Here is a 223,713-nt window from a genome sequence, read left to right on the forward strand (position 1 = left end):
GAAACTGCAATGGAATTGTTTTCCTCTCTTTGTTTTTGGTTCAGCTATCAATCCCACCTCCTCCCTCCAAATTCCTTGCTCGGCTCCATTTAGGACATTTCATTTTTTTAAAGAAAGGGGAAATAAGATGAGAAATAGAAAATTCATGGCAAATAAGGCTGCCTATTTGATTAATTCAAACTTTTGCATTCAAGATCCTGGAATTGAACAGCACATCAATTTGCTCGTGACACCAAGGTTAGCATCTGAAACAATGGTACCTCCCCCACTTGCTCGCGATTCAAACCCAGCGTGTGTCATACCTCTGAGCATGTTGTTCTCCTGCTCGGGCTGAAAAGGATGAGCAACAGTAGTCTTATGAGTCAGTGCCTTCCCTGGAGAGTCTTCAACCCTGGTGTTATAAAGGTAGTAGTTGGGTTCATTCAATCTCGTGAGTATTTGCCTTCAGCCACTAGCGAGGGTAGAGCGAGTCATTCCCTTCACATTTTAGGAAAAGCATCTTTCTCATCATTAAGGGCATCAGTTTTGGGGGAGAGTTTGAACCATCTGCTAATCACCAGGATCACACCCCTCCTGGTTTGGTAACCTAACCAACATGGCTGGTTTGGCTTGCTCTGCTTGTGCAGCTGAGAGTAATTCAGCTGCCTGCTCTTGCGAACCTGAGATCTTGGTAGGTTTGTGTTTATAACCTGGTAAATTACTAGTACCTGGGCAGAGAGCATGCTGCTTCTGCTGCTGAGAGTAGTTCCATGGTGCAATGCAGTTTGGGTGGCTGAGATACAACACTGGGGCACCCAGAAGCTTGATGCCCAGGCTGAGCTACTCCTCTGGCAGCACCTACTGGGTGGACTCTGTGGCTCATGCCATGCAAGTCTCTAAGGTCCCTACAAACACCTATGAACCAGCTCGTCTGGCAGAAACAGATAAAAGAAAAAACTGCTGGTATAAAACCAAGTGGTTTGGTTATATTCACCAATATTAAAGGAGTTCATATTAGTTTGTACTAATTGCAAAACTGGCCTTTTAGGCATAAATGATGACACATTGCAGCTGCTTTGGAGGAACAACAAATATGTCCCCCACTTCTTTAGGAAGTAGCTCTGTTCTTCAAAATGCTCAACAGACAGAGATGCTTCCAAAGAAGTCAACACACCTCATGTTTTAAGATTTCAGATATTCAGGAGGTAGGTGATGATTTTATTTTAGCTTCAGTGATCAGCACTAGCCTAATTCTAATGCTAACTCATGCTGCTTCATTTGCACTCCTTGTGGATATCATCAGTCTGTACTACTTGTGCTCCCAAGTAATTCTCAAGGTATATGTTGTACTTAGAAGGCTTTCTATACATCTGAGGGTTAGGAATGCTTTCCTCTTTAAAAAAACACAAAACAGTTTGACTTATTCCCATGTCTCATGCAGCTGAAAGAGAAGAACCACCAGCAAATAGCTACACCCAGCTCAACTTACTGTATAATACCAAAAGTTCATTAGTTATTTGCTCCCTGCAAACTTATTCCAAAAAGCAAGGCAGCAAATAACTATAGAAAATAAATATTTGCATTCCTAGCAAAGCACATAGAACCTGGAATTGGCTCTGTCTGCCATAATTGTAATATTCAAGAGCTACAAGAGCTGATTTTAAGAGAAACCTGGCACTCCAGTACAAGAAAATAATGCTAGGAACACTTTTTGGAGTCACCATCCTCAAATGTTTTGTCTCCACAACCCATTTAAGGTGACAAAACAGACAGCAAATCCTTTCATTTCAAAACTTCTGGCTTCAGCACTGCTATCTCAGCAGGATGTAAAGACAAGATAAAAAGGCTAGCAGTGACTTTGCCTGTAGATGGGTCAAAGAAATTTTTCATCAAAACAACTTTCATTTTATCCATAAGATGAAGTTCAATGACTGCAGCACAGTCAGGTCCCAAGTTATTACACATGTAAGTAAGCAGCTCACAGGTTAAAATACAGCTGAGAAAATCTGTGGAGTCTTTTTTCTTTTTTTTTTCCCCCCTTTTTTTTTTCATCAGAAAAAGGGTTCAGGAGTGGAACTCTATAGGCACACGGCACATGCTGGACTCCTGCTCCAAATGCCTTTACTGTGTGTTCTCCCTCTGCTTTAATCCTCAGGAGGGGAAGCCAAAGAAGAAGCAAGATGTAGATCTGGTAAGACCTGCCAGTACCTTTTCTTTACCCATCCAGAAAATATAGGGTATGGCAACCAGCACTGCCCTAAAATAAGGCAGAGCAACACAGGACTCACTCAGCCTTTCCCAAAGCAGTCCAAAATAGTTCAAACAAGAGCCTAACATAAAAGCCATGTTTCAACAGAAATAAGTTTCAGAAAACAAGCTTGAGATTAGATAAGCAAATGACCACCTCTCAATAGAGGAAGGTGAGAAACTTAGAGACTCAGGGGTTGAGGACTTCCTGAAATTACAGTGATGCTGTGCACATTTGAGACTGAAACCAGCAGAAGAGATAGCTGGTATTGGATGGATTGGCTGCCTGAGAGTGGGCCCTGTTGAACAGCCCTAGGAAACCATATATTTCATGGGTGGAATAATGGTGATGCAGAAGGGTGAGCAAGATCTGCCCCCTGCCACCAGCCAACAGGCAACTCGTGTGGAGATCCCTTGGGCCCCAGGATCCATGCACCATCTGCAAGGCAGTCACTGGGGGTCCTGAAGAGCATCTGCAGGATTTCATATGCAAGGCAAAGAAAGGACAGACCGCCCACCATTTTCTGTCTTTTTTCACCTCTGAGGACAGCTGACTGCATCAGAAGAGAATAGAGATCAAAGCAATAACATGTATTTGGAAAGGCATTTCATATAGATGGTGAAGTGGAGACAACCTTGCCAGCTGCGCTGTCACACATGTGGGAGCTATCTCTGAAGAGCCCATTCTGTAAAGCTGGAAGCCTGCACCAGCCTCCTCAGTCCTCATTTCACAATAAAACAACAGGATGGTAGACAATATGTGTGTGCATTGAGTGTGCACATGCAGTTTTACTTCAGTCAAGTGAGGATATTTGATTTATACCAAACTACTTTCTAGCAATAATTTGTTCAGGATCAACGTATCTTCATCACAAGCTATCTGGGGACATGGAGGTAAAGCTGAAGCTCTCTTTTTAAAGGCACAGTGTCCATAGAACTACAAAAGTATCTTTCTGGATCACCAAAGTGGAGGTCTTAGGTTGGAGGATTTTTCATCTGTGGAGACTTTTCTGCATGATGGAAGAGGAGCATTTTAACACATGTAATCCAAACACCAACAATAGGGTTGAAGAATCCTGGCCTGAATGCCCAGATACATTGCCAGTGTTTTCCTCATGTTACTAAATAGCCAAGAAAACTGATCTCTACTGATATCTACATTTGGAGAGGAAATATGTTTCTGTCAGTGAACTCATGACCAAAAAAATTATTCCTTGTTTCAAACAGTATAGGTTATTACAATGCTCTACTGCTGGTACCTCTGCTAAAATCCTTTGTCATGTTTGTCTGAGCTTTGTTTGAGCCACCTGAGGGAGGTGATTGTCCCACTTTACTCTGCAATGGTGTGGCCCCATCTGGAGTTCTCTGTGCAGTTTTGGGAGCCACAGTACAAAAAGGAGATAGAGCTACAAGAGAGTGTCCAGAGGAGGGCTGTGAGGTTGGTGAAGGGCTTAGGGGAAAAGCCCTATGAGGAACAGCTAAAAGCCCTTGGTCTGTTCAGCCTGGAGAAGAAGAGACTGAGAGAAGAGCTGATGGCAGCTCCCTGCTTCCTCACTAGGGAAGGAGGAGGAGTAGGCACAGAGTTCTGCTCTCTGTGACCGACGATAGGACCTGAGGGAATGGTAGGAAGATGTGCTGGGGGAGGTTTAGGTAAGATACAAGGAAAAAGTTTTTCACCCAGAGGGTGGCTGAGCAGTGGAACAGGCTCCCCAGGGAAACAGTATGGCACCAAGCCAGCCTGGGTTCAAGAAGCGTTTGGATGACACTCTTAGGCACATGGTGTGATTCTGAGGGGGGACCCTACAAAGAGGCAGGAGTTGGACTTGATAACCATGATGGGTCCCTTTCAACTTGGCACAGTCCATGATTTATGGCTAGTCCTCCATTTGAGACTTTTAGTAATTCGTACAGTTACTAATTAATCAATGTACACAAATTATTGCATCTTGACTCCCTCAAGAGGAACAGAAGAAAGGAGGTAAGCAGCTATTTTTGCATCACAGTGGCTCAGGAGTGGTTCTCTCCATACGGAGCACTTTCCATTTATCAGAGAGTGTTCATACCTTTTCCTTTCAAAAGCAGATCCCAGAAAAGTGCTCTTTCAGTTAAGCACACACTTCACCATTTTTCAGTGTAAGCTTTGGAGAGGATCTTTAAGTCACACACCTAAGATACATGGCCGTGAATACTTGGAGGGATTTCTATGCATGTCAAAACAAAAACTATTCAGCCAGGAATTGTTGGCATCAAAAGAAGAGCTTAGGTTTTCCTAATCTAGCACTTCAACACGGAAAAAGAAACGCTAAGAGAATCTTGAAGACAACCAATAATGTGGACAACAAAACAAGCAGGACTGTGTAGACACCCTTCAATAGTACAAGAGAAGGAGACACAAACTTTTTCAAAGAAAAGGCTCAATATGGCAGAAAGAGAAAGAACTGTGCAATCTCAGAAAGATGTTAGGTGTCTGTACAGCAGTTTGTGTATGTCACAGCCAGTGACACATACGACCCATGTAAAGCTGAGATTGACAAAACCCGTACCTAATACATGCAACGAGGCCCCAAAAGAAACTCCTGCAAAAATATATATATATCTTATTGTCCACAAAGAAAACCTTATTCTCTTGTATCCATAAATCTTCATAACTCAAGAGACACTAACACCTGCATAAGAATGGGATTACAAAACATTACTTATGGGGTTGTGACAGTCCGTAGCTTTCTAATGAGCTCCTTGGTATTTGCAATACAGACAAAGTCCTAGGCCACTGGCTTGAGAGTTAGAAAAATACAAGAAATATTTCTCAATCCTGTTTTGAAATCTTTAAGCATTTTGTGCAACAGGAAAACCAGGCCCCAAGAAAAAAGGAGTCCCAGCAGCCTGTCCCTCGGCATAGGAGATGGCTCCCACTCAAGAAACACTTGAGTTTTTTTAACCCCCTGGCCAGGGTTACTGTGTGCACTTCAGAGGGAATTGAAGAAAGGTGGAAACCCAGGAAACATGTTGTCAGGTTAGATACATGCAAATTGAACTTTTTCCATATAGTGCTAGGTACTGAATTTAGAAGATAGATCCACCAAGAAGATTCAGATACACCAATTCAGAAGAGACATCAATGCATCTTAATAGACAATTTAGTGACAATTTCTGAACAATTCCTCAGCAGCCAAAACCAAAAAAAAATTTAAAAGAAACAAAATATCATAGAAAAGCATTCTACTAATATCTACCTCATCATACAGATAACATTCACTTTCTTGTGAGACATATAGCTCAGGCAGAATTTGAGGGTATTGCTGGAAGACATGAGTCCTACAAGATTTTGTGATGATTTAAACCATCTTTTTAAAAGGTCCACTCTCGTAGCTATTACAGGGGGGTTTAAGTGTTTACCACCTTAAACAATGGCATTGTTTGGAAAGGGTGGCTGTCACAACACAAGATTTTTATATATATCAAATTACATGCATAGCTGCTGCATACTTTACACCCCCACCCAGCAAAGTACATCTCTGCAATCTTCTGTGTCTTCAGAGGAATGTAAAGGACCAACGCTGCCTCAAAAATTCCTGCTGCTAAGCCCTGCCAGCCTCAGGAGGGTTCAGAGAGCCCATGATGCTGAGAGATACTTACAGACAGGAATTTACTCTGATCCACAAAGGTAATGGCCAGAGAGAAGTTTTAGCCATCTGGCTTGTAAGTTCATAGTTTTTAGGTCAAGGGAGATGCAATAAAGGCTTACAGGGAGAAATCCTCTTTTTACAGTGGGTCCCATTTAATATCTTCATGACTGACCTGGAAAAGATGATTAATAAGCTTATGATATTCACAGATGCTGGTTAATTAAAAAAGGAGGGAAGAACCTTACACACAGGTGAAAGACAGAAAATTAAGGAATGGTTGAGTGAGGCATATACATACAGCTAAATATGTATGTGCACATCTGTTTCCAAGCATAGTGAAGGAAATTACTGTCTAAGTGACTTTTATTGACATTGGATTGACTTTGTTAAATGGCTGAATCAAAACACTTTTCTATCAAAAGCAACTGTCTAACATCTCTTACTGCTGTGGGCAATGTGGTTGATCTAGTTGTTTATGTCCTTAATGGCAATTTCAGACCAGATTCCTGGTAAACTTGTTTCCTCCTATCTCCTATTTTAGCCTTTCTATATCTGCGTTATGAAAGCAGCATGTGAAAGCATTTCAGGGACATTTAAAATAGGAAAGGGTAAAACTACAAATTAGCATATTAAAAACTATAAATGTGTACCTGAGAAAACAAACCTTCAGTTTGAGGCACATGCTAGAGATGACCTTGTGGCCAGAGGTGAGAGGGAAAGGGTGTGATTACTTCAAGTGAACAGCATGTGCTACAACATCCAGGGAGCTGCCACTCTTTGGCAGACAAACACACTCAGGGATTTCAAGTCCTTTCCCTCTGACACGCTTCCAGATGAGGCTGCCCAGCTGGATGTGATAGCAGGGGAATTACAGCCAAGGCATGAACACCTTCCTACCTGCTTGAGGCCAGCAGGAAAGCTCTTTTCTTTCCAATTACTCTGAGCTGTGAAAAAAATTTTTTACATCTTTCACTACTGAACAACAGGAGTTGGAACAACTCGCTGTCAGCACAGGGTCATACCACTGAATTATTGCTCACTTTCCAACATTTCCTTCCTTTGGAAAAACACCTCTGTTCCTTTTCACGTGCTGCTTGAAAAAACCTTTCTCTGACTCCTGAGCCAGCATCCAGGGCTCAGCCTATCCCTGCAGCAATGCCAGGCTTGGTCATGGCAGAGGTGGCTGCCATGGTGTGCTGGGCTCTGCTGAGCTGAGAATGGATGGGACATCCCTGCCCGGGACCAGGTGTCCCCCAGGCAGGCAAGGGAGAGGACTGGCAGCACCAGACTGTGACAGTGACATTTATGAAGGTGTCACATGGTCTTCTAATGCAACTAAGATGCAGCTGCAATGGTGGAGTTTCAGCACCTCAGTAGGAGACCAAGAGATGAAAACCAACAGATGAACCATGTGTTGAGCACAGGAGATGTGAGAGACCTGATAAGCTCCTCAGACCACTGCCTGCAAGTCTTGCCCTCACCGCCATTTACTGGGATGCCTTCCCCCAGCCTCCACACAGCCCCTCTGCCCTCAGATTGTGTGAGGAAGTGTCAGGCATGTCAGTCTCCACAAGCACAAAGACAAGGTGGAGCAATGGGGTCACCTTCAGGTAGCAGGGAGAGCATCAGGAACATCAATCAATGCCATGCACTCACCAGCCCTGAATTTTATACTCTGATGCAATGTGCCAGGAAAGTCTTGCTAAGAAGGAAGCATCTCCCAGATTTGACTTGAGGCACATTTTTGGCTCCTGAATATTAAAGCTAACTATGTTGAGAGTTGGAGTATTTTTCCTTTTCTGAATACATCAATCTACAGAGAAAAGGCTCTCAAGGGGAAGCCAGCAGCCCTCACGCACACTCACATAAAGTCAGAATAGGTTGGACAAGTTGCTTCAAAGGATTTACTTTCTTTAAATCTGTTTGCTTATGAACACACCAGTGTATTCTAGGTGTCAGCATTCCCCTGTGACAAGCCATCCCCCAGTTTACATGGGGCAAGTGAATCACCCAGACTTGCTAGGAAAGAGCCAGAAACTCCTGGTAGCAGTATGTGGGCTGCTGACCTGCTGTTTCTCCCTGTTCCTCATCTGTGGGCTGGTCCCATGGCATCCTCTCTGCAATACATCTCCTGTGTGTAACAGGATATGTAGGAGGAGAATACATAACTCTTCAATTAGCTGGGTGATGAAGCCAGCTAATGTGGTACCCAGGGCAGACAGACTGTGAAGAAAATGATTTTGGGTTTGCCGCACTCTGATGTGCCCTGCCTGCAAGCCCAGCATCCTGTAACACTCTGTGTGGCCTATAGCACATCCTATCCTGCATCGCAACTCTAATGTGTTATAAATGCAAAGGAGAGCCAGCAATTCCCCTAGCATCATTGCTGCAGAAAAACATCTTGGCCTAATGAAGGTCATTCAGACATTTATTAGATGGCATGTGCAGCTTGGCGAGAAAGGTTGCCAATTTGAGTATATGAAGCAGAATTAGTGTGACTTCATTAGCTAATTTTCAGGGAATCACAGCTCCAGGGAACAAAAAGACAGGTCACTGTGGGAGTCTCATAGCTCCTTGGCTGTCAAATAACTTCAAGCTGCTTTCAGAAGACAGCAGAAAAGCAAACCACTTTCCTCTCCAAAAGAGACCTCTGACAGCATCTGTGTTGCTCTCATAGTCCCAGGATGTGGCAGAGAAAAGCCCAAACCTTTGGCTGATCATGTAAATGCAGGAAAGCCTTTGAGCACACTTATATCGAAGGTTTGGTCTTCCAGGTGCCAGTAAGAGAACAAATGTGAAGATGATCAGAGGGTTGGAGCACCTCTTCTATAAAGACAGACTGAGAGAGTTTGGGTTGTGTGTTCTGGAGAAGAGAGACTGGGGAGACTTTATAGTGGCCTTGCAGAACCTGAAGAAGACCTGCAAGAAAGCTGGGGAGGGACTTTTTATAAGGCCATGTAGTGAATGGAATAGGGGTAAGATTTTTAATCCTAAACAGGGCAGATTTAGATAAGATATTAGGAAGAAATTCTTTAGTGTGAGGGTGATCAGACGCTGTCACAGGTTGTCCAGGGAAGATGTAGAAGTGCTCAAGGCTGGGTTTGTCTAGTAGGAGGTGTCTGTCTTGAGGAGTGGAATTTCCTACTAATATCAAAAAAAGCAGCAGTGATGTCTGAGAGTGAAATCCCTTCTGGAGAAAGGTTTCACAGTTAAGTTGTAACAATGTCAATGGTCTTATCTGCTTTGCCAATTATAGCTGTTAACCACTGTTCCAACCACTGTTTACGGTCCTTTGAGATGGACAGTACTCCAGAAGTGTGGCAATTCCCTACCTCTCACAGCTGTGGCATGACACATTTCTATCCTTTCTTCAGCAGGGATGCTTACCATGCATGCACCATCACCACATCTGCATTATGGCCCATAAGGCTATCAGGAAGCAAGCCAATCAAATATCAAGTTCAGTGCTTGCAAGTATGCCTAATTAAAACAACTAGAGCTGAATTAATTGAGAAAAAAGTAATAAACTTAAGCTGTTCTGATATAAAACATGTAATGCTGATCTGGGATAGCATGTTTGGGTTATTATACTGGTACTTAGAATATTTGGAATATTATATTTTGGGGGCCCCAGTGAAAACCCTTAATAGGAGAAATTGCGACAAACGATTTTTAGCTGTGCAGTACCTGAGCTCAGAAGGTCCCTTGGCACCTCACTTTGAATGAGTTTGGATCACTCTGAAATCCCAGAGCCCAGATTCAGCAGTTCACACAAAGAAGACAGAAAACAAAACCATCTATCATGTTTAGGACAGTGCATTCCAGACAACAGCTGGCCAGATGCATAATTTTTCAGGAGAGTATGAGAAAAGATTATTCTTTGGGATGACTTTACAAGGTTTGTGCATATTGCTCATGACACAGAATCTTGCCTGAACCTCTAGAGCAGGCCACAGAATCAGAATCCAGGTCATTTCCCATGACACTACCATTGGACTGGTCTGGGGCAAATCAGTCATCAGCCCTCCCTGCAACTTCATTGCCCTACAAAAAGGGTAGTGACCAAGCATGTTCCACAGCATTAGGAAACTGAAGGGATGTTACCAGGTTTTTGTAGGACCAAGACTCAAATTTTAAAGACTTACTATCAGAAATTTTGTTCTAAGTAACGAAAAATAACTGATCAAGCATCATATTCCTCCACAAATATTAGCATAACCAGGTAAAGTCAGAGCACAGAGGGTAACTGATGATTTTTTAAGATTCTGCCCTCTTATGGAGCAAGAGATGCTGATGGTTGTTAAATTTCAATTTTGCTGCACTTAAAAGATTGTTCAATTAATGCCCAGGATATACGTACTTTTCTATTTGCAAATCTATGCAAGTTATATGCAAATGTGAAAAATACAGATTGATGCTGTTGTCTGAGCTGAGATTCACAGCAAATGTTAATGTAGCAGCCAGCACAAGGAGAGTTGAATGAATTTGCATCGAGTCCTTCCTATATTAAAGATGTGATATACTGTCAGCAGCAAAATCACAAGCTTGAGCATTTCAGGGCTTTTACCTGTTGCCCGTGAAAACCCCTAAGGACCTTCAAAGAGGCAATGTCCTCTGGCACGTCCCCACCAAATTTCAATGTGAATTGCAAGTCCTTTTGTTGTTCATGCCAAATGAAGGCAGCTTGCACAGGAGGGGCTTGCTTAATCAGATGATCCCTGAAAACAAATTTGCTCCTTGGAAAATGCATAGGCAGCACCATGGTCCCAGGAAACAATGGGCTGGCAAAATGGATTGCCTTGGCTGGCCTGGCCCAGCTCTTTCCTAGTAGAAAATATATAATAAAACTCTGTTAGACCCATTTTCCAGCTTCTGCAAAGGTTAAAGCCTCATAGTCTATCTCCACCTAACACACTGTATGGGCCTGTAACTGTACCCCCACAAAAGTTTGTAGGGTAAGCAGGAAATATGATTTTTACCCACATGTATTCCTGCAAAAGGTGACCAAGGTGTCAGGCTAAACAGCCCATAGGTTGATTCTGCAAGAAACTGGTGAACCTGAACAATATTTTAACTCTGTTGTCTCGAGGTTTTTGCCTGCTTCCTCGAGCACAAATGCTATCATGCTTGCAGTTTTATGAGTGAGGAAATGAGGTGCACCTGGCTGTAGGGAAATGGATAGGAGAAATAAAAGACTCTCCTTCAAGCTTAGCTAAATGCCAGGCTTTTTATGCAAAGGTGCAAACTGCAGTATGTTAACTACACATCCCTTAAAGGCATGTAGAAATTAGGCAGTAAAAAGCAATGGAGAAGATATATGGCTTGCCAGATAGACTTTGGAAAAAAAAAAAAGCAAAAAGAAAAAGAGAAAGAAAAAAAAAAGCTGGGTTTGGTCATGATTTTACCTTGGAACAACAAGGTAACTCTTCTTTGCAGAGAAGGCCATTATCTTGGGGTTTGGAAGCAGTGGGATCTGATTTTGTCACATCCATGATTGGCTTCTTCTTCCTAGGAGCAGCACTAATCCAACTAGACAAGGTGCCCAGTTATATCAGGTGCTTTAGAAAAACCTATGGGTTCAGTTTCAGATGGAGACCCCAGAGTGCCTGGGAATCAGCCTTTCTCCATTCTTCTTCTGCTGAATGCAGCAGACTGGTCACTAGGATGGGATCTTCCTCATCCCTGGTGGCCAACATCCCTAGGTGGTCCTGTTAGATGGTTTACTTCTTCTGACCAAGTTTTTAATCTTAAAAAATATTGTAGCATCCTGAATTGATTTTTTTTTTCAGTAAAGAAGTCATCTGTTGTGAGAATTTGTAGGGTGAAGCTGGAATCTTGTTCTGAGGTTTATCCCTTGTATTTAGAGAGAAAACCTGTGAAACCACTACCCTGGACTAGTAAAGATGAATTTTCTTTGAGAAGGGGTTTCTTTGTACACTGTTTGAGATGTCCTTTTCTCTAAAGCTAATGAATGCTAATAAATGAAATAAGATGAGCTTTGAGCTGTTGATACTATAGTTTACGTTAGTAGAAAGATGAACCATAAATTTGCTATGATTTAGCATAGTGACAGGAGGAAAAGTTTTTTTTCAAGTGGAAAGATGGGAATATTTACATGGACCCCTTACATTTACCTGGGCCTGCAGAAGGACTACATACCAGCGTTTCAATTCTGTCATGTGTTACTCATCCTCTTCCTCTAAGAGGCTTTGGGCTTCTGCAAAGAAAGGCCACCACAACATTCAGCTTTTCACTGCTATCCTTTCCAGTTCAAAAACTCAAGACTATTTATATAGTGAGGCTTGTAGTCCCTTGCACAGCTGCATCATGAAGGCAGCCTTTGAGTGAAAGAGTTTGTAACTAGAAAAACCCACACACACTCCTTGGTACTGAGGAGCTGGACCAATGCTCTGTGTTTCAATCTGTGTGCAGCTGCTTGACTCTTCAATACTGTGAATTCAGAGGCAAGCACAGAGCAGCAGCACATTGCGCTGAACTGCTTTTGGGTCTGCTGGGAGAAGGCAGGCCTAAAATAATCAGAAAAAGGGGAAATAATTTGTGCCTGGGAGAAAAAGCGGGAAAAGAGGAGATGCTGAGTGGAAGAGGATGATGTAGGAACTCAGTTATTCATGTGTTACTTTCTGCAAGTCACCACTTCTGCTACCAAAGAGTGGTTGGTACTGCATCAGTTCAGGAAACCCAAAGACTGATTAAGTTCTTCTGCAGTGAGTTGGCCTTCTCAAGGTCTAAACACTTGTTAACTGCTGTAATTAAAGAATGTGTGTGTTCCAAAAGACCAACTGCCCCAACAGCAGCTAAGAAGATGAGAAAAACAAGAGTGAAGAAGCAACTCTAGCCCACACATTTCCACGTTATTCACAGAAATCATAAAGAAAGGAAGTCTTGGTCCCCAGCAATGTGCCAAGGAAGGGAGTGCATTGTAAAAGAGAGTATATTTGTCCAGCTGGCACAACACAGACAGAAAAATTATGCAGCCAAAAAAATTTATGCAGTTCACTGTCTCGGAATAGAGAACAAACCCCAAAGAGCAGATGTTTGCCAGGGCACCAGATCTTTCACTTGAGATGACCAAGTGAGGGATGTGTTTCCTCCTTTTACATCTGAGCCAGTCAATCTCCCAGTGACATCACCTAATGCTAATGAAGGGGAATCCATCCTGGGGACTGAGGAAATGCTGACGTTTTCTTTTCACATAAATTAGTAGCACCAGTCTCTCTGAGAGAAAGCAGCTCAGCTTCTCAAATCCGATAACTTAAATCCTGAACATCTTAACTAAAAAAAAATATAAAGGGGCTGCCCAAGACCCACAATAAAAACCTCCACTTTTTTCAAGCCATTTGACTTCCACAGTGCTGGTATTTCCCTGGGCACTTGCCAAGAGGTTGTTACAGAGGCTCAGGCAAGTACAGGAAATCCTAGAGGGCAGTCTCCGAAGATCCACAAACAAGGACTACAAACAAAAATGTGAATTGCCACATCTTAGATCCAGGATCCCTTTGTTTCCTGAAGGTGCAGCTTCCAGCCAAGAAGCTCACCAGCTTTCTGATGGTGGGAGTTTGCAGGGCTTTCCAGGGGTTATTTTCCTGTCCTAGCATTCCACTTGACTAAGTTACCCTATTGCAATGATAGAGTCTGCAGCAGAGCTGTAAAATTTGCTGTCTAAGAATACCCTTTGCTTACTCATTGCTCTGGAAGGTCCTGCAATTTCAAGTGACAAGGCAATTTGGCACTTAGCACTTCTCATGATTACAAGGATCAAGTAGTATGTCCAGCTCCTATCCTGGTGACAAAGTTCCTTCCCAAGCACTATAGAAGCAACAGCAGTCACTAAAGTCAACAGATAATCCTACAATCATAGAATAGTTTGGGTTGGAAGGGATGTTTAAAGGTGATCTAGTCCAACTCCCTTGCTGTCAGCAGGGACATCTTCCACTAGATCAGGTTGCTCAGAGCCCTGTCCAACCTGACCTTGGATGTTTCCAGGGATGGGGCTTCCACCACCTCCCTGGGCAACCTTTGCCAGTGTTTCAGCAACCTCACTGTAAAAAATGTCTTTATATCTATCCTGTATCTAAATGTATTGATGGCTATTTTTCTACTCCAACAGGCCCTGCTAAAAACTTTGTCCCTAACTTTCTTACAAGGCCCCCTTTAGTACTGAAAGGCTGCAATAAGGTCTCCCTGGAGCCTTCTCTTCCAAGTGGCTGTCACCTTTCAGCCACTCTTCTTAAAGCTGAGTGTTTATGTCCCCTGTTAAGTACCAAAATTGTACTCACAGCAGAAATAAAGCTTAAAGAATACTTAATACAAGAAAATCTCACAGAGAAGATGTTTTCTCTGCCTGCATCCCTTTCTCCAGCAGCAGTACCTCTCATCCCAGGAATAAATTATCCACATATTTTTAAGTTCTGAAACAAAACACAAGAGCTTTTTACATCTCTCCCTGCTCTCTCTGCCTTCTCCATACAACAGTTGTTTCCAATTACAGCCAGCTTCCATCAGCATCTCTCACCCTCTTTGCTTGCAGGAACAGATTTGGATTCTGACTTTGTGATTTCACCTTCGTTGTTCCCTGGGCTGTGGGGGAGGAAAGGGAAAGGAAAAAAAGTGAATGTCAAGAACCTGCCTTAGATAAAATATTCAAATCTTAGAGTGACTAATACATGGGAACGGAAAACATTTACCCACCTACATCCAAGCCCAGTGCACTGGAGAAGAGGACTGTACCAGCCTAGCTGGCAGCACCTTACAGAGGACAGAAACAGGCAAGAAATTTTGCATCATTTGTTATTAACTAAATTCCCTTTCAACAACTCTGCAGCAGACATGAACACAGGCTATGCACGCAAAACAAGCCAAAAACCAAAAAAATAAATTCTTTACTCTTTTGCTCCACCAGCACAGGTGCCATGCTCACATGCAGAAAAATGACAGGTGAACTCCTTTAGAGGTTTCAGGACAGCCTCAGCTGGAGGTTAGGCTGCTGATCAACAGGGAACTACTCCCAGAGTGACTACTCCAGGTTTTTCTTGCAGCAGCCCTGTCACCCACTCTGTGCTCCGTATCTCCCCCCTCCTTCTCCAGCCTTTCCTGGTGGCCATAGCAACATCCCCAATATCTCCCGGAGCACCAGCTCTTCCCTCCTTGCAAGCTCCAGGAAACAATCCTCTTGAACAGTGAACTTGAGCACCTCCCCCTTAGAGCCATTTTAATCTCTGACCAACTCACAGCAGGCTGGTTTCTGATATTTAGCACAGGTGCAATTGGCCCAGAGCATCCCCTCCTGCCTTCCCCTACTTGTTGCCAGATCTGATTGCTGCTGATTAGCTTCACAGGAGGGCAACACTGCCACACACCAGCCTCAAAGCATGGGGGGGGGGGGCTGTGTCCTGCTGGCAGCATCACTGAGGCACCCTCTCAGTAGCCTCTTCTGCCACTCATTGAGGTGATGTCCCTGCCCTTGCTGCAGGGCTCGGCTCTGCTTGTGGCACCCTGGAGGGTCAGGTCTCTCCCCTCTTCATTCTTCTCTACCCAGAGGGCTGGCTGACCTAAACCACAGCTCTTAATAAGAGCTGCTGAATCAACCTGGGTACCATCTGTAGACTTGGGAAATGTGCATCCCACTCCACCAGATGGGAAATCACTCGTCTAAGCACATTTTGTAACCTGGGCAGTGAAAGCATCCTTTGGAGTGGGTGCCACGCTGCGGTGGGAGCTGCTCCTCTCCCTGCTCCTACAAGTTACAGATGTTTCCTTTAGCATTATTCTAGTTTTAGGCACAAATTGCACAGGGACTGAAAAACCAGGAGCCTTGAGGGATTTTGTGATTCCCTCCATTTGCTGTCCTCAGACTACACATACAGCTCTGCTGGGTCAAGACACAGTGAACAGCCAGAGACCACTCCTCAGAAAGCATGGAGAGGGGCAACCAGGAGGGGAAAGGAAAGAGTGTCCAGGAGGTAACATAGAGGCCATCCCTTCGCCCTCACAGGCTCTAGGGAACCTCTCAGCATTTGTACCAACCTGGAAACACGGGCCCCTGCCTGTGCACTGCTTGGCTGTTAATTCAGATAATGGTTGTACCAGGCTGAAGCTGCTGCACTGGGCTGGCTCTGTTCATTGCATTGCTCTTTCAAATTGCTGTTTGCAGAAGTGTTCCAACAAGCTTTTTCTTCCAATGCACTTATTACTGTTTTTTGTTTTTTTTTTAAACAGCAGACTATCTTTAAGGTACCCAGAAAGAAGCATATATACAGCTGGAAGGAAAGATTTTGTTCAGTTTTTAAGCCCTTTGGTGTTTTCAGATCTAATTCATTTATGCAAGGAGATAAAAAGGTTACTTATTGCAGGCCAGTGTATTTCCAGACAGGTTTAATCATCATTAGCCTTTCTGACTACTAAGTAAACAACTTGCTTAAGTATTGATCATAAAGCTATGATATCGTTTGGATTTATTTTAGCTTTGCACATTAACATCAGCTGCTCCAAGATGCAAATACGATAGATTTGCTTTTATACTTCTTGTCAGAATATTATACATGTGCTACTTCAGTATCCCAGGCTCAGATATTGCATTCCTCCCCTGGGGTCTAACAAACAAGAATTTCAAGAGGGCAGAAAATGAATTTCTAGCCCAAGGGAAAACATTTGATGAAAAAAGTCACATTGTTAATAGTTTTCATGGAAACTGAGATGAAAGAAAGGATGAGAAAACTAATGCTGAGTGATTTTAACTGTAAGTGCCACTGAGGGCCTGATAAGAGCTGTAATTTGTAATTTTTGAGCCCAAGCTCTCCTGCACACTGGGGCTCCTGGGCAGGCTCATGCAAGGCTCATCCTTACCCAGGGAAGGGTAGGATGAAGACTGCTGCTCCCTGTGGGCAGTACCAGGTAAAAGAGGCTACCTGGTAAAACCAAAACCATAATTAAAGAAGCATCTGGATTGACTAAAAATAATTATATTTATTGGATATATTCTTTTTCATAAGGAGAAGCTCTTTACTCCTGTGGGTAGCAGGCAATACCCTCAAGAACCGTGAAAGCCGAATTTGTCCAACAGAAATGTCAATAGAAATCCTTTAGGTCAGTTGTCATAATACCACCTTGTACAATGAAATCACTGAACAAGGTTATCTTCCTGTTTTACCCAGAAAGAATCAATGGCAAACAGCCCAGGTGGATCCCAGGGTTGGATAGCGAGGCAGTTTTAGTGCACAGAAGATGCTCTGCTCATTGCTTCATCACCAGGAGCAGGAAAAGCCTTATCAGTACATTAAGGAGTCACTGCATGCACTAGGGAATTCTCTCCTGTAGAAATAAATACGCCTTTATTGTTCCTAGATTCATTAGGAGTAGCAAACTGATGTGCAAAAAAAAAAAAAAAAAAAACAACAAAAAAATCACATCTAAAAGCCAAACAGGGCCAAAGTGCCAAGAGATCTTCCTGGTGTTCCTGGGGAGGCATCATGCAGCTGAGGTAACTGGCTTCTCCAGCCTGCTAATTACCTTAATCCATTTTCAAGGAAGGAGATAAATTGTCAGGATGACATATTTTCCTTTAGCTAATCAATGCTGTGTGATGCAAAGAAAGGGAAAATAACTCCCTGAATTCACAATAACCTTCCTTCAGAAAGCTTTTGGGTTTTTCATAGTCGGTTACTGCAAAAAAGAACAGGTTAAATAATGAAAATGCAGGAGAAACGTCTGCTGTGCTTTTCATCTCTCCTGGGCAGCCCTCAGAACAGGCACAGCTAGGAGATAAATGTTCTGCTATGATCAAGACCAGAGGCAGGAGCTCCCTCCAGCTTCTCCACAGCTGCATTGCCAGGGCTCTGATCAGGAAACTGCTGGGATTTTCCTCTGTCCTCACTGAGCAGCAGTAGAGATGCTCCAAGAGCCTCGTTGGAGTCACCCTCTGAGCTGGTGCCACAGCAGGGTTGGGACTCAGGATGTCTGGGAGGCTCAGGTGGTGAGGACACATCAAGCCATCTGCTGTCTGCTTCTTCAGAGAGCTGGATGAATGAACCCACGTCCAAGCCCTCTTTTGCAATCTTTTTTTTTTTCTTGTTTAATATGGGCAGAGCCTGGGGGTACTCAGGGAGGATGTCCTGGGTCTCCTCTTCTCTGAAAGTGTTGACTGACACAAACATGCTTTCCCTGCCTCTCTGGCACACACAGAGGCTTCTGCCAGCCCACTGTATCAGCCTCCCCTTGTGCTCCAGATGGTGTATGCACTGAGAGTGGAAGCAAAAGTGAAAAGTTTCCCGGAATAAATTTGATCATATAAATGAACCTCCACGAAATAAGAACGTTTTTAGCAATTTTCTTTTAAATTTAAAATTTATTTTAAAATCAAAAACATTATGTGGAGAACTTTCCTTTTAAAAAAAAAAAAAAAAGTCCAGTTTAAAAGGAACTGAAATCACTGATTAGGAATTAATTAGAATATCAAAAGACACATGTGACTGGACTGTTATGAAATGAGTTTATAGCTGTTTAACAACGGCCAAAATGAAAAAAACAATTAGCTTGGTGTATCAACAAATTATAATCTGTCTTAGTTCTGGAAGAAGACATGGCTAAAAATTCAAAAAGCAGCATGGGACCCATGCAAGATCTGCTACAGGTCACCTAATGAAAAACATTAGGTAGACAATTTCAATTTTTTAAAAATTTTTTAAATGTATTAGTGTGCCACTTTGGTAGCCTTTTCCTTTCCCAGCAAAAAGCTATGAAACAGGCAAGAGGCTCAGGAGCTTGTCTGGGCAAAGATTTTCTGCAAATTTAAAGGGAAGAGGGAGTTTCAGCAGATGGGTAGCTCTGAATAAACAGTATTCAAAGCACACATACATGGTTGAGAGAGCTGATTCTCCTTCTCTACCTATGCTGCTCTTGTGAGACCCCACCTGGAATTCTGTGTCTAGTGGTGGAGTCTCCAGAATAAGTACATACAGGCTCTGAAATGAGCCACTAAAATGATCAGAGGGATGAAGCACATCCCCTTTGAAGACAGGCTAAAGAATCTGGGGTTGTTCAGCCTGGAAAAGAGGAGGCTCCAAGGTGACCTTACAGCAACCTTACAATACCTGAAGGGGGCCTAGAGGGAAGCTGGGGTAGGGCTTTTTAGATGGGTGTGTAGTGAGAGGACAAGGGGCAATGGTTTAAAACTTGAGGAGGGGAGATTTAGATTGGACATTGGGAAAATTTTGTTTCCTGTGAGGGTGGTGAGATGCTGAAACAGGTTACTCAAGAAGTTGTGGCTGTCCCTTCCCTGGAAGGGTCCAAGGCCAGGTTGGATGGGGCCTTGAGCAACCTGACCTAGTGAGAGGTGTTCCTGCCCATGCAGGGAGGTTGGAACTGGATGATTTTAAGGTCCCTTCCAACCCAAACCATTCTGTGATTGTATGCTGGGGCAGAGGAAGCACAACAAGAAAGCAACCTGGCTCTAGGAACCAGCCTGAAACTTGAGAAAAATCAGAAAAATAGGATATAGGGTAAATTAATAAAGAGAAGAATGAAGTTATGAATGTAAAATCAAAGGCAAAAGACCCAGAACAGACCCAGAACACAAAAGCATTAAGAGGGAATATGTAAATTAATGTATTAACAAGACAATGATGTTTGCTTCTCAAGGGGAAGGGAGCAGCTGGCACTTGGGATCAGAGAAATTAATGTTTTGCTCTAATATTCATTGAGAAGGATCCAACTAGGATGTGGATGGGGGCAACAACAATGCCCAAGGAAGGGGTGGAAGGACTAAGATGATACCAGAAAAGGAGCAAGCCAATGAACAATTTGAAAAGGTAGAAAACATCTCAGCTTATTTAACTGGCTAGACCTGAGGAAATGCACCCAAGGTGCTCGTCAGCCTGCGAGGGAATGCGTCAGATCTGTTAGAAGTTTTTGCTGAGAGCTTGGAGAAAGAATAGTGCTGGGTAATGAAGAAGGAGACAGGCAAGATGTTCATCTTAAAAAAATGACTGAAATGTCCAAGAATAATAGAGCAAATGGCTTCAATTTCAGTTCCTAGAAAAGCAATGGAACAAATTATCTAATTATATGTGAACATGCAGTGAGCAACCAAACAACAAGCACCACAAATTCATTAAAAATGATCATGCTAAATCCATCTAGTTTTTAACCTGCTGCCTTACCAAGATGTAAAATCTCAGAGGGCCTTGGGTTTTGGTTTGTTTGTGTGGGGTTTTTTGTCCTTTTTTTCATTGTTTTTTCCTTATTGTTTTGAGGGTTTTTTTCCCCCCCTACATTCAGCTAGGTTTGGAAAGTCACCCTGTGAAATGGACCAATATCAAGGGTCTTTAGGAATATGGAAGTTTAATAATGTGCTATGAAATAAAGATCTCTCTAATGTTTATATATTTTACGCTCACTGTTTTATATCTCTGGGTATCCAGACAGCACGAGCTGGTTCCCCACTGCTAGACTGATCCTAGAAAGTATTTCTTTAAACCTCATGGTAAGAGTAAGATTTACATGGCACCCTGGGGTTCACAAATGCCAGATGAATGTAAATACACATTTCTGTGTGCACATGAAAGTGCACTGCAGCGGCACCCAGAGCTGTTTTAAAAATAATTATCTGCATTAGTCATGGGGTTGAGCAAGAAACACTTTTCTAAAGGCAGAGGTGTCAGCCTCCTTCCACATGCAGTGGAGCGTGGGGAGGTGCAGGCTGAGATCTCATCTATTAAACCAGTTGATAAATACCTTACACCACTTGGCATGAAAAATTAAATTGTGAACTATACAACATATGTGAATTATCTTCTGATTTTATTGGACAGGACCCTGCAGTGCAATACTACTGAGAAGGCACTAAAGCTTGGTTTGCAGCTCTTAAGAAGTCAGACTCTCTCCTGCACAATAGAACAAGGGAAGGCAGTGCCTGCTATCAGTACCACAGGTCTTCCAGGAACATCTGCTATTTGTTTAATTAAAAAAAAAAAAATTAAAGAAAAAAAAGTGCATATGTTGTTGGACATGAATGCTCTGCCTTCTTCTCCTAGTTCTGCCAGATCTCTCCGCATGTGGATTAAAATCTCTTTCAGTAAAAAGATATATCCATCACAAATAAAACATTGCAAAATATTGCAAAAAGTACTTACAAGATACTCATTATGGCTACAGAAGAAATCCACACTCAACCAACAAACCTTTAATGCCCTGGAAATGGAAAACCATTAGCACAGATAAATTGACTAGGACCTCGTGGGATGCATCCAAACCACCCCAAAACCCAATATAGGTTCACAAATCCAGGGGGCAGGAGTCACCGATGCTGTTGTGGTGCCTTGCCAGCTATTGCTCTCAGTGGCTCCTTTTCACCTTCTTTAAATTCTCCCCTCATGAAGAGAGATGGGGGTGTCTCCAAGTCGCATTTGGGCCTGGAGAAGTTCAGATGAAGAGAGGCAGGAGGCTGAGAGACTCTGAGGATGCACAGGGGGAAAGACTCTTGGGCACCTGCAGGGTGTTCACTGGGAGGGAAAGGGACCAGCGTGCAGGCTGTGGCAGAGGCTGGGCAGCCAAAATGTGAGCAGCAGGTGACCTGTGTGGCTCCTGCTTGCAATACGTGGTGGGGACTGTCATAGTTGGAGTATGAGGAACTAAAGGAGAAGGCTTTACAGTCTCTGAGAGAGGCGGAACCCAGCGGGGTCCATTCCCTCCCCTTCCCCGCCCATCCTCTCTCAAGCTCGGGCAGGCCGCAGCCCCCTCTCTATCGCCCGCTCCTCGCTTCGTTCCCCTGCGCTCCTTCACCCCCAGCTCTGCCCCTGCTCTTCAGAATCCGCATCCATCGGGTGCTGGGAAGAGCCGTGGAGCCCTCTCCTGAGGCGGCCCTGCTCCAAGGGGCCCTCAGCCACCTATCCCTGACAGCATCGAGATGGGCTTGCATATATTTGTATACATGTGTATTTTTGTAACTTTATCCCTAATGTTATTGCCTATCTCCTTTGCTAGTAAATCTGTTTACTGTCTCTCTCTCTCTCTTTTTTTTTTTTTTTTTTTTTTTTTTTTTTTTTTTAAACTTCTGACTTCAAGTCTCTGGTCTTTATTTCCCTTTTACCCTTCCTTTGGGAGGGTGATGGTGGTGGGGTAAGAGAGAATAATTCTGTCCTTTGGTTTCTGGTCCACCCAAAGTGCTAAGCCGTGATAGGGATCTAACAGAAAAAGATCTGGAAGAAATCGGGACTTCCAGGTTATCAAGAGGCAGAAAATCATTGGTTAGATTTCTTTTAAGCATTCCTGTTATGTTACCTTGGCTCGATGCACCAAGATCCCCTCACACAAACCAACCAAAAGACTGACAAGTACTGGCCACTGAAAAAAACCAAACTGACCTCAGCTTTCTAATTGTTTCACCCCCAATAAATAAGAGAAAACTAAGAAACCTTTTCAATAAAAAAACTTTGTATTGTCCCATTTCCTTTTAGCAACCACCTCCAACACATGCAGATAAGCAGTGGCTGCATTGCAGACACCATCTGCTCCAGCACAGCAGCGACTCAGGCACTGCTGCCCACTCGGCATGCCCAGAATTCAGTGCTGGATGCTGTGTGTGCAGGGGAGGCACACGGGTGAGGAGTGATGGAGGAGAGCAAACTGGGATAAGGAAGGTGCTGTCACTGCTACAGGGGGAGCAGGGTGCAGCTAAGATGAACTCTAGTCTTCAGAAGGAAGCCAAGTTGGCTACTATCAAGAAAGGAGGAAAAATAAACATCCCAGATGAACCAAAGCTTCAGTGTCTTGTAAACTGCTGAGTCCCGAGGCAGACACCCAACACTATTGCACCATCAGCTATATATACAATTGTTTAAGTGCAAAACTTACCCAGTGCAGAACTCCGTAGAATATTTTCCCACAAGTAAGGCATCCTATGGAAATAATTCTGCGAGCTGGCACCAGTCCTGGTATGGGCAGAGAACCACAACTTGGGTCAAGGCAATCCCATGCTGGAAGGAGAAAGGATTGAGGATAGCCCTGAAGAGAAGCACTTGGGGGTGATTGATGGTGGACCAGAAACTTAAGATGAGTTGTCAATGTGTGCTTGCAGCCCAGAAAGCCAACCTTGTCTTGGGCTGCATCAAAACAAGAACAGACATCTGGTCAAGAAAGCTGATTCTCCCTCTCTATCTATGCTGCTCTTGTGAGACCCCACTTGGAGTTCTGTGTCCAGTTGTGGAGTCTCCAGAGTAAGAAGTACATACAGCTTCTGAAATGTGTCCAGAGGAGAGCCACTAAAATGATTGGAGGGCTGGAGCACCTCCCCTGTGAAGACAGGCTAAAGAATTTGGGGTTGTTCAGCCTGGAGAAAAGGAGGCTCCAAGGTGACCTTACAGCAACCTTCCAGTATCTGAAGGGGGCCTACAGGAAAGCTGGGTTAGGACTTTTTACATAGGTATGTAGTGAGAGGACAAGGGGCAATGGTTTAAAACTTGAAGAGGGGAGTTTTAGGTTAGACATTAGGAAAAAAATTTTCACTGTGAGGGTGGTGAGGTGCTGAAACAAGTTGCCCAGGGAAGCTGTGGGCGACCCCTCTCTGCAAATGCTCCAGGCCAGGCTGGATGGGGCCTTGAGCAACTTAATCTAGTGGGAGGCATCCCTGCCCATGCAGTGGGGTTGAAACTGGATGATCTGTAACCCTGGGTGTTCTGTGATTCTATGGTAAGCCAGCCTGCAAGTTCAGTTCCCTGATCCGACAGTTTTGCTCTGTTGGCTGTGAGCACCACAGTCTCTGCACCTAACCTTACCTATTTGGAGAAGAGATATAAATAACTGCATCTCATGCTATTGTAAATTAAACTTTGCTTGGCAACAAGATGTTCACAGTACCTTGCCCATGGGATGCTATATAAAAATGTATTCTCTATTGCAAAATTTCAGCTATTGCTACTTACCCACCCTCCCTCAAACCAGAGAATGCAAGAAAGCTAGCAAGATCCTTGCATTACAAAAGTAAATCTCTTTTTGTATGAACTTTTTAAACAATTGGCACAGTTCCATCCAGGTCTGGTTTCCATGAAGCAATAGGATCACAGCGAGGCAGAGTTTTTCTGCCCAAGGTTTCACTTCCTCTCAAGGAAGGCTGCCAGTGTTTTACTTTAATTTTCTAGGACTTTCTTGCTGTACATGGGTAATCTGCTCCTAAAACATTTGCTGAAATTCTTTGTGGCATCATTTCTGCATTGAGCTGTTAGGACAGAAAGGTACAATTACCTGTTTCTGTCTGTAGCCTGACTAGAAGAAGGATGTCATATACCTGGTTCCTTATATACCATCGTTTGGTTGAGTGTGCACATATAAACTGCTTTGCCTCTACTCTGAACTCTTGAAAGCCCTTTGCAAGTGGGTTTTATACTTATTTGCACAGCATCTAGCCCCCTAATTGTATCAGATGATAAACTTGAATAATTGGTTTGATTAAGGAAAGCAGACATGACAGATAACTCTATCTGTTTAAATATATGCTGAATGCAATCATGGCCACATAAAGTATTTTACTTTTCCCATTTTCTACCACTTAAACTCTCTCAAATACTAGGAAATGACTTTTCCAAGTCATTAGCCTTAAAAAAGTCCTGAATCTACATAACCTTGTAATGACAGAAAAGCAAACATTTTACACAGATGGCAATAAAACAAGCAATATTCAGTGTTAATTGAGGAAGTATATCTATGCATATATTACAGAAATCCACAAAAGCAAACACTAGGCATATAAATTTAAAAAGAAAAACCACAACAAACTGAAAAAACCCCGAGTTATATACAGATTTTTTCAATAGTTTGCATCAGGTTTTAACTTTAGTACAAAGATTCCTGTGGCATGATAGAAAAAAGCACTCCTTATTTATACATTATTGATGTTACCTGTTTCACCACCTACATTTTAGACTTTCCCCTTTTCATTTGTAGTTGAGATGTCAAACTGGATTTATTCTTTCTCTGCCCTTTTTGCAGCTACTTTTGTTATTCACTTATATGTTCCATTTTATATATATATATATGTGCACATATGCACACATATATATATATATCTATATACACCCCCTTCCTATCTACTTGATAGAGGCAGTATTTGAAACCAGTGCCATTTAAGCACATCTTTAAGACTTATCTTGCAACAGCAGTTGCTAAGATGGGGTTTCTTAGTTACACAGCTCAGGAGCTTTTAACTGTTTTCTTCTTTTTTAACCAGGACAATTCTGAGTAGTCACTGCTGTATCTGTCAAGTCTGTGCAACAAAGAGGAAAATAAGATCAGTTGCATCAGGCTATGAAAAAACAGATGGCTTTATAGAAGAGGAAACCTTTCCACTCCAAAGGGGGCTCAGGCTGGCTGTAGCACCCCCCTGCTACAGGGACTGCAGCTGAACTGCCTGTTTCTCTTAATAAAAAACTAAGGGGAATGGGAAGAGAGAAGGAAGAAGGTCCTTGATAATTGTCAGCCTCCTACAGAAGGTCTGATCACACTTTGGTCCTTTAGGTCGTCTGCAAAGTGTCTAGGCACTGTTCAGCCCTAATTTTATGTGAGCTGGAAGTTCTGCTCCTTCTTCAGTTCCTGCTTTAATATTCCAAAATAGGCACATTACTTAACCATGTAAGAAAGTGTTCCTACAGAAAGGTGGCATATTCCCTGCTGTGTGCCCAAGCCAACAAGAGACTTTTGCCCATGCTGGCATCTTGCTTGATGCAGCAGGCAGAGCTACCAAAGTAGTGGAGCTGCAATATCACAGTAAATTTACTGAGAGGAGTTCTCACAGGGGACAAAAATTACATTCTCTATTCAAAACACAAGTGTTCTCAGCAGTAAGATTTCTGAGGGACACTTAAGAAAAGAGAGCATATTTTCTTGTAATAGTGTTTCTTAAACTGAAAAGTAAGGTCAGCAACATAGGGCAAAATCACTCAGCCATGATTCTTCTGAATGCAAAATGACACTTGCAGAAGATCTGAATACAGACACAAGCATATTAAAAGGCCAAAAGCATTTCAGGTTTTGGCATGTAACCAGAAGATTGGAGTCACTACATCCTTTTAGTATTATACATAAGCAAGTTCGCCCCTTTGAAACCAGCAAGCTTTTGCTAACTTGGACTCTGTGTAAATGCATGGGAAACTGAAAAGCTACACTACATTTACATGACATTTGGATGAACGTGCAAGAGCAGAGCTGGTACGTTCAGAGTTGAGGACTGCCATTCTCAAAAAGGACACCCAGTCACTCTGGAGTCTGCAAGGGTTAACATTCAGTATTTACACAAGAATTTATCAGGTCTAAAAGCTCAGGGCATTTGGGCTGACACATCAAGCTCTGAAGGCCACAGTTAAGTAGCACCAAACCCATTAGCAATCAATACTCCGTTGGTACTCTGAGGGCTACATTGATGCATACAGTGCGGTTTTTAGCACAACCCTTTATCTTGCTATTAACACCAGCATTAGTGACTCCCTAGCCCATGCTATCACGTGTGCCAGTGCAGCCTGAGTGTGCCCAAGACAATTGCCAGTTATGCTTGAGAGAGAGAGAGAGAGAGCTAGTGCTGAGGAAAAGTTTTCCTGCCAGTGCCAAATAATTGATTTTTAAAATTTTAATCGCTACATTAAAAAAGTGAAGACTCTGGTAATGGACAGTGTTGCATCATCTGTGGGTGAATGCTAAACTCAATGATATACAGCAAAAAGAAATCACAATACCTTTGCTTTAAAACAACAGAACTCCCAGAACTCCCCAACTCTCCAGAACTCCCCAACAGCAACATCAGACTAACACAAAAGACACAGAGTCTGGCCCTTAAATGTTCCAGTGAAATGCTGATGTCCTTCATCCTTGGAGGTGGACGTAGGAAACTGAACTTGTTCTGAACCCAGAGATCAGCAGCAGCCATCTCAGTCTCCCCAAGGGCCTTGCAGTTATTCTCACACAGTGATGCTTTCTAACAAATTGAAGACTTCAAATTTTGCCTTTTGAAAGGAGAAACAAGCTATCTTTATCAGATTAGCTTTTGCACATGCTACCATTGCATATTTCTTTTGCAGGACATGAAAATCAATTTTTTTACATTACCCTAGGACTGATGATAAAAGAGAATTTGATTCCAAATCAAGATAAAATTGGATACTTTATAAATTTTTATATCAGAACATTTTACTACTGTAAGGAAGGTAAGCTATGCTGTCACTGCTTGAAAAATTTTATCACTGAGATTTGATACCAGAAAGCTATACATGGAAATAATACATATATTGAAAAATGCAGGTTTGACATATATATACACCTGATGGTGATGAATTCAAGCAAGACAATCAGAATTCAGGTTCTCTCACCAGTGACTGATGACATCTTAGGGGCCTTTGACATGAGTTGCATAGACACCCCTTCCTCACTCTTGGCTTCCTGGCAGAGCACCCTGTTCTTCTGCAGGGCTGCTGGGACCTTAAGGATTTTAAAGGATTGCCTTACCCATAGGAACAGAGTACCTTGTGAAGATATGGCAACACCTTTCGGTAAGTTGTTTCATATGGCTTTCCAGCAAAACCTTCATCTTAGTAGGTTTCCATGCAGCTATAGAGGACTCCAACCTGCATACATCTCCAGGTCTGAGCTGCCTTGATGGTTGCTTTTGGCCTTCTGCTTTCACCATGATTTCATTGAGTTCAGAGCTTCATCATAAAGGATTATTAGCCTCAACTTAAAAAGACTAATCAGTAAGAAGAGCCATGGCTTGTGAACAGCAAAAAGGGCAACCTGACAGCCATCCCAGTCCTTAACCAAATCCCTAACATATTGTAAGATCAGCGCTCCCTCTGTCTGAAAGCCCTGGATTCAGTCCTTGGTGTGCTTTCTATTTTGAAACATATAAATTTGCATTTAACATCCACATGTAAACAGAAACCATTCAAGAGCAGCACACCAGAGGGCTCTAGATTGTTGTGAAAACATGACAACCACCCTGAAGCAACAGAAGGTGCAGAAGATGGGACTACTCAGACAGCTTGGGAAAACATCTGAGGACACGGGAAATCACCAAAGGAAATCTCCTCTGCATGTTGGATACATAGGAGCAAAAAAGCAAACCTGCACATAAACAGTTGTTTATGTGGCCTTGTGTGACATCAGTGCAAAGGTTTATTGGTCTAAGGAATCAAGGCAACCAACCCCCTTTTACTAAAATTGTTACAAGTGAATTATTGCTAAAAATTTGTGGCTTATTTGATTGCTTTACTTACTTCTCCAGTAAGCTATTTCTGGAAGAATTACACACTATCTATAAGAAGCAGACACTTTCTATACACATCTGCTTGCTTAGATAAAATTCAATCTGTAGATAGATGATTTTTTCTACAGGATTGAAAAGATCAGTAACTTCTCCTATGAAACTTGCTTTCTTCTTGAATAAAGTCACAATAAAGCCATGTAGCTAAAAATGCTTTATTTTACCATTAGCCATAAAATCAATAAGCATAAAATGGAGGCTGTGATATTTTTGTTCAAAACAGTTCCAAAGCCCAAGAAAACTATACTAAAACCATTAACCAATACTTTATTCCTATAAAAATAAAAAAGAGGAAAATTATACATTCATGTCAAGATGTTTCTACATTTTTAAACAATAAATTAAGCTTTTTAATATCAACATAAATTTACATTTGAAATTATTAAAAAGAAAATTACAGCTTAGGATACAAAATGAATTCCTTCCCTACCTTTCAAATACATTCGACATCAAATACATTCCTCTGATCCTTTAATGAACTGACACCTAAGATGTCAGAAGAAATTATAGAGTGATATAGAAACAACCATATAAAAGAAAAAACCCAGAGTCACTCCATGGATATTATCTCCAGACCTTTTTCTACATATCTTTCCAAAAAATGCTAAAAGAACATATTTGAAAATACAAACATAGTAACTAGAATAGCAGAATCTTTTGCAAAGCTTGCAAGCCAAACCAAACCAAAAAACACTCCACAAAACTTTTGCTTTCCCATCTGTTATGTAATTTAATGCAGTACTTTTAAGCACAATTCTGTATCAGTTGTAATAAAGGCCAGTTTTAATCCATACATCATTTGTAATTAAGGATACCTGGCAGATTTTAAAGGCTTGAGTGGACTGTCCTCATTATTTATCGTGTACCACTCTGTTAATATAAGAACTGATGCTTGTAATTTATTTTGCAAAATCTGGGTTTGAAACATACTTACATTCGAGCACACACACCAATTCTCCACCTAATTTCTACAGGCAGTAATTTCCATTAAAACCTAGGAAAGCAATGGAAATATCGGGTTTTTCTTCATGTACGTGAAGATCTGAACTAGAAGGGCGCTGAACAAGACTAACTCAGCTGCTGTCATGGCTGACCTGCTCCTTTTTTGAAGCAAATGAACCCCATGAAAATGACAATTGCTGGTTTTCGCTTTTTTAATTTTTATTTTTGCTTTTTTCTTCTTTCTTTTTTTCTTTTCTTTTTCCATGGCTTCATGGTTCTTGCAAACATAGAAATACTCTTGATCTTACTTTAAGCTAGACTCCTATGGTTAGGTAAGACAAGCCCAACACCACTACAGTCAACACCGGCTGCTGATTTACTGAGCAGGCTTTCAGCCTCTGCCCTAAGGAAGGAAGCCCTTTCTCATTCCATCCCACAGCAAGGATTTCTGACCTAGAATTGCAACCAACCCTTCAAAAGAAGAAAAATTCATAAGCACAATTAGTTTGATGCTGAGTTTTCTGTGCCTTATTGGCCATACTGCTTACTACTTGAGCAGTAGCTTGGTTTATAGCTACCCGAGATGCAGCCACAGTCAATACTTCCAGCAGCTTCCTCTTTTGTACAATCAAAGTATTTTTTCCCTGTAAAAGGTATAAGCATGATTAGTATAATTTTTGGTAAACTTGCTCGTCCCTACCTGAAGATTCAGATTTTCAGTGTTATTTTTTTTAAGCAGTAATTCTAGCTCAGTACAAGACTTCCTGATGCTTGGGTGAACAAGCTCTGCAGACTTCTCTAATCCCAAAACTGTTATTCTGCAAAAGGCTGAGAGAAATACAATGCTAGATTGGTTTCGGTTGGTGACTGATGTTAGGTAACAGATTTAATACATCTAGCAAAGCATCTGCTTCCTCTTATCATACATGGCAGCCTCACTAGTTACTTAGCCACATTCAAATTCCATTTTTGTCTCAGAAAAAGACACCAAATGAAGACAGCCAAAATAATTTTTGGGAGGAGAAAATGTCACTTTTGTTTAATTTACTTAAAATTACAGACCAGTAAATTCAGAAAAAGTTAAACTTATTTTCTAAGTCAGTTTATAAAAATTAAATCCCATCAACAGTAGGACTCTTTACTGAAGAAATTGCTTCAAGAAAATGGTGCACTTTAAACATAGAAAAGTATTCTGCAAAGGGGAAAAAAAAATTCATTTCCAGCCCCTAACCTCATCTGTTAAAAACATTTTCATCTTCACAAAACAACTTAAAATTTATATAAAATAAAAACCAGGTCTGACCAGCTTTGAACACAAGATTTCCTTTATGCTTTTTCAAGATACAACTATGATTTTTACCACTGTTAGCAGCACTGTCTAAATTCCTCAGAGAGGTTCTCAGTGGGCTGAAGACCCCACTGCATTTTCAGATCAGGTGGTAAGCAACATCATATCATAAGCAACAGCAACATCACTTGCTTGCCTATGACAAAGTCAGTTTTACAGCTTTGGGAAAGCTCCAAGTGTTTTTATAAGGTAAAACAATGACAGTGCTAGAAATGACATCATGGATCACAGAACTGAATTGAATTGGCTGGGTTGGAAGGGACCTCAGAGATCATCAAGTCCAACCCTTGAAAGCCAAGAGAGCAGAAGTTGAGCAACTCACAGTAAACCGAAGTGTTTCATTTATGTCTATTTAGAAACGGCTTGAATATTTGAAATATGTATTTCATTAAAAATTAAAAACCTGCAGCTAAGCTCAAAACAACAACCTAAGACTCTTATCCAAGTACTCTGCAACAGAATATGGAGAGTCAAAGGCATATTCTAGTCCGCATTTCCAAAGCCACCTCTTGAAATGAATTTGTCTTTACAATAACAAACAAAAATCCCTGAGACAATAGTTGTTTGTCTCCTAACTACAGCCAAAACTAAACAAATAGCGTCAACAGCCCACACAATTTGCTTTTGGTCCTTAACAATTGCTCCTTATATCAGTGATCAAATCAGACCACTACTGTCACTGGGTTATAGTGAGTTAAAAAATAGTTAAAACTATAAATATCATATACTACTACTATGTTTTCTATTCAGAGAAACTTACTTTTTTGAGGTTTTGGTTTTTGTTTTTTTAAAGAAGACAAGTTTTGGTGATTGTGGATATTACTGTTTGAAGCTTGTACAGCTACGGAACAACTAAAAGATTACATAAATTAAATCATATTGCATTAGATTGCTATCTTTAAACTGTTACTATAATATTATTGTTAAAACAGTCATCTGAGATGGCTTAACACTATCAGTGTCAGAACTTAAATACAAGAAAATCCTTTTAATCAAAATATTATGTTTTATATAATGAATTAATCATTCACTTGGCTTTCAGCTGCCTTTGAACGAAGTATTTAATAACACAACTTTATCTTCTATATAGTTTCAATTAATAAATGCTTTTAACCAGATACACTAATTGCAGGTTACCAATTGAAATCCAAACATTTCCCACAGCACGTTTTTTTTCTGGAAAGGAGTTCTTTATGTAAAGGAGGAAAATAAACTTGCACTTACACGCTGCACCTCAGGATATAACAGTAAAGCCATTAACAGTGAAATAACTCTGTTTAAATTTTAACTGACTGAATATGAACCACGTGTGTTTATTTTAATAATTTTCAATTGGTGGACAATTTATGCATTAGGTTTGACACGTAAGAAAACTACTGACAGGGAAGTACTTTTGTTGTAAAACAGTATCATGTTATGCTTGTAATAAAGCAAATGCATAGTTCATTAGATATTTCAGAACTACAGTTCTTTTGAAACATATATATATATTCTTAACCATGTATCACATAGTAGAAAAAAGGAGGGGAAAAAAGAGCACCAGCTGTTAAAAAAAAATAAGCATAGATGAAGAGCTATTGCTGAATTCTTAGGTATGTTTTAATTGCATAATATTTAGTACCAACACCTGAAAGACGGGGCTATTGACAGCAAAACCCTGGATTACAATTATTATTTTTTTTTTTTTAAACACCACCAGTATTCAGGGTTTGGTTATATTTTAATGATCCATATTTCATACATCCCGTTATATAAAAGGCATTCATGGTTTACTGCACCATTTTTCTTATTACCAATACGTGATAATATCTGTCCCTCCCACCTCCTCCGCAAAAGTGTTCCCCTGCAGTATTTCTGAAGACACCCTGAACAGGCATTCAGTTACTTCTGTATCAAATATAAAGCCACTTTGTTAAAACTTAATCCCAAGACTAAATGCTAGTAGTGTATTTCACAGTGATGAAAACCTCAAAGGCTCATTACTCCCTCTTCATCCACTGCCATGCTTGAAATTCCGAATACTTACTGTCATGCTCACACAAGCACAGGCAAAACAAGGTTAAACTGTTGTTTATGAAGGTTGTACAGAATCTTGACTTCAGAATTTTCTGCTATTTGTCAATTGCTTGACAGTTAAAAAATTGTGTTTCGAGTTTTAACTCTTATCAAAAAAACCCCAAAACCAACATACTCAACTCCGTGCCCTTTTAGGTTCTTGTGGAAACCAGAGCCAGCAGATGTTTTCAGAATTATCTTTCTATTGCAAGATCAGATCTAAAGCACACATCATGCAGTGCAAAGTCATCACACAACTACAGAGAGAAGACAAAACTCCCTTCATTCTTCCCTGTGGACCCTACAGGTACATGTGCAAAACCCAGCAAGACTGAAATAAAGGTGGACACAATGTACAAGATACTTGAGTAGTTAATATTTGCTCTATCATTTAAAAAAAAAAAAAATAATCAAATATTAGAGATTATTATTATTATAATATATTTGAGTAGTCTCTTAGTGGTCAGCAATTTCAAAGAAGTTATTAAAATCCAAATAAGAATTCAGGAATTGTATTACAGAATCCATCTAAGTTTACCAAAACAGGAGCAGCATTTGTTGTCATAATACGACCATCATCATTTAAACACACACACACTAACATAAGTCAGGCCTAAACCATATATTTTGAGACTAGAGTTATATACAGAATAAATTTACAGTGTTTTGGTAAACGCATATTTAACATGAAGAAACAAACAGCAATAACCTTGAACACAAATAAATCATAAGTTTAATCAAGTACTTGATGAAAGAAATGGATGCCACAAAGAGATGCTCTAAATATTTTCTATTTATTTTTGTTGCTTTTTTCCTTCTTGACAAACTATTAATTGCAAGTCATGCCAACTGTAAGGAATGGCTTTGAGACCTGGGCACAATAAAACTTAAAAAAAAAAAAGAAAAAAAAAAAAGAGCTGTTCAACAGAAAGGCACACGCACATACAACAAATGGAGGCTTTTCCTAACCACCCTGCCAGTAGGCAGATTCTTCAGGTCCCACTGCTCCTCATGCTGGAAAAAGCCACTAGGTTTTCTCATTGCTCAATATTCTAAGAAGAGCAGCAGCCTGCACTTGCACAACACTTTTTCCACATGCATTTTTCAGAAAGGCTTCCCAAGCAACATATTCACGTTCAGCATCATTTTACATCTGGGTCACAGACTGAGCGACCTGTTGCAGTTTAGCAAGTTACAAGTGAAGCAGAGTTAGTGTTGCTTGCCTTCCAACGTGTGCCAAATCAAGCTAGAGGATAATGGTCCAAAATATTACAACAAAGTCAGTGAAAGTGAAATCTGGAATGCAGTGTAAATGCATTTGAATGTAAAAAAACAACCAACCCACCTATTCACCCTTCAACTATACAAAGCCAAAAGCTTTCCATGTTGCCAATTACCCTGCATGTTCCAATTAAGATTCTTCTGATGAATAGATAGTAACCAGATATCTTCTTTACCTATAACTAATATTGTGATCCTGAAGAAAAGACCAAGCCCACAGAAGACAAGAGCCAGCAATTTAGCACATCCTACATTCACTTTCCAGCTGTCTTCTGGGGAAAAAACACAACCTTCTGGTAACATGAGAGATGCATATTGTACAGCTGTGGTAGTTTCTATAATGAAACTTCATATATAAATGATAATATCCATAATACAAACCATATTCTAAAATATATCTGAATGTGTGTGTGTATATATATATTTAAAAAGAAAAGGATCTAATTTTCTCTTTTATACACATATAAACATCTGGCTAATATGCCCCATAAAAGTTTTTCCTTATTTATGACTTATCTTTTAAATAAAGAATTTTTATAGGTCCCTTAAGAGTATTTTTAAAAACACTATTCAAAAATGAAGAACTATCCCAGGGTAACCAAAAAGCACGAACAATATAAATTATCATCATACAAATGTGGTTAAATTGTTCAGAAAGTCCAATTCTCCCATTTGAAATGAAATGGTGACCAGTGTACCTTAGGGTGAATTATTTAGTTGCCAAATTCACTCTCTCTTTCAACGTAAACCTTCATGTGAATTTGGCTGCACTTCCATAAAGCAAGAAAAACAGCAAATCTGCAGGATTCTTGCAAAAGGGAGTTGTGTTTCACTGGATAAGAGCAGTTTTTGCTGAAGGGCAGCAAGTCAACATTTTATCAACATCTGAACACTAGCAACACCTGTGCCCTTGTAAGCTTCACACCTTGAATTAGCAGCAACATATTTGATGGGTTCAGTAGTAATTTTTCTTCCAGTATTGGATTAGACTACTTTGCATACACAGTAAGTCAAAAGCTTGGTACTTGTGTGCAATGTTAATCCACATTTTTCATCTGAGAACTCATAAATACACATGGAAACAAAGGTGAAACAAAACAAAACCTCATTATAAGCTAAAATATTTTCAGTCCACATATAGAAAAAGGCAGTGAAAAACAAGTGTAAAGGAGATGGACAGCAGAAACAGACAAGAAGGAGTAAAATAATTAAAATTGTAAGTAGGTCACGGTAAAAAGGGCAAGTTTCATCATTTAAATTTCATCAACAGAAGATACAGACTGTAATATCTGCATAAATGCTTAAATGCAGCATTATTTTCCAAATCACATACGGTAGATGTGATTCCTAAGAAGCATATTATCCCAGCTGGCATACTTACTAATAGTTTCATGGTAACTGAATACTAAATTTCTCCAGCTCTTACTGTACAGCAGTTATGCATTAGGCCTTTGAAGCTCTTCATCTGCTTTTCAGAAGTCATGGTTACATTTCTATGAATATTTAGTGCTCCAATGAGGAAGTTACAAATATTCACCTTCAGTGAACTTTCATACAATACAAAGATATTAAATGTTTTCTAAGATGAACCATTTCAATACTATCAGTTTCTTTTTGCATTTTCAAAATACACACACAAGGACCTTTGTAACTTCTAAAGTCAAGGGTGTTTTAAGGCAGTAAAAGAGATGTATTAAGGTTTCCATGATTGTTTATGGTTTCTATGTGAATAAAGCACATTACACACATTTGCTCTCGTATATTTATCTACATGACTTTGTTATACTGTACATGACTTAGCAATCTTCTTGAGAAATTTAAAGTGCCACAGTTCAAATGTGCTCATTTGTCTTTTCATGGGCTTCTAGTCCATTCTGGTTGCTTTCAGAAACAAGCCCTTGCTTTACTTAAAGAGTAGTCTTTTTAAGGGAAAAAAAGTATTCATCCTTCACTGCTGTGCTAACTGGAATCCAGTGGCCGAACCAATCCTTCTTTGTAAACACGAAGAATAGCTTCACAAACAAATTTGTATTGACTCTGTGTAAGAAAGAAAAAAAAAAAAACCATTTACAGATGTCCAACTCCTGATTATACAGTGGTATTTAATAGGACTAACATTACAGATGCTTCCTTTCCTAATGAAACAGCAACTGGAGAGGAGGTACAAAGACAGAAGGAGAAAATCTGACTCTCCTGACTGTGCTGACTGTAAATAAAGGCAACATTGACTCTTCTTTGATGGACAAAGAATTAGAAGATACAATCCTGAAATTTTAAAGAACACATGCTTAAGTCTAAGGGAAGAGGATTTATTCATAACAGCTATCCAAATTTATATGTTTCTTCTGACTTTAGGTTCAACTAGTTAAGTTCTTTATACATCTCATCTATCTTTTTGGTACTGTTATCTGATAATTACAAATATTCTAACCTTGTCAATCTTACATATTACTGGACACTTAAACTATGTGACAATGAATGCATTTAAAAGTACCATCTAGGATATATAGATCCAACTGCTTTGATATAAGCTTTATTTTTTCCTAAGACATCTACACTATTGCAGAAGACTGAGTTGCTTTATTTTCTATTTGTGATGAGACCATACACTGCCTTTTGTATCAGCATGGGATCAAACCAATGGGATGAATATTTTTGAAGAGTAGCAGCCACTTTAATTCTTCTGTCACACAATGTTTAAAGCTCATTTGGTCCTTTACAAATGAGGTTAGCATTTATTTTCTGAATTATACAATTACAAAGACTATTTTCTTCCATGATCTTGTGATATGCCTATATGTTAAAAGTAATTAGTCTGTGAGCCTTTTCAGAAAATTGATAAAAGGAGACATTAGCAATAGGACTGAATAAATTTTTATGACTAACACAATCCCAAGAAGACACAACGATTAAAATTTAAAAGAATTTTAAAAAATAAAAGTGTATGTTTCTTCTCTGAAAGTACAAAACCCCAACAAGAACATCTTTCTCCAAAGCTCCATGTCATACTCAGAGAATCACAGCTTCACATAAATACCTTTTTACATCTTTAAAATGTTCTCCTAGTTGCCCTTGTATGTCAGCTCTCATCAACTCTACAGGAGAATCTGGAAACGTTACCCCAACATCTCCCAAAGGACAGGATGAAAATCTAATGTATGGACTGTGAAGGACCTTAGGTTGCACTTAAATACCAGTACTGAGGAACTTTATTCTTGTCCATAACCAGCAGTACATTTTCTATTACATAGAGAAAATTTGAGGAAAACTGGGGGATGGAAGTTAATTTTCTGCATCTTGATTTTCCTGCCTTTTCTTTCAACCCTTCAGTCAATTACTCCCACCTTCAAGATCACTGTGTTCTTTTGTCTTTATTTCTTAATTACCTTGACTTTTCTCTTCATTGTTATTGTCATTTGCATATTTCTACTGCCTGAGCAAGCCAAGTGTGATATTTAGCTCTCTGTTCAATACTTCTGTTAACTCCTTTATGTGATCAAGTTACTGAACAAATAAGAATGAACACTTCAGCATTGCTTCCTCTGACTCAGGCTCTGACTATTTGTTTTCTTTGCTTTTAATCTGCTACAAGTATTATTACTGCTCACTCAGCTGATAACTGCTTCTATTATATATGTCCTAGAGCACTTTAATATCCCTAAATTATCTCTAACTGAACACAACAGTTAGTTTTTCCTCTTTTCATTCTCTTTTTCAAATGAAAGGTCATACAGTTCCATAAATTTTGCTGTAGTTCTATTATTTTGGTCAAAGCTTTTGTTTTTCTGTTTCTGATGACCCAATTACAGACCTTGGAGAAACTACAGCTTTCACATGACAAACAGCAGAAACTAAACTGTTCCTGATGAGTCCATGCTTACTTACTGAGTATCCCGTCTGATGGTAACTCATAACATGCATCTGGCTATGTGCACCATCTTACAACTGGAGCACACACACCATCTCCACAGGGCAGCTGAACACCCTTCAGGCAAGGCTGATAGAAATGAACAAACCCTCCCTTACAGCTGAACAATCCCTAATGGCTTCTCCCAAAATCATAAAGCTGAGTACCAAATACGTGCAGTGGGAATAGCTGGAATGCAAGCATGGGGATGCAACAGAGCACTCAGGATAGATGAAAATGTTAATATGCATCTCTTTGATAATCTGCTTTCTCACACTTGAGCGCTTGCTTCTGTGTCTCATTTAGAGCACAGTATGCCAATTCTGCTCATTGGCTTTTCACAACAGTAGCTGCATCCTTCAGAAATACCAAGTGAATTTAGTTTCACAGTGCTGCTGCTACAGGTCATCCCTCTCTTGACTGTGCTAAAAGGGAACTGTGGAACATGACCAGCAAGGTACAGAATCTCATTTTAGATACTCAGTTTTCCACACTCGGGGCCTGATTGTCAGTGCATTCATCATCATTCCCCTTATTGTTCAGCTATCTCAAACTGTAGAGGGTAAGGACAATTCCTGCTGATTTCTTTTGTAACAGGGGGAAGTCAGCCATTTGGCAAGCTGAAACTTACTTGAGGGTCTTATGTCTGATTCTCAAAAAGATGACCAGCCCTAGAAAGTTTAAGCCTGAACTTGCTCAGTACATTTTAGAAACTGAGGGGCACAGACAGGTACAACTCCAAAAGACAGCATTTGGCTTCCTTAACCCTGAGGCTGCTGTTTCTCCTCATGACATCCTTGTGTCATAACCTGAGCTTTCATTTCTGCAAGGAATAGGCAGGGGACTCTTCAGACAACTCCCTCTTAACCCAGTCAGTCCCAATGCACTTCCAGGGAGTTCACTCAGACAGCAATGAACAACAAGAGTCTCAGCAGTGTGCAGGAACAATCTCTGCTCACTGAACACTTCACTGATTCCTGATACTTTCACAACCTTTGCATTTTCTAATGCAAAAGAAAAGATTTTTTTTTCCCATCTAATGAATCATAATGCTAGCTCTTGCAGCAATTAACCTGTTAATGAATAGAATTTGTCTTCTGAAGTTCTTCCTCAAAGTTCTTCTGAAGGCTTCTTCCTTCTCTTCATCTAGTAGAAATCAAGGTATTTTCTTTTGAAGATGAGAGACAGAAATACCCAATTTAACTGGTGACTTTGCAGGTGGAAAGGCCTTTGCTTCCATTTATTGTAGGTCATTTAGGTGTCCAAAATAACCCATGCTTAATAATGCTGTCACTTAACCTCTACTGCAGAAAGTAGAGCCTCCCAGACTTTGTCCTTGGTCTCTAACATCAATATGTTGATTTCCAAAGCTGAAACAAAATTGTTCTTGTGATCTCGAATCGTCTTTGGACCACTGCTATTGTAAAATCACCTTCCACTTTCATAAATCAGATATTGCTACAACCCAACTTTTCCTGAATTTCACACTTGCCCTTTGTTTTTGCAAATTGAAGTAGTTTTACAATTAAAATGAATACATATATTATTTCTGGCTAACTTCTACTAGTAAGGTGGCCTCTTGAAAAGCCACTTCTTCCTCTTCAAATCATACCACAAATCCTTTAATTGTACCTTCAGTATGATAACTTCCTATAAGGTTCCGTACTAAGAATAAAAAGAAAAACATTTTTCTAGTTTCTTGAAAAAATAAGAGAAAGGCCTGTAAAGAGATGATTCGGACTGTGCATTCTAACTACTTGTATATCTCTAGGAATCAATTGTCTTTTAAAGACAAGGTAATAAAGTTTTACAGAAAGGCTAGATATACACCTCAAAAGCAAAGCAGGCTTAGTCACCACATTATGTTATGCTAAATGTAGTGAGCATGAAGTATAATGGTAACTGAAGACTCATACAACTAGATTGTTTAAAACCTTTCTTTGATCTGTTTTAAACCTGAACAAGTGCAGTGAACATATACAGAAAATGAGGCTTCCTCTCCATCACTTACTGATGTTTGCACCATCATAGCTCGCTGGTCTCGCATTTTTCGTACAATATCCAGTGGATAAACAGGTTGATTTCTTTCAATTAAGCACATGGCTGTTTCCATAGTGACCAATACCCCCGTGCGACCAATTCCAGCACTGTGAAATGCAAACAAAAAAAAAAAAAAAAAAAATCTATAAAATTGAGTTTTTGCAATGCATCAAATTCATATCCCAATCTTAATGCTAGGATGCTAAATAGCCTTAGAAATTACAAGAAGACCTTAATACAATTCTGAGTTGAAAGCTTTACTAGAGTAATGTTTCCTAGCAATTATTACAAAGAAAATAATTTTTATATGAACAATACTAAAAACTCAGTTAAAGGAAATGGATTTTTAACAATTGTAACTTCTTACAAATCTGAATGCATTTGTTTGGTATTTTTGGCAGGCACTTAAAAGCAGACAAAACTTTGCAGTATCATTCAAAATGATGTTACAGTGGTAGCACAGGATAAAAATGGAGAATAATTTACAGATTATCATATCTGTGGTAGTTACATGATTAAGCCATTTCATCAAAAGGTTGCAGAATGAGAGAGAAAAGAAACTTGCCCTTTGTCTCCACCAAAGAACGCTGGTATTGAACAGTTTAATGTTTTCCTCTGATTCAAGGACTTCCATGTATTGCAGATAAACATTTCAGAGTAATGCTTACTCTAAGGTCGAACCAAATCAATATTCAGAATTTTAAAACACAGGTACCTGCAGTGAACAAGGACGGGCTCATTCTCTACTCTCTTTGGCCTCATACAGGTCACAAACTCCAAGAAGTCCATGGAGTCATCAGGAACACCATGATCAGGCCAAGCAACATACTGGAGATGGGTGATGGTGTGTTGCTGTTCTGTCTAAAATACAGTGAGATTAAAAAAAAAAAAAAAAGTCAGTGTTATGAGTACTGTATTGACATCTACTAGATACAAGTTATACTTTCCACAGTAAGTGTATTCTGTAGGTGCTGTAAGATGCATGATAGAAAATTTCTGTAATTTTAAAATTCAGAATAAAGTATGAACATGTTATTCTTAGAAAACACAAAAAGTCATAACATTCTCTAAATAAACATACCAAGCTTCATTTTGGTGTTCTGTTGACCTATTATATCTTGATATCAATGACAGACCTGAGGTAAAATACAAGACACTCATGAAATCTAATTTCACTGATGTCCATTGCTAAACTTTACATTTGACACACTACTGAAAAAGTCAACTTCATCAGTGTATTAGTCTATGAAAACTGGCCTTTCCCTATTAGTCCATGGAAGAATGTTTTCCTCAAATAACAAAATGGTTTGGGTTGGAGTTAACCTTAAAGATTACCCAGTTCCATCTCCCCTTTCCATTGGCCAAGTTGTTGCAGCCTGGACTTGAACATTTCTAGGGAGGAGGCAAGTGCTAGCGATGCTACTAACTGTAGGAGGATTTCTCCTTTCTCTTAAGTGCACAACTACTGAAATGTGTGACCTGTTTAAATGCTTTCCCTTGCTAGCTTTCCTCTTCCATTCGAGAAAGTGGCTTTACTGCCAGGGTACAGTCTAGAAAGACACAGAAGGCAGAATAACTACTGCCTAGGTACCAAGTAGAGTCCTAGGAAATATGTTTGAGTTGAAGTAATTGCAGAAATTTACAATTGCCTCCAGGGACATGAGTACACAACTCATTCTTCCCTTCTTAAAAGTAATCACAGTAATCAAAGTATGAGTAATCAGTACTAAAAGGTCTAGCATAAAGCCCAAGTGGACAATGCAGTCTAACATTAATGACCAAGCTCGATGTAATACAAACTGCATTGGGATCTATCATTCAGGACATCAAAAGACCACACAATGACAAGAATCTTGGCAAGAAAAAGTATGGTCTTTTTCTGCTCAGTTTTGCTGCCATTATGTAGTTGAAATTGACCAAATGATTACCTTTAAAATTTTCTGAAATGCCACAGATTGAGTAACACAAAAACACAAATGTGACAAGAAAATGTCATTAAAAAGTCCACTTTTGCCAATCTGTGTTTGCTCACTCAGAATCTTTTAAAAGGGGAAATGATACAATGCAGCACCTACATGTAACAGCTTGAGCTGGTTCTCTGCAATGAGAGACATTTGAATTACAGCATTCAGGTGAGACAAAGATTTAACTAATTCTAAAATTATCTATGATTGAGCATGCAGTCAGCTTCCACGTGCATCAAGAAATTCAAGCCAAGCACACTGAGACACTCAAGAACCACGGACAATGATCTGGAGCATCAAAAGCCCTTTTACAAGCTAGGAAAAGATGAGGGAGCGGATTATGAATTTTACTTAGCATTAATCCAGGCTTCAATATATTGAACTGCCTTTTTTTTTAAATAAGAAAAAACTGCTCTGAAGTTAAGTAAAAGCAGGTTACATAAGACTTCTTCAGAATAAGAATACATTGTAAGAACACACTGTTATATGCCCTATTCATCCCTAGAGACCAACGTAGCTGTTTGTTAAATATTCCAGGCTTCAGTATAGTTTTATTATGTATGTTTTGATACACTCAATTTTGATTCTTTTGACTGAGCTCTTCTGATTAAAATAATTAAAACTTGATCATGACATCACCTGTTTTCAAAATGCAGACATATTTTCAAGTAATTTCATTAGTAATGTAAATGTATGTTGAACAACGGTTGTATTCGTGTATGTTACAGAACTAGTTCTTCTAATTTTATGTCATGTAGAAGATACAAAAACAGTTCTATGATGAAGTCCACATTTTTTTTTACACTATTTTTAGTTTGTGTGGTGTGCTTTGTTTTTTTTTTTTAAATAATATAAAATCTTCAAGGCTTTACACTCCTAATGAAAGTCAGCTTTTAAATTCAGAAAATGTCAGCCAATTACCACCACATCTGTGGTATAATGGTTATTGAAATCCAACACTCACACATTAAAAAAACTCTCTAGAATTATAGTTACTGGCCATAGTTAGCCACACTGTACGTATCCCATTAAAATAACCTATTTTTAAACACAGTATTGCTGCCAGACCCAGCTTCTTGGTACACGCCTGGTGATGGAAAATAAAGCTAGCTTCTCATTATACTTAAGTTGCTCTCCAAACCTTTATTCTCTGCAAGTCATCTAAAATCCTTCTCACATTTCATTTTCACTGAGATTTCCAATGACAGTCATTATTGTAGCTTCTAATGACTGACAGACATAGAACTTATCTTTATACAACCTGAATTTACTAGTATTGTTTTATAAGTCTAAACTTTCTGAAAGTGAAAAAGCAATAGTTACTTGTGGCCCAGTTGCCAAGTTTGCCTAACTTGACATTATATACCTTATTGTTAACAAAAATATTTCATGTCTTTAGCACTCACATAGACTGATTTCAATTGAATTTATGTATTTTCTGTTTTAACAAATCAGCTCAAAAATGGTAGGTAAAAAAAAAAATTAGTCCAAACAACTTACAGACTCCAGTGATATTTCTGAATTATGTAATTTATCCCAACATATCATCAGCCATTTATCCAACTTCTAGATGTATCATGGCTCTGACCAACATTTACTTGGCAAGTACCTACAGAGGTCCCAAAATATTGTGTTGCTGTCCTTCAGGTAATGGTTATTGTTGCTACAAAGATGTCAGCCAAAAAAAAGGAAAAAGATGCACTTGTACCCACCCCTCCTATGCAAATGCAAGATAACTTCTGCAAATGCAACTTCATCTGTTTCTGCTCAGAAACACAGGGTAAAGGCACATGATCTTTCCTAGTAAGTCTGCTGCTGGGATTGCAACTTGACAAAGTACAGGGCTGTCAGATGTAATGCCTCAAATGCCTTCTGTAACACTTGCAGAACAATCTCCTCATCAAGACCTTTGGCCACAAAACCACCCTTTCTTCATCTTTCTGCAGGTTGCAGCCTTGCTTTTTAGAATGATACAGAAAAGCAGGCTTCCTCTAAAATGACTTGCCCAGATTAATACAGATATGAGGTGTTGTAGAGAAACAAGATAAACCAGGTGCCTCGAGTTGCCAAAGAGTGGGTGTGAGTCCACCTGTGCCTGGTTAGGGCAGGCCCCCTATTACCAGGGGGCCAAAAAAGGTGGGACACACACCCACAGAGAGGAAGCTCACTCTTGTGCGAGGCAATGGAGAGGCCAGCAGCTCGTCGAGCCTCTGGAGCAAGAAAGGCTCTTCCCGCTACATTTAGTGGAGAATGCGGGCAACTTGAAAGAAGAACAACTTCTGAAAGGCAGCAGTGTGAGGAGCTGGTAACAGGAACATTCTCCCTGATTTGAAAAAGTGCCTGGGCTAACACTCTCCCTGAAAGGTATGACCAGCAAGCTCTTTGGATTGGAAACCCCTGAGCAGAGGGAAGCCAAGATAAAGATTCTCTCTTTGGAAACCCCTGAGCAGAGGGAAGCCAGGAGGATGGAATCCCATGAGGAAGGGTTAAAACCCGTGTATGGAATCCCATGAGGAACCAGAAACCCATGAGGAACCAGCAAGCTCTTTGGAAACCCCTGAGCAGAGGAAGCCAAGATACGGATTCTCTCTTTGGAAACCCCTGAGCAGAGGGAAGCCAAGAGAAGAGCAGATACAGGAGGGAGAAGAACAACTCAAGGCGGAAAGGCAGAGACTTTGTGAAAAGTATTTGTAAGCTAGGGTTAAATCCCATAAGCTATAAGTGTATGTTTGTGTGAAAAAAAATGTTTGTAATCAGTGTTGTGATAAGCTAGGGTTAAATCCTGTAAGCTATAAGTGTATGTTTGTATGTTTATGTTTGTAAGCTAGGGTTAAATTCCGTAAGCTATAAGTGTAAAATGTTTGTAAAAATCCTGTAACCAGTGTTGTAAAAAAAAAAAAAAAAAAAAAAAAAAAAAAAAAAAAAAGGGGGGGGGGGGGGAAATGTAGAGAAACAAGATAAACCAGGTGCCTCGAGTTGCCAAAGAGTGGGTGTGAGTCCACCTGTGCCTGGTTAGGGCAGGCCCCCTATTACCAGGGGGCCAATAAAGGTGGGACACACACCCACAGAGAGGAAGCTCACTCTTGTGTGAGGCAATGGAGAGACCAGCAGCTCATGGAGCCTCAGGAGCAAGAAAGGCTCCTCCTGCTACAAGGTGTTCTTCAGAAATACAGCTCACACAGCTCAGCATAATGCTCATCTAGAAGGAAGGAAATACAGGTCTGAAAGGTCCACCTTAATTTTGACTTTTCTTAAAAAATCCAGCAATTGATTTTACATTTCACTGTTTCAGTTTATGTCCTTTTTGGTCTAATATAATCTTCAATATGGAAAAAAAAAAAAGACATGTCACCATATTAGAACTACATTAACCTTTAAAATGGTCCTATTATCTCCTAAGCAGGAAAAGGTATGCTCTTTGCTTGTAAGCTTCACAAGTATGCCTTGAAAGCTGAGACTCAGTGATAAGGGTCAAAGCCCAGTTTCTGCAGAGCAGATACTTTGGTGGTGGCATTTGGCATTTCTTAGGTCCCCTGTTCCCACTGTGCTATGCTTCTCTACACCCTTGCCATAATACTTCTAATCGAGTTTTGTTCTTTGGCTCTTTGTGATTCAAAACAAACTTTTCTTCTACCATGAAAGAACATGTTCAGTGCAGTGCACTTTTATATAGATTTATATATTTTAAAAAATTAAAATACAAAGTATTGTTTCATGCGTGGAAGCAAAAGTTTCAGCAAAACAGTCTAAGAACCCTTAACATGAGCAAACTGCTGTATGACACATATCTGGCAAGGAAGACAAATGGCATGGTAAGTCTCAGCTCAGACAGTTAAGATGTGTAAAAATTCCAGAGATTCTGCTTTCAGCTGCTTATAGCAGAAAGTGCTGGCAGTATAAGTCATTTTACACTGCTGCCTTTATTTCATCTACTATCAATTTAACACAGTCACTAAAGGCCTACCTGCCAGTTGTTCATAAACAGAAAGATACCAGTCATTTTTCATCTTGCAATTTAACCTCCCTTCAGCAAACAGCAATATCCTTCCTTAGCAAAATAGATTTATATTTAATTTTCAATTTGTTTGAGTTGCTGCATCGATTTATTTTCTTTTTTCTTCAAACCGTCCCCTCTATCATTGTGATATCCATGAAAAGTGACACCTTTTAAATCAAAAAGAAGTTTCTCTCCCCAAAGCTCTTTATTTGCATTGTCATTGTTGCACAATCATTCTAAACAGTCAATATTATGACATAAAGCCCTGTCTTAAATCTTGGCCAGGGTTGATTATGAGGGGTAAAGTCATGGTAACTCCTCCCTCATTATAGCAATGATATAACCTGTCTTTAAAGGATTAAATTCAATCAATTTTTTAACCATCTTGATATTTTTTCTCTTTGTTTGAATGATTTAGATAATGGAAGAAATAAGCTGGGAGAATAATGGGGCATTTTGAGAACAACTAAGGAGGTGTGGCAACAACTGACATAAGATGTGATAGAATAAAAAAACAAGCAAACCAAAATTTGCAGAATTACTTGTCTTTAAAATGATATGAATAATGTGTTTCAGTGAGTATAATCTCCACAACCTTAATAATTCCATGGCTGGATCATGAAAAAAAGCTTGTTTAAAGGCTGTGGAAAATGGGAAAGCAGCATAAAAATAGATGTTGCAAGGAAATTATCTTAATAGAAATTTGAATTGAAGTTTGCTTTGGGTTTCACATGCTATTTTTCAGTGAGTAAATTAAGTATTTATCTTTTTTTATGAAACAGTGCTCTGTGTGATCAACTGTACCCTCACACTACACCATTTCTATCCTTTAGTCTGTTTGTTCTGGACCCCAAAGTGTTTTGAACCTTTTTTTAAAAAATAAAAAACAAAATAAAAACAACCTAAACCCCCCAAAAACCCCAAACCTAGTGCTTTATTTCCTTTTCTTTCATTTTGCTACAGGGGTAGCTTTCAATCTTGATCTGGGAAAGAAAAGGCAGGAAATTAATCCAGTTTTTCATTTTGCAAGGCTTAGATTACAAATATTTCAGATTTGCAGTCATTTGCTGGTCTTCAATTACATCTAAGAAGGACTGAGTTAAACTGCATCAGAAAAATCCCGAGAAGTTCTTGGTTTCTCATGTCTTCTGAGCATTTATAAGCAAAAGGCCAAGGGTATCATTTCCTAAGCCTTTCTTTTGAGCTATTTCCCCCTAATGGCGAATTTGAAATCTGTGCAACCTAATTCACAGGAATTTTTTTCACAAATATGCCTTTCTAAGAAGAATCAAGCCTCTTTTGAGTGTTGAAGCTTATCTGTCTTACTATTACGAGCTACTTGTCTTCATAAGGACCAGTCCAATGATGCTCACATTAGTTCAGGGAATAATAAAGTTTTGGTTTGAATTCAGATAAATTCTTTATGTGTTCTTCCAAGAATATAACAATATGTGTGAGAGGAAGCATTTATAAAGCTTTGCAGAGTCTACTCAAACAGAAAATGCCTCTAGAAGGATACATTTAGTCAGCTTTAACAGTTCAAATGATATGTAAGACAAGGAGAAACCTAAGCCTTTCACAGAGTTCTTTCACTATGTTGTTTTAACAAGCTACAAAGGTTTTTCTTTCCATCTGAAATGTCAAATGTACACTGAGCTATCAATTATTACAATCAAATTGTTATCATATGGGATAGCTCCATGTTGAGTGCTCTTTTAAGTGTTCTCACTTCAAGCATACAAATTAACTTGCCTTCAGTGAAAAAAAAAACCCATCCTCACAACCAAAACACAACAAATCATAATTAAAAAAATGCTCAAAACAACCTTTCCCTCACTACAAAACCCCACATATCCACCCAGGACTAGCTTTAGCATGCTTTTGTCCCAGATGAAATCAAGGTAAGTATATGCCTTTCCATTAGAAAAAATATTCTTAACTGAGAGCTATCGTGAGACAACTTATATGGCTGCACATTCCTGTGAAGTTCACATCTGTTGACATATCTATAACAGCACACTATTTTTGTAAAACCTTTATCCCAAATAGCATTAATTTGTATTTTAAAAATAACAAAAAACCCCATAACAACAAAAAAATCCCAAACAAACCAAAAACCAAAAAAACCCAAAAAAACCCCAAAGAAACTGAAATCCTGACTTCTCCATTCTTCATAGGATTTTGCTTTACCACATGCTAGCAAATAGACAACTGAAGTGAAAACACATACTGATGAATTTACTCAAAATTATGTACCAGTTTGATAAACACTAATCAAGGAGAAGAACAAGCATTTGAAAAGAGTAAACAAAAATTTACAAGAAGCATTAGCTAACCAAAGTTAATTGACAATCAACTAATTTGAGTAACATGGACTAAAAATTTGTCTACATCTACTCTACAGTACTGCTATAATACTGTAGCTTTCTTCTCTGCTCAAGTTTCTTGCTTATAAATAAATTGGCTGGAAAACAGAACCAAAAACCATGCTGGTCTCTTAACTGGGTAGTTTCCAATAGCTAGAGACCGAAACAGTGTAAACCATCTTAACTGGAATGAAGACCTGTAAGTCCTGGAATTGCACATGTTTATGACTGCAAAGGAAATCTTAACCACATTAAAAAAAAATATATTTATGTCAAGTAATGCTACGTCAAGTGATAGATTCAAATACAAATTTATGAGACAAAATAATTGGTCATCTTGCTGTAAGGGAATCAATGAAATGCAACATTTTAAAACAGCTCTTTACTTTTCTTACTAGTAGAAATTCTAGTGACAGTAAAATCTACTAAACTATAAAGAAGTTTAAAAGATTGATTAAAAGTGAGACTGTAAATTCATTATTTGGTCAATACATAGTGATTTCTTTTACATGTATCTTATGATAGTACAAACACTTCATCATTTTAGAAAATACTTGTGACAGTAGAATTTTAGAAAAGAGATGAAGAGGGAAACAAAAGAAATGGAAGACAACTCATAAACAAATGCCAAACATCACCCCCTCTATTCAGGTTGTGGGAAGTCTAGATGTGATCTGAACATAGATTTCATGACACAATCTGATATACACATTTAATGTTTAAATTGCTCTTTGTTTTTTAACTCTGGCATTAGCAGAAATTATTTACATCTAACAAATACAAATACCTTACATACAGCACATTTCAACTGAGGTATGTAAGGATTTCTTTTCTCTTTTAAAATCTGACTAAAGATTATGAAAAGAACCTGGTGAGATTCTCTATCTTCTCTCAAAACAACAGCTCTATGATTCACTCTGCAAGAGCCATTAACTAAGTGACCCACATTTCATCCTTTACAGAGCACAGTTCCTTACAAAAAATTTCACTAAAAATCAAAAGACTTGTGAAGAGTCAATGACTTCAAAACTGTTTACAAAAAATTACTAAACTTCTGTATGAAGTTTATTACAGTACTTATTTAGCATAAAGTATTAAGGTATTATAGAACTTCAGAAAGTATGTTTTTCTAGAAGCTCTAAAGAAATAACCATACCATGTTGATTCATATATTATATGCATATTCTTTTTACATAAATGTGTGTATATATATATATATATATATACACACATACACAGAGATGTATATGCTCTGACATCGAGTCTGTATCTACCTTTCTATATAAGTATTCATTCATTTGCTTGGAGATTATTCAAGATAATAGGCATTTACCTCAATATTTGTAATCACCATTTCTCTGACAACATAAGCAATTGTACAGTCTTCAGAGTGGCATCTGACACGAAAGCTGCCATATTCCATTACATCTGGTGGATCAGGCCAATACTGATGACATTTGGTCTGTAAAGGAAATGAAGTACACTTCAAGACTGCATACAAGCACTTCTGCCTCCAGCCTCCCTTCCTGTGCTGTAGTTCAGGGAATTCAGGTATTCTGCTTTGTTGGTGAGGTGTTTATACCCAAACTGGAAAACTACTTGACAAGGTAGGCTAAATTCTGTATAGTTTAATTAAAATTTTAATCATTATGCCTGAAACTTTTATTGGAGTAATTTATCTGAAATACTTTCCCCTTTAAATTTAAGCCAAAATATTGCACCATTTTCTTTTTTAAAAATAACATTATTAGGGAAAAAAAATCTTTTTATCCTATAATGCAAATGTTAACACTATCAAAAAGAGATATTCTATAATGAAGCACCTCCAGGTGAAAACATTTCCTTTTGTCAATGGGAATATCTGGCAAAAACTGACATCTTTTTCTGTCCCTGAAAAGTCACCCACAAACTGGGATAATGTAAAATATCTCTGAAAATAAACCAATATTATCCAGTGTTTTTGCCATCAATAGAAGCTATTTTGTAATCAAAAGATGAAGGGACAATTTTTCTACAAGATGATGTTAAATAATGTCTGTCTTCGTGAACAGCTATGTAACCTGACCATGGTTAAAAACCTGTTGCTTTTCAGCTTTCACTCTTCTTATACACATTTCAATGAGCAATTACACATTGCTGCTTTACCTTCCCTACTTAGTCTCAGTCATTATGCTGTTTGGACAGCATAATGCATAGACCTGAAATACTTCATCTCTTACTTCCCCAAATAGTGGGTTTTTGACTAGGATGCCAGAGAAATTTGACTGTTTAAGGACAGAACACATAGGAAATACAGAGAGAGGCTATGGTGAAGGCACAAGGGAGTCATCATGTCTACCCCTTCAAAACTGCTGTTTTCATTTTCTAGAACTTCTCAAAAATCCCTTTATTATACTAATAAACTAAAAGCTTCATCTTTAAAAGTACAAAGGGTACATTAAGTCAAAGTACAACAGAATTTACCAGGTATTGCTTTAATTTTCAGCATATTATTATGAAATTATGGATATGGATATATGGATAATATATTTAGACAGAGTGAAAACTATAATCAGAGCAATTCTAGGAAAGAACCTACAACATAAATAAAAGCAAGCAGGTTAAATTCTAACCAGCACCATGTACTGCAATGGGAGACGTGTTTGATGATGGACTGCAAGTTTTGCTCAACCTGCTCAACATTTTCAGGTGTCTGATGCATCATTAGAACAACTGGAATATGGAGCCCAGCTCTCAGGAGGAGAAAAGGACAGCACATAATACCTGGCTGATCAGCAAAATGGAGTCATTGCAGATTTCTGTTTGTCAGACATCTGGTTTCTTTTAAAGAAGCATTAAAAAAAAAAGACAGCTGCAGAGTATCTGTTTCTCTGAGTAATGCAGAAAGCCCAGCCTTCTGAGAAAGTAGAATATGAAAACAGAAAGTAGAGTATTCCTTCAGCACATGAGGAACCTGAACACTTACCCTCCCTCGTTCAGTAAGAGTTGTTAACATTATGATCAGTGACAACTTGTGATCCCAGACTACTTGCCAGAAGTGTGCACATGTGTGTGGAAGAGGCCCCTGAGTAGCAATGTACCTGTTCACAATGCCCACAGAAGGAATTTCCATCTATAAAGAGAAAGAAAGTTTCTAGGTACATTTTGATCTCACTACTCAAATACTGGTTTTCTTTAATTCAGCATTGCATTCAAAAGGAGTTGAGGGACAATTAAGGTAGCAACTGAGTGATAACACAAGCAGGATCACAATTTCTTATGTGAAAAACCTTTAAATATTTAATTTAAACCAGATGTGTGCTACAGATACTATAGTATCTCATGGTGAACTAAGAAGAGAAGATTAATAATGAAAATATATTTGAAAAGCTTTCCAAATTTTCCTTAATATTTAGAAAGGAATAATGGTAAAGCATACTAAAGGTATACTAGCAAAAACTGTTTGTTGCCATTGATTCTGGAATTTAGGTGTTTAACCTAAGTACCTAAAAACCAGATATTTATATTCCCTTTTCCCAGTCCCTCAGCCTACACATGATTAGGGGTAATCAGGACCACTTCATAGCATATTTGGCAGGTCAAAAGTGGTTTAAGAGGGGAAAAAGGCTTAGTTTTAAATTGTAAGAGACAACCTCAGTATTTTTAGTATAAGAAAGGTAAAACAATTTTTACTGGTTAAAGATCCTGCACATGTTTGCACAGTGCTTCCATCAGGATGGCCATAAGAGACACTTCATCTTTAAAATGATGAATCTTTATATCTTTTACATTTACAAATCCCCAAAATGTGAAATGAAACCACCTTAAAAAGGCTAAATGTAGTCTGTATTATAATAAAGGCAGTGACAAACACAAGTCTCTATACAACTTACATTCACATAATTTGCATTAATGTAATCTTCATCTCCTTGCAATACTATCCTTGTGGCATCATCTGAACAAAAAAAAAAAAAAAAAGAAAGAAAAGAAAAGATAATCAGATTAGCAATGAAAGGGCATGCTTCCCTTTTATTAAGTTAAAACACTGAAAAATTGCAGAGACACATACAACAGAATACAGAAGAACTTTTTAGAAAATAAAATGAACAATTATAAGACTTCAATAATATAACTAAAACTGCAATCAAGAAGTTCAAACAGCAGTTTTATAAGCTATTATTTAGACGATAAAGCAAAATAGGAAGAAAGTCTGTACTTTATACTCACAAGGAAGAACATCTTTATATCTATTCTTGTCCATATTCTGAGGTACCTTTGCACATGTAACAGCCAATCCTGGTTTCTTCCTATAAAGTTGCTGCAAGGCAAAATGAATGATGATCTGATTTTTGAAGAATGTGATTATGCTACATACACAGTAAACAGATGCATATGAAAATACAGACTAAAAAAATGTTATTTTCACTACTCTTTTTCCTAACCATCTGCAAAATTCACCTGAGATTTTCATATTTTTAACATGACAAGGACTTCTGTTATTGCTAGTCCATTATAATTTCTAGAAGAATTTCAAGAGAAAAAAAAAAAAGGGAGCAAGTATAAATGTCCTTGATTTAAAACAGTTTCCAGTGAAGTTGCCTTTGTCTTACAAATCTGTGTGCCAGAAGGAAAACAGGTTGAGGGTAGAAGAAGTGAACAATAAAAGACATCAGAAGAGAAAAAAATATTTTCTGTAAACAACTGTAATTAAAAAAACAAAAAAACAAACAAACAAACAAACAAAACCAACACAAACTAAAAAATCCCCAAACAAAAAAACCCAAAACAACCCAAATAGCCAAACAAAAAACCATAAAAACCCACTCAAAACCATACCAAACCAAAACCAATTTCTGTTCTCTGGTCTCAAGCCATCACATTCAATACTGCAAATAGCTGGAGAAAAACCCCAAAACTTTGATACATCACAATCTCTTAACATGTTACTCCTCTTCTTTTTGGCCAAGCCTTGCAGACGTGATCTGCAGCAAATGTAGGCATACAAGTATATAACAAAAAAAAAACCCCAAAACTTTAAGTTCAAACTGCATTAGGTGCATCGTACAAGAAAAAAAAAGGTAGAGGGGGGAAAACCCACAACAGATACCAAGAAATGTAATTATAGTACAGTTCTCCTGTTTTAAATATGCATGAAAGAAACTTAAAATTGAGTTAGCTGTTCCAAAATTCATACCATATACTTCACTGAAGTGTTACCGAAGAATTCATTTTAGAACATGATTCCTTACATAAAAGGTAATGAAACAAATAGCAGGCAAATATCCCCTACTTTGGTTAAGAGAAAAGGAACAATGCACAAAGTTTATTCTGTTGTGAGATTTACTGAATCCTAAGACTCAGTATCACAGCTCACCACATTTTCAACTTGAACAGCATAAACAAGCCATGTGAGGAGACAACTTGATAAAATACATGTAAAAACCAAATGGCTTTATTTGTTATAACTCAAGCTCCATTTTACCAGAGCCCAGCTGCAATTCCTGCTTTTCTTCAGAGATTATGAAGAAGAATTAAACATTAAGTAATTCTGAAGCTTGATTATATTGCAGGCAAAGAGTCATTGGCCATTGACAGACTTTTTATATTCTGCATAAGTGGAGGAAGATGTTCTACAAAAACTTGATCATTCATAGTCAACTGGCTAATTATTTACTATTTTGCTAATACAAACGGAAAGTTTAAGAGCCACCAAAGCTGATAAAATGACACTATAATTGTTTCTGAAGATCACCAAACAATTCACTCAAAGAAAGGAAGTCATTAAGCTATCCTCTGGGTTTATTAGATTTCAGAAAGATTTTGTGGTCTTTATTTGGTTTGGTTTTGTTTTTTTGTAACATCAGTAATATCCCTTTGTAAATGCTGTCAGGAAAAAAAAACCTCATAAAGGATCAACTACCCAACCAAGATTATTACTGGAAGTTTGTGTACAAATTCAGTAACCAACTTTGAGAATTAAAAAAGTATTAAAAAGGTAGTTCATATCTTTTGAGTTACAATTTCAATAGCAAACAGACTCATAGATGTTGCTGCATTACTACCAGTGCTCTGGATTCGGGAAATCACCTGTGAACCCTAGTTTATGATCCCTTAAAAAAAGGGGAATCTTAACTCCAAGAAATCTTGGAAACAAACCTCATAAAAGGAGTGGTTATGCAATAACCAATGCCAAAAGTCTTCAGCTACCACCATGAAATGTTACAGCATTTGAAACAACAGGGAAGGGAAAAACTGTCTTGTTCCATTGAGTTGCCAGCATCAGAAAGGGTTACCCCAGAACTGTTCAATATAAAATTTCTAAATTGTAATACCCAAGGTTTCTCCAAAGTTACTGAAAATGTTTGGATCCACAATAGCAAAACAAGTACGAAAATATATATGCTGTTCTCTCTTACCATTAAATTAACATCTGAATTATCTTTTGGATTTTCTTTTACTAACACTGAATTTAATAATCTATAGAACATTTTATTAGTCAGTTTTCTATGACATCACTTGCTAGCATGTTGAACATGAAAAACATTAATACATTAATCTATATAGCAATTTTTCCAAGGCTCATCCTATATACAGGGGAATATTGTCTATCAAGTAATCTGCCCAAGAAGTAACCATCAGTGTTTTAGATCACCAGGAAGAAACACCACAGAATTGGACTTTACAAGTCTCCTGCAAATAGAAACTAACAATGCAACATTTCCATATCACCCTCTAAGAGAAGAAGATGAGGAATGGCCAAGTTGGTCCTGTTAGTCCATGAAAGAAGGCAGCATGTGAGAATTTGTAACCCTAACTAAGGTATAAAAATGTGTTAGAAATGTCACTGAACAGCATGGAAAAAAAGACCCACCCAGTACAAGGCTGACCTCTGTCAAAACCCTACTGTGATACTCAACAACAACAAACTACTTTAGTGAGGCTTGGGTACTTGACACAGAAATGTGTTACTTCAAACACATTTTTCTCAGCAGATGTTTTATATAAGACCGAAACTTAAGACTGATAACTCAGTTTTCCCTTTCCTAAGTAGTGAAGAATGAAAAAGATGGGCAAGTCACATGCCTGATCTCTTGAGAAAAAACTGAACGGGAGCAATAAGATTTCCAATCAATTAAGCTTTTACATTATTTTCTGGTCACAGTTTACTGGCCTGTTAATGGCATTTGAGAGTTGAGTATTACCTACCTCGAACTGGATAAGGACAGTCCCACTTTCCAGCCCCTTCCTGAGCTGCTCCATAGACTCCTCCAGTGTATCACCACCATATTCAGAACAGATAGGAATGAGAGATTCTGGAAGGTTGTGGGAATCAGCTTCATCTTCTGATTTAGGTTCCACAAACTGCTTAACTACTGAAAGATGTATTGAAAATTAAAGTCCATTACATACTGCACTAAAGTGTTTGCAACACATTAAAAATCACCAGCTTCTAAGAACAAGAGTTTGCAAAGACAAGACCTCAGGAAAGCAAACAGCAGCACTATGTTTCTTTATGTATTATATTACTGTAGAAATGACCAAGACTAAAATGTCCTTACAACCCTTCAGAAAATTAAACTCCTCAAGGTGCTTATCTATGAAGGCAAGTATCTTGACTTCCAAGCACAAGGAGATTATAGCCACAATCTTGTCCTACAGAATGAACTGCTGAATAGGCAAATGAATCACAACATCCACCATGGTAAAAAACAACAGAGTTGCCTAAAAAAGTTTAGAGCATAATTAATGTAATATATCTATAAGATGCTTATATATCTTTGGACGAACACAAACATAGTACTTCCTTGCCATTAGAGAAACAACTTCATTGAATTTTGCAATTTCTTATGCTAACTTAACTTTGAAGGAAACAACTTAATAAATTACAAAAAAAAAAAAAAAAAGTCAGTTCTTTATGGCATTCTGTGTCAACATGTTGAAGAACATGACAAATATTAATGAATTAATCTAACAGCAATTCTGTCTCTTTGAAATGAATTAATCTAACAGCAATTCTGTCTCTTTAAAAACTATTGTAGCATTGAATGTGTCCATCTGCAGTTATTCTCTGCAATGATCAGAACTGGCTCATACCTGATAAATTTCAGAAAATGGGGAGCTGCTCATACTCATGCCTATACAAAGGACTGCCATGGGTCCACAGGTTCTTTAGTTAAGAGCAGACTTAGCTTCCCTGCAAGTAGGAAGTGGACTGGAAAAGTTAAGAGAAGACAAAATACTACATAGTGCCAGTGGAAAGGCCTGCAATAGCAGCAGGACTGTTCAGGGAAAACTAGACAAAGAGCTCTACTGTCTTCAAGAAATATCAGAAATTTTAATGTATCCAGGAACTCTGCACAAAGCCTTTCCATTATTGGGCACATTAAGGTCTTACCATAGCTTTTAAGAAAAGTAAATAATAAAGTAGAAGTTTCGGGTTATCAGAAAGCTCTTGGGATCTGCAAATACCTAGCAAGCAAACCCCAGCTGGGTATGTTCCCCAATATTTTAAATATACAGGTTTGTGACCCAGCATACTTCAGAGATTGTCTCCTGTTTGCTGGCAGCAGTTTAGCAAGTTGCCAGCACAGGTCAAGCTCAGTAGTGTTACAAAATGTCTATTGCAAAAAAATGAAAAGGAAAAAAAAATAAATCAAAGAAGCTTATTTGACTTTTTCCATTTTATAATTCTGATGGGGAATGGTCCATGGATCCTTGTAAACCTGCAACTAAGGATTAATGCAATTATGCTATGTTTACCAAAAAACCCCAACATTTTGCAAAGGACTTCTTGTTCTTATAGATTTTTGGACTTAAAAAAATAAGAAGAAATTCTAACTTGACTGATTCTTGATTACACTGGTAAGAAACTGTACTTGAGCTACTAATTCAAATACAGGCAAATCTATTTTTTAGCATAGACCTATTCCCAGAGGACTGAGAGAGCACATATATGTAAACAGAAGAGGACCTACCACCAAGCATAAGAGCAACAGTCTCAAAAGAAAACATTAAAAGTGAATAAATTAACCCAGTTACCTTTCCTCCTGACCAAAAGTGCAAGCTCTCTTGTGTGAGATTCTCTGCTGGCTTTTATGAACATGACCACCTGGTCATGCGTGTGCTCTGAGATATCTCGGCCATTAATTAATACTATCTGATCACCTTCATTCAGTTTTGGAATGCATTTATCAGCCTGTTTCAAGACCAAAGAAACATATTAATGTCATTGCATTCAGTCATGTAAGCAGGAACACAGCAGGATATTAAATTCATCATGTCAGCAAAGTCTTCAGAGTTCTGATGAGGTTTCATCTTCCATATTAGAAGTTCTAGCAAAGGATTCAGATCTAAAGCCTTCTTGCTTCAAAGCCTCTCAATGAAGATTAGAAACTGTTCAAACAGAATACTGATAACTATAAAAGAATCTGTATTCAAACAGCCATCATCAGATTGCTCTTAAAGAGACAAATTTCAGACTCTAAGCCTCAACAATCACTGGTTACAGCCATTTGAAATAGAATTTCTGGGAAAAAAGTTTTGGGCACATATAACTTGTTCCAGTTTTTATGCAGTGGGTACAGAGAAGTCCAAACATGATTCTGATAAATATAAGAAACTTGACATTCACGAGGCATGCATGTTTTAAAATTTAAAGAAATTTGTGCACATTTCAGATTTTTGTTATTTATGAGATTCATGTTTGGTGGATATCAAATAATAAGTACAGAGAACATTCTTCCTCACTTCATTTACTGCAACTTTGAACAAGATGCAGGTAAGCACTCAACTTATGATGCTCAAGTACCCTGCACTTCATAGAATCATAGAATTGGCTGGGTTGGAAGGGACCTCAGAGATCATCAAGTCCAACCCTTGATCCACTACCGCCGCGGTTACCAGACCATGGCACTGAGTGCCACATCCAGTCTCTTTTGAAATATCTCCAGGGATGGAGAATCCACTACTTCCCTGGGCAGCCCATTCCAATGCCTCATCACCCTCTCCGTAAAGAAATTCTTTCTAATGTCCAACCTAAACCTCCCCTGGCACAACTTAAGACCATGCCCTCTTGTCTTGCTGAGAGTTGCCTGGGAAAAGAGACCAACCCCCCCATGGCTACACCCTCCTTTCAGGGAGTTGTAGAGAGTGATGAGGTCTCCCCTGAGCCTCCTCTTCTCCAGACTGAGCAGCCCCAGCTCCCTCAGCCTCTCCTCATAGGACTTGTGCTGAAGTCCCTTCACCAGCTTGGTTGCCCTCCTTTGGACCTGCTCCAGCACCTCAATCTCCTTCCTGAACTGAGGGGCCCAGAACTGGACACAGGACTCGAGGTGTGGCCTCACCAGTGCTGAGTACAGGGGCAGAATCCCTTCCCCGGACCTGCTGGCCACACTGTTCCTGATACAGGCCAGGATGCCATTGGCCTTCTTGGCTACCTGGGCACACTGCTGGCTCATGTTCAGCTTCCTGTCAATCCACTATGACAAATTCTTTTGTTACTTGTGCTGCAGAGAATACTAAACCATGTTTTCCCCATGTCATTTGAAAACCTACTTTATGACATGCAGTTGATATAAAATGTAGATTAAATGACTTTTAAAAAAACTGGCTTTGACTCTTTTTTTGCCCCACTCCTTAGTATGCTTAGCTTTAAGCCCAGTGAAAAGCAATTCATACTAAAGCAGCTCTTGTATGAGGGAAGGTTAAGAGAGCTGGGAGTAGCCTAGAGAAGAGAAATTTCAAGGGGGATCTTGTCAATGTATATAAATACTTATAGGGAAGGTGTAGAGAAGATGGAGCCAGGCTCTCTTCAATGGCACCCAGTGAGAGGACAAACAGCAATGGGCACAAAACAAAATGCAGGAGGCTCCATCTGAATATCTGGAAATATTTTTTTATGGTGAAGGGTGACTGAACACTAGAGTAGGTTGCTCAGAAATTTTATGGAGTCTCTCACCTTGCAACATTAAAAGCTATCTGGACATGGACCTGGAAAACTGGTTCTAGGTGACCCTTGGGCAGGGGGTTTGGACAAGGTGATCTCCAGGTCCCGTTCAACCTTCTGTGATTCTATAATATGAATATGCAAGATTCCACAGCTTCTAAGTGTGAAAAACTGTACACTTTTTTATTTTCATTGCTATCATAATCTTTGTCTAGGAAGTACCCAGAGACACAAGAGTGATACACTTAGATATAAACTCAATTTCATTTGTTATATGAAAGAGACATAGACCTTTAGTGTTATTCTCTACTCACAGTTATTCCCTGTATTTCCTGAATGCTAGCACATGTTACTTGAACTTTATTAGACCTATGTTACTAGACCTATTAAACCTATGAAAAAAAACATTAATACCCCAATTTTGAACAAGATGTTCTAACTAGATCCAGTCCCAGTTATGCCTTAAACTGATGTTTCCTAAAGTAAATTTACCAGTGAGGTACAACATTAACAAGTCATTAACAAGTAAAAATATAGGAAGAGATGGAAAGGAGAAGAAGCCCTCCCCCCCACCCCCCCCCCCCAAAAAAAAAAGGAAAAAGGAGGCAAGTATATGAAGAAAACAATAAACTGTTAATTAACAGGGAGACACTTGCATTAGAGAATAAAGGTAAAGGAAACTTCAGACATGCATGAGTGCCACACAATTGATAAAAACTAAAAACAAAAGAGAAAAAAGAAAGATGCATGCAAGAAAAAAAAATCCAAAGAAAAGCTGCTTAAAATTAAAAAAAAAAAAAAAGGAATGAATAAGGCAAGAGAAGAATCGAGGACAGGGAAGTTTGACAAGGATCAATAAAAAAAGGCACATGTAAACAGAAAAATAATTAGAGTTAGAAACAGCCATGGTATTCAACACTAACTTTGCTAGGTGTTCACAGCTGCTCAAAAACTTCCTTGCAATATTTTGTACAATTTACAAAGGCAAAAGTGAAGAATGTGACTGTGCTTGACTGATTAATATAATCACTCTAAAATAGTGTTGTGTGAGATGCAAATTATTCTCTCTGAAATATAATTATTTGAAAGGATAAGTGATATAAAGACCATATCAGGTCAGTCTAGGAGAGTCAAGAAGTCAACAAGAATATGGAGAGAATGGTTTTTGATCTCCTATATTTGTCTACAATTTATCTTTCTTGGCTGGTTGCTGGCTATTATTCTTTATTGCACAAGGAGATTAATACCTTTGCTCAAAGCAACTTTGTTCATTGTGTAACATATTAATATCTCAGCTCTCCTACTTAAATCATCTGACTATATAAAAATGTATCTTGAAGGAAAATTAATTCCTTCCTTGTAAGCATAATTTGTAGATTTTTCAGATACTAAGCTTTTCCAGACAATTAATTATGGCAAAGACTTCCTGTTCTATTGACACACCTCATGTTTCATTTTATGATAATCACCTTGCTATTGCTCCAAGAAGCACATGTGCTATTTTTCAATGAGAAGCTCTATTAAATAAAACCATAATGACTGCTTTAGCACTCCTAGGACATTAATATAATTCGTGAAAAAAAAGATCAGTATAGAACTTTAGTTAAAAAAATACCAAATGTAGTAAGTCGTTCTTCATATTTAATGTTTTTTTAAAAGAACTATAGGATGTGAAAGGGAAAATACTGCCTAATTTTGCAGAGTAGATTGCTTCCCCTCCTCCACAAAAATACAGATCTTTTGTAAGAAAGCTAGAAAAAGTGACCTACAAATCTGAGAAATAATCTTTGCAAATGATATTATTAAACAGCATCCCTGAGTACAATACAAAGGGTAATGTGTAAATCTAGAGCAACTGAAAATAGTAGCAAATGCAATGAAGGAAAGGCATCGTTGAGCTAAAATCATACAAAAATGCATTCCATAGGCTGCCCAATTTGAACTTTCATATATAAACTACATTTCATTAAGCAGTCAAGAACAGGGAAATTTATTTTTATATAATAATCAGTATAAACAATGCTAATACTTCTGTGCTCTGAAAAATGAGTGTATTTTTTTATTCTTGTTATAACATGATGTGACTTCTACAACATTGCTGTTGAGTTTATTGCATTGAATAACTGTCCCCAATTATTACTTGATAACTTGCTCTGTTGGGGGCTTACTAGACTAAAGAGGAAACCGATCATTTCCACCTATGCTTATGCAACTGAAGATAGGTAAATGAAGCACATAAGTTACAAATCCAGTCTTTTCCAATCCTAGAGAAAAAGAAAACAGAACAATACTTCCCAGACAACAATCTGAATCAAAAAGGAAACCACTACTTCTGGAGTAGCATCTTTTAATTTTTGATTGAGACTGTTTGCCCTACATTAACTTCAGTACCTCAGATCACTCGAAAGATTTTTGCTAGGTTGACCATGAAATATTTTAAGGACGTGTTATTTTTAGTTTGTGAATTTAAGTTATAATGATAACTTCCTACTACTCTATTATTTAAATATTTTTTTTAGTTTAAAAGAATGTTATGCACTGCATAAGTCAAGCCACAAATGTTACAAAACCAACTTTTCAAGCAATATGTTTTAGTACAATTTCCATCATGACATTTATCTATCAGCTCTGTGACAGCTTATTAAATTTCAAAAGAATAAAAGATGCAGAGTACATGACATTTTTAGGATTAAGTCAGCAATTTTCTATCAAGTTTGCACTGAATTTTTTTTGAGAGTTGGGAAATACACTTTAGAAGGAGGGGAAGGAAAAAAAAAGTGACATAAGATAACATATATTTTCACAAATTTATGTACTAATTATTTAGAAAAAATTACCAGGATGTCATATTACTATTATTATGTCACAATGTATGATACTGATGAACATTCCACTTAACCCCTAAATGTTTCCATAAGCAAAAATCATGGCAAAAAAAAAAGGAGCAAATATATTCTGTGCCTTTTGTCCCCTGCCAAGTAGTCTCCTATTCTATAAATATTTTTAGCCCTAAAGATTTCCTCAGCCTATTGTGGTTTGTCTATTCAGTAACTGTCAGCATATTTTTATCTCAATTATTTGTCCTCTACTGATCACTCACAAAGTTACTTTAACCAAAGCATCCTTTGTCAAGGAGTTTTACAGGCCTACTATATTATCCATAAAGAACTACTTCATTAAGCATGAAGAACCTGACTTTCACTAAATTAATCTGGTAGCCCACAATTGTTCTACTGTAAATGGCTGCTCACAGTGCTCCTAATCTTGCAGATGTCTACCAAGTTTCCCTTAAACTAGTTCTTTTTTCTAGGCTGCAGGGGCCCAGACTACTCACTTCTTTAATGAACACTGTTCCATACCTTCAGTCATTGATCTCGCCCCTCATCAAACATTGTCCAGTTCAAAATGCACTTTTGGAGCTGACTGAGGAAACACAGATACTTTCTTCTGGATCTATAGTTAAGAAACCACTGGTTGAATTGATTTCTACAGAGAACAGCTCAGCTGCTATCTCATACTGGTCATTGGCTTCAAAATTCTTATGCGTGTGAAACTCTTGAGTGATGGAGGGAGTAACAAAGGAAAGGATTAAAAGTCTTAAGAATTTACTTACGGGTGATCCTGGAGTTATTCTTGATACCACTAACGGCATTTTTTGATCTATACCACCCTAGAGGAATGTCAAGTAAATAAAAACAATAAATATATCATCATAAGAAGTGTAAGCAGCATTTAAAATAGGTAACAACTTATTTTTGTTTTTATATAAACTTTATGCTCTGCCATTCTGGACAAGTAAGGCAAGATTGGATTTTCATCAGCAAATAGAGGGGAGGGTGATAAGTAGTCTACCAATATCCAGTAAACTAGACTCATTGTCTTTGCTTACCCATATATTTTAAAAGTCATTAAACAGATCAAATGCAGCATTTATTAACCCTACCCTTCAAGCAAGTCTTATTCAACACTGGAACTTGCAAAGTGGACAGTGTTCTTCAATGTGACCAATCTATAAAGGATCAAGTAGGATCAAAGTTCCTAACAACTGTAGTGCAGCACAGTAACTCTAAAAAGCACTCAAAAAGAACTAAAAGTCTGCTGTTTTACCTTTAGATTAAACCCAAACTTCCCATCTTCATCTGGTATGATGCGCACCAGAAGCAAATCTCCCTCAATTAGATCATTCTGCAAAGTAAAGGGGGAAGAAACCATAAAACAAAACTTTCCATATTTTAAAAAGCAAATGGCAGCAAATTATAAAATAGTGCAACCAAATCGAGATGTGCTGGGCAAGAATACGTAAACCCACACTTAAAGTAAGAGACAGCTAAGATACAATATATATTTATGATTAAATTGTAAAACCTGCAACACACATAACAGTAAATACAGTCTTTGCTTGCTCTGTCCTAAATTCATTGCTGTCATCTTAGCTCTTTCAATTGATAGCTCCTATTAGAATTTTCAGTATGTTGTCTTTGCTAAAGGTGACTTAAAAGGAAAAAAAAAACCCAAACCAAAATTAAGGTACAGCACATTTGAATCAATTCTACTCTAAGGGCTGTGAAGCGACTACTTTTTCCCCAATTTTTCTCCTGTAAGTAAGTGCATTAGTATCTTCTGCACGAGATCCACAAGCCAGAAAGCTTAAAAGTTGGCAGTACCTACAGGCCCCATAGATTAGAAAGCTGTTCAGCACCACGCTGGAGGAGGCTGGAGAAAGGGGAGGAATGATCCACTACCATAATGCTAGCAGGGAGCAGCTGCTCTCTAACCAGTGCAGAAATCCTTTGATTTTGCCTAAAGAGGAGATGCCTAGGATAAAGCAGAGTTGTGCCTCCTGATAAGACACACAGCAGCTTGATTTATCTGATCTTTCCATGGAGGAATTGGGTTTATTCACTTAAATATTCCCATTCCACAACAAACTTTCCCTGGAAATGCTTCTGAAAACCTGGAAACTATGGAAATCAGAGTAGTTGGCAGGGCTGTCTATCATACCATATCCACAATCTTGGATAAATCTGAGTGGTGACACAAGATTTATTCTTATTACTGCATAAAATATTCTCATTCTGGAATATAAGACCACTTTTTCTATGTTCTTAATCTAGAGTTCAAAGCTACATTTAGTACCAGTTTTGACTATATAAGGAAGCAATTGAACATACCTTATCACAGTAGTACTGACCGGAATCTTCTGTCGAGCTACTTTTTGTAACATTATCATATGTTTCTAAAAACTGTTTATCAACACCTTCCAATGGGTAAGGGCCAGAAATGTTGCCAACTCCATTTGGAGACTGTGCCAAGGCTTTAGGTGAGGTATGGGTGAGAGAACTCCGCGTTGGACTGTTTCCCAACAAATTCCTTCATTTAAAAAAGTATAAACAAACATTACAAAGGTATAATTATTCAGTTTTTTAAATTAACTTATAAAACATTCAAATGTACTGCCCAGTTAAAAGAAAAAGCCAACTTTAGATTTAACACTGTTTCTTGATGTGCAGAGTAACAGGATTCAAGTACAATCTAAGCCCATTATTTGATTGGTGGACATCCAGAAAAATGGACAAAAGAAAGCTAGAGTAGCAAAAAAAATTTCAGGAAAATATTTGTATGTTAACAGTGAAAGATACTGTTGCAGTGGTACAGGTAATTTCTGTAACACATAGGGCTGAACCCCAGGGAAAATGCACTTCAGTTGCCAATGCTACCCATGAAAACATTTTTCCATGGTTCCGCTCTCATTCTCAAAACCATTTCTTTTTCATTCCTCCCTCTTACAAGTGCAATCTCAACCTTACTCCTCTGAGAGAAAGTGCTTTGCAGAAAAGCCATGATAAATTTTCAGGAGATGAAGTGAGAATGAAAGGTTTAATAACAGTTAATATATTCTGCTGTGGAGGTAGCTATAACCACAAAGAACACTTCAGATGTAAATGGAGGTGAAGACCTGGCCTAGTGAGTCAAGAACCTTACAATTCAACAGTAACAAAAATGGGTAAGTAAGAGAACACCTCAAATCTCAGAATTCACCAAATTGCCTGCTCATGCTCCAGTACCCTTTAAACATTCATTTAGATGCATGTCCTCTTCTGAGGAGGATGAAATGCTCAGCAAATATAACACAGCTATGCCCCTTCTTTAATTGGATCAAACTCTCAGAACAAGTGCTCATCTTTATAACTACCACAGAGTACTTTGTGAAAACCTGTCTGGGGGAAAACTCGGATGCAACTTAAACACTGTTTCATGTCACTAACAAAACAGTGCCATGCATGGCAAAACTGAGTCCTGGCTATTTTTACTAACCCACTACAGACAGATCCTTCACTTACAAGACTCCACACTCAGTGGCTTTACATCTTGCAAGAACACTGCATTGCTAATGACAACCCAGCACTGCAATGAAGTATATTTGATCCTTGGAAGTACATGGGCTGCTAGTTGTTTACTGCAGTCTGTCCCTAAAAGCAACATCAAATTTTGACAGGTTTAAGGTAGCAGAAATATACTTGAGTAAACTGAAATTCATAAATTCAAACCTTAACCTGTGCTCTGGTACCAGTATTTGTGAGCTTTTCTAAACCATGAAGTAGTAACACTACACTATAGAGGAATGTAGCTTAGGCTTTTAACACACAGGATGTGCATTGCAACAGATTTTAATAATGCAAACACTTATTTCTCAGCTGGTAGAAATATGGCTAAAACAAATGTAAACCTTCTGAAAGGTGCCACCAGGCACACATAGTGATTGCTATAATATTTCTGATGTTCAGTTATACTATGGGTACTTGAGAATGGGAATGCAACGCTTTGTGTGACATTTGCAGAATTTTCAAGGATTACAGGAAATATTTTTCAGTGATTGGGAGATATCATTCACTTGGCTCTCTCAATAATTTGAAAATACTTTGAAGTAGCTAACTATAATAACACTTAAAGGAACTATACTGCCAAACTTTTGTCTTTGTCTGATAGCTTTCAAGATTTTTCATGATTCCCTTGAGACCAGTGTTAAACAATCAAGAACACTGTATACGTACATGTGTAATAGTAAGTTTTTCAGAGCACAGCAATTTAGCAAAAAAAAAAAAAAAAATTGCATTTGCAAGTTGAGATTACAGTTCATAAGTATTTCCCACTATATGTAAAAAAATCTACACTATCAGAAAAGTGCGACAAATTATTTCAGGTAATGATTTCTGGCACTATATAAAGAGTTGAGTGGATTTTTGCATTGTTAAACTTTTTTTAAAGTTCTTAACAACTTTTTTGCTATTAGTGATTAAGGGGGTATCAGGGCTTAAAACCTCCCACATTCTGATCCAAAATAAAGTATTAAAAAAAAAAAATCTTTAAATTCTTTATTGGTTTATATATTTATTTCTATCTTCTAACCACACAAGACCACTACTTTGACAAATCTCTTCAGGAAGCTCTAGGCTAGGTATTAGGAATAATTTCTTTACAGAGAGAGTAGTCAGGCACTGGAACAGGCTGCTCAGGGAGGTGGTAGAATCACCATTCCTGCAGGAATTTAAAAATTATGTGGGATGAGGCACTTCAGGGCATGCACTAGTGGGCATGGTGGTTTATTTTTAAAAAATTTTTGTTTTTTGAGTTGACAGTTGGATGCGGTGATCTCAGAAGTCTTTTTTAACTGTGACAATTAGTGATTTTTATTGTATGTCTTAAAGCTAAAGATTTCATAGTAGAAAGTTTAAAGAAAACTCACTTTGGTGATTCTTGTTCAGAAGACCTATTAAAAAAAACAAAGAAAAACACAAAACAAACAAATGAACATAAGTCAAATCTTCAGGAAAACAAGAACTAAACTCTAATTAAAAAAAAAAAAAAAGCCTGCATAAAAGCAAACAGATGTGCTCACAAAATATATTGATGAACTCTTAATCCTGTGCTGAAAGTGTGAATCAGGTATTGATGGAACTTATGAAGCACTCAATAAAAATACCAGGGCAGCTTTAACTGCTCACTTCCACTTTTAGCACTAGCTCAGCTACAGACACCATAAATCTGCTATGACAACTTAAACTATATAGGAGTTTACCAAATCAATTATTTAGCAAGACATACTACCTTATTTTAAAAAGTCTTAAATGTGCATCACAACGACTACAGTTATCACATTAACTGTATTTTGTAAAAGTCAGACATAGCAGAATCTTTATGTATATAGGTAATAAGAAATGAGCACAGACTGATTCAGAAACATGAATTTTTCACACATTCTCATAACAAAACAGCTGCTGACAGAGAACTTTCAGACAAAGAATAACTAAAGTAGAAGTGATTACACAGATAAGGGCAATCTAGCACAGAAAAGACATCAAAAATTTCAAGGTAATTGAGTAGCTTCAGTGACAACCTGAAGCAGTGAGTTGAATTATATTACATCTTTTGAAACAACAGGTATGATACTAAGAGAAATCTGAAAGTAAAGGTTAGCAAAAAGTGTTTGGAAGACAAAGTTTAAGGTAGATGAGATAGCTTTACAAATTTAACTTAGTGACCAAAAAATCTTGGACTGATATAAGTCAGTCCTGGAAAAATACAAGAATTACATAGTTTGGTTTAGATGTAGAGTTCTTGAAGTGTCAAGTTACAGTAGATAATTCATAGGATACAGTTAAATGTTCAATTATCATTCTCTAGAACAACCTCAGTACTAAGAGTTATGTTCTATTTTCACCAAAACTACCATAAATATAGCAGCAGTATGAGTCTAGATAAGTTTCCTTATATGTAAACTACAATACAAATGAATTCTTCCTCCAAAGGCAGAGTTGGTGAACCCTGATTTCCGAGGAATTTCTGAAGTGTTTTATTGTGTGTATTTTTTTTTTTAAGCACTGAAATTTTCTTTACACAGCAGTCACGTCACCCCCTTGTGATGCCACTGACATTCACCCCCATACTCCTTCAAGTACCCTCAGTTCTCTTTGTTTGCAATCCTCACAGTATTTCTACCCCGAGAGCCCATGGTGCACAGCAGATCCTTTAGGAATGTGCACTCACATGCTGCCTAACTAGTCCACATCTAAATAGAACACCAAACCATTGAACTCACACTGTAATTGCTCAGTGAGAGATCAGTTGAAGTTGTGAGCTTTTTCTGCCTAGTCCCTGACTTCCATTAACTTTGTAAAAAACTCTCTATCCTTGAAAACTCTGCTCCATTAGATTTGACTGCAGTCATCCACATGTTCTCAGCTGGGAACAAAGGCAGACGGGTAGTGCAGCAATGACATAAGCCTTATTTCCTTAGGAAGTCATGCTAAAAATAAAAAAAAACCATTGAATTTATTTTCGTTCAAGCTAATTGATTTCCTTGTGAAAGAAAAGCAAAGAACAAAGAAACTGTACATCTTTTCTGTTTTGCCACAGTAAAGCTACAGGGCTATTACTAAATACTATGTAGAAATCATATTGCTGTTAAGTTAACCCTTTCAAAAGAATTCCCCCAAATTTACACATTGTAAAATTGTGATGCAAACAAATGCAATGTCTCTATTTTAATATTTTATCTCCCTGATTATTCTTCCTAATCGAGTGAGGTCATTTAAGACAGTGAAAAATTACTTGGGCTTCCACTGTGTATAAACATAGAACAAATTTTTCATCATCTCAGCAATATATTTAGAGACCTAAATGCAGGATATAAATTCTTCACAATATTTACTGAAGGTTTATCTTTTAAATTACTGTGCATTAATTTAAACATATCAGATCTGAAAGAGTTACTGAATCACTCTGTAACCTTTTAAAGTAAAAAAAGCTAACCAAAAAGTTGACCTGGAAAGAGACCAAATTCAGTGCTTAAAAGAATTCATCAGGGACAGTGCAGCTGTGTCTTCCTAAAGTCCTTGGTAGCTCAGCATGCAAGAGCTGCAGAATTTTAGCCTGGAACTCATTTAAACAGTATTTCTAGCATTTAATTAGTCAATAATACAAAGTACCTTAAACATGACTAAGCAGATAACCTTTTTTTGCAATATGGTATCCACATTTCACTAGCCTATCTTTCTCACTTCACAATTTATGACAAGGACCACATTTTAAGTCAATAAAGGAGAACACTCACCAAACCAGCCATTCAACTTTTTCATTGAGAAAGAGCGCTCTTCCTTGCAAGGAGATTAAGCTTTCCATTGGTGCAGTTAATGAGTAAACACTTTGAACTTGTAAGTAATTTCTCTTATTTACCCCACAAGATATCTAAAATGATGCCATTTCAATATTTCATTCACTATGGATTGATTTGTTTGGGATCTTTATAATAAAACTGCGTGCCCTGAAAAGTCTAACTCTCCGCTTCTTTCAGGAGGACAGAAATGAGAGGTCTTAAAGAAAGACCCCTCCTCCCCATTTTGGTGTGCCCTACCAGGGAATTCTGCTATTCTGAGAACCGAGGATGACAAACTACAGCAGAGTAAAACCCCAAGAGAAAGGGACAACTGAAACAATAGCACTATAGCAATACCTCGCCCTTTACAAACAACTAAAGGAAACATCTGTAGGTTTTACCCTTGTGTTGTTCTTGAAGTTCTTAAAGCTCCTTTTATTGTAACACCTGCAGGGCTGGGAAGACTGGGTGTGCCAGCACTTCCATTATCACCTCTTTCTGAGAGCTCACCATTAAAATTAGAATTACTATTACTATTCAGAAGCCACATAAGTGGAAGATAATTATAGCAACACCTTTTTGCTTCCTTTTAGAAAAATTTATATACAGATTGACTTGCATAGTTAATTTTCACCCTTGCTGTGAACAGAATGACTGCCTAGGATGGCCATGTAGCTTCTTCATGTTGCATGAGTATCATTACAGAAAAAGCTTGCAGACCTCATGGTATACGAAAGTTTTTCAGTGATTCTTTACAAATTCCAAACATTCACATCTTTCAGCTGCTCCATCACTCTTAAAAGGTTAATTTCAGTTAATCTGCATTGCCACTATTGACCATATTCCAGTTCAGAGACTTGCCAGGAAGGTTTCATGTATTCTGCTACTCTGCAACCAGTTGGCTTGCTGACAGATTTGCCTTATCACAGATTTGCAAGTCAATTTTGAGACTTTCTTTTTGGATGTGAAATGATTGGGTTTTTTTGAACTGGCAAGAAAAGTGTGGTACATTTTAATAAGGATACATATTTAAAACAAAAGGTATACATGTAAGCAAAACACATACATGTGCTATTTTAATGTAATTTGAGTGAAAGAGCACAGAAACATTTATAAAAGTCTATTGATAGTAGTTTTAAAACCCTGATCTGAAACCAATTGAAATGTTCTCAGATCCATTGCCTAGTATTAGAAGAAAATCTTCATTGAGAAAGACTGAAGTACGCAAACAAGGACAAATGATTCTTGTGAAATGCTGCAGGAGCAAGGAACTGAAAGTGTCTTCGTATGATTCAAAATTTTAAAATAATTTTTTTCCTTTTTTTTTAATTATTTGTGATTTTCCACCAGGAAAGTAGTTACTTGAATTTGGCTGGATACATCTGAAGGGTAGTTCCATCAACAGCAGTGCTTTAAAAATTTTGTTGACAAAAGGAATTATATTTTAGTTAAAATAACTGTCTTCACATAGTACATTCACCAAGTCTCACTATGGAGCTACAGTTTATTGTATATCAAAATGGTAAGCTGAAAGAATTGAACAAATGCAGCATATATTCAGGAAATCTATTTTCAGTGCAATACCTTCACCAGATGATGTATCACACACCCAGTGTATATGCATTTCCAGAAATTCATAGCATAATGCAAGTGAATTTCCTTTTTGTATACTAGTTCATCATTTCATTTCCTTCCCCTCCAACTCCAGGACTATACACATTATGCCATCACCAGCAAAAGTTTTAGAAGTTAAAGAAGTTTAGAGCTTCACAAACATGCTCAACTTCAAAGAGAAAAGCTAATGCAGGAATACCACTTAGAAACGTTTTGCAATAATCTTTCTGGTTAAACAGAAAATTTCACAGTTTATCTTTCTGTTAGTGTTACCATAACACTTGTTCCTATGCAGTCTGCTGGTTTATTTAACTACAGATTGAGTAAGAGAAACTGAATACAGGCCAGGTAGCAAGACCCTCCACAGAGCTTTATCAGGTTATTTTTTCAAAGCAATAATCCAGTTACAATAATCCAGAAACATCATCTTACTTTAAGGAGGCGACATTCAGTTAAGGGCAAGTATGGGGATTGGTAACAATGCATGGTCTTCCCAGAAAGCCAGATTAAATCCTTAAGGATTTCCCCAAGGAAAGAGTGGGGCATACTTTTCCCTTTTCCTAGGGACTGGCTGGAAACTATGCAGCTTCCCATAGCTGGGCTCTCGGTGGTTAGGAGCATTAAACAACACAGTCATTTTCACTTCTCATTTCTTAAGATTCATTCATTGACTGTGTGAACATCTGCATCACATCTCAGGCACCAGAAGATGGCTGAGAAAAAGGAAAGGAACATACAAGGAAAACTAAGGTTCAAAGCTCCTTAAAAACTACTACATTACATACTTTGTTTTTATGGCAAAACTTGAGCCTTTGTATTTTAAATTCACCAAGCATTTAAATTGTATAATGAAAACATTTAAATCTGCAGATTTTTAATTTACATGTGCTCAAATTTAAAAATACTCAAACATAAGGAAAAGAGCACATTTATTTTAATAATTCAAGTTTGCACTTATGTACTTGAAGGTAAAGGCAAAATAGTTTTTGTTTCTTGATGGGGTTTTTTTGTTCTTCTATAAGTCATCAGTGAAGGATCCTACACATGAACTACTGGACATGGTAAGCACTAAGTTATATTTCTTTTTTAAAGATATCAATACTGAGAATCAAAACTTGCTCTAGGTATTGACAGTGGAGTCTTTCAAAGCAAAACCTAACATCTGATACAAAATCAAGCACATCAGAGTACATTATTCCAGACTGTAGCCAGTCTACTGCCACAGCTAAAGCCAATGTAGGTTTGAAGGTTACTGCTTAAAACAAAGGTATTTTGTAATTTCCTAACCTGGTCCTAAACCAGTGTCACATACTTAAGTATAACTACTTCATCTTCACTGCAGCCATTTGCCAACAAATGCAATAGTGTCATGGAAGGACAAATCAGTAAGGAAGATTTGTCACACACCAGTGAGGTGTTCTTTACTCTAAATTTGGAAACACTATTGATACCTTTACCAAGACAGACTGCAATAGTGGTGACCTTCAGGTACTCCCTGCACAAGTCCATCAGGCTGCCTTTAAAGAAAACAAGCAAGCAAACAATCTAAATCTGTGGTTTAATCCTGTTATGATTAAAGGGAAGCACTTTTCTCAATGGTAAACTCTTTCAGGAGCTCTGTGCAGGACACCTATCAGGTGCCATAGCCTGTTGCAATGACACAACTTTGAAAAAAACCCCAAAGCAAACCAAAAAAACCCCTCAAAACCAAATCAAACCAAATTAAAGCAGCTTTTCAGCAGAGATAACTTCAGAAATAATGAAGCCATCATAATATAGCTTATTTTTATGTCTTAAAGAAAACTACAAACCTTCATATTCTGAACTCTTCCCTAATGTATACCTCAATGTTTAGGTACTTCAGAAGGCATGTAGCCATACAGAACAGGGAGACATATTCTACCTTGCTTAATATAAGAAATGTAGTAGGTCAAGTAGCAACAGTGCTTCAAGGAAGAAAATGCTTATCTGTCAAGAAAGCCATTTTTAACTGAAAAAAGTTACCAAACAAGTACACTTACTAATTAGTACATTTTATCTCAATGTTTTTCTTGAAATAAGTGAAAAACTAAAATAATAGTAGTAGCATGTGCGTATGCATGTAGGCATGGGATAAATGTAGTAACAGGGTGAGTACAACATATAGGCTGGATTACTTGTTCTGATCTGGTGAGGCATAGCTATAACCATGTGGTAGAACACAGAAAGCAACCTGTAAGCAGAAGGCTCAGTGTGGACTCCCTGTCTGTGTTAGTGGTTAATTTTACAGTGGCAGGAGCAGTCAGACAGCAGCAGGGTAACTAAGAGAAGAAAACTGCCAGGGGAAGCTTTCTTCACAAAGGCTGGGTCAACCCAGGGCTAAACAAAAGCCCTCTTGAAGTCCTCTTCCACGCTGTCTTTGATGACAGGTTTTATGTGCAGCTGTGATTTGAGAGTTGGCTTAGATAGCCAAACCTATTCATGCTCTGTGAATAAAGCTCTATTTAATATATGTTAATTTGAGATTAGAGCAATTTTTTGTCTACAATACATATGTAACAGACAGCCCCAATCTTTTCTGCAGACACTAATCTGAGAGAGAAAAACTGCTTCTTTTCACTGTGTCTGAGCTTCAAATTGTACTTGGATATGAAAGTACCTTAGATAATCTGGGTAGCAGAAGCAGTCTAGCTACATCAACAGCAGACTCACAAGCTTACCCTGGCCTTCTGTAGTTCACCTGTGCACATAATTTGCTCTCTTTCTGAGTTTTCTTTTTTCTAGTTACAGCCTGTAGGATATACCTCATAACTTTCAGTTAGAAGGTAGAATGTTCACACAAAGCTCATTTTTAAAACAATCACCGTTATAATAAATAAAAACCTATTTTTGGCCCTCACCTCCAGCTTGCTCATTTGAAGGATTTAATAGTAAGCATAGTTCTAGGTGTTGACATAATGATACAGTACAATTTATTTGAAGAAATGGAAGACGAAATGTTAATGACTGAAGTGTTTTATGCCCTCTAAACTAAGAGCTGTTCCACCTAATTTGTTTTCCAAATTGTGTGCTATTTTACAGAAAGAAAACAGCACTTGATTGATTCTCTTAAGTGAGTAAACACAGCAAGCAAGAAAATCAATTATTAAGAAAATAATTATACTTGGAAGAAGAAAAAAAGGTTTATAGGGAATCAAGTGCAGATGTAGGTACTCTACCAGCAGTGGTGGCTTCTACACTTTTGACACCCCTGAAGGATTCAAATGTGCCTCAAAGTACAAAGCCTTGTTATATGAGTTTTACCTATGTATTTGCTTCAAAAAGCACTATACTACAACAGACCAGTTTGAAGGCAGGTCTATCTTGGACCTCTTGTCTATTTAACATAAAAGTACTTAAAACATTATTCAGAGGCTGAAGTGAAACAGATGAAAACTATCCTCCCACCCCTGAAATGCTTATGTCAGCCTGAAAAATAGAGAAGAGCCCTATCTCATGCTAACAGCAGCTGGCACAGTTTTTGAGCATTAGAGACAGAAAATGAAGTTGATGTAAATATATCCAGTTTACAAAAATCAAGCAGCTGCATGATTATAATTAAGGTTTGAATTCCCAGGCATAACAAGTCAGAAATTAAAATCAGCATCTTAAACTTGTTTGATATTAACTCTCAAAAAACTTCCAGATTTTTTTTTATACCAAAGCTATTCATTAGTTATAATGAGCATTAACTAACACCTTTGCTAAGAATCTGAGATGGCAGGCTAAGTAATAAGAAAAAAGAGCCCACCAAAGACCGTGTAAGCTATCAGGACTCTTGGCTCTCCTCAGAGGAGAAAGAAACCCAAGTTTACAATTTTAAAATTCCTCCATAACATGCTTCAGTTACAGTACCTCCAATCTACTCGAGATCAATACAGCAAAAATAAGTTGTCTTTAACAGTATAATGCAAGATGATTTATAGTAATATCTAAATATTCCTAAAGTGTGGCAAAAATTCAAGAGAAGTGTTTGTCCATATTTAATATTGCAGATATCCATGTTAAATATTTTTACTTATAAAACAGATTTACTTGATAGAGTAAACTTCCCTCTTTCAATGAAGTATTAGGGGAAAGAAAGATTTGACTACACTTATATACTTAATTTTATTTTATATCTTTCAACAAGGGAAGTGAGGCAAGTAATGAGCATTGCAGAAATATAAAACAAGAAAAACTGGAACATGGACTAACAAATTGTTGAAAACTTTAGTGTAGAGAAGAAACATTTTAACATTTTTTTATTTGCATGGTTACTGTATAGTTTACCTCAATTGTTAAAAAGAAAGGTATTAATGACACTTTTACTTCACAGAAGTCTAGAAGTCAGTACAACAAGGATCATTCATTACATGAATTACTTTCTCCTTCCTAAACATGCCCATCAAATTGAAATTCATCAGACTTCTGCAAAAACTTTCCAGTTACCTTCAGAGTAGTGTAAACATACCCCAAAAACCAAGAATGCATTTGGGATAAGATGCACAGAAGATTTGGTTCATGTGAGGTAATAAAAGTAATCTTTTCCACAGTGAATGATACTACTCAGATACAGCATAACCAGAAAATATAGTGGTCAGAAAATACATCACTGTGCAATTTTCAAATTTAGAACATCCTATTGTTACTGTCTGAGAAACAGCATTTAAAACAAACTTTCCCACTCCATTCTCAGTAGGCATAAGAAAGGTGAAACAGGAAGGAAAGGAAAAAAAAAAACTACGGGGAAGAAAAGAAAAATGAAAATAAAAGAAAAAAACCAACAATATAGTAACCAGGAATGACAAAGGCAGGACACAATCCATCAAGCACAGCATGCAGCATGGCAACTTAGTTTTCCACCTACAGCTTCCACCCTCATCTTCTCTTACAGTCTGCCTTGTTATTCCTACTCAGAAAATACTCCTAAAAGTGTATAATCTGTAAATTTTAAAACTCAGGAAAGACATGGCTTCCTACCTATGATTATTCACAATACCTAGAGGAATCACTTTTATATATTATCATGGCCATCATGTACATCACTACTACCACTGTTCACATGACTTCCAGTTCAGACCAGAGCAACAGCTTAAAACACCACAATGACAAACTTGAAATATGCATACAACATAATTTTTTACTTCTTTCATGGAAACTTCCCTGATGTAAAGCAGTAACAACACTATTTTATTATAATTTAAAGAAAACAGTTTAAATCCAGAGTTTAAAGCTACATTTAGTACCTGCCCATTATCACAGTTTGGTAACTCTTATCAGCTTTCATTAATACATTACTTCTCAAAATATATCATGCCTTAAAATTACTAGGGATTACTAGAAACCATACTGCTCCTGTAACATTATAAATGAGCCTACATTTTTATACAATGTTCTCCCCAGCTGAAGGTTTTCAAGTAGCTCTCTTTCCCTTTTGTACTTTATTTCTGAAGCTAATATTGTATTAATGTGAAGTTAGTCATTAACAAATGGCTCTGTAAGGTAACAGTGAGGCTACAGATTAAATGTAATAGATGAACAAACAAATAATCAGTGCACTAAGAGTTGCTTCAAGCCCTGGGAGACAATGTAGCAGTGGGTAGACTGCTGCAGGAGAGAACAGTCAGCCCTCAAGAAATAGAGAAAAATGCCTCAATGCAAAAAGCAGAGACTGCCTTTGGACTAGCAATCTACAATTCCTCTCGGGAAGAAAAAGATGGATGACCACTACCATTATTATGTTCTCATGTTGACCCAAATGCAGTACCTCTTTCAAGTGATGATGCTGAGCTGATGGTCTGGAACAGAACTCTTACAAGGCTTCAATAAGTCTTCCCTCCCAAAAAAGGAAGAGCTTATAACAACTAGGAAAAAGGACTGCAGGAGCTACTAGGGAACAGGATATTACAGATATGGACAGGCACGTCCTTGATAGCTTCTCTAATTTTGCTGAGAACTCAGCTGTTAAGAATTGTTTAGGGATGAAGGGTTGGTTTGTTTTAAACTTGTCATTTTGTATTATGGCATTTGCAGTTTAGCTATTTGTCAAAAAAAAGCTTATGCAAACATATAACATTTAAATTAGTTCAGTATTATATCAATTATTACTTTTTAATATTAAAGCTGTTTGTGCTTTTGTTTGGCCTTACAAAAATCAAATAAATAAAAATAAAATATTTGCAGAAACCCTTACCTCCTCTGTGGACTACGGTTCTGAGAGAACTCTGAATCACTGTCCTTTGATGTTGGAGAGCCCTTATATGTATAAAAAACATCCTCTGTTTCAGTAATATAACTAATCTCATTTGTAAGGTTATCCACTGATGAGTGTCGGGCTTTCCGAATTTCATGACGTAGTCTAGGACTCCTCCTTAAAAATAAGAAACACAAAAGCTGTTAGATTGGAATTATTTGTAAGTTTTCAAAGTGAAATTTCATCCTATTGAAATCTCTGTTTCAAAATCTTCAGGATAGGGCTATAGATCTCACTTTAAGCAATTTTTAAAGACTTTGTAGGATATACTATGCAGTATACTCACAGTACTCACATCTCGAGTACTGTGTCCAGTTCTGGGCCCCTCTGTTCAGGAAGGATATCGAGGTGCTGGAGCAGGTCCAAAGGAGGGCAACCAGGCTGGTGAAGGGACTTGAGCACAGATCCTATGAGGAGAGGCTGAGGGAGCTGGGGCTGTTCAGCCTAAAGAAGAGGCAGCTCAGGGGAGACCTCATCACTCTCTACAACTCGCTGAAAAGAGGGGGTAGCCAGGGGGGGGTTGGTCTCTTTTCCCAGGCAACTCTCAGCAAGACAAGAGAGCACGGTCTTAAGTTGTGCTGGGGGAGGTTTAGGTTGGATATTAGGAAGAATTTCTTTACCGAGAGGTTGATCAGGCATTGGAATGGGCTGCCCAGGGAAGTCGTGGATTCTCTGTCCCTGGAGGTATTTAAAAAGAGACTGGATGTGGCACTCAGTGCCATGGTCTGGTAACTGCAGCAGTAGTGGATCAAGGGTTGGACTTGATGATCTCTGAGGTCCCTTCCAACCCACCCGATTCTATGATTCTATGATCATGCACTGCTAGGTTCAGTAAACTGAACTGATCATTTTTTTTTTCACCCTCTAAGATACTGCCTGTTTTGTTGAAGTGCTGATCATAGGATAATTCAGGTTGGAAAGGACCTAGGGAGGTCATGTAGTCCAACCTCCTGCTCAAAGGAGGATCAACCAAGGTCAGAGCAGATTGTTTAAGGCTTTATTCAGTCAGATCTCAAAAAAATTGAAGGATGGAGACTGCACAGTTTCTTTAAGCAGCCACTGCTCAACTGTCCTTGTGGTGAAGCAGTTTTTCATTATGTCCAGACAGAACCTATCTTGTTTCAACACATACCTGTTGCATTATCCTCCCACCATGTAACACTGAAGAATCTGGCCTCATCCTCTAGCTAGTCTCCCCTTAAGTATTGCCAGGCTGATAGGCACCAGGCAAACCCTTACTTCTCAAGGCTGGACAAGGCTGGAGAGGCTTCTCAGCCTCTCCTCATAGAGTAAGTGCTCCAGCCTCCTGACCACCTTCATAGATGCTGACCTTTGAGTTTGCACCAGTTTGTCAGTGTAGACACAAAAGAAACTGCAGCATTCTAGATAAGGTGTAAAGAATGCTGAGCAAAAGGGGTATAGTTACTTCCTTTGGTCAACCATCTGTGCTTCTATTAATAATACTGTCAAGTTTCTGCTGGACTTCTTTGCTGCCAGGGCAAACCTGACAGCTCATGTACAGCTTGCTGCCTTGCTACCAGGTCCTGTCCCAGAGAGTGGAGCTGCAGACAATACTGTTGCACAAGGCTCTTCCCTCCAATGGCTTTATGTTTGTCTCCATTGCATTTAATACAGTTTGCATTGGCCCATTTCTCCAGCTTATCAGCAGCCCTCTGGAGAGCACCCCTGTTCCCAACACATTGACTCATCCTCCCAGTTTGGTGTCATCTGCAGACCACTCCATTGCCTCCTCCAGGTCATGAAAGTGTTAAGCAGGACAGGTCCCAAGACAGGCTCCTGCAGTACTTCACTTGTTATTGGCCTCCAGCTACAATGAGTATGACCCATTAACAATTCCCATCTGAGTTCAGCCATCCAACCATTATTTTTTTAAACCATCTTGTTTTTTGACTGTTCCAAAACACAATGTCTTAGCTTAGGTGTAATATTCTGGCAGACAGCAACAAAAGCTGAAGTGACACCCACTCTTCTCCTGTCATCATATACATTCTCAAAATAACAATGTATATGTACACATTACATGATTATGCTGCTAGTGTGCATGCAATTAGAAAAGGTTGGAGGCTGGAAGGTATGGCAAAGACTTGAACTGGATTTACCAATTAGGGGTAACAGGAGGTGATCGAGAAGGAAGGCTTTTGGTCTCTAGATGCTCAACAGATAAAGATCGTCTCATAGATGGGTTCCAAACCATCCCACCTATAACTTTTCTGCAGTACTGGCTGTTTACAGACCTGAAAAGAAATAAAAAAACTGTGTGTGAATTATTTTGTCTAGAAAACCTAAAGGAAATAAAATATGCCTAATAAAGTCAATTTCATGTGTCTTATAATCCCCTTCATTACTTATAAATATGCATTCTCACAGAGCTATTCACTCATGTTAATAAAGCTGCTTGTTAATCCCTGGTACAATGCTAACCACAAGCCTAGGTAAAAATAACTTTTTCTGAGAAGTATTTTTAACCTAATTGTCTAAGTAGATGAAGGAGAAAACAGGAAATTTGGTATGTCCTATTGGCACTGAACCAAGCACCTGACAAAACATGGTTCAAATACAGGCAAAAGATTCTGGCTGTTCCCTGTTAAAACTCCTATAAGGGTAACAACTGACAAGTGGCTTCACTGAGCACAGGACTACCTTAACCATCTACCTGCTGCCTCAAAAAATACAAACTGCACCAGACTATTCTTTGGTTCCAGAAGGCAGCCACATTTGGGCAATGTAGGAATAAGCCATTAGAGAAAGATCTGACATGCAAAGGGGATATCCAAGCCTGGACTGCTTCTTTTGACAAGAACCTGACAAGGTAAGGGTGGCATCAGAACCAGAACCTCAGCTAGGAAAGCAATGCAAATATCTTACTAATGGAATTAGACAACAAAAAAAAATAATTAGATAAAAATTGAGATAAACTAACATTGATTCATCTGTTTACATGGCTTTCCACAAGACAAGCAGAGAGATAAGATGCTCATCCTTAAGTTTACAGGGATAGAATTTCTACTTGAGAAAAAGAAGCAATATATGAGTTTCCACCTTTTGGCTCATAATATACTGAGCTGTACATAATGGGTACATGGGTAGTACAGTATATAAGGAATTTCCTATAGAGCTGAAATGTCTTAATTTTACATAGCATTAAAAAAAAGTTGCTTGTGCTGTGGATATCACTCATAATAATATCATCAAGTCTTAAATATGCTTTGCGTTGTAATGCTTTTGTTTATACAAATAAAAGAGAAAAATTAATCCAAACCTTTTATTTTCTGAAGTATTTTACATACCTTGTTCATTATTTTAAAGGAAATTAACTCACTATTAATTCACTATCACAGAATGTGAATGAAAGGCTGCCAATGCCTCTGTGGAATGGGCTATAATAGCTTGAGATGACAGCTCCTTGCTCCCCTATATTACCAAGGTTATCCTTTGTGAAAAAAACAGTTACATCTCTAGGTTTTCAGCAAGGAATAAGAATGCACTTAGGAGAGATTATTAAGCATTCAGTCTAAAAACACTGAGTGAACTTAGCTCTCTGAATCTGGGAGATGTGATTCAGCTTACCCTTACAATAAGGCTTACAGGAGATTTATACAGCTCAGCAGCCTAATTTAAGTGTTATTCCACTAGTGCCTAAAGATAAGAGAATCTTAAAAGCACACAGATGTGAATAAGAATCTGTACTAAAGGGTTGCAAGAGTTCAACTATTTGATCTGATGCAATAGATGTGAGAATGTCTGCCTCACATGAATGTGAAGGAACATAGTAAAAGAAAGCTACAGATTCTAGAGGAAAACTTGTGGTACTTAACATGGAAAAACCTGAATGCAACCCCCTTCAAAGACAACACAAGCTGGATTAAAGGAATTATCAAAACCAAGTCAGTCTCAAAAACCTCCAAGGTTTAAGAGTGTGGTTGGTGAGATTTTTGTGTGCAATTTTGTTGGGTTGTTGTTGGTTGTTTTTGTTTGTTTGTTTGTTTTTCTACTAAATGTAAGATATTTCCTTTCATAAAGGAGAATATAGAATCTCTTTTCTGGTTGCATAGTTTCCACATGAGCTCAGGGCCATCCTTGAAAAGGAATGCAGAAGCCCATACTCTCTCTTACAAAATTCCACAATCTTCACAAGCGTGAAAGTGAAAATTGCCAACATATGACAGGTGGGTCCAAGTTGGACTGGTGGGTCCAAGTTACTACTGAAATTCTTCAAAAATTACTGTTGTTTCCTCTCTACTTTAGCAGACTCGGACAGCAAAGGTTGCAGACTCATTTCAGTCTCAGGCAGATCCTAAATTTCACACTTGTTTGCTGGCATAAATAAGGCCAAAGAATACATTATTTAAAGGATATCATTAAGCTGATGGAAGATACCACAGTGAACAGTTGTCCTTAGAGATTTCTTAAGAACCTAAATAAGCAATTCACCAGAGATAATGCCATATAACATAAGATTACTTGAAGTCTTTCTTAGTAACTCATTTCAGCAATGAGAACTATCTTTCATGCTACAAGCTATTAAGAGATTACAATTGTTAATTTTCAAAAACCGAATGTTTGGTAAGAATTGGAATGATACTAAAGTTGTATGCTTTGGAACTCATATAGTTTTATTTCTTGACATCACAAGGGCTGCACAGTGCCTGTGTAGGCATGTATATACAAGCATAAGGATTTTGAATTCATTGCAAATGTGAGACTTCTCCTTGGAGAAAGTCACCTCCTCAAAACCTTCACTATAGGAAGAACGAGTTCATATCACCCCAGAGAGAAGCCAATTCTGAAAATAATGATCTGTAAAAAGTTGAAAGTTTGGTTATTGTTCATACAACTAGTTCTTTACTTGCTTCAGCTATGATCTAGTGCCAGGTAAAAATTGAGAATTTCTCTCCATTAGAAAAGAGCATTTTATCAGCCTCCTTACTGCTGTGCAGCCCTCATGGATTAACCCACTACATTTGAAGCAATACTACTCCATTTAGTATGAATTTCTGCAATATCTACAGACATGATAGTATGAAAAGCCAGGCAGTAGATAGAGCCTGGAAAGCTATCTGAAGTAGGATGACATCATTCACAAGCTGAAATTTATCCAAATAGGCAAAAAAAGAGTCAGTCTGACAAATTAAAGGCCACTTAAAACACATTGCAAAAAACTTGCAAACATCACCCACAAACAAAAAACCAAAAAAAAAATACTTCTCCAAACATTTTCAGAACAAGCAGGTTTCCAGAAAGTCTACAGAAATTAGAAATGATCAATGGACCAAAGAGCCCTCCCCAAAATCTCCCATTCAGAGATGGTAATGAGATAACTTTTTTTTCCCTCACTGTTAACATGAAAGATTTTTGATATGTTTCATAATGGAATATTTTTAGGGGGGGTGGGGGTGGACAGGGACTGTGATGACACACAACATGACACATTTATAGCTGAATTGCTGATAGATGAAACAACAGAACAAATCAGCATAACCAATGAAATCACCTGAACTGATAAAAAAAAAAATCAAAAAGCCTGTAAGATGAAACAGCAGAGCTACTTGACTATATGCTTCATTTCATACTAGTGACTTAAGTTTATTCAGGATTTCAGAAAGGCATTTTACAAGGTCCCTCAAACCCCAAAAAAACCCCAAGGAGGTAGGGAACAGGGTCCTCACTTGGAGGTACTAATTGTTTACTTGTAATATAAAAGAGAAAATAGGAAAAAAATGGTGAAAAAAGATCAGCAGCCAATCTTACAGGGATATCTCTTGAGGGCTCTTCTGGTCCACATATTCACTAGTGATCTAGAGAAAAGACTGATCAAATTTTGCTGACAATAGTAATCACATGGGATGGCAAAATTAAAGGTCCACTATGGAGACGTGCAGAATGACATTACAACATCAAGTGACCAGACAATAAACTAGCAGATGAAGTTTAATGAAGGCCTAGTTGGCACACATGGAAAGGAATAATCTCAACTTCATATAGCATGACAGGCTCTGAAGTATTACTTTTGGGGAACTACATCCTAGATACCACTATGAAACTGGCAGCTCCAGTGAAGCTCATAAAAAATCAGAAAGATCACAAAAGTGGTCACTTGAAAACTTGCATGTGACAAAATTATTCATCTTGATATCAGTAATAAGTGGTTGGTATGAAGCACTCTGGAAATTCCCCTGAAGTATTAAGTACAGTGTGTTCATGACAGAGTGTGTTAAGGGGTAGAGTTCAAAATAAATCTGTTCTGGAAATTCTCTGACTAGATTATTATCTTCTTGATGCTTTTACTTCATATTTCTATACCTCAGCTGGAAACAGTACACTGAAGCAATACCAGTAACGCAGGAAATTATAAGAAAAGTTCTAATGTAATGATAATCACAGAAACTGTTTCTAATATAACTTGTTAAATGGTTCACATACAGACCGGGACACAGCTGTGAGCTCTTCCACTCCACACAAATCCCTCCATTCTCATTACAAAGCAAATTATGCTTTCACAAAATACTTACTTTGCTGGATTTCTAGAACCCAGGGTCCAGTAATGTGACAAAATCTTTTTTTCATGAGGTAGTGACTTCTTTGCCTGAAAAAATGTGTGATGCTCTACACAAGATTTCCACAGATTTTTGCATGCTCTGTAATTTAACATGTTGAAGGCAACAATATGCTCTCTGGATTCATTCTGTAATGGCAGGAAATGCTATATTTCAATATATACAAGCAGATCAAACACAGTAAATCTCATAAAGCAATGATAAAATTACTTTTAGCTTAAATAGGAAAAACATTATTAGGAAAACAAAATCAGAGTATGGTAGATTTCTGAGTTGGAGGTGGCTAAAAATAGCTCTGTGACCATATGAAAGTCTAAACTGCAAAATGGACACTAAAAGTATTGCTTAAGCTTTTGAACTGTTCAGTTACTAATCCTTAGTGTTAATGAAATATTTATGTGTAGTGTGGTAAACATTTGGTATTTAAAAGCATAAAAGTAAACACTAAAACACAGTTTCAGGTTTCCAGTAAGATCTTGACCTCCTAATACAAACAAAACTCATTTAAACATTCTATTAGGGTGCAATGAAGAAAGGATAAAAACCCTTAATCTTTGAATTCAAACTCTTCACATAAGGATTCAAATTAACAGTGTTCTTTCAGGATCCACAATATGCAAAAAGTCCTTTAGACTTCAGTCCTTTTAGACACTAGTAGTCCTTTAGAAGATACTAATGACATGAAGAGCAATTCATTTTGGGAGAAAAAGAAGTAACTGTGATGGGATTGGAGCTGCTCCTGCTATTGCTGTTCAAATCCAGTCCTGCTTTCCGGATGATAACGTGAGGCCACAATGAGGAGACCACAAAGAAACAGAATACAAAGCTTGTATGTCTTGGCAAAAACTATTACATGCGATTTAATTGCCAAAGTATGAGTGTAAGACAATTGTGCCATCCATGTTTATGCTGTCACCAAACTGTACTGCTTGTTGAACTCTTTCACATTCCAGTGCTCAGGAGAGTTTTGCACATGGTAATAGCTTTGGTTAGTTAATATAACTATTGATGAAAAGACAATTGAATGAAGAGAAGAGCAAAGAGGAGAAAGGAAGGTAACATGAGAACATAAATAGCTATCACAGTTCAGCACTTCAGTAAAAAAGAAAAACAAGTTTTCAGTTTCATCACTCCTCTCTTCCAGCTGCTCTGAATTATGACTGCATGTTGATACATAAGCATAAAAGTAAGCAGGCAACCATCTCAGTAAAGTTCTTCTTCTAGTTCATACTAAAAAAGAATGTTAGGATTTGGGTTGCAAAGGCTTTTTAATAAATGACTCTGAGAGACCTAATAAATCTCCTTCTCACACAGTCCAGCAACAAATAGACATCCCTCTTGGATAACATCTTGATTTCTAGTTGCCACTGTACTTTTCTTTGTTCACAGTAACAACTCTATACTGGAAAGTATGAACAGATAATTTTGGCTAGCATAATGAACCAGATTTCCTTGTATTCTTTTTATTTCTAGCAAAATTTTACTAATGTCACATCTATCAGAAATCAATGCCACATTCTGCAAATCATTTTATAACTAGTTCAATCACTACTGTAGAAAACCAAAGAGAACCTCAAGAGAAAGATAAGAAGAATTTGTCCATTGATTTTTACAAAGACACTGCAAAACATTTAAGTGATTGTAATCTTTAAGGCATATTTTCCATAGATGTATAAAAACATTTATTTATTTATTTATTTTTAACTTTATTATTTGAACTTCATGCATGCTGGAACAAATTATTAATCTTTGTCAGTTCGCCACAGATGCTTCTAATTAGCTTAGATAAAATCATAGAATTTTCAGGGTTGGAAGGGAACTTTAAGATCACCTAGTCCCAACCCACCTGCCATGGGCAGAGACACCTCCTGTTAGATCAGGCTGCTCAGAGCCCTGTCCAGCCTGGCCTTAAAAACTTCTAAGGATGGAGCTTTTACCCCCTCTCTGGGAAACCTGTTCCAGTGTCTCACCAGCCTCATGGTGAAGAACTTCCAATCTAAATCTACCCTCCTCTTGTTTATATCCATTCCCCCTAGCCCTTTCACTACCTGATATCCTGAAAAGTCCCTCACCATCTTTATTGTAGCCCCCCTTCAGATACTGGAAGGCTACAATAAGGTCTCCTAGGAGCCTTCTCCTCTGCAGACTGATAACCTCTCAGTCTGTCCTCATAGGAGAGGTGCTCCAGCCCTGTGATCATCTTTGTGGCCCTGCTCTGGACACACTCCAGCTCATCCATGTACCTCTTAAGAAAGGGGCTCCAGAACTGGATGCAGGACTCCAGGTAGGGTCTCACAAGAGCAGAGTAGAGGGGGAGAATCCCCTCTCTCAACCTGGTGGCCACGCTTCTCTTGACGCAGCCAAGGACCTGGTTGGCTTTCTGGGCTGCAAGTGTACACTGGTGCCTCATGATGAACTTCTCATTCACCAGCACTTCCAAGTCCTTTTCCTTAGGGCTGCTCTCAAGCCAGTCACTGCCCACCCTGTATCAGTGCTTGGGATTGCCTTGACCCAGATACTGGACCTTGTACTTGGCCGTGTTGAACTTCATGAGGTTGGCATGGGCCACCTCTCCAGCCTGTCAAGGTCCCTCTGGATGCCATCCCTTCCCTCCAGTGTGTCAGCCACACCACACAGGTTGGGGTCATCAGCAAACTTGCTGAGGGCTCACTCAATGCCACCGTCCATGATGTTAAACCAGACTGGTCCTAATACTGATCCTTGAGGGACTCCACTTGTCACTGGCCTCCATTTGGACATGGACCCACTGACAGCCACTCTTTGGGTGCAGCCATTGAGCCAGTTCTTAATCCACTGAGTGGTCCACTCATCATACCCATATTTTACCACTCTGGAGACCAGGATGTTGTGTGGGACAGTGTCAAAAGCTTTGCTCAGGTTCAGGTAAATGATGCTGGTTGCTCTTCCCTTGTCTGTTGATGTTGTGATCTTTTCATAGAAGGCCACAAGGTTTGTCAGGCACGATTTGCCCTTTGTGAAGCTGTGCTGATTATACCAAATCACCTCTTCATTATTGTTCTGCTTCAGCAGTGCCTCCAGGAGGATCTGCTCCATGATCTTACCAGGAACAGAGGTGAGACTGACCTGCTTGTAGTTCCCTGAGTCTTCCTTTTTTCCCTTTTAAAAAATAGGGGTTAAGTTTGCCTTTTCCAGTCAGTGGGGACTTCACTGGACTGCTATGACTTTTGGAATATAATAGACAGCAGTTCAGCAACCACATCTGCCAGTTCCATCATTACCCTCAGTAATAAAGTGTGCAATCATAGCGAAATTTTAACTCCAATTTTCTTGCAATATAAAGCATTTTACGCTACTCTAGCAGACAAATTAAAGAAAGTGTATAATTATTTTTATTAGCCTGGAGTACTGTTGGACTTCATGATCTTATAGGTCTTCTCCAACCCAGATAATTCTGTGAAATTATTTTATACTGTTTTTTCAAGTGCCATTAAATTTTTTTAATTTACATATCACAAGCATACTAAAAATTCATATCCTAAATATATGAAATGATGTACCTCTAATATTCTATTTTAAATTTGTATTTGAAAATATTAATGAATCTTGCTCTAAGTCACAAATGTTTTCTTCCCAACCGTAGCAGAACCTCCTCAACAATTTCTAAATAGGCTAAAATGTAAATATGGACTTATATTAAAATAAATACTTTCAGAAGTTTCAGGAAAATGTAGAAAAAATTCTGTTAATAAACCCATATGGCTAGCAGGCCACCTCTCAAGTCATGCTACTAAAGCTATGCGCCATTTTAAAGGTGATGAGTGTTCCAGCAGGATCCAAGGATCTAATGCCTAACATATTTAGCAACTCAAGTTCCAAAAGAATGGTATTTTAACAGTTATTAAGAAGTGAGGATTAGAGGAACTTGCAGCCATTAAGGTAAAGTGCTATTTCATCATCGGGGAAGAACTTTGGTCAGATGTATGTCTATTCAGTTCACAAAGAATTTAAAAATATCCACACCTATAGCAAGTAAAATTATATTTCAACATGAAGAAAATTAGGATTTTTTTTTTAAGCATTAGATATTTAAGCATTTTTAGATAATCTTTAAGCATTGGATATAAATTGTAATTTCTGGAAGCTTTAAAATGTTGCCTGTAAACCAGTAAGGTTCCTATTCCTACCTTAATTCTTGCACCCTTCATTAAGTTTGCACATATCATGTGCTTTTATAGCATCAGACATTCACTGATTCATCAGTCTTGCTCCTCAGTTCTTATGTAGCTCTTCAGTAGAAACAGAAATATTTCATGCTTCTATGAAGTAGCTGATCAACAGACCGAAGCAGTGGGAGGGTAAAAGAGGAGATGAGTAGCAGGGAGATAGTGAGATGGTGAGTCTTCAGAATAAAGGCATAAGGAAAGAAAAAAGGAGTACGAGAAATCAGGAGAATAAATCAATGAAGCATGGTATATGCCAGATGGCTGCAAAGTCATGGTCTTTGAGAACTTTCCGTAGATTTTGCAAAAAAAATTTACATATAACATATAAACCCCATAAATGTTATAGCAGTTGCCATCTTCAGTAAAAACTTGCCTACAAATAGTAACTGATCTGCTTTCCCTCCCTTTTTTCCCCACTTCCTTACTTTCAGCCTCATTTACATATTTGCTCCAAATATGTAAGCCAAAGCCAAAATCTAATCAATCCAAAGACTGACACAGTCTCAGTCATCTGCCCTCACAAATCCTTCAAGCTACTCAACGCTCTGGAGAATGTAGTGAAATGAGGCAACCAGGTGCCACTCATTGCCAGGGAGTGAGCATGAGCTTGTGTTAAGCCCACCTGTGCCTGATTAGGGTGGGCCCCCACTGCGCATGAGCAGGATTAGGGGGCCAATAAAAGGTGAGGCTCAAACTCACAGGCTCAGCTCAGTCCTGAGCAAGCCAGCAGAGAGGTTGGTCGCTCTTGAAGCAACAGCACCAATCCAGGCTAGTCAACTCTGAGAGCCATAGGCTTAGAGCACTACTCATGAGTCTCTGCTGGAACACCTGGTTGGACCTTGAAGCGCCATTCCCTAAAAAAGTTTCGTCTTGCTACAGGAGACACCCCAAGTAGCCCTGCTGCTCCCTCGTTCCCACTGCACTGCAGCAGCAGAATTTTCCAAGTAATATGGTGTAAGCACTGCAGGTCTACAGACTTTCCCTATATTTCAAGCAAAAAGGGCTAATTGACAAGGATGGGTATATCTAGAGATTTAACAGCACATCTGGTCTGGTTTTTCATATCTACCAAGAGTGAAAAGGTCATGTGGCTGGCCCTATTTTCCCTACAGTTCTGTTCCTCTCTAATCATGACAGTGTACACTACAGTAATCTCAGTGGGTTATGAAAGAAAAAACTATGATCACATATGAGGAGATTCAGTAAAGGAATCAAAAGCCTTAAAATGCCATAATTTAGCAAAAGCTTAACTGAGGAAATTTTAAGAATGTTGCCCTCCTCAATGGTGACATGGGTGTTCAGAAAGAAAAATTAAAACTTTTGCCAGCAGTAAAGTCTTTATGCAATGAGCACAGACATTTTACATGATCTTTGAGTCAAGTGACATATTGACATTATAACATTCCTCCATATTAAAAAACAACCTGTAAGCAAGCTCATTTTACTGTATATTGTTATTAAACACTCTCAGAGTTCTGTTCCTACCTATATTCTCAGACACATTTGTAATTTGCTGTTCATTGCCAACATTTGTATACTTGAATATACTTTGAATTTATTGATTACTTGTCAATGATTTTTCAATCTGGAAAAATGGGATTGGGAAAGCATGGGAAAAGGTAATGCTTGCAAGTGTCATACAATTACACTGAGTATAATACAAATAAAATTACACTCACAAGTTAGTACAATGGTTTGCCAACCACTCATTTCTTGATGAAATGAAATACATTTGAACAGACTGAGAGAAGTTCATATATAAATAGCAAACTTTAGAAAACTACAGCTTGCAAAAAAACTTAAGAACCCTCTACACTCTATCAAAAGAGAAGAATAATTTGTCTGTACTATGTGTATAAGCATTAGTCCAGTAACACTAACTTGAGATACCAACTTTGTTTACACAGGACCTCTGAAAATTATCAGTGCGCACATACAAGCAAATTCCTCAAATTTCAAAGATGGGCACCAAACTGGAGAGGAGGGCAGGGAGAGGACACGGATCAAAAGATTGAAATACTCTCCTTTTGGTTAAAATAAGCCTACCTAGTAATCTGTGTTAAATGAGGGTCAATAGATCTTTCTCTAACACAACTCCTAGCAGTTTAAGAGCTCACTTACTACAGGTAAGAGCCTTCATAAAATTTAGGTTTCAGTTAACACTTACCATTTGCTATTTGAATTTTATCCTCAACTGAATTAGAGTATTATATATGTATGCATCAGTAATTTTCATATTTTTCCATAGATTAAATATTGTTTTCATTAAAAGCGTCATTTATGTGTGGCATCATATTGTGGCAGAACATTACTGTGTGCAAGATTAGGGGGTTTTCCTTGTTAAATAGTCTCGTATTACAACTGTTTTGGAAAAAGCACATAGATTTATGATGACTCATAATAGCAGAAAAAGTTTGCATCAGTTTTATCAATTATCTTCACATATTTTGCCAGCTTCTAAGGTACTTCATGTCACACAGCAGAGGTTGCACTATCTCTCTTTCCAACCTTAAATCTTTCAGCTGCAAAGCTCTCATTTTTGCCAGGTACCTTCCTTCCCCTCAGCAGAAAGGGACCTCACAAGTTCCAAAATGGGAGAGTAAGCTGATCAGTAGATTCCCCACAGTGAGACACTTTACAGGGCAGAGAACATAAAAAAAAAAGAGCAGCAGATGCTGGCAAGAAAAGGGGAATAAGTTAGAGTGCTAAATACTGGAGAAAGGATGAAGATGTACATTTCCCCCAAGTGTCCAAGGGAGAACAAACCTGCATGGGAAAGATAGCATCCAACAGACTGAATATGGATGTATTCCATGTCAGAAAAGAAACAAAAATGGGAAACATAGTGACTACAAAATGACCATATTAGCAAAGGCAAGTTAACAAAACAGAATTTTAAATCTAAGTTAAAGACATGACCTTTTGTTGTCTTACAAGTTAAGGCAAAAGCAAAACAACAACAAAAAAACATAAGCATCTGAGCAAACCAAAATGAAATGACTACTTACATGTTTTTGCCGTTGTTGTATAAAAAACTTTTTCCTTTTAAAGGAAATCTTTAATATGTTCACCCTAAAAGAAAGAAACAGCATGAAACACTAAGCAGTATTTAGAGGGGAAAAAAAATAAAAAAGCAATACCATGTACAGCAAGCCTAAAAGATTATAGTTGTTAAATATTCAATTAATAATCTGTAGCCATCTCCTGTGTCAAGTGGCAAATAGATGTTGAGAAACTCATAGCAAAAATTTTAGTTAAGCAAAGATCTTTTAAAATTGAGATTCTTCCCCATTTACTCTTAAAATAGCTCACACAGCAATTCTCTCCCACCAAATCCATTTTTGCAACAAAAATTTGACATCCTTTACTAAGCCATAAAAATGTTAAATGTGTCAAGTTTGTATAACTTAAGAATCATACAACAAATACGATTAAAGGTACAAAATGTAAAATTCTAAATACATTACTAGGTTGGTCATACTATATCTGAAATATCTCAGATACTCCACAGAACTGGCTTCATAATGTGAAAAATATGCACTTGTATTAATAACTAAGCAAACATTGTAGTTAAAATCCTAGCTGTAAAGAGATGAAAACCATAAGAAGGAGTGTTAATATATTTTTCACTCAAATTATTAACATTGCCTCATCATATATAGCGTAATTTATACAGAACAGAACACCTCTGTTCTGTATATACGTCGAATGAATAAAGATTTTCTAAGGTAGGGATTACAGCTGGAACTGGTGCACAAACAATTTTCATTTTAATTAAATGCTTATCAGTTTTGCTAAATTAAACAAACTTCTAGGCATTCATGCACCTTCCAACAGCAAAACAAGTTTTATCTAAAATACCTAATTTTTTTCTACAATACTTCTACTTCAGTAACTGAAAACCCACATATTTTGAAAAAAGAAATCTATGATCTCCTGGAATCTTGGGAAGCTATTTAAGGTCGGATCAAGTCATATCTGCCTGAAAAAACACCATGAAAGGATTCGGAAAGGTTGTTGCTGAAAGTCTCAGAATGTTCTCATGAAGTAATAATGTTCCACAGCACCTTCGATTTCAGCAGGTGTGAACTGTACTGAAGGTCAGTTCTTACCACACCTCTGCATCACTCTCTGCAAGCAGGAAAATGACACATCATTGATTACCCACTGCCCATGAGAGAGATGCACTTTAGTTCTAGAGAATGTCTGTCATTCATTCAGGAGAATATATCTTCCAACTACAAACAAGGAAGGTAACACAATGAACAATCCTCTCTCCTGCACAAAAAAGGTGCAAAACTAAATACATGATTGTTTCTGAAAATGCTTTAATCCATAAATTACAGGACTATAAAGAAACAGGAATTCCATTCATACCATTCTTCATTGACAAGGCAAATTGTTGCTCAAGTTACTGGAAAATTGAAATAATATCTATCACTCCTGTCAGACCAATGGTTAAAATACTTGAGCCATTTGCTACCTCAGATATTAATGATTGGTACTGTTCATTTAAGAGTTCTGGTTTCTGAACTTCCTGATAAAACATACAAACTTTCAGCTGCCACTACTGAAATGGAACTCATTTACATAAAAATCCTTTCTTAATCCTACTGCTACTCTACCTGAACAAGTACCAGGCATAAAATAGATAAGGGCTGGAAGTAGTCTTAGAGGTAATCTATTCCAACCTCCCTTCTATGGGCAGAGATGCCTCCCATCTAGAGCAGTTTGCTCAAAGCCCCATTCAACCTGGCCTTGAACATCCCCAGGGACAGGGCATCCACAACTTCTCTAAACAATCTCTTCCATAGTCTCACCACCCTCATACTGAAGAATTTCTTCCTAAGAGAAAGTAAGGCCTTGAGCCTCTAGTTCTAACACATTTCTTGACTTAGATGAAACTTCAACAACTGAGTTTGTGGAGTAATTCTCAGTTTACACAGTCACCGTGTAAACTTGGCTGTTATTACCCTAATGTAGAGCCAGCAGAAGTGCAAGACACAGGAAACTAACCTTGCAAACTAAGCAAAAAACTGTTCACCCAAAACCAAAAAGGAAACCAACTCCCAAAAATACCAGAACATTCAATCCCCCATTTTTTCTTTCATCCTAAAAACGATTATGACCACATAATCACTTCAATACAAATCATGGCTTTAAGTCCCTACTTTAACTCTCCTCTAAATAGAGCATCCCTCTCAATTGAATTAATTCTTGAAGTACAACTAAACCTATTTAATTCAGTGACAAAGAACACTTGCTAATCTGACAGTTTTATTTAACATTAACTAAAACTCATTTGAAATGATACGCCTACAAATTGAGTGAATGTACGCATATAGCTCAATCCACAAAACTTCCAAGAGATTAGGGTACCAAAGGATTCACATTTAAGAAGTGCTGGAAGACACCACATCCAAAACATGAACAGAATGCAGTTGTTCTAATTGGTGGAACAGCTGCCTTTAATCCTCACCAGTAATCTGTCCAGCGACTATGCACCTTTCACGACTGATTAAATGCCACAGTTTACTTGTAAAATACTGAATACCTGCAGCATATTAATAATGATATATATTTTGGGTATGTTTCCCTATCATCCACAAAGGTCAAAACAGATTTGTCACTTAGTGGGCAAATGAATTAATCACTTGTGGTCAAACTGGCAGTTCTGTCCTAGCACTTAGTACTAATTGTGAGTATTTTTATCTGAAGAAGAAATGTCTATAGATGACTGCCTTATACTTTGCCATTGGAAGATTCAGCTGGAAAGGTTCTGTCAAATTTGCTTTATAAAACTATGTCGAGTTGTTTTTTAAATTTTAATTAGTGATATGGAATGCATTCCTCTAGCACTTTCTCTGAAGTTTTCAAAGCAAAGAAACTGCTTGCACTGACTAGCATTTAATACATAGCCTTTGCTGTTGATGAAGACTGCTTGTATTTTTTTGCCATTAAGATAATATTTTACTTATAAAAAGAATTTGGAAATTATCACAAAGCAGTTGAACACCCCAAGGAGCAACTTTCCAAAGCATAAAAAATGTTTGTTAAATCTGGAGGGTTTTTTAAACCTCTCTTGACTTGCATTGCCTCTGACTGATCAGTCAGCTCCATATGTAGGTCGCTTTGATTGAAAATCCTCTTTTTTGCCAAGGCAGTACTCTCTCACTACCTCTGTTCATTAAAACTTTTGGTCCCCTTTGACTAATACCATATGGCATATCTGCCTCGTTGTCATCCACTAATACCGCACAGTATTTACGTTTGAAAAGAGTGCTTTGATGGTGTCTGCTGCCACCTTGAGTTCTACCACGTTTTTGCTGAAGCTTGCTCAGCCCATAGGAAAAACTCCTTGCTACAAATGGTGCTACATAAAAAGGCTAAATACTATATACTATTTCAATTATCTGAGTGTCTTTCTTTTCTTTTTTTTTTTTTTTTGTTTTTTTTTGTTTTTTTTGTTTTTTTTTGTTTTTTTGTTTTTTTTTGTTTTTGTTTTTTTTTTTTTTTGTTTTGTTTTGTTTTGGGTTTTTTTTGGTTTTTTTTTTTTTTTGCATTCTCAGGAATATACTTTTCACTAAAGAATCTCCTTATGTGTAGACCTTCAACCAACCAAGATCCATTAAAACCCCGAGCATTATAGAAATAAATCCTGGTTTAAGGTCTAAAAAGGAATTAAAAGTGTACACTACAAATTTAATGCAGTTTAGTCTGGCTCTGGTTACCTATTTGTTTTTAGAGGGCAGGGAATGGACACCATTCCTGTAGGAAGAATTATGGCTAATTGAAAAAGCCAGAAACAAAATACTAATGAGCTATCCTCTATGAAGTGAATTTTGCTTCTTTCAAGCTGAGAAGATATTTTTAGAGAGAGAGTAGGAAAGCTTGGAACAATTGCATTAGCTGTCACACAACAAGACTTGCAGAAGACAGAGAATGTGCCTCCAGCTGGCAGTTTTCAAAACCTGCAGCTGTTTAAAAAGATGAGAGATTGACATATGAAAGGACAGAACTCGGGGCACAAAGATGAAAGATAAAATTCTTTTATGCTTCACTGTGCATTAGAGATGGAAAAATACAAGATGTCCCTGTGATGTATGAGAGCATTACTGACACACATTTAGGATGGTTACAGTACACTCAAGTTTGCTGACAGACAGCTCACTGCAAAGTTAAAAATCCAGAGACTGTGAAGTCCATTTTCCATTAAAAATAAACAGAAGCCTATCTTATTGCTTTCCCATAGGAAATACCTGTTAGCTTGGGTTCATAATAAAAGAATGGACTAACTTGAGTATTTAAGGAATATTGCTAAGTAGATCTTTTTTATATAATTAAGGAGCAAAAAGCAAGTACAACCATTGTACAATCCACGGTAGTGGAGTAAAGGTTGGACTTAACGATCTCAGAGGTCCCTTTCAACCTGGATGATTCTGTGAAAACATATTTCTCTGTCATGATTAAGAATACTATATTATCTTACTGAATATGTTCTCAGAATCACAAACTGGAGGAGACTCCACAACCTCACTGGGCAGCCTGTTCCAGTGCTTTCTCACAGTGGAAAAGCTTTTGCTTATATTTATGTGGAACTTCCTGTGGTCCAGCTTGCTCCCCTTATCTGTCTCCAGAAAAAATTTTTACAAATTGTATGGAGAAATTGTACGTAACAGGGTAAAGCTATGCGTATGAAACAAATTCATACTTATTATTTTAAAATAAGTAAGACTCAGGAAAATTCTTTCTGATCCAGTGCGGAAAACCCTAAGGAAAGGCCCAGCCTCCATAAAATTTCTACTTTATGTTACCATTTTTGGTATGCTATAAATAACAAAGCTCATAAAAACTACAAATCATTATAACAGTTAAGATATCATTATTTCTAATGCCATCCACATGAGACATCTTGTGCACATTGCCTCTTTGTAGTGCTGTAGAAAATAATGTCTATCATGCATTCTATTTTTTTCAGTATCATACAATAATGTAAAGGTCTCTCTCCTGGAAACTCCAAAACTTCAGACCATTAGCTGCTGAACTTTAGTAATAGTACTGATTTAAAAGACAGCATATTATTCAACTGAATGCAGCAAATCTAACACCACAGGTTCCTCCTAAGTACTCAGGCCTCTATGTGAATTTACAGTGTGTGAAGTCCTGATCGAATTTAGAGTCCAAGAGTCTTAAAGAATCCAAAATCTAGGTAACAGGTTTCAATCTTATATTAATGCACAGAAATGCCACGATACCTTATAAGGAACAAATTTATGTGTTGGAGTCTTCCTTGGAATAAACATTAAAGCAAGTGGAAATAAGATTTAAAATACCAGATAAATTTATTTTTACAGTAAAGGGATTTACCAGGGATAGAAGCTTGTGCAGATGAGTTTTCTATATACAGCAATTCCACCGGATGCAATCCCAATCATGAGATCTAAATTATGGAGATCCTACAAAAGAAAAATACTATAAGAATACAGATGCAATTTGTGTCATCCCCATTTATCGACTTAGACATTAATTTTCAAGTTGTCTGTGCTTAAATCACATTTTTTATTATTCCATCACATTTTTCTCATGTGTTTCTTTTCCTTGTTGTTCTCTGCAAGGTATTATAAACTTTCATATATTCAAACTAGTTGTAATGTTCATCTTATATATTCTTAAGGTCAGTATCAGACCAAAGTTTCAATTCCAGTCTTATTAATTTAATCATAGAGAAGCAGGTGAAGTACCAGTGAAGTACCAGTCAGATAAATGTCACAGAATTTTGAGAACTGAACAGAAATGTCCTGATCCTAAGCTGCTAAAAACATAAAGGGAATAATTCCTCATTTTTCTAGATAGGCCTTACCAACAAAGTCTGTGCCAAAGTTGACCACAACTCTGCACATGAGAGTATGCTAGAGGAATATATATATATATGCACACGAATATCTGATACACATTAAACTGAATCCCCCGTTAACTGAAAAAAACCTGTGCATTAACTTAACACACTTTAGTGGAAAAATGCATCCACAAACTTAAGATCCTTTATACGTACGTATTGAGATACTCAAGAAGAAACATGCTTATACATAAGCAAAATCTTGAATTAAAAGAAAAAAAGGTGGGGGAGAAGCAGCGAATGGTCAGTTTGAGTCTAAACCCAAAATCATGTTTAAAAAATTACAACTCTTCCTACTTCTCTGTGATCAACACATGCTAATACATTATGACACAAATTTCTAAACCCATCTGAACACATGCATAAATCTACACCTAAGTGTACAACCCATTACTTAAAACACCAGGTTTGACTCAAAAGTAGTTTCAGGCTATTTTGTAAAGGATAGCCAAGGGGAATGGATTCTCTTAAAGCCTTCAGTAGCTTAGCTGTTCCTCTAGATGGTACCGTGTGCTCAGTTAATACAAAGTTTTCTTGTATGTCCAATGCCAAGTTCTTTATATTAGTAATGCATGGATAGCATGTGCTCTAACAATACTGTGGAAAGTCTAGAATAGATTCTTTAAAAATAGCTGAATAGAAGTGTGACATGGGCATATGAATGAAAGAAACTGAACCTAATTCACAACGTGATTTATAAACCTTCAGTGAAACATCACAGCAGTTCATAGAGAATGAGCATAACCTATTTAATACACAGCACATTTACACTCAATACTGACAAGATGAGAGGAATATCATTTCTATCTCTGAGAGTAAAAGAAAATCACTAGGTAGGCGGTAGTCCAAATATGTTTAAACTCAAGACATCCTAGAATCAACTGAAATGACTAATAATCCTCAGCTGCCTACTGCCCCACTTTCCACAGAAGAGCTATCAGAGGAGCCGGTTGAACCTCCAGTAGAAGTATCTCCTGAACTGCCAGTTTATGCCAAGATATTATAGAAACCCAGAACTGACACACCTTTTTTAAGAACACTGAAGGATTTGAGATGAATTGCATGTAATTTAGCCTCCTCTACCATGATACAGACAACCCACAGCAGGACAAAGGCCTCTATTACTAGCACTTGCAGCTTACTCTAGGTTCCTGATTGTAAAAATAGTGTGAAGAAAAAACAGCTTTAGGAGAAAGAGCTGAAAACCTACATGACTTGGCAGAAGTAACAGCTTAGCTAAACATTTGCTGGGGTTTAATAAGGCCAAATTATTTTCTTTAGGAGCTTTGTTAGAACAAAGTTTATTCCCTACCGGACTCTGCCCTAGTTGAAAAAAAACTAGTTAAAAAAAAAATTGCTATTTGTTATAATGAATTTTAGTGTTTAACCTAAAATCTGAAAACAAGATTTTTTTATTAGCATAAAGATGGTCTTCCAAAAGAAGATGATGTATACATGCAGTTATTTCCCTTATGAAACATCTTTAGTGTTAAATTCTACAACCAAAATAATATGCATATATTTTTCTTTTTACCTATTTCTTTAATTAAAACAATCGTGCCAGGCATCTGACTAGTTAAATACTGAGTCCCATTTTATTTTGTTTACAGTTTCTATCTGGATTGTTTTTAGACATGGAAAGAATATTGATTCCACAAATTTTTTATCTTCCTCTGAGTAACAATGAAAGATGGATTAATATCAGACTAATTATTGAACAGATGAGATAGTCACCCAGAGTTTAGATTAGGAATTCAAGAAATCTCAATACAGTTTTAAGATATTTAATCCAGTGTCCTGTATTTCTTAATACTATTTTTGAATGTCCAATTTTAGCAGTTCAGATTCATCCTCAGAAAAAAGCAGAAATGCCTGCAGATAAAAAATTAGCTCAGATTATTTATCTCATGGAAGTTGCATCTTTAGTGAGTTGCTAAAAAGAAAGCTCATGCTTGACTTCTGAAAAATATTTAGCTTTCTACTATAAACCACTAAAACTAAGGAAACTAGATACTGACCTGTTCTCCACAAAACATTAATCAAAAGTATCCCACACTCTCAACCACCAGTACAGGAGAACCAGCTTTTTTGTTTTTGTTTGGTTTTTGGCCTTTGTTATAAAAGACAGGTGTTACCTGGTTCTTCTGGTATACAAAATCTAAGATGGCCAAATTTTCTAGCAGCAAAGGAAGAAGTGAACATAAGGATCCACTGAGACAAAAGCCACAGTTGTGTAACTATTCTCTGCTAGCATCTTCTTCAAAACACTAGGACTTGGTAAAACTGGACAGATGATTTAAGAGCAGTACTAAATGGAGGATGAGGGGCATGGGGAGATACCAATATCAAAAGGCACATCAAAAATACAATTTCATGTCAGGCAGAGTAGGGGCTCATGACTAATATCCTGACAACCCCATGTGCTCAAGGTCATGAAATATGAAAGAATACATGGCAGGGGGGAAACACGCTGTTTAAGAAGATATCTCCAGAGTGGTATTTCTTCAATTTAGCAGAAAGGTGACAGACCTATCTGATCACATTTAAGAACTGTCTCACCCAATTCCTTCCCTTTGTACCTGTCCCCATCCTTAAAAAATGCCTCTACCATTAGAGATTCATGAATGTGAAAGTAATTTAAAGCAGCTTTACACAGCAGGACTTTAGGAATTCTTAAAAATTCTAATGCTACACACATTTATTTAGAATTATAGAATTGTTTGATATGGAAGAGACCTTAAAGATTATCTAGTTCTACCTATCCTCCTGCCATGGGCAGGCACACCTCCCACCAGACCAGGTTGCTCAAAGCCCCACCCAACCTCATCTTGAACATTTCCAAGGAGGCTGCATTTCCATTTTGCAGCCAAAACCTCCCTGGGCGACCTGTGCCAGTGTCTTACCACTCTCATAGTGACAAATTTCTTCCTAATGTCTAACCTAAATCTACCCTCTTCCACTTTAAAGTCATTACCCCTTGTTCAATTACTTCATGCCCTTGAAAGAAGCCAGTCCCCAACTTTACTGTAGCCCCCTTCAGACACTGGAAAGACACATTTGTGGTAGCATAAAGAAAAAATAGAAAAAACCATCATGCTAAAGGAAGAAAATGACCTTTTCTATCCCTTCCATCACTACAGAAATAGATTATGATCATTAAAATTCTGTGTCAGAATTATTACCAGAACTTAGAAAAATGTAAGGAAAAACAGTAGTCATCTTCATTTGGGAAATCAATCATCTCCACTATACTTCATTAAGCTTTTATGTTACAAGCTTTCTGATAAAAAACAACTGCTGTTACATAGAAGCACAAATGGTAACTTGGCCCAGTAGGATGCTATAACAAAAAGAATTTTGGGGATTCTTCTCAGACAGATAGTTTAATCTAACAAATAAATCCCAGTGGTCAGCCAAACACTAGGACATGTTTCTTATTAATGAACACTGTATCACAAAGGTTCCAAACACATTTTTAGTGATCATCTTCTATATTGTTAAATGCTACTTATATTTAGCCTGGGGTCAAGGAATACAGGAATAAAAAAAAATAATTCTTAACACAGTTAGAAATTCAGAGAATGTAAGCTCTTATAAACACCAGCCAGCTATGTAATAGCACTAAACAGAGAATTCACTTTCTTTCATGGCAAGACATTCACAAACTTTAGTAAATTAAGTGTAACAGTATTGAAACAATTTATCTTAAAAATATATTGTTACTCATTTGAGATCTAGCTTATTTAGTTAAAATTCCAGCACCTGGAACACAAGAAATACTGAAAAATTTCTCAACTTGTAACCAAAAATAACACATGATAAAGATGATACTTAGATGCTTCTCTTTTTACTGCTATTACGTTAATGTAAAAAAGACATGTAATTTTTTTGTTTTCAAGTGAAAAATCACAATGTAAACATACTCTACCACTGTGCAACTCCACTCCATAGAATTCAAGTGTTCGTGCTATATTTATGTAGCAGGACTCTGCTTCAGATTGCTTGAGGCCACTAAAAGAAGGAAAAAAATGAATATGTAGACTACAGTAAAAAATAGAATACATTAAATTTATTCCAAATACAGACAACCAGAAGAATCCCACAGCCCAGTGTCTGACAAATCAATTTCAATAACTATTTTCATAAATTCTTCACAAATGAAGGCCCACCTAAACTCTCAAAAACTGAGCAAATAATACACCAGGATATTATCTTAGCCATTCTGGATCAGTTATGTTTTAGGAAAAAAAGTGTCTCTGTTTTAGTTAAAGGGTTATGAAATAATTCCCTTATAAAAGCTTCCTTTATAATATGAGGCTATATATGTAAATATTCTATACTGTATAGTCTATCAGAAGGAAGTAATTTAGGAGAAAGATTAGGAGCAGGAATATACTAAAAATAAGGTGGTGAAAAAAGAGAAAATAATCTGTAGTTATGAAACTTGCAGAGGAAAAGCCATCTGAATTTATCTACAATCTTTAAGTCTTAAAGTACTTTTTTCTCCTCCTGCTAGAAGTGAAATGTGCTACAAGACTGATGAGGAACCTATTTTCTCGCCTTCTAGAAAGCTTCTACAATGCAGGCACTTTTTTCCCAGAGAGAAGAAATCAAAAATGCTCACATCTCTAGTAAACAGACCATACATCTTCAAAGAAGGGCTCCATGCAATCTACTAGGAGCTCTAAAAATGAAAGAATCCAAAAGTAATCCCTCTCTAGATCATTCTCCCAAGTCCCCTACTAATCTGAGAGGAATGCTGTATGGCCTAAAGGCACGGTAATAAAAGGAGCCTCTTCCAATAAATTGCAGGGCCAAGGCCAGTTGAGACCAAATCAGACAAGAGGTGGCTCTAATTTAGAATTTACCATAGTCTGTTTGACATTGCTGTGCCCAAAGTCATCCTGACCTGACAGCACAGATCAGAGACTCAGGCCCTGAAGCACATCAGTCACTGTAAGAACAGAGGCTGATGGATGTGGGTAATATTTACACACATCTAAATAGAAAAGACATCCTACCATATCTGCAACTAAGTGCTCACCTCTGTATTAGGTGAGCTTCCAAAACAACATGCATAAAATTTCATCAATCAAAAGCAATTTAAATACAACTTGTAAAAAGCCAGCATAACATTGGATTATGTTAAAAACTGCAAAGGCATTCCCTATAAGGCAGTAAATTTAGATTTTAAAGGAGGCTTTCCCTTAAAAGGTAGCAATCTATTGTTTCCAATTAATTTCCATCCTCTCATATTCCAGGTCACAAATTCAGGCCACAACACTGTGCCCTGGAACAGCTACTTAAGGAAATACTATATCATGTTCCATGAAACTGAAGGTTACCTTGAACTGGAAAGCCGTTGCCAGTAGTGTGGTTTTAGGATGTAGCAATATTGGGAAAAAGACCAAAGACAAAAAGGAGCTATTTGCCACAATCTTGAGATAAATTGCTTACTTAAAGATACATCTACAGTGACTACTATCACCTCCATTTTGAAACAAATCAGTAGATATTATCTCTCTAGAGCAGAAAACTACAAAATGACAACTTTATTATACAAAATTATGCTAAACATAGAACACTTGACATTTGCCAGAGTTCATTTTTTTTTCAAGTTTGATCAAGAACTTTGCTCAGGAAGATGAGGAAAGTCTGTTGCATATAGATATGCCTGCAAATTTTAATTCTCAATTTGGACACACCATCTACACCAGACCAATCAAGCCTTGTATCTTGAAGGGCCATCCAGAAGTGGCTCAGCATAGACTTTGTCATTTTTGTTGTTTTTCTTACATGTCCCTATTCAAGTAGAGATGAAATGAAAGCTTTAGGTCCCTAAGAAGATACTCAGTGAGGTAAACAGGCAAAAGGAAAAAGGAAACAAGTATCAGTGTCCCTTAAATTTCTCAGTTTTGATACCCAAGAGCTAACAAACACCATCTGGAATATAAGCTGATGTTTCAAATGTATCCTTTTCCTCAAACTGATGCCTAGGTCTAGCAAGGACTATGGAAACATAAGCAATTTGGATAATATCCACATCTGAAGACCTCAGGCTGCTTACGTAGCAAAAAAAAAAAAAAAAAAAAGAGTAAAAAACCATTATTAGAACAAAGTATGTAAAAAAAAAATCCCCCAATGGGTTAAGGGATGAAAATTCAAGGACAATTTCTGAAGCTATACCAGTTCAATATGACAACAGCTGCTTTCTCAACAGCTACACTGAACAATGTCTGATACGAACATGTTCATAGAACTGCTTCTCACATTTTGCAAAAGAACCTGAAAACCAGTTAAAAAACTTGAATTGAGCTACAACAATTGAGCTACAAAGCAAAACATGGCTTCAGGTATATGTTGTGTCTCAGCACTTCCAGCCTTTTAATTTTCTTTGTGAAAGCTTACCATAGAATAGACACTGAAGAACATAAAAGGACAGATTTATAGGGCTGTAATTCAATCCTGTAATTGTAAGAATGCAAAGTGAAAAGGGGTAATAATTTACAGATACCCCATATAGTCCACAGCAAATATTACTTAGTCCAGACCAGCAGAAATCTCGTCCCACAACATCAGCATTCTCTTCAAGCTTTAAGAAGATTAATTCTACCTTTCTGTCTTTCTCAGAAGGCCATCCTTGTCAAGTATTTTACTGGCATTGATCTATCCACAAAACCACATCTCACACATAAATACACACCATCAATGCCAAGAAGAATGCAAGTGATACTGTCAGAATACACAATAATTTGTCTGCCTCTCCTTGCACTCTGAAATGAACAGGCCTGAAGAGTGGGGTTTCAAAAAAAGGTGTTAAAACAATACAGAATTATTTTTCCCTACCTAGTCTACTCAAGTATTTTTATTCATAACTTCAATTACCACCAACTCCATAAATTAAAATAGAGCAGTTAACTTCTTAATCACCAAGGCTTCACTCTACCAGAAGCACTCAAAGAAAGCATCAGTTCCACTGAATGGACCCAGAAAAGAAAGGAGTCTTTGCAACAGACCCCACCCCATCTCTGTCTGCACCAATAGTAGTTCCAAGTCTGTTCTCTTCAAGTCATACTTGGTTTTGTATCTGGCTAAAACAGCACTAAAACCATGACTTCAAACCAACCACTTTAAGAATCTTCAGAATATTCCCTCAGGGGTCTCCAAGACAATTGCTTCTTAAAGACAAGTGAATTCTCATCTACATGCCTACTTCTGGGTCTACTGGAAACTCCAAATTAATTTGAAAGCAGAAGGGCCTCAGCTGTTTTGTTCTTGAACATGAACAGTTATGACAGCAGTCCAGATCAGTGCCTTCACAGATGGAATGGTTACAGTAAAGAGTTTTGCCCCATAAATGGCATAGCAAGTGTGCATATTCTGGTCTGCCAGGCAACACACAAAGTTCAGAACTACTCATTACATCCACTCATTACATCCATTAGCAGTAAGGAAAAAAGAAGTAGAGGTCAAAGTACTACAAAATGACAAAAGAAGTCGAGTGGGAGATGAAAATTGAGATATTTCAGGATATAAATCAAAGGAACTAGGAAAGTGAAGAACTAGCTCTGCTGCAGCAAAGATACCAACAGGGAGAACAAGCCCATAAAGATTTGGATTTTATTTGCTCAAATGCTCACAATTTCTTTGGTATCATATTTTCATTCTGCTTGTGAGTACCTGATCAACACCACCAATTCTGAAGCTGCAGTCTTAGATGAGAAAAAACAGTAGGGTCAGAAAGAATAATTAGCAGTAGACTGACAGGAATCATCTCTTGTAGCCTTTAATTTGCTCTCAGGAGAATGGAGAAAAAACACTATGTTATTGAGATGTTTTGTGATGTGTTTTTTCTCCTTGTAGACAAGAACCTATAGGATATCGGAAATGGTAAAATCACTTTGATCAAAAAGAAAAAAAAAGGCCCCAAATTCCTCAAACATGCAGTACAGTGTTCTAGACAGTTGCCATTAGTAATATATAATGCCAAGTGATCTACTGGATGTTACAGGTAGAAACTGGTAGAAACTTTTAATTACAAGTTTCAACACACTGGCATAACACTTGGTATGTGATTAGCCTAGCACCTACATGATAAAACCCACATATTTTATTTACCAGAAGCTATATAAAATAAAACTGTTGTACTGGAACTACTGAAAAAGCCTTCAATGTTGCATCTTTCTTTTCTTTCAAAACTCAAGAGGTGAGAGAAAATGAGAAGTAAATGTTACCTGTGTTGCTCATGCAGTGATTCTACTTTGGTAAGAAAATCTGTGTTCTGGTCTGGTATAAAGTTGTAATTCGACAGATACCCTGAACGATGTACTGCAGCATTGTAATCTCCAAGTTGTGCTGTTAGGAAATAAGAAACACATACAAAGTTTTCAAAGTAAATTATCTAGAAGAAATCTCTTCTCATCATTAAATAACACGAGCAAGTGGGGAAATGCAAGCATTACAAATTATTTCCCAACAGACACAGGGAATTATATGACAGCAGTGAAGAAGTATTTTATTTTTTACAAAATACACATGCTATAGCTATAATCTCAGGCCCTGAATGACTCAGTATTTATTTGATTTAGTAATTTATATAGCTCCACTTTTGCATCACAAGCTGTAACACCACCAGACAGGCAGATGTGCAGCACTGTAACATTAAAGGAAACCAAACTGCTCCAGCAGGACATGGCAAATGACAACAATCTGATATACATTTACATGAGTACAATAGACAAGTCTTCAACAGGATCTGTCACCTAAAAAGCATCTACTCTTCATACTGTCAGGTAAAAATTTAAAAAAAAAAAAAGCATGTTTCCTAAAATGTTATCCCATTAAATTATTCTAATCAGTAGATACTTTTGAACAGTTACTACACAAAAGCTAATTTTTATAGAGTTGCTGGAATATCTGAAGATAAATTAAAAGAAAAGTAGCTATAGATTTATAACCTCAGTCTATGCGAACATTGTTTAAAAGCTAGGTCAGCATAACTCTGTATCCTGATAAATATATACAAACCTTTTACTTGTTGTAAAGACACAGTGTTAGGTGTAGAAGAGACTTTGCTTCAAGAAGTACTTAACAATGCCACAAATTTACCTCGCTTCTATTGAGCAAGTAATTCAAGACCCACATTTCACGAAATCAGTGCTTTCATGAAATAGTTGAAGAGATTAAAACAAAAAAACAATGGTATGTAAGAAATAGAACTTGTACTAATCAGCTTTTTCCCTATAGAGCAAAGAATATTTATTATACAGCATAGAAGCTTCCCAAACTTTATTTGCATGCACTGTAAGTTAGCACAAAAGACCTCTATAGACTGCAAATACTTCAGCATAGAAAGTCCCTCAACTAAAACAAAGTTCACCAGCATATTTTTAGGACCATTACTTTCCTGTTACCTTTATTTTCTAGAAAACACCAAGTATAAAAAGTGATTCGGGTTAGGAGCAGGTAAAGGAAAAGGAGAAGAAAGGAAGTGTTGTGTGGATTTCAGAAATAACTTACAGCTACAATAACTATGAAGTATCTGTAGTGCAGGGGGTAACTAATACTTGTCACTTACATATCCAAAAAGCATGACTTTTATGGCCTAGAAAATAGAACCATTGTTACATGAAACAATTCCCAGGCAAATGCAGTCAAACTAATATAGTTGCACACCTACTGTCAGCATCAAGGGAAATATTTAAGTGAAAAATATTAACATTATATCTCTAATACAGATCTTGCCACATTGTTTAGCCCTTTGTTCCCATAGGAAGTTCCACCTCAGCAGGAGAATCTTCATTACTGGCAGGGTGACTGAAGCAGACTGGAACAGTGGAATAGGCTGCCCAGTGAGGTTGTGGAATCTCCTTGTCTGAAGACTTTTTAAAACTTTTTAAAACCTGCTCGGACTCAGTCCTGTGTGGCCTGCCCCAGGTGATCCTGCTTTGGCAGGGTGGTTGGACTAGATGATCTCTAGAGGTCCCTTCCAACCTCTAATATTCTATGATTCTATGATTCTTTTTAAAGGTATACTGGATTTTAAATTAGTAAACAAAATGGCTACTAAAAGACCAAAGGTTTACCATTAGAACAAAAACATATCTGAACATTTCTGTCAAACCATTTATCTCTGAGGAGAAAAACAAAACAAAACCAAGACCGAAGATCCAGAAGTACAACAAGAAACTGAAATAATTTTAGGAATACCTATATATTAACACAGGTTCAAGCCTCTGTCAAAACCTAGACTAAGACAGTAACACTAAACCCAATAAATGCACAGTTTTTGACTCCCCACAAAAAAACTGTGTTAGCAACAGTGTAAAAATGAAACACAATTTCAGATTATTTTTACCCTAACACAACTCATCTTTCCCATGAAACACAGCCTACATTTTTAAGCTTTGTTGCAGACAGTTTGAATTACATTCCTGTCAATGGGAAGAGACCATATTGTCAGAAATAAAGAAACATAATTGTCTGCTTAAATTTTATTTCAATTAGGTAATTTTTTTTTTTGCTGTAGTTTTACCTTCTCTAAAGAGGGCAACTGCTGTTCCTTCATGCATTATGAGGTAGGGTCTTCTTGCTCATCTTCCAAATCTGCAAGTTGCTCTGGTCTTTTTTCCTCTTCCTCCTAGCTACCTGAGGTCATGTCAACAAGGGGAGCAGTTTAGAGCACGACTTGCTTCTCCAACTCTCCAGCCAACTGCCATAGTTGAGGAGAAACTATAAATGCTGATTAGTAGACATCTTGGAAGACTAATGATCTTGTGAAGGATTTTAATTATCCAAATAGGAAAAAAAGTTAGGCATATCAAGACCTCAGTAAGAAGTAAAACCCCCAAGGTTTCCACTTCTTTACTGGATTTCACCAAAAGAGAGTAGAGGCAAAGGCAATAGTAAAGACCTATTTCCAATTGGAGTTTCTTCTCCTGATATGGCTTCTGCTCTGATTGGCATGAGCCAGCAAAAACTGACTGAGGATAGTTACAGTAAAAAAAAAAAAAAAAAAGCAAAAAAAGCATATTTTTACCTTTCACCATTCTAGTCAACTGCTGCTCTTTAGTTCATAGAAGTGTTTGAGTTGGAAGGGGCTGTTAAAGGTCACCTAGTCCAATTCCCTGTAGTCAGCAGGGACATCTCCCAAGAGATCAGGTTCCTCAGAGTCCCATCCAACCTGACTTCGAACATTTCCAGAGATGAGACATCCACCACCTCTTTGGCACCCTGTTCCAGTGTTTCACCACCATCATTGTAAAAAATTTTCCTAAAATCTAAGGTAAATCTACCCTCTTTCAGTTTCAAACCATTACACCCTGTCCTATCACTATAGGCCCTACTAAAATGATTGTACCCATCTTTCTTACAGGCCCTCTTTAAGTACAGAAAGGCAGCCATAAGGTATTCTCAGAGCCTTCACCAGGCTGAACAACCCCAGCTAAGTCTGTCTTCAGAGGAGACATACTCCAGCCCCCTGATCATTTTTGTAGCACTGCTCCAACAGCTCCACGTCCTTCTTTAATGCTGGGGGCCTTCAAGCTGAGCACTGTGCCTGCAGATGGGGTCTCACACGAGCAAAAGTGGGACAATCATCTCCCTCAACCAGCAGGTCACGATTCTTTTGATGCAGCCTGGATCCAGTTGGCCTTCTAGGCTTGTGAGTGCACGTTGCTGCCTCAGGTCCAGCTTTCTGCCTCCCACTATTCCAAGCCCTTTCCCACAGCTCATTCCCTTTGTCCCCCAGCCTATATTGATACTAGGGATTGCCCTAACCTCCAAGGTGGAGGACCTTGCACGTATCCTTGTTGAACTTCATGGAGTTCACATGGGCCCACTTTTCAGGCTTGTTGAGGTCACCGTGGCTGGCATCCCACCCCTCAAGAGTGTCCACTGCACCACTCAGTATCATCTACAAACTTGCAGATAGTGCTCTCAATCCCACTGTCTATGACATGGTTGAAGGTATTAAGCAATACTGGTTCAAGTATGGACCTCAGAGGGACACCACCTGTCAACTACCTCCATCTGGGCACCGAGCCATTGACCACTACCCTCTGCATGTGACCATCCAACCAAGTCTTTATTCACAGAGAAGTCCACCCATCAAATCCCTCTCTCTCCAATTTAGAGAGAAAGAAACCAACCTAGCATGGGCAGTGGCACCTCTCACTAGACCAGGTTGCTCAAAGCCCCATCCAACCTGGCCTTGAACACTTCCAGGGAGAGGACATCCAAGGTTTTCTGGGCAACCTGTGCCACTGTCTCACCACCCTAACAGAGAAGAATTTCTTCCCAATATCTAGAGCTACATCTACCCTCTTTCAGACTGAAAGTTACTACTTGTCTATTGTTACATGCTCTTATGGAAAGTTTCTCTTCAGCTTTTAAAATAAATAATATTAAAAACTCAGTTATTTGAATATCAGATTCTTGTGTTTTAGAGTTCTGTAACTACTGTGAAAGGGCTTAAAGATGGCAAAGTGATGAAGCAGGCATTTACAAGGCTACATTCAATAAAAAGAGGACATCTCAAAGGTCCTTTTTAACTATGACTATTCTGTGATTTATTTTGTATCTATTACTAAAAGAGTAGAGCAAAAGCCACCCAGCCAAAAGTAATTTTCCATGGATGAAGTTCCATGTTGACCTTCCATAACAGCAGTTGTACAAGCTTTCAACATAGTATGAACTTATGAATACTTGAAAAACCAAATAAAGTGATTTATGTCAATACAGGGAACGAACTGTCTGTGCCTTATTGTAACCTAAACAAGCCACATTTTCTTCAGACTTCATAAAAAGAATGTTTTGTTGCCAGAATGTGGTGGGTATATGTTTTTGTCTCTTTGCCCTGGCAGCAAAAAAGACTTTTGTGCAAGAAGGCAAAGAAATCAATGGTAATTCTATGAGAAACTCTAAGAAATCTGATTCTAAGAAAGCAATAGAATCAATAGTAATTCTATGGGTACACATGTATCTTCCCTAGAAAGAGAAGCTGCTTTAGGGAGGGAAGGATCTAACACACATAGAAGCAAAAAAAGTTACTAATGTCAACAGCTCTTTCAGTATTTACCAAAGCTTCATTTATTTAGTGGTTTCTTCCAAGAAACCATTGGTCAGTCAGCTTATACCTTGGAGTAAGGCAGCACTGATCTCATTTCTATCTTCCATTACACCAAAGAGAAGATGCAAGAACTGCTACAGACAAACTATCAGGGCAGTCTTAAAAGAGCTGTTGTACAAAGAGATGCCAGCAAGCTCAAGAGCAGCAACCTAGACCACCTAGTGAACCATGTGGAAAAAAGTGGGCTTGTATTTAATTAATCTCTCCAAGAATATTGATGTATCAGGAGCTACATCAACATCATACAGCTAACACTCTGGGATTGCTGATGACAGGTACTGTAAGAAATCATAAAAGGTACCTGTGGCTGAATAGCATTGCTCCAGGATTCAGTAGAACAGACACAGCACTCACACAATTCTCTGAATGCCCAACACATCTGGTAAATAATTTAAAACACTAGAAATTCAGGTCAAAGTTCTCTTTATTCATCCAGTCTGATTTGGAGCCTGAGGCATTAGGGGTACAGGTGCCCTGGAGATCAGCGGGAACCTGACTGGCCTGAGCAAATCTCTAAGCTTACATGATGTCATAGAATCATAGAATTTTCAGGGTTGGAAGGGAACTTTAAGATCACCTAGTTCCAACCACCCTGCCATGGGCAGAGACACCTCCTGTTAGATCAGGCTGCTCAGAGCCTCATCCAGCCTGGCCTTAAAAACTTCCAGTGATGGAGCGTTTACCCCCTCTCTGGGAAACCTGTTCCAGTGTCTCACCAGCCTCATGGCGAAGAATTTCTTTGTAACTTCCAATTTAAATCTCCCCTCCTCTTGTTTGTATCCATTCCCCCTAGTCCTATCACTACCTGACATCCTGAAAAATCCCTCACCACTTTCCTGTAGGTCTCCTTCAGATACTGGAAGGCTACAATAAAGTCTCCTCAGAGCCTTCTCCTCTCCAGACTGAACAACCCCAACTCTCTCAGTCTGTCTCCATAGGAGAGGTGCTCCAGCCCTCTGATCATCCTTGTGGCCCTGCTCTGGACACGCTCCAGCACATCCATGTCCCTCCTATAAAAGGGGCTCCAGAACTGGATGCAGTACTCCAGGTGGAGGTCTCACAAGAGCAGAGAAGGGGGAGAATCCCCTCCCTCGACCTGCTGGATACACTTCTCTTGATGCAGCCAAGGATCCAGTTAAGCTTTCTGGGCTGCAAGTGTACGCTGATGGCTCATGATGAACCTGCTCATGTTGATGTTCATCATCTTACAACCCATCTCCTTCTCTGGGATCTCAGCCTCCTGGTGTTCCATCAATTTTAACAGACTTTCATATAGTTAGGTTCCAAAGGGATGTGCATAGCAGGGTCAGCATTCCTTGAATACTCACTCTCATCAGCCTCTCTTTTCTTAGAAGAGATTAAAGACCACTTGAATCCCAATCAACCAGTCAACCCCTTCCTGTATGAGCTCCCGAGACACTGCAGTATCATGGGATGTGAGAGAAAGACTGCTTACAAGAAAAATCCCAGTCATAATGAATCACTGAGCAAGTGATGGTTGGGAGAAAGAAAGCTTGGCAGTATTCATGACATTTCTCATTAGCTTCATTGCTGTAGTTTAGATTCAATTCCCAACCTAGCACAGTATTTACGCATGTCATATTCCCACCAAACCCATGGGACTTCTTATATACAGTTATTCATTTAAATACTGGTCTGGAAATGAGAACTTACTACATAAAATGACAGAAAACAACTTGTGTTAAGCAGCTGACATTTTAAATAAAATACGTTATACACATGCTGCACAGGTCCCTAGTTTTATAAGCTATACCACATGCCCATTTTACACTAATAAGAACCAGGGAGTATAACTTTTTTTTTTTAAAACGAAGCTTAGTCACATGCTATTTAGATACAGTATCCACACCCACTTGTATTGCCCTGTAACTTAGCACCATCAGACAACACAGGGTGTGCAACAAAGGTGCAGGGTAACATGCTGAGTTTTATTTCAGAACCACATTGCTGAACTTAAACAACTGTGCAAAGGGCAATACAGAGAAGCAGCAACATACAGACAAAGCCTGTGAAGGTCAGCCACAGAACTGCCACATGTGAAAACTACAGTTTAAAAGAGAGAGAGCAGAAATATCAAACACCAGGCTTCATGCACAAATAATGACATCTTCCTCAGCCCTCCCTCGCAGTGACAACTGCTCCACCTTTTGAAAAAAAAACAACTGTAAAATTGTCAGAAAATTATTATTCTGTACACAAGGGAAGTTACGGCAGCCTGAAAGAAGCAGCAGCAATGGGAAACAGCTCAGGCAGAACTTATCCATGGAAATTACATGCAATTGTTTTTTAATAAGCAGGTATTTCATGTCCAAGAACTTCAACTATCCTTAAAAAGTAGGACTGAAAATTAAAATGACAAAATACCCCAAAACACTCTACCTGTATTTAAAACAATTTAACAAGAATACTAAGATACTTGACTAGATATGGAGACTTACTCAGATTTCAAATGTTTTTTTCTATGCCATCACCTTTAGATAAATGACAACAACCTTATAACAAAACAATTTTTTTTCCTTTAAGAAGAATACATCTTTCTAATCAATGTTTCACCCTTTACTGATGCAGAGAATAAAGGTATCATACAAACAGCAACAAAAATGCCATCGCCTTGTAAAGAGAAAGGTGTGTGGCGGGGGGTTAATAAAAAAAAACAAGCAAACAAACAAGAAAAAGAAAGCCCTGGGCAACCAAGCAAATGACTGTATGAGAAGTTCCAGAATCCACTAGGGTAGAGAAATATTAAACCACACTAGCACCCTTCTACAATCTTCAGTGACTTTATATCATTCTCCTTTAGGAAAAAAATCTGCACTGGTAGGTATTCAAAGCACTATAATGTAACTCTCATAAAATGGAAGGGAAAATGGGAATTACTTTGCAATTTTGGGTACGCTATCCATGAAATAATTTATTTTTAAAATCATATGTTAAGTTGACTTTGTGATAAAATATTTGCATTCAGTATACCTTTGATTTTTTGTGCCTTAGCACAATCAGGTCAGCAATACTGCATTTGGCAATCCTATAGATTTAGTGTGTTACAGCCTTCAAGTGCCCTACTGTGCCCCACTGAATCATTTCCCTCAGCAACAAAACTGGGACTCCTGCCTACTATGGAAAACTTGTTCTAGTTTCAACTGTTCTTACTAAGCTTGAACGTGGTTAAAGTTCCATTTAATAAAAGGACAACATCAGATATACTAAAACATAAGAGTGCATGTTCCATAGCCACTTGGGAGTTTCATATACCGATGGATTATCAACTTCCTCTTTTGAAAACCAGATTTTAAGTTTTTAGCTTGATCCTTACTTAAAAAAAAATTCTCAATCATTTCTGCAGACCTTGTTAGCCTTTCCATAAAGAAATGGGATAAATATACGTCAGCAAAATAATTACACAACTATTCTAGTATGCTTTCCCCTGACAATCAGTTTTACAAATATACAAATTCCACTAAACCCCCAGCCTGTTTTTTCATTTGTTTAATGAATAAAGTCTTCCTCCAGATGTTTTTCAGTATCTGTTTAGGATGCCTGTAAGGCACAGGATCAGGCTCAATTGCAGTTTTCCTACATATTTTTCTAATATGAACCATAGAATTTCTTATTGCCAGTTGCAGGCAAACGAGAAGGATATAACTTGTTGTACATACCTTCACCTGAAATGTACTGCAAGGTGTCAGTTTCACACACTAACAAATAAAATTCCCTGAGAAAACATTACATAAGAACAATGGAGTTTCTTAAGCATGAGTTTACCTTCCCTCTGTTCTCTAGATCATTTATTTCCTCGGAATGCATTCCCATAGCTATTGTAACATAGTAAGCTTGTTATTATGCTTCTAACCACAATGAAAACCTGCCTTTTTTTGTCAGCAGCACAGCCACACATAAATAAAAATAATGTTATTCTGTTATTCTTGTATATAATTTTTTTTTCTGACAGACTTAATAAGAAAGCTTTTTCTGTTCAGACTGCCTGAAAGCTGCCGTAATAACCAGCACCTTCTTTACAAAGCAGCACCTGTAACATTTTGAAAATTCCACACAAATAGATAAAGAAATAAATATGTCTTTATTTTTCAGTGCGAAACAGCAGAGAAGGTAGCTGGTTAAATATATTTATTAACAAAATAAACAATTGGTTATTACTTACATTGTACTGCATATGATGCCAGGACAACAGCTGAATTAATGGGGCATGACAACCTGGAGAAAGAGGGGAAAATATTTTTATTTAGACAGACTACATAAATGTATTGCTAGTGATAGAACTGCAATTAGTTCACTACATGAAGATTCATTTTCCTTCAGAGAGTATATGATATTTTTCTTATAAAGTTTGATTGCCAAAGCACAGTAAGACTGGACATTAAAAGCTAGTTGCTAACAGTAATAGAATAGAAACAGAGAATAGAAAAAATCAGTCCTAAAGGGACATACTCTTGCTGGATCCTTATCCAAGAAAGCAAAAGGAGAAGGGATTTTTATGGGGCTCTGGCCATTATTATTTTAATAACTGCAGCCTGGTCTGTTTAAAAATTGGACAGAAACACTCAAATTAACCAGATGCCAACCACAAAGGCAGCTCTAATCTCATGACTAAATCTGATTCCATAGAATAAAAAGCCAAGACCTAAAGGAAATTTTTACATATGGCAACAAATACTCAGACCTTCTTTTCCTCTCTCTCTCTCTTTTTTGTTTTTTGGTTTGTTTTTTTTTTTTTATGTACAAACACACATAACCCTTACATCATAAGAAAGGATAGCATGAGCTTCTCTTTGCTACTCCCCCCCCCCCGGATCTCAACAGCAGGCACAAGGTTCCTACATTTGGAACAGCACAGCACACTTTGCATAAAGATCTCTTAAGCAGACACTGTACCATCTACAGACACATAACATCTTAAGCTCATTCGCAACAGACTTCTAAATTGTTCTTAATAAGTGAGTTGTGTGAAAATTTGTAACACTTCCTAGCAAACTGACTTGCTTTTAAGCAATGTTTCACTGGGTACATATTTTATAACAACATTAGCCTTGGAAAAAGGTGCTTTCTCCCCCCAGCTTAGTTTTATCTTAAAATGAATTACAGAGAAATTGAATATTCCTCTTATTACCTTCCTTCCACAATATCGGTCTTCAACTGCAAGAAGAATAAGTGCCTAGAAAAGATTTTTTTTGTTGTTTAAACAAACAATAAAGCATTTATTTTCAAAGTTAAAAGTTATTATTTAAATGGTTACACATGTTAGTTTTATTTTATTAGATTTCCTGGCAAGCTATATAAGCAGATGAATAAAGCTTAGTGGCATTTACAAATATGCAATCATACACCCACTCGCTCTCATAACAGTTTAAGATCTTTGTCAGGCTGTACTACAACTCCAGGGTCACAGTATTAATGCCAGAGTGAACACTACAAAACCCAAACCATTACAGAAATAGGCTCTCTTTCTCCTAGGAATACTTATCTGGGATGTAACTGTAAAAAAAAAAAAAAAAAAAAAGAAAAAAAAAAAAGCCCACCTTGTGATAGTCTATCTCAGAACTACTCAATGGACCATGAGATTTCTCAAGCAGCATAGGCTGACAAAAATTTCTTAACTCTTCAAGAGCAGTTGAGTCTTGCTTTTATTAGTGTGTGTGACAATGTTACTTGATAGCAATACTGGAAAGTTGAGATGTAAACAACCATAAAGAAAGAGCACATCTTTGAATAATTTCAGTAAAAAACTGCAGAACAGCTTATGATTGCTTGATTAGCTATTGACCTGTACTGGTGTTTGCTAAGTTTTCTTCAAGAAATACAATTTAATATGCTGTTCGAGTCATATTCTCAAGTTGCTGAAATTAACAAACAATGAAAACTTTACAAAATGCTAGATTAAGAGGTTCCTATAAATTCTAAATTCCCAATCGTGGGCACTGAACAAAACAAGTGTCCAGTGACCGTTTTGTTGCAAGTTATTTGAAGTAGCTTATATTGAACATATGCCACCAACCCAATAAACTCAAATAGGTTAAAAATGAAAAGTTTATGTAGATCATTGCATCTTACAAGTAATGGGCAAACTAAAAAAAACAAACAAAAAACCCAAAAAAAAACCCCACAACAAAATGTTATCTGTTCTTCCTAAAACAAAATAAACCCCACCCTCCCACACCCTCAGAATTAAATCTACTACACATGTTCAAAACTGACTCAGTGTTGATATAAAATTTCTAATACAGACTTAGGGCACTCCAACAGTTTAATAATTGAACTATTTTTTTAATCATTGCATCTGAATAATTAAGGGATCAGAAACTAGAAAATATGCAATGAGCAGGTACTTCAAGTGATAAAGGATTTTTTTTTTGAGGTTTGAGCTTTGTATAGAAGAAACCATTCATTACAAACATCACATCAAGCTGTTAATTCCAAACACATTTAACAAAGTTATATGAAATTATTTACTTTATAAAGCACAGTTTGCCAAGCTGTAGAGATGAGAAAGGAGGGCTTTACACATTTGTAGGTTCATTGAAGCAAACATTAAACAGAAGTTACCTGGTTTGTTCTTGCTGAAGTGTGTTAGGATCAGGTATAAAAAACCTTACACGAAAACGAAGGGTGCAGGGAAAACCTCCTGCAATATTTTAGAAGAGCAAATAAAATTTTTGTTTAAAAAAAGAAAAGAGCCAAAGGATTTCATTTCTATATTTATAGAAAAATTACATGAATGACCACACAGAAATCTCATGTGTTTTTCATTCACAAAACTGCAAGAAACTGAGAGGTCTCTCCTGATCTCCCAACACCAGCTACAAAAAGAAAATACTCTCAGTTTATGTGATGCCTTCATTTAAAGCACTTTTTACATGCTACTTTATATAAAAGGCATTGTTCAGACATATTTGCTTCACAGATATTAGACAAGAAGAAAGCAGTAAATAAATTTGAAGCATCTTCATTGGGATAATGCTCAACTCTATCGTACACATAAATACAAGAAATGAAGTTCAACATGCTAACTTCATGGACTTCTATTTTAATTCATAAACAATCCACAGTATATGGTAGAACTAAGCTGAAAAACACAGCTCAAGTTTCACAGCACAAAATTGATACAGTGTAATTTAGTGCTCCCAAGCTGCTACCTGGCAGGGTGACACTGGCAACCTGTACTAAGCAAGCATTCTGCATTGCCCAAAGCTGTTTAAAATCAAGACATAGTAGAACAATACATCCACTTGGAAGTGTGTGGTGTTGTGGTTTTTTGTTTGGTTGTTTGTAATAAAATCAAACTTTTTCTTTTTCTTATTGTATTTGAGACAAGAAATTACCAGAATTTATACATAAAACTGGCTCCACTCCCCTATATCAAAACCCCACTTCATCTTCCCTGTCAGGAGGAACTGACTGTCATCACATTATGTCTACTGCTTTCATGGCCACAATGTTCAACACTCCTCAGAAGCCAGCTTCAGATGCTATTACAGCAACAAATCAGTGACCTACCAGGTCTTTCTAGAATTCAGGTAGCAGTGAGAGATGTAGAAAACTCTGTGAAGAGGACTGGCAGAGATAAGATTTGCTCTCAAAATAAAACCTTCAGTCTAGATATATTTACAAGAACTGTATATATCCTAATCCTAAGACCACTGAAAAGCAGGACTTCACAGCTACAATCAAGATATTAAAAAAAAGTCTTACCTTTTAACTGTTTTCTAATAGGTTTGTTTGGTTCAAGCCATCGCTGTGAAATGAAAAACTATTAGATGGATTAAAAATAGTTACAAATAAATACTATTTATGTGTATGTGTGTGCATGTAAATGTGTGCATACATACATATATATGCATATGTATGTATATAGGAATTCACACATTTACATGCACACACATTTATTATTTACTATACTTACAGGTGAATCTACAGAAGTTTCATTTTGCTGTAAACCAAAATATTCCTTCTCCGTCACACCCAACTGGTTGTAGGTCATATCCAACAAAATCTGTCCAGTGTCTTGTTTCTGAAAACAAGAAAACTTTTGAAGTGAAACACTGCAACACTTACACGTTTTCAGATACAATTCAAATGAATTTGCTTTTAAAAACAGGTAATTCATGAATAAAAATAGCTGCACATTTATTCGTTCACAGTTTCTCAACCAGATAAGAACCTTATTCCAAAAACAAGTTAAAAATTAGAGAATTTTATCAAAGCGACCCTCTTTCCAGAGTAAGATAAGCATCTGAAATCTCATAATATGAACTGACATGAACTCAAGTTCTTCAGATCAGTCCAGCAATTTACTTTTAAGCAAGAAAGTTTTCCCTTATATTTAGAAGCAATGCCATTCTCTACAGCTGCAGCCTGCAAGGATGGTTTACAGCCACCTGGGGCTGCGCTGGTCCCTGTTGTCACCACCAAAGCAGCTCACCCTGTTTCCACATCAGCTGTCAAAAGGCAAGGTCAGTGCACACTGAAGTGGGGACAAAAACAAGTAGGAAGATGTTGAGTTGAGCCCCAAGAACCTAGACTACAGCCTGAACTCCCACCTGCCCCTCAAACTCCCCACACTCAGCTGCCTTGCAGCCATCACGCTTTCAGCTACATGTCCCTCCTGATGAGGATCACAGAAGGACTGGTGCAACAGGGTATTACACAGGTAGTGGAGATACAGAAGTGTAAGCATGGTATTTTTTTCCCAAACCCAAACAATTATCTGCATGCCATGGAATTGCGGAGAGCAGATTATCCAAATTCTGACAAATAACACTGAACCAATTCTATTAAAAATAACAACATAAACAGAAAAAAAACCAAAACTCTTCAACGAGATTGCAGCCTTCAATATGCTAATACACAACAATAAACATGAAAGCTGCTATTGCACTTTAGGTCTAAATTTTAATATTTTAAATTGCTGGACAGAACAAAAATCAAGCAGTTTACTTGGTATCTTGCCTATTCTAATAAGCTATAGCAAACTAATTTTTCATATGATCCTCCAAATCTCACTCTTAACAGCAGAAATAAACTGCACGCATGCAAAAATAAAAAATTAAAATAGCATAATAAAATTATTTAGACCCCAAAAGATTTTTTGCTCTATAATCGGAAACAAAATTATTAAGAAATAAGTTCTGATTTGTTCATTAGATTTCTTAATTTCTTAAAGAATCCTTTGAAACAAAGGACTGAATGTATAAGAAAGAGAGTGACCCCATTTTTGTGGATGTCTCCAGACTCTCATTGCACTCCTAAGACAAAAACACATTATTGTACTCAATTCTTTTTCTAGACCCTGTTTATTATACAACATTCAAGTCCTGCTCAGAAGAGTTTAATTTCTTCTTTCCTCCCTCCCCCCTTGAACAGGGTACCACACTGCTTTAACTCAGTGTTTTAATTAATAAAATATTCCACAGTCTTCCCTTGTCTCCTAAAAGCATTCTTCCTGTTTAAAAGATGCAAAAGGAAGAGTAAAGATTCAAGCACAACCTGACTACCTTATTTTGGAAGACAGAATAGTATCCAACACTTCCTACTGCTACATCAGAGCTCCTAGTAGTTCAGTTGTAATGCTCAGTGTTTCTACATCAGGCTCCAGATTCCAGGTAAGAGGTAAGGTAACAGCCAACTATTAGCCTCCTGGGAAAAGCTGTGCCTATTTTTCAGGAGCAAAGTTGCATACGAAGAAAATAATGCAGGCAACACTCAACTGTCTTAAATCAAGACCAGCCTTTCCTCACCAACATCCTTTCATCTTGTTTAACTCTAGCAACAAACAGTTGAGGTCTCACAATAAATGCGAACCCACTCAGGCCTGTAAGTCCATGAGGCCATCAAAAGCAGCAGCAGCTCTGTCTCCTCCTTCCTCTGCAGCTGCACATTCCTACTCCTCTCCTTTCAAACAGGTTACTGGTCCTTGGGATATTCAAACCATGACACTGATCAAAACAATTTATTTTCTTTTCTGAAATATCATAAACCTGGATCCAGCTTAGAAAATGAAATCTCAGCATCAGGCTAAGGCCATGGAACCAAGAATTCCTTTTCACGCATGGCCACAATGCTGTACACCTGTCCATAAGTGCAGCCCACCTCATTGCTGGTGTTGGACAGAATTGTCTCAGATTTGCTGTCAGGGATTATCCATATATGTACACAAGAGGGCCCTATGAAAACAGCAGATGCCATCTTAGCCCTCTGAAAAAAATGGACATTTCATTACATGAATACATCCATCTCCAGCACTTCCTTAATATACATGTATTATTTGTTTGCCCAGGGTTGAGTTTTTAGAAGCAGAATGTTAAAATACTTTCAAGTGACATCACATGACACATGCACAACTTAAAGGCACATTTGCACATCTATGACAGGTATTCTGACATGAGCTAAATGAGCAACTGAAGTTATACTGCGGCCAAAAGCAGTAATTACAGGGAATGGGACACACTTCATTGAAAGGAAGTGTTGAGGCATCTCAGGTTTCACTACAAATTCATCAGGAGAAGACCACAGAGGGCAGATTCTTCCACTAATTTCCTTTCAGAATTTCAACACTTCGAATTCCCTTCAGTCCCCTTTCTTTGCAACATTATTTTCTACTAATTATCTTCTCAATTTTCATGCTGCTGGTCCTTCACCAATTTAGTTGCCTTCACCTTCTCTCCACCCTCTCACATCTCTGTGAGATGCATCCCTCCCTCTCCCCTGGCACACATGAACTGCTAAGCCTTGTCACTGCTTCCCTGTAAATACAGCCATACTCCCTGGTACAATATTGTTGCTCAGCAGCCACAATTCTCTCATTGCACTCTTCCCATGTATCTCCCAACCCTAAGCCCAGTGCTATTCTCCTCCACCTACCTACCTACCTACCTACTATTCCCTTTTCCTCCTCTCCATGTTTTCCACCACAAGCAATTTCCAGCACCACTATTTTGTGGCTCCAGTTCTTGGTCCCTGGTACGAAAAGCATGAAGTTTCTTCCACAGTGCCTAGATCAAGCAGCCATTCCAGAAATCCAAGCTAAGTACAAAATGTCATTTTTAAATGTTGAAGTCTTCTTCAGTTGTTAAAATTCCTGAAATTGAAGGTTTTCTGTTGCTGTTGTCGTTGCTTTGTTTGTTTGTTGGATGTTCAGTTTTGGGGTTTTTTCTTAAGAAAATCTGTATTTACTCAGCTTTGGCTTTGTTTTAAGAAACACCCTAATTATTATTCAGCCTATAAGCCTAAAAATAAAGTTACCACACAGCTCACACTGCACAATTCTCTGTTTTGCACATTAGCAGTTTTGAGATCTAGGTGTGAGACAGGTTAAGCATCACTGCATTTGAATTTTGACGTTCATTTCATAGCCAGCATACTCTAATATTACAATGTGTCATGTGCTATACAGCACATTATATCTTTACTCCTCTCAGCCACAGGAGGGCAAAACAACACGAACATTGTTCACTAAACTGGGCATTACAAACAAGTCTCCTTAACCATTACAGCAAGTTGCTAAGACATTCTTAATAAAGCTCTTGCCTTTCTGCAATGAAAAAATAATAAAAAAAAAAATTAATTTCCACACTGGCCTATTCTGTTACAGTGATACAAGTTCTTAAGATTTAAGAACTTGAACATTTCTCTACTAAAAAGAAATATTTCCTAGAGGTTTGCTTGTTTTCACCCTGAAAAGAAATTCCCCCATTTATTTAATACTCCTAACATCTATGAATCCTTATTAAAAACTATTAAAAGTTTTGCATCAGTCACCTCATAACCACATGCCATCCACCTCCATTTAAATCTTTCCCAAAATAATTTTCTCCTTCTGTTGGATAGGTTAAAAATTAGTATTTAAAGCCATCATAACTAGCACCGGTTACATTCTGCCTGCACCATAACCATTTCTTGGTACATTCGGGGAATTTACATTAGTCTAATTTAATTTTTAGTAAGCTACCCGTTTTTTAAGAGAAAAAAACACTTCATTATTTTTAACTTCGCATAATGCTTAGAAGCTGGGGTGATCAAGACCCAGTGTGTTCTAAGAACTGCATAAACTGAAGATTTAGTCTTGAGTGGTAAATATGAAAGCTTATTAACTCCTACAAAGTAGACTGGTACAAAAGTGACACTTTAATATGACAGTATACCAAATAACACATCTACCAGTGCCTCTCTTCTGCAAGAGCTTTGGTTCTATTTTCTGGCAATGCCAGCCTCACAGTTAAATGCCACCTAAGCTTTTGGAAATTCATTCCCACTTCAGACACAATACCAGTTACCTCTCATGCTCTTTGAGGTCATACTTTCCTCATTTAGCCTGTACTAGTTATCTACCACCAAATAGCCTGTATCTCCTGGTCTCAGTATGTTTATGGGCTTGAACAAAGTGCTACACATCATTTTAATTTCCAGGCTAATTTAACATACAGCTAATTTATTTGCTCTTCTGGTAACTCTGTCCTTTTCTCTTCCTGGAATTTATTTACTCATCTGATGCTCTTATTCAGAGCATGCAGGATTTTGTTTAGCTAGAACAAACATAACAGCCTCTTCCTTCCTTAGGTCCAGACTTTTGCAGAGCATCCTAGTTGCTCTTTCTATGCCTGCCTGACTGGAACGTAACTCTTTTGTCTGTAAGTAGCAAGGATCCACATGTGACATTCCCTGGAGCTTGGCCTTGATGCCAAGACTAACACTGTTAATACTTCCTTGACACTGGCTAAAGATTCCTGCCTGGTGCATAATAGTGCTCACCTTTCCCAGACCAGTAACACATGATCAGCTCAGTCTGCAAACTGCCAGTGTTCTCCTCCATTGTTTGCAACTGAAAATTGAGCTTAAAAAAGCATTACCTCATCTTATGAAAGCTATTTGTTTACACTACTGATTTCCCTCAGTGCAATTAGTCTTGTTGAAGATAACCCTTCTGCTCCCTCATATTCCTCTGTCTTTTCTATTGTTAATAATGCCTCAAACCTTACATTTTTACTTTACCAAGAAAGAGTCAATAGCTGCATTTTCAGGCAATTTGACAGTCAAGAACTCCATTAATGTCCTTCCACTGTTCAACATCTTTTCAGCAAGATCTACTGCCACCTCATGAGCCAACTCCTTGCCCATCCCCTAACTCTTCTAAGACTCCATCTACCCCAGCATGGCACTTCCCTAAAGGTAATATAAAATATTTATCCAAGCCCACAGAGTTTTGACCCACTGCATCCACTGCCTCAGAAATGGTTTAAAATAAACATATACATGAGGTTAGTCTCTCCAGTTCTAATTTTGGAAAAATCTCCTGTCCAGTAATTCTTTCATTCAGTATTTATAATGAAGTCAGGCCCCACAAAAGGCTAAGATTAACAAGCCTGCTGTAGGTCAGATCACTTTCTCACTGTCCTCCAAAGGCATTATCAGATTTCATACTGTAGTACAGTTTTCCCACCATGGAGTACACTGATCTGCCTCAATGTAAAACTAAATATTTGTTGCAAGGCTGAAGCTTCATACAGCAGTTCTTTCAACATGCAGGGACACAGATTAGCTCTAAACTGTCTTGTATCATCAAACAATATCCAGTAGGAAAACTCTGCAAATATCCAATTCTGCATCACTGCATTTCACTAGGAGCAGTTTAAAAAACTCCCAAACAAAAGGAACCTTTAAAACTTGTATCTCTGCCCTTCACTTTAAGCATATCAATAGTAATTTTTTGTATTAATTGTAACAATCATGTTCCTTCTCAAATACTGGAAGAAGAAATTTAATGGAGATGGTGGGGAAAGAAGCACATTCCTTATGATTTGAATTTTGAGTCATACAATTTCTCATTATTACTGTCTAATGATTTTATTTCTAGAAGAAAGACCAATTACTAAAGACCAACTAGTCTAAAAGCAAACATCACAGGCACTAAAGACACAAGTGTCAACTCAGAAAAGACAATTCAACATAGAAGTGATCTGATACTGCACATTTTATCCCTTCACATAAATAAATTTACTGGAAATTGAGAGGCATGCTTTCCAAGTGTCTCGGTAAATGAGTCAATGTAAAGCAATAAAGAACAATCGTTCTATGTTTATACCAAAAGTTACAAATAAATTTGTGCTATTACTCCATAAATATCTAATTAAATATACCCAAACACAGTATGCAAGCACATTCTGTATATGTTAGGATGGCAACTACCATTTTCCCAATATGGAAAGCTTGTACATTACAGCCTTAGAACAAGACAGGAGTAACATCAAAGAAAGAAGTGAATTAACCTTATCATAAATTCAAACACCCGAAACTTATTGGGAAGCTTAAAAAGAATCTGGATATAATTAAAATGCAGGGCAACACCTGGTACCAAGTGCAGAAAAGACTTAGTCTCAAATGTGTTTCTGAAAGACAAATGTTTCCAACTCTTTGTTTAGATACACATTCAATCTTTGCCTGGTCTTGGACATGTTCCACTAAATAGTGAAACACAAAATGGGGGAAGGGCAAGAAAGGCCAGTTCAGCATTACAGCCTATTTGGACTGCAAGCAATGTAGTAGAATTTGTCTTCCTGTATTCCCACGTGAACTTTCTTGATAATGACAACTCAAGAACAGCACAACCCACAAGGTTGCTGCTTAACTTTCCGTGATGCCATCAATACAAATTTCAGATTCACAAGAACTGTAGTATAAACACTTTCAAATAAAAACGATGAACAAAAAAATCCCTGTCACTTTGCCACTCTGACTTAAAAAAATCCAGGAGCAAAATGGCACTGGTGCCTTGAAATTTAAGTCTATTATCAATAGGTCAGGCTACTGACATTCTTTGGGATAAGTACTTAATAAGAACAAATTTGCAACAATCAAATTATGCACCTATATTCAGGTTTCTCAATAGACAGAAAGTATCTCAGGTTATTTCCATGAGCAAAATCCATCCTACCTTTTTCCTTACCCCAGTTTTAGAATATTTGGTTTTCATTCACACTGCTACAGATACAGACACTGGGAAAAGTATGATCTAGCAGAATGACAGAGACCTATGGCTATAACTTTGAAAGTTTCCTAAGCACTTTGGTCACAAAGTTTGATGAAAATCAGCTCTGTGGGCTCCATAAAGATCCTGTGGCTACAGGATAAAAAGGAAATTCTATCTCTATTCTCTCTGTTCAGTGTTTGGAGATACCATGAATGCCATCATTTTAAAGATGTCAGTACTAGTTCAAAATTTCAAAATACATATTATTTTCAGTATGCCAACAGGTTGTCAGTTTAGACTGTTTCTTTGTATTAAATTTAAATCCACTTCGAATGCACTAGTCCTGAGCATCTGTGCAGTGCCAGCAAGATACTACAAATTACCTCTTAGGAATATCTATTCACTTTTGTCTAAAGTTTCTTCTTACTCTTTGTGTTTCTTTTCTTTAATGTTATTTTCCTATATAATTACCCTATGGCTTTGAAAGAAAGAAATCCTCTTGCAGTAGGAATTCTGTGTTCAGATAGCTGCTACATATCTGAGTGATGCTCCGTATTTTTAAGTCTGTTTTCATTAGAATGGGAGGAATCTCTGATTCTATTTATGTTATTAAATGGATGAAGGCCAAGCTTTGAATATTCTGCTTCTCCTTGTTGCCTTGCATCTGTTTCTGGCAGAAAAGTAAAATACTTTCTAGGAACATAAAGCATACTTATGAATATTAGTTGAAAGTGTAACTTACATCCAAACTTAAAGCCTTCATGAATCACAACTAGGTACTACTAGATGACAAACCTACAGATCTGAAAAATTCCCAGTCTTGATTCTCCACTGCTACATTCAAGTTCTTTGAAAGAGAAAACACCACAGTCTATGCTTTAAAATAGGTGATCCTGTTTTGTTCAATTCTCTGAATTCAGATAAGAGAAAAAAAAAATCTATGCATTTCAGCTCTAACAGTAAAAAATGAGAAAGTGAAAGGATATATTTACAACATTCACAAGACATAGTATGTCTTTTGATCCATGTATCTTGCATCTGTGCCTAGTCATTTCAGAAAGTACCTTAATTTTAATGATGTATTACTATATTATTAAATACAATGATGTTAATTTGTCTTACAGTTAGTCATGCCATATGACATGCATATGTACTTTCATAAAAATATAGAATTATCAGTTGAGCTCTCAGAAATAAATTAATTATGGGGCAAAATTAGATCTATAAATCAATGTCTTGATGTTAGAAAAGGTTTCTCCAAAGAAACACAAAGATTTCACTAGAGGGACATTTGGTCAAAGCAAAACTTAGTTTCCTTCAGTATGTGCCATGCTGATTCCCAGACTGACCACAGCCCTGAGTTACTGTTTGCTCACAGACATAAAAGTGAACGATGTTGGAAATTAAAGTAAAAACACACTCACAGTTCAGGCACAAGCTTCACAAAGCTGATTTCTTCTGTTAATGTAAGCAGAACTTGGGATACAAATTTTCCACAGCTAGCTTCAAACCCTTTTAAAAACTGGACCTTGCAACACTACCAGAGAAAGGCAAAGCCTGTCCTTAAGTAGACATCAAGGTTAGATAAACATGAAGGACCATCCTGGCAGATAAGCACAGGCTCCCTCAGTACCACTATGAAAGCTCAGTACTCAAGGAATATAAATGTGGTAAATTTTTCCTTGTGTTAGCCCATTACACCACAGGATAGCCATGGTCCCTGCTTCTTTCCAATAAAGCAATACTAGGTCCTGCAATATCCCTATAGGAATCCAGCATTACAGCTGCAGTAAAGGTCATTCTGATCTCTGGAAGAAGGAGGAAGCCAGCAGAAATACCCTGGTTGTATGCTGAAGGTAGGGAGAGAAATCAGCTGGTTCCAGAGTTTCAAAATTATTCCCATTTATCATGTTGCACTCACTGCATAAAGGATGAAATGAGAAGCACAAGTTCACTTATACAATGCAGGACTTCATAACAAGTGCTAGATCTAAACCTATGTGAAAATTTCTTTATAAGGAAGAATACGTATACGTGGGTTTCAAACAGTTTTAAATTTCTCATTTTTCAAAGAGCCTTGTGCAGGTTGGAGAGGGAAATTATGCTACCACATTGACAAACAAGGCAATCCCACAGAACATGCTGCAGACTAGCGTCGGAAACAGCTTAGTACACTAAGGTGTTGCTCCTGCTTTTATATACCTACTCTCCTTGTATCCCACTCTCCAATGCTAGCTACTTCATGTACTTATACACACATATACAGCTGTATAAAAATATTCCTTTATAGTATATAAATATATACTAAAACACAAGACTAGTTCTGTGTATGGAAAATCATCTATCAAATAATTTCTATTTCAATAAATGTCCAAAGTTCAAAAATAAAATCAGTCTCCAAAGAGAACTGCAGCAATACTTAGGAAAATATAGTTTTCAGGAGCAATCCTTAATCACCTGTAACAAAGCATTACTTAATCTAAGATATCCAGCACCAGAACTTCCTCAGCAAAAGCTTCTTCTCAAATGGGATAAACTGGATAAAATAAGTATCATATACATAAGATCACATGATTATACTTAAATGTGCTCATGTTTTTTTCATGCACAATCAGATAATTCTACTGAAAAGCTATTGAGGGGTAAAGGTACTTCCTGTGTTTTTATTTAAAAGGAACTAATACTTTAATCAGTCCTGAAGGTTGAAACCAAAATATTTACAGAACAAAATACAGTTAAAATGTAGAATACCAACCTCCCTTTCCCTTCTACTCCCATATAAAGAGGCTATGCTGAGGCAGAAAAGACTGAGCAGAACTGTCCTACTAAGCCACGATGTCTTCACTATTAACACTGCACTTCAGAAAATATGTACTGACATCACCACAGAAATTCACAAGGCTTCCTCTTAACACTATCAGTCCTTTGATGGGAGAAAAGGAGGAGCACATCCAAATTTGGAAGTCATCTTTAAATATGAATTAGTTATTCATAGCTGATAATGATCACTAGTTCTGTTTCTTCATGGTTCCAATATCATAAAGAAGACCTTTTTCCAGATACAATCTGCATGCTGTGATTTTATGACATTTCGGTTATTTAACTTTAAAGAAAAATTAAAATAGCACTTTGTAAGTCTCTTTCATGACCACATTCATAACTAGTAATTCTGCAATGTGTAATGGCAAAGCTGCATCTTCAACATCTTTTACAAATTCCATGCCTCTGGGCTGTACATTTGATTTTCAGCTTTCAAACAAATTTTTATGTATTAAAAAAAAAAAGTAGTTTTCCAAACTTACGTTGACTTTGAAGCTTTGTACTGAGCCATCCAAAAAGTGGACATTACAGATTATCTCTGCTCGGGTTTTCTCTTTTGGTAGTTCTGCTGCTCGTATGTTATTTATCCTCCCACCTAAGGCTCGTAAACGGGAGTTCATAACTATTGCTGAATAACCTATAAAACAAAAATGATGTTTAATAACAGGTCCTACCATTCACTGTTTCATCTATGTTTTTTTCAGAGAATCCCACATCATCATGAAGACCTCAATACATCCTAAATATCTATAGTAAAAAATGCTTCTCAGAATAAAAAATAAATTGTAAAATTAGCATGCTGTAAACCAGAACATAAATGTATATAAAGAGGGCTTCCATGTTCTAATGAGAACATTCTGAAGAGAATGACAGGTAACTCTTGCAACATAAACTTAGGTTAGGCATGGCCAATAGCTTAGTAAGAATATGATTCAGGAAGGCAAATGTCAAGACAAGTGTTAATCATATGTAACTAATAAATCCCTCCCTCCCTTACAGATTTCCTACATATTTCTATATGTACTATACAAGGTTACCAACCATAAACCAATTCTGTTTACTCTTAACGGACAAAACAGTCTTCAATTAATTCAGATCACATTCTGCCAAACAGAATTTTGTTTCAGGAATATATATTATACAAACACCATATGTAAGGCAACCAGAATTAACATTTGCAAGATGTCAATATTTTACAGCTTATCATACATAAATTCATGAAGCCAGAAATTTATAACCAAGAAGAACTTCCCATAAATAAAAACAGAGCTGTGTTGAAGTTTGATTTTTTTTTAATCTTTTTTGGAAAAATCTTCATGAGGACCAGAACTCTGAAAAAGTTTTCACAATTAAAAAAAAAAATCAAACAAAAAACCCCAAACAAAAGAAAAAACAAACAAAACCCCCAAACAAACAAACAAAACAAACAAAAAAGCCAACCAACACCACCAAGCAGAAAAAAGCCATTCATTGAAATAAGAGATGAATTAAATACAGTCAAGCCTCTCTTCAGTAGATCAGTTTACCAATTAACATCTCAGCACATAAAGCCAGTTGGCAAGCGAAGCAAAGGATAGCTTTCCAGGTTAATTACCATACCAATTACCAACTCATACCTCACTTATTAGAGGCTAGCTACAAAGGGACTTGCATAATATCAGTGTTTCCTAGACTGCTGGCCAAGCTGGACTGGACCCACCTCAGGATTATTTTGCAATCTCCCATTATTTGTGTATCTCCATTAAAACATCAGCTGGCTTTTCTTTTAAGCAACTAAAGAAACCAAACTATTTAGAATAAATTCACTTAAATTCTGAAACATCATAGCTACTCACACACTGCTACAAAAAGCAGACTTGAAATGTATGAAGGGCCAGGACATGAAAAACTGTATAGAGCACCCAAGGCAACAAGCAGTGTAGTGATCCATCCTGATGTGAAATGTTTAATCTATACTTAGAAGCAGCTAAAACAATTCCATTCTCACAGAAAACTCAGGTGTCTGACACACAAAAGCATTCAACAAGTACTCTTACTTTTTGTTTTAATTAGCCAATTGACAGCTGGCTGGTGTATATTTTCTAAATTCAAAACTGTGAGTTGCCAAGATTCATTTCTTCAGCCAGCACATGGCATTTTTTCCTAGAAGACCAGCATTTTTTTTTTTTTGCATTCTTTCCCAAAGGTGTGGTTTCTAGGTTTTGTTTGTTTACTTGCTTTGGCTTCTTTCTTGTTTTCTTCTGTTGTTAAAGGAGGGAGAAAAATAAGATGTGATCTTTAGATTAATTCCAAACAGTGTTTCCATATAAACCACTACACTCCTATTGCTTTGAAATGGTTTGTGACATACAATCTGCAGTTAAGATATAATTTTTAAATTATTATAATTTTTTTAAGCCATAAAATGAGCTTTGTTACTGAGGTACAAAGTTGTGGCTAAATAAAGCATACAGTTATATAATTATCAAGAAAATAAAAACAGGTACAGAGATTATGAATAACTCTTTTCAGAACTGTCTTTATCTTCCATCAGAAAGCCAGGTGACTATATGAATTATGCTGCACACTTTTTTTTCCTTTTCACCCAGAGGCCAAAAAAACCCAAACAAAACCCAACAAAACTTTTTACTTGCAAAAATAGCTTTCTACCCACTAGTCCAGTTACGGATAAAAGAAGAAAGTAACTGTTTGCTGTGGTATAGTCACTTGATGAGAAAGAAGGCTTTCGGTAGCCAGATTCAAAGCTTAGTCAGGCTGGCCCTTGGGGCTCAGTCTGTACTGCATTGCCCAACACTTCTGGAGCTTCCAGACTCCTCTGATCTTTTGAAAATGCTATTTGACTCTCCTGCTTCTATTCCCCAACTGTTCTCACCAGCCACCCCCAATGCTTCCTATCTCAAACTTCCACCATTCCCCTTTTCTAAGTGTCTTTTAATCCTCTTCCACCTTAGTTGGACATCAGCCAAAAGCAACATTCACAGGAGTCTCCAGCACCCAGCTCCTGATCTCCCTGGAGAAAGAAAATCAGACTCAGCCCCTGCATTCCTAGTGCAGAGCATGCTGCAAGTTGAGCCATGCTTGAAGACCCTGTGGATGCTGATATCTAACCCTTACCACTCTCTGTCAGACCATTATTTTTTTCAAGTGTTAGAATGTAGCTAGATGTTACTGCTCATTTGTCCAAGCTTCAAATATAAAAGCTGATTTAAAAAGCACCTACACCACATATATAATATATATGCTTGCGATCCAGGGAAAAAGAAAGAAAAGAAGCACTCTAGGACCCAACTAAACCTCAAACTCATAACTGTGAAAAATCAACCTGAATGAACATACTGATTTTTATTCAACTGACTTGCACTGCAGCAAAAAAACTACTGGTCCACTTCATAACAGGGTCCCTCTCTGTAGAAAGCCTAGCATGTCACCTGGAAAATCTATCCCATACCTGAGGCAGATTTGGTATGCTTGGTTTAATATTCAGATGTGGTCTCCTGTGTTCTTCATAACTTGAACCCCTAATGCTTCTCTACTTCTGTATCAATTTCTACATGAAATTCAACCATTTCCCATGATAAATCACATCATACTTGCTAAATCTGAGCCCAGGTCTCCCAGAACCTGTCAACTAGACACAGAAGAGAGCACAGGAATTTCACCTTAAATTTGTCTGCCACAAAGATGAAATTCCATTTTGAAGTTTTTCACAAAATAATGAGAATTGTGAATGTTATCAAAGAGATGATACAGTATACATTGCTACTGCTGAACTTCCACACCAGCGAGTCAGACCTGTTCTTTTCTATACCACAGACCCATCAACAGTCTCTCTCCCAACATCCGTAGAAGCTATCAAAGAAGTTACACATATGTACATACTGCTGTTTTTTATAACATCAGAGAGGTGCTTAATTTTAGATTAAAGTTACATCTAGTTTTAATGCTAGTTTTAAGCACATTTATGTTTAATATCTTCAAGTTATATGTCAGATACTCCACCTGAAAGAGAAACTCAGAAATGCATCACAAGAAATTCAAACCTGCTAGGGAAATTGATTTTGAGTTCACAAAAATAAACTTGGAATTCTTTGATTTTTACAATTACATGCAAAACCAAACCAGCAACAGAGTCAGTGTTCACAGCATGCAAAGAGCCCCAGCTGAGGCTGTCCTTGACAGAGCCAGCTGACAGTGGAAAATGTGCCAAAGGCTGGGATAAATGGCTGAGTGTTTGGATGCCACAGCCATTAGTCAACTGGAGCTCAAATGGCCTAATCCAGCCCCAGAAAACTGCCACCAGCTGGGAGTCCTGAGCAGAGAAACTCAGACTCTCTACTCCCCACCTACCCAGCCTTCAACACCACTCTGCAGACAGAGTTACCCTGATGGGGATACTTCACAGGTGTCTCACCAGCCTAAGGAATGTCGTGTGCCCCAGCTTAAAGTGCTGTACACTAAGTCTGTAAAGAAACAACTTTGTGAATCCCTGGTCTAAAGAGCAGGGGAAAAGAGTACAGAAGAGCAGTGACTTTTCCTCTGTATATGACCTGTGTTTAAACCTGTATCTTAAATAGGCCCAGCTTTCTGAAAGGGCAGGTGGGAACACGTGAAGTAACCTGTGATGGCTTTTGGGACAGGTGGAAGGGTCACAGAGATCTCAGGCAAATACAGGTACCAGCAATCAGCTTCCAGCCTCAGCAACCAGGAACAGTCAAATCCCAGCTCCACTTCGTAGTCTTGGGGAGGGAGCTAAGACACAATACAAACTAACAAAGAAAACCGGAAGACAAATTTGAACATTATGAACTAGTGAATAATTTGGTAATTATTCCCCTTTCCTTAAAATGAGCATCTCAAATTCAGAAAGTTGAGCGTTGCATTTCAATTAAAAACAAACAAACCTAAAATATTTTTTTTCCTAACAACAGTTATTTTCATCCTAAGGTATAAAAGAAACACAAGGAATTCGACCCCATAATCAAACCATGTAACAGACTTACAGGAGCAACATTAAGAAGTTAATGTTTTCCAAGTACATTAAACACATTTCTGGACAAGCTTGGTTATTCATGCCTTACCCTACAATAGCGCTGCAGTCAAGCAGAACAAAAATAATGTGTTCTCCTCATCTTTCTTATTGAGGACTGACTTTTCAAAATACTTTTCATACCAGCTTTTCATTTATTTCAAATAATTGTTGGTACAGAAAGATATGACCTGATTTTTAGCGTAACTACTATTAAAGTATTAACAAGGAGTTAAACCTAAAGCAGATTTCCTGAGTATATACTCAGGAATCCTCTGCATATAACCACACCCTACATATATGTGAATTATTTTTATGTTTATTTTTTTAAACAAATAATTCATTAATCATTTCATTGGGTAAATGGGGCTATTCCTAGTCCTTCAAGTGCGTGCACTCATGTTTTTTTCTAGCAGAAGATAATGGCACACTAAGCATTCTCAGAGTTTCTTTGTAGACATGATTCAAAATGTATAGTTCCATATTGGGCCCTTGAAAATCATAGATATTGCAAAATCTATGGGAATGTCATTTATGAAAGAGTAGAGCTTCTAACCTTCTTTCACTGTCTGAGTGACCACCTCTGACAATGAAGGGAAAAACAGCAGTACTAAATACACGGAGATACCTTGTATCTCCTATCAATAAGTTAAATTTTATGGTTATATATTGCTTTGTTTAGAAGATATGAAGTTAAGTAAATGGGTATACAAGTCGTATATGAAATTACTGGTGTCTTCATATCAATGTATAGCCCTAAGGCAACCAACACAAATGCTTCTCAGCCTGCATCAGCTTTCCCTAACTGCTGGTTAAAATAATCTCCCAATTTATCATCTGAAAAGAACAACCCTAGCAAACCTGAATTTTTGTAGTAATCTATATTCTGATTACTCTTCCCATGTAAGTTAAGAATTATTTACATACTTTAAAGCCATATCTGGCATTTTAACAAGGTTTAAATTATCCAGCCAGATTTTCCATATAGAAACTGAACTTCAACTCAACACTTACAAAAAACAACTTCTGTTTTCGTCTTCTGCAGAAGAGGAAACACTTCATCTTGTCTACAATATCAATGAGAAACTAGATGTCCCCCCATTAATATAGAAATAAAATATTTTTCAGGGAAATCCCATGAGGTACTTAACCATAATACAATATTTGCAAGCTTCCATACAATTACAGAACATTACTAAAGCAACAACCCAAGTAAAAGACCAACTTAATTTTGAGAAATATGTGCAGATTATCAGTTGTTCCTAATGTGTAGTTATTTCCCACAAACTTTTCCTGACATTCTGATCTTAAATTATTTAGAAATTTGAAAGCCAGAAATATCACAACTTAATGAAACTTTGCATCACCTAAAAAAATATAAAATCTATTAAACTGTAACTACAGAACAAGCACGAAAGACTTAGTTGATTAAGGATTACTTTTTATGGTGTAAATATATCTACAAATTGAGATACAAAGAATAAACAACTCCTTACAGCATCTTCCTTCTTAGAACCAGAATCTACAAAGCAGTAGCTGCAAGTCTTCCAGCTGTCACTCTTAAAACAGACAGCACTACCATTGTAATAGCTTTCCACCTCAAAATTAAAATCAGTATTAAAAATAAAGAATCAGCTTTCTTCTATTTGCATCCAGTGGCTAACATCTGTAACTCTGGCAATGCAAAATTATCTACGTTTTATATAAATAATTAATAGGTCTAGTATAGCATTCTGAGAGTACGTTACCAAAACTGCATGAAAGAGATTTCAGGCATTCTAGTTACCACCTAAGTTTTGCAGAAAAACAGATCTTACAGGCAGACCTTATTACAGAATATAAGCCATTAAGTAAAAAAAAAAAAAACAAAAAAACACAACTTAAAAAGCATTTGAATTTTAAAGTTTTATCTTAAGTAGGCATATGAAAATTTCTATACTAACATATATTCTTGCACATACTGCCATCCCAATATTTACCAGAACTAGTATAGAACAGAGTAAAGAAAAAAATTCTTGCATAGTAAAATATAATACCTCTTCTTCATCTGACAGCTCCTCAGCTCCTCCATAAGTAAGCCTCCAGGGAGGACTGTATACATGATGATATCTCTATTTGCTTATTTAGAATTTACTTGAAAGCATTTTAGTTTCAATGAAGGTAGTTACAAGGAAAAAAGCCTCGATTTGAAAACAAAAACCAAACCACAAGTAATTTTGAATACTCTTCCTTCACTAACCTCCAGAAAACTGGAATCTAACACTTTACTTTTCAAAGGCAGTAAGTAGACAAACTGGATTGTTTCTATGTCTTGAAATCAGGTTCCTACTTATTGCTCAGTAACCACTGCCTCTAAGAAGAAAAGTCAATATGTACAGTAGAATAACTTTAAAACAAATTTTGAAGCCCCCACACCACTACAAAAGGTCAGGTGCTTAATTAGTGCATAAGATTATTAAGTGCTCTGCAAGCCTCCCCTGCACTTCATTTAGCTTTCCATTATAACATATCTCTGGTAAACTTGTATTGTGAAGTATTTTCAAGAGGGAACCAGATATTTTGAACTCTGTATTCAAGTTTTCATAGACTCATAGAACTGTTCAGGTTGGAAATGACCTATAAGACTATCTAGTCCAACCTTGAACCAGCCTAGATCTGCCAGCACAATGCAAAAGTGTGTCCCTAAGCAATATAGCTATACAATTTAACACATTTAGGCAACTCAGCCACTTCCCTGGGCAGCCCATTCCAGTGCTTGATAACCACTCCAGTGAAGAAATTTTTCCCAACATCCGACCTAAACCTCCCCTAGCATCACTTGAAGCCATTTCCCTGTGGTCCTGTTACTAGTGAGAAGAGATCCTCTTTTTCAGACTAAGCAACCCCAGTTCCTTCAGCTGTTCCTCATAGAGGCTCATGCTCCAGACTCTTCAACAGCTTTGTTGCTCTTCTCTGGACAGGTTCCAGCAACTCCATGTCCTTTTTGTAGTGAGAGGCCCAAAACCAAACACAGCACTTGAGTTATGGCCTCACCAGAGCAATTTAGAGGTGCCCAATCACTTCCCTGATCCTGCTGAACCCACTGTTTCTGATAGAAGGATGCTGTTGGCCTTGGCCACCTAGGCACACTGCTGGCTCATATTCAGCAGGCTGCTGATAAAGATCCCCATGTTCTTTTTCATAGGGCAGCTTTCCAGTCACTCTTCCTCAAGCATTTCATGGGGTTGTTGTGGCCTAGAGTCCACAATCTGACACTTCTTGCAGAAGCTCATACAATTGGCCTTTGCCAATTGATCCAGCCTGTCCAGGTCCCTCTGTAGAGCCCTTTTACCCCTCAGACAGACCAACACTCACATCCAGGTTGGTGTCATCTGCAAACTTACCGAAGGTGCACTCTATCCCCTTGTTGAAACCATTGACAAAGATATTGAACAGGAGTGGCCCCAGTATGGAGCACTTGTGAACAGCCACCAACTGGAATGAACTCCACCACCACTTCTTGGGCATAGCCATCCAGTCAGTGTTTGACCCAGCAGAGCATATGCCCATCCAAGCCTTGGGCAGCCAGTTTTTTCATGAGGATGCTATGGGGAACAGTATTAAAGGCTTTAGTGAAGTCCAGGTAGGCTACATCCACAGCCTTTCCCTCATCCTACAGGTGGGTCACCTTGTCATAGGAGAGCAGGTTTGTCAAGCAGGCCCTTCATTTCATTAACCCATACTGACTGGGCCTGATCACCAGGTTGTCCTGCATGAGCCATGTGATGGCACTCAAGATGATCTTTTCCATCACTTTTTCTGGCACTGAAGTCAGACTGACACGTCTGAAGCTCCCTGGATCCTTCCTCCAGCCCTTCTTGAAGAGGGACATCACATTTTCCAACTGGAGTTCCAGTCCACTGGGAACTCCCAAGTTAGCCAGGACTGCCGATAGATTAGAGAGCAGCTTGGTGACCACATCTGTCAGCTCTCAGCGCACTAGTGTGTAACCCATCCAGCCCCATAGATTTATGTACATCTTACTGATGTAGCAGGTTGCTAACCATGTCCTCGTGGATTATGAAGGTCTTATTCTATTCCCCATCCCAGTCTTCCAGCTCAGGGGACACTCAGGGAACTAGTCCTACTGTTGAAGACCAAAGAAAAGAAGTTATAAAGTACCTTAGCTTTTCCCTCATCCTTGGTCACTATGTTTCCTTCTGTATCCAGTAAATGATGAAGACTCTCCCTAGTACTTCTTTTGTTGTTAATATACTTATAGAAACATTTTTAATTACCTTTCACTTCAGTGGCCAAGGTGAGTTCTACCTGGGCTTTGGCCCTTCTAATTTTGTCCCTGCATAGCTTCACTATGTCTTTGTAGTTTTCATAAGTTCCCTGCCCCTTTTCCAAACACCATAAACTTTCCTTTTGTTTCTGAGTTCCAGCCAAAACTATTCAGCTAAGCCGATCTTCCCTGTCAGATTGTCTTCTGGGACACAGAGATGGCCTGCTCCTGTGCCTTTAAGACTTCTTCCTTGATGTATGACCAGCATTCCCAGGCTTGTTCGTCCTTCAGGGCTGTCTCTCAAGGGACACTGTCAGCCATGCTCCATAACAGGCTAAAACTTGCCCTTCAGAAGTCCAAGGTGGCAGCTCTGCTGACTCCTCCTCACTTCTCCAAGAATCAAAACCTCTATCATTTCATGATCGCTTTACCTAAGATGGCCTCCAAAATTTCCCCCACAGGACCATCTCTGTTAACAAGCAGCAGGTCCAGCAGGGCGCTCTTTGTGCTTGGCTCCTTCACCACCTGTGTCAGGAAGTTATCTTCCACACACTTCAAGAATCTCTGGGATTGTTCCCTCTGTGCTGTGTTATATGTCCAGCCAACATCTGGGAAACTGAAGTGCCCCACAGAAAAAAGACAGCAATTGTGAGACCTCTCCACACTGCTTATATTTCATCTGCCTCTTCATTCAGCGTGGTCTATAACAAACTTCCACCATGATGTCTGTGATATTGGCCTTCCCCTCAATTCTGACCCAGAAACACCCAACACTCTAATCACCATTACATTCTAGACATTAGTATCTTTCCTTAACATGGAGGGATGCCCCACCACCTCTCCTTCAGTGCCTATCCCTTCCAAAAGGTTGATAGCCATCAACTGTAGCACTCCAGCTGTGTGATTCATCCCACATCTCTGTGATAACAACTGTATCAGAGTTTTCTTGCTGCACAATGGCCTTCAGCTCCTCCTGTTTTGTTGCCCATGCTGTGTGGGCACTACTGTAGATAAACTTTAACTGGGCTACTGGTCCCATCATCTTTTTGGGCAAGACGACCTAATTCCCACCTGACCATACTCAGACACCTCCATAGTTACCAGCCTATCACTAACCCTGGTGTCGCTGATGTTTTAGTTCTAGAATTACACCATATCTTGATTGAGGTGTCCCTAAGATCCCATTAAGCCAACAACACACTGAAGGTAATGCAAGCACTGTGTGAAGCTGCAGATACCTGGCACAGATAAGCCACTCACTCTTGATTCTCTTCTGCTGTCTGGCACATATGTATGCTCAAGCAGATGGGTTGGGGACAACATTTCTGTTGAGGACCATCCAGTCTCTCAAGGGAAGGCAAAGAAGGACTTCACAGATTCAGTGCTGTCAAAATACTCTATAGGTGCAACAGAAAAAGCTTTATTCTTCAGACTGTTAATTATACATTAATATTGGTTAGGTTACAGCAAAGCAGACTTGCACTTACAGTGACAGAGTAACACCAAAGTTAATGAATTATCCTTAAAAAAAAAAGGAATATTTCTGTCAAAGATTTGTTCTGTACATATATTTATATATATATATACTCATTCCAAGACAAATTGTAGAGACAAAAGACTCTACTTCAGCTTTTCTGAGACCTTTGTTCCTCTTCTCCCTCTCCTTTTTTTGAAAAGGTTTGGAGTTACCCTGCATCCTATAGATTTTTGCCTGCAAAGTCTTAAAATGTGTACAGCTTCAGGAATGCCAACAGTTCTTGCTGTTAAGACTGACACAGCAATAAAGGAGCACTGGCTGCTATTATAGGTTAATAGAGAATATTTGACCAGAACAGTCATATTCTTTACATAGTCATAATCTTTACACATAGGCAGAAAAAAATAATTATCCCAGCCTCTCAGCAACATGTTCCACAGCAAGTCTGGTTATCTGAAAGCTTAATCTTGAAATCAGATAACCTAAAGGTAATTAAATTCTAGAAGAGCTTACTGGTAGAAAAACAATACTGACCCTCAATTTCAGTTCTTGAGTTCTTAACAAACTTTAATCCATCTTCTGAGGAAAATACTTGGGCCATATTTGCAAAGGATCAAACTAAACTGTATGAATGACCCTTCCAATTTTCAAAGGTGTGAATCTGGTCATGCCAATTTCACTGATGCTGCTTTACACACACCGAGTTAAAAGTCATGGCAGGATTCAATGTGCCATCTTACACAGTGTGAAGTATTACTTTGAGACCTCCGCTGCTGGATTAACAGTAGCTCAGAGACACCATTTACTGCATGCAGAACCAATGAAAACAACAACAAATGGGAGGAAAAACCAATTTAAGTAATAGCAGAGACCTGCGCCTTACACTGTTCAAATACTATAAAATACAAATGAGAAGGAGACACACTTGCAACGCTTTCATATTTTCAGTAGGTTTTACTGCTCATTTAAGATATCTTCACGGTGTTTATTTTTAAACATCCATTTGTAAAATAATACCTTAAGCCCACGTGTTCAGGGCAGTAACAGCTCATTGCTCCACTTCCTGCACTGTGCCCATTAAAGAACTCAGGAACTCTATAGCTTCCTCTATTGCTTGCCTTGGCTTTAAACAGCACCACAGCACAAAAGAAAACTAGCTTACTAAATAATATGAGAGCTGTTGATAATTTATTTCCTAAATAATGCCTTTTTGGGGCTAGAGACAACATTGAAAGTATTCAAATTAGAAACTTCAGACTGAAAGTCAAAGGTCATCTTCCTCTTATGTAAAGAGTACACTGAAGAGCAGAACTGAACAGAACAGAAAAGAACCCAGCAGAAAAGCTGTATCAAAGTGGAAGAACTGCAGTGCTCAACTACCAACATTTCACATACAGTACTGAAGTACATGAAAGTTTAAAAAAAGAAAAAAAAACAGACACAAACCTGCCATGTTACAAAATCAAATAATCAAATACAAAGCTGTGCTCACACCTGCAGCATTTGGGTAACCAAATAATGCTATTAGCTTATATACATTAAATATTTTATGGTTTTAAAATTTTCAAAACCAAATAAGTAAGCATTCACCACTGAATTTTATGAAGACAAGCTACTAAAATGTTCTGAAACCTCAGATATCAAATGTATTACTATAACAAAATTTAAATACAAAAAGACCTTGTATTTTACTATCAGGCAATAAACTGTATTTCATGAAAGTATAGTATGACGAATGAGAATCATCGTGCCAGCTTTACTGCCAAGTGAAGTTGTGATCATTAAGCAGAATTTTATTCATTTGCATTACAGATTCAGGAAGGGATATGGAAAACAAACAGTCAAAAGTTCTCCCTAAAGATTAAACCAGATATATCCAAAACATACTTTTAAAGGTAAAATTCTCCTGGTTTACCATATTCATAACATGATACTAAACTACCCATGCTGCCACCACTGATTTTAAAAACAAAGAAAAAACCTTAATCTAGAATAGGTATTATCTACACAAATATCACAGTATCCACTAGGCTTGCAGAGGTCAATACTTATCTCTACTTCCCCTAATGTGAAATAAATAAATAGAAACTTCCCCTTTTGAGAAGTGACAGTGACAAAACTCTGCTAAGAATGTCAGAAAAGCATCAAGTTCCTCTATCACGTTCTCCACATGAAACATTTTTTTTGATAGAGTACAGCAGTTCAAAGTTTCTACAAGTTAAAACACTACTGTTATACACTGATGTTTCATTTACTAATGCAGCATGACAGCCTATAAATAATAATAATAAAAAAATCATTGCTTGCAGGTAACAGTAGTTCTTATAAGTTGACTCCTTCAAGTGTGTTAAAAAAACCCAAACACACAGCTTTCCAAAGCAAAGCTGTTATCTCAACAGTATGTCCAAAGTATTTTTCCCTATATATTAATCAGTCCAATAAAACAAAAAATATCTTCCTACAATTTTGGCTTCTGATTAAAGCATTACATTTTTCACATCAAAGATACTGTTATCAGATTTTTCATTCTTCTCAATGTGTTTCAATAGGACAGGTGTTGTAACACCCTGCATTTCATCCTCTTTCTTTAAAGTAATTTTCAAATGTTTTTTTAATGAGAAGGAAAGAAGCAGTTCATAGACATAAGAGAGGATAGATTCAACAAAAGGCTGTGATTTTAAGTGTCTGCATTCTCTTTCTGATGTTGTCACTAAGAGCCTTTTTCAAACAGGTCACTTTCCTCCTTTCCAAACTGAAGATGGATCATGCCTTATGTTACTGCCAAAGCATGCTTTTCAAAAACTTGAAAAAGCAGGCAGCATGTTGCAGGTAACTGGATTGAGAATAAACAATTTATGAATGAGTTTTAGAGTACTACCTAAATCCATACGATGACTGAAGAGAGTTTCCACAAAAGAACTGAACAGAGTCTAAATCCGTCATCTGAGACAGGTGTTGACTGCCATCCCTTGCCAAGGGGGGAAAACAAGGAAAACAAGGAGAACAAACACCTTAAACACGGCTGTGAGAGTATTAATGCCACAGAAAGCTAACTCCACTTATGAAGAAAATGGAAATTCCATAGCAATTTCCGTAAATGAGTTCTAAGAAAACCTGAGAAAAAGCCTGGATTTACAGATGACAGGTTTCCTTCTTGCACGTGCATGGCTGAGCAGTGGATCAAGACTGAAATCTACCTGCCACTTGAAAATCATATTAAAAGCAAATAGAAAATAAAGAGCAAGAGAAGAAAATACAGTACATCACCAAATAGCAGTATGCAAATCCCACGCTGGTGAAGTTTCCACCTTAGAAAAATGTTGTGTTTTCAATGAAAGTCTACCTCATCAACACATTTAATCAATAAAACTGTGAAAAGTTGGGAAGTGCTTGGATCTCCAGCTGCCTGAGATTCATTTTAAGTATTCAGATATAAAATAAAGCCAGTAGTAATGTCCTCACAAGATTACAGACATGCAACATCAGATGGCCTCCCAATATCAAAACCAAAACTGCATATTTGCTATCATTACTACTCAAGATTTCTAATATTAGTTAAAACGGTTTTTACTGCTTTCACAAACACCCAGAAGCAGGCAAGCAACAGCCACCAAGACATATGACAGAAGTTTTTTGCTGATGACAAACTCAAACAAGTTATTAAGCAATTTTTAATTATACACTAGATTTTGATCAGATCACTCAATTCCATATTACAAAAACACCAAGTAAAGCTTTGCACTGTTACCCAGTATTTTCACCGATAATCATTAAGTCATTTGCTTCTCAACACAACATAGGACAGTGTGCCGTTCAAACTTAGGAGGTTTCACCATTGGCAATAAAAAAAAATCCAGTTCATATATTTTGCAAGAAAAGCCTCCTGTTGGAGAACCATGCAGATGTCAGAAGAAAGCCTATCTTGTAAATTGCACTGATGAACAAAAGAACCACTCTTTAGAATTACTATGATTAATCTTTCTGCACCCAGATTTTTCTTTCAGACCCTGAAGCTTAAAACTTGATGGAATTGTTTTCCGTACATTCATGCTTCATCTATCCATGTTCTGACATGAGCTTTAAAAGTATATTCCCTCAAGCATGACAGAGGACTACTTCTGCTATAAACCTTAGAACCACAAAAGGTCTCCAAAGGGATCTTGAACAAAGAACTGGAAATCATGCCCCTAACCACAAAATACTACTGAAAAACATACGATGGTAAAATAACCTAGCCCTAGCAATTCTTCCTCTTAAAAAAGGAGGGACACAACACCATTAGAAAATCCACAGTTTTTATGATTGTTCAAAATGACACAAGATCAGAAGATCCTTATGTCTCACAAAACTAATTTGTTTAAAGGAATTACATAAAGCTCTGCCTCTGAAACTACAGGACAGAGCTTGAAAATGTGTTGCAGAAGTCTTGCAACTCAGAGGCAGAATCAAAGCAATGTTAAGAAATTCAAACCTCTCCTGATACCTCCAGCATAACATATTCAGATTAGCAGAACTGGAGGTGTTCATGTATGAAGTTTATTTACCATGTGAGGAGACTGGGGGAGAAAAACTCTGGAAAATTTACAAACACGATGCTTTATAAGCATTCAAGAAGAAAAACCAAAAGCCAGCCTGCAAACATCTGCAGTTTGTAAAATACTGTCAAGAAAGAACAGTTTTTAGCTATTTCTTCCTCTCTATATTCATCTCACCTTGCTAACTGACAAATTTGTATTTTAAGCTTACCAAAGCACACAACTATTTCTTCTCTTTTCTGTTTGTTGCAGAGACTTCAAAACATCTAGGTTCACATCAATTTATTATCCTTTATCTAATCAGATCAAACTGCATGCTAGAACCTGCAGTGGCACTGACTGCATACAGCTTTTGAACATGCCCTCCTCCTGCATGAAGATGATAGGTAAAAAAACAAACAAACAAACAAACAAAAAAACCAAAAAAAGCACTACTGCCACCCAAAATGTCCAGCCATTTTTCTAATCCCTACCCATGCGTGGTTGTCCCCACTTTAACATTAGAAAGCAATTTCTGCACACAGTGAAGAAAAAGATGGAATAAACATATGACAGGACATGTCCTGGATTGCAAACAACCTGCTTTCTGTTTTTCCATCAGTATTTAAACAGTGTATGCTTTAGACCAGAGAAATCTAAACATTTACATCCTTACATCCCTGTTGGGCAATTTTTTCACCACCCTACAAGGTTAACATGCACCTAGCAACCACAGCATACAAGACCACAAGGAAACCACTTTGAAAAGCATTAATCTAAAGATGCTCCTGTGTCGTCCCTTCACCACAAACACAGTGGTGGCTATCTTTAGTCACTTCCTTCCTCTCAAGAAATTAATTCACTTAAGTCCCAAAATACTCAAGAAGCAGCCTCTTGTTCAGCATGCAGTGCAGCTTTGGTGCCAAGTTTAGCCACAGGCTGCTGACAGGCTGGCCAGACAGGTCCCTAGAAGCAAAAAACACCTCCCTGGACCAGGGCAGGCAGGGTACCCTTACACCATCAGAGGGTGGGTGACAGTATTCAGCCAACTTTTAGGCAAACACTGCTAAATATTCCGTCACAATGCTACAAAAGTGATGCACTTCTTTTTTTCCAGTTGTGTGAACTTTTAATTTATGGTGCTGGCAAAGAGTTAAGTCTGCCTACTCCAGTTGCTACAAGTGAATTTAAAAGGCAGAGGTACTGTTCAGACAGCTGGTGTCCATCCTAAGTCAAGGGGAACACACTGGGAAGCTGGAACCCTAAGGCCAGTGAAGTGGTACCCAGAAGGAGGCTGAGAGAAGATTGACATTCACAGTGAGCAAGAGCCATGCAAGGTGTGACTGCAGGCCCAGATAACATTTTACTTCCCAATGAAGCCAGGTAGAGAGATTTTGGAAAGGTGATTTGGTAAAGTGCTGCTTAGTTTTTTTGTGGAGTTCTTCTTTGGGTTTGGTTTTCTGTATTGCTTTACAGCTTTTTGTGTTTTGTTGGGTTTGCTGTTTTTTCTTCAGCTCTCCTACTGACACAGAGCAACTTTCACAAGTAATTCAAGGCCATTTAGATATTTTTAATTATTTTTTAACAAGACTATCCAACAAATGAGTATTTATAACAAATCTTCCTGTTACCTGAAGTAACGCAAATCTCTTGGCCCTTGTATTTTCAGCCTTGGTAAAGGTCCCATGCTTTGCTTGATTCATATAATTTACAGAATTAAACAACCTTCTTGCTTGAGAATGCATCTCTAGTATCCACCATATATGAATAGATGCTATTTTTTCTGAGTTTAAAACTTGGAGGCTAGTTTGCTTTTAAAGATTTAAATCACTTAATACATGAGACAATGCCAGGCATTTTTAAACACACACCCCAAACTTCGCCAAGTAGATGACATTCCCCGATCCTTCCTATTGCAGCTTTTGTATTCCTGGCTGGCAGGTAGAACATTTATCTACTTTCCACAAAGCAATCTTAGCATGCTGTAGCAACCGATTACAGAGGAATGCAGGCAGCAAGCCAGCATTGCTGGTTTATACTGAAAACAAGAGGAAAAAAAATGAAAAAGAAAAAACAAAAAGGAGAGCCTTGCTTGCAGTGCTGAGATCAGGCACCTCTCTTCCCGTTTCCCCACTTTTAGGTGCTTTTGCATGGCAGCAATATTGAATTATGCCTCCCACTAGGCAAATTCCTCAAAACTTCAAGTAGAAAGGCTGGGAGAGGCTATGAGGGAGTTGACTGCAGCACCTTATCAGAGTAGAGCTATGATCACAGAAAAGCTGGACTGAGAAATAGGAGAGAAGTCCACAAACCTAAATGCTTTCTTTCATAATCCTGCAAGACCAGAAGTACATTCTGAAGGAAAGGTGTCAAAATAAGGACTACTTGAAAACACAATACTGTGTTTCTGGTTTTGCTTAAGACTACTCAATTGACCAAAAGCAACTATACAGCAAGTCAATGACAAAAAAAAGCCCATTTCCCTGTAAGGAACTGATTGTCATGAGAGCTTTCAATGAGAAATTAATTTGAAATCCACTTTTCAAACAATGTTGTCAAGCTAATTTTACCTCAGTAACTGAATAAAGACTAACAACTTGATTTTAAAAGCTATTAGTTAAGTCATTATATAGGTTTCTAATATTTAAGCTTATGCTGTGATCAGTAACAAAGGTAATAACCCCTATTCTAGATTGACTACCCTAAATTACACCTCTATAAAAAATACTCAGCTTAGTTTATTTAATCTTAATTGCTTTCCTAGTGCAAAATGTACCTTGTCATAGCCAGGTAAGTGGTCTGCTTGCTCACAAGAGCCTGCTGAATGGGACATCAATATTTACACATGCTGAATGCACTCAACCCTCACCTGATCTTTGGAACTGAAGTACAAATTCTGACCTATGTCATATACATTTTGCTACTATTAATAAAACCTAGATTTCCACCTAAGCAAATCTGACCCTTGCAAAAATGTGGTGGAGATTCTCCATATAATGGGAATAAATGTCAAATCCAGGAAAAATTTCGTCAAAATTGATAAGCAAGGTATCTCACCTTCAACCAGGGTAAAATCATGATGTAGTGTACAGTCCCTCTTTTGGAGCAATATGACTAGAACAGCAATTCTTTCAAAATACAGACCATTCACAAGACTATAAACAGAATTAAGTGGTAAGAGGAGCTTTCTTGGGGACTGAAAGCTGACAGGCTGACTGCCCAACCTGAGCCAGCAAACACAAAGCAGCCAAAGAGATACAGAGCAGCACACTTGAAAGGGGAGTCTAAGAGAACTTCAGAGCAGAGCTCTGGCTGGGAAGCAGTTTTAAAACCTTCACAAAGAATCACAAAGAGAATGCCTCCTGGTTTATTTTTTATAAAGGGATCCCTTGTCCATGAATTTCAAAGCATTGTATCATATAATGCTTAAATAAGAAAAAAAAAAGTAAAAACTGATACGATTAATCAATTCAATCTCTGAAATGCATAGGGGCTCAAATAGAATAAGCAGAAGGTTATTCAAGAAGAATAACCAGACATGAAAACAAGTATTGGATGAATAAAAGCATAATGGGATGGACTGAAACAAAGCAAAAGTATTAAGAGTATGAGAGCAATGCAGAGAGTGGAGGAGGAAGAAATTAGATAAGACAGTGCAGGGAGTTATCTGGAGTCTTTAAAACAATGAATAAAGTTTGTTCCTGAGAAACTAGATCAGAGATATGAAAAAAAGAATAAAAAATTTATGGGTGATGTTCCCGTTTTTACAAATTCCTACTAGTACCATTAAACTAAAAGAAAGGAACAAACAAAAGGTTTAGACAGCCATTTACTGTGAAATACAAGATTGGGGTTTGCAGTGGGTTTTTTTGTTAGAGTTTCAGAGGGGTTTTTTTGTTTGCATTTTTTAAATGTCCTTTGAAGTTCCAGCATCTTATGTGTACTTCCCTTCATAAATATTAGATAGTATGATTCCATGCTGAGCCTGAAACGTTTCCTTGACAGCACTGCTTTTTAGTCCTAGTCAATCTCAAACAATGTTATCTGCACAGCTGGGTAAGGGGTCGGATGCATCTCATTCAACTATCTGGCATTCTCCTGCTGCTATATTGTCATCTTCTCCAGCATTACTCAAACGTGCAGTTTACAGACAGCTGGCTAACGGTGACCACAAAGTCACCTTTTGTGCCAGACACACACACTACGACACTTATATACAGAACATCTTGTTTTCCAGACAGATAAAGGTTTGACTTGCTGAGGTATAAAAATATTTTGCCAGCATTCACTTTTATTGCTTCCAGACCAGCACCTCAGCTCTGCCCTTACCATCCCCAGAAAGAGAAGGAAACGAAAACCTCAGAAGAACAGAAATGACAGCTCTATCAAGAAACATTACCACCATTGCCACAGACCTTGTTAATTTTGTCAAACCCAAGCTTCCAAACGTATTTCAGCATAAAACAGTTTATCAAAACTATCTTCTCCCTGCCTCAAGGGAACTTCATGCTCGTTGACCAATATTAAGCTGTTAAGGGAAAAACTGTCAAAGATATAGTATATTAAACTAGTATGCTGCAGTGTACTAAGCTTATAAGAAAGAAATGTATAGATACACATGGACTACTATGTGCATTCTTACTTGAACAGGTTGAGTCAGAGGAATCTTAGTATAATTTGCTCCACAAGAAAAACTGTTATATATAACTTCTGATTAATTAATTAGATATTTGGAAGGCAAAGAGAGCAGGATATCAAAATATCTTAAGTATAGTTATGAGGCTTGTAGCACCTTTTCCTAAATTTATGAGTCCAGGTACGAGGGACTAGTTTTGTTCCAGTTCCCTCTTTGTCAACTTTGCTGTTACCAAGTCTAAGGGAATTCAGCATCAAAATACAACTCTCAGTACAAACGCAGTAAAGAAAGGATTAAAAATGCTTATGAGCAAAGCAGTCATGTATCTTTTGGAATTATACTGAAAGCCAGAATAAAAGAAATTAAAAGGAAGAACAAATAAAAATTAATTTGGTTTATGACAGCCAAGATCTAATGTGAAGCATTACTTAAGAGAAACAAACAAACAATCTGCCTCTTTTTCTAGGTAAAACATACCTTTTTCAAAAATTCCAAATCCAGGTTTCAGGTTGTCACATTCCTCTAGCTCCAGCCCTGCAAAACTCCAAAACTGGACCACCAACTAGGCTCTAAACCCAAGTGTGAAAGTGAGCATCAGCTGGTGCCCCACCACCCCCTGTAGCAAGTGGCTCCAGGACTCCAAACCCTAGCACACCCCTGCCCCTGCTACAGCTCCTAAAATGTGCATGCTGCTGCTGCAACCCATTACAGAGGCTGAAGCAACTCATTAACCATGGGACCATAATTCCCCACCTAGGCATGAGAAGCAGGCTCAGGAAAAACGCCCAAAGAAGGTGTTTCCAGAGCACCTGGAAGGTGTGCTGAAGCAGGAGGTTCACAGTCTCCTTGTTGATAACAAACCCCAGGGGAATCCCATGTGCTGTCTCCCTGGAGAAAATAGACTCATTGCCAGTAGCAGGCATTTCAACCACCAGCTCTTTCATTTTAGGGCTAGGCCACTTGAGGATCTCTTCAGCCTTTCCTCTCTGCCCTGTCAGCAGCAGCTGTCACCCACATCATTATATTTGTAAATGTCCAAACAATGGTTAATTATACATCTAATCTAGCTATCAGTACAGAAGTGACAGCACACCAGTGCCTGAAGTGGTGCTATCTGTTTGAACATGGCCTGTGATGTCTGCAATTATGCTAAGGATTCAGGGAAGAGTAAGAAAGATTTACATAGAACATTCTCTTCTCCAAGCAAGCACAATGAAAACTCCTTGCTCCCAATTTCAAGAACAGGTCCTAAAGTGGCTAGGTGCAACAGGGAAAAATAAAAAAGGTACAGTTGAGCTAAATGCAAAGAAAAAGAACTATATCAAACAATAAAAGAAAAAAATCAGCAACAACACAGGAGGTTGTAACATTTTTTTTTAACTGAAGAAAAATGCTGACTTTGCAACTATTTATTCCCTGATGAAATGCTTTTACTAGCTAAGACAACTGCCATGGTCTCCCCTTAACAAACACAAACCAAGAGAGCCTGAGTCACAGCCAAATTTTGAGGTAAAGGGGAAGCATTCACTATAAAACAAGCTTCTAAACTATATATGTAAGTAGCTCTGATTGCAAAGGTAAGCATTTAGAACAGTATCCAAAAGTTGCTAAATAAACTCAACCCAAATCATAACTAAACCAAGTAGTCCCCATGCTTAATTTTACATGCTAGTCAGGTTAGCACAAAAAGTTTTAAATACTTAAATATATTTTCCCACAAAGTAACTTATGGGTCTTAATTATCTCCAGTGAAAGACACTAAAGTTCCATTCTGAACATCAGACCTAAGTTTTTAGAGGTTTTTTCCTGCATTTTACACATTTACACATTTCCTGTTTTACATACACAGACATCACCATGCTAACAGAATTTAGGGTTATTTCCCAAGCCACTACACAGCAGAATTTCCTCAGCACAAAAGAGTACATCAACTTTTGAATTATTTCTATAATGAACTGTCAGCAAAAACCAAACAGACTTACTGCAGGAAGCTCAATCACTAGTGGACATTTCAGGAAAAAAACCCCAAAAGCAACCAAACCAGGATTTATCTCAAAATGTTTAGAAACATATGTATCTCTACTATTGATAATTCTGTCTTAACATGTTCAATTTGCTCTGAAAAACCATATCAATATATATATATATTATGTGTCTATATGTACACTCACAGAGCCATACAATCTTCTTCATTCAGGCATTCAACATTTACATATAACCGACAATAAAGAAAAAAAAAAGACATTTGGCACTAGATGTCAAATGCTTTCTGAATCTACTTGAAATTAGTGGCAGGGTGTACATCAAGCAAAATTCTTGATGTAGTCAACCTGACCGACAGTTCTTTCCTCATTTTAGACTCTGCTCTCACATAAATAAAAATCAGTATCAGTAAAATAGCTCTTCCTTGCATACAGAACAACGGCATCAACTACCTTATGAACATAATTGAGTGGTGCTAAGGTTTTGCACTGGTGGACTTATTTCCCACATTTATTTTCAGCAGTAAAAACTATTATTTTAACAAGATTGTTATTTTCAGTAAGCTATCACCAATATTTTAGAAAAATGTGGCTTCATGTGACCTAGATAACAGAATGATAGAAAAATCTAGGTTGGAAGGGATCTCTGGAGATCATGTTGTCTAACTGTTCTTGAAAGCAGGGCTTAAAAATAGGTTTTCCAAGGTCCCATCAGGTCAAACAACTAAGTATTTCTAGCAAGGAAGTCTCCACCACTTCTTTAGGCAACTTACTCTGAGCTTAATAGCTCTTAAGGTCAAGATTTTTCTTCCCTTATATCAGATATCTAATTAAACATTAACCAACACACAAAACACAAACTCCCTCTAAATAAAAGAATAAATAAACAGGTAGATTAGTACACTAACAATTTCATCCTCAAATTTCTATACACTAACTTAATGTATCACATCATCCAATTATATATTCTTAATATGAAATGAAGACAGATCTCTGTATTGCAGAAATTTTCCAACACTAGACAGCTGTCATGTCTGAACACCAGCAATACAGCAGGAACCGACAGGCATTATAAGTTAATGTCTGCAGAATACTTATTTAAAAGTAACTACAGTTTATGATGCAAGTAACTGTTCAAGTTATTTATTTATTATTGAATAATTTGGCAATGTATCAGCAAACCCTTTTGATGGCTACCTCTGGCACCCTTCACTGTCCTGCTGAGTCGGAAAGGCATGCCAGGATGCCTCTGAACCTCTTCATACTGCACTGTCATCCCTTAGGATCCTGGGCTGCCACTTCTCAAATCTGATCTCTTCCTCTCTTCTGCTCCCAGAGCCCAAGCCTTTGGAGTCCTCCATATGCTTCCTTACCACCATAACCTTCTCATGTCTTTCCTAGCCATTTATCAGAGGATGCAGAATGAGGCAATGAAGGTAACAGTTGAAGCCAAGTCAAGCACCTGCTCACTCATTACCCTGTGGGCAAAACAATATACATGCCTGCTCAGTCTCACACTTGCCTTACCCTTAGTGCAGACACTAACATTTTCATATAGTTTACAGCTTAATGTCTGTAAGACATTTGACTTTATTTTATTTTATAAAATGTGTTGAAACTAACCAACAGCCTTGGGCATTCCTGGAGCAGGGATGGACAACCAGTATGCTCTTGAGATAGCAAACTACACTTAGGAATTGAACGTTCATTTGATCCAATGTTGTTTTAAGTCACAGGACATCAAGGTTTAAAGCACTTAAGAAACAGAAATTTTCACCTTGCTTACTTGTCACACATCAACTGTCATAAGGGAATCCAACGGATGGAAAGGAAGGATGCTAATAAAGCTGGCTCTTCACACTGTCTGACCTTATCTGCTAGTGAAAGGCACACTTGCCGATCACTTTGAAGCTGCCATCTAATCAATCCAGTAAAACAAGCTTTTTTTATTACCCGTGTTAAGAGTTCAACTTTGCCTTATAGCATACAGCAAATGTTTGTAAAGCCAGTTTTTCTCCTTACTGCCAAAAAGAAAACCAAATGAGCTTCAATGAATGATTCAAGGTTCTAACCAAGAAAGGCCATTAAACAATTCTGTGCACCCAGCAGCTGAGGACCAAAGAAATACACAAGACTGACCCAGTGCTGTGCTCATTCACACAATGGAGACAACATTGAGGGGAACACATTCTTCAAAGCTTCTGCAGCATTGGCCTACAATTACTTTAGTAGAGAAAGCTGTAAGGATAAGCATGTTATCTTGGGCTTAGTAGTAATTTTACTTAATTATCTAGTGAAGGGGATGAAATCACGTTTGTCCTTTAGGTTACTGTGTTCTGTTTACAAATGTTTGGGGGATAAGAAGCCTAGAGAAAAGCAAGGTATAAAAGAACTACTTTTGCCTTTGGTAAATGAGGTGATAAAAAGCTACAACCTTGGGCACTTGGCAGACAAAGCAACATGCAGATTTATTTTCTTCATACCAGCTTAACACAGCCTGTATTTGTCTTTGGCTGCTTGCTTTGACACCCAAAAGAGAAATTTAAAACCAGCTCTCTTATACTGGGGATGATTTACTTCCTGGGTAATTAGAAAAAAAACACACACAGATGACCCTGGCATAAACATGACACTTCTCCCAGTCCCTCAAACATAGCACACTCTGGTTAACAAGTAACAGAGTTTGTAACTGATAATAGTAACAAAATCTCTTGCTTTTCCCAGTACCGGATGACAAAGCTAACTTTAGACCCTCCGTACATCATAGCCCAGAGGCTCACTTATCAAGACCACAGCAGCTCAATTCATTAATTAATCTCAGCAGATGCTATTAGAAAAGCATGTTATTCACCAAAACACCTCACAAAAAAGGGTCAGAGTCCTCTTTCACAATGTAAAGAATATGGGTAACATTATGAGTAAGCTTGGTTTCCTATATAAAAAGATCACAACTCTTCTAAGATAATTTCCTTCCAAGATGAGGTTTATTTGAAGAAACATTATTTATATCATGCTTTCAGAGCCAGGAATATAACACAAACAGCAAGTTATTCTAGCGATAAATTATCTTTATTACTGGGTCTATTACCTATTTCTAGCTTTCCATTCCACTGAATCATACTATTTGATTACCACAAAAACCCTTGTTTGCTCACAAGTCAGATATATCTCTTTAGAAACCAGCTACCACTAACTCAGGATCTGAAGTCAATATACTCAGCTCAATATCAATTAGCAGTTAATAAAACAAGGTTTACCAATTTACCACAGATTTTAAACAATTCTATACTTGCATAGTTCTGTTCATATTGATAAAGAGAAATTACTAATTTTACATTACAGGACAGACCTAAGTGTAATCCTTCCATCACATCAAGATGCAAGAATTTCACAATTAATATAAGACAAGCAAAATAAAAGAAATATCCTCCAATGAGAGAGGCAGGAATGTGTTACAGCAGCTAGGCCACAGTGAAAACCTGGTTGCTCTACACTCAAGTAACAAAGCAAGAAATACCTCAAAAGAGACAGCAAGCTTCTTCCTAGTGAAACACTTGGATAGAAAAGAAAAAACAGAGTCTACCATGTTTACTTAAGGAGCTCAAATTTAAGTATATCAATTCACCTTCATGTTGTGTAATATACTGGTAGGGACCTAAATCTCTAAGGAAATGCAAAAAAGTAATTAAAGCACTTTATTTATGCTTGAGCATTTACCACACTGTGAAGCTTGTGTCAAAAGGGTAATATCACAACCCATATCGCTCCCTAACACAATAACAGTTTCACTACAAGTTGTCAAAGGTCATATACCAAATAAAACTGCATATTTGTAAATAGCCAATAGGGAGTTGGGAGGGGAGTGTTGTCCTGGTGAACTATCATATAATAATATACCAGAAAAGAACACGCAATTAATAAGTTCTCTGTTACCATTACACTGGAAAATAGGTGTTTGTTCCACACTTTGAACACGATGTCCCAAGCCTATGCACTCAGCTGCAACAAAAGCATGATGCTCCCTATTCATTCCAGGGAGATACTGCCTGATAACACACAGTGCCCTGGCTAGAAGCATTCTGCTGTTACTCAATTAAGTGCTCCTTAATTGAATAGTAACAGCATGCTCACCTGCTCCACCAGTTACTTGCTACCTTTGGTCAATGCAACACATATCAGGACAAAATGAATGAAAACTTTAAGTACTTATCTGAAAAACAATAAACTCGTATCCACTCAGAAAAGGCATAAGACAAAACACAACCTTTCCCATTAAACACTAAATCAGTTCCCAGTTACCAAAACCCCACTGCGTTCCCCTTAACCTTGGAGCCTTATCAGCTCCCAGGTGCCAAACCACCAGCTTCCTCCAGATAGGCATCTTTTCTCCAGGTGTGCATTTTCATTATGAATAGGAAACATACATAACCGAGCTGGAGAATCCACCAGACTTAGTGAATGGAAAGCTACAGTTAAGACAGCTGCTTTACTACAAGAATATTGCTGGGGTGTTCTGAAATCTGTCAGGATTTTTGGTGTCTTGCCACAGCAGTAGTGCACCCTGGCTGGCGCAGTCCCGCAGGCTCTCCCCTCAGCTTATGAAACTTTCTGGCAGCTGCTTCAAAGAATAACTGTGTTGCTTAAGTCTAACAAGTCTGAAAGCAAGAAGAATCAGATGCTGAAGTTTTTGAGGTTTGGGGTTTTTTTAATAAAACTCCTCCACTATGTCTGCAAATATTAAAAAATCCATACATGCGTACAGTCTTATTAAAAGCTACTGTTAATTTAATCTACGTGCAGTATCACAAGTATTTTCCCAGATCAAGAGTTTCCTGATATCTACAAACCTGATTTTTTTCAATAACACCTCAAACTTCTTATTCATTTTGGGAAGGAATCAGTCCTTTCCATTTTATTCCAATTGTTCCCAACAACAATAAACTGTTACAAAAAAGTACTTATATCCCTGGCTTTCAACATGGAAACGCTCATTAAATACTGGAAACACTGAAGAGCAACCTAAACTTTTTTAAAATTATTTTATTAAATACATGTACAATTTAAGTAGGTATTCAAGCTCACATGTAACTAAATTCTTAGCAATGCGTTCATTTGTCATGCAAAACCAAGTATATTTACAGGAACATGCTTTGAAGGGAAAAAACTTTGTGATCCTTAAAGCAGTAGGATCTTTCTGCAAAAAGATTCTCAAAAGACATGACATCTTTTCAATTTAACCCCAAACAGAATAGCACAAAAGGTGATTTTGAGAGTGGCTTATGCACTATTCAAACTGAATTTCACTAATGATTTTTTTCATCAAATTAAAATTGTGACACTATTTCTACAAAACATCTGAGAAAGCCGTAGTTGAAGGGGGAAATGGGCAGAACAGAGACAGAAATTACAATCAGGCTTATGTAGTATTCAAGTTAACAGAAGGATGGTTCTAATAAACACTTGCACCAAATCCCAAATGGAGAGAACCAAGATTTAAAATTGATTTAGACATAAACAAGGATGGAAATCTTAATCAAACAACAGTAGCCTAGAGAGTGTGGTGTGAAAGAGCAAACTATCAGAGTTCCATAACTCCTTAAAGCCCTTTGGTAATTAACAACACCCATTGACACACTAGACCCAAAAATAAGTAGCCAGGGACATGACAGAAGTTCAAATTATGTTATAACTATGGACAGTAGGTTAATCCAGACAGTAGGTCAGGATTGTTAGCCACAATTTTTAAAAAGAGTTTCCAACATGCTTTAATAACTTTTTGCTGATACACATATGGCTAGATGTACAAAAACTAGACACTACCATCTTATAAACTGCACTGCAAACAACTGAGTTTGTGCTCATACTACAGTAAACATGGACTAACACTTTTTGAAATAACAATATGAAGATAAGGTAGGATGTACTTTAGTGTGTGCTAGCTGATCTTCAACTCGCCCCAAGTACAACCTGCTTTACCTACAGGCAGATACTTTTAATGTATTACTTAGAGCATTAGCAACACATTTAAGAAGTTACTCTCTTCCAGAAAAAACACTAGCACTGAAGCAATCATAGCAGTCAATCAATTCTTGCATATGCTTAACTTCAGGTACACGTTCAAGTTTGCCTACAACAAAAAGCTGTAAGAATGAGAAAAAAAGATTTTTTAAAATTATGGAAAACATAGAGAGGGAGAAATAAAAGCCAACTGAACATGCAACAAGTACTTGCTATAAAAATACTATGTTCATAGAATCATAGAATTGGCTGGGTTGGAAGGGACCTCAGAGATCATCAAGTCCAACTCTTGATCCACTACTGCTGCAGTTACCAGACCATGGCACTGAGTGCCACATCCAGTCTCTTTTTAAATATCTCCAGGGATGGAGAATCCACTACTTCCCTGGGCAGCCCATTCCAATGCCTGATCACCCTCTTGGTAAAGAAATTCTTTCTAATGTCCAACCTAAATCTCCCCCAGCACAACTTAAGACCATGCCCTCTTGCCTTGCTGAGAGTTGCCTGGGAAAAGAGACCAACCCCCCCCCGGCTACACCCTCCTTTCAGGGAGTTGTAGAGAGTGATGAGGTCTCCTCAGAGCCTCCTCTTCTCCAGGCTGAACAGCCCCAGCTCCCTCAGCCTCTCCTCATAGGATCTGTGCTCGAGTCCCTTCACCAGCCTGGTTGCTCTCCTTTGGACCTGCTCCAGCACCTTGATATCCTTCCTGAACTGAGGGGCCCAGAACTGGACACAGTGCTCAAGGTGTGGCCTCACCAGGGCTGAGTAAAGAATCACTTTTTTTTAAAAGAAACCACCAAAACTCAGGGAAAGAGCAGAGACCAGACTTCTACATATTCAGGGCCAATTCCTGAGAAATGGCCCACGTTGAACAACAAGATCCATACTCACACAACCGTAGGCAAAACAACACAACAACACCACCACAGTAAAGCAGCCCACGCGTATGCAAGGCACAGCTCAGGCTCACAGCTTTGATTCATAAAACTGCGTCATGCCACAGAGTGTAACTGTATCCCATCACTTGCTGGGGAAATAGCCATGGTTACTCATCACAGTTTGGCCTTATGAGCCACTTGCTTTCCATAACGCTACACACACCAGATTGAAATCTGTCTGGGGGTGGAGGGAGAGGACAGCGGGAAATCAGTGAACAAGATGTCAAGTTGTAACTTCTTTGGTACTTTGAAGTACAAACAAAACAGTGTTTGACTTTTACTGAAATACTTCACTGTTGATTTCAGTTGCTTACAAATGCTCTTTTTACCAAGCTGTGGGGTTTTTCTGTTTTTTCGTTTTTTTTTAAAGTCCTGTTCAGGTTTTTTAAAAAATCTGGTTAATAGTGTAAATAATAAAAGACTTACACAGAAAATAAGTTGTTGGTTTTTTTTTTCTCCTTACCATACAAAAAATGAAAAGAAAGCTTTACTTTGTGCATGTTGTTTTACCTGGTATTTAAAACAGCACTGAGGCATCCAGCCTTGCTTAGTACTACTGGTATCTGTCAAAATCACTAACTGCTTCCAAGCCAACTGCATTTTGCCAGCTACAAATGTTGAAACAGTTTATGATTTCACATAAATTTTACCATTTCTTCTCTTTCAGAAAAGAAAAAAGTAAAGCATTCTTTAGCATTGTCGACCTTAACATTTCAGAAATAAAACCTTTTAGCTTATTTGAAAGGTTACCCAAACTCAAAAAAGTAATTAGTTTCATATTACATTACAATAGAAGAACAGAATCAGAATCACTTTCTGTACACCCACTTTTCTTTTTCTTGCAGAGGCATTAAAATATATTGATCCTGCTTTCACTTTGAAAGATGAAAAACCTATTGAACTCCCTGTAAAACTTTACTGCTCACTATAATAAGTTGAATGCACAGGTCTCAAGTAAGGACTGGCTTTTGCTCTCATTTTTTATGAATTTCTATGGGCAACACTGCTAAATCTTAAGTGACAAAGTTCTAAAAATAAAAACAAGAGATCCCTATGACTGGTAGGTTACTATCTTAATACTGCACAGTATTGATTAAGAATAATTACCTAACCAGCTTCACAGTGCACAGGCCACTAGGCTGAACTAGAAAGAAAGGAGCTGGTGGTTGATAAAGTCAACAGAAAGTAGGTGGCTATGACAAAGGTTACTACATCACCTCTTGAAACATACTGAATTGGTCAAAACAAGCATGCATGTGACATTTTACTTTGGCTGCATTTCTACTTTGTGATGCAAGGAAAAATATTTGTTTCACTTTTGGCAAAGAACACCTTTCAAAAAGTCCCAGATTCCTTCTGCTAGGAAAGGGATTACAATCATTTAGCTTGAAGATCTCCTCTCAATTCCAGATTCTGGAAAACAGTCCCCTCAAAGCTTTCAGTCATACTTCAAAGCTTTGAACATGCTCATTCTCCAGCATATGTCTTGAAGTGCTTCTATGAAACCTAAACTTGCCAAGAGAGGGAACTAATGAAATTACAGCCAATGTGGCAGATTAACATATACCTGTAACCATGTGCAAGCTTTGCTGCTTCTTGTGATTTCCATTTGGTCTGTAAACTGCCTTACTCATCTACTGTTCTCTACTCTCTGAAGAGAGATTTGCAGAAGTTTAATAGAGGGAACTTAGTCACAGAAATCAATCAGACTGGCCCAATCCTAGTGATCTTCATTTGAAACAGGCAAATCAGATACCATGTTGTCTTAAGACTAAGGGGCCTACCGCCTGCAGAGATCCACCACAGCTTATGCAGTGATAGCCTTTCCTGTTAAACCAGCAGTGTGGATTCTTGGGGAGAAGACTGACATTTACTAAAAGGAGGTGTTGTTCTTGGATGAAGACACGTGCCGAGATGAGATGGAATGGCTATGTGAAAAGAGAAGGCCTTCAAACCATGGAACTATGCCAGCCAAAGCTGGAGAAACTCTAAGAATGGTGAAAAGGCAGATACATTTCTGCTGTAGCCTTTCCAACTCTTTTTCTGGAAACTAGTTTAAAAATACCTCACATCTTATTGATGAGTGCCAGATGGAGAATTTGTATTCCAAATGTATGCCCACAGCCCAGATTTTGCTTGGACTTGTCCAACTTGCAAGCCAAGAGCACATGGGACTCACCAGATGAGCAACAGTAAGGCAATGCACTAAGCACCTGTAAGGTTTTGAAATTTCACTTGAATCTTACGGGGCCAGCAGACAGGAAACCTTTGTTGTCATAATTAATGTGCAACATTTAGAAATCTAAAACATAAAATCCAGCACACAGGCATGGCCAGACTTCAGCATCATGGTGATTTCAGCACAGCTTAAGTGACTAAATTATCTAAGGAAGCAACAGCATATTCCTTAAGGAATAGGCTCTTCAAAATCTTAAATGCGGTTTGCCAAGAGGAGGAAAAATTAAAACAAACAAAAAAAGCATTATAAAACAAGCTATTGGAGAATGTTTTCTATATTATCTGATTCCCTAGAATTTCATGAAGTATTTTCTGTGCAGGGATATGAAAGGAAGAAATAAATAGAAATACGAAGTCCTAAACAAGGCACATGACTGAGTTTCATATTACAATGCTAATAACAGAAATAAGAACTCAGTAGGTGCTGATATGAAGGCAATGCTATCTTAGGGTATGGGGAGATCAGAATAAACTATCTTAAGGTAAGTCAGGATGGTACTTGGAACAAAACTCTCACTGCACTCCAGCTGCCTCTATCCCCACAATTCACCTCTATAAACACCCTGACATAAGACTAACTTCAAACCCATTAAATTCACACTTGTTACAAGGTAACATCATGTATCTTCTGATTTTTAGGCCTTGATAACAAAAAAGCACTATAGATCTAGAGAAGCACCCAACCCCAAAACAAAACTGCAGGCAGAGTGTTTCTGGCAGATACTGACACTTCCACGTAGCCTGGACTAAATTGCCTAAATCCTGCCTTACCTGTGAGCCTAAGAGATAATCCCAGTTGATGATTACCTGTTGATTGATTTGGGTAGCTTCCTACTCAAGTGAGAGCTGTCCCATGTTCTAAACCAATGCTTCCAATGCTCCCAGTAGGGACTGAAGTTCCAGAGCTATGGATTCTTAGCACAAGTCAAGACACTTGCAAGCTGGACAAGCTACTGTTCATCAAGGCTGTGTCAAATCCCCCTCATTCATTAAACTCATGCACTTAATACCATAGAACAAAATAAAAACTGCACTGATGCATATAGGGGAGCCAGAAGGCAAGAGAAACTAATACTACAAAGTAAGACTAGATAATACAGAGAATAATTTAAATACATAGTTTTTTGTTTTGGGAAAACAACTGAAAAATGTTGTTCTCTTGCTTTTCCAATTAACTGGGTGCCTCTGACAGCAAACAGTTCCTAGTTTCATGGTCATAAAGCTTATGGAATTGTTTCTCATTAAAAAAAAAAAAAAAAAAAAAAAGTTACAAGACTCCTTAAAGAAAACACTTAAAATGCAAAACCTACCTTACATAAATGTATATGGTTGTTAATAATGGTCCTCATCACCACTGTTTAGTTTACTTTTAACAGGTTGATTTGTCATGAACAAACAGTACTATGTATAGATGCCAGCATGACAAATATAGTCAACACACTGACAAAATAGAACTACTCACTGTACCTGCATTTAGTCCAGCTTGGAAAATTTCACAGTCATCACTTCTGTACACAACACATTCAGTGTTTTGCCTCACTGAGGTTATTCTGCTAGTGTCTATGTAAATCTATCATTCACTCATCAGTACAAAAAGTAGGTGACAGCTTAGAAATGTATGGACAACTGTCTCTAACACTGACTATTAAGAAAACCCACCCAAGATATTTACAAATTAGTTGCTACTTTAAACTGCTGGAGTGGATGAAAACAAGATTTATCATGTGACAATTCATGAACATATGCAAGAAGGTGATGTTGCTATAACATTAACTTTTTCATTACCATCTCCTGCATTAAGCATACTACAACAGTAATACAAATGGATAAATTAAGAAGCAATTATGGACACTTCTGAATATTAAATTAATGCTATTAAATTAAAAAGTTCATTTAACTAAAGTCTTAGTTTGTATTAAAATTTTTTTGGAGGCATCAGGGTAAAAAGTTAAGTATGGCACAGTACAACATGTCACTGTTGTATTACCCAAAATTTCTGTTCTGAAATCATAAACTGACAATCCCATTCTTAGAATGTGCAAAAAAGATTATAATGGACACATAAGAACCACTTATGAAATCAGAGATTAAGTGCTAAGAGTTTTTCCAGGAATATACTGCCAGCAATGTAAGAGTGTTTAATAGAACAAGATTAACCTTATCAACACAAATTGGTTCTTCTAATGAGCTATTCTGTTGAGTGTACTTGGAAATACATGGAATATGATTTTTTTTCTTTTTGTTACGAAGCAAAAACAGAGAGGTATTAGACACTTGTCACCAACCCATCAAGACATTTTTGCCACAGAGAATGTCAGCATCAGAAAAATTTAGTATTTGTATTTCATTAGCAAGCTTTTCCAGATATGGCAATGAGGCAAAACTTTCTTCCCCCCCCCCCCATTACAGTTTGTTAATGGTTTTCTTAACAATCAAAGCTGCCCAGGTAACAGGGACAATTTGTTTCTTCTACAGATGACTTTAAAGAAAGAAGTCAAAGTGCAATTCCCCTCCAAAGCTAAGTATTCGACACACCTAAAGTAACTTTTTAGAAAAAAATTATTCTATGCAATCCTGGGCAAAAATACTGTACTTCAGTAATACAAATGTTTCTACCAAAAAGACAGTTATGTATTATCAAAGTATCAGTTCCACTACTTAATATTATCAAAGCACTAATTTGTTCTGGTTTCTATTACATTGGTAATAGAGTCGGAGCAATTTGTATGACAAGCTGTACAGCCACGACGAAAGCAACCATCCTAGCAGGGAAAATTAAATAAAATAACAAAAACCCCCAGTAACCCCGCGTCTCTGAAAGACAGGAATGAGCAACAGACAAGGAGGCTAAGTAATTACTTCAGATAATGTCAATAAAGAGAGGAAATGAGAAATGTTGCAAGGTGAACGGGAATTTTACAGTAAAATAAATATCTTTTACTGCCGTTGCTTGCGTTTCACAGCGCTAATAAGGTAACTTGTTTGCACACTGCATATATACATATGTTAGATATATTATACGGATATATCATGCGTTGGAGATCTCCGCATCTCCACATTCTTTAGTCGGCACCCAAAATGCTGAAAGTGGACACCGTGGAGAGCCGACAGCCTCCCAGGTGACCATTAGCTCCGGGCTTTTAAGATTCGATTCCTCTGCAGACCCGTGCCAAGCAGTCTCCCGTCCGTCGGCCCCTCCGTCTGTCCGTGCGGGCACGGGCGCTCGGCCCCCGCAGCGCTCCCTCTCCCCAGCCCGCCTCACGCATTCGGTGCTGGGACGGGCTCGAAAAAAGTCTGAGGCGAGATGCTCCGCCAGCGATTCGGGAGAAGGAAAGGTGGGATGAGTGAAGGAGCCAAACACGCTCTCTAATCAGCCAGCGAGGGCAGGACCGAGCGGGGACGCAACGAGACCTTCCCCCGTTCCCTCCCCCGGGACCCGACGGCGCCCACCTGCCCAGCCGCACCGCCCTCACACCTCGCTCAAAAACCAATGTGCGGAGAAGAAAACGCAACGGAGGGACCTTGCGGGGTAGCGCCGCTCCCCAGGGCACACGGAGACGTCCGCTCCCCGCCGGCACGGCACGGCGGGCCACAGTTTGCCGGTCAGCCCGGCAGCACCGCTCACCTTCCCGCCGGCTTCTCCCCTCCAGCCCCCCCAGGCGCCGGGAGCAGCCTTCGCCCCCGCCCTCCCGCGGGGCCAGCGGCCAGCCCGGCACCGGCGCAGAGCCAGCTGCCCGGCAGGGCACTCCGCCGGCCGCCCGAAGAAGAGGCGCGGGGGCGGCCCCGGGGGCACCACCGCTCCCGCCTCCCGAAGGAGCCCCGGCGGCGCCAACTTTTCCCCTCCGCCCGGCTTCCGCGCCCCGCGCCGCTCCCGCCGCCCCGCCCGGTACCTGCCGCGCCGCCGCCGCCGCCCCGCTCCCTCAGGGGGGGCGCGGAAGACCGTTACGGCCGTTACGGCCGCCGCCACCGGGCGGACCGAGGCGAGCAGGTGCTGACCGCAGGACCGCTGAGCCCACCCCGCTCCCGCCGCCACCGGCTCCTGCGCCTGGGCTGGGCGGGCGGGGCGGTGAGCAGAGGGGAGGGGAGGGGCGGCGGGGAGCTCGCCCGGCCGCCCGCGGCCGCCCTCTAGCGGAGCGACCGGCCGGGCCCAACTGCAACCCCGCTCCCCGCTTCGGCTCCACTCGGATCCTTTCGGCACTTTCCGCTGCTCCCGCAACGGGGAACGGGCGAGGCGGGGCAGGGGAATGGGAGCGGAGTCGCCCGGGGGGGCCGCGCAGGCGCCATGGTGGGGGCTGCTGCGCCGGTACCTGTGGCCCCACGGCGGGGCGCCCATGGGGGCTCCAATGCACCCGGTATCTGCTGGGTTTCTGCCCCAGCGGGAGGGAGAGCTCTGCTCCCGGAGCTGCCCTGCCTGCGGGGCGCCTGGGAGTTTGTATTACCACGTGTGATAGGGCTCTGCCCCTCCCAGTACGCACATGTAGATAGGCAGTACTGTGTAGGCATGCACAAACTGGCTTCCATCTGCTTCCCTTCTCCCTTCTCCCTTCTCCCTTCCTCCCTTCCTCCCTTCCTCCCTTCCCTTTCTCTCTTCTCCCTTGTCCCTTCTCCCTTGTCCCTTCTCCCTTGTCCCTTCTCCCTTCCCTTCTCCCTTTCTTTCTTCCTTCTCCCTTTCCTTCCCTCTTCCCTCTTCCCTTCCCTTCTTTTTTTGTGAGGGAGGCTTCTAATTAGGGACTATCTCAGCTGCTCGAGGCCCCGGCCAGTGTGAGGAAAAGAGGAACCTGGGCTCTGCTTGCGTTATCGCCTGGGATAGCATCGAGGCAACTGCAGAGATAGGGGAGTTCCCATCAAAGGAAGCGGTCTGTACCACACCCCACCCGCTCGCTTCTCCTGAAGGGGCTGAGGTCTCCAGCAGGCAGAGTGAGGAGTGCCCTGCCTCCTGTGTTCCTCCCGCTTTCCTGCTTCCTACAGCGCACACTTCAGCACCGTGCGGAGGGACTAGCCCAGGTCTTGCGACGTGTAACTGTGTCGGGGCAACTCTACACCCCCCATGCTAATTAACTGAGCCTTTCAGCACAGCTAATTAACTGAAGCGGAATACCTGAATGGCCGAGCAGTCCACTGGTATGTTTTCTCCAGTGGCAAAGCTGCCAAAAGAAATTTCCAGATGCTTGTTCCTGCCCTTGTGGTCAGTTGTGATAACACCTTACAGTTTTACCGATTACAGTTGTGTAAATGAGATCACTGAAACAGTCCAAGTTAAAGCATACAGAAAAAGTCTTCAAAAACCGGTGAGACTTGGATGTTGGAGTCCTGATTGGTTTTGGCCTCTGTCCTCAGACATTTCTGCTAACACAAATGCAGGGAGAGAGAGTGCTGCACCGCACAGTGTAAGAATGCCTTCAGGGAAGATGTGGCTTTCCAAAAGGCAACCTGGCCCTTGCAGTCTGCTTGCTCTGGACTGCTCATCTCCTTAGCCATTCCTCGGGATGCCACTTGGCTGGGTAGTTTGGGTAGCATAATTTGAAGGCAGCAACTCCAGATACATTGAAGGCAGGAGATGGGGAGCCAGTTTGTGCATGTCTGTACACAGTACTGCCTATCTAAATTTGAGAACTGGGAGGAGCATGCTGTATCACCAGGGGCAATGCACAGGGCTGCTCAGCATGGCTGATTCACAGGGTTTTTCAGATTTTCTGCATGTTCTTCTGGACAGTTTTGCTTTACACTTATAAACACATCCACTAATGCCTACCCTGAAGAGCAATCTATCCAAAAGACTTGATTGAGGAAGGCATCCAATAATTTAATCCCTCTTGGTTTATAAAAGGTATGTAGACTTAATCTTCCACTCATTTAAATCCTAATGAAATATTCGAAGTTGACAGACTTCATTCTAGTTATCTGGTTCTGAGACTCTCAGTGGGAGCAAGTTCGTTTGTTACCTCTGTCACATTCCTCCCAGGTGTGAGAATAGTTAACTCTGCAACTACAGTTTCTGAAAAAGCACTTGACATGTCCACCCTGAATCAGCCCATTTGGTCTGTGTGTTTCTAGCAAAACCTCTTAGTAAGTGAGCAGCAGACCCCTCAAGACTTTGTGTTCTGTGGAACTAAGGTAAACTTCCTTTAAACTGATACTCTGCATTTTCCAAACAAAGTACTTTGTAAGCAATAGTCCTCACCACTTCCTTTAGAGGGAATGCATTAAAATATGCTACATAACAGACACATGAAGCTGGCTTCTGGTCAAAAGGCCAAGCTACTGCTCCCCATAATAAAAATTACTGCATCTTGCCCTCCACATAGTCCCACATAAGTCTGTGAAATCATTAATTTAGCAATTAATCATTAATTCCAATTAAGCATAATCATAGCTTTAAGAGATGAAATATGAGTATAGCAGGCATTTGACTTAGCTCTACAATTGCTACATTTCCAGTAGTACCAAAACTGTGCAGTTAGACAACTCTTTCATTACAGCATCAGAAATTACACTGTTGGACATGGAGGGAAATAGATAATCCCCACCTTCACATATGTTAAAACTGTTTTATCCAGTGCTGTCAGTCACACCAGTGAAGGAGAGTATCCCCTGCTCTATTGACTGGGAGTTGCAGATTTAATGGGAACAAAAAATGGTTTTCTATTACCCACAATTTCTTACAGCTCCAAAAAGCACTTTCCCGAATTCTTTGGTTGTCTGGAAAGGCAGAGAATCCTCTATTGATTAAGGAGGGAAGAGAAGAAGGAATAAAATAGCTATGACTGCCACATACAGGATGACATAGAGCACTAGTCAATATCTCCCACCAACAGAGACTCTCCCTCACCAAATATAGTATAAGATAAAAACAAAGTAGCTTTGTTTCAATAAACCTTCTATATGGGAATGTTCCCTCATGCCACCTATTTTTTAAAAATGTGCTGAATTATATTAACATTAATTCTTTACCTGCAAGTCATTTGACTATCACACAATCACAAATGTGGACAAGATACTAATTCCATGAAAATAACAGCCTGCAATTAAAAAAAAAATAAAAAAATAGCCTTCTCCCCCCCAAAAAAACCCCCATAAACAACCCAGAATAAAGGTTGTCTTCGCTAATTTCACCTTTTGTGGCAGAGGCATTATTATTTCTCTAATTACATAGAAACACTATTTCCTGCAGGATTGTCTCCCATTCACTGCATGTCTGAACACCTGCCTTCATTGCACATGTTAACACCTACCAGCTGGATGGCTACTGTCATCCTGTTGAGTATCCAGCTGAAGATATCTAGGACACAGTTTTTCAATTCTCAGTTCCTGCATGTATCTCTGAGCACTTCCTTAAATAAAAAAAAAAAAATAAAATCACAACCTGAACCTCTGCTCAGTTTACTCAGGAAAGTGCTCGGTTACTGATCAGAGGGAAGAAGTGCTGCTGGAGTGACTTCCTCAGCATCACCCAGAAGTGCTGTCATACCAGCAAACATCTCTGATAGCAGTTTGTGCAGATACCTTGACAGGGAGCAGGCACTGCTTAAAACTAGATAAAAAAAAATATATATACTTCTACTATTGATAAGCTCTCCAGTCTGGTTAGCTTGTAGTGACACGAGGAAAAGTGTGGCACTGTTAAAAGTTAAGTAGAAGAGAAGGCTGCTTATTTTTTTTTTTTATTTGAGCAGCATACCTAGGTTATGCTACACCTCAGTGAGATCATGAAACCAGTCTGATTTCACAGCTTAGACTGGCTTTTTTTTTTGTCAGCACTAGTAGCCAGGGGAAAATTTGCAGGAAAAAGTCCTGATCACTTCCAGGTGACTTAGGTGGAGGGAAAGCACAGAGCATGTTTCCAGAGATGTATAGAATGATTCTGTTACACTTAATGTCCAGTTTTGGCACAACCTTACTTCTTCAGGAAGAAAAGAAGCACAAATAACTGATTTAGGAAACAAGTCTAATGGGAAAAGGGTGCAGATTTGTAGAGGCTTGGGATAGACACAAGGCAACTGGATAACTGTCTTCAGTCATGTGTGACATCCCCTGTGGCTGAGACTGTGAAGTGCAAACAGCTTCACTCAAAGAATAGATCACAACCACATGGTAGAACAAATCCTTCTAGATGCAAGCCAAGCTACCTAGGCAAATGGCAGAACCTCTTCCACTAAATGTTTTAAGTGCAGCTTAAGTAAATATCCTGTATCTAGTGACTGATCCTTTTCCAGAAAGAAGTAAAGAGAAAGTCTTTCTGAGACATCTGTCAACCCATGTCTGTAGTCTGTATGACCTACAGATCACAAATGCTTCAGACTTGTGTTGCCAAGACCAGCAAGCCTCTACTGAGCAGATATGTGTGTGTCTGTGTGTGTATGTGTCTGCACACAGATTTTCAGATGTTAATCAGCCAAATTTAAGAGATTTCCTTCAGGTCAGCAAAAGACTCCTTGCTTTCAGAATCATGGGCATGCTAAATCTTCTCAATAGATAGTTGCAAAGAGGGGGGTTGTGTCTTTGTTTTTAGTTAGCAATTCTTTATTCTGACTCTTCTTCTTGAAAAGGCTGGATTATGCTTAAACTCAGTTCAGCCTGAGGCAGATGCTCATGGTGGGAAACTTCATCCCAAATAATTAAATTTTGGCATAGCTGTAACAGAAACTGGAGCTTTATAAGGAAAGTGCTTGCAATCTGAGCCCTAGGTGTTGTGGTCACTCTGCCTTACAGGTAGCTCTGCACAGAATAAGCCTCGCCCCACTTACAGAGACACGAAGTTCTAAATACCATCCTTATCTCAAGCTCATGAGCTATATTTTGAAGTCCCAGCCTTTTAAAAACATAAACCAACAGTGAACTTGCTGAAAATCCTAGGGGCTCAAGGTATGTTTGCACTATGGAAAACACTGGTTTAGATGAATGCAGCCTGGGAGTATACACAGTGACCGTGAATGTTGCTCAGCAGTTAGACAGTAACTTTGGCCTTGTCAAAGTAATTTATATGCTTGCAAAGTCTCCATGGATCTTATCCCCCTCCCACACTTTGGCTGAGATTGTCAGAAGTGCCTATGTTGACTTACAGGCACATATGAAGCAAGTCATGTTTGCACTGACTTGTGAATATGCATCTTGAAACATTGGTTAAATAGCATGGAAGGGTACCTGGAAAAAGTGACACTGGGATTGCATCTTGCACTTAATCCTAAACAGTGAAAATTTACCAAACTGCAAAGAAGTATTTCTAAAGGAAGCAGTGAAAGTGAAATCAACTCAACCATTTAAATGTAGGCAGAACCTTCTAGACTAAGTAAATTACTCTGTGTGCACATGTACAGAAAATTAAGTAATGATTTTTATCTCTACTTTGATTATATGATCAGTAGTATGGTGAATATGTATTAACATGAATACTGGCCTTTCTGTCACTGACAAATATACATCTGAAATTATCTTTTGGCTTGGCCTTCCTTTACCCACCTTTATGGCCACCCAGAGACTTCCTCTCATCAGAAATACATAATTATTCTAAATTTTGAGAGAGGGAGACATATTTTCCTTGCATTCATCCATAACAGTATTTCCCTACTTCAGGATATATCTTTTCAAACTGAAAAAAGCAGTTCATAGGAAAGAAGTGTCAGATCATTTTTGCTTTGTCTAAAATTTGCAAATGTTTTACATTTAGCAATTAATCATGAAAAACATATTTTAATACATCTTATTTAAATGAACCCAGTATATAAATTTAATATAGCTGCACAAGAGAAACAACGTGGCTCTATGCTAATTTTCTGTAGAACATATTTTGTTTCTTTCAAAATTACCACTCCCTAAAGTATAACAGGAGCCCATTTTAAGTTGTGTGTCATTTGAATTTGAGATGGAACACTGAAGAAAGCTGCTTTAATTGAAGCTTGAAAGATATGGAATTGAGCCTTTAGGGAGTGTTGGGCACTTTTCTTGTCATTCTGGTTGATTGATTTGCATGATGTGGGTGGGGAATGTTGTTGATCAGGCTGTCCATTTTCATTTTGTTCTGGTTGTGTCAGCTTTAAAGTGAAGTACAAACTCAGCTTTAAAACGAGGGGCAAGCATACAAGATTTAGAAAAGACACTGTGCTGCAGGTTAAAATAAGTAAAACAGAGCCATTTACACAATCTTGAAGAGTGAACTCAGAACATTGTATGCTGCAATACATTATCATTAGTCTACTGGATTGAGTAAGTACCTTCTCTTTTTTTTGTTTCCTGAATCACATGAACATAAACAAGCTGGAAGAAAAATGTTTGAACTTAACACGTCATTTTCATGGTTCCTTGAGAAATACTGCTCTGTATTTAGCAGGCAACCAACAAGCCTTAGTGATGAGACTGATTTTACTGCTCTGGTTTACATTGCAATGTATGCCAAAGCTAATGGGGTTGTCATCAGACCTCAGTGTCTTGCTGCTGCTTGATTTCCTATCAAATAATTCTATATAAAATGGGCTGAATCAGTGTCCTAATTTGTTGCTACATGCCCATTTATTGCAATCAGACTTTCTTGAAAAATCAGAAGCAGAACAACTCTATACTTACTAGTTTTCTGTGAACTGCTTCTTCCCAGAGTGCTTAACTGGGGAACTGTTCTTCCTGCATTGCTGGTAACACTGCTATGACCATTGTGAAAACAAAAATAATCTTTCAATAGATGGCATATAGGACAATTAATGATACCAGTGCTTCTAAATTATTTGGCATCCTACATAAACGAAACAAAAAGCCTTCCCTTTTGCCTGTGTTACCATACAGCAGTGCCCGTGAATGCTCTCAAAAATGGGGGGAAAAAAAAATGAGGTTCCTCTTTCTACCTACTCCCCACCCCCTAACAAGGAAAACATATGTTTCAGGAGATAAGTAATAGAGCAGCTTCTTTCTGAAGGTCACAATTAATGCAACAAGTAAAACCATAACTATATTTCTTTTCAGAGGTTGTTAATGAAATTTGCAAATGTCTCAGTATTTTCATATTCAGCACAGTTCAGTCCAGTAGCACACAGGGTTATAGTGTACCTAAGGGGAGAAGACATAAAGAATTAGGTCTGGAGTCTGGGGATCAGAAGGCAACAGCTTGACTAGACTAATTGATTTCCAGTCTGCTGTTTTAAAAATCTATACAGAGATAATACTAATGAGGCCCTGTTTTGGAGGGAGAAGAAGTTCTAAATTTAGCTATAAACTTTCAGTAACTATGAGGACTTGTGCTCCAGGTATTTAGCACATAAAGCAGCCTGAGAGGTTTTCTTCCTATGAGCCAGACATACCTGGAATAAGCCTGGCTCTGTCTGTTGTGACACATACAAAAAGCAGTGTGTGTCAGAAGACTTAAAAGCTGGATGTTGTAGCATTCAAATTCCTGATGCCCAGCTCTGAAAAAAAATCAGGGCTCCTCCACGCAGCTCTTGGGCTGCTTCAGCAGAGAATGTAGGAAAAGATTACCAGCTCACGTGTTGGAGAAGTGCCAGCACACTGCATTGGGAGTGCTTGGTCAACATCTTCAGCAGAAAGATGCTTTTGTTAGTAGTTGGAAGCCCTCCTATGCAGATACCTGTTAAGCCTCACATCTCTGCCACAAGTGCTCCAGAGAGACACCTCAGTTCCATTGTGATATATTCTCTGGAAGTGTACTCTTGGACATAGGTAGGATTTATGTCCCTGATTTCTGGATTCTCATCAGGACCAGGTAGTACCTGAGCTGTGGTTTCACAGCCATGTTAGTGCAAATGTGAGTCTGCAAGAGTGCAGCTCAAGGGCCCTAGACTGTATTATCAAAATCAAATGCCCTTAAAGGCTCTGATCTGCTCCCTCATAAACACTCAAATCTGCAATGCTGGAATTCTAGATTTAGTCCAAGTCCCACTCTAAACACCCATCTTGTATCAGCCTTTCATGGTGTTCATATTTATCCTGACTCTCACGAGAAATGGTCTGAAGCTCTGCAAAGGCTATCATCATTCTGTGGATTTTATACACATAGTGAAGTCAAAAAGAACATTAAGCTTTAAAAATCATCCACCCCTAAATTAGGAAATAATGGTGTTAAAATCATTCACAGATTTAAAATTGAACCCTCCTAGCAAAGTTCTCAGTTACAGGGTTCAGTTGTAATCATTCCAACATTAGTTGGAATGCTACATTTTCCTTGTTACAAAGCTATCTGTTGGAGGGTTATTTAATCCTCTTAAAATATTAGCTGGTTTTGAGAAAACACATAACCTCCTGATTTTTTTCCCTCTTTGTTGCAAAACCATTTCTCAAGCTCAATCTGGTTTCTCAAAAGTTAGAATCTGTGGCAGTACAAAACCCCCCAGACAACAGTGATTAGTCTTCCTCTCCCCGAATCACCTTGTGATGGGGTCTGTGGTGACCCTGGTGTCCTTGCAAGGCAAAAACAGGAAAACATGTCCAGACGAAACAAAAAGATGGTTTTGTCACAGCCTAACCTTAGACTGGCTTTGGCTTCCGTGGCTCTGTGCTGAGCAAATGCCTGTGGATAGGAGAAGTCTGTTGGGTAATGAGAGGCAGTGGGAAGGCAAGAAGAAGCAGGAGAAAGGGCTAACAGCCTTTGTGATTACTTGTTTAAATAGTTTGGAACAGGGATGTTCTCATTTTTTTTTTGTCACTGGGCATTTCTTTTGTTCATGCATAATAGAGGCTTGGTGGTCTTTAGTCTGCTATGAATGTCCACACTTTAGATCCTTAGACTGGCTCGTTCATTTCCAGAGCAAAGAGGAACAAGGTTTCTTACCCAGGTCCCAGCACTGCAGTCAAGTGCTCTCATTCCTAATTATTCCAAGCAGAGCAAGACACATTCCCCAGAGTGACCAGGTGCCTAAGCAACCACTTTTTAATTGCTTCAGTCAGAGAAAGAAGTCAAATTATTTCCTACTTTTCAAGTAAAGGATTAAGGAGAGCATTTCTACATGTGGTAAGAGTGGCATCTAATGGCTCTGAAATCCTCACGATGGTGGGGCAGGCCATGCCATTGTTATGAGGAAGCATAGGAAGAAAACAAAGATTTTGGATGCCACCGAGCATCAAGTTCAACTGGGAACTGCAGGTTTTGATGCTCAGATGTACACGAGTCCTGTGTGGAGCTAGCTTGTCAATATGAACAGTTTGGGTACTTTTGGATAACTACCATTTCTATAAATAAATAAGTGTAGAGCACTTGGAATACATATTCTTCCTTTCCTGCCTTCCATGCCATATGGGACTTGTATAATTCTAGAATTACAAATATGACATAATCACCAACACTTCCACTGGTAACATTACTATCTCTGTAAAGCCCGATAGCTAACAAAAACTGTTTTCAAAGCAGAGCTGATCTCATTGCTGATGCTTGTGCATAAAGATGTTTTGGCATGATAAGATTCTGTATAAACTGCTGTGTTTGTTATTGAAACACCTCATACACAGTTTTCATAACTGTTCAGAAGGGAAAATAAAAATAAAATAAGATAAAATAATAAAAAAAAGAAGATAGCAACTTCTTTCCTGGATGGAAATGGCAAAGCAAAAGGATTTCTGCAATCTTTTAACTGTTGGAAGACTATTTTAAGTACAGAAAGAAACACATTAACCTCATAAGAATGGGCTATGTGGTCTTTATGCAAATAAGAATTCAGTTGTTTCATAACCACAGAACTGTCTCATTCCAGAATCTTCTCCGCCAAACCTTTCTTTATGAGTCAACAGCTCCAAGCAGCTAATGCCAAATTTCAGGTTAGACTGTCAGAAAACTGTCAAAGAATGGACCACAAAATATAGGGGGGGATTGCTTACAGTGGGTAAGAGACTGCTGTTCTATTAAGATAATTAATTGGAGCAAAATAACTACAATTATAAGAAGGAGCTATAATGAGACCGTGAATGAAGTATATATAGTTATATGACCCACTAATGACTCCAGAAAAATCCATAAGATGAACGAGTCACCGAGTTTTAAATATAGTTCCCTGCTGCATTAGTTTTATCATCAAACAGGGCTCCACTTGAATTAGAAGGGAGCAAGGGCTATATGTAGGGGTCCTACAGCCTCAGTGATCGCTGGCAACAAAGGCAGAGGCTACACAAGTAGTTTCTATTAGAAGTGATGTAAGAGAGAAACATTTGCAAAGGGATGAGTCACTGATCAGAGGGCTTTCAGTTTGACTCTGATAGTGGTTTGGATAAATGCGTTCATTATTTTCTATAGCCTGTGACCTTTCCTGCTTCATAAATAGTAATATTTATTTTTCTGCACAATATTTGTTTTAACATCATCTCTATTGATTTCACTGTATTTCATCAGTTGTTCCAGTTGTAAAATGAGGCTCACTCGCTATTATAAGATCAGCAGCTTCCTAAAGGCAAAGAAAATTGCAAAGACGTACCATAATTTTAACAGCTGGAGCCAGAAATAGCCTTTGACACAATGCTTTTAAAGTAGTTTTTTTACTACATGACACAATGTGTTTTTAAAGAACTGTGATGTGTCTTACAGACACGTCTGGCAAAGCAAAGTCATGAGAGGGGTAAAACAAACAAAATGACCTCTGCTCTGCTGGCCACCAAAACATCACAGACAAGGAAGTGAAGAATTTTACAAGGTCCTTCAGAAACATAAACCCAGAGACTGTATTGCAGATGTTCTTACTATCATTTGCAGTGCTGTCTCTAAAGGTCATTTCTAATTTCCACCACAATTTGTTTCAGCCCAAATTTGTTTGCATGACATGAAGAAGTAATTCAGATAGCCTGCTAAAAAGTTTGTGGGTTTGGGGGACCATATATTGCTACAAGGAGAAGGAGCTTTGAGAGCTTATATGCAAAAGTATGTTCTCCACTTCAAGAGATTTTCTTTGCACACTTGAAGAAGTGAAAGGGAAACTTTAAAATAATGATAAGAAACAGTAAACTGCTTTTTTTTTTCCTGTTTCCCCTCTCCTGCACCACATATGCATACTCCTAAGGAGATAAGAGGAACAAACTCCATAGCCACTGTGCTGCAAAAAATCCGGAGACAAACTTAAACAATGATTTATTTCTGAAAATAAATAAAATGGAGAGCAACCTCCTTTCTGGAAGAAATTTGGCATCATTTACTGATATGAAACCACAAAAAGCATCTGGCATTTAAAAGCTATTAAGAACACAGCCCAGCCAGACTTTCTCATGTCTCTAGTTCAAATAAATTGGCTTACTCTTCGGAGTGAACATGGGATGAGTGCACAGGGCTCGCCTCTCAGCGTGGGTGTCTGCTGCGCACCATTGCCTGAGCTCATCCTGTCAAAGCAATCAAGCTCAGAGTCTAAGCTCCCATTCAGTCCCTGGTTTAGCACAAGCTGTTTATAAACTCTGCCGTAGCTTGCTAATACAACACTATTTCCATTGCTTATAATGACACCAAAGGAGTAATTAAGAGGGAATATTTTAATTGGACCTGAATTTAACTTGTCTTTTGTTGCTATTTGGAGCACCTCGTGTGTATATAGCCTCATCTTGAAAACATATTATGTAAAAATAGGAAGGTTCATATATAAAAGTAGTCCAGAAATACAACAATATTATGCATGAGAGCTTTCAGGTCTGGCTAATTTATTCCTGTCAATATCAAGACAACAGTTACATGCAGAGTGTTTCTTTGAGTTCAATAAATTTGTCCTGGCAACAGTGCTGACATCCAGCATTAGGGCTATAGACCACACATCCATAACAATCTTTTCTCCCATCTATTGTGAAATTCTGCTATGCAGCTTAGAGAGAAGAGATATAAAAAGCCTGAAGTAAATGACAAAGAACTTGCCATCTCCCTGTGCTTATTTATGTGGTGAGTCCTAACAAGAAGCTGGCATTTCCTGCAAGTCACGTGTGTCTGGGAGTCTCTGGAGATTTGTGGCAGAAAGGATGATACATCCTTTGGTTTGAAGGCTGTGCTTGCCTTTTATGGGTTTCATTGGCCTATCCCTCACAGTTAAATTTCTTGTGGTCTCTTCTGCACACTGAGGCAATTGCCACTGTACAGTATCCATGTGTTATACCTCTAAACACATATTCATGAAAACCATAAATCTGGTATTTTAAAAAACACTTGTTTTGGAATAATCTGCTTTCATACTGTTCATAGCTTACTACAGAACTAAAGGACTTCTTCTAATCCATCCTATGTTAGGACTATTTGGAATACGAGCTGCTTCCTGCAATATTAACTGGAATGTTACTGCAGTTATCTTTGCAAGATCAAACTTCATATAAAAGTTTGGTCGCTATCCTCAATATCAAACACCAAAATATTAATGGTAATAGCACAGACTGTCACACTGAAAACATGTAAATGTTCAGAACACTTATTTACTTTTTATAACTAAGACCTAGAAAAAAGTCCTAAGTAGAGTATAACAGTAATTTTTTATGGGCTTAGTATAAAGGGCTTAGTAAACTTTTCTGAAGAATTGTTTGAAGAAATTCACAGCATTAGTTTATTCTGGATTGGAGCAGAACATGAAATCTTCATACAAAAGTAGATCCATTAAAAATATTTTTTTGTCTATTTTGTGTGCCAAAGAGAAATTGTTTCAATGCAATACTTTACTGCTGAAAAAAATATTCTGCCAAAAGTCTAAAATACACTATGACATGAAGATTAATTTTCATGAAATTTTTCAGCCAGACAGACCTTGGTGTGTATCAGAAATCAATAACCACTTTAGTCTCTTTTAAATTTTGTTATTTATTTCTATTTTAATAGAGGCAGAGAATAAGAAGCCCCCCTGTGAAAAAACTCATATCTTTGTATTGAAATTGGTATTAAAAGACAGATTATTACTTAGGGACTCTAAGCTGCATACTCTCCTGTGCTTTGTTCTGTACCCATAAAGAATCCTGTGGAAGCCAAACACAGCCGTTCATATGCAAAAAGAAAAAGCATATTCCAGAGCTATGAAGGGCTCATTTAACAAATGCATTAACCCTGCATCTTTCTCCCTTTATACTTATATTTCCATTGAAAAGAGCATTCGGTATCTTACATCTTTTTCATCAGACAAAACTGCACTGTAACTCTTTGCATCCCAAGATGAGAAATAAAATGCAGGAAATAAAAATCACTGTCAACCCAACTGTATAAGGAGCTTACTGTGGGACATGTTCTTTCAGTATCTTAAAGCCACTCCTCCAGATGGGATTTCAGGGGACAATGTGAGAATATGAGCCTAGAAAGTGACGCCAGGGCTCTGAGCACTGGAAAGCATTGACTGTCAGTCACTTCTGAGGACAGCTTGAAAAAGATTAATGCAATGAAATAAATTGAGCATGAATTCAAATGGCTTGATCAAACTGAACCAGAGGAAGAGCTTCTGTGATGCTGACTGCCTGGAAAATCAGGCCTTAGGGTTCCATAATAGTATAATTTACTTTTTTTTAAAACACCAACAGCAAGTCTTGCTGTTTTCTGGTATTGCCAAAAATCATCTTCTGCACAGAAGACTTAGAGTTTGTGATTGAATATGCTATTAATATTTTAATATTTAATTTTATGTGATTTAATAACACAGGCAGAAAACCAGACCTATCCACAAACTGTATTTCTGATTTATCATTTGCAGCAGAAAATTATTTGAAGGAAAAAGACAATTGGGCCCACAGTTCCAAGTTTCTTTGCTGAAAGGAACTGACTTTATTATTAATATGAGACAGTACGACCAACCAAAGAGAACTTACCATTCTGAAATTGCATCGTGTTTGTTTGGAGCGTATGGAAGAAGAGAAAACTTTTAATATGATCATACATTTAGCTGAGAATGAGAGAACAGATTATATTTAAAGAATGCTTTTTCTGGTGTCTGGGAGTGTGGTTCAGAAACAAATCTCTTAAACTGCTATTATTAGACATCTCAGAGGACAGAGATATTTTATCTGACTCTGCCCCAGTTTGAAGACCTCTCACTAATACAAAGAAATTGAAATAAAACTATATGAAAGTCATTTGTCCTAATTCCTTGTGCCCACTGAAGTGATCCATTTTGAAAGTCTAATCTAAGGAATGAAGCTTTAAAGGACTCGTTTCCTGCTTCCAAACATAAAGCATGCTTCCTATAAGCTTTTCTCCTTTCCCACTGAGAAAGCTGTAGTTTTAATAGGAGTTGGGAGTGTTTGAAATGCAAGATACATTTTCTATCCATAATGGAAGAATTGTATTGGGTAACCGTCTTACAAGCAACACCTTATTTTTTTGTTATATTAATTCATTGGTTGCAGGTTAGGTGCAATCTGTAGTTCAATTTCTATTGAGTCAAATGACTAAGGAAAAAGCCTAGGAATTAATCTGATGAGGTGATAACCTTTCAGAAAATCTTCCCCCTCAGAAGACTGTCTCCTAAATTCTCAGTATTCTGGAAAATATATGGAAAATAGTGAGTGTAAGGAATTAAAATTGCCAGCATTTTGTGTGGCAATTTAGGAAAAAAAAGAAAAGAAAAGAATAAAAAGAGAAGCAAATTAGGAAGAATAAGTGAAATAACAAATCCTATGATGGCACCACAAGTACACGAAGATTTGAGAAAAAAAATAAAATGAAACAAATCTCAGGGTGTCCTGAATGTTGTTGGAGGAGTTTGAGCCAGGAAAGCCACTAGTCATTTACAGCCAAAAATCCTGTGGATTCCTGCCAACCTTGTCTTTCTAGGTTTGTGTCAGTCCATATTTTCCCTATCTTTCTGTTGGCTACTTGCCTTTTCAGCACTTTAACTAAAGGGTAAAAAACGAAGCTATACTTGGCTGGCAGACCATACTGATGAGTCAATCCACTGCTTCCTTAGAGGCCAAAAATACCTTTCATAGGATGTAATTGTGGACTTTTATTTCAGTTGCCAACTAGTACTTATAGTCAGTGTCTATGCTAAAAACTAATGAGCTGGATACTTGAGGCTCAGAAACGCAGAGGTGACAGAGGAGCTCATGGCCATTACTTACTAGTGACATTCAGTCAGGGGGGAGACACTGCCCAAGGGAGCTGCAGAGATTACAGGTTTCTATTGGATTCAGAAGAGTAAATTTCAAAAAGGCAAAAAAATTGTAGAGGGAAGTCATATTTATTAGGCAACTTGATAGAGGTCAAAGCATGCTGTGCTTGGTCATGTAATATCATGGCTATAGTGCATACCAACAAAGTCTATAGCTTATTTCTAAACAGAAAAGATACTGCTTCAGTTTCTGTCTGCATCAGGAAGATTATAATCCTGTATTTACAAGTAATTTACAGTGCCTGATGACTAATAGGAACAGGCTTAAGCTCCTGGCTCAGCCCTGCTCCCCTTATGGCACTAGCAGGAATAAAGAGCAGGACAATCTCCTTTTGGATGCAAAAAAGAAATATCTACTGAGTAAAGTCAACACCTGAACTCAAGAGAGGGTATGAACAACGGTAGGTAGCTACTTCTGAGTAACTTTGTGTGCCAATGTGCTGGCTGTGAGAGAGAAGTGCTTTGTTGCAGGTGAGTAACTCATGCATTAGTCAGGAGCAACTTTGGTGACAAACCTGCAGGAAATGTAAATCACATAAAACCCCTACGTTAAAACTGCCACGAAAAGTATGTAAGTCTACAAAAAAAAAAAATCTCCACAAATCAGAGAGCTGAGATCTGTCAGACCGCAAGAGCCAAGCCTGTAAAAACGGCCTGAAGTTACCCAACTCACGTGAGAAAGGCACTAACAAAATTTTCTTCCTCAAAAACAGATTTAAAAAAAAAAATTAAAATCTATCTTTCCGAGCCCTAGCACCTCTGAGAATAGGTAGGGTTTTGGAACAGATGCTGCAGCCTTCGTTTGATTGTTTGTTACTCTGTATAAAGGGAATGAGAACATGAAATAAAAGCAAAAGTAACTTTTAACCTGGGGGAAAAAAAGAACAACACAAACCAAAACAACAAAAACAAAATCCCACAAAGAAACAAAAAAACCCACCCACGTGGTTCACAGGCTCCGACAGCACCGATCACTTAATTCCCTTTTTTCTCATAAAGAGCTCTTTAAGGCTGTTTCCCCCGGTTTCGGGGGGCAGCGGGGGCTGTGCGCCTTCCCGCCAGTCCTCTGCCGCCCTCTGCTGACCGCATCCTGCATCCCGCATCCCGCCTGCAGCCTGCGGAGGGAGAGGAAGCAGCACGAAAAAACCAAACCAAACCAAACCAAACCAGACCAGACCATTTCTACTGAAAATGCCCATCCTGACTGTGCCGCTCTGCTCACGCTGGGTGGTACTTACAAAGGCTTGCACCTCCTGAGAAATTAATCCCTTGCCTTGCTGAAGATGCGCCCCTGGGTAGTCCCCCAAAGTCCCTCAGCTCCCTCTACTCCCAACAAAGTAGCTTACACAAAGCTCCCAATTTGCAGCCCTTGAGCTTTCAGTTTCCTGTGGAAATGCTGCAGTCTTAAAGCACCCAGTCAAATAAGAAGTTGGAAACTGGATGCCCAGGTCTTCAAGCCCAGCAGAGCCTCTCCTGGGTACAACGCCTTTGGAAGCCATCCACGCTGCTGTTTGCATTGCAGGATAACCTACCAGCCTTAGTCATGGGCCAAGAACCTGTTTACATGGGTTACCACACAGTAATAATCATTTACAACTTCTGGAAATGAAGGGGTTTTGACTTGGGTGTTTTCTCGGGTTTGTTTGGGTTTGGCTTTTTTTGGTTTGGTTGTTGGGTTTTGGTTTTTTATTTTTTTATTTTTTTTAAAGCTTTGTTGGCCTAGCTGTAAAGAAAACAGTGGAACTTCCAGCTGTATTAGCTGTATTAGCCCTGGTAAACTGAGCTGAGAGTTTGTTGTTACTTATGCTGCTGTGGTTTCTGGTGTGTTTACACTCAACTCATGTGCAGTAATAGCCAAAATAGTTAAACACAAAATACAAATCCCATATCTAAGGATCACGTTCTGTGGCTCTTTTTTTCTTCCCTCTCCAAAACCTTTTTTAAGATATATACTGCCACCCCTCCACTGAACAGTTCTTTCTTCTGAGGTTATCTTCAACATTTTTGCCTTTTTCCATGGGAAAGCAGCTTAGAATTTCCCAAGGATGCCCCCGCATACTCTGCATCTCTTTTGCTACTTGTTATGATACAATGTAGATCAAATTAGATTCCCTGCAGTTGAGGGCAAACAGAAGAAGGGGTGTGTGATACATGTTGTGTACTGAAGTGCTGGAGGTATTTTGCAGCTCAGTAGCCAGCAGAGCTCAAACCCCAGACTGAATAGAGGAGGGACATCAGTAGCAGAGAGGGGACCTAATAGAACAGAGACAAAGGGGAGAAATAAGAGTGTGACCCCTCCATCATGTGGCACACTCCTGTCTGTGCCTGGCATGGTGGGAGGAGGTGTGTTATTGAGCAAGCCACACTTTTTCTCATTGCCTATAATTACAGATACACCTATAAACTGCACACACAAGCTTATCACAAAGAGGCTTTCACCTCCCTTTGGACATGAGTGATGCTATTATGGATTCTGTTACAGGCAGAATTTTTGTGCTGTGCTGTTTGGTGACATTCTCAGGAAAGTTGTAAAGTCTTAATTTTAGTTTTCAAGCCACTGTGGTAGGCTGCCGTAAATTATTAAGTGCTGCAGCTCAGGTACTAGTTCTGGGCCACCTCATGTGATGGCAACTCTCCCCGCTCTCAGGAATCCAATGATGACAGCAGTATATTTGGACATGAGTGGGTAAAACTGGAAGTTAAACACACAATAGCTGTGTCTTTATCTCCCTATTGTTTATACTTGCAGAGTCTAAGGAAGAAGAGCAGCTGATGTTTGGGCAATGCCACACAGTTCAGCTTCTGCCACATGCACTGAGATTGCAAGGCTGCCTACCGCTGCACCAACCTTGCTGGCAGGACGAAGAATTTGCCTCCTCTGCAACTCTGAGAAGTTTAAAATCATAGCTCCAAGTAAGGCATATAGGAGAAAAAACCACCAAAAATCAGTCTCCTGTATAAACAGAACAAAAGCTCCAAGACCTGCAAGTTGCAACTTCTTATGCCTTGTGGTAAAGACTTGGCCTGACTTAGATGCCTATATCCAGGACACTGTCCATGGCTGCAACTCTTCCCAGCCAGAGGCAGCTTCCTAGCTTTCAGTCACCTGCTGACACAGTCCTGGAGCCTCTCATTGGCATTTCTTACTGTGTTAACCAGTGGGCTCCTCGGTTGCTAATGCCCAATGTGCATTAGGGCTTCTAGAAATGAGGGCATTGGGATGGATCTTGCTCTCCTCTGAAGGCAAGAGAAAACTTCCTGACAGCACTAGAAGTGCAAAGGGGTTACACAGAACTGACTAAAGGAAAAAAAGGGAGAATATACCTCACACTACTTTTCAAAGCATTTCCCCTCCATGACACTGGAAAAAGAAGTTGTCCTTTACCACTGCACATTAAAATCACCAGGTAGAAAAAATTTGTATTCTGTTGTGACATTTAGGGAAACACAGCTGGATCAGCAAAATGTTTTAGCAACAAGTTTGACCAAGTATTTATGGCACTCATTATATTTTCTACTTATATTTTCACCTTTCTCTAAGATAGTTCAAGTGAATTGGAACACGGTCAATACAAGCACAAATTTTCATCTCCCTACCTATTCAAAACAAAGTGTATTGCACTAAGTTAATGTGGGCTTTAAAAATTCATTTATCTCTATCATCTTTGATGAAATTATCTGTCATTTGTGAATCTCACAAAGTTGGCTTCAAACATTCCTGTTGAATTTGGTCCATTCATTCAATGGAGCTACAATTTTGAGTCTTATTTAACCACTGAAATAAAGAAACGTGAGCAACTGGGATAGTGCACGTGTGCTTTATGAAGCCCCGTATCAAAGATCCTTATGTTTTCTTTCAGCAGAAGTCATTCAAGATCTCCTAGTCTGAAGGGGGATTTCTGCTTGTTTTCATCCATGCCCAAATATCAAAGCATACAAATTCTGTTTGTAAAGGGTGAGATTAATTGCATGAGCAGTTTGAAGGCTGCTGCCCTGCTGACACCTGGATTTTAGACACAATTTTAAGACCCTCCAGCTGTTGATTCTGAGATTAACAGTCATTTCTCTTATTTTTTACCACAAAGAGCTCTGAATGTAACATTTTTTTGGTGCTGAATCTTGCATTTGTTTCCAGGCATAGGAATGAGATTTTTCCCACATGCATTTAGCTGTGTTGAACTTCAATTAGAAAAAGAAAAGAAAAGATATGCATCTTTGAGAATTTGGTTAACATTTGCTTGCACTTCATTAACTAACGCGAAATGGAGGAAGGAAGAAAACATCACATTCTTTAAGAAAAATAATGAATGAAGGTGTGTTAAAATGGGGGGGGGGAAATAACATAGGAAACATAATCACAGGCAGAAAGTGTATTATTCCAATTCTGACACTGGTGAAGGAGAGGGACAGCAAAGTATAACAAACTTCAGTGTCAGTCAGCTAATACTGTTCCCAATGTTGTTTCACAGTAACACCTAAAATGTGGTCGTTTCCATAGGAATAAATTCTGGGTCTGGGTTTACCCTCATTTTCCCTGTACCACTCACTGCCCATGGCAGCAGTGACTGGAGGTCTGTCTGCTCATCCTCTGCTTGAAGGGAAGTGGTGGAGTCACCATCCCTGGAAGTGTTCAAAAAATGCATTGATGTGGCACTTGAGGGCATGGCTGAGTTGGGATGGTGGTGTTGGGTTGACAATTGGACTTGATGACCTTAGAGGCCCTTTCCAACCACAGGGATTCTATGACCTAGATGACTGGCCAGGGCAGTGCTGGTTGGCCTGACCACACTGACATTGCTGCGGGGGCTGCTGCAGAGTGACCTGCACTAGTACTAGTCTAGCACTAGGTAACCTAGTACTGCAATGGGTTGCCAGCATCTGAGCAGCAATGATCTCTGAAGGTAAAACTGAGCCACCTTTCCCTGCTCTCAGGCATCCCTTCCAGACAGTAACCAACTCAGACCCTTTGTTGGCAGCAGCTGTGCTGAAATCCAGTGTAAAATGTCACTGTGATGGCTGGGCTGTGCCTCCCTGATGCTCCCTGCCTCCCCTCTGGGCTTGTGACCAGGGATTGGGCAGTAGACTGCCCTGGATACCTCATCATCTGCATACAGTTGTTAATAAAACTGAAAGACTAACACTAACACCACCCAAAACAGAACTGAAATGAGTATCAAATGTATAGTGCCTCTTGGGATAAATAAATAAACACTGAGTCACAGGGAGCTCCACTAGCAGAGGCTGTCGAAATGCAAAAAGGGACAGGGGTGTAAATGTCATGGACTTTTAAGGACTGTGTGCTTGAAGGAAGATGATATCACAGCACTCTCTCTTTTGTCTCTTCTTTTGCCTTATAGTTCTCTTGAACCTCAATGATTTTGAGCTCAGCTAAAAGGGAAATCCACAAGAACACCATGTACCTGTGTTCTCCAAACTCATAAGGCTATAAAGCATTGAGGATCAAAAGACAGGGTTTGGTATTTCCTCACCACAATATATGACTTGATGAGAATAAGGCACGACTTTTTTTCAAGGTCTTTACCTTTTTCCAGTTCTTTATGGTGAATTTAGCACCACTGAAAGCTTCAGCAATCACAGCAATTCACGGTGCCCAGCACCTTGCGATAACAAATCCCAAACATACTGGTGCAGAAGCTGGAGCTCCAAAATTTTGCAGCAAAGGATTTAATTTATAATTTTCTTTTCCACATAGAATTTGCAGTAATCTGCTGATACTTTTAGCAGTATAAAAGCACTGGTAAAGAAATATTCACAGCGTGCAGTCACTCAGCTAAATTTCCTATTCCCGCTAAGAATAATAAACACAAACACCTTTCTGAAGGCATTTAGTGTCTATAAGTATCTGAAATACCCCATACTGGGAAAGTGGTCACTGTAGAAATGCTTAGCTGTCTGGTTAAGGTGTAGCTGGTCCACTGAAAATGCTCACACGAAGTAAAGCAAAGCATCTCTGAATTCTGGGCTGCTATTTCACGTCTTTCACATATCAGTGGAAACTCCTGATGGTGACTGAAGCTATGGCTCAGTGTGGACATTCCCAACCCTGTGCATTTGGGAATGTTTTCTTCAGACTTGGGTGCATTTCTGCAAGATTTACACACATTGCCAATCAATAAACACTACATGAATTGGAGGAGTGGGTTCATAGGACAGAGATGATTTAGGTGATGCACAGAGATAATGTAAGCCTGGGGCTTCCTCCTTCCTAAGGCAACTGGAAAATACAAAGTGATGGTTCAAGCAGTAGGAAACTGGGTTTTAGCCCTGTACCAGATCCTAGCCTTCTGGAAATGAAAGGACATTCCTAAAGGTATGAAGCTGACAGGGCTAGGCAAAAAGGAAGCCAGTAGTGTCCTACTCCTACGCTGCATCAGCTTGGACCTCAGTGCTGGAGGGAGCAAGTGGGACAGGATGTGAGGTGCACACCAAGGAATTACAGCACTGAAGCCTCCAGCATTTCTCCAGGAAAGCAAGGAAGGAAGGGTATGGAACACACCTCACCTTTTACCTTGTCTGTGTGATGATCTTCAGGATGACCTACTGTGAAATAGTAGGGTAGCTTTAAGAGAATAACTGCTTTTTCTTTTTAAAAGAGATATATTTCTTCATGCAATAAATCCAACAGTGGTTCAAAGACAGCCGCAATATCACCAGTCTTTCCAGAGGTAAAAATAAGGCTGAAATTCAACGTAGAGCCAACGTAATCCATGGAAGCCCTATTGAAGCCTATGCTAATTTACATGGTTTCAGTGAAAAGACAACCTCAAAATAGCAAAGCCTCTATGAAAGGAAGGACAAAAGAAAGTAACCTCCACTTTGAGGTGCCTTTTTTTTTTTTTTTTTTCCCCCACTTTTGCAGGTTTCTGCCTCAAATTAACATTAGATAATGAAGTTCTTTGCTGTGAACAGCAGGTCAATTACTGTAAGGATTACATTTACATTTGTCTTTAATGAAGTGAATCTTACTGCTATTGGTCCTGCTCAAGGATATTGTAATAAATGAAGCCTTGCATTCTAATGAGTTTCAGCCATATCAGAAAATGATGAATAAATAAAAAAATACAAAAATAATTTTTAATTATGTGGGGATTGTTCCCAAAGTGAAAACATCTCAGACAGGAAGATGGCTTTAAATAACTCAAGGTTTAAGAAAAACCATTTCCAAAGGGATCATTAGAAAATTCATCTTTTACAGATGCAACCCTCCTGGTACCAATTAATTAATGAAGCTGGAAATTAGCATAACTTTAGTACAAAAATAGATACAAAGTAGCTGTTACGACACAAGTATCCCAAGTAGAAAGTTTTTTCCCCCGTCTTGGTTGTATCAGTAAAGCAGAAATTAGACTTTGGGCTACAAGCACATCCTAAAAATTATCTTTGATATCTGCACTATGAATACTGTGAGATGAAACATACCTTTGACAAAAATAACTTCATTATTGCGAAGTATCAAAGCATCACTGAAATAGCTGGAGTTGTACTGATAAATCCCGGCAGAGTGCCTGAGCCATCTGGGTTTCTGTGCTGAAGAGAATTGCAGTTGAATACCTGCCTGTTCTATGGATATTCCAAACTCCACGTGGATGGATACTCCAAACTCCTGGTCAGGAGCTCAGTCTGAGTCCATCAGGCACTGACCTTGTTAGCCTGTCAGTCTCCTCTACCCTGTTCTCTGCTTCTGTTTTTACGTCTGATATTTGCATTTAACAACAAGTCTGATCTGCTGGGCTGAGTTAAATAGCTCAGGTTTTTTGTAGAGTAGCTAATGCATCTTTGTGCAGCCATGCAGGAGTAACACTGATAACTACTGCATTACTTACACTTCCCCAACTAAAGCCATGAGAGCGGATGAAGTGCCTCTGAACTCATGTCCATAGGGTATAAATCCAAGCTGGAAATCCAACCAGACTTCCACCTGAGTGGGAAGAGGCCCGGTTAATTTGATTAGAAAGTGGCCAAGGTGCCCATTCCTGATACCACTGCTACAATAGTATTGGACAAGAGCAAAAAACAGAGATGACACGTTGGCAAACCATCTGAAAACAGTCTCCAAATTTATCTATTCCACGACCTTCTAATGCCTTCCCAACAGGGGATGTGGGTTTTCTTATGGGTGTTTTTCCAACAATAGAAAATTACTTGATGTCAACTTTTGTTTTTGAATGGCATGGGCTGACTTGGGCGTGGGAGGAAGGAGCCAGCCAAGAGGAAATTTGAGGCTTTTTAGTTTCCCACTGTAGGCAGGTATGCATTGACTGTACTGCTTCCAAAGGCGTATGCTGCAAGTCAGCATTAATAATAGCTCTCAAAAATGTGGCTGAACCTGTATAATACACAAGATGTAGTCATAGCACCCTGTAGGACAGCACCCATTATAGTGCAAACTCCAGGTGTCTAAGTAATAAAACCTCTACCTCCTCCCAGTCCACCACATTTGCACCCTGTTTGTTCCTAAAAATCCTTTGTCCCAACCTTGAAAGAAAGGAACATGCCTGATGGAGGTAGCAAAAGTGAGTGAGGATTTTCCAAGGAAATGTTTTTACTGGACTATTCAATTTCTGAGAAAGTGTAACTGTTAATAAATCAATCAATCAATCAATCACCCAAAGCTGCCAAAGAAACAAGATATCCTGAAAAGACACCTGATGGGCTACGATTCTCTCACAGCTCGTAGCATTTCTACTACTTGTGGGTTTTTTGGTAAGATTCCTGCACGGCCTAGCCACATGGAATAAGAAACCTCTTAGGTTCATGCCACAGAAACAAGGGTCTGGTAACCCTGGGGTTTTAGTTTCACCGAAACTTAGCTTTTGATTCCGGAATACAGAGGTAGAAAGTCTCAAATTCCAGTTGACTCAACCAGTGGTTTCCAGACTTTTATCTTGCAACTGGTCCCTCCTCCCACTGGATCTTAAAAGCCACATGGACACCATGGAAAGTGAACATTTAGGCTTCATTTTGTTCATAAACAAAACATTCTGATCGTTGCCAAATAAGTTTTCTTCTGCTCTTATGAAACATTTTTAAATATTCTCTGTGTTTTTTCCTCCAGAGTGAAATATTTATCCTTTTTCAGAATATTTGGATTCCTAATAAATATGGATATTCTCAATTTCATCAGCTTCAATTGAGGTCCAAAAGTGGAAAGAAAGAAGAAAAACCACCAAACTCCAGTAACATTTCCTACTTGGGAAAGCTGTGGAGCTTTCTGCTCCCACCAGCAGAATTAGTGTTGGTTAGAAAAAGCTACACCCAGAACAGTTTTGCATCTGAAACACGGATGAGCAGGAACAGCTACAGTCTTTGTCCTTAAAATCAGGAGAAAACAAGACTCGATCCTTTTACTTACATGAGCTAAAGATTTTTTTATTTCCCTACTTTTCATCTAAGCACTTTCTTCTGATCTTGGCCAGTGGACAAGAAATTAGTCAAGACATTTGAGGTGATGTGAAAAGAAAAAAAAATAATCTGCTAGTCCTGCCTTTGTTCAGATGTCTGGAATTTGTAGAAGCAATTAGAACTTTGTTACAATTGAAAATGCTTCTGAGCTGACATACTTGATGCATAAACCAAATTCCTTTATGTCCTCAGCAGGGACTAGAAGAGAGAAAAAGAAACAAGTAGTAAACAATGGCTTTTCCCCATCCAGGACTGCAGGGGTTTGGAGAGAGTTGTTGTTTAGTTTTTATTTTACTTAAGAACAGAAAGCTGCAGTGTTATCAAGTTCTCCAAAAGTCAGTTCCAAATCACTCAGTGTTTTGGATTCACTGAAATGTTTCCCTTCAACAACCTCAGATTTTGACATTTTGTTCAGATTCAATAACTTTTATTTTGGAATATTGTGGAGGAGGAGAAAGTTATCTGTGGTACACTTTGCTCTGGTGTCCTAAGGAAATAAGGATTACATTATCATGCTTTCAGCAAGGCTTCTCTGCTTGCCTGTCCTCCTCCTCACTTCCTACACCCCTAAAAGGTTTTGAATCTCGTTTTGATCAAACCTGTCAGAAAGTTCTGCACTTCTTACAGTCTCAGGAAAGAAGGCCAGTGAGTAAAGTTGGAAAACTATTAATACACTATTATGTGTAGAAAAACTATGATAAATCTTATTGAAAGCAGGAGAACCTGCACCAGAGTTTCTCATTATGGTCCCACCACTTACTTGTTACCAGTGCTGGTGAGGTCAGGCTCACTGCTGGCTGAATGCACAGGGTTACACTGAAAGCTTCAAAGAACCAAGAAAGAATAAAATAGAGACAAGGATACGGCTCTGAGGTAACAACAGGGAAGCCAAATACTGAGACATTGCCTTCAGCTGGGAATGGTTTAAAAGTAAATAAAAAAGAATGATCCCAAGCTGTTGCTACATCTTGGATCTAGAAATCTATGGAGACTGAATGTTCTGTAAATATTATGGAGAAGGTTCAAATACAGAAAAAATAGGCCCGGGAAGAGAAGAAGCAGCCTCTCCATCACCTATGAGTTTGCTCTCAGCCAGTGATGAAGATCTAGGTTGAAAGGAATGAATTTGTGTTTACAAGTAAGTATTCAGAGATAGGTGAGTGAACTCGTTTCATCCCTTGTTATAACATATTGTGAATGTGAGTAGAAGAATCAGTAATGTTTTCTGGGAAAAAAAATGTTCACAGGTTATTAGTAAATCTCTACTATTGTCTTACATAGAAGTGGTCTTAAGCCTCCAGATGCAGCTGGGCTTTTCTGTGAATGGGACAGAGAGGATATGGCAGTGCTGGAATCCCACTAGGAGTGCTTGCACTGCATGGTCACACAGCCCACAGGTAGAGGAAGAGTAAAAGACCACACTGGAAAGTACAGACCACAGTTGAAAGGAAGGGTTTAAAATTGTTGGTAGAGGAAACAAGACTTTTTTGAAGAAGATTTTTGGCCCATCCAACCCTTTTCTTTTCAAAACCAAACTCTCCACCATAAGAGGTTCTTATGCAGCCTTGCTGTCTGGGCTTGATAGTGTCATCCATTCTGGTGCTGGCAAAGAACCAAGTGACAGAACCAAGTGATTGCCTGTGCAAGGCAGCACAAGCAGCCTGGGTGTGCAGAGTGTTCTGCAGCCACTGCCCAGTGACACTGTTCCCCCATAATAAGCAACAGCAGGATAAACGAGTCTGCAATTAACAAGTGGGTTAATTCACTCCTTTCAACATAAACATAGATCTACAGGGAGATTATATTACATCAGAAACAAGGCAAAGTTTGAAGATATTTGTTGAAATTTGGCTTAATGACTCTTTTGTCATTGTAATTTACACCTTTCACCTTGCTAATATCTAGCAATTGCAGGCTGGCACCTTACCAGAAAATGAAAGTAGTCCTTCACCTGTCCTGTTTCCTTTGTCTGTGCTTTTCTATTTGTTTATTATGTTTTACAGACACAGTGAATTATTTTCTCTTCAAAGCTGCTAGTCCATTTCCAATTTGTAACCACTTTACAGCCAGCTCTTTGTCATTTGTTTCTAAAAATTAGCCTTTTTTTTTTTTTTAATAAGTTTATAACTAAAAAAACCCACTATATGTGACTTGGTGCATTTTAAATTAATTGACTACCAGTGTATTACACAGAAGACCTGTGATTATTTATTATGTCTTATTATGTCCTATATCCACCTACCACACATGGCCTCCATGTTTTTCGTGAAATGACACAAAAAAACCAAAAAAAAGTCACAGGAACTGTTTCTGGAGGTACCACAAGTTATCTTATTCTAAAACTACCCTGACACTGTCTTTGCAGAGACTCAGAAGGGAATCCACCAGTCTGGTCAGTCTGAATATGGAGCGCTATACAAGGGGTCTCCAGCTGCAAGCTCCTCTGCTAAGGGATGGGTTGAGCACAGAGCTGGCAGGAAGACCCCCAGGATCCAAGGAAAGAAGGCAGTGCAGGCTGTTTGGAAGGTGGTATTTCTGTGCTAGCCTGGTCCCCTCCCATGGCAGGGAGCCCACACCCCTGGAGAAGCTGTTGTCATCCGTCACCAGCAATTACTCACAGAAATTCTCCTCCCTTTAGTTCTCCAGCAGATGTCTTGTGGCTCAGAGTCAGGAAAATCCCTACACTCCTCTTGGACACAGTAGACACATCTTCCAGTGGCACAAAAAGCAAGGGAGGAATTTGCCATGTCCTTGTAATGTAAAATTTTCCATGTACAAACAGTCATGTGAACTGCTGGGCTAGGAACTGCCCCTTTTCACTTAACATGTGCAGCCTGCTCTGCCCCTTTGCCCAGAGGGCCAGGGTAACATCCACTGCACCTATATAACACTTAGTGCTATTCAGCCTATAGTGTGCTATTTATTAAATGTTACTTCCTAGCAGGATCATCAGCACTAATCAGACCAGAGAGGATTCCCTTTTTCCAGGAAGTCTGTTCTCTCAAGATTCCAGTTTCATGAATCAGATTTCTGTTTAACTCATTTTATCTGACACAAAACACAGCAGATCCATTCCGTGCAGAGAAGTAACAGTGGGTAACTATGAAAGCATTATCTGGAGGGAAGAAGCTCAGTTTATCAAGATCAGTTTGATAGCTGTCTTTCCTTCAGGCTCACAGAACTTGCCAAGTAGAGGCAGTCTGCTGTCAGTATTCAGCTTCTTTTTCTCTCCCTTATCACTCTGTTAGGGATCAACACTCATGTTTTGTAAACACCTGCACCCCAGTTTAGGAAAGGAATATGGCTATGGGAGGAAGAATTTGAAAGAGTTTTGTCGTGGTGCTGACATGTTCTCAGAGGATGTAGGGGTGAACTTGATTTAAACAATGCCTTGCAGATCTGTTTTTCTCCCTTGGATAAGCAAGATTTAATCTGGCAAAAGGCATGGCGGCCACTTTTTAAAAGAATACGTGGCATGAAAATAATAAACTGTGCCTCTGAGATTTAAATACAGCCCTGCCTTTTCAGTGTCAACATGTGGTGCGTGCTGTTTGCTTACTCATCACAATAACTAGCCTGCTGCATCTTTCCAGGTTTTCAATATTAGATTATCTGAGCATATAAAATCAAGCTGATGGAATGAGTCACCTGATAGATTATTGCCTTGTGAAAAAAAGCACAGGCTTGTCATTATACTTGCCTACAAAGCACCACATGCACCTATGGGGCTGTAAAGATAATAAGCATGAACTTGATTACTGCTAATATGTTCTGCTTCAAGTCTCAGATACACACTGTATTTCTTTTATATAATAAGTTTTTGTTCATTTCCTAGAACTAACAAAATACTTCAGAGGAATTAATATGATGAATACTGTTTCATTGGTCTCATTAAAAATGCAGGCAATAATACCAGAGTAGAAATAGAAGTTACTGTTCAAAAAAACACTGCAGACCTGGGCCATTAAATGTGTCATCAGATCCACCTTAATGGAATCAAATGCACTTAAGAAAATTATATGCTCCAGTGTACACTTCAAATTGCTAAAATGCTTTTTTATTTTGGATTTGACACCTATTTCTTGCTTTTTGTAGGGCTGAAAAATAAGAATTCACTTCACACATCCAGACATTCCCAGCAAGAGCTAAGAGAGAGGATTGCTGTCTGGTAGTTGCTAGTGCTGTTGAGCCTTTATAGAGCAGAGAAAAATAGCAAAAAAATCAAACAACAGTGATATTCACATAAAAGTCCATGCAGAACCTGGAAACAATTGTCCTCTCTACCACCAGGAACCTGTACTTTCTCCCTCTCTTGGTATTCCACATGCCTGTGGAATAGCAGCTTGACAGCTCTCCACAAGTTTTCACTCATATCAGGTTTGTCCAAGGGAACAGATTTGCTCCCAAGGAGAGCTTTGCCATGGGCTGACCTGTGGGACAGGCCAGCTCAAGCTCCAAACTGTCGTTTGAGAAGATGCTTAAGGAGAAACCTACTCATCATTTCTTCTGTGTTCTGTGAGAATATTGTATTCTCATCTTACTCTTCTGAGGCACTTTAGCTGTAAACACCAATATGCCAGTGGGTTTTTAGTGGAGACCTGGTCTGAGTAAAGCTGTGAGACTCCAGCCCAGCCTTTTTCCTTCCAAAATAATAAAAGTGTTACCTGAGGTTCAAAAGCTAACAAAGACCACAATTACACACAGCTTTGGACTGAGTGCTGGGATGCCCCCATCTGACCCTGCAGGCCGTGGGAAGGCCAGACACACTTCCCCACTTTGGTGGTAAAAGGCATCCACCCAACCCTTCTGGCCTCCCTGGGGAACAGGAGATGTCGAGACACTTGGCCACCAGCCCTTATCCCAGGTCTTCTGCTCCCATTGCCAGGAGCAGGACCCTCCCTGTTTGACAGCGAGGGAAAGCAAGCTGGTATGGCAAAGGAAGAAAAAGCTAACAAGGAAGGGGTGGAAAAAACAGTAAACTATGGCACTGAGGTGTGGAAGGAAGAAAGACAATTTGCCTGAGTCCTCCCACAACATCCAAACAAATGCCACAGGCACTTACCTGAAATGGCAGAGGAAGAACCACAGTTTCTATAGGCCTTTCAGTCATAGAAGCCATGACTACTAGCTCTTAAAACAGCTTTGATGGCAAACAGCTTCCTGTCACCTCACAGGGTCACAAAACAACAGGGAGGCAGGTGCTGACAGCCTGTCCTGTGTCATGACCATGGCACATCCCCTGCACCCCAGGGGAACTCTGCAGCTCTGGAGCACCAATGGCCCTTCACTCCTCCCAAGGGCAATCCCCATGGATAGCACAACACCTCCTACAGGAATGCACTACTTTTTTTTTTTTTTTTTTTTTTTTTCCCCTGGGTAATTTAGATTTAATGAAGCAAAAAAAATGCCCCAATATTGCTTTCTCTAAGCATGAACTACTCAGCTTGAGGAAGGTTGGTTAGCTCCTTTCTGCACAACTGTGACTGGAGGAAAGGACCTGCCCTCATTTATTCAATAAATAAAAATTGAATTTAAATCAAATATTCTTAATGAAAGCTGTTGCGAGTTTATGAATAAAAAAAAGGAAAATCCAAATAGGAACAGTCAAACAAATAATTCTGCAGAATCTCAAAAATTTCACTCAGTGTTGAAGCAAAAGAGTTAATGAAGCCATTTCCAAAGCCAGGGAAAAATCTGTACTTATTAATAGGAAAAGTTCAAAAGATTAATTATACAGATTCTTTGATATTTCATCTTGCAAATGCATAATCCTGATAAGAAAAATGTTTGGCAAGAACAGCCTCACTGTTGAATACATGATAGTTACTCTGGAAAAGAGAACAAGAGCCAGCTTGTTGAAATGGCACTGCAAACGCAGAAGAAAAGCAGGTTTTACTGAGCACTGGTTCTAGACACTCTTGAAAGTGTTCATCTTACAGATGAGAATGAAGTGGGAGCTGTAGTCCAAGTTCTTGGCCCCCTCTGACACAGCACCAGCAGGAGGAAGGAAGGTAGAAAAGCACTCTCATCCTTGCCCTTTACTATTTTATCCTCTCTCATTTTTTTCCTGCAGTTTTTAAAACTGGCAGAGGATTCTCTAGGGGGACTGTATGGCCATTTGTCTCCGAAGCACAGAGGTCAGTGGGCAGCTCAGTGGAAACCCATATTGGAAGAGAAATCCAAATTGCAAGCCATAAAGGTGACTTAGTATTCCCAACCACGGTTTTGTAAGGATTAGCTATTAATAAAGATTTAACTAATCTGTGCTTTGCCAGCACAGCTGCAATATTAATGCCAGCCATGCATCTTGTAAATCTGTTGTATTTTCTCCATGGCAAGTCTGCAGAAGTGAATATAGCTCGCGGCTGTTTCTACATTACTGAAATTCACATTATTATGATTTTCTGACATTTTCCCTCCATTATCATTAAAAAGAAAAATGAAAAAGTGTTTCTTCTACTCAGACTCTGCTGTCACTCTCCATGCCCACTGTAGATTATCTGCCTCCTCATTATCTGGACCATGACAGTAAAAATACCAAATGAAGCATAGACAAAACCCCTGGAGCTAACTTAGAATACTTAATGTTGCATATTGCCTAACTAGCCAGCTCCTGCTTGCAATCAGCTTTTTACGTGATACTGTGGCTGCAAGTCTTAAAATTGTTTTTCAGTCTGACCTTACTTCTGCCTCTCTCTTTTGCCACTTCTAGAAGCTTTGAGCTTTATTTCATTTGTTATGATTCCACAGATCTTCTAATTCATGTTTTAGATTGCATGAATGTCTGAGGTTTCTAGAAATGAACTCACTTAGGGTTTCAGGATAACCCACAAACTTCCAGTGCTATATTAAACCCTTTTTGGTAACAACCCACAAGACATGCATCAGTATGGACATTTTTTGTTCATAACATTTTTTTTTTCCTGAATAGGAGGTACTTCAAACTTCAGGACAACTTAGCAAACTTCAGGACAACTTAAATTATGGCTTAGTAAGGGCTCCTAGTGCTATTAGCTCTAACCCCAAACTCTATCTCTTCATCTTGTCAGCATGGGAAGGAGGGCAAAAGAGGTGGGTTTTGGTTACCTTCGTGGCAACACCAGAGGAGCTGCAGGGATGTTATTCATAGGTAGTTTGGAAACAGGCCAGCTCCAATATGTGGAAGCCAAGTGAAATGCATATGCCAGTTTTGGTCTTTGAGCCATTGTGTTCTGCTAATATGATACCAAATTAAAAACAAACAAAACCAAACAATCTCAGATTTGACCTTCTCTGTTTCTGGAAAAAATAAGCATATTACTAAAAAGTTTTCGGCTTTCATCTCTCTTCCACCTAATATGTCCCTAGTAAACATTTACAGATCTCGGTGGTTTCTGCGGAGCAGAAACAAATGTTACAACAAATAAATCCAAAGGAAAAGGTTTGGGGTTTGGGTTTTGTTGTGTTGGTGTTTCTTTTGTTGGGGGTTTTTATCCCTTCTTTATTCTTTTATCCAGGAATTACAAAATTGGTTCCCAACTTGGAACACAATTGTTTATGACAATAAATCAGTTGACTTCACTGCTGCTGTGCCATCCAAAATGACTCTGTAATCTGGAAAAAAATAATTGTGCTGAGAAGAAAGGGAGCAATGGCCATTTCCCAGGCTTTTTTGACCTTCTGAGCAAGAATTGGAACTTGCCTAGTGGTTTAGATGCTAATCTGTCTACCCAGTGTGTGGGTGTGCTCTGAGTCACAGCCAACATGTGCACTCACTTCTAAAACAGGGCTTCCTAAATATTTTTGTAAGGGTAACTTTTGTTTAACTTTCATTTGGCAGAGTCCCACGTTGGTCAAAATCTCAGGAAGGACCATATGTTGCTTATGGAGCTGCTAAGAACAGCTTTGAAAGTTTTCAGACCTTTTTCTCAAAGCGAAGAAGAAAAGCTTCACCCCCTCCCCCTGACATGAATTTAGATGCTGATTTTTTCTCACCCACTTGCCAGCTAACCACATCTGTCAGGTTCCAAGCATGCAACAACTGTCTGTGTACAGGGAAGATAAATCTCTGATTTTTAATATTTTTGTTTTCTTTTTTGGCATTTGCTGTGGTTTTTTTTTTGTCTAATCCATGCCTGGTTACTAAAACTCAAGGGGCATTCTGCTGAGGACATTCCAGGCAACTGTAACTGTGCAAGAACTGAGCAAACCGGATACAGTGACCATATACAGGCAGCAGGCACCACAGAGATTTCTGCGAAGAGAAGTCATATTTTTAATTTTTTTTTACTGTTCTGCTTATTACATAACTGGGAACGCAGATAATGAACATGTTTCAGTCAAAGCATCACAGGTGTTACAAATTGCTTTCTTTCTCAGAGGCCCTGTTATTAACCCAGTTACTGCTGGCAATAATACCTGCTGCTCTGCAAATAAGCCTGAAAAATGCACTGGGGCAAATTCAATAAAGGGCTTAGGTGACTCAGCATAAGTTGTTGGTGCAATACCCCATATTTAAGGTCTCAGGCCTTAGAGCAGAGTCTGATTCCTGAGCAAGAGATCTACAAAGTGCCTAAAGAGTGTCAGGTGCCTGCAATAACAACTCCAAGCAGTTTAGCATGCATCTTGCTTAGACCTAAGCAAAAAAAGCTCTCTGGCTGGGGAGAGGAATCTTAAAGCCCACCTGGCAGACCTACAAGGAGATACTCCCATGTGGTTGGGATTGGCAAACCAAATAAATGTCTTCCAAAATACAGCTTTATGGGCTTTTTTTTTTTTTTTTTTCTTTTTTCCCTGCAGAGAAATGAGCAAACCCCATGGTTTTTAACATTTTTAACATTCCATTTGCCAGGATTGCCCCACACTAATATAACATCATCCTGCTGCTGAAGCTGTAACCCAGGGAAGTGGATGTCCTGTGTTTGGCTCCCTGCTTTAGCTGAACAATGTGTGTGGGTGGGGGGGCTTCAGCACCCCCCCTTCCCCAGAGACTGTGCAATTAAGCTGCGCTAAAGTAGGTCAGTATGAGTGGGCTGGAGGGATATGATCCTCATCCTCCAGCTGCAACTGTGCAGAAAGCAATTCAAGATTCATTAGTCCATGAAGAGAAAGAGCATATTAAGCAACCGAGTCGTGTTTCCTCATGCTCAGGACACTCACCTGGCATGAGGACAGCCAGGTTTCTGGTCCTTGTCTACGCTTGATTTTCTGTGTTTTAACCAAAGGGGGTGTTACGTTAACTACAAGAAGAGATCCCAGCATGGCAACTAAAACTCTGGCCAGTCCACTCTGGTTGCAGTGCTGGAATGGGGCTGCATGGTGCCAGAGTAGCCTCCCTCCTGCTGGCCAGACCTTCTCTCAAGAACCTGGATAGATTTGAACCTAAATATATGTACAAGTCCAAATATATCTGAATATTTCCTTTTCAAATCGGGAATGAAAATTACCAAGTCCTCTAAGTAAATAAGCAGGCTGCAACGTTGTACTTGGGCAGAGGAGAGAAATTTTGCATTTCAGCAGCAAACAGCAACAGCCACTGCTTGTGACAAGGTGAGAAATAAGTCCCTGAAAGCTAAGGTCACATGTGGGATGACTATCCCTACAGTAGGCTTAGGGAAACCTTCAAAAAGCAAATCTTCAACTGCTCACTCAAATCCTCCAAGGTTGGGACACTCAGGACAAGCACAGAAATACATCTCCAAGCTCCTGGCAAACTTAAGAGCAAGTAAGTCCTTGAACTTAATCACCACTAGCTCATTGGGATTTTAGTCTTAAGTGTCTTAGTTGGGTCAAATCCCAGATCAGGATTTGGCACCGAGCTCATTTTTATAGGAGGCAAGAGATAAATCTCCCTGCAGACTTGAGTGCTCCAAGCTAGACCATCCCTATAGAAAGAAAAACCATGCAAAGTTTTCTCTCTGGTACCCTGTCACAACTTTGATGTAGTGGTGATACAATAGACAGCATAACAGGGTCAAAAATATGATAGCAGAATTGGTTTTTGTTTCTTTTTTGTCTGTTTGTTTTTAAAGGCAAGGTCATACTATAGGACAGTGAAGATTAAATGCAAGCGAGCAGAGCCCTCACTACCAACAGCTCCATGTGGCCAATGCATCAGAACCTCTATCACCTGGAAATCCAATGCAGCAGAAAGCTCACAAATGTGATGAAGTTTCAGAACTCTCCAAAGTTTCAGAAGCCTTTCCAGACCCAGCAGCTCAGCAGACCATAGCTACATGCACATCTGAGGCACAAAGTCTATGCTGAGCAGCACGGCAAACGTATTCCAAGCCCATTTAAAACTTTCTGCTGCCGTTTTCTTCCTCCACATCACTGTCCTTCCTTCTTTCCTCACAAAGCCAGCCTGGGCCAGCCCCTCACTGTCCCTCTGAGCCCATCTCCCAGCACAGGGAACCGAATGCCTCCAGCTGCTCCTCACATTCCCACCCACGTTACCACAGCAGCAGAAACAGCAAAACATTAAACACCAGGACGCCGTGTGGGCAAGATCCCTGCATCCTCCAGGTTCCCGAGCAGCCTTTATGCAGCTGCCAGGCCCCCAGAGGATCCTGAGGAGCTTGGGTGTTGACTCCAGCTCCTTTTCCAGCTGAGCCTGGCACATAACTGAGACAAGGAAGATCTTCTGTGTGCAAAAGGAGTAGCCAGCACTGGCTATACCCACTTCATGAATTTTTCAGAGAAGTATTTTAGTGGCCCATCTTTTCAGTGTGAACATAACTTAAAGTTTCCCCCCATATAATTCTCAGTGACCTTGGACTGCTACAATTGTCCCTATATTTCTACCTGGGCCCCACCCTTGTAATTGCATAAGTCTTTCTTCCAAAGATAAGTCAACAGAGAGGAATTCACATGGAAATATCTTCTAGTGTGGTACTAAGATGAGAGCATATGAAGAGCATGTTTATTACTTTTGGTTTGTTTTCAGTTTGATCTCCAAAAGGTAAGGAGTGATGCAGACTTCATTTCCTATTAGCAGACTACAGCTATAGATTGGATTGACACACACTAATGTGTTCATCTGGCAAGTCATCAAAAAATCAGAGGGAAAAAAAAAAAAAGCTGACAATCAGGCAGCACAGCTCCCTGGAAAACAGATTTCCTTAAATAAACTTCATGTTTTGACAATATGACAGTTCTGTTCAAGAACAGTAACTGTATTGGGACAGTATCCTTTGATTTCTCCAAGACACTCGATTTAACATTGCTTGACATTTTGATCTAAAATGTGCATGAACTGGAAAGTTGATTCCCTAGCAGATCTTTAAAAGGTAGCTGTCCACGAGGAGATAACTGAGGCTGCTTTTCTTGTGGCCCATCTGGGACCAGTTCTTAGTTTTGACAGGATTTAATATGTCAATCCACAATCCAAAACCAAAAAAAAAAACCAAAGAAAAAAATCTGAAGTCTTTATTGACAAATTTGGTAGGTGATTCAGAAAAATCAGTGAGGTTGTTAATAGGGAATTGCTCCTGTTTTCAGGGTGATAATTCATTTAAATGGTCAAAGTAAATAAAAAATGCATTGTGATGTTATCAAAGAAAAGATTTTAGCTTTGAAAATACATAAATGAGGTTGAGGATAAGCAAATGTCTAGAAAAACTATTCCAGAGAAGGACCATACAATCACCACATTTTTTTCTCCTCAGGACAAAAAGAGAGCAGAGACTTCCCACATTTTCCCATCAGCACATGCATGGTTCCACAGCTCTGCTCTTATGAAGTGAGAAAGAAGCATATTAAGTTTAAAACACTTTTTTTTTTCCTAATCTGAAACTAAGCCACCCTGAAAGCGTATGTTTGACATTTCAAGGCTGGAAAAACATAATAGTAAAAAAAGAGCAAAAAATCAAACAAAAATCCCTTACTCCAAACATAATCCTTTTGGGTTGAAATTCCTTGCTTTGTTTCAATTTAAAGGTGATTGACATTTGGAAAGGTTGAAAAAAATAAATTGTCAGATGTAGTGTAACAAGGCAACCAGGTGCCCCTAATTGCCAGGCAGTGGGCATGAGCTTGTGTCAAGCCCACCTGTGCCTGGTTACAGTGGGCCCCCACTGGGCATGAGCAAGATTAGGGGGCCAATAAAGCGAAGGGGGGGCCCACCCTAATTGGGCACAGGTGGGCTTGACACAAGCTCATGCTCACTCCCTGGCAATTAGTGGCACCTGGTTGCCTTGTTACACTACATCAGACAATTGATTACTACTGAAAATTGAAACACAAGCACAAGTGTTTTGTATTTTGAAAAATTTGTTCAGAATAGTTTTGTTTTGTTTAAAGTTACTTTCTTTCTCCTCCTGGGCTGGGCTCTGGGTATCTCAAAATACTACCAAAAGGAACAGACTAACAGAAGATATTCAAAACACATGAAATATTATGAAATCAATATTAAAATAATCAATAGCACAGAGGGAGGAGTGCAAAAATAGCTTCTATTATTTACTTCTGAAAAATACATTTGCAAGCAGCTATTTGGGAGTATCCAGGACTTTGTCACAGTTGAGAAGTTCCAGAAGAAAATGCATTTGTTACCTACACCTTGCTCCCTAAGACGAGTAAAATCCATTGTAACAGCTAATTTAGTATATTTTCCTTTGCAAACCATCTCTGCCAAGGCAGGCTTTTCAGAGAGCTCTAAGAGGCTGATGAAGACTGTGTACTGAGGATAGTTAGGTAGCTGTGCCTAAACAGAACACATACAACTCCCACAACCTTGTTTTGACAATTAATTGTTTTTGAGATAGGAAAAAAACAAAAAACCTTGGAGAGATGGTGGGATCTCTAAGGGATCTTAACCTCTATGCTGATGTTTCAGGACATTCTCTCTTCCTGGTCTTGTCAGACCTGTCATGAGAGAAACCTCCTGGAGAGATACCTGATGTTACTCTGATGCTAATCAATAGTTTGACCCAACAGCATGAAACCACAGAAAAACCCAGCTAAAATTCACAAGGAAAGAGCAATATTCACCTGTGGAGTAAATGCCCCAGCCTGACAGCAGCATTCAACCTTCCTGGACCTATTAAAAACATGTCTCATTACTAAGTATGGGCTCATTTTTTAGTGTTGTAACCATCCTGGTGTGTCTTGGAGCACCAAAAAAAACCACCCCAAAACAAAACAAAAGAAAACAACAAAAAACCAAACAAAAAACCTAACAAATCAACCTATAGCTGTCTTAGTTTTTTCTTGAAAGACATTTAGGGAGAAAAATAACATTAAGCAGAGACACAAGCAAATGTGTTGTCATGGCAAACTAGTTCAGGTACAAAGTTTTGAGTTCCTGGTTGACTTCACATAGCAAAGATACAAAACCAGGGGCTTCCAATGAGTAGCTGCAGAGTCCCAGAGATGTACCATGCCCCTTTTTCTTAGCAGAAAAGACTTCTTAAAGGACTTTGTTTTTTATTTAGAAGTGAAAATCTGCAGTGCTATGATCTTTTGGACCAGCTGAAAAAAAACCACCTAGTTTTGAGTTAAGTGTGTTGCCAGCTGAGGCACAATTTGAATTCTTACAGCTAGAATGGGCCTTTTCTGTACTTAGTCTTTTTAACAAGTCAGATAAATGCACTACCAATTCCTGGCTAGTTCTTAATATTCTACATGCAACAAGGCTGGTCCTACACATAGTCCTTTCTTCAGCCCATGGGATAACTCCACTGGCTTCGGGGGGGGGGTCACTGCTGATTCATGGCACCAGCAGTAATTAGAGGACCCAGCTCATCCATCCTGAGGTATTACATGGCTTCCTTCCTCCTTTGAATTGGATTTGATTTTTCCAAGCAATTTTTTCAGCCTCTACAGTGCTGCATGGCACATTTCTGCAAAACGGAGGGCCAGACTTGAGAGTGAGAAATCTTCCTTTCTCTCTTACACAGATATAAAAACAAGGACAAGCAGTATAAAGTTACATTTCATATACAAAACTGAGCAATTTGAGAGCTCTAGCCACCTTCATGTCTTCCATAGATGGCAACTGAATGATTTTAACCCAGTGAGACTCTCATTTTCTTTTTAACATTGAAGTGAACCACAGAAAAGAAGAAAAAAAAATCAGACCATTAAAGAGAAAACCACTCACTTATATTGCTTATGTTACAGCAAAGCTAAAGTTAAATTACTGTCAACCTGCTATCTAAAAACCTTTAACAGGACACTAGGCAGCAAGAAGGAAAATATCACCGTTTCTTTACAGCACAGATATAACAATTCCAGGTTTCATTTAAACTCCGTTACAGTCAGTAGGTTACAAGTGGGCTGGCTCCTAAGTCAGCTCAGTAGGACACTGTACACAAGGAAGATCTTTTAATTGCCTCCTTTTGCATGTGGGACTTCTTAGAGAGTAGAAAACAAGACAAAATAGAAAATACCTCTCCAGAAATAAAATGCATATTTTCTGACATCCCTGTCCTATTCTGCTCTGGATAACCACCATAAAGCCCTGCCCAAAGTGACAATTTTAAATACTGAACAAAGATTATCCTTTCATCTGAAGTTTTAAATAATATCCTTGTGACATTGCCAGAGCAAGTTGGGCCATTCAAAAGGCAAAGTTTCTGGAGTTCAAAGAGAGAAAGCTTTTTTTGCACTGACCTGTGTTCTGGCAGTGTGCTGAAGCAGCTTCAGGACATGATAGTTCCATTTCTACTTATGCTGAGTAGTTTGTTCAGACAAGTTCAGTCCAGACTTAGCTACCCAACTGTGTTGTAGTCAGCTACATTTCTACCTTTCTGTCATACTCATTTTTGGCATGCTGGAAATCTGACTTGGTGTTTTTTTCAGAAGCCTTTTAAAACATTTCTAATGATTTAAAAAAACAACATGTACAGACTTGTTTGTTTGATCTTTCTTGTCTGTTTTACATTTTCTAGTAACTGAGGTAAAATTTTGACTAGTAAAGGTCTGTGGCAGCTTCATTTGGGAAAGAAGAGATGGGTTTAGGAATATTTGCACTGTACCATCATAACTCTAAGCTGACATTTGGATATAGGATTAGGAAAAAAAGGCTTTGCATTCTCAAAAAAACCCAATAAAAAAACCCAACATTCTTTTAATCATCCTATGTCTTTCTAGAAAATGCTTTCACAGCACTCCAGTCTGCTGCTCAAGCTACTAAATCAAAGCTCATTGTTCACATTCTCCACCATACAAGCAGCCCCACATTGTAGCACTTTGAAAATACAAGCAGAAAGTCAAAGATTAAAACAAGTTTCTTCAAGAGGCTTTTATATCACAGCTCTCCATGCAAGAATCCTTTCTTTTGCTTGTAAGTCCACTAATTGTATTTCAGTTGCATGCCTACAATATAAAGATAATAGCTTCCTTATTTCCTCATTTTAGCACTTCCTCTCTACTCCCTCAGTTTTTTTCAATTATACAAGCTAGATCATTTCTTTCATTTCTTTTTGCCAGTGCCTTGCTTTCATTTCTTATAAAAAATCATATTTGGTCACTTACACTTTTCTTGAGGATAAGCACATGACAGCAGCATCTCTTGCTCCACCATGGTGCTGCCTGTTGCAGAGGTCAGTGGTCTTCTGAATAGTGCTTTAAGAAAATATTTTGGGAAGGTAAGCTCACTCATGCAGGCTTCTGATCTTCTCCAGCACTCGTGGCTTCTGTGTGCTGTCACATGCTATCCTCCCTCCAGAGGAACCTGTGAAACAGGTCTGGCAAGGCACATCTTGTGTGTCAGAAGAGTTTTAATTGACTCATTGCAACAGGTACCCACCCTCATTAAAAAAAAAAAAAAAGTTGTTGAAAGGAGTAGTCTCTTAGCGCCTCATTTGAAATTACAGAACCTACTGAATGTCACAGCTGGTGCACTTTAAAGGGAAACGACTTGCTGGGCTTGGGAATATACAGGAAATAATTTTAAATCAATCTTACTTGCCAAATAAACCACAGCTAGCGGTATAATTCAGCTGCTCCTGGGCTGTGGGAGAGCAAGAATCCTCCTGCTGTGCACCCAGGTGGCAAGGGCTGCCACTGCCTCTCCCCAAGGCACAATTTCTTGTGGGACAAAACAACTCAGCATCTCTGCTATGGAGGCCTCTGTCTTCATGAGCATCAACTCTGGCTGCTGCTGTGAACAGACCGTGTGGACCTGATTTCTGAGAAATGCATCCCCAGGAACACAAGGTTAACACTGCCTCTGTGCTTGCAGAGAGGATTTCCCTCATGCAGTAACCTCAAAGTCTGCTCTGCCTTTCAGCAGCCTCTGCCTACCTATCCCAGGCTCATTGAGGAGCCTTCAACACTACCCTGCAAGCCCCACACAGCTTACTTACCATTTATCTGTTATCCTCTTGACCAAGAGGGTTGCATGGGGGCCCTCATTAAGACCTGCATCAGTTTCACATAAGGGCAGTACCACATCTCAGTACCCCCATTGCAGTTTCCTTCTGCTGCTGCTCTTGCAAGTTCATGATACATTGCCAAACGCAAGCAAGACTGGTTAAGAAGGAACCAGAAAGCAGGAGATGTGCAATTTATGCCTTACTCTGCCTCTAATTTGCCCTGTCACCTTTAGCAAATTACCTTGCCTCTCAGTGTGCCTGATTTCCCATCTCTAACACATGCATAATTATAGTTCCCTTTCTTTGGAGAATGCTTTGAAATCTATGTACAAAAGCAGCATGAAAGAGGAAACTATCATTATTGCACACTTGTAAAATATTGGGATGAGGCAGACAATGTGACTGTGTGGGATTGCATGCATGTAAATTGCTGTGTTTTAAGAGGAGCGTGGCTTTACTGGAACAATAATTATTTTAAAAGATAATCCTATAGAGCTTGGCAAAAGTTCAGTTTCTGTTTTCACAGCGAAATGCTGAAAGGAAAACCTAAATCAGTTCTCAATTCTAGGAACATTACGCCCTCCTGGGAACAGCAAGTCCACCAGGGGTTCCTTAGTGGAAAATGACATAACATGGCAATTTCCTCTTACCTGGCTAAATAATCTCTCATTTTGCAGACTATGAGTACTTAATTATACTCAATAGGTCTAAATAGTCATCCTCTTATTGTCTCACTTTGAAAACTAAAACTCAACAAAGCTTGCAAAGATTGGGGTTTTTTTCATGTGCAGGTAAGCTTGAACAGACTGATGCAAAGCTGCATTTTCCAGAGGCTGAATTCACTGACATGGGAGCCTTGAGCTTGTTTCAGTACTCCAGCAAATAAAAGGAAAGAGTTGCTTCTGTTCACCCTACTTCTACATAGTTGCTCATTGAGAAGTCTTCCACAATAGGGATGATTGTAAAGGATATAACAGTGAGTTAAATTTCATCTGGAGTTTAGTGCAAATGATTTTTCACCTGCTCTACTTCAGAAGGCTTCTGGGCTGTAAGAAGAACAGGATGGAGATGCATTTGCTCTTCTGCCTTTGCTTCTATTGCTATAATCCATGCACTTTCACACTAAGCATGAAGACATCTCAAGTGATGGCAATACCCTTGAGATGATAGACTGAGGACCTGTACAAGGTTGAAAACTAAGCCAGACTTGCAAAAACTTTCAGGAATATAATATTGTCTGTGTTGCCTGTGATGAAACAAAGTTATTCCTTTGCCCCCCACCCCTAGCACCCTTTTCTGTACCACAGTTCTCAATAGAAGTATTTTTTTCCACTGTTCTACTTAGACTAAAATTCTGTTTAGTTCTCCACATGAACGACAGACTAGAGATTAAGCTGCAGTTGAAGATAAGTGACTGTGGGGTAATAGCTATTTGTGAAATGCCCCTTGATTGCATGCTAACACTGGCACGTTCTGAAAGCTTACCTGAGTCTTGAAGTCATTCTCTACATGACTTAACATGGCCAGCCATGTTTATTACAGACCAGGAGAATGGTAAATGTATAACCTCCTTGCCTCTCGCTCCATCATCCATTAACTTCAGAGCCCCATTCTAAGATGTCCTAAGGTTACTGCACTGATGATTTACAGTAAAAAGGGAATCACATAGAGCTACAAGCTCAGAAACTCACGGAAGTGCATTTGCAGAAGGATGTGTATTTATCTGTGTTGTCTGAATACATAGTACAGTTGCAGTAGGTGACTTCCCAGTAATCACATACTTATGACATTAGTAAACTCATCCTGGGTACCAGATTAGCAGGGTGTGATTTGAATTTCAGTGGAAAGGACTGTTAGGAAAAAATAGAAAAGCTTATTGTATAGAGATAATACAGAAATTGCACAAGAAATACTTTAAAAACATTTGCTTCTCTCTCTGTGTTGAGCTGTAATTCTGCCTGTAAATGAAACAGGCTGTGAATGAAAGCTGTTACCCAGACTTTGGAAACAGAAGGCACAGTGTGAGTCAATTCCAGCTTTTTACAGGAGAAAAATGGCAGCTGAAGTTCAGCTTTGTGGTGCTTGAGGTAACATTTGGATGAGTGTATGTATTTGGTTAAACATCAGGTCCTAAAAATCTGAAAACCATCTAATGAGCTAAATGACATAAGTGAATCCTGTCAACTGCAGCAAAAACTACTAGCAAGGGCCAAGTTTACATACAAGAGTATTTTGTTGTAATCACAAAATTAAAGTATGAAGTGGTAGCAGCCATTTATATCTTTGCACAGACTCCAAGCATCCAAACTGATGGATTCATTTGTATGTGAGTTATTGCAAAGAGCGTTCAAATGACAAACATCCCATAATTGGGGTGGTGGATCTTCCAAGAAACTCATTTCTGTAATTATAATCATTGTCTGAAAAAAAAGTGCAGGTTTACTGTAACTGTGCAATTGCTACTTGTCTCCTTCTGTCACTGCAGTGACAAAATAACCAAGTCATGCTCTCACCTGCTTTCCTATAATGCTGCCTTTGTCCCTCAGCCCAGTATCTGGCCGCAACCTATAGTTATGTGTCATTAGCTTTCCATGGAACTGATCAAAGGGTGTCCAGTTCAAGGCTGATTTGGGAATATGCCAAAAGCCTGAGGGTGGACCCCAAGTGGCATAAAATAGAGCAAGATTAAGCAATTATTGCTTTAAACAGCACAAGTTTCACACTTCAGGTAACAATTCTCTCACCCAATACAATATGAAGATGAAATCCTGAATATCACAGAGTCATATCTGAATATCACACTCTAACCCAATGCTTTGGGTTGGAGTGAGCCTTTAAAGGTCATCTAGTCCAACACCCTGCAGTCAGCAAGGACATCTTCCATGAGATTACATTGCTCAGAGCCCTGTCCAACGTGACTCTGATTCTTTCCAGGGATAGGGTCTACCACCTCTGTGGGCAGTTTTCACCACTCTCATTGTTAAAAATTTCTTCCTTATACATAGTCTAAATCTAGTTTAAAATCATCCCCCCTTGTCCTATCACTACGGGCCCATGTGAAAAGTTCCTCCCCAGATTTCCTGCATACCCCCTTCAGGTACTGGAAGGCTGCTCTAAGGTCTCCTTGGAGCAGACCTTCAGTCTTCAGACAAAAGAACACCAACTCTCTCAATCTCTCTTTGTATGAGGTGCTACAGACCTATGATGATCTATGTGGCACTCTTCTGGACTTGCTTCAACAGCTCCATCTCCTCCTTTGCTGGGGGTCTCAGCTGCAGGACCCTGCACTTGGTCTTGTTGAAGGCTAAGGTATGGTAATGGTTTTTAGCTGGAACAGAGTAGATTTAGGTTAGGCACTAGGAATAAATTCTTCAGGGTACAGGTGGTGAGACCCTGGCACAAGTTGCCCAGAGAGGTTGTGAATGCCTCATCTGTAGAAGTGTTCAAGACCAGGCTGGATGGGGCTTTGAGCAGCCTGGTGTAATGGGAGGTGTCCCTGCCCATGGCAAGGGCGTTGGAACTAGATGATCTTTAAGGTCCCTTCCAGCCTAAACCATTCCATAATTCTATGAAGATGAATTGTACTTTTCAGGCACTGCACAAAATGAAACAGCTTGCATTTATTCTTCTGGCTGCACTTTTCCATTTCTTTTATCAAACAGGGGGATGAACACTTTACACTGATTTGTGCCCTGCAAACGCTAGGAAGACCCTGGGACATATTTCCTCCTCCTGATATCCATTACTTGGACCCTAGAAAAGCCAGCAGAGCCACAAGGCAATACACAGCAATAATACCACTGGTGAACATGTCACTGCCTAGAAGCCAAAATATGGGACCTGTGTGGAACACTTGAAATTTTCATAGAAGAGATTCCTTGAAGATTATATAAAACTGCTGCAATGGGTTGGGATTTTTTTGTTTGAGTTTTTTTTTTGGTTTCTTTTTAAGTCTAAATTGAGCAGTGACTCAACATTCTGATGTCTCAGGATCACAAATATAAAGCCATCACATATTTTTAGGCAAAATCTTATTCAAGCACCCATTGGCAGGGTAACTTCTTTGTGACACGTGCCTGCTGTCAGACACAGTAGAGATTTCTGTCAGAGTAGAGATTTCTGCAGAGCAAACAGCAGCGAGGTAATTTGGCACACCGGGTGCTTCATCTGGAGTCTTTTCAAGAAATGCAGTTTTAAATACTTGCCCATTCAACACTACTATCAAAGATTTTCCTCCTATGCTGCCAGTTCCTTTAGATTAGTAAGGAAAAGCCATCAGGCTGAAAGGATCATAGGAATGAAATCAGCCTGGCGAGCTGCTGCAGAAACCTGAAGGGATCCAGGGACAAAAGGCTACAAGGCAGTGATGTGCTTTCCCACCCCCTTTGAGGGTGATGTAACCGTGCTGTTTATCCAGCACTAATTTTTTTCTAGCTTCAGCTCAAAGGGATCAGCAAACACACCTGAAGGTATGAGGGATGTGTTTAAACAAAGGAGATGTGAACAGATTCAAACCTCAGACTTAAAAACAGGGAAACAAAAAGACTGCATAGGGCAAAAAGGAGGCAGTTGCAGTACTTGCAAGGGCAGAACCATGCAGAATAATGAATCCAGTAATAAAGTGCTGCCAGCACACACAGATTTCCAGTTAACTCTGTGTGCAGTTGCAATGCCTAATCCTGTCTGTTGAGATGGGGCACAAAACGGAAGACTGGTTTTCAAGCATTAAATTCCCTTTCCAACTTGTTTTCAATGTGCATTTTGTTAGGTTGTAGTGTGAGTTTCTGATGGTGAACGAAGAGGGCTGAAGGGCTGTGAGTCTGCTTCGGCCATATGTCTGCACTTGCAGCAGGTCCTCTCAGGACCTTACTGACCTGCTTCAGTACTTCCAGCTTGGAATCCAGATTAAGGACTTCCCAGGCTTCATCTGGCCATTACAGATGAGAATGAACTGAGATAGATGCCTGGTGGGCTGACATTGCTCAGGTCTGTAGCTGTTTGCTTTGTCAGTAGTGAATCGTACCAGGCCCATGCGGATAAAAGAAAGTCAGATGTAAACTGCTGAAGTCCCATCTTAAAGTAAAAAAATCAAACTCCGAGCATCAAGATTTTCTTGCCCCCCCCCAGCCCCCCCCCCCCCCCAAAAAAAAGGAAAAAAAGGTAGGGGGAGGTAGATATCAGAGTGTCATCCCTTGGTCTCTTTATATTGACAAATGAAGGCAACACGTAAGAAAAAAAAGCAGTCTTAAAACCATTGTTATACATGCCCCCCTCCCATTGCTTGTCATTTCATTGATCCATTTCATGGATTTAAATCTGTTTTTCTGCTATAGTTAATAGAAACTGGTCCTTCCTCACCCCCAAGGCTGAAAAGTATTTTTGTAGGGAGCAAAAAATACCCCATAAAGGTATAACGAGAGAAAGAAGACAGTCTTGCATATTAGTCAGTGCATGTAGCTAAGTTCTATTAAAAAAAAAGTAATTAAGCATCAATGGATTTGATCCTTCTACTATTTGCTGGAAATGATAGCTTAAAACTAGAAGGCATATCAAGGGTATTCAATATACAGGAGATCCCTTGTATGGTTGTATCTATGTGAAGTGAAAAAAAGAGGACTATTCCAAGGTGAAAAAAAACAAAGCAGGAAGCACACATTTTCATTAAAAAAAAAATAAAATCATAAAATTGATCATATAAGGTGTAGGAGGTTGCTCAGAGCAAGCTGGAGGGTTTAATTACACTGCATTTCTTGGATGAGTAAGCTTCTTGACTTCTTTTCAATGTGCTGACCAGAGGACATGTGTAAGCTTCACTGTATTTAGTAAATACCTTAGGGTAGACGAATTCCATGTGACAGCCACATGGTTCTATGTAGCAAAATGATGACTTGTCACCACCATTAAGTTATCACCACACAAAATGTCAACAAGAAATGGCTATGTTATTGGCAAGTGAGTATGACACTTTAAAATGACACTGAGTGACATTTATCTTATTTTCCATGGGTGTAGGCCTCAGAAGCATGACTCCTTCCTAAATTAGTTTTAAATCCCATGATTTCTTTTGTCTTGCTACTGAATTTCACAAGTATGTCTTCTGCACATCCACTACAAGCAGGAAGCCCCAGTGAGCTACATCTTCAAAGAAATGCTCCCATGAAGGTCCATTCTCAACTAAGGAGCCAGCTGTGTCCACGCAAACAGGCAAAGAAAACATCCCCACTCAGACAGCAAGACAATGGGGCATCCTCTATTTAATTTCCTCACCAAAAACTGCACGAAACGTTGATGCAGTTTCAAAAAACAGGTAAGCATTCAGATAGATATTTGTTTGATGAAATGAAGTAACATTAGGTACGAATTAGCTTAGGGAAAGATAGCAAAAATTATTATTATCACTGCATAGGATCACTCTCATTTTTGGAGATGTAATTTCTGCTTTTAATCAGTTCTCACATTCATTCCGTATAGATGCTGCTTCATCTTATGCACATGACTTCATCTTTCTCACATCTAAATGTGATATGCTTAATAACTCAGAATTTTCATAGAATCATAGAATCATAGAATTGGCTGGGTTGGAAGGGACCTCAGAGATCATCGAGTCCAACCCTTGAACCACCGCTGCGGTTGCTAGACCATGGCACTGAGTGCCACATCCAGGCTCTTTTGAAATATCTCCAGGGACGGAGAATCCACTGCTTCCCTGGGCAGCCCATTTTGAAGTAGTGTTTCTACTGATGTGTTTGCAGCTAGCCATAGCTGTGTGATTTTTAAGAATTCTTTTGTATTTACAAATACCCTTTGCACCAGGGGATGATGTCTAGCTTATTATCCACTTTGCTAGAGATCTATTTGTCATCTGTGCTTTGCTTGCCAGGGATCAGGAGATTTGATCAAAGATGTGAATAAAGATCCAGTCTAGGTTCAACTGTTTTTCATGTTCTTCATTCAGGTAACTTAGATGTAAAAGTTCAATAGGTTGTATGATAGAAAGGACTGTTTTAGAAGGTGTCCAAGACCAGTAAGTAAACATGACTGTTTCAAAGAGAAATTTTTAATGCTTGATCTGAAATTAGTTTTCAAAAGGTGAAATATATATTCAGGTATCTATTCAATTTAACCACCCAAAAAAAAAGAATTCCAATTCAGTTTCTCATAATTATCATAACTGGTTTTCTGGTAGGGTTTTTTGAGTAAAGAAAGTAAGAAAAGCAACAGTTATATTTTTTTACACTACGTTATACGTACAGTTCCAATATCATGCCTTAAATTGCCAAAAAATGCCATCCCTTCATGGCTTATGCCAATATATACCCCTCAGTATTTCTTCTGTTAATTATCCTGACCTTATAAATCTTCATCATTGCCATGATTTAAAGCCTTGCTGTTCTTAACGAAATCACAGATGCCACTGTGGAGAAAGGAGGCATTAGCTAGTGGGTCTTACAATTGCTTTGTAAAAACCTGTGTGAACACTTAAGTTTTAGGATCTAATGAATGTCATTGCAGTAGAAGATGTAAACATTTCCTGGAAAACAATTCAAACTTGCTTATTGGAGCCCCTCCCCTATGAAGCCAGGCTGAGTAAGTTGGGGTTCTTCAGCCTGGAGAAGAGGAGGCTCCGAAGTGACCTTAGAGCAGCCTTCCAATATCTAAAGAGGCCTACAAGAAAGCTGAGGTAGGGCTTTTTATATGGATTTGTAGTGAGAGGACAAAGGGAAATGGTTTCAGACTTGGAGAAGGAGATTTAGGTTAGATATTAGGAAAAAATTCTTTCCTGTGAGGGTGGTGAGACACTGGCACAGGTTGCTCAAGGAAGTTGTGGCTGCCCCCTCCCTGGAAGTGTTCAAGACCAGGTTGGATGGGGCCTTGAGCAGCCTGGTCTGGTGGAAGGCATCCTTGCCTGTGTAGGGAGGTTGGAACTAGATGATCTTTAAGGTGCCTTCCAACCCAAACCATTCTATGATTCTGTGATGCTGTGACTCTATTATCTACACAAGGATACCTTTCTGCCTTTGAAGAGACTGCCTCAAAAAGAAAGCACAAAATTTGAAGAGTTTGAAATACATTGTCTCAAGGTGCTTTCTTGTAAAATGCTCATTGTCTTAGAAGTACTTAGTGGAGCAAAGAAAATTTGAAACTTAGGAAAATTTTGAGTTATGTTGGATAGGTCTATGGTATTCTCCAAGTAATGCCTTCAGTTACTTCTTCAGAACAGAGTGATTTGTTTGTGACTTTGCAGAATTGCTTTAGTCTTAACCAGCAATGCTGCTTTTGACATGCAAGTGCAAAGACTGGGCTTTTGCTCAGTTTTGTAAGAGCCACCAGGAGAGAGACCTCAGTTTTGAGACAGCTACATACAACTTGACTGCTCTTCACAGAGAGCTCGTTGGCTGATTTGAACAATAGGTATTAAACACTACCCAAAGACAGTAAGAAGTCCAGCCAGAGAATTGCAGCATGAGGCATTGCCATGACATGATGAAGACAGATATTTTAGTCTTTTCATAAGTGTAACTGACAGAGACTGCTGGGTGAGAAAAGTCCAGGCAACACTTGCTGACTCGTAACAATAGAGAGGGGTTATTTCCATGCTTTAAAATGTAATTATACCAATATAATCACTCTAAAGAAAATTATTTTATGAAATTCAATTCAGAAAATTGTTAAGTCATAAATGCTAACCAAAATAGTTGCTAAGGCAGGTTAATCTATAATCTGTGAAGTGGTTCATTACTCTTTGATAACTTTTTGTGCATTGTTCTTACATTGCCAGTGCTAATGTTCTGTTATCTAGGGGCTTTTATTATTTGGGGGTTTATTATTGTTTTAGAAAATATTTGTTATTTAAATAACTTGTGTTTTGTGGTCTGATCTTTTTGATATGCCCTTAAGAGCCAGGTACAGCTTGTAACTGAGTGAGTCTCAAAAACACAAGTGAAATGATGGTTCACTGGTAACTCAATAAACAAATGAGATAAAGTAATTCCCAGGAAATCAGTGCTATTATTACTTAGTGTATATCGTATACCTTGAGAAAAAGGGTTCTGTTTGTTGCTAGATGTAAATACTAGCCTGTAGTCTTAGACAAATACTGTGTAGCAAGTCTTTAAAAAGACACATGAATCACCCCTGTGTATTGTGCACTTCTGCTTTTAAGTCCAGATATTCTGTTCCGTGATTTACATCCAGGCAGTATTTTTTCAATAAGATTTTTTTTTTTACAGAGTGATAGAAAACCAGGCATAAAAATAACAGGGAATCCAGCACGCACCCCTCCTTTTATAGGATGCATTGGATACTTTATTTCAACAGTCAGAGGTACCTCAGCATATAATGTCATTCAACAGCAAGTGATGTAAGCAGATGGGATTTTTTTGCTAGTATGAGTCAGCTACATATTCGTGATGTGTCTTTATTAGTATTTTAGTCTAGATCAGGAGGGTGTGCTAAAGTGACTCTCCCAGCTTCTGTGGTTTGGTTTGGCCTAAGAGAGCATGAATTGCATCAAACTCTGGCCACAAATAGCCATTCAAGTCCACAGAGGAAATACATTTCTGAGACAGAAGTGGGGATGCTCCCTAGAGCTACTCCTATTACTCTGCACTGATGTAGACATGGCCTCAGAGTGTTCAACACTACTCCTTGTTGGGAGGTTTTTTTGGTGATCAAAGCATATTGCTTCCAAGAGGATATACTCCATAGAAATAAAATGCTCTAAGGAAACAGGACATATTTTTGGAGGGAAAGGATAGAAGAATATCTGAAACAATTCAGTACTGTGGAACTAGCTCAAGTGTGGAGGTTGGGTGCTTTTTTGATTGGCTTGCTTCCAATTTCTTGTAAAATTTTAGCTTTTGGTGTATATTATGCTAAGAATTTAAGTATTTTAACATAACCAGAATATATCTTTAAATTATTTTTCTATTTCCAAGTGGTATTATTTTTCCCCTAAGTAAAACATCAAGCTTTTGTCTAAATCCATACTAAAACTTCCATGCTTTTAAAATATTAGGATTTCTTATGGGTATAATTTTCATTTTCCAGAAAGCTCTCTGTAAATTACTGTTAAACTGGCAGTAGTATACCACATATGGCTGAGCACAGGCTTCATAATAAAACTGTATACTCCAGTTCCTTTCAGTAGCTGCTGCTACCAAGAAATACTTCAGTCTGTTGTGAGTTGTGATTTCCCAGGAAAAGGCAGTAGAAAATTAACCTGTTCATCCAATTTTGTGGTAAATGCCTGAGGAGCCTCACCTTTGCTGCCATTAGCTTGTTCTCCTGCAACAAATGATACAGTACTCTATTAATGAAGCTTTCTGTATTTGCAAGGAGTCAAAGGAAGGAAAATGTCTTTCTAGTGGTGCCAGACTCTTCCCCTTCCAGGGGAGTGCATTGCTAAGCATGCAGAAGAGAGGTGCCCTTCCCTTCCTCACCTGATGCCCTGCCATCACCCACAGCATTTGGGCTCCTCCCAAGATCAAAAATGACAATTGTTTCCCTTCTCAGCCTGAGAGAGGTGGCATCAAAAGCATTAACATGAGGGTGTGTGAACCTTGGAGAGCATGGAGCTCACCTGCTCTGCCAATGAAGTGGAAAGATTTATGGTTTCTAATTTATTTGGGTTGCACCACTTCTAATGTGGTAAAAAAAAAATATACTGTTTTTTTAAATCCTGCTGCTGCTGTTCCCACACAGGGATAAGTAGATGCTGTAATGCATTTTTTTTAAGATAGTCAAACAACAGTGTGCATGATCAAGGTTGCCTTTATACAACCAGTTGAATAGTACAAAATCTGTGGGGCAGCTCGGGTGAGGAACAGGCTTTGCATTTGACCCCAGTTTCAACCATTGGTTTGCAGGCATTCTGGTTTTATTGGGCACTGTCTTAGCTGAGTTGCTGGAAAACTTCTTGCCACCAAGCAGGTAGATTAACATTTCCAAAGGAACAAAACCCTCCTGTGATTTCAGCTTGGACACAGGAAGAGATGGTGAGAGGGATGCCCTCAAGGAAGCAGATAGGGAAAAGGTGCTGAGAATTAGGGCAGTGATGCTCAGATGAACAGTGCAAGTAAAGGCAAACCAAGAGAAACTGAGACTTTTTATATTGACCTACAATGACCAACAGCAGCTGAGGCTTGGTCCCATGAACACATGTGATGCAATGGCATGATCAGAGCCAGAGAAAGCCTGATTCCTGGTCAGTGGGGGTGGAAGTGTCTGGGCTGACCTGCTGTGGCCCTTTGGGTAACCCAAAGACAACAAACTTGCTCTGGTAATGCTGAGCCCTTCAGTTTCTTGATCTCTGGGCAGCTGTGTCAGGCTATTAAGGAGAGAAAGGCATCTTCTCCAGGAACAGCCACATTCCTTTTCTCCTGGTTCTGGTTCTGAAGCTCCTTTTTCTGCCTTTGCTGAGGCATGGAGAAAAAAGAAATAAATCAGTATAAAGCTGTTTATATTGGAGGCAACAGAGAAGGTTGATATATTAACAACAAATTTAAAAACTTCCTGAAGGTCATGTTAAAACATGCTTCCTGACACCGACTTAAATTAGTGAATTGAGTCTCAGGTTGCTTTGGAAATTTGCCTGTGTCTTAGAGCCTTCTCTTAACCCTTGGCTTGACTAGCTCTCAAAAATCCAATTGCAAATTATTGAAATCAGTTTGCCAACACTACGTGAGAAGAAAATGTTGCTTCTAACTCTTACTAAAAATCAGCCAATCAAAATGCCCTGTGACTTAGTTATTCAGAAATTGGTCTAATTTTCCTGTGAAAACTACAAAGAATCTTTCAAATTTCTTTAACACTTCAGCAAATGCATTTTTAAACAATCTCGGCCCTATTTTTGGAATGAGCTCTCATGAGCATGTACTCAATCAGTCCTTCTCATTTTTATATTTTTCCTTTTGTCTGGGTTTGGGGGAAATATGTGTCATTTATAAATTAGCTTATTATGTCTTTGTGCTGAGCTCATATGGGGAGCATCACTGATATAAATGAGATTCCTTCATTATTTTAAATTGTAGCCCTAACAGAAGAGCTAGTAGCTAAATACACTATGATATACTCTTAATAACATGACTCTGACCAAAGGGCAGTGGGGAGATGTAAGATGCTGAGTGAGCCAACTGGTCCAGCAACAACAGAAGGTCCAGCAACAACAAGGCAAACAGAAGTTCTTGGTACAGCCACTCATCTTCCCCAGGGCTTCCCTGAAACCTAAAGAGCACTGTTTACATTAGGAAAGCTTCTTACAGAGGAAGCCCAGGCTGGGTTATGATCACTGGCTAGCCATTAGGTGGGGATGTATCTGTCACTTCACACCTCCAGTGACATCTGGCAGCCTTGGTTTTGAGTACTGGACTGGCCTTTAGATGCCAGCTCCTGTCAATGACACCCACCTGTCACCTGTGACAAGTTGTAACTGTGATAGTGCAGTGACTAATTGTTTTCTACTCAAGTATTATACTGGGTCCCTGGGACTTTAGGTTAAAGTTTATGATGCTGTTTATAGGGAAAACTGGGATAGTTCTGCTCAGAGAAGCAGGAAGCTGAGCATGAATAGCTGAGCATTTTTTTCAAAGAAAAAAAATATGATGGCAGCAAGATGTAGGTCATGCTCTGGGAGAACAGATTAGGCACTTGCAAATGCTATCCAGCTGGCAGCCATTCTCTCCCTCGGTCATAAAATACATTCAGTATTTGCTACCAGCATGAACACAGTTTATGTATAGGCTGGAGCTGCAAGGCATGGCGTATCTGGATGCACAGAATTTGTTAACTTGTCTTCTTTTCACATTTAGAAGTATGATACACAGCCATCAATATATACTGCAGTGTAGGGGAGGGTAAGACAACCCTCACATTTGTTATTGAGGTAGGTAAAGAAATTATTTGTTACAAAGCTCTGTTTAAACAGCATTATGAGACATTTCTGATTTGTGAGAAGCCTCAATATACACATGCATTTATGTAATGTTCTTCAAATAGATGTCATGAAGAAAGTTGCTGATGAACTCAAGTCATCAAGATCTGCAAAGCTCCACAGTACTGCACATTTAATGAAGGAGAAAGCTGAATGGCAGCTCAGATTTTAATCATGCTATGCTTAAACTACTCCTCAGCTACAGGAATGCAAGGAAGATTTAAACAAGAGCCCAAATTGTGACAGACTCATTGCCCACTGTAAGAAGAAGGGGACTGAAACTTGCCCTTCCATTTCACCCTTCCCTCTTTCTCTGGGGCAGAAAAATTTATCTATGCAAGTGCTTATGCACCTCACAAAGGGATGATACTTCCTCTGTGCACTGAGCTCCCTGCCCTCTGGGTCTGCCCCAGCCTGGAATACAGCCTGGAGCAAAGGCTGTAGGGGTATGTTTAGTTTGCATGACCTGCTCCTTTACACTAGAAAAACAGGCCAAAAATAATTTCCTCAGGGTCTTTCCATTGATTCTTACTCGAAGGTGCTGTAAAATTACAATGCAAGAAATATAAATATTCAAGCACCACTGCCAGATACACTTCCAAATAGTGTGAAGAAGTGAGGAAATAAAAGTGCCTAAAAAGTGGGGGCATGGATGGTTACACATGTCTACAAAGCACTAGTACTGAGAAAAAAAGGAGAGGAAAGCCTAAACTTGAGTCATTCTTGGCTGCAATACACAGCAACCACAGCATATTTCACATACAAATCTGTGAGGAAATATATCCTTTTCTCAAATTCCCTAGCTGGCACATTGTCAGAGGCCACTGTTTCCTTCACTGCTTATTCAGCATAAGAGTCAGTAACATCATCATTTTTCTCAGCAGTCACCCACACGCATTTCCAGAAGATTTTTTTTGGCATATATCTGGATGCATTGGGACACTCTGACCTTGAAAGAAAAGGTCTGCGTGCACCTATCTATCAGTCAGTGGCATCTTTTAATTAGAGTGAAAGGAATATCTGCTGTGTGAAAATGGGCAGTTCAGATGTTGATTACTCCTCTCTGCCATAAGGTAAGAATGAGGCCACCTTGTGCAAGGGCCTGTGGGAGATTCAGTCCTACAGCATCTCCACCTAACACCTGGGGGAAGGGGCTAGCATCTCATTTATCGGTCACACTGAGAGCTAGAGGGCAGGGATTCCCACCACTCAGTGTCAGTTTAAAGGGATACACCAAGTATATGCAAAGGATGTGAAATCAGATGCAATAGGAAAAGGGAAAGCTGATTATTTATGGGCCTTCTAGAAGGCTGTGCTGAGCCATTGCCTCAGGGAAGACAGAAAAGGCTCCTTAGGGAGAGAGGAGAAGGCTTCTCAGCACATTACCTGCACTGGGTCGTGCTTGCTATGGCCTTGCTTATAAGCAGACACAGTCATTTTTTTCTACTTTAACAGTAAAACTGGGGGGAAAAAACAAGAGAAAAGACAGTCTGTTGGTTCAGATGAAACCAGTAAACCAATAAATTGCTATAGCTCTCTTGCCAAAAGAGGGGAAAAAAAATATTGTTCTGGACAACACATGTTCATTGATAATGATGGCCAAAGCAGCTATCTTGCCATGCATTTTATGTATTTGCATAGAAGGACCTGGCACACTCTCCTGTTCAGTCAGCCCTCCCATTCAGTAAAAGCTGGAGGAATGAGATTAATCTTCTCCCCCAGCTATTCTGGGGGACATCTGATGTTTGATAAAGTGCTCAGAGGTGCATGGTGACCCTAAGCAGAGGAAATCAAGCAAACAGGTCTCTTGGTGCCCTGACTGGAATAGTTATGCAAGAACCAGGCACAAACCACTTCCTTATCTAGGGCAAGTACAGTCACCAGGGAAGTGAAAGGCAGGGAGCTCGAGGCAAGAAGAGGAGGCACAGTCAGGGACATGAGTGTGCACTGCAATGTGGCAGCAGAAGGAAAGCATCCGAAGATGCAACTCATCAGAGAGGTGAGAGGAGAAACCCTCTCTTGAGGGGGCTCAGCTGAGATGTGAGCAGCAAAACTGCACAGAGCTCTGGGTATCCCTCTGCTAGAAAAAAAATTGTGTGTCACAGGGAGGTCAAGTGCTACCAGCAATGACCTTCAGGCCAGGAAGGCCGATTTGAGGAAAATTTAGCAAGCTTGGGGAAGCTCTAGGGAATTTCTGGGACAGGACTATTTGAAGGGTGAAAAGGTGGAAAAGGGAGACAAATCATTTAAGGCAGAGCAAGCGGTATGACTAGGATCATAATGTACTTGTACAGCACCTAAAGATGACTCAGAAATTTCATAGAACCACAGCTTCCCAGACTGAGACCCTTACAGACTAGTCAGAGGCATGACAGGGTGTCAGACTTAAAGACTGGAAGGAAACAAAATGGAGATTGAGAGATATAAGTAGTGTATTGAAACTAAGACAGAACAAACTTGAACTGAACATTAAAATTCTCACTTATCATTAGGGCCATAGCAAAATCTCCCCCCCAAAATTAAGGAAATAGTCCACTTATCACACCTGAGCAAAATGCCAAGTAACAGTATTGATGTAAGGGTTAATGTTGTCAGCCAGCTTCTTCCCTTTGTGGAAATACAAGAGGCAAACACATTTAACATGCTGAAGAAATTCTGAATTCTGCTCGAGGCTGTCCAGCTACCACAGAAGACAGCAATAATTTATATTAAGGCGTACCATAAGGTAACCTCAAAAGAAGAAATGGGGAACCCACTGGTAGACAGAGAGGCAAAAGGGTCAGCAAAGGTTGAAATAGGTACAGAGAATGCCCTTGTTCCAGATGGACAAATTATACTTGAGGGAAAACCTATATATATAAAGGAGGATCAAAAACCTATAACTGACATAGGGGGTGAACATAGCGATGATGGATGGGCTTATACCCCATAAAAGAAAATTATAGTCTGTTCCCCAGTGTTGTGGGTCCTGGTCAGAACACAGAAAGACTCATTAGGGAATGGAAACTTTGTATAAACATCTTCTCAAGAGCATAATAGGAAGAAATTTGTATACAACAGTCAGGCAGGTGGTACAAGAAGGTGATGTCTGTCTTAGAACTAATTCTAAAGTCATCCCAAAATAAGAAGTAGGTCAAATTAGGAGGGAAAATGGCAGATTGATTTCACAGAACCAACAAAGAAAGGGGGCTATAAACACTTATTAGTGATGACAGACACCTTTTCAGGCTGGCCAGAGGCATTCCCCACCAGAACTGAAAATCCCAGGGAGATGGCCACAGCACAATTACAAGAAATAATGCCATGTTTCGGAATACCAGCAATCATATCATCAAATAGGGGACCTCATTTTATGTCAAAAATAGTACAAGAGGTTAGTTGATGTTTAGAGATAGATTGGCAATTGGATACCCCCTACAGGCCTCAATCGAGCGGCAAAGTGGAAAAGATAAATCATCTGATTAAGTTGCAAATTGTAAAATTGGGCCAAGAGGCTAATTTGCCCTGAACTCAATCATTACCTTTGACATTTTTGAATTAGGACCAGACCCAGAACCAAAGAATGGTTAAGTCCACGTGAAATAATGTATGAGAGACCCTACATTGCTGCAGGAACAGGAACATCGACTCAATTTGGGGAGGAAATCTTAACTATTTATGTAGTAAGTTTACAGAAACAATTGTGGGAAATACAGAAATTGGTTCTGGGGAACTAGTGCCTAAGGTCTCGATGGGCCCATAAAAGATGATAAACATGGTGATTATGTGTATGTTAGACTTCTTTCAGATTCTCTTTTGGAGCAGGCTGCTGATTTTTGCATCTTGTTTAGGTGTTTTATGTGTCATACTAATAGACCAATGAATGCCTATGAGCAGTGGAAGAAACATCAACTTCGTCAAAAGGTAGAATCAGCAAATATTTAAAAACAAAGCCTAAACAGCGAGAGTATTTTTTGGGTTAAGTTAAAGAATTTACTAACTGAATAGAGAGAGGGGGAAACTGATGTAAGGGTTAATATAAAATGCCTGCTAGTAATTGCCTAGGGGGCACATTGACCTGATAGAAGCTAACACAGAATGCTTGTTTAATAGAAGCTAAGAAACTGTTCAGGTAGAAATCACCTTATAAAGGAAATATATGTGCTAAACTGATAACTATAGCAACAGATCATGTTGTCAGCTTGGCCAAAGACTGAAGGAATGTGCATGCCTGGAGAAGAAGAGGTGAAAAGTTTACATAGAAAAAGACCTTTGCTTCATTTTTACTTCATCCCCACGACCCTCATGACCACCGCCAGGAGACAAAATGCAAGTGCAGGAGGGAGGAGATTATGAAAATGATTTCTTGGGACTGATTTGAATACAAAGCGGGAGTAGGTGATGCCTATGTATAGTTGTATTGTGAAATCCAGTGAATATGTAAAACTCCAGTGTATATAACAGAAGCCTCACTGCGAGGCTGGTGCACATGGATTTCAGAGGAATTACCCCCTCAGTGCCCAGCACTGAATAAACATACCCCTCTCTAGAAGTTCTCAAGCTGTAGAGTTGTTTTCCACAAGTCAGTATCACCCAGTCTCTCCCTGGAGCAGTTCACAAACTGCTTGGTGCAGGTGAAGGAACACAGACAGGGTCTCAGCAAGGAGCATGCAGACACAACACAATCAGCAGAGTGCTGGACACAAATGTCAGCCTTCACAGACACTGCTTCCTTTGTCCACAGAAAATGCAGAATGACAGCTACTGTGACATAAAGCTCCTTATATCAGTGATACATTGCTAGAATGGGATTTTCATAAATACTAAGAGTAGTTTGGAAAGTTTTTTCAACTGCATATTCCTGTTGTAGGAAGAGTAAGGGCTGGGACTGTATTCTGATTTCCAGAGAGATACAGGCTTGATTTTTTGCCTTCTTGCTTCCCAGTAAAACATTTAATATGTAATAATATTCTGTGTTGCAATACTACCATCCCACATACTTTAAAGCTGTTCAAAAAGCCACCTAGGATGCAAACAAACTGATCTTCATTACCATTTTTCTCTAAGATTTAAATATTGGATGAAGGCAGGACCAGACATCTTACAGCAATTTTATACAAGGAAGTCCACTGAAGACATTACTAATTACACAGCAGTTAGATCAGGATCAGCTCTCAGGGCAATTTTATTGATTTCCTCGTCCTATTTCAGATTCTTGACACTCATTCCTCACTGGCTTAGCAACAGTGAAAGTAATGGTCAGAGTTAATACCTAGAAAAGCTAGACAGAGAGAGAGACTTCCCTCACATGCAGCATAGCAAAATGCCTCTGGAGTAAAGCAGATATCTTCATTGCTAGGTGCAGTAAGGAGATTTGTAGATTATGTCATCTTTCAAACAGAATTTCATCATTGTACTTTCCAAATCATATTCCACCAGTAAACACATTTCTAAGGACTTGAGGTATCACCCACAATTCTGTTCCCCTACAGCAACTTGCTTTGGACTCCAGTAACTGATATTTCAGAACTGACTGAATGGTCCCGATAGTGTAGGATGTTTTTCTGCAGTGTGGCTGATCCTGAACATAGCTGCTTTTGAACAGATAAGATAAATAGAACAGATAAAGTTTGCCATCTAGAGGAACTGTACAGAAATCCACTTTTCTTTTCCCTGAATCTCTTCTTGTAGTTATTCATGTGAGCATGAGCAGGCCAACAAAAGCAAGTGAAGCATTTTGGTGTTGATCATAAGCAGGCAACTACTGAAGAGATTTAAACAAGGTGATAGAGAGGCCTGCCTTCAATCTGCTTTTTTTGCCATCCAATTTCTCTCTTGTTTTGTATCCTGTAGAAGGACCCCTGCTCCATCTTGCCCCAGAAATACTCAACAGTGGTGTCCCCTTCCAGTCCCTTTTTGTGCAATAAAGAGAAGGGACAGCAGAGGGTTGAATCTCTGCCCTGACATTTTTGTGATTTGCATTCTGGAGGATGGATAAAATTCACCCCCTTAAGTCCTGGCAAACCTGAGTTATTCTGCAGTCCAATGAAGCCCTGTGGATGTTTCCAAGACATGATATGTTCCTCTTTTGCAGAGCTTACCACTCCCAATAGTGACACACAGTACAAAAGCTTGGAGCACAATTCCCTCACCTGCTTCAAGGGACTGAAATACCAACTTTTTCAAGGACATCATCCACTGCTCTTCACAAAAAAACCAGTCTTTTGACCATGGAGAAGGTCAAAGACATCCTGCCCCATTCACCTGTGGATAAATGGAAATAATTAAGTCCCATGATCTGTGTATTTATCAAAAAGCAGAGAAAACACCCACTTAAGCAGCCATTAGAGCCAGAGCTGTAACAGGATAGGTCCTAGATCACATCTTAGCCAAGATCTTTCACTACTAAGATCTCAGCTTGGAGTAACCTACCCTCTGACACAGGTTACTCAGTAGATAATAGGGCTGTGAAGTGCCCCACTGCAGTGTCCACACCTAGCTGAAAAGGGCAGAGCAAGCAAATGAGAGCTGCCAATGAAACAGCAGATTATGGGACAACTGCTTCAGCTGGGAGCATAGGAATAAGAGAGGATTGAGGCCACAAGGTACTGAGCTGCCTAGAAAATGCGGTTGATAAAGCAAGGTTAAGATGGTACAGCTGTAAAATGTCACAGACACATTGGAGTCCCTGGCTGGGAGTCTCAGAGGAACTGCATGTGGCTCATTCACAGGGGGAATGGGACTCCCAGGAGTGGTGGGACTTCCAACCCTGCAGCAGTGGTGGGATGGGGGGGATGGAGTGGAAAGGAAGCAACCATAGTGGGTAGGCATGAATGTGCTCGGGCAGCAAGGCCAAGAAAAATCAGTTCTGCTTTTCAGGTGAAAGCAAGCTGCCCTGGCTGTGTGCAATTTGGTGGAGGCTGGTGTGCCACACACCCTCATCAAGCACGTAAAGCGACTTGGGGTGACTTTCTCTTGCATAAGAGCACTTGAGGTGAGCACCGGCACGCAGCACCCAGCTGCAGTTCTTATCCAGGCACAGGGAGAGGCACAAGGTCACTGACACTTGTTTGTTAAGATGCCTCAATTCCAGGCAGAGCTTTCACGTCGAGAGCAGATGTTTCAAGGAGATGATGGGAGACTGAGTGCCACTGGATGGAAAGCAGTATTTCCTTCCAGCTTCAGGCACAACAGGGTAAAACAGTAAACAGAGTTTTACATTAATTTCCATAATATTTGGGAGGGAGGACTTAGTAGAATTAAGCAAATAGCTCTGTTCTTTTTCTTTGGAAATCAAAAGGTGTTTCGCCTTTTACAGAAATTAAAAATTAAAAAA

General features: G+C 38.8%; 1 protein-coding gene across 1 annotated transcript; it reads right to left on the reverse strand.

Annotated features, from left to right (window-relative positions):
- Nucleotides 1-35,620: 35,620 nt before the first annotated feature.
- On the reverse strand, nt 35,621-163,104 carry PTPN3 (protein tyrosine phosphatase non-receptor type 3). Its single transcript, XM_030445028.1, has 27 exons — nt 163,032-163,104; nt 128,111-128,265; nt 117,750-117,857; nt 117,539-117,596; nt 116,393-116,471; nt 114,960-115,004; nt 113,994-114,046; nt 104,919-105,039; nt 100,608-100,695; nt 96,156-96,244; nt 90,797-90,860; nt 83,539-83,711; nt 79,129-79,263; nt 76,949-77,125; nt 66,733-66,756; nt 64,160-64,358; nt 63,096-63,173; nt 62,602-62,658; nt 57,083-57,239; nt 55,250-55,416; nt 52,271-52,361; nt 51,937-51,998; nt 51,030-51,176; nt 49,398-49,526; nt 40,453-40,598; nt 39,709-39,844; nt 35,621-35,827 (listed from the first exon to the last, which is right to left on the reverse strand). The coding sequence occupies exons 2-27, from the start codon at nt 128,246-128,248 to the stop codon at nt 35,750-35,752; spliced, it is 2,799 nt and encodes a 932-aa protein (XP_030300888.1). The 5' UTR covers nt 128,249-128,265; nt 163,032-163,104; the 3' UTR covers nt 35,621-35,749.
- Between the last annotated feature and the right edge of the window lie 60,609 nt (nt 163,105-223,713).

This window comes from Calypte anna, chromosome 2, assembly GCF_003957555.1.
Source record: "Calypte anna isolate BGI_N300 chromosome 2, bCalAnn1_v1.p, whole genome shotgun sequence".
Taxonomy (NCBI): Eukaryota; Metazoa; Chordata; class Aves; order Apodiformes; family Trochilidae; genus Calypte; species Calypte anna.

What these genes read in the sequence shown, in the direction of transcription:
- PTPN3 (XM_030445028.1), bottom strand. Translation starts at nt 128,248, where the DNA reads ATGAACTCCCGTTTACGAGCCTTAGGTGGGAGGATAAATAACATACGA. An exon ending in GTCAGTACTACTGTGATAAG is followed by an intron (nt 63,174 to 64,159) that starts GTATGTTCAATT and finishes TTTACTTTGCAG; the next exon opens with AATGATCTAATTGAGGGAGA. An exon ending in ACTTTTGGTCAGGAGGAAAG is followed by an intron (nt 55,417 to 57,082) that starts GTAACTGGGTTA and finishes TACATCTTTCAG; the next exon opens with TAGTTAAGCAGTTTGTGGAA.